This window comes from Trachypithecus francoisi, unplaced genomic scaffold (assembly GCF_009764315.1).
Source record: "Trachypithecus francoisi isolate TF-2019V2 unplaced genomic scaffold, Tfra_2.0 Lachesis_group10, whole genome shotgun sequence".
NCBI lineage: Eukaryota > Metazoa > Chordata > Mammalia > Primates > Cercopithecidae > Trachypithecus > Trachypithecus francoisi.
This window is the reverse complement of record NW_022681455.1, coordinates 11,997,725-12,286,082: the sequence shown is the minus strand read 5'-3', so window position 1 is coordinate 12,286,082 and position 288,358 is coordinate 11,997,725. Positions and strand designations below refer to the sequence as shown.

The 288,358-nt window shown below is 39.4% G+C and overlaps 1 protein-coding gene and 1 long non-coding RNA gene across 4 annotated transcripts; one reads left to right on the top strand and one right to left on the bottom strand.

Annotated features, from left to right (window-relative positions):
* Positions 1-67,559: 67,559 nt before the first annotated feature.
* On the bottom strand, positions 67,560-225,993 carry HIVEP1 (HIVEP zinc finger 1). Of its 3 annotated transcripts, none has more exons than XM_033216230.1 (9): positions 225,879-225,993; positions 219,065-219,207; positions 145,318-145,371; positions 107,769-113,749; positions 103,774-103,907; positions 102,718-102,893; positions 97,778-97,879; positions 70,619-71,109; positions 67,560-69,278 (listed from the first exon to the last, which is right to left on the bottom strand). In XM_033216230.1, exons 2-9 carry the CDS (start codon positions 219,102-219,104, stop codon positions 68,100-68,102), a joined length of 8,157 nt encoding a protein of 2,718 aa, XP_033072121.1. In that variant the 5' UTR covers positions 219,105-219,207; positions 225,879-225,993; the 3' UTR covers positions 67,560-68,099. The 3 variants fall into 3 exon arrangements, with proteins under 3 accessions (XP_033072121.1, XP_033072123.1, XP_033072122.1); XM_033216232.1 differs by lacking the exon at positions 225,879-225,993 and adding an exon at positions 222,687-223,048; XM_033216231.1 differs by lacking the exon at positions 225,879-225,993 and adding an exon at positions 222,167-222,596.
* A 7,456-nt stretch (positions 225,994-233,449) lies between these two features.
* Positions 233,450-247,692, top strand: LOC117088653. The gene is made up of 3 exons (XR_004439262.1): positions 233,450-233,947; positions 245,301-245,359; positions 247,415-247,692. It is a non-coding gene; the product is annotated as an uncharacterized LOC117088653 (long non-coding RNA).
* Positions 247,693-288,358: the final 40,666 nt, after the last annotated feature.

The window sequence follows — 288,358 nt, the reverse complement described above, 5'->3', positions numbered from 1 at the left end:
AACCTAACCCTGTTTTTCCCCTAGGAGCAATGTAGTTCAGTATTCACTAATTCAGTGTTTGTGGTGACTCTATAGAACATAACTGCAATGAGAATAAGAATAACAGGAATCTCATGAATAATAAAAATCAATTGTAACTACCATTGGTAGCTCTTCTGTTTCCCAAAATGCATAGTCCTACTTTTTTTCTAATAAAGGAAGCTATTTGAAAGGAGATAATTCAAAGAAGAGAAATGAATACTTTTATAAAGAGAGAAAATGTAAGATGAAAAGTAAGAGGACCTGGGGTTTATTGAGTTTGGAGAAGACACATCTTTGAGTCTTTCTGATCTCCATCTTAATCAAGGCTCAAACAAAGAGGAGACAATCCTCCTCTAAAGCAGGTCTGATTGTGTTTGAAAGGGCGTGGGGGCATTTTATTGGTCACGGTGACAAAATTTTGGAACATAGGGTTTCTATACCAACCAGTTTCCAGAAAAAAAAAAAAGATTTACAAAATTACTTACCTGAACTTGAGAGTTCTAAAACAGTCAGACTAGCTTTTCACAGCTCTGGCACCCTGTAAATAGCGTCCACCTGTAAGAGGCTCTGCTAAGTTAAGAGACAAAGTCTACAGAATGGTTTTTCCCAGGAAAGAATTAACTAGTTTGAATAGGCCTATATAAGGATTAAAGTTAAGCCATTGGCCATATCCTGACAAAGATTTTCCAGACTGTGTTTCCTGAAAAGTAAGGTTGGTCGGGTTTTATTTCACTAGGGTGTATGTGCACGGGTGAATGGGAAGGAAGATAAGGGGGATGTGTGTGTGTGTGTGTGTGTGTAAAAGTAATGATACGTCTTTTCTATATTCATGTTTTAGTTTTTTTAAAGAACATACTATTAATCATTTTGTTTTGTCTCTGTAGTGCAAGGGTATGGGATTTGAAATCACACCGAAGTGCGTTTGAAGCTCACTTGTGTGGTCTTGGATAAGTTACTTAAACCTCCCTACCTTCAGTTTCCTTATCTGGAAAACAGAGTATCATGTCGACCTTGCAGGATTGTTTAACAGATTCTCCCTCTAGTTCAAGCTGCTTTCGTAGGGTTCCTGTCTCTCACTCGTCCCACATCGTGCATTCTTTCACTAGTAAAGCGTACATTCCACCAGGGCAGGTACCGTGTCTCTTTTCCTCACCATGTGTACCCCTAGAACCGCATTTACTGGTGTGCTTCTTGCATAAGCAGGAGCACAATAAATATCTGTTGAATAAACTTTTGTAAGAGAGTCACTGTTAGGTTAAAGTTCTTCAAAAGTGCATCACTGCCCACAGAGCAAAGTTCAAACTCCTTAGAGGGCCATAAAAGCTGTTTTTGAGTCAGCTCCTGCTTACCAAGATCTAATTCAGCTCTCAGCACCCTCCTCCCTCCTCCCAAGGCTTCTGGGCATACCTGTGGAGATGGCATCCTACAAGAGGGCTCCCCGACAAAGGGCTCATAGAGGGGCTGACCTCAGCCTCCTGGTACACAGTGGAGAGGTTCAATCTTCACAGAGTCTCTTCTTTCTCATTGGTTGGCCTAGAGAGGGGGCGCTCTTCTGCAATGTATTCACCTTGAGATGACAAGTTTCTACTTTGCACAAGAGCCCATGGACAGAGCAGCATCTCTAAGCTCCAGCCATGCAGTTTCGTTCCCAGTGTCCTCAGGCTGCTCCAAGCACTCTTGCCTCTGAGCTTTTAAAGAGTTGCTCTTGTAATCCCAGTACTTTGGGAGGCCGAGGTGGGCGGATCACGAGGTCAGGAGATCGAGACCATCCTGGCTAACACGGTGAAACCCCGTCTCTACTAAAAAAAAATACAAAAAACTAGCCGGGCAAGGTGGCGGGTGCCTGTAGTCCCAGCTACTCGGGAGGCTGAGGCAGGAGAATGGCGTGAACCCGGGAGGCGGAGCTTGCAGTGAGCTGAGATCCGGCCACTGCACTCCAGCCCGGGCGACAGAGCGAGACTCCGTCTCAAAAAAAAAAAAAAAAAAAGAAAAGAAAAAGAGTTGCTCTTTCTTAACCTGGCTCAATGCCATTCTTCCCCAAAGCCTCTCTGACCCCCAGGATGGTTGCTGGCCACTGAGCACTCCATGCTTGCTTCTTTTCTAGCACTCATTCATTTACCCACTCACTTACATAATGATTATTAAGTGCCTGCCAGGGTAAGGTGCCAGTGTGTGGCAGTCCACGAGATGGACGCAAGTCCTGTCTTTTGGAGCTAACAAAACATCAGCGAAGATAGCCATTAAATGAATCACTACACTTGGCTAGATGCGGTGGCTCACACCTGTAATTCCAACACTTTGGAAGGTCAAGATGGGCAGATCACGTGAAGTCAGGAGTTTGAGACCAGCCTGGCCAACATGGTGAAACCCTGTCTCGACTAAAAATATAAAAATATTAGCCTGACATGGTGGCGAATGCCTGTTATCCCAGCTACTCGGTAGGCTGGGGCAGGAGAATCACTTGAACCTGGGAGGCAGAGGTCACAGTGAACCGAGATCACACCATTTCACTCCAACCTGGGCAACAGAGCAAGACTCCACCTCAAAAAAAAAAAATTATTGCACCAAGAAGCGTTTTATCTGAATTTTGAAGAGGCTCTAGGTTGCGGTGGAAGTGTGTATGAAACTGGAGTAAGAGAATCACCCTTTGAGACTGTTTTGGAATTGTCTAAGTTCTTGTCTGTCTTCCTTCCGGGCTGTAGCATGCTTGAGCTCTAAATCTCATTTTTCTGAATTACAGCCCCAGAGTTTAGCAGAAGACACTTAATATGCACTCCATAAACTGTAAATATTACTGATATAAATATTACCATCTTGGAAATAGTCTTTACAAAGTTGTGTACTTTCTCACCTGTGACAAAACAGATTTTGGAGTACTTCTGTCCACAATTTTTGTTTGTCTCGGAATAGAAAGAGTTGGGGGGGTGCACATGTGGGAAAAGTCTTATAAAACTTGGGGCATTTTCTTTTTTAATATCTAGTCCCCCTTTATCCCTTCTCCTTAGGAGGTATGAATCCTTCCTGCTCCTCATCCTCCAGGCCCCAAGAACCTTTCCCCTTCCAACTCTCTCATGACTTGGCCGCCACCATTTACGCCTTGCCTGAATCTCATTCATACCAACTTGTTGATTATCCCTGGTAGCTGCATTTTTAGCCTTCTTTTCAATATGTAGCATGAAAGTTTGTATGTTATGTCAAAGGAATGTCACATGACTATGAAAAGTTAGGTGTGCTTGAGATACGGGACTCAGTATTGACATGTGAACTTCATTGCCTCACAAGTTTTTGTGTTGTCATTGTGTGACAATACCGAGATATGTTACATATATTCTTTTGCATGACCCAAATACTGCCAATAATAAAATGTTTTCCTAGTTTTAATTTTTGTTTAATATTCTCTTATTTTTAATTGACAAATAAGAATTGTATATATTACAGGCCGGGCACAGTGGCTCATGCCTGTAATCCCAGCACTCTGAGAGGCCGAGGCAGGAGGATCATGAGGTCAGGAGTTCGAGACCAAGACTGGCCAACATGGTGAAACCCCGTCTCTACTAAAATACAAAAAGAGTAGCTGAGCATGGTGACCGGCACCTGTAATCCCAGCTACTCGGGAGGTTGAGGCAGAATCACTTGAATCCAGGAGGCGGAGCTTGCAGTGAGCCGAGATGGTGCCATTGCACTCCAGCCTGGGCAACAGGGCGAGACTCCATCTCAAAAAAAAAAAAGAATTGCATATATTACAAGGTACAATATGATGTTTTGATGTACGTAGAAAAAGTAAAGCTAATTAACAAGCTAATTAACCTCACCTACTTACAATTTTTTATGGTAAGAATATTCAAAATTTACTCTTTCAGGTAAACAGGAGAAGTAAGTGTTAGGGTTCTATTGCACAGCATGGTGACCAGAATTAATAATAATGTATTTTATATTGCAAAATTTCTTTTTTTTTTTTTTTTTTTTTGTTGTTGTTGAGACAGAGTCTCGTTCTGTCGCCCAGGCTGGAGTGCAGTGGTCGGATCTCAGCTCACTGCAAGCTCCGCCTCCCGGGTTCACGCCATTCTCCTGCCTCAGCCTCCCGAGTAGCTGGGACTACAGGCGCCCGCCATCTCGCCCGGCTAATTTTTTGTATTTTTTTTTTAGTAGAGACGGGGTTTCACCGTGTTAGCCAGGATGGTCTCGATCTCCTGACCTCGTGATCCGCCCGTCTCGGCCTCCCAAAGTGCTGGGATTACAGGCTTGAGCCACCGCGCCCGGCCTGCAAAATTTCTAAGAGTAGGTTTTTAAACATTCTCACCATGTAATAAAACTTTTAAATAAAAATTACTGTTACTGAAGGTAAGCTTGGTTTAACCACTTTAAGATGAAATTGATTTTTAAGAGATTTAGGAGTCCTGAGTTGAAGGTACTCCAAAACAACTGCATGAGTTCCTCACCCTCTCCTTTACAACTCCCTCCTTTCCCTTCCCCTTTGCTCACACACACCCAGGGATCCAGGGATCTAGGGTTCCTGGGCTATGGTGCCATCTGCCTTTGTATGTCCCTATCTGTGCTCCTATCTTTGCATCAGAATTTTGTCTTCAATCCTGCAGTTTGACAGTTATGCTTTATGGCCCCAGACAGGCTGCTGACAGCACCCTCTAGATTCCCGAATCCCTGGGGAGCGTAGAACCTTATGGATGGGTGAAGTGCATGTGTGTGCATGTGTGTGTGTGTGTGTGCATGCATACGCACATGCTTGTGTGTGCATGTGTTGGGGAGTTATGTTCAAGAACATGGGTGAGAAGGAAGGACATGAGCAGACACCAAGGTCCTCAACTCCGGTTGCAAGGAAGAGCATTTCAGAACTAGGGCATTCCAACTACTTGGGGAGTAAACCTGAGAGTCTAATGATCTGTGTGCTCATGGGGGCTCCTGAAGTCAGTAAAGATTTTGGACAATGGTGCCAAGTATGAGCATCGAAGGAGTAATTGAAAGAGAAGAGGGCCAGGTGTGGTAGCTCACACCTGTAGTTCCAGTCGTGAGCCAACACACTTTGGGAGTTCAAGGCAGGAGGATTGCTTGCAGTCAGGAGTTCAAGACAAGCCTGGGCAACAGAGTGAGACCCCTTCTGTACAAAAAATTTAAAAATTAGCCAGGCATGGTGGTGTACGCCTATAGTCCCAGCTGTCAGGAGGCTGAGGCAGGAGGATTGCTTGAGCCCAGAAGGTCAAGGCTGCAGTGAGCTATGATCACACCACTGCACTCCCTCTGGAAAAAAAAAAGAGAAAGAGAGAAGAGGAAATACATTATTTATTTGCACAAATAATATGCTGGTCATATATGCCTATAATGTGTCAGAAGAAATGTACTATAAATGTTACTGGAGGAAAACAGCAAACTCTATACCCGTTCATGAAACATACATCAATAAACAGGGCAGAATTAAACACGGGCTACATCAGACTATGCATCGGAACATTTGGCCACAGAGGAGAAATACCAACCACAGTTTTGTCTTGTTTCCTAAAGAGATGATCCTTCTGGAGGGGTTTTCTGAGCTAGGGAGTTTCTCCCCTTTTCCCTTCAGTCTCCTCAGTCCCCACTTCCTCCCCTTTAATATTGATAATGGTGAGAGTCTGTCAGGAATAAACCAAACAATGGATAACCTCAGAGAGTATAAATGTTTAGCAAGAACATCAGGTAGAGAGAGGGCTCAGGGAACAAGTCTAGCTGCAAAGAGTGAGAGGAAGGAGAATGAGAGACACACTTTTTTTTTTTTGCTATTTCCAGCATTTGAGGGGGGAAAGCCCCACAGTAGGAGAGAGAGCCTACAACAATGAAAGAAGACTGCAGCCTGTATAAAAAAATATTTTTACATGTATAAGACATGCAGTTAAAATGTGCACACGCAAATAAGGCAGAAAAAGAGCCATCTGACTCATTAATTAGTGTAAATATAACACTAATTTTAGTCCTTTATGAAATTCTTCAAAATTTGTGCTTAAGTAACATGCAGTTCAACCCATTTGTTCTTCAGTCAATATACGCTGAGTGCTGATTGTGTGCTAGGCATTGTGCTAGATGCTGGCGTGCAGTGATATGCCACATGTGCGTTCCTGCTCTCATGGATCTTACAGTCAAGTGGGCATGACAGTCTAATCAGGGAACTGCCCAGGAGAGAAAGTGAGGCTGCACCTTTGATGGAGAGTCCCACGGTACCAGAGAGCATCTCAGAGTGGGATATACCCTCTTGGGAGGAACAGGAAAGGCTCTGGGAAATCTCTCCTGGAAAATTACATTTCTTGAGAAACAAAAATCCTATGGTTAAGATTGTTATTGCATTTAATAACAGTTGGAATTCATATTCCCTGGACCTCTGTTCTTCTAGGTTGGCTATCACAGCGATGAGCCTGCCAGGTGAATTGAGCGAGTTGGGAACTTACTGTAAATGTCAGTTTCTGGCTTCTTTCAAATCACTCAAGATTTAAATATCAAAGATGCAACTTCAGGACTTTCTCTTTTCTTATAACTTTACAAGCAATGTCTGGTTTTGCTCAATTGTCTACTTATTTACCCATCAATAAATATTGGGCTACAGACACTGTACCCTATGTTAAGTGTTCAGAGCACAGAGGCTAGTTGGAGATACCAGGCTGTTAGGAAATGTATGAAATGAATATATAATTACAAATTGCAATGACTATTGCTTTATGGGTCAGAGTTTGTAATTATGGACAACAGGCTACACTATAGACGAATTAAGCAGAAAGGCGTGCATTAAGAGTACAGCCAGCTCCATATTCTAAAGAGGCCTAAGGAAACAACTCTAGGCCAAAATTCCAAGATCATTGCTCCCAACTATTGCAGAACTAGGCCACCGAGGGAGCTCCTGCCCTTGTTAAGGAGAGAATCTCACATCCTCTGCCAGGACCCCAGCCAGCCAGATGAACCCCTCTATCCAGCTCTCTCTCACTATGTAGCAACATGTCTAAACCACCTCCCACAGGTATGTCTGATGGGCAGAATCTCAACCACTTCTAGAACCCAACTGCAAGGGAGCCTGGGAAAGGCAGTTTTAGTCTTAGGCCCCACCTTTGAGAAGGAGACTTTGAGCCTATTAAGGGAGCCCCACACAGTTGGCTACAGTCTCCAAGGCAAAGAGCAGGGAACTGCCAGAGAAAAAAAATAACACCAGGCATCTGCTTTAGGTTGAGTAAGAGAAGAAGGCCATTCCTAGGAAGCAACCTTTAAAGTCAGTGCACAGGAAGGAATAGGATTCAGTTCATCAGTGTGTGCAAAGGCCCTGAGGTAGAATTTGACAGTGAGAACACACAGCAAAGTGAAGGAGGCGACTGACTACGTGGGGAACATAGAGCAAGGCCTGAGAAGCCTGGAGAGGTGGAGGGGCTGATTGTTCAGGACCTCATGCTTTATTCTACCTGCAATGAGAATTGCAGGTAGGGGCCTAGAAACCGGGATTTGAGACTATGCTGTCATTAATGCATAGCAGACTAAATATGCTGTAATTCATTGCTGATGCTCTCTTCTGCAAGAAGCAAGATATGTGACTGAAAGGGCCCTAGAGAGAAGCAATTCCTGGTTGGGTCAGCCATTCAGTGATGCCTGGGCCCTGGGGCAGCCTCTTCGTGATCTTTGGGGCTGCTCCTGCAGGTTCACAAGACTGTGGTTGCGGTGCCAAGTATCACATGCTCCCTCCAATGAAGGCAGGGACTGGAAGAAATCTCTCTTTGGAAACTGGGGAAAAGAAACCTGTTTTCCAGAAGCCCTCACATTCCTTTGCCCAAGATTGGGTGCCATTCCTCTGCTGAGCTACAAACACACCAGGAATGTGATTATCTGAGATTTTCAGATTCTACAGTGGGAGGCAACCAGTGCCGAGAAAGGAGGAGGGAAGTGTGGCTTTCGATAGGGAACCACAGCAAATGCCAGAGCTGTATTTTATCACAACCATAAACTCCACACACACTCATGTCATCCACACAGAGTGAGCACAGGCTCAAAAACACCCAGAACAAGACCAAAGTGAGTCTGGACTTGCCCAGCTAGAGAACACTAGAAACCCCAAGGCATGGAACGGGGTGTGTAAAAAAGTCCGCACCTGTATAAATCAATCAGTTTTTTCTGGGCAATTGCACCACTTAGAAACTTTGTTTATAAATGTATCATTAGCATATTCATAGTGTAATAAAACCCTAATAACAAGGTGCTTGTAGTACATACCAAGTCTCACCATCAGACACAGGCCCGGGTAGGGTTAGGCTTGCCTGTGTCTACCTGGAGCCACAGATAGATAGACTCCCATCAGTCCTCCTAGATTGGTGCTTGGCCATTTGCACACGTGTGAATAAGCCTGATGTTCTTCCCTCTCTCTGTGACAGGATGCTAGCGTCAGAGGAGTCTACCTAAATTGTACTCTTTGCAATTGGGTTACTAAAGCTAAATCATTTCTTTTTCAGACCAGGAACCGCATTTTACTTTCCTTATCTAGTTCTATTATTTCGTCATCTCAGAAGAGTTCCAAATTTCTCCCTCCATCTAGTGAGGGTCTAAGTTGTATTTTCCAGTTATTGTTCTTTGCACAAGATAGAGGCAAGCAGTCACACCCCCAGATATGTGTTATTTTCTGTTTCTCTCTAATGCTCATTGGATATAGACTAATGACCCTGCCAGACCCCAACACCATGACAAACCTGGACAGCTGCCCTCTTGCACACTAAGATGGAGTGGGGAATATTCAGCTGCCTCTTTTGTTCTCATTAGACTTTCCCTAATGTATTCCCAACTCTCTACCAAAATCCTGGCTCCGGCTGCTCTCCATCTGGGAGAGCAGAGTTTACAGCTGTCTCTGGCTCTGACAGTGTGGTTCTATGACCAACAGCGTGAGGGGCTTGCTGTTACATAAGTTGAACTCTACGCCAGAGATTTGTCTGTGAAACGTCTAGTTGAAAGTGTAGAGGAAAGGGAAGAGGCAGAGGGATAGAGAAACAGAGAGGAGAATTTCTATGAAAGCCTTCAGCTAAATTCAAGATAAATTGTAGAGTATCATAATGCATTTTTGCGGGGAGGGGTGTGGAGTCTCGCTCTGTCTCCCAGGCTGGAGTGTAGTGGCACAATCTCTGCTCACTGCAGCCTCTCTGGCTCTGGTAATCCTCCCACCTCAGCCTCCCAAGTAGCTGAAACTACAGGTATGCACCACCACACCTGGCTAATTTTTGTAGTTTTAGTAGAGGCAGGGTTTTGCCATGTTGCCCAGGCTGGTCTTGAACTTCTGCACTCAAGCAATCTTCCTGCCTTGGCCTCTCAAAGCACTGGGATTACGGGCATGAACCACCATGCTTGCCATAATGCATTTTTAATGTTGCAAAAGAAGTGTTGGCTTTGCTTTTCCCTTGCCTGCTGCCCTGCAATTTAGAGCTTTAAAGTTCAACATCCAACCTGATGCCCTGCCGTCTCTGTAATTCCAAAGCCTCCTATGAATAATGAAATAGAGTAGGAGAAAGGAAAGAGATGGTAGAAGAGAAGCAAGTAGAAAAAAAATGGAGATTCGATGAAAGAAAAGAGGAGAACATGATTATAAGTGTAAGCGATGAGATAAAATTGCTGGGGAGAATGAATTCGTTCAGATAGAGAAGTCTTGTACCATACATCCAAGTACCTGCTAAGTGCCAGGCCCTCTGCCGGGCACTGAACATCGACTATGCAGGGATGATCAAGAAAGACAACTTTCCTGCTTTCATAGAGTGTGCATTCTACCGAGGAAGACCAACAATAAACAAATAAACAAGTGTATGACATACAGTCAACAATCGATGAGTCCTGTGAAGGGAAATCAATCAGAGTAAAAAGACAGAGTGCAATAGGAGCGTGGCAGGAGGCAAAGATCTCTCTAAGGAGGTGTCATTTGAGAAGGGAATTTAAGAACACGAGAGAGCAAAGGACTTCGATGTCTGGGAAAAGGGCACACCAGGCTTAGGAAAACAGAGCGAAAATATCCAGAGGTGGAAATAGTCCTGGTGAATGGAGTGAGGGAGCAGGACAGTGAAGGGAAGGGATGAAAAGGGTAGGATGATGGCCCAGAGAAGTGCCAGGAGGAGCCCGGGGAAACTGTAGTCAGGAGACAGTTTGTGCTTTGATTTTTATGTTTAAAAAATGACTATAACACTGAAGAATGGCTGAAAGAAAAATGTCGGTGAAGATGTGGAGGAATCAGAATCTTCGTGTCTTATATGGGAATACGAGTCAGTAAAGCCACTAGGGAAAATGAACTGACAGTGTCTACTAAAGCTAAATGCACATATACTTTAAAATTTTTTCTTAATTATTTTTATTTTTATTTTTTGAGATGGAGAGTCACTCTATCACCCAGGCTAGAGTGCAGTGGCATGATCTCGGCTCACTGCAACCTCCACTGCCCGGGTTCAAGCGATTCTCCTGCCTCTCAGCGTCAGAAGTAGCTGGGATTCCATGTGCCCGCCACCACACCTGGCTAATTTTTGTTTTGTTTTGTTTTGTTTTATTTATTTATTTTGTTAATGGAGATGGGGTTTCACCATGTTGGCTGCGCTAGTCTCAAACTCCTGACCACAAGTGATCTGCCTGTCTTGGCCTCCCAAAGTGCTGGGATTACAGGCGTAAGCCACCACATCTGTCCCACACATATACTTTTGACCAAGCAGTTCCACTCCTGCAAATAAATATGCCCCAAAAGAGGCCAGGTTCAGTGGCTCACACCTGTAATCCCAGCACTTGGGGAGCCCGAGATGGAAGGATCACTTGAGGCCAGAAGTTTGAGACCAGTGTGGGCAATATAATGAGACCCCATCTCTAAAAAAATAAAATAAAATAAAATAAAATAAATAAAGCTAAAAATAAATAGAAAAATTTGAAAAATATACCCCAAAGAAATAACAGCTTGTGTTCACTAAAAATCGTGTACAAGAGCATTCATAGCATATTTACACATAATAGCCCCAAGCTAAAAATAGCCCAAATGTTCATTAACTTTGCAAAGGATAAATAAATTGTGATATATGTATACAATGGAAGATAACAGTAAAGAAAAATCACAAGGTACAGCTAAACACGAGAGAAGAAATTTTTTTCAGACCTAATGAAGAGATGAAAGAAAGCAAATATGAAAAAATGCATTCAGTATTTCTCCATTCATACGAAGGTCAAAAAAGTGGAAGTCATCTATCATGATAGAAGTCTCAGTTGTTACATTTGGGGGTTATAGACTGGGAGAGGTCATGGTTGAGGCTTTTGGGGTGCTAGAAGTGGTCTATATCCTCACAGACATTCCATATACAATGTCTTTGTTCGTTTGGGCACTATAACAAATACCTTAGACTGGGTAATTAATAAACAACAGAAATGTATTGCTTATAGTTCTGAAGTCTTGGAAGTTCGAGACCAAGGTGCCAGCAGATTAGGTGTCTGATAAGGGCAGACATAGATGTTGCCTTCATAGAGAGTGCCTTCTAGCTGTATCTTAGCATGGTAGAAGAGTGAAAGGGGAGATAAGCTTCCTCTAACCTCTTTTATAAGAGCATTGATCTCATTCGAGAGGGCTCTGCTCTCATGATCTAATCATCCCCTAAAGACCTCACCTCTTAATACTATTGCATTGGGGGCCAGGCTTGGTGACTCACGCCTGTAATCCCAGCACTTTGGGAGGCTAAGGCAGGCAGATCACCTGAGGTCAGGACTTCAAGACGAGCCTGGCCAACATGGTGAAACCCCGTCTCCACTAAAAATACAAAAATTACCCAGGCACCGTGGTGCATGCCTGTAATCCCAGGGACTCCAGAGGCTGAAGCAGGAGAATCGCTTGAACCTGGAAGGTGGAGGCTGCAGTGAGCCAAGATTGTGCCACTGCACTCCAGCCTGGGCAACAGAGTGAGACTCTTTCTCAAAAACAAGCAAAAAAATTACTATTGCGTTGGGGTTTAGGTTTCAACATATGTATTTTGAGGAGGGGCCACCAACATCAGACCAGAGCAAATGCGTCTGTAAAAACGGAGTGAACATTAACATTCGAACACCTTACTGAATGTATGTTATACCTCAATAAATATTTTGGAAGATGAAAGGAAAAAAGACCAGCCTGATTTTCTGTAAGCATGCTGTGTACGGTCAAGAGCGGAGGCAAGGAGGTCTTTAGCAGACTGCTGCAGTATCTTGGGAGAGAGAAAGTGGCTTGGACGAGGATGCTGGTACTGAAGGTTCTGAAAATGGGTCAGAGTCAGGGGACATATGCTAATTTGGGATGACAAGACATGCTAACAGATTGGTTGTGGGATGTGAGATAAAAAGAGGAATCAAGGATGACTCCCAGGTTTGTGGTCTGGGAAACTAGGTGGAGGGTAGAGCTATTTGTGGACAAACAGGAGGGAAGAACCTAGAATCCTGTTTGGTACGCATGCCCATTGATATCCAAGTAAAGATGTGGAGTATAAATTGGGGTGCTTATCAGTGTCCTTAAAGGGGACTGTAGAAATACTTTTGGAAGTTACCAGCATATTCACGGTATTCAAAGCTGTGGAGTAGATGAGAGTTTCAGGGGGTGGACTGTAGATTGAGAAGCGAGATCTGAACTTATTGGTACCCAAACATTTAGAGGCCAGGAAAGAAAAGAAGATCCAGAAAAGGAGACAGAGAAGAAGCCTCAGTGGGGAGGGAAAGGCAGAGAGAGGATAACAGGAAAAGTGCCTTGGAAGCCTAGTGAAGAAAATCAAGTGGAACTGCAGATTCAAGGTTCAACTCCCAGGATTCAACTCAAATACTCAAATTGCGGACCAGTTTGAAGTGCTCAGCAACAGAGCTACAGCCTTTCTGAACATCCAGAGGTGGCTGGCTCAATTGTTGCTGTAAAGTTGAGAAGAACTGAGAGGTGATCATTGGATTTGGTAACACGGAGGATATCAATGGCTTGCCAATGGTAGTTTCACTGAGTGTATCAAAATAGATAGGAATGAGGAAACAGAGACAGTTGGTATAAGTAACTCTTGAGGAGGTTACCATACAACAAAGCAGATACATGAGGAAGTGGGAGACAGAAAGATAGGACATTTTTATTTTAAGACGAGAAATATTAGAGCATGTCTGTATGCTAACGACAGATCCTGCAGAAAGGGAGGAAATCGTGATATGAGAGAAGTGGAGAAAACTAGAGTAGAAAAACCTGTAGTGGTGTCAGACAGATGGAACCCAGTGTCACGAAGAGGGGTTGACTTTAGACAGGATCAGAGACAGTTCCCCTCTCATGGCATGTGGGAAAGCAGAGGCTCACGGATACATGGGTGGTAGGCTGACTGATCAGGAGGTGGAAAGACATGAAAGATCTCCTCAGGTTGCTTTTTATAGTATTGTAAAAGAAGGACAAACAGTCATCATTTGAGAGTGAAGACAGAAGTTGGAGGAGAGAGGTGTGAACAGTTGTCTGGGAAAGATAATTGGTTAGGGAATGAGCTGGGACTGCCTGGTAGAATAAGGGCACCCATGAGGTCACATGGGTGCAGCGGATCCGTCAGCAGAGCCGTGTTATTCCCTACATTCAGTTCAGAATAATGGGAATTGGATTAAGCCAAAGACGGGGCTTTGCTAGGAAGGCTCAGCGAAAGGGAGAAGGACAGGTGGCCACAATATACGGAAAGGAATCGTTTAGTGACGCTTCAGGGAATCTAACCTGGGCAAGAAAAGAAGCAAGGACCTGAGCTGTTTGATGGGAAAGAGGTGGGAATTCACAGGAAAGAATTTGACAGCACCAGTTAAGATGAAAACAAGGATACCCTGTGGCATGGCCATGTCTTCCAGGAAACAAACAAACAAAAAAACATTTATCTGTGCATAAGGAAGTGTTCAAAAATGTTCACTGTAGCATCGTTTGAAATTGAAAACAAACAAATGGGAAAACCAAATGCCTATCAACAGAAACATGTGTTTTAAATAATGATGGTATATTCACATCATATAGTAACATGTGGAAGTGAAAATGATGAACTAGTGTTGCAGGCCAGCAGGGACGACTCTCATATTATATCAAGAGAAAATAAAAGGAAGTCATAAAGGAATACAGTCTGTATGATCCCAGTAATTATAAGTTTAAAAGCATGCAAAACTGAGCGATATTGTGTAGAGAGATAAAAGAAAAAAATTAATGTGTGAGAATGGTAGTTATTAATACAAAGTTTAGATAGTAGTTATCTAGGGGATGTAGTTGGGAAGGCTATATAATGGGATTTAATGCTCTTGGTAATATTTTATATCTATAGTTAGATAGTAGATATACGACGGTTGTGTTATTCTTTATATTGTTCATATGTGTGAAATGATTCTTGACATATTTCAAAATAATAATGATTTTTTAAAATAATGCCAATGGATTAGCAGTATCTGGGAAGTAAAGGTACTGTTGGAGTGGGCATATTAGGAAACTCCTGGAGGTTGTAATCAGAGACAGGGCACTTAAAATGGGGATTGCTGAGATGGTGCAGTCACAGATATTGAAATGCCTTGAGAATATATAGCAAAGGTGTGGTGGAGAAAAAAACGAGTGGACATAAAGGGGTCTGGGAACTGGGAAGCCAGGGTTGTGGATGGATAATCTATGTGGATGTTGAAGGATGTGAGTAACAGAGCTGGAAGTATAGCACTATTCCTAATGTAAAATAAATTGACAACGAATGTTTATCACAATGAACTGAATTTCTTCAAATAAATTATTGATAATTCTCTTCATTCTAGGTCTCTTTTTTATTTTTCTTCAGTGTAAAGTATCAAGGGTTGGTTGAACATTGTTCCACACACACAGAGACACACACATACACACACATCTATTGGACCATTGTGTCCTTCAGTAAAAACTCCTAAGTTATTTACTTCCCATGAGGGAAATAGTTACATGTGGATGTGATGGTATGGCTGACTGTCACCTGCATGCTTATGCCTACAATTTTAAATGTCAGATGAAAGCATCTTGAATGGAGGGTGAGGAGTCAGTGTGATGAGTGAAAGACCACTGGATTATTTGTACTGACCACAGCACCTATTTTTACAAAAGTCAAAAAAAGAAAAAACAACAAATCCCACACACAAGAGCACGTATGTGTGTTGATGGCGAGGAGGGGTCGGTGCAGGAGGGAGCGTTTGGTAGAAATACATTTTAAAAAGCATATTTTATAAAATAAAATGCTCAGAGGGATAAATAAGGTAGTTCTTTTTTTTTTTTTTCATCCAGACTTCTGATCTCCAAATGGTGATTAAGCTTTTTAAATTGGGAAATTCTCTTAATCAGGTAGTCATGGCTGGGTACGGTGGCTTATACCTGTAATACCTGCAATCTGGGAGGATGAGTTGCATGGATCACTGGAGTCCAAGAGTTTAAGATGCCTGGGCAACATGGTGAAACTCCTTCTCTACAAAAAACACAAAAATTAGCCGGACGTGGTGGCATGTGCCTATAGTCCAAGCTACTTGGGAGGCTGAGGCGGGAGGATTGTTTGAGCCTAGGAGGTTGAGGCTGCAGTAAGCTATGATCATGCCATTGTACTCTAGTCTGGGTGACAGAGTGAGACCCTGTCTCAAAAAAAAAAAAAAAAAAAGATAGTTACAAACCAAGGAGTACTTTTTTTTCCTGAAGCTGTATTCCCTGAATCTATATTTTACTACAAAATCCGGAGATGGATACTGATAGGGTTTGGCTGTGTCCCCACCCAAATCTCATCTTGAATTCCCACATGTTGTGGGAGGGACCCAGTGGGAGGTCATTGAATCATGGGGCAAGTCTTTCCCATGCTTTTCTCGTGATAGTCTCATGGGATTTGATGGTTTTAAAAAGAGGAGTTCCCTTGCACAAGCTCTCTCTCTCTGCCTGATGCCATTCATGCAAGACATGACTTGCCCCTGCTTGCCTTCCACCATGATTGTGAGGCTTCCCCGCCATAATTGGAAAAGTTTAATTTTCCAATTAAACTTCTTTCTTTTGTAAATTGCCCAGTCTCAGATTTGTCTTTATCAGCAGCGTGAAAACAGACTAATACAGATACATTTTCACCGACCATGAAGCCCGGCACCTATCACACCTTATCACACAGGTAAGCAGCGTCCATGGGCTTATGAAGTCAAGGGCAGGAAGGTTTCTTTGAAAATGTGTAAAGTCTCTTCACTTACCACCAGCAGCCTCTCAATACTGGAGCTTAGGGCAGCAGATTTCTTGCTGGGTTTGATCTATCTGTAATCATACAAGGTGCGGTTCTACACATCACAGATGAAAAAAGGAGTGAGGGTACAAAAAGCTTGAGTGATTTCCAGTCCCTTGAAGGACTTAAAAGCTTTTCAAATTGATCTCTGAGCTTCAATTGCATCATCTGTAAGATGAGAGTAGACTGATCTATAAGATCTATTTTAGTCATAAAATACATTAAATTTTAAAAATGCAGCTGGGGGCACCATTGTTGAATAACTCAGGAAATTGATATATAGTATATACGGCTACACAGACAAGCAATTACAACCACATGATATAGGGTAGCATGTGATTGCTAAATTAATGATACTCCCAGAAGTGCTGGAAAATAAACTTTATGAGTCAGACTATCTGATATGATAAATATTGATTGCATATAACAGTTTCTTGGTAAATATTATACTAGCTTTGAAGATAGTTGAGAAAAGTTTCTAGATAAATACAGCAAAATCTTGTAGGATTATAAAAACCACTTTCTCTGATACCTCTACATGAAAAATTGTTTTATTTAATTTCTTTATTTATTTGAGACAGGTTCTCACTCTGACACCCAGGCTGGAGTGCAGTGGCACAATCACAGCTTACTGCAGCCTTGACACCCTGGGCCCAAGCAATCCTTCCACCTCAGCCTCCCAAGTAGCTGGGGTTACAGGTACACACCACCACACCTGGCTAATTTTTGTGTTTTTTGTAGAAACGAGGTTCTGCTATGATGCCTAGGATGGTCTCAAACTCCTGAGCACAAGCAATCCTCCCGCCTCAGCCTTCCAAAGTGCTGGGATTAGAGGCATAAGCCAGTGCACCTGGTTGAAAAGTGACTTTTAAGAATGCAAAAAATTGGCCGGGCGCGGTGGCTCAAGCCTGTAATCCCAGCACTTTGGGAGGCCGAGACGGGCGGATCACGAGGTCAGGAGATCGAGACCATCCTGGCTAACACGGTGAAACCCCGTCTCTACTAAAATATACAAAAAATTAGCCGGGCGAGATGGCGGGCGCCTGTAGTCCCAGCTACTCGGGAGGCTGAGGCAGGAGAATGGCGTAAACCCAGGAGGCGGAGCTTGCAGTGAGCTGAGATCCGGCCACTGCACTCCAGCCTGGGCGACAGAGCGAGACTCCGTCTCAAAAAAAAAAAAAAAAAAAAAAAAAAAAAAAAAAAAATGCAAAAAATTCTCTAGCAACAACCAAATAAGGAAAGGGCATAGCATTATTCCATAAACATCAAAGAATGGTGTCTATAAAAAGAAACAAGATTCGGAAGTACTATCGTCCTGCCTCCGGAAGAAGTACTAAGGAAGGAAGAGCACTCCACGTTATGAGATTCTCATAATTCCCTACCATTCTGAGAAAAGTGGACTAAGGCTGATAAGATAGTCTTGGGACAAACCAAGGAAAAATTACTTAAGGAGCAGAAATCTTCTAAAAGTAGGAAGTTAATCCATATAGTCTTAAACTAAAGCATATACCTGTAGTTAAAAATACAGTGATCATTTATTATAATTATTACGTCTCCAATCTCATAATGTTTAGCAATTCTTTCAGTTTAATGTCAGTTTATTTTTCTTTTCTTTTCTTCTTTTTTTTTTTTTTTTTTTTTTTTTTTGAGACAGAGTCTCTCTCTGTCACCCAGGCAGGAGTACAGTGGTATGATCTCAGCTCACTGCAACCTCTGCCTCCCAGGTTCAAGTGATTCTCCTGCCTCAGCCTCCAGAGTAGCTGGGACTATAGGCACGTGCCACCACACCTGGCTAATTTTTTGTATTTTTAGTAGAGATGGGGTTTCACCATGTTAGCCAGGATGGTCTTGATCGCCTGCCCTCGTGATCCGCCCACCTCGGCCTCCCAAAGTGCTGGGATTACAGGCGTGAGCCATTGTACCTTGCCTATTTTTCTTCTTTCAAGTTTAAGTAAAATTGTGAGTTTTAGAAAGTAAGTAGCTTCTATAGAATTTTTTAATTTTTAAACAATCATTTGACTTGCTGGTTATTTATCTATAGATCTTTCTATCCATCCATTTATCTAACTGTCCATAACAAATAGCAGTGAGTAGGCTACATTGCACCACTTTTAAGCAATTTTTTTTTTTTTTTTTCAGAGAGAGAGTCTGACTGTGTAACCCAGGCTGGAGTGCAGTGGCACAATCTCTGCTCACTGTAACCTTCACCCCTTGAGCTCAAGTCATCTTGGCCTCCTGAGTAGCTGGATATAGGCTACTGCACCACCACCACCGGGTAATTTTTGTATTTTTTGTGGAGATGCAATCTCACTAAGTTGCCCTGGCTGGTCTCGAGCTCCTGAGCTCATGCAGTCCTCTTGCCTTGGCCTCCCAAAGTGCTGGAATTACAGGCATGAGCCACCACATGGAGCTTTTAAACAATTTTGAGAACATATTTTTAAATTAGAAAGTGTCTAGTATGAAGGTAAATGTCTCGCTTCTTCTAGCAGAACAGAAGTTCTGACAACACTGGGACCACTTTGCCACTTGGCAATTGCCTGCTTTACCTGAGAAATACCTGTGCCCTCCGGATGAGGCATGTCTTCTTCAGTTCGCCACAGTTGCCATCACTCTTCTTGTTCTCCCAGCAAGGAAAGCATTGGTTGCTATATATCATCTTGCTTGCACTGTAGTTTAAAAAACTTTTGTCAGAGTAGAGAAATATTTCTCCATAGCATGTGGAAAAGCTCAAGGTAGACTGAAAGGATTGAGTGAGTTTCCTTACATCAATCTCAACCATGGAAGTTCCTCTTGACTCCTGAAGGCACTTTAGTTTGCAATATAGGCTTACAGTGACATCTAGAATGATGTTCACCAAGGATCAATCTAATTTTTTTTTCCTTGGGGAGATGTGATTTTGTGGGAGTTGTAAGTTTCTTCTTTGCTCTTTCCTGCATTTCATGATTTTTATTTGTGGTGAAAATGCATCATTTTTAGTTTTCAAAATAGGACAATATTAAATATATATACACACACATACCTGTATGTATGAATATATATATATATGTGTTTATATAAATATACATATGTGCATACATAAATGTCTATGTTTATGTGCATATATATATACATACACACACACATATATATGATGGAAAGTGGTGAGGGAAAATTATTGGAAGTAGTCTTATAAGAGAGAGGAGTACAGAACCCTTGGAGACAGTCTAAGTACCTTCCCCTGAGTTAATAAATCAAGATTTTCCATTCATAATCTTCAAATACACCTCTAGGGAGTCTCCCACACAGATATGTAAAAGTAAATGTGACTCATAAATGGAGCATTCATTTATCAGGCATTACGCCTTTTCAGGATTTCTACAACAGCAGCAGGAAAACAAATGATTTTTTTTTTAATACCACAGAAGGAAAACTTCTTAAAAAGTGAGACCTATTCCAGGGGAAACCACATCTAGATTTGGGAGCTGTTTCTTCTTTTTTCCTGTAGAAAGACTGATGAGGAGCTCCATCTGAATCTGTAATGAGGTTTCATTTAAGTTGTATTTAATCAATCTTCCTGGCAGTTGTGTTTAATTTACAAAGGTGTATCATTTCCCCCCCTTCAAATTATTCAATTCAGTCCCCAGACGCTGTCTCCAACGTACTGCAAGCCAGGAGATGATGAATGAGCAGAAGGAGGAAAGGTAGCAATTTCACAGCTGTTATACTTTCAAATTATAGCTTTTCACTAGATTTTTTTCTTTTTTAAAAAAATCTAACAGCTTTATTGACGTCTTTTACATTATAATTGACCCTAGCAACTTTAAACTACTCTAACTGTGCTGAAATAGGTAATCAATAAGGATCACAAAACACAAAAGCAACGAAGATTAAAATGCAGTATTTCCAAGAAATTATCTGCTTCAAAATTATACTAGCCAATCAAAAGCTGTTTCTTATTTTGAAGGCTATGATGAGAAAGGTAGGGAGTGTTTGGATGGAGGCACAATGTTGTGCTTTGTAATCCAGTCTTTGCATTTCATTTCTGCACTTACTATCTTGCAGATTGTTTTATCCATTCCTTCCCTTGTCAGCTGAGGGAGGGATTGTGCTTCTCACAGGGTAAGGACTGAATCATTGGTAGCTAGTGCATACTAGTTCCCACGTACCATGACCTCCTTCGAGACAGAGTCTGGCTCTGTTGCCCAGACTGGAGTACAGTGGCACGATCTTGGTGCACTGCAACCTCCATCTCCCAGGTTCAAGCGATTCTCCGAGTAGCTGGGATTACAAGCGCCCACCACTACACCTGGCCATATAACCACCTGTCTGAAAAGACAAATCTTTCTTTTTCCTGAATCAAAGTTTCCCTACAAGCTTTATCATTGCCTACTCGGCTTTTAGATGAATTCCTTAATTCCCACAATATATAACAAAGAGGAAAGAAATCAATAATTTTTTAGCCACACAGGAATATTTTTATTATACCCATGAAGTAACTAATATATGAATTAACATAATAATTAATTAAGCTATAATATATTAAGTGTATCTATGCATATATAATGAACCAATACGTGTAAAGCACATATTGCTCAATTTGCATTAAGTATGATGATGATGATGAAGATGATGATGATTAATTTTTCATTCAACAAATATTTCTTGAGTTCCTACTACATGTCCTGCGCTATCCTACTGTGGGGTTTTATCAGTGAATAAAACAGACAAAAATTTCTGCCTTCATGGAGGTTATATTCTAATAAAGAAGTTAAATGATTAAATAAGTACATGATATAGGGTGCTGGGAGGTGATAAACCCTATCGAGAAAAATTTTAAAACCAAGGAGGATAAATAGTACTGGGGGACTGTAAGAGGTGGTTGGTTTGTAATTTTGAATAAGTGGCCAGAGGAGACCTGCTAAGAAGGCAAGATGCCAGCAGACCTAAAGGAACCAAAGGAAGGAGCCAGGAAGGTATCTGGAAGAAATATGTTCCAGGCAGAGGGAACAGCACGCATCCGGAACAGCGAGGAGGCCAAAGTGGCTAATGCTGAGGGAAAACAGGCAAGAAGTAGGAGATCAATTCCTCTGCATTCTATGAAGGAAAAGGTTGTATAAATGCAACACCCACTGTATTAGTCAGATAGGGCTTCAATAACAAACACCACAGATGGCGCGGCTTAGACCATAGAAGTTTATTTTCTCACTGTTCTGGAGGAGTCTGAGATCAGGTGTCAGCAGAGCTGGTTCATTCTGAAGCCTCCCTCCTTGGCTGGTAGATGGCACCTTCTCCCAGTGTCCTCACATGGGATTCCCTTTGTGTATGTCTGTGTCCCCTCCTCCTCTTCTTCTAAGGACGCCATTTAGACTGGATTAGAGCCCACTCCCAGGATCCCATTTTAACTGAGTTATCTCTTTAAAGACCCGTCTCCAAATACGATCATAATCTGAAGCACTAGGGTTTGGGACTTCAACATATGAATTTGGGGCTGGCTGACACGGTGCAGCACGGAACACTCATGCGAACTTTTCCTGTGGCCCCTCATACTGTGGTGGAACTGCCCTGCAATGAGGCTTCCTTCTTACTTTGCAAGTCTGGTTATGAAACTCCACTATCAGGTGACCCACAGCCTCACTTCCATTCTGTGGGAACTGCTTAACAGCATATACTTTCTGACTGCTGTTATCAAGGTTGCCAGGGTGCCCAGGGCTCATCACAGGACCGGTTTTGGGTGATGAGTCAGCTATACAAAACGAAGTCATCACAAATATTTTCCTGACAAATTGCTCAGAAAGGGTGAGGTGTTAGGTACTACAGGGCATCTAGCCAAGTTAATGAAACATGTAAATCAAGAACTAGTAAAAATTAACTACTATTATCTATGAAAATATCAACATGAATGAAGCATTGACCAGAATAATCACTATGAACTTTCCTTCTTTCAGATATTCAATTGCTTTATAAGAAGTAAACCGTCTATAATTAAAATTATTTTTAGGGAGCATGGCCCTCAAAAGGTATTTCTGAAACTGGTATAGCAAGTGACAGAGCTGAATTCAAAACAAGGTCTGTAGCCTTCCACATCCATGATCCGTAAATCTAGATTTTTTTTTTTTTTTTTTTTTTTTTTTGAGACAGAGTCTCGCTCTGTCACCCAGGCAGGAGTACAGTGGTATGATCTCAGCTCACTGCAACCTCTGCCTCCCGGGTTCAAGTGATTCTCCTGCCTCAGCCTCCAGAGAAGCTGAGACCACAGACATGTACCACCACACCTGGCTATTTTCTTAAAATTTTTATTTATTTATTTATTTATTTATTTATTTATTGTAGCGACTGTTCTCGCTGTGTTGCCCAGGCTGGTCTAGAACTCCCGGACTAAAGTAAGCCCCTTATCTCGGCCTCCCAAAGTTCTGGGACTTACAGTTGTGAGCCACCATGCCCTGCCAAATCTAGATTAATTGTGGGGTAGTTATGAGGTTGCTGAACAATGTATCAGACCTTCTGCTGGTGGCCCCGCCAGCTTCTGAGGCTATTTCACAGCAGTTATGGGGAAATTTGCCAGGTATTTCTAGCACAGTGTGTAAACTGCAGGAATTCAGTGGCAATTATAGGTCCTTTTTTTCTATTATTAACATAGGGAATTTAAATAATCTAGGGGAAGAGATCAAGGTTAAGAGAAAATATTGTGTGACCATGAAAATTGTATTTATTGAATATTCATATGCCACTACGCAAACATTTAAAAAATGAGTAAAGACAGTTCCTGACAAGGTCTTTCCAATAGCTAAATATGGTTAAAATCTATCTTCAGCAGGCACATTACTTTTCATCATATATGCTTGGGAAATCAGTTGCAGGAATTAAGATCTTAGGCTGAAATGAAACTATGCAACGGGCAATCAAAATGAGGTGCCTCGCCAGACGACCCAGGTGCCAGCAATCTTAACTCATCAGGAATGATTTGTCTTACTTAAAAACTCAGCAGAATCAGAACAGATTTTTTAAAATGCTTCTGAAACTTTGATGTGACATTTTTTCCATAGGATCCAATTTCCTCGTGTTGTATTTGATCAATGTTGGCAACCCCCTAGGTTTATTAACAGGCGGTGTTGACAGGTTAATTACAGGAGGAAATTAGCACACATCAGAGATCTAGGTGATCACTCCTACTCACAATCGCCTTTCATTGTAAGTGACTTGCTGCAGCTTCTCACCCACTCCTGGGACAAAGGGTTTGGACAACACAGAAACTGCACAAAACCCAGCTTCCTTCCCTAGGGAAGGAATCTAGCACCGTGTCCTCACTAGACATTTGGCAGAGGCTTTGAGTACATGAAATATTGAGGATAACTAAACACAGCATTCTGGTTCCCTAGGACTGCCATACCAAAGCACCACAGACTGGTTGGCTTAAACAATATAAATGTATTATTTCACAGTTCTGGAGGCTGGAAATCCAAACTCAAGGTGTTTGCAAGGCCACGCTTCCTCTAAAGATGCGAGGGAAGGAGCTATTCCAGGCCTCTTTCCAAGCTTCTCAAAATTACTTGGCTTGTGGCAACATAACTCCAGTCCTCATGTGCATTCTCTGTGTGTTTGTGTGTGTATGTGTGTTCATATTTCCCCTTTTGGATGGGCGTGGTAGCTGATGCCTGTAATCCCAGCACTTTGGGAGGCTGAGGAGGGAGGATCACCTGAGCTCAGGAGTTCAAGACCGGCCTGGACAACATGATGAAACCCCGTCTCTACTAAAATGCAAAAAAATTAGCCAGTGTGGTGGCAGGCACCTGTAATCCCAGCTACCGCAGGAGGCTGAGGCAGGAGAACTGCTTAAACCCAGGAGGTGGAGGTTGCAGTGAGCTTAGATCGCGTGACTGCACTCCAGCCTGGGTGACAGAGTGAGACTCTGTCTCCAAGAAAACACAAAAACAAAAATAAATTTCTTCTTTGAACAAAGACACCAGTCAGATTGGATTAGGACCCATCCTAATGACAACCTCATGTTAACTTGATTATCTTTCCCTGTCTCCATATAAGGTCACATTTTGAGGTACCTGGTATTAGGACTTCAACACATGAATTTTGGGGGGGACACAAGACAACCCATAATACACCCTGTTACTATCTAATGAATGATGGCTCCAGCAGCTGAAGTTGCAGAGGAAAGAGGCAGGTGCCATGCTATGTGCTAAAACTATGGGTTTCAGCATCACATAGACCTGGATATGGATACTGACCTGTTCATCTATGATCTGTGCCCTTAGGGAAGTCACTTGATTAATTGTCCAAAAGCAGTTCATAATCATCTAGTGCCTTTTAAGTGATTTTTAAAACTCCATTCATTTTAAACACTTAACAAATATGTACTTTACAAATATTAATTTATATAATCCTTATGACAACCCAAGGGGTAGGTATGGTTGTCACACAGAAGGTGCACAGAAGTTGAGTACCTTAACCTCAGTCACACAACCAGCAAGAAACAGAGGCACAATCCCAAAATAGCAGCCTTGCCCAAGACCCGAGGACTTAACCACTGTACCGTGTGGTACATCATGCCCCAGGTAGCTTTGTTCAAATTTTTTTACTGGCTTCCCGTTTGACTCAGAGGGAGAGCCAGGTCCTTAGAGTGGCTTATGAAACTGTAGGAGACATCACCCCTGCCCGCTGTGTGATCTCATCTCTGATTACCTCCCCCTCATCACCTCTGCTCCTGAATACACAATCCTGAATACACAGGCACTCTCTGCCCCAGTGCCTTTGCACTTGTTGTTCCCTCTGGCTACCATGCTTTTCCACCAGCTTTCATAGGACCTGCTCTAGTTCTCTCCAGTGACCCCATGTAGTTACATTTTTGTGTCACTGATTACTTCCTGAGGTCATACATGTTTAGTGTTTGCTTGCATATTGCTGCTGTCCCTTTACCCCACTGGAACCTTCATGAGGGTCATGAATATACAAGTTTTAATACAGGTAATGCAAGTAACTGGACACTCCTGAGCTTCAGGAGTCTTTGCATGTTTGTTCACTGCTGTAATTCCAACACTTAGCATGCAGTAGCTACTCAATAAATATTTGTGAATAGATACGTGAATTAATGAATTAGGTGACTATTACTAGGCCTGGTCTGTAGATCATGCTCAATAGATAATGACTGCGATTTTTTTTAGTGAGGAATCCAGAAGTTACTGAAAATAGCACAGAATGAGGTTAAAAACCAAAGGTTCTTGGTCGGGGAATTTTTTTTCTTAATGTTTAGGATGATGCATGTTGCTGAAATTCACCATGCATCAGGCTCGGGCACAGTGCCTGGGATGTAAGAAGCACTCCGTAGATGAGGGTGAGGAAAGCGGGGGAAACGGAGGGAGAAAAGAGAGGATAGACGGGAAGGGGAGGTAAAAGAGGAAGACAGGGAAGGGAGGAAGTTTGAACACCTGCTATGTGCTGTGCAGGGTGCTGTGGTGCTGGCAACACAAAGATGAAAAACTGGGTTGAGCCCAAGAGAAACTCTGTGTCTGGTAGCTGGGAAGTGTCCCGTGATAGATAGTACAATATGACAAAGCCACTCTACTGGGTGTGTCCATCTGACTGTCTGCATGGAAGTGTCCTCAGAGTGCTTCCATTCTTTCCTCACTTATGAGGGGAAGGGATCTGAACCCCTGAACTTCACAGCTTAGCTACTTTTTTTTTTTTTTTTTTTTTAGACAGTTTCACTCTGTTGCCCAGGCTGGAGTAGAATGGTGCAATCTCAGCTCACTGCAACCTCTGCCTCCCGGGTTGAAGTGATTCTCCTGCCTCAGCCTCCTGAGTAGCTGGGATTACAGATGCCTGCCACCATGCCCAGCTAATTTTTGTATTTCTAGTAAAGACAGGATTTCTCCATGGTCAGGCTGGTCTCGAACTCCTGAGCTCAGGTGATCCATCCACCTTGGTCCCCCAAAGTGCTGGGATTACAGACATGAGCCACTGCACCTGGCCTGAACTTCACATTTTAAGCCACAATTGTACCAAGATCCACGTGAAACTTCTTAGACATGAGTGACCTTCAAAGACATCTTCTATCCTCAGTGATACAGGGTAGATTGCTCAGTCTAATGGCAATTCGTTTTCTCATTGCCTTGCAAAAGTCTAGATACATTATTTTCTGAAGCACTTTTTTTTGTCTTTTCCTGCTGTTCTCAGCAAAGAAAAACAATAGCTTGCCAGGGACTCTGGGTGCCCATGTCACCTTTATAATAATAAACTATCACATGGAAAGGCTGGCAGAGGCAAACTCACTCACTCCATAGGAAATTCATTTTGGCTTGACAATTCCAAATGTTTCAAAGAAAAATAGGCCAAACTCAGGTTATAATGTCTGACTAATGAAAACTATGCCAACTGCTACTCTTCACTGGTCTGAAAGCAGAGCCAGTGTTAACTGGTAACTGTTCACAGGGATCCTTCGTCTACCCGACCCCAGCATTCTCCTGTGGAATGTCCTTATCAGCATCAAAAGTAACCACATTCCATACGAATCTTTCTGGGACAGAGAGTGTAGAGCGAAGCTACCATATAAGGTCATTTCCAGCTGCCATAGTGCTGTTTTCAGGGACAAAGCTCCCTGTGTCAGACCCTTCTCCCACCAAATCCAGGGCAAGATGGAGAGACTTCTTCTGGGATGACATAGTTTAGAGTCCGACCACAAAATGCAGAAATGAGTTGTCACTAATGATGTCTGACATCACTGTGCATTCAACATCCGAAAATGTTTGTCCTTTTTTGGAATCTAGAAAGCCAGCCCTTTGGGGCACAGTTCACAAATGCACATTCTATGTTTACATTCATTACAGACTATGGATTTCAGAAGATGTGTCCTATGATGACTTAACTCTCAAAAAAATTGAAAGAAGAGGGAATTCTGATTTCGAGGTAGCTTTCTAGTGACTGTAACTCTTCGGACACTTGGCTAATGCTCATGCTACAAAAGATGGGTCAAGAGAAGAGAGAATGGGAACCAGCACCCATAGTGTTTGAGGTAGGGGGTGGGTGGGTTGAATTTACCTCCTTGGAATATGTTTTTAAACTTAATACTAAAATGAATTTGCATTCTCGGGATATGTACCAACTCCTTGGTTTATCCAACCAACATTTATCTGACATGAAAGGATTGGAAGGAAAGAGAAAAGGAACAGGAAGAGAAAAAGTAATACAGAAATGTCCTAAATGAAGTATGAAGGCATAATTAAGAACGGATTCGGCCGGGCGCGGTGGCTCACGCCTGTAATCCCAGCACTTTGGGAGGCCGAGACGGGCGGATCACGAGGTCAGGAGATCGAGACCATCCTGCCTAACACAGTGAAATCCCGTCTCTACTAAAAATACAAAAATTAGCCAGGTGCAGTGGCAGGCATCTGTAGTCCCAGCTACAGGGGAGGCTGAGGCAGGAGAATGGCGTGAACCCGGGAGGCAGAGCTTGCAGTGAGTGGAGATGGCACCACTGCATTCCAGCCTGGGCTACAGACCGAGACTCCGTCTCAAAAAACAAAAAGGAAAAAAAGAATGGATTCAACCTAAAATAGTCATTTTTCCATTTCCAACAAGAAAATGAGAAATGCACTCCAAATTATAAAGTAGAATAAATCTCTCAAAATAATAAAATACGGGTTGGGCACAGTGACTCCTGCCTATAATTTCAGCACCTTGAGAGGCCAAGACAGGAGAATCACTTGAGCCCAGGAGTTTGAGGCCAGCCTAAGTAACATGGCGAAACCCCATCTCTACCAAAAGAAAAAAAAAATTAGCCTATAGTCCCAGCTACTTGGGAGGCTAAGGTAGGAGGATCACCTGAGCCCCGGGAGGTCAAGGCTGCAGTGAGCTATGATCGCACCACTGCACTCCAACCTGGCAACAGAATGAGACCCTGTCTCAAAAAATATATAAATAAAATAAAATATAGAAGAAAAGAGTTTATGATAGAAGGTGGTAGAAAATTAAAATTTGTCCCACGTAGTATCTAAAGTTGTTTTAATTTTTTTATTCTTAGGAGACTAAAAAATACATGTTTTTCCAAATCACTGAGCTGCAGAAGAATAATTTCTTAAATGTAGAGGGAACCATTCTTGTAATAATGGGATGCATTTGGATATTTTCCCATTTCCTTTTATCCTCCAACTCAGCAAAAGCTTATTTTAATGGCATTCTCATGAGATCCCCATATAAAGCCATAAAACCAACCTGTAATGTTTTCAATGTTAGAAAAAAATTTTTTCAAAAGAAACTTTTAATATTGGATATATGTAAGAGTTATTTTTTTCACTCCCCAACTAAACTTTTTGCAAGTACCCCTTAATGAAAACAAAATAAGATGAAAATAAGATTAAAATAAGTCTGAGAGTCTACAGCCCATAGAACAGTATTAGGATCAAAAGAGAAGATAAAATAGGTTATCAGAGAAGCCCATTAGCAACTTCTCAAGTCATTGGTGAAAGCTGAAATTGTAAGTATGGAATCCAAATTAATTCATCTAGGGATTCTCCAATACTATGAACCATGCCTTATACACGTTCAAAAAATGTTTGTTTGTTTTAGACGGGTCTCCCTTTGTCATCCAGGCTGGAGTACAGTGGCACAATCATGGATCACTGCAGTCTCCACCTCCCAGGCTCAAGTGATCCTCTCACCTCAGCCTCCCAAGTAGCTGGGATTACAGGTGTGTGCCACCACACCCAGCTAATTTTTGCATTTTTTATAGAAACGGAGTTTCCCCATGTTGCCCAGGCTCGTCTCAAACTCCTGGGCTCAAACAACTTGCCCACCTCAGCCTCCCAAAGTGCTGAGATTATAGGTGTGAGTCATTGCAACCAGTCTTGTTTGATTTTAAATAAAGAGAAATAAGCTTCTAGAGAAAGAAAAGCATGTGTTTGAAAATGCCTAGATTAAAAACAGAACATGAGAAGACCTATATCATTCAACCATGATTTATTGGCCATCTACTAGCTTCCCTTCTCTGCTCTAGGCTTGTAAGCTACCAGGTCTCAAAAGAATGATGACGCATTCAATCAATGGCTCAGTATTCATCTCTAGGTTCATGCTTCTCAATCTGGGCTAGGCATGGCTTAGGTCAAGTTGTATGCCAAGGATTACATAAGGCCAAAAAAATGAATATGAAACATTTCTCTGCAGTGCTCATTTTATGCCAAGAATTTGTGGGGAAGGGTTATTAACACAATGGTGATACCATAAAGTAGAATGCAAAAGTCATGTAATTTTTAAAATAAAATGAGAAGATTTCAAATATATTCCAGGCATGAGGCAGACTGTTTGAAGCTACCTGTTTATTCCCTTTGGCTTGAGAGATGCTTTGGTGGAAAGTCTAAGAAGCACATCTCTGGGTCCCTTTAAATGAATCTGGGATGCCCAGTGGAAGTGCTTGCAGGATGCATAAAAGAGAGCTACCTCAAATAATAGCCTTCTAGACTCCAGTCTCCAGGCTTTTTCAAAGCCTGCCCCACATGTGCATGGTTTTGATGCAGGACAGGCGAGCCCCAGAAGTGGAGCTTAGGCCACGCGGGTTCTTAGCTTTGCCCAGGAAAGAATTCAAGGGCAAGCAGGAGGTAGAAGAAAACAACTTTATTGAAGCAGCAGTGTTACGGCTCCATGACTGCTCCTGAAGAGCAGGGCTACCTCGTAGGCAGAGAGTAGCAGTTCAGGGCAGTCTTACAGTCATAATTCATTTCCAATTTTAATTACATACAGATTAAGGGGCAGTTTATGCAGAAATTTCTAGGGAAGGGGTAGTAACTTTGGAGTCTTGCCATGGAAAGGGGAAGTAACTCCCAGGTGCTGCCATGGCAATAGTAAATTGACATGGCACACTTGTGTACTGTCTGATGGAAAGCTGCTTCTGCCCCCGGCCCTGTATTTGCTGGACCTCGATCTGGTCCCATGTCTGAGCCCAGCCTCTAGAGTCAAGTCCTGCCCCCTACCTCAGTTTGACCCAATTCTCCCGCAGTCTTGGCCTCCATCTTTACAACATTTCTCATCTCTTAGGCCCCATCTCAAGCCCAGGCTTCAAAATCAGAGTGGGGATTCCCAAGTCCAACTTGGTCCATCCTCTCTGTTACCTGAATATTGAAGGTAAATGGTTTTCCGTGCCCCACCACAGCCCGGACAGCAGCCAGCTTCCCGGGCATGGTGATGAGACCAGCACAACCCTGATTTAGGCAAGCAAAGGTTGGGCTCTGCACCAGAAATTCTACCAGAAGGGCTAGATGTGTACAACATGTAGCTTTTATGTTTTCCACTCGTACAACATACAGCTTATATATTTTCCTCTCAAATAACCTGACATAGTACACTCAAATTGTCTCATAATAGGTAAAGGGAAGAAAATGTTTGTTTGTTTGTTTGTTTTTGAGACGGAGTCTCGCTCTGTCGCCCAGGCTGGAGTGCAGTGGCCGGTTCTCAGCTCACTGCAAGCTCCGCCTCCCGGGTTTACGCCATTCTCCTGCCTCAGCCTCCCGAGTAGCTGGGACTACATTAGCTGGGACTACAGGCGCTCGCCACCTCGCCCGGCTAGTTTTTTGTATTTTTTAGTAGAGACGGGTTTCACCGTGTTAGCCAGGATGGTCTTGATCTCCTGACCTTGTGATCCACCTGTCTCGGCCTCCCAAAGTGCTGGGATTACAGGCTTGAGCCACCGCGCCCAGCCGAAAATGTTTGTTTGTAAAAATTCATTGACAGTGGCTCATGCCTGTAATCCCAGACTTTGGGAGGCTGAGTCGGGCAGATCACCTGACGTCGGGAGTTTGAGACCAGCCCAGCCAACATGGAGAAAACCCATCTCTACTAAAAATATAAAATTAGCCAGGTGTGGTGGCACATGCCTGTAATCCCAGCTACTCGGGAGGCTGAGGCAGGAGAATCACTTGAACCTGGGAAGCAGATGTTGTGGTGAGCTGAGATCAAGCCATTGCACTGAGGCCTGGGCAACAAGAGCAAAACACTATGTCAAAAAAAAAAGAAAAAGAAAAAAATGAGAAAAAAAGGATTGACAGTCATTACAACAAAAAGGCAGGGATTAGTCCGTTCTCACACTGCTATCAAGACATACCTAAGACTGAGTAATTTATAGGGAAAAGAGGTTTAACTGGCTCATGATTCCACAGGGTATATAAGAAGCATGACTTGGGAGGTCTCTCTACACATGCACTGAGCTAAGAACTAAGCAGTGGTTTGCATCTCACATAGTATAGTAACAACAAAAAGTTATTTGTGGCACCATCTCACAGATGAGTAAACTGAAGATTCATATCCAGATGTCTCTGGCTCCACAGTCCAGATATATGATCTTTCTACACTGTATCACCTCTCCCAAAATAATTTTCTGATTTTTCTGGTGAGTTCATTTCAGTCGATATTTGTGCAGATCCATTAAGGGCCAGGATTTTGGTAAATGCTTAGGAAAAAAAGATAAGTAAGAGGGTATACTTTTCTTCTGTTTACAGTTGAGTAGGGAATTCTGAATTTTAAATGGATCTTTTTAATAAAGTTGCTCATTAAATAACTAAATTCTATCCTCCTGAAATTTTGACAACCTTAAGATGCCTTCTCAGATCCCCCAAGACTAGGTTTGGGGTCTTCTCAATGTGCTTCTGGAGTCTCATAGGCCAGCCCCCATCACAGCTCATAGCACACCACGTGGAAATCAGCCATTTCTATTCTCTATCCGTATTCTACTTTACTGTTAGATTCTTTGAGACAAAAGTTGAATTTGATTTCTTCTTTCTCTCTAAGACCTATCCCTGTAAGACAGTTAGAAAGGACCAACAAATTTTGTCAAATGAATAAATACATTTTCTATTCACTAAATTAACTGTTCCAATTTATTTGTGAAACCTGATTATCAGACCATCCCTCAACTCCCTATCACCACTACCTAAACTGTCTATCTTTAAATTAGCTCTAGCTTCTTGTTATCTCATTTAAAGGAGACCTGAGACAGCACCCTAGCTATGTCCTAATAAAGCACCCTATGTTATCCTCGTAGTTAAACTTTGTTTAATAGCCGAGACACTCTATGTGGGATTTAATGAGTTAGTAGTATTCATTGTGGTTGCTGGGAATTATGAGCAAGAATGATAGTAAGTATGCATCAGTGCTGTGTAGTGACTGGCATCCTCTCTTCTGGTAGGTTCCAATGCCATTCTGTTGTAATAGATGTTAAATATGATTTGAACCAGGAAGGTATAATCAAGGTAATGAAGATGCCATGAACAAATAAGCAATTATGGTTTTAATAACTGTGACAGACTGTAAGGACCTTGACCATATTGACCATAGGAATCATTTCTTGTCATCTTTGGACTCCTGGCACAGTGACTGCTGCCTGCAAAGACATCCAGGCCTTGACCATTTCTGACTGCCTCCATTGTGACATCCTGGTTCAAGCCACCAACACCTCTCCACTGTGTTAACACAAGAGCTTCTTAATTGGCCTTCTTGCTTCTGTCATTGGCCTCTGTGATGGTTAATTGTATTTGTCAACTTAACTAGGCCCAGATAGTTGGTCAAACCTTATTCTAGATACTTCCTTGAAGGTATTTTTTAGATGAGGTGAACATTTAAGTAGTAGACTCTGGATGAAGCAGATTGCCCCAGAAGCGTTCTTTCCCCTGAGATCTGTATGGCTCTCTCTTTCATTGCCTTTGGACTGTTCTTGCCTCCCCAGGAAATTCTTCCTTAATCACTACTTAAATCTCACATGTACTGTGCTCTCCACCAGCACTCTCATCCTTATTATGCAGCCTTATTTTTCCCTGTAGCACCTGTCACCTTCTCACGTACTCTATCATTTATTTATTTCCTACGGTGCTCTCCTCACCACTACAATGAAGCTGCATGAGGGAAGCGGCCTTTTATTCCCAGCCTGCTAGAGGCACTCAGTACTTATTGAATGAATGAATAAATAAATACCTTCTGCTCCCAGGAAAATTATCACTTATATGTTCTCTTTGCATCTTCAAATTTTCTCCTTTAACTCTTTTCTGTCCGCATTTTAAAAATCTGCAGGATTCCCCATTTTAACAAAACAAAATAAGACAACAAAGACCAACAATGAATTTTTTCTATGGTTTTATTGGTAGTTCTCTACGCTTTTCATCTTATACCATCTCCCTGGGTGACTTCATCAAGACCCTGGTTTTCAGCCATGATATGCTGATGACACCCGTAAAAAGACGTCCATATATAAAGACCATATAGAGACTATGGTCTGTAGCCCAGCCTGCTCTTCTGGAGTTGTAAGTTCAGGCAACTGACTAATATGCATCCTCTGTGTGCTTCACAAGCATCTCAAACTCAACATTTCCAACATTGAGGCCAATAGCATTCCCCTAATCACCTATGCTTTTAGGCAGTAGCCTGTATATGACACCCATGTCCAGCCAACTGGTCCAAGTCAGAAACCCAGGTTCCCTTACACCTCCTCCCTCTTCTTCACCCCAAAATCTAAATTTCTATGACATTCTTTCCATTTTACTTCCTAAATAGCTTTCAAACTCATCTGTTTTCAAGGGCCAGCTCAGATCCTCACCACTTCTTGTTTCTATGACTACCCATCCCTTTAACAGTCCGTCCTTCCTCTTGTCTGTTCCCTACTATCTTAATCCATTATGGCTGCCACAAGTGATCCCTCTGAAATGCAAACCAGGTCCTGCCATACCTCAGCTTAAAACCTTTCCTTGGCTCCCACATAATTCAGAAGACAGTCTAAAATCTTCTATGATCCAAATCCAACCTACCCTTCCCACCTTGTTTCCTGCCACCTCCCTTCTGCTCTACAGTTTTCTTTTCTTTACTTTTGTTTGTTTGTTTGTTTGTTTTTGAGACAGAGTCTCACTCTGTTGTCCAGGCTGGAGTGCAGTGGCTCGACCTCGGCTCACTTCAACCTCTGTCTCCCAGGTTCAAGTGATTCTCCTGCCTTAGCCTCCTAAGTAGCTGGGATTACAGGCGCATGCCACCACATCTGGCTAATTTTTGTAGTTTTTAGTAGAGACGGGGTTTCGCTATGTTAGCCAGGCTGGTCTCAAACTCCTGAGCTCAGGTGATCTGCCTGCCTCAGCCTCCCAAAGTGCTGGGATTACAGGTATGAGCCGCTGCGCCCAGCTTCTACACTTTTCCCAGGTCAAAATGAACACAGCTCCCCACCCACTTCATCCTGGTAGTCATTCTTGCCTTCATTCATGCTGACACTCTGCCTGGAACTCCCAACTCTCTTTTAATTGGCAAGGCCAGGGGTACTTATTCTTAAATTTAGACTCTCTTCATGTGACTTCCTTTTTAGGATGATTTAGAGACTCTTTCTTTGAGGTCTCTCAGCATCACACACGATGCCTCCACTAGCTTCTATTACCCTGCATTGAAGTTGATTTACTTACTACCTCCATCTTTCTAAACTTCACATTTTTTGAGAGCAAGGAATATGTCTTTATACATTTTTTATTCCTCATTCTTAGCTCAGTTCCTGGCATAAATTAAGTACTCAATAAATCTCATTTAATTGTAATAATGATTTTCTTGTCATTTCCTAGCATAGCATAAAGCTAAATAAATCTTAGTTAAATGAAATAAATGGAATGTGACATGCCAGGCAGCTTGAGATCAAGGTAGGTGACTTCACTGAGAGCCTAGGAAGAGGGTTCTAACATGGGGATGGCAGATGAAGGCTCCTCTTCTGTCTCTGCAGGGGCAATGTGGCAGAAATGAAAATTGCAATTCAGAGCAGTGACTGGGGCCGCAAATGATGATGGGAAGGAAGGAAGGATTTTTTAAGCAGGAAGTTATGTCAACAGCTAACCTCACATCACCCTAATGAAAGTTTTCATTTGCAGGGAAAATAAAAGAGTATTTGGAGATATTCCAAAGCTGTGGGATAGAGACAACAGGATCAGTGGCTACAGAGGAGAACTTGAATGCATGCCAAGGAGAATGCCTAGTCCACACCCAAGAACCCTTCCGGAGTAATGATAGAAATGGAGAAACTGAGATTCTGCTGGCTGAGGGCTGAACTGCCAAAGGTGACTTATACTGTATATATACAAGTTCATGGATTAAACGTCTAAATAGAACATACCTCTTACTGGAATTCCATTGACATCACTTGTACTAGAGGAAGCTTCCCAACCACAAAGTAGAAGAGGATGTATGCAACTGTCTAAGTGTAGGAACTGGTATAAAATTGTGTGATCAGCTAAACATGGGAATGTTATTATTTTCTCCAAGTCACTGGTCACATATTTGAATACAAAAAGTCAAGGACAGGGTCCTTTGCCACAAGACCGAGGCTTCCTTTTAGTTTGTCATCAATAGGGACCAGTGGTTCCACATACTACTAATTGGTCTGATTGTCATCCAGCCTTAGTTGCAAGATTATTACAAGAGACCTTATCAAATGCCTGGCTGAACTCCCCTTACCCTGTGTTTATGGCAGTGGGCTTTGTAAAGTTACGCAAAGGTGAATGGATAGCTATTCTGGTAGATCTCTGAACTTCTGTCTTATCCAGTAGAGTAGCTCTACTAGAAACTTCTTTATATATTCAGATACGGGTAAACATCTCAATTTTTTTAAAGTAGATAAACCAGTTATCTATGACATCAACCAATTTAGCAATTTGATTTAAAAAGGAAACTAGGAGAGTTTAGCATACTCATGATTATCGTACACAGGTTGGTTCAGAGTCATCATGATTTCCTTTCTGAGGACAACCAGTAGTTGAATTTGGAGTCAGATAGATGTATTCTGTGTGCCAACTTTTCTGCTTACAAGCTATATCACTCCCAGGCAAGTTCCTTAAATTCCTCTTGGGCCTCAGTTTTATCTGTAAAATGTGTATAGCAACAGTTAATTGTATTATTGTGTGGATTAAACTAGATGTAAAATTGTAGAGGAATCCTGGCATATTGGAAGATTTTTTAAAATTAATCCACTCTAAAATTTTTTTAACTGCTGACATCTTGCCTGCATGATGCCTGGGTATCTATACAAGTCAGAATCCTCATTTCCCCCATTTTGAAATCAGAAAATGTCCCTGTTTTAATCATCTGGCCACTTTGTGTTCTCTGTTCATTTATTTATCTGCATATATTTTCTGGGCATTTACTCTATACCAGGCAATGTTCTAGAAGCTGGAATACAGCAGTGAATGAAAGAGACCAGGCCTATGCTCTCAGGGAGCTCGTCCAGTAGCTAGATTAGTTCAACTTTGGAACAAGTCAAATGCCAAAGACGATCAATTATTTCATCACCGAGAAATATAATTTATCTGCGGTCAGAGATGAAAACGTATTTTTAACACCTTGATATTCTCTTAAGTATCCTTTTCTATCTTGAATTCAGTTTTTCTTGTGAGGAAATTTCATCTGTCTTTTCCAGTTTGAAGATCATTCTTCTTTATAGAGGACAAAGACAAAAAAGAATTGCATAATTTGATTTTCTTTATATTAATATTTTCCCAGCTTCCCTTGGCAGTGTCTGTCCTTTTTGGCTCTTCTTTGTGCTCTGAACATAGTTTTCAAAGCCCTTTGGCTTCCTCTACCTCTTTCTGTTGTAAGAGTCCTGACAACAGCTAGCTATGTTTTTTTGTTGCTGTTTTTTCGTTTTTGAGACACAGTCTCCCTCTGTCGCCCAGGCTGGAGTGCAGTGGCGCGATCTCTGCTCACTGAAACCTCTGCCTCCCGGGTTCAAGCGATTCTCCCACCTCAGCCTCCCAAGTAGCTGGGATTACAGGCACCTGCCATCATGCCTGGTTAATTTTTGTATTTTTAGTAGAGATAGGGTTTCACCATGTTGGCCAGGTTGGTCTCAAACTCCTGACCTCGAGTGACCCACCCACCTCAGCCTCCCAAAGTGCTGGGATTATAGGCATGAGCCACTGCACCCCGTCTGTTTGTCCTTTGTGGTAGGCTCTTTGTAATCTGAATTTATGAATAAATATCTGAGTTTATCAGAGACCTCCTGGCTGGTCATAATGGTCAGTGCTGTAGCACTCCCTTTACTTAATTTAGTTACGTGGTAGATTCTCTCTCTCTCTCTCTCTGTCTGTCTCTCTCTCCTCTCCTCTCCTTTAGATCTCTGCCTGAAGAACTAAAATTTTATAACTTCCTTCCTAAAATCTGATATCATAATAATTCTCTAGACCCATGCTGGCCAATGGTAGCCACATATGCAATTATAAACTTTCTAGAAGTCACATTATAAAAGTAAATGAAATAGGTAACATTAATTTTAATAGGTTTAATTCAATCCACTATTTTAAAATATTTACATTTCAATATATAATCAATAAACATCATTAATGATATATTTTGAATTCTTTTCTTTTTGTTCTGAGTCCTCAAGATCACATATGTGTTTTTGAACTTACAGCACATCTCAATTCAGACCAGCCCCATTTCAAGGACTCAATTGCCACATGCACCTACTTAACACATCTCTAGACCCATCATGCAAAAGCTATTCATGCTACCCATTATTTCCTTTAATATTGAATTAATTATTTCTTATTAAAGCATTTGGCTAGTAAAAACCATGACAAAGCATTAAAATCCCTTAAGTTCTAAAACTGAGCCAGTCTGAAGTAATATTTGTCGTATTATGTGCTCAAGTTTGTGACTTTCTTCGTCTCTTTCTCATAACTTGCATATTAATGCACCTAACAATATCATTTGAAATACTTAGCATCTTAGTAGGGGGTCACTAAACATCTTTGCTTTCCATTGCTTTTCATCTGTAGTGTCTTAGATTGTCATTTAAAAACATAGCAGATTAATTGAGCTTTAAATGATATTCCACAAACAAATTGCAAGATGTTTGATAGCATTAATAAGCAAATAAATGCAAAATGAAGAACAATTGGGAGCCATTTTAGCCTATTAATTTAGCAATTTACTTTTAAATGACTACATCTAATGAGGATAAGACCTTGAAAACTGTTTTTCTGCACATCGTTAATGATTTTGTCACAACATTTTAAGAAAACATTTTGACAATATGAGTCAGTAATGTTAAAAATATTTATCCCATTGATTCTGCAATCATCCTTCATGGAATTTATCCTATAGAAGTTATCAGTGATATTGACAATGATATTCATATGGAATGCTTTCTTCAGAATTATTTATAAAAGCAAAAAGTGAAAACAACCTCACTGTCCAAAATGGTAAATAGGATAAGTAAATTACACTGTTCATTAGGCAGCATATTGACTATGTATTAAAATTATAATAATGAAAAACTTTCAGGAATAATAAAAATATAAGAATAATATGTTAAGCGAAAAGCATATAATTAAATTACATAAGCCAGCTGCTGTGGCTCACACCTGTAATCTCAACACTTTGGGATGCTGATGGGGGAGGATCGCTTGAGAAAATATTTGCAAACTATGCATCCAACAGAGGTCTAATATCCAGAATCTATAAGGAACTTAAAGAAATTTACAAGCAAAAAACAACTCCATTAAAAATTGGGCAAATGACATGAAGAGACACCTTTCAAAAGAAGACATACATATGGTCAACATGCATACGAAAAAGTGCTCAGCATCACTGAATCATTAAAGAAATGTAAATCAAAACCACAATGAGATACCCTACCAGTCAGAATGACTATAATTTAAAGGTCAAAAAATAACAGATGCTGGCAATGTTGTGGGGAAAAGGGAATGTTTACACACTGCTGGTGAAAATGCAAATTAGTTCAGCCATTGTGGAAAGCAGTTTAGTGATTTCTCAAATAACTTAGAATTACCATTCGACCTGGCAATCCCAATATTGGATATATACCCAAAGAAATATAAATCATTCTACCATAAAGGCACATGCACTCGCATGTTCATCGCAGTACTATTCACAATTGCAAAGACATGGCATCAACCTGAATGCCCATCAACTGTAGGATGGATTTTTTAAAATATGGTATGTACACACAATGGCACACTATGTAGCCATAAAAATGAATGCGATCATGTACTTTATAGTAACATGGATGGAGTTGGAGGCCATTATCCTAAGTAAACGAACACAAGAACATCAGAACCAAATACCACGTTTTCACTTTTAAGTGGCAGCTAAACTTTGACTACAGATGGACACAAAGAAGAAAACAACAGACGCCAGGGCCTATTGATGGTGGAGGGTGAGAGGAGAATGAGGATCAAAAAACCATCTATTGGGTACTATGCTTTTTACCTGGATAACAAGATAATCTGTACACCAAACCCCCATGACATGCAATTTAGCTATACAAGAAACCTGCACATGTATCCCTGATCCTAAAATAAAAGTTAAAATAAAATAAATAAATAAAAAACATTGTGACAGCTCCAGTCCACAGAGAAAACATTTATCTGGTAAGAATATGACCATTGGTGGGAATAAAATGAGCAAAGGTATATTTTTCCCATTTTATTTTAACAGGAGTAATAACTAGCATTTTATGAGTTATAATGAGGCAGAAACAAATCGACTCAAGTAAAAATTTGAAAGTTTCCAAGGGTCTTTCTAAATTAAATAAAGGTCTGAATTGAAGATTGGAAAGAAAGAACAGTTTGAATTTAATTGTAACTTTTTTTTTTTGAGACAGAGTCTCCATCTGCTGCCCAGTCTGGAGTGCAGTGGCGCTATCCCAGCTCACTGCAACCTCTGCCTCCTGGGTTCAAGCAATTCTCCTGCCTCAGCCTCCCAAGTAATAAACACTTACATGGTGCTGACCATGTTACTGAATTCATTCTAAGCTCTTTACAAATATTAACTAATGTAATCCTCAGAACAGCCCTATAAAATTACCACTATTATTATCCCCATTTTATACATGAGAAAACTGAGGCCCAGGGAGCTTCTAGTCACACAGCTTCTAAGTGGCAGATGCAATAATATTAGGTGATGAGCTTACTGTTTGAAGTTACATGACCGTGTGGGACTAACATTTTTTAAATGTGTTACAAAACATTTAGCTGTATTGTAAAAAAAAAAAAAAAAAAATGTATGTTTCAAAATAGAACTTAAAATGTTCCTGTATTAGTCCATTCTCACATTGCTATAAAGAACTACCTGAGACTGAGTAATTTATGAAGAAAAGAGGTTTAATTTATTCATGGTTCCACAGGCTGTACTGGAAGCATGGCTGGGAGGCCTCAGGAAACTTACAATCATAGCGGAAGGGCAGAGGGGAAGCAAGCACGTCTTCACACGGTGGCAGATGAGAGAGCAAAGAGGGAAGTGCTACACACTTTTAAACCGTCAGATCTCATGAGAACTCACTCACTATCATGACAACAGCAAGGGGGAAATCTGCCCCCATGATCCAATCACCTCCCACCAGGTCCCTCCTACAACACTGGGAATTACAATTCAACATGAGATTTGGGTGAGCACACAGAGCCAAACCATATCAGTTCCCAATACAAAAAAATGATAAATGCTTGAGGTGATGGAAATACCCAAATACCCTAACTTTATCATTACACATTCTATGCATGTAACGAAATATCACGTGTACTGCATAAATATGTACAAATATTGTGTATCCATTTTAAAATTTAAAAATATGTACTTAAGAAAGGTAAAAAAATTACACACACACACACACATTTCCATGAAACATACAAATCAAAGAAAAATGCTCAAGAAAATATCCAAAAATAAAAATAATGGTTCTATTTGGGTAGTGGGATGTAGATTCTCTTCTGGATAGAACCATATTCCATGTTTTAAAAAGAAGTATTGGCCGGGCGCGGTGGCTCAAGCCTGTAATCCCAGCACTTTGGGAGGCCGAGATGGGCGGATCACGAGGTCAGGAGATCGAGACCATCCTGGCTAACACGGTGAAATCTCGCCTCTACTAAAAATACAAAAATTAGCCGGCGAGGTGGCGGGCGCCTGTAGTCCCAGCTACTCGGGAGGCTGAGAGGCAGGAGAATGGCGTAAACCCAGGAGGCGGAGCTTGCAGTGAGCTGAGATCTGGCCACTGCACTCCAGTCCGGGCGACAGAGCGAGACTCCGCCTCAAAAAAAAAAAAAAAGAAGTATTATAATTGATTTAAATTCTAAAATTAATCCGTACACTTAAGAAGTCAGTCGCATGATATGAAGGTGTTGCAGAAGCATATTTAGCCATTGTCTAGTTGCCCAAGAGAGGACTGAGATCCTGGTTCTAGCCCCTAATTAGCTGTGAGACCTGAACATACTTTATCATGTTTTTGGCCTCAGTTCCCTCATCTATAAAATGAAGAATAGAAGTCAATGACATTATACATTTTCCAGGTCTAATATTCTATAATTTCACAAACGCACAGGTCAAAATGATCTCTATTGTGTTTTCGTAGTGAGCATCAAATGAGATAACACTTAGGAAAGCAGTTTAAAATATGAAAAGCATTACCATGTTACATTGGTTCTATTATTAAAGTTCAGCTCTGTAACTACACCATGTATTGGATTTTGGCAAAATTAATCAAACAATATTGATCACTGACTTCTGAACATATTTCATTATGTCCTTTTTATTTATTTATTTTAGAAATTGTATTCACTTATTTTTATTTATTTTTTTCTTTAGACAAAGTCTCACTCTGCTGCCCAGGCTGGAGTGCAGTGGCACAATCAGGCTTGCTGCAGCCTTGAACTTCTGGGCTCAAGCAATCCTCCCACCTCAGCCTCCCGAGTAGTTGGGACTACAAGCACACACCACGACACCTGACTAGTTTCTTTAAAAAGTTTTTGTAGAGTTGGGGTCTCCCTATGTTGCCCAGACTGATCTTGAACTCCTGGGCTCAAGCCATCCTCCCACCTGGGCCTCCCAAAGTGCTGGGATTAGAGGTGTCAGCTGCCGCACCTAGCCTATTGTGTCCTTTTTAGATTGGTTGACAATGGACAATGTTTTAACAAATCAATGTAGACAAATAACAGTGCTCCTAAAGAAGTGGGGTTGCTCTGTATCTTGAATATATTAGCTTACCTCTTACTTTACTGTTAGAATGCTATTGTGAGAATTAGACATTTTTGACAATTTTTAGAAAACTATTACTGGTATTATTAGGCCATTTAGTAACAGCTAAAATTACATTTTTCTGTGCTCTTTTTTTTTTTTTTCTTATTTGGTTATCAAAGCTTGGAGACTGTCAAGAAATACGCATATAGCAGCTGTGCCTGGAAGTTCAGCTTAGAAAGCAATAGAAAATATTTGGCATCTTGAGAGCTTTAAATACTGAAAATAAGGGCCATATTTTTACACCTATATACCAATCAGTAAGACATTTATTCCTGCAAACTTGTAATACAAACTTTTGGTCTTAAATGGGTGAATTAATTTATTCAAGAGATGTTAGCATTCCAACCCAGTTGCAATGTGTCGGATACTCTTATAGGTGTTGACAAGAGAATAAAATAGAAATGGTAACTCAAGCAGTTTACCATCCTGGGGAGGGGTGTGGAAAAACACTACAAGAGCCAACAGATAAAGAAATTAAGTATGAATGGAAGGAATTAGGTGCCACAAGAAAAGACTAAGAAAAACGGGCTCTATGTTAGAGTGGATGCCTAAGGAGGGTCTCTCTGCATGGGTGACCACCAAAGCCAAAAGAATAAGAAAGAGAGGGAGCCGAATAATGCAGAGTTAGGACAAAAGAGTTGCGGGCAGAAAGCAAGCAGTGCACAGGCTCCAAAGGGGCAAAACTGACTTGTGCAAGGAACTGAGAGAAGGTCAATAGAGTTGGAAACTGCAGAGTGGGAGAAGGTGGGAGGAACAAGATGGGATTTAAGAAATGGGAATGAGCCAGTTCAAGGAGGGCGTGAACCTCTGGAAAGAAACTTTTGTTCTGGATTCAATGGAAAGCCACTGAAATGTTTCTACCCTGCTTATTCAACTTTGAACACTTTTGTTTTCTATTTTTAAAAATAATGCATATGAACAGTAAATAATTCAAAAGGAACTAAAGGTTATAAATAGAGTGAAGATTTAGCCTGTCCCATTTCTTCCCATTCCTACTACTCCCAAGTCCTGTATCCAGCAGGTACAAATGTTGGCAGCATAAATCTGTGTAAAGGATAAGAGTAGAGATGTGTGCATACATATTTATAATTTTTCTCAAAAGGTAGCATAATACACACATTGTTCTACAATTTGCTTTCCTTTTTATTTGTTATATTTTAGCAACATATCAATACAATACAACACAACACAACAATACAATGTGAGCAGCCTTACTATTTTTTCTTTCAGTGACTCCATAGTGTTCCATTGAAGGCATATCTTACAGTTTATTGAATCTCTTCCTTATTTAGCCATTTAGTTTGCTGCCAACTTTTGCTGTTCCACATAATGACATAAATATCATTGTTCAAATTTTTCCCACATGTGAATGTCAATAAGAATAAATTCCTAGAAATGGAATAAATTCCCAGAAATATGCATTTTTCATGTTTGATAGAAAGTGCCAAATTGGTCTCCAAATCGGTCAGACTAATTATTTTACTGTCATTAATAGTATATGAAATTAATCATTACTCAATATAGTCCTTCAAATAGTGCACAAACATTTTTGTTGTTGTTAATCATTTGTGGAAAATGGATATTGTGCAGAAGTTTTAGTTGGCATTTCACTTATGAAAGAGGTAGAACATTTTTCAAAGATGCCAGATTCATTCACATGTCTCTTCCTATGAACTATTTCATGGTTTTGTCCATTTTTCCTTTGAATCATTGGCCTTTTCTAAATGATATGTAGGTATTTTATCCATTTAGAACTCATTTTGCATGTTGTGTTTTTTATCCATGCAATTTTAAAAAAATTTCTATGTCATCAAATTTATTAGTCTTTTTTTATAGTTGCTGAATTTTGTGTAGTGTTTAGAACGTGTTTTTTTTTAAACTCTTATATTATTAAAAATAATTATCCAGTCTTTTTACTATTATTTTCATGATTTATTAAACATTTAAAAAATATTAAATATTTAATCAATCTGAAATTTAGTTTGGTGAAAGGAGTAAGGTGGGGGTTCAAATTAGTTTTTCTCTTGATTGGCTATTAAAACACTCCACGGTTATCTACTAAATAAATCATTTCTCTAGTGATGTGAAATTCAAATATTATTCTATACAAAGTATACATTCAACATATATTTCTCTATTTTTATACTCTGTAGTCTTGCCCATTTGCAGGGGTATATATTTGTCAATAATAAACTGTTTTAATTATTTCCTATAATATTTGGAGTATGGACAGGAACAATTTATTAATCTTTCTTCAGAATTTATTTGTTTTCTTCTGGCTTATTTATTTTTCCATTGAACTTAGAATTAGTTCACTTAATTCCAAAAACAATTTTTTCTCTGGTATTTTTATTGAGATCACATTAAATATGTGATTTAATTTTAAGAAAATTGAACTTTACAATATTGAATCTATCAACTCAGGAATAAGGCATACCATTCTATTTGGATAATATTTTTACGTTGCTCAGTAGCATTTGAAAACCTTATACAGATCTTATATATTTCTTATATTTATTTCTTGTAATCTTATAGCTGTTATAAGTGGTGTCTTTTTATGTTCTAACTGATTTTGATGTAAGTAGTTAACTGAATTTTGATATTACCTTCGCATCTTATCAAATTCACTTATTGTTTTTATGTTTTTCATGGGTACAATCATAGAATCTACAAATATCAATATAGTTGCTTCTTCCTTTCCTACTTTTCATTTCTCTTTTTCTTCCCCTGGCTGTCTTACACATGGTGGTAGCCCTAGAAACTTGTGTGTGTTTGTTAAGAAAGTATCTATTCATGATTTGTTAAGATTTTTGAAAGCTCAGGGAACATATCTAAAACCTCTACAGCATCTATGAAGACGACATGATGAATTTTCATCTTTGTAACATTAATATGGCAAAACAACAGATTGTCTAGTATGGAGCTATCATTGCATCACTGGTACGAACCCCCTTTGGTTGTGCCTATCATTTTTTAAAGATGCACTTTGGTTTGTTTAACTAATATCTTATTTATGACATTTATATTTCCATAAGTGATAGATGATCTTAACTTTTATTAACTGGAAATCTCTCAGACTTTATTTTTAAAGGATAATTTTCTAGAAATAAGATTTTAGGCTGATAGTTCAACTCTTTAAAGATGCTAGTCTCCGATAGGCTGTCTTGTACTGTTTTTAATGACATGTTAGTAGTCATTTTCTTAGTCTGTTTGTGCTGCTGTAAAGGAATACCTAAGACAGGGTTATTTATAAGGGAAGAAAGGTTTATGGCCAGGCACGGTGGCTTACACCTCTAATCCCAACACTTTGGGAAGTCAGGGCAGGCAGATCACTTGATGTCAGGGATTCAAGACCAGCCTGGCCAATATGGTAAAAACTCATCTCTACAAAAAAATTAGCAAGGCATGGTGGTGCACACCTGCAATCTCAGCTACTCGGGAGGCTGAGGCATTAAAAATGCTTGAATCCTGGAGGCAGAGGTTGCAGTAAGCCAGGATTGTGCCACTGCACTCCAGCCTGGGCAACAGAGTGAGACTCTGTTTAAAAAAAAAAAAAAAATTATTTTGCTCATGATTCTGATAGCTGGAAAAGTTCAAGATTGGTGACCTATATCCAGCAAGGGCCACAAGCTGGTTCCAGTAATGGTGGACGGAAGGCAAAGGGGAGCTCGTGTGTGCAGAGATAACATGGCAAGAGAGGACGCAAGGGGCGGTTGAGGTGCCAGGCTCTCTTTAACAATCAGTTCTTATGCAACTAACAGAGGGAGAACTCACTCACCACCCCACAGAGAGGGCATTAATCCATTCATGTGGGATCTGCCCCCATGACCCAAACACCTCCCACTAGATCCCCACCTGTAATATTGGGATCAAATTTCAACGTGAGGTTTGAGTGGGACAAACATCCAAACTATAGCAGTAATTTTTACCTTTGGAAAATGTTCAGGCATTTTTTTTTTTTTTTGCAAAGGTGTCCTCTGCTCTGGACTCTACTCTCCTTCTATTACCCCAGTTACCACTTGATAATATTTCAACCAACCACTGCAATTCTTCATTTTTAAGAAATCTCTCTTCTCTGTATTTAAATTTAGATTTTCTGTTGCTCTATATTTAAGTTTTCTGATACTTCCTTCTGCATGTTTCAATCTGCTATTCAGCCCATCCAGTGAATTTTTCATTTCTGACTTTTTTTAGTTCCAGATTTTCCATGTATTTAATTTTTACAGTTTTGATTTCTCTGCTGAAATTCATCTTTTCACTAAAAAAAAAAAAAATGCTCATGCTATTAATCCTCAAACAAATTTATAATACTCTTGGAAAATTTCTATTTCATAATTTCATCATCTGGGTTATCTCAGGTCTGTTTATTTCAACTTTATTTTCTCCTGGGTATTGGTCACATTTTCTTACTTGTTTGCATGTCTAGTAACTTTCATCGCATATGGGATATTGCAGCTGCTATGTTGCTGAGAGTTTGGATTTTGTTGCCTTTCTTTAGTGTTGAGTTTTTATTCTGGCAGCAGTTAATTTACTTGTGAATCAACAGATTTTAGGCTTTATTAGGTAGCATTTACCGTATGGTTAGTAAACCACTATTTTTTAACAATTTGATGGTTTTAGTGAAATTATAGAATTGTGTCACCATCACCACAATCCTGTGTAAGAACATTTCCATCATCCCAAAAGTTCCTTCATGTTATTTCCAGTCAATTCCAATTCTTATCTTCAGCCCAGACAACCACTGATCTGCCTTCTGACTTCATAAGTTTGCCTTTTCTAGACATTGCATATATATTTAATAGATTTTTGTGTCTGGTTTCTTTCACTTAGCATTTTTTCTAGCTTAATACATCTTATAGCATATACCAGTAATCATTCTACTTACTTGCTGAATATTCAATTTCATCGTATGGATACACACACTTTTTGTTTATCTGATCACTAGTTGATGAAAATTTAGATTTTTACTTGCTTTTGGCTATTATAAATAACTGAATTTACAATTTCATTGTATGGATACACAGATTTTGTTTATCTGATCACTAGCTGATGAAAAGTTAGATTTTTACTTGCTTTTGGCTATTATAAATAATGCTGTGGTGAACATTCGTGTACATATCTTTGTGTAGATATGTTTTTAATTCTCTTGAGTAGATTTCTAGGAGTGAATTTGCTAGGTTGAATGATAAATTTTTGTTTAACATTTCAATAAACCAGCAATATGTTTTTCGAAGTGGATATACCATGTTCATTTCCATCAGAATGCATGATGATTCCCATTTCTCCACACCCTTGCCAACACTTGGTATTCTTGTTTCTTATTACAGGCACTCTAATGGGTGTATAGTGGTAGATAGGCCATTGTTGTTTCAAGTCACATTTCTCTAATAACTACTGGTATTGAGCAAATTTTCATGTGCTTAACCATTCATATATGTACACCTTTTTAAAATGAACTCTCTAATTCAAGTCTTTTGCTCACTGTTTAATTTGGTTGTCAGACCTACTTTTAAGGTGTGGCTTTTCTGTGATTTCAAAACAGAATGCCTGAGGTATTACGTGAAATGACTCCACTCTGCCTGGTCAGAACACCAATGCCCCTCAGCACTGTGGAACCTGCAGTGTCCCAGTTCAACTCAGAGCCTCTTACAGCTCTTCTGTGCCAGAAATCATGGAGTTTCACATGTGCGTGCCAATGACTCGAACCTATATGCAGATTTCTAGAGCTACGTTTCTATGCAGCTTTTTTCTCTCTGGATATGCCTGTTCAAAAATTATGGCTGCTTCAGTGGCCCTGAACTTTACTGTTCCCTCCACCCAGCAAGACCACTGCTGTCAATCTGGGTGAACTCCTTGTACCACAGTGTGGAAAGTGCCCCAGGCAGAAAGCTAAAGGCAAGGTGTGTCTACCTGCCTGTGATTCCATCTTGAACGGACTACAGCCCTTTGTGGTAAATTGTCCAATGTCTGAAAACAGTTACTTCATCATATTTGTCCAGTTTGAGAGTTCATTGCTTTTCAGTAGCTAAATACAAAACCTGTTATTTAGTCATGTCCATAATCAGAAGTCCCTTCCTTTTTAATATAAAAATGTTTCTCTCAGAAATTTTACCTCTAAATATATATATTCTTTGTGTGTGTACACATGTATGAATATTAAACCTTAGCCTGAGATGTGTAAAAAATATTTTAAAGACGTCTACTGCTTTTTACTTTTAAATAAATAATGACTTATCCTAGGAAAATTTTATAAAGTTGCAATGAAATAATAATACATATCACTTTTCAGCTGAACCTTTTACTCTATAGGACAATTGCATAATGGCTCATAAAAGTTTTGATTTTATTGGTGGAATTTAAACGTATGATATGAAGTGATTTTTTTCTATTCTAACTGCTTTAGAGAAACAGAAAATGCATTCTAAAAAATTCCATCTGTGACAACAGATTGAGGCACAAAGGGCTGCAGTTCAAATTTAAGAGGCAAAAGGGAAAATGGAAGAAACCATCAATAGCTTCATTATGTTGATCGTAATGACATTAAAATGCAAACATAGTCTACCCAAAAGGGACTGTTTGAGAATGCCGCATTAATCAATGGCAATAAATATAGATCAAAATATACCATTTTTGTGTTCCATTCTGGAATAGTGGAATGAAGAGAAGTTTGAGTCTGTGTTTAGTGTGATGATACTATAATTGTTAAATAGGTGACAAAGAAAAAATTTTGACATTTGTGCTAAAAGTTCTTCAAGATATTAATATCTACATCTTTTGTAGGTAACATTCTAGGAAATTCCAGATCTGAGCACAAAATAGAGACAAATATATCATCTGTATTCTCAATACGAAGGCTTGGAGAGATCAAAAATCATGATATTTGCTGAAAACACTGCCTACTGTCTCTTGAAACCAAAGGAAAAGGCAATCCTCCACCATCTTAGTGTTCCCCAGGTAAAATGATTTGACAGAATTCAAATAGTTCTTTTACATTCTGACAAATTGGTCCCACTTTCCCCAGAGTCAGTCAGTCTGTCTATCTATCTATCTATCTATCTATCTATCTATCTATCTATCTATTTATCTATCTATCTATGTATCTATCATCTACCTATATTTACAATGTGATTTGGCTTGGAATCCCTGCCACTGTAGTTCCTTAAAATAACGTTGAGTTTAATCATCTGAAATTCTTTTAAATTTATTTTTGTTAGCTATTTATTGTTCAAACTTTAGTAACTTCACACGGGCAAATACAAGCATAAATTCTATCCCTTGTTTTTGTATCTTGTATCTCAAGGGATATAACAAAATTATTATGACATAGTTAATTTGGGTTTATATATGAATATTAGAGGTATGTGTTACACTGCGATTTTGAGTGTAGATGGCTATACAGAATCCAAAAATGAGTTGAAATCACTGTCCCATAATTAAATGATCTTATCTTATAAATGTGAAAAACCATGAAAGGTGGCAGAAAGATGAAAACTCAGGACATCTAAATTCTAGTCCAAGTAGGACAAGATTAAATTAAGTGATTAAAACTTTGTTATCTCAGTTAAACTTTTCATCTAAAAAAGAAGGGCTTTTATCTGAAAGATCACTGTAGAATAGATCTCCAAAAACTCCATAATGTAGCTTGTACCCCAGACATTTGCACAGAATATTTAATAAACACGAGAGGATGCTAAAGCGAGTCTGCTCCATGGAACGGGATATTTAAATATCCTTTAAATTTGCCTTCCCTTCTCTTTCTCTCACTCAGTTCTCCTTCTGAATGTTTCATGTATCTAATTAACACTACAGAGGATGTTAGACCAGTAAAAAAAAAACAGCTTTGTTCTACCTTGTTTAGGAATTCTCTCGTTCTCAAGTTTCCATGCTTTTCAGAAGGATTACAACTAGGATTGGTAGATTCCTAAAGTTTCTCTTGTTTCATTTTGGCTTAAATTTTTACTGGAATTTTAAAAAATTCATTTTTCTTAGCTGTTCTAGTTGAAAGTACATTTTCCTTTTTTATACATAAGTTTTCTCCCTTTAAATGTCCTGTGATACAGACTCCCCCATAAATAATGTTATACTGCAGTTTAGTCTCTGGCATCATTTTTACTTCTTCACTTTAGAAAAATCAGGTCTCCTTCAGTGCTGAGATGTGCAGCTGAAAACCTTCTTTGAAATCACTATGAAACCTGGTTTCATATCAATTCACATGTCATCAGAACTTCTGCTGCTAGTTGGGGAATGGGGCAATAGATCTCTTAGAGTCACCAATAACCTGTCAGCTTTATGATCAAATACATCTGTTATCTTTTTGCTTCACATCCCTGAGGCATGACAGGAAGAAGCAGTTTCTGAGTGTGATTCTTCATATACTTTATTTTCTCTCTTTTTTCTTTTCTTTAAATAAAAAAGAAATTTTTATTTTAAGAAAAAAGAAGGAAAAGATGGTACTGATACCACATATAAATGATTTTCTATTTGACTTCTCAACATGACAAGTTCATGAAATTGATTTTTAGGTGCATTGGTTGGCATCTTCAATTCCTTTCCTATTTCTCGTGCTATCTTTGTAATCTACTGTTAATACAGGAAGTGCTTGAAACTTTGGGCCCCATGTATGAACTTGTCTAATTTTCAAATCTTAGGAAAACACACTGAGAATAAACTATAGAATAATGAATTTTGATATCTGGATAATATACTTTCAGGAGAAGAAATATGAAGTATTCCATAGTTTCTATATCTCAACTCTGATCATACTCTCAAGCTATTTTGGCAAAGAAAAACAGCTTCTCTTATTTGTACCATAAAATGCATTATTATGATCAACAGAGAAAAAATGGGATTTTAAGGTAAGTCATTGAGATGTTAGCTCCCATGTTTTATCATGTTAGAAGAACCACCTCTACACTTTGACAAATACAAGCTCTCACCTTTGTGACTTGTATCGGTATAATGGCATCCAGGATAATATTCACATTTTCCTGTACTGACTGTAGCGAGGGCGCCAGTGTTTCAGCATTTGGGTGTCTGTTGTTTTGAGAATCTACTCAAAGTCTCCAGATACTTTTCTTTTGGATTACTTCAGTTCTCTGTAATAACAGCTCTGATAGAGTTTATGAGCCAAGTTAAAACACCTGGCATGGTGGCATGTGCCTGTAGTGCCAGCTACTTGGGAGGCTTAGGTGGGAGGATTGCTTGAGGCCGGGAGGTTGAGGTTGGGGTGAGCTATGATTGTGCCACTGCACTCCAGGGTCTCACTCTGTTGCTCCATCCTGGGCAATAGAGTGAGACCCTGTCTCTAAAAAAAAATGTTATTTATTTATTTATATTATTATTATTTTTTTTGAGATGTAGTCTCACTGTGTCGCCCAGGCTGGAGTGCAGGGGCGCGATTTCAGCTCACTGCAAGCTCCGCCTCCCGGGTTCACGCCATTCTCCTGCCTCAGCCTCCCGAGTAGCTGGGACTACAGGCGCCCGCCACCACATCCAGCTAATTTTTTGGATTTTTAGTAGAGACGGGGTTTCACCGTGTTAGCCAGGGTGGTCTCAATCTCCTGACCTCGTGATCCGCCTGCCTCGGCCTCCCAAAGTGCTGGGATTACAGGCGTGAGCCACCGTGCCTGGCTCTAAAAAAAGTTTTGCTTAAGTTACAAAAAAAAAACATACGTATAGTCAGAATTATAAGACTGTCTGCATATTCAGAGCATGAGGTCTTACCCTGACAGATCTTCGTTGACCTATGAATCTGATCAAACTGCCATCATTGCAATATAGCTATGTTTATCTTAATGAAATCACATGCTGTTTACACCTGTACTTGACACATCTTTTCAAGTCTATTCAGCATTAAGCAGCATCTGCAATAAAAGATCCTTTGCCGGCCGGGCGTGGTGGCTCAAGCCTGTAATCCCAGCACTTTGGGAGGCCGAGACGGGCGGATCACGAGGTCGGGAGATCGAGACCATCCTGGCTAACACGGTGAAACCCCGTCTCTACTAAAAAAAAAAAGATCCTTTGCCACAAATGAAAACAAAGATATGTTCATGGATTTGAATATTAATCTCGTATGGATTTACAACACTGTAGAGTAAGACCTGAGGTGATCCACAAGGAAAAGAAGTTGTGGCTTCTTCTCATACATACTTAAGCCCAGAAGGTGGCTTAACACTATTACAATCTTTCAATGGAAATTTTGATGAAAGAAAATGATGTGGTGTTTATGAAATACAGGAAACACTGAATGTCTTTCTTATTTTTTGTAATAACACATCTATTTATCATTACTTGTTAAGAGATTTAGAAACAATAATAATTTTGCAGAAACTGACAATTAGAGCAAATCCGTAGGTGATTTTTAAATACTTAGTATAAACAGATACATTTTCTTCCTCTAAAAATATTGAATGCTTATAATTATAGTTTATAAGACTAAAGAACTCTTTCTCCCCAGTAGATGAAGACTGAAGTTTGTGAATTGCTGCAAATGTATATGCCAAGAAAACAACTGAATTTATTTTAATTTAAAATGCTCATATTCAGCTTAGCAAATATGGGTCTGTAGTTGGAAAAGAATATGTATGAAGAAGAAGTAAGATAAATACACAGTAGATGTGGGCCCACATTTTCCGGGGCCTCAGGCAAATATTTATTCATTCTCAGCCTCAGTTTCCCTAACTGAAAAAGAGTGCCAACCGCATAGTATTAATAGAAGGATTAAATGAAAAAAAAAGTAAAGTGTTTAGCAGAATACCTGGCACACAGTAAATGGTCAGACATTTTAATAATTTTTTTATTTTGCAAATGCTATTCAATATCTTGAGTGCATATTGATATGCATATAAGTGCATATTGATATAAAGCTTATTTAAAATTTCTACAAGATAAATGCTTTCCAGTCTTTCAAAAGAAAATTCATGTCATAGCTGTTTAGTTTCTCATGTTTTACATCTTAATTTTTGTTTTATATCGACAGGCTCATTTTTGGCAGTATTATTTATAAATAATAAATAATTAAATATAAATAATAAATTATTTATAAGTAACTACTGTTGGGAAGAATGCCTAACATCATTGTAGATTTCTATTGAACTTTTGGTTTTGCTTATGTGTATTACATGGGTACATTTCTTTTTTAAAAACGTTAAAACATTACTTGTAGGTGATACTGTTACTTGTAGGTGATACTCACCTTCATGGAGCAATAGTAGTCATAATGATAAAAGCAGGAGAGCAACCTTGGCCTTGAGCTCCTTGTGTTCCATGACTTCCATCCTCCCTGCTCCTGGGGATGAGAAGGAGCAGCTCATGACCTAATTGTTGGTGGTGACCACTGGCTCATATTTTTAAGGAGGGTGGAGCCAATCTATGAAAATGCTGTAAGATTGAGCTATCGGTCTCTTTATTTTCTGGCTCCAATCCATGTGAGGTTATGCAGAACTAAGCTCCCTTTCTTATGGACTGCCCCAAAGCTTAGCCTGCTGGCAGATGGTGCGGAGGGAATGTAGGGGAGCAAAAAAATGGTAGGAGATGAGGAACAGGACCACTGCAAGCCCACTTGATTATGAAGCTAAGCCACCTGCTCCATTATCACCTTCATCAGTCACAAAGCTGACATTTGGGTCTCTCTCTCTATATTAATCTGCTCTCAACTCGGGTAGGAAACAACTGTATTATTCATTTGCCTCAGAAAACCCCATCACCTCCTCAATGCCTCTCCCACAACCTTCAGCCTCTTTCCAGGGACGTCCGGAGCTAAGAGCTATATGTATCATTCCATGCCTTTTCCTGTGCTTTTACATAGAGATACATGACTGACTCCATCATTCTATACTTCATTTGTTTATGTCTTTCTATATTTTTAAAATAAATTGAATCCCATTGTATAAATTTTTCTGCAGCTGGTTATTTTATCTCAAAACATGTCTTGGAGATCCATTCATCTAGCTAATGCTTTCTTTTTAGTTCTGCTTAGTATTCTAGAAAAAGGAAAATGCTATCATTTATTCAGACATTACTCTATTGAAAGGCATTTGGGTTGTTCACAATTTTTCAACAGAGAAAAACACCACACAATGAATTTTTTTCATTCATGTCCCCTTGGCAAGTGTTCCTCTAGGGTTGATGTAGGGGAGTGGGGATTGCTGGAACATAGAGCCTGCACGTATAGCTCTAATAAATACTACCAGATTGTTCTTCCAAGTGGCTCCATCAACTCAGACCTCCCTCTGCTAGTTGTATCTGAAGACACTGCTTCCTCCACAGCCCCACCACACCAGATGAGCTTAGGCTCTTAATATTTGCCTACCTGGTTATAAAAACTATATCTTGTTTTAATTTGCATTCCCCTCATTTTTATTAAAGGTGTACTTTATTTCCCATGTGCCTGTTGTCCATGTATATGTTTTTCTACTATGAGTTGCATATTTTTACATTTAAACAAATGTTTTTGTAGAGATGGGGTCTCGCTGTGTTGCCCAGGCTGGTCTCAAACTCTTAGTCCCATGTAATCCTCCCACCTCGGCCTCTCAAAGTGCTGGGATTACAGGCAGGCACCACCATGCCCGGCTCTTATTCTCACAGTTTGAACATTTTCCTAGTGTGTTGACTTTTCCTGACCAACTTGTAAAATAATTTAAGTATGTTTTGGATGAGAATCCTCTGTCAGATATGTAAAGCAAATATTTTCTTCCAATTTAGTTTTTATTTTAAACAGTTTTGAGGGTAGGACCAAAGTTTTGCCTCTTGATGAACTTGAATTTATGAGCCTTCATGGTTTTGGGGTTTTGTTTCTTACCTGCAAGCCTTTTCCTATCTCAATGTCATAAAGAGAGCACTATATATGTTCCCTAGTACACTTATAGCTTCCCTTTTGATACTTATACTTTGAAATGTTATCTTAAACATTTCAGATTAAAGTCACAACATAAACCCAACACAAACGCTTTCAAATATTCTTTATAAATTACTCAAATTTTGTTAAATATTTTATATTACATGTATAAATATTCTATATTAATATCTGATTATCTGAAGTATTTTGAATATTGACGTGGGAGACATACAAATTAATAACACATAACAACAAATGTTACTAAACACAAAAATTCCCCCTATCATTGATCTAGCTTATTAGAAAGACACATTGTGGTTTAGAGTCAGAATTTCACAGCAAGAAAGGACATTTGATTGTCAGTTATTGTCCTCTGGTTTCAAATTTCTAACTTTGGTCTCCCCAAATTAATAACAATCAGTGCAATGATACTAATAATGAGGGAACTGTGAACATGTAACACAGGCTACACAGCTCCTTTACTAAACACCTACATAAGATCTCATTTATTCACAGTGATTTCTAAGGTTGATATTACCATTAGGCCCATTTTATAGATGAAGAAATTGGGGTACAGGAAGATATAAGGACTTTCTCAAGTTTAGAAAACTTGTAGGTAGAGGAGGAAGAATAAAATCCCAAGCGCAGTCTCCGAAGCCTGTGCTGGTAGCTACCACGGACATAGCCCCTTTGCATCATTTTATTTTTTTAACTTGTATTTTAGGTTTGGGGCTACATGTGCAGGTTTGTTATATAGATCAACTCACGTCACAGGGATTTGCTTTACTGAGTATTTCATCCCCCAGGTATTGAGCCTAGTACTCAATAGTTGTTTTTTCTGCTCCTCTCCCTCCTCCCACCCTCCACCCTCAAGCAGGCCCCAGTGTCTGCTGCTCCCTTCTTTGTGTCCCTGAGTTCTCATCATTTAGTTCCCACTTATAAGTGAGAGCATGCAGTGTTTGCTTTTTCTGTTTCTGCATTAGTTTGCTGAAGATAATGGCCTCCAGCTCCATCCATGTTCCCGCAGAAGATATGATCTCGTTCTTTTTTATGGCTGCATAGTTTTCCATGGTGTATATGTACCACATTTGCTTTATACAATCTGTAATTGATGGGCATTTAGGTTGATTCCATATCTTTGCTATTGTGAATAGCCAAAAGCAATGACAACAAAAGCAAAAATTGACAAATGGGATCTAATTAAACAAGAGCTTCTGCACAGCAAAAGAATACATCAACAGAGTAAACAGACAATCTACACAATGGGAGAAAATATTTGCAAACTATGCATCTGACAAAGGTCTAATATCCAGCATCTGTAAGGCACTTAAACAAATTTACAAGAAAAAAAAACAAACAACCCTTTGTATCCTTTTTAAAGGATGGAGAATATGTACCCTCTTTGGACATCCCCTTCTGCATTTACTAAATGGGGAGACTGGAGGAATTAGCTCAAGCTTGCTTTTTACATCTGAAGTCCAACAGCTCTTAAATATATACCCAAGACTGGTTGGGCGTGGTGGCTCATGCCTGTAATCCCAGCACTTTAGGAGGCTGAGGCAGGTGGATCACCTGAGGTCAGGAGTTCGAGATCAGCCTGGCCAAGATGGTGAAACCCTGTCTCCACTAAAAATACAAAAATTAGCCGGGCGTGGTGGCAGGCGCCTGTAATCCCAGCTACTTGGGAGGCTAAGCAAGAGAATTGCTTGAATCCGGAGGTGGAGGTTGCAGTGGGCCGAGATCGCACCATCGCACTCCAGCCTGGACGACAGAGTGAGACTGTCTCAAAAAAAAACCCAAAAACCAAAAAACAAAAAACAAAACCCAAGACTTACAAAAACAAAATTACCCAGAGTCAAACCAAATACCACTCTGACTAATCAACTGCTTCTAATCACTGCTTAACAATGTCACTCAGATACCCTCTTGTGCCAGTTGTGAGTAACCTGTAGGTTGCCAGGCCATGATAACCATCCCTGATCCCAGCAGAACTGGAGATGCAGAGGTAGCTCACTAAGAGGCTGACACGCTCCTCGCAGCCTCAGGAGGCTTCTTCGTTGTCTAATGCTGGTCTCCGGATAGGCCTGGGCTCTGTGGAGGTCCCAGCAGCGATCATCTGCAAAGCTCACTCCTCTCTGTGCCCATTCCCAGTTAGGTTGCACCAAGAATAAAGTCGGAAGAGCCCAGGCAATACGTACCCTTCCTTTTGGATGGTGTCGCGTCATCTACAAAGATCTCACACACTGTTCCGCCAGCTGACAGCCCATTTTCCCTTTGAGAATGCACAGAAAGGCTCCACGTTTTCGAACTTTTAGAAAGAAGACTTCACATAAGCCGTCAGAGACGACCTGTTTGGTTTATTTGTTTTATTTCTGCCTTTTCTGGTTTTTCTGCAAAGCACTTAGGAAACGTTTTAAACATAGCGCAGTATTTAAAAATAGGGTGTAAGTGGTTTTGAACATAGTCACAGATACAGATCTGAGTATGGACTTGCATGTGGTAAGTGCTTCATAAGTATTTGTTGAATGAATGTTAGTACCTGTTCTATTGGAAAGAATTTAAAATTATTGAAAAACTCGAATAACGAGTGCTAACATTTATTCGGATATTATTATATACTAGGATTTGTTAAATACTTTGCATACTATCTGTTTTTATCTTCCCAAAGGCCATCTCACGTCGGCACTTTTGCCCTAACTTAAAGATGAGAAAACTGAAGCACAGAAAATAATTTGACAATTAGCTGGTAAATTGTTTCCATATGCAATACTTAAAAAAAGTTAAGCTAATGTTTTGATTTGACAGATAAACTAGAAAACATCGGCACTATTTAATAGTAATTAGATACTAATATTAATATTCAGTAGATACCAATTAATTATTAATTCAATACTAATAATATTGTTGCAATATGTAGATTATAAGCCTTGAGATAGTTTTTGCAAATCTCTCTCTTGCCCATACCCTATTTAGTCATAAATTCGTGAGATGACTCATAACAGTTAGAGATACAATCTATAGTCATTGAAATAAACCTTGAACAGAGATTGAACTTACGTTCATTTGCACCCGCCACCAGATCTAAATGGCCCCTAACTCTGGACCGAAGTAATGCAATGTACAGATTTTACAAATCGTTCCTTTACACATCATTTAAATTACATTACAAATCATTTACAAATACCTTTGGCATGCATTCTACATGCTGAAGAGAGTTATTTAAATAGCAACGACAAGGATAACAACAACAGCACAAGTTGTAAGTGCCTCTGAGAGACAATACAAGTCCGTCACGGAAATATTTTACCTATTTCAGCTGAAATTCTAAAGATCATATGACTCTACCTGTAGCAGAAAGAAACTTGAAATGTTTTGTCGCCTGAATCCGTTGTGTCTTCCAAATGCTTCTTCTTTTTTTGAAGGATTTAGAAAAAACGACAACAAAGGGTTCACAGGAATTTGTTTAGTTACAAAACAAAACAAACAAAACATTTTTCCAGGATTGGTCCCTGGGGTCCCTGTGTCAGTTCTGATCTTTATCTGCATTTAAAGGACCTTCAGAGCACTGACCTGGGGGCACTAGGGTTGCTTAAGTATCAAAGAGGGTTGATGTACCGTATACTAAATATTTTACAACTATTTCCAACAGAGGCTTAATGCTTTCATTAAGCATTTAACTTCATTAGTTAAGTGAAGTTTTTAATAATTTGGGTCTGATTTTTAAATAATAAATTTTAGAAATTATTTTATTTTTCTCCTCGTAGACTATTTTTTGAAATTTGGTTTCTCATAATCGATATTATGAATTCAAAAGTTTCCAACCCTTATAGATTAGAAACGATGCATAGTATTTCATTAGAATAGTTAACATACTTTGAATGAAGACTAGATTGTTCAATCAGTAATTATTATGATTGCACGTGGTTGAGTATAAATAATAAGTAGACTGCATGAAGTCGTAAACTACTTCTGGCAAATAAAAATGTTGAAGGAACAGAAAATGTCTTGCTGTGTAGTGAATGCATAGAGATATTCCAAAATAACTACATTCAAATGTATTAAAGGGCACTACTGCTGAATCAAAGCTGTTCTTAACATTTGACCCTACTGGGCAAAAATAAGCCTTGCTATTAGCAGAGAAAACTAAGCATGCCTGGCTAATTGACTGATTTCAGAGCTGGCTTTTCTTTCCATGACTGATCTCCAGGAATGTAAAGCCCTGATATCTTTCACCTATCATGGTTTCCTTAGATCTCATTTGGCAACATTCATAGGTAGCTAACTAAACATACTGTCTTTCAAGTGACTGAAAACAAATGAATGAAAGATGTCTCAAGCAAATTCAACAACATAACAAGTGCCTATTGGTCTTCACGAAATATCTTTTTCAAACCCACAAATATATGGACATCATAAAAGTTATCTAATTATTCACTTCTGCATTTCAGAACCAAAAGTAAGAATCAGACAAAGAAAAAGGTTACGTTATATATAGGGACCTCTATTGCCTTATACTTAAATATGGAATCATCTGCTAAACAGAACAAATATTATTTTTCTCTCTTACACCTTTTATAGCTAAAATGTATAAATACTTTCATTTCCAAGTTCCTGTCATTGCTTTCTTTCCCTCATAAAGTCTGCACATAAAAAGCAGTGCAATTTGCTGTCCCCTTCATAGGAGAAATATGTTTAAATAATTATCTTCTTTATAAAATGTAAAAGAAAATTGCTCCATTTCTTTTTGGAAATATTTCTGAAAAGATCAAACTCAGGAATTTTATAATATAATATGTTATGCTATAATATAATATGTTATGTCAATACTCAAAACAATGTGAATCCATGCTCCACTGTCTTCCTTCCAATCTTTTAGCATAAGACAGGTAACAAAGACATTTTTCTGAATAATGATTAAGAATTGAAACCTAATATACTTGGAAGTTTATATGTTTTATGCTTGATTAGAATTGTCACTTTGGATTACTCTTTTATTTCCTGCTATTTAAGTTAAATGTTTCTTCACTAAATATTTTTATGGCTCCTATTACATCAGTTGTGAGAAAGGGCAAAGAAAAAGGTTGCAAAATCTATTATTTGTACAAATATGCATGGCACTGGACTATTCATTTTTGTAGAAAATTTAAATGGGATGTTTTATGAATACTAAATAGACTTTCACCTAGAAATGAATACAGTACAACCCAATTACCATAAATCATTACTGAAAATGCAGCATGGAACAGTAGGAAAAGAAAAAAAAAGGACCCCGTTTCAACTCCCAGCCTCACTACTTAACTAGCTTTGCAACCCTGAGCAATTTTCTCAACCACAATGTGAGACTGACTTCATATAATGCAATATCTGTTGTAATTGTTAAAATTAAAAATACTGCACTATATAAAATGTGAGTTTTTTATAAAATACTATCTTACCAACAGAGCATGACCTACAATCTCAAAATTTAAATCTAATAAAAATATCTTGTTAGTTTAAGTAAGAAGATTTACCTATCTTTGAAAAGTCATTTATCAATATATCTTTGAGCCAGGAAAATTTCCTGTTTAATTTGAGGTGTCTTAATAATGACCTAAATCAGCTACATTTTTTTTTTTTTTTTTCAGAATTAGGTTTATGGTCTAGGTGATGGGGAAATAAAACTTATTTGGATCCTTAATTTCCACTTTTCCATCCTTACCTGAGCATGCAGTCCTCAGTAACAATCTAGTTCCCAATAACAATCTGGCACCTCAAAAGAATATTTGTTCAGTGTGCTGCAATAGACTCTTAATACAGCATCTAACGTACACCTCAGGTATGATAGAATGAGACAGGCCTAGCTTCTCAGAGAACAAAAGCAAAGTAATTAGAAAACTTGTGTTAAATGTCATGGAGACTTTTAATTTTAATTATGTCTGAAAGGCCAAATCTACAAAATGAACAAAACTCGATTCCTGACTTAGAGAAATGTCTGCCTAATCTATCTCTTTGATGATGGACTGTGGGTGGGTCATGGGTTTGAGTTCCAGGTTCTTCTCAGCTGCCTCTATCTACTTTCTCAGAGCAGATCTAGTTGTCAGAGTCCAAGCTCTTGGAGGTGGTGTCCATTAAGAGCTCGCTTGAGAATCAAGCAGAGGGGTGAACAGCTGAGCCTCGCCTCCCCAGCTGATCCCAATACATCTTAAAGGATTGGTGTGAATCATACTAGAATGTTTAAACTTAACAGTCTTCCTTGAAGTGAAATCACTATGTTCTTCCATATTTATGTGTGATTATTATGCAAATATGAGCTTTAGCTGTGAGCCATGAATTCCCACTAGCTTCTTGCTGTGAGGTTAATCTTAGTTTTACACAAAAATGAATGGGGACATGGTATTTCCCTCACAATAGCCCACTTTCTCTTCTTTCATAATCCCTGAACTCTCTCTCCTTCCACCAAAAGACAACTTCTTTTATTTCTGCTCTGTGACTCTCCCTAGGTGTGTCCTTAGCTATGGTGAGGAACCCTTTAGATCATCCTATTTCCAGCCCTTCTCATAGGGGCCACTGTGAGCTTGGCCTCAGAGCCTGGTGGCCTCAAAATGTGCTCTTTTGTCCATATCTTGTTCAAGCCTGGAGTCCGATTATGGAGGATGTTCCTGGAATGCTCTGATCATGAGGGTACAGAGTGTGGTTTTACATAATGTATTATGAAATCATGGATTTCTGGCTGGGCGTGGTGGCTCATGCCTGTAATCCCAGCACTTTGGGAGGCTGAGGCAGTAGGATTGCTTGCGGTCAGGAGTTCAAGACCAGCCTGGGCAACATAGCAAAATCCCATCTCTACAAAACATAAAATAAAAAGCAAATAACGTATTTTTTTTTTTTTTGAGACAGAGTCTCGCTCTGTCACCCAGGCTGGAGTGTAGTGGCCGGATCTCAGCTCACTGCAAGCTCCACCTCCCGGGTTTACGCCATTCTCCTGCCTCAGCCTCCCAAATAGCTGGGACTACAGGTGCCCGCCACCTCGCCTGGCTAGTTTTTTGTATTTTTTAGTAGAGATGGGGTTTCACCGTGTTAGCCAGGATGGTCTCGATCTCCTGACCTCGTGATCTGCCCGTCTCGGCCTCCCAAAGTGCTGGGATTACAGGCCAAATAACATATTTCTAGTATCCCCCAGATTATGCTTTTTATTGGGAGATGGAGGGATGAGGGTGGCACATACTCAACTTTGTACGAAGCTAACTGCTGTTTTTTAGTATACTTAAATTTTCAATCCAAGTGCCAGAGCTTTTGCTTTCTTGTTAAATTGTCTTATTCATATTCAGCCCATCTCTCCACTTGGTTGAATCTTCTGGACACTGATCCTGATCTATTTGGGTCATCAGCCAATGTCTCCTCTATTATATTGAGTCCACCAACTAAAATGAAAGGATACTGTGGCACTGGGTCACTCATGATTACTTCCACCCTCCTCTGCATTACTTCCCTTTCCTCTTTACTTTTGTGTCCTGTGACTGCCTCACCCTCCCAAAAGTTATTAACACATTAGAAGAGTGACAATGATGGTCTTTGGAATCCAAAGCCCGTGCTCCTTTCCCTATAGTGCTCTGACCCACTGAGTGCTCTTTTCATTTGACAAGCCCACCATACTAATCATCCTTAAATCAAATCCATAATATTATTGCAGCTTTGTCAGATGCCTTGCTAAATCCCAAAATGTGGTTTATTTCCTTGGTCTCAATACCCTTTCATGTTCCCTGCCATTTGCTTCTGTGTTATGCTATTACGTCACACCATCCTGGTTTCAAATCCCAACATCTGCATGGCAAGGTTTTGTTATATCTGTGAGTTGCAGCCTCTCCACCTATAAAACGAGGAGATAATCCTTCCTGCTCGGAATTACGTAAGATTATAGATGGCACGCCGTAGGGATAAATACAGATTCTCCTCCACAGTGCTTCTGTCTGTTCCGTCTCATCCACTGTCTCTGCTTAACCAAGTCCCTTCAAGGACATATTTAAATGTCTCATTCTTTTTGAAGCACTCCCTCATCAACTCACTCAGGAATTCTTCTTCATTCGTACTCCTGCTGCACTTGGTGGTACCTTCTTTGGCCATTCAGGATACCTTGCATCTTGCTGACTTACTCTTCTACTAGAATTGAAGCTCCTGAGGGACAGGCATCACTTAATTTGTATCAAATTTGCATTCCCAAAGTATTTTTTTTTTTTTTTTTTTTTTTTTTTGAGACAGAGTCTCACTCTGTCTCCCAGGCTGGAGTGTAGTGGCGCGATCTCAGCTCACTGAAAGCTCCGCCTCCCAGGTTCATGACATTCTCCTGCCTCAGCCTCCTGAGTAGCTGGGACTACAGGTGCCCACCACCACAGCTGGCTACTTTTTTTGTATTTTTAGTAGAGACGGGGTTTCACCGTGTTAGCCAGGATGGTCTCAATCTCCTGACCTCATGATCTGCCCGCCTTGGCCCCCCAAAGTGCTGGGATTACAGGTCCCAAAGTGTTTCTACACTGTTGGTGCTAAATATTATTGAACATCTGAGTGAATCCTCTTCTTCCACTTAGACTGGTCCCTGGCACATGTTCGTCTTAGACTTCATGACGGCTATTGTTGTTCTACTCCTTAGCATCATGTCTATTCTAAAGTCCCAAATCCTATACCTCCTTCAAAATACAGCAATCCCCAATATACACAAATCATTCTTTAACTTCTTAAGACAATCACTTTCTTAACTCTCATACATTTTTAAAGTCTGTGGTTTCTATGATGTGGTCTATTGCCATGTCCCAGTTTACATGATCTCTCCTAAGCAGGCATCCTCCTCTGGGGCAGAAACTGTACCTTCTAATTTATTTTGGAGTTGGTTGGTACTTAAATCATTGGATTTTGGATGTCTGGGCGTTTTCTTCAAACCCAAGCCTGATTCAGAAGACAGTGAACACCTAGGAGCAGATAATGTTTCTTTTACGCCTACAGTGCCTTCCACAGAACCTTTATATGCAAGGTTCCAGATAAACCTGTGTGTGCAAAGACAAGGAATCCAATATATTTAAGTAAATGCATCATGACTTTGAGATTACAGATGTTCCTTGATTTACCATGGGTTACATCCCAATGAATCTATTGTAAATTGAAAATATCCTAAGTCAAAACTGCATTTAGGCCAGGCACAGCGGCTCACGCCTCTAATCCCAGCACTTTGGGAGGCCGAGGCAGGCGGATCACTGGAGGTCAGGAGTTCGAGACCAGCCTGGCCAACACAGGGAAACCCCATCTCTACTAAAAATACAAAAATTAGCCAGTGTGGTGGTGTGTGCCTGCAATTCCTGCTATTCGAGTGGTTGAGGCAGGAGAATCACTTGAACCTGGGAGGCAGAGGTTGTACTGAGCCAAGATCACACCACTGCACTACAGCCTGGGCAACAGAGCAAGACTCTGTTTCAACAACAACAAAAAAGCATTTAATATATCTAACCTACTGAACATCATAGCTTAGCCTACCCTACTTTAAACATGCTCGCTTACATTAGCCTACAGTTGGACAACATCATCTAACAATAAACAAAGTCTAGACTATCTTGTGTAATGTACTGAATACAGTGCACTGTAGTGTGTTTGTGGTTACAATCACGTGGCTGGCTGGGAGCTTTGGCTCCCTGCTGCCGCCCGGCATCATAAGAGATCAAACCACATATTGGTAGCGCAGAAAGATATCAAAATTCAAAATTCAGAGTGTGGTTTCTACTGAATGCTTATCGTTTTCACACCAGTGTAAAGTTGAAAAATCATTAAATTGAACCATAGTAAGCTGTGAAGAGTCTGTATATAATTTGTAGAGAAAAACATTTTGCTATTCTTGCTTTAAACCTTCTTTCTCCTTTTCCCCACTTGGTAATGAGAACAGGGAGTTATTGCCACTAAAATCTTATATATGTATAATATATGTATATAAATATATATATTACAAAATATATTTTGAATATCAAATGGGAAATTTAATATTTTAAGTCATGGGAAGTCACTTTGAGAGAAGTTTCTTTAGGTGAGACACATACTGTATTTAGAACTTATAGATGGTTTTGAAACAAAATTAATGAAAATCATCTCTCTGGTACTATTTGAAGTTGACTGCAAAATGTAAGGTGAAAACCAGAAAAGTCAAAAAGAACCCTGATGTTATAATTTGAACTGAGCATGCATCAAGATCTATTAACTATCTTGACAGTTTTCCAACAAAAATGATTATTTTCCATAATCCTTATTAAGTGCTATCACTTAAAATTTAGGTCAGGGATTAACTAGTAAGAAACGTGTTACTTATACTGTTTCTGTGAAAGGAAAATCAGGTCTATATATCAAAAAATAACTGAGAAACAAAATGTGTACATTAAATACCATCAGTTAATTAACATTTCAAAAGAAATAATTATCATTTTGGCTTAAACTTTAGGGAATGAAAATAAGTTATTTGAATGCCTTTGATTTATATTATACTACATTTTCATAAGCCAGATATAATCATCTTTAACTAGAAAAACGACCTTTGGTTCTTCAGCTGTTTTTTCCAGTACTTCTGATGATGACATTGCAGTGGATTCACACAAGGTATTGAAATTGTTACACATTAAAACTTTCACCTGTTTTGCCGATGAATTATCAAAGAGATTTACTATGTCATTGCACCCTAGTTCTCTACAGACCTGGGTCTCCACGCATGACGGTGCAACAGAATAAAAGTCAAACACAGTCCCACTAGTTCTCTGAATTACCTTATTTGCAAGTCGTTTATATTTGGGAGCATCAAGTGGACACTGCTCCTTGGGAAAAGACGACTTTGAAGAAACAGCACAAAATTATTATTCCCTTGTCTATTTTGTGCATGTGATTTCAAAGTATAATGGGTTCGATTTTGGTTAATATTCTTTATAGAGCTGCATATTTCAAATACTAGCAAAATACTTGAAAGGTCACAGTAAAGTGTGAAAGTTGCTAATATTAAAGGTATGTGCACGACGCATTGAATTTTGAAAAGCCCAAAATAGGAATCGTGAAAAATAGAAAATAAGAGTAAGGCACATGACAGCATTATGAAAGTTTCAAGGGAACATCCGCTCACATCACAACACTTGTTTTTAAGTACAGAATTTTTTTAAATTAAGAAAAATCTATAGAAACTAAAAACACCTCAATGCTAAAAACTCCAAGCATAATCTTTGAATTTAGAGAAGTCATCTGTACTTCATTATGGAGTTAGGAATATGCTTATTATACTGCTTTAAAATTTTAGGCAATAAAACGTTAAGTTCATGACACAGTTAAACATTAATTTTGAGAAACTGGACAGATAAGAGACCTCATTTTCAACTACTATTATTGATAGGGCAACGCCATCCCTAGAGCAGGTATTTCCAGAATTCTTCCCAAAGCTATCTCAGAATATAAAATGTAGTTTTATTGTTTTTGGGAGAATTGTGTTACTTAATCTATGGAAATATGTAAATGCAAATTGAAGCATGCATTTAAAGCACCACGGATCCACCAGAGCGTGCTGGGACTGCAGCACACCTTGGAGATCCTAATTGAGGTAAGGATAAGCAAGTTGAAATGCCAGGTCTTTGCAAAGTCACAGATGTGAAGCCGGGGTTGGCTAGCAGCAGGTCTCCAAACCCCTTAGTAGACAGGCTGTCCCCTACCTCTCACCCCGCAAACCATGCTGTTGTCTCACCTATTTTATGTCTCTGCAATCTTTTAAACAAGCCTTTAAAAATGTGAATACATTGACTTAATGATGTGCTAAGTATTCAAATTCCAACATTAAAACACTTTTCTCACAAACCTAGCATCTGTAATCATTACTAATGCAAATCACTGCAGTGGTAATTGGGGGCTCCCCATGCCCCCATATTTTTCTGAATAAGGATGGTTTAACGTTCCAGGATAGGAAACAGTAATGTCTAAAGAGAGTCACTTAAGTAATTTAGAAGTCTGAATTTGGCTTTTCCGTCACCTTGAGCCCTCTGCAGTTCAGTGCTGGACGGAGCTCTGTGACTGTAACAGGATCAAGGGAAAGAAGAGCCCATAGCTCACAAAGAAATCTGGTGTTGGAACCTGGGAATGGGGTTATACGGGTCTCACCTAAGCCAAATTCTAAGGACAATGGGTTTTAACTCATGTTCCCCAGAAATGTCCATACCCTCACTTAGGAACGTTGCCTATTTTAGGCTATATGCTTTATGTATGTACAGAAAGTATTCTTATATATTTAGTCTTCTAATAATAACAATGAAATGACTTCTCACAAATAAGAAAAATAGGTCTCGCAGTTGTATGGATTTTAGTTACAGTTTCGCATGGTAGAAAGGCGACTAAAGTCTCTCTTCACAAAAAAAACTAAGGGTTGAGGGGAATGTGGACAGAATGGAACCCAGAGCTATTTTCCAAATGCAGATCACTGATCACTGGATGATATAAAGAAGGCACAACTGAAGCAATGGTAAAGTCAGTAAACAATATTTTACTGAAACATTTCATAACACAGAAAATCTGTCTGAAGTGTAAAGTTACTGTCTTACATAAGGAGAACAGACCCATTTTCAAAGACTAATATGAATACAATAAATATGGAGTTTACATACTAATTTATACACAGAAACTCTGCCCCATAGCCATAAAATTTATATTTAACCGTGGAACATATAATTTAATCATTTGATTTATTTGACAGGTCTTCCTTACTAAACACAAATAACTACCTGGTTTTCATATACATATATAATATATTTTTATGTATATAGATATTCAACAATCTGTACAGTTTCTAAACAGAAAGCTCCTAAAAGGCACAATTGTCTATACAACATGTACAAAAATGGCTGGAGCTGACACAAAACAACAATTATTGGTCAAAAGTTCATGATTGCACAAAGATTAGTCATGAGTTTATGTCAGAAAAATGTGCTTTAAGGAAAGGAGGGTTTTCAAAGAAACCTTTAAGTGTTATAAAAAAAAAAAAAAGCAATAAAAAATAAAACCCATCAGGTCGCTATCACAAGCCTGTCCTCGTCATCATCACTGCTGACGTCGCTGAACTGCACCGTGGGCTGCCTCCGCGGCAGTGCTGTGGGCCTGGGCACCCGTCTGTCTGGAGAGACAGTCTGCTGGCCTGAGGGCTTTGTAAAAACGTCAGCATGTGCCTTCAGCAGAGGTTGGGACGTGGACACTGGTTGGCCCTGTACGGAAGGGAGTTCAGGCTTGGGCTTCACATGATTTGCCGAGGCAGCCTTCTCTGTGTCCATTTCACTCAGGCTATCAAGCCTTGCATGGTCACCTGCAGGGGCAGGTGGATTCAGAACTTTTTTTGCGTTTTCCCGCTGGACTTTAGGTGACCCCTGAGGAGACTCGGTCCTGCTGACCTGGTTTGCACTGGCTACGGAAGTCTGCTTGGGTTGTGTCTCGCATGTTTTGCTTTGGGAAGCTGGCATTTCAGGAGCTCCCTGTGCATCGACGGCTACTTGACTGACTGAGGGGATTAAGGTAGGCAATGCTATGTTCAAGATCTGGAGACCTGGAATGTGTGCCTGAGGGGCGGGGCTGCTTTGTGAGGAAGGGTTTGCAGTCAGAACCTGCAGTCCGACAGCATTGAGAGCCAGTCCTGGTGGATGGACTTGTGGGGCCATATTTGCATTGGCTAGGCCTACAATATTGACGGTTTCCATGCTTAGCGAGGGGAGTGACTGTAAGCCTGGGGTACTTAGGTTCTGAAGGCCTGGCACGCGGATTTGGCCAATAGGAATACATGGCACAACACTGCTTAATTCAGCCACTCCAGCGGGGTTTGTAGTGCCAGACACTTCTGTGACCGTATCCCCGGGAGTACCCAAAGTTCTGTGAACGACACTGACAGCAGGGATCGTGAGCTGCACTGGTCCAGCCTGAAGGGGCACAAACGTGGAGTATGTGAGGCCAGCAGGTACCACGTGGATCCCCCCAACTGGAACCATATTATAAGGTGTCCTTGATTGCTGCTGGGAATGCAAAGGAAGGTGGCTAAACAAATGAGTGTGGGGAGAAGGCAGGCCTGGGGTCGGCTGTAGAGTTATTTGCTGCTTCTGTTCTTGAGGGTCAGGATGTGGTGAGGTCACAGAAGGCATCCCCACTGCTGTCTGGGGGCTGTGCTCGGCTGCAGCAGGAGGAAGTCTTACAGGCGATGGGCTCTAAAGGGCAAGACAGAACAATCCTTTTATGACAGCTTTTTCGTAATCCCCGAGCTATACAGCTACTGCTAAATCTATTTCTTCACAATGAGATAAAAGTAAGCATATTTGCATTGATAAAAATGAAGTTTGCTGCAATGAAATTATTTTTCGATGTTTAAAAATAAGCTTCCAATTAAAAAATTATTACATCTTTAATTTCTTTCTTTCCCGGTAGAAATAATGGCGATACATCTTGTATAGTCTTTTGCATGTCTCAAGCAAATTTCCTGGATTTTGTCATACTGTAAATTGAGAAGTGGACACAGCTATATTCTCAAGCTGTTATTTTTGTTATTATTTCTGTTTCTGGCACCACTAGCTCCATCTTATTTTAGAGATTAAGAGTTATTGAGAAATTGAGATACAAGTTGGCTGTGACAAGTCAGTGGGGAAAAATGAAGTAAAGAATTATTTGTGAAGAGATGTTACTGAGAAAAAGGTCTCTGGCTGTTTGTCTATTCATTTGCAAGTTGATGAAATGTCTACTGAAAACCAGATTTCCAGGCACTGGTAAGTGTCTGAGAGGTTTTCGGATAGAGACGTTTATACCATAATGTGTCACAGTTAGAAATAAATCCTATTGCAATATTCAATACATACTGAGGTAAGAGAACTGTCAATGAGAGAAGAATGTATTCCTCCAAGAATTAATCATTTGTCACAAAACAGCCAGAGGTAGAGCAGGGACTCACTTGCAGCACATGGAGCGTGACTTTTCAGAGGCCTGTGTCTGCCTTGAGCTAGTTCCCGGGCAGAAAGCTCTCCCAAGCTGCGGTAGCAATGTGATCATTCAAGCAAAGTGAACTTCTTGATGTGTTTTCGGGTCACATTAACTCTGCCATAGAAACTGGTGGCTGTCTTGCCAATGGGGGCAAAGTGCGAAATGTTTGGATAAGTCAGTGAAAACCCATCATCACATTAGCACCAGTGGAAAAACAGCTCAGAAGGGGCCAGCAGATAAATCAGTTGCGGGACTTGTGTTCACCACTGTCACTTTTTTTTTTTAATTTCAAAAATTTTTCAAAATGCAAATAAAAATAAGGGGGTATATTTTTCAAGAACCATTTGTTTCTTTCACAGAGTTACAATAAAATATCTGAACTGCTTAAAATACTCAACATGATTCCAAAGGACAAAAATGTCCTCTACCCTTAAATACAAGAAAAAAATAAAGCCAAACAGACTGATTTGAAGTAAATAAATCACTTGGGTGCATTCTCTTCTTAAGCCATTAAGTTCTCCATATTTAATAAGTTAAAATGAAAAAGGAAATAAAAGAACAGCCGCCAATCATTTACCTGTGTTAAAGCAATAGCCTTTCCTGCCACAGAGCTTCTCAGAATTTCTTCTGACTCAGGGTAGTCCACAGACATCTGATGACACGGGGACCTGGAAGCGTCTACAGGTGGAATTGTGTCATTTTCATCTCTCGCGGCACGCTGCCTGGCCTTCCCCGGAGAGAGTGTCTTCCTACTGTAGTCAGACTGTGCTGTGCTCAGGACAGTCATTTTGGTGAGCAATGCCCTGGGAAGAACGTCCATTGGGTCCGTGTGTACCCCAGAAAAGCAATCGGTGATCCTGACGTCCTCATCAGCACTCACAGAGTCCTGAAGGCTACTTCTAGATGGAAGGTGCTGTGGGCTGGCTGTGACCGAGGGCGCGGCTGACAGGACTGACTCCGCCTGGCTATCCTCATCATCGTCTTCATTTTCATTGTCATCCTCATCTGGGCCATCAGATTCTTCAAGATCATATCCAGATCGCTCATAACTGAATCTCTGTTTTTCATCTAATAAAAACAACCAAGAGAGTATGTGATGGAATGCTTTGCAAGTGCACAAATGCTATTTTTAATTTTTTTTATAGGTTTGGTAACTCTGTGAGGATTACAAAAGACAAGGACCCTGCCCACAATGAGCCTCCACCCTGGCTGAGGAGAAGGCCCTGGGGAAGAACAAGACAGGTGGCCATCAGGATTCAGAGGAGGGCAGCTCTGCGGGAGGGGCCAGGTCAGGGATGAGGAAATGGGAAATGACTCTCAGAAGGCGAATGAGGCAGGCGGAGGGTAATCAAGAAACACGGAAATGAAGGCCTTGACAATCTTTAGAAAATCTTTAAAACACAACTGAACTACATATAAAATTAATACAGAGTTCAAAGCAACTCTTTTCCTGAGCTTTTTCTCTATTTTGTATCTTCCTCTTACTGAACAAATTAAATCAAACACAACAAGCTGATGGCTGTTGGTATCTGTGAGCAAAATACATTTTCTTTAGATTTGAATAGTATCCTAGATGAGGAAAGAAAAGGACTTTTATTTGAGGAATGTGGGCCCTTTCAAATTACTAGGCTCCAGAGAGGTATTAAGATGACACAGCAATCACATCTGACCCCCTACTTTACTGCAGCTGCTCCCCAGTGCCACAGGTAGCTGTGAATTAACCTAGTCATGTGGCATCGGCCACCACATCCCACATTTTATAGCTTAACCTTGGACAGGCAGTCACTAATCACTGTTACTCCTGTAGATCAATGAGAATTCCTGACAGAACTGTCTAACAGTCTACTCGGTAATACTGCCCTCCTCCCCCGCCCTGTGTTTTTGTTTTTTGTTTTTTCTTTTTTCTTTTTGCCTTTAAAAATCTGCTTGTAACAAAGGCCAAGAAAGCAGTTTAGGTGAGTCATCTGGGCAGCTGTCCTTATTCTGGCTCAAGTCAACTCTTTCAGCCACACTTTGTGCTTCAGCTTCTTTTTTTGGTTGACACAGTCATGTTTCAATGGTCCTCCGTGTCGTCATATTCACCTAATGTGTAAGCCTTCTTATTTACTGAGAAATGCTAACATTTGCTGCCAATTTCTGTGACATGATTCAACCCACTCCTCATAGAAAGGGGGATATTATCTAAAAGTCGTTAGTATCAGCCTCATAACATCATGTGAAACTGAGTTTAACAAGGAATCTTCAAGATGACCCAGGAAATAGTTTCAGAAATCTCATAAGCTCATGTGGAACTTTTAAACTCTTCACATTTTCAAAATCTTGCAAATTAGAGGTTCTTTCCCGCAGAAAGTTTAATAAAATTTAGTTATGGGGGAGGAATGTCACTGAGATATAATAAAGATGACATTAGACAATGTACAGTTTAGCTGTGATACATTCTGCACTTACAGGTATTTTTTGAAGAGAGAAAAACATGTAAACACAGCAACAAGCAATAGGCTGCCTTTCCCAAATGGCCGAGACGTTAATTTTTTACTACTTTTTCTTTGTATATGACAAAAATAAGTTCTTAGAGAAAAGTCTTAGAAGATCCATACAAAAGATTTGAGGGTGATTATTTCTAGGGGATGAAAAGAACTTGACATTTTACATTATTTATCACAAACATGTGCTACTTTTATAATTAAAAAACTCAAAAGATGAAACATGCATTTAGATTCCGTTAGCATGTGATTTCATAAGCCTTTTGCTTTTAGGGTTCTACTGTTATGCTGTAAAATAAGTAATGAAATAAAATAATACCAAAGTATTGAATGGCTCTAGGGGCCTACACTGGAGATAGAATGTGTGATTTCTGGGTAAATGCCCAGACTCCTGTGCCTCAGCTACTTCTCTACGTTGTCTGATATTTGGCATTGTAAAATTTGAGTCATCCTCAATTTGACTTGAATTTGCCACATCAGTAGCAAATTAGGTATTTTTTGTTTGTTTGTTTTTTTGGAGACGCGTCTTCTTTAAAGAAGTAAAATTTGTAAAAAGACTAGAGAGAACTGAATGACTGGGAGAGTAAGTTACTGGAGTGAAAGGATGATTTCATTCAAGGCTGATCTTGCTGTAAAGTCTAACAAGGATGGGACTGTTTATGTTAAACACACACACACACACACACACACACACACACACACACGGCCTAACTTTAAACTTACAACTTTTTCCAAACCCATCAATAAGCCAGGGTCCCAGATAATCAACAGCCCCAAATCTAAGGAAACACAAGCTTGCGTCACTGAGGGCAGACACAACAGAACCCCGGTCAGGAGAGTCCTGCTCAAGTATCTGGTTAGAGTCAAGAGTGGGCTGCCAAGATTGTGTGAAACCTCTGGGGGTTACATTCTCCCACAGGATCCATGCCATGATCATCACTCAGGTGCTCACAGGAAGATGTGGTAAGAAGTGTCCACTGCGTTCCAGATACTGGGGAGAGAAGCAGTAACCCAATAGGAGTGGCAAGGAACTACACCTGGAACCACCTCCCCTGTCTCCACCAGGAAAACAAAAGACTTACCCTGTGAGGACAAGGGCGGCACGCACTGTTGTCCTTAGGACACTGGTGAAAACTCACTGCAGTGTGGAAAGGGAATAGGAAAAACATACACATACAACCTGTCTCCTTGGGGAGGGACAGGATTACACAGAAACCCCTACAACACTTGGGGGAGGGGGAGGAGAACTGAGAAGGCCACAGCCCAGAAACCTAAGAAAATGGTGCAGGTACAAGACTGAATCTCAATCGGAACAGAGACAGCACCCCATCCTCCTCCTCACCCCCCAGTGCCAAGCTAAGGAGCTTAGAATTACAGGTAACAAAATAGTGCTTGGAGAGAAACAGGAGAACAAGAACGTGCAGAGAGACCCTTTCTGAGGTACAGTGCAAAAGGAAGACCTAAAACTAGAACTGAACAGGTGACGTTCTTGTGATCCAACCCCCAACCAAAACACAAAGTATCTCTACAGGAACGTGAGGCCTTTGCTGCAGTGAGGATAGCTGTAGTGACAACAAATCGCTCAAACCCAGCCCACGCCTAACTAGATAAACTCTAACTCCCACACTAAAGGCCACTAGGAAGGAGAGGCATGCCCATTTCTAGGCATGCAAACCATTTCCATGGGTCTCTACTGTCTTACACAAGATGTACAGCTTTCAACACAAAATTACAAGGCACACAAGAAGGCAAGAAAAAAACATGCTTCAGAGAGACAAAGCAATCATCAGAACCACAGTGAGATATGACACCAATGTTAGAAATGACTGAGAATTTGAAGAAACGGTGGTTAATATGCTGAAGGCTCTAAAGGGAAAGGTAGGCAATAACAGATGGGACTTTCAGCTGAGTGATGAAAACTACTACAAAGAATCCAGTGAAAATGGTGCAAATAAAAAATACAGTCACAATACCAAGAAAACTGTCCAATCCAGAATTCTATGCCCATTGAAAATACTTTTCAAAGATGAAAGAGAAATACAGACTTTCTTAGAAACACAAAAACTCAGGGGATTCATTGCCAGCTGCTTGACCTAGTGGATAATAAACGTTAAAAGGAAGTTCCTCAGGCAGAAGGAACATAACGTCAGACGGAGGCCCGGATCTACACAAAGAAACAAAGAATAGTGAAAACAGAATAAATGGGGACACAACTTTTTTTTCTTATTTTTTAATTGCTCTAAAAGATACCTGAATGTCTAAAACAATGTCCTGTGCGTTCATAGTAGATGTAAATGTAAAAAGGTATGGCCACAATAGCATAAAGGATGGAAAGGAGGAGCTGTGTATATACTGCAGTAAAGTCTATAGGCTCCATGTAAAGCAATGTAATATTATCTGAGGTAGATAACTACAATTTTTGAAGGTATAAATAGTAAGTCAGTTGAGGAAATAGAGCAGAATCATAAAAAACACTCGATTAATACTAGAGAAGGCATCAAGAGAAAACTGAAACCCAAAAATGAAACAAAGAGAAAATAGCTGCCAATATGGTACATTTTAATCCAATTACACAAATAACAACATTAAAAGGGGTGGTCTAACACATAAATTAAAAGACAGAAATGACTAGGATTGAATAAAATGCAAGTCCCATGTATATACTGTACGTAAGAAATGCATTTTAAAATATTGATATAAAGACATAAATAGGTTGAAAATAAAAGTTTGGAGAAAGATACACTATAAATCAGTAACTAAAATACAGCTGCAGAAACTATACTAATATCAGACAAAGCGGACTTCAGAGCCAAGAATATCTGGAGGATAAACAGGAGAATTACATAATGATACAGGTCATCCCTATGGACATAACAATCCTAAGTGTGTACCCAACAGAGCTTCAAAATAAATGAGTGGAAACTGAACAAAAATAAATAAATCTATAATCAGAGCTGGAGACTTCAATAATCCACTTTCGGTAACTGATGGAACATGTAATAAGAAAATCAGAAAGAACATAAGAGACGTGTAAAACACTATCAAGACCTAACAGACACTTATAGAAATGTTACACTGAAGAGCAGAACATACCTTTCATGTAAGTGTATGTGGAACGTTCACCAGTATATACCATATTCTGAGCTACAAAATAAACCTCAACTATTTTAAATCAGTAGAAACCATACACAGTATGTTTTTACATGAAAACCAGAAATCAACTAATTGGAAGATATCTGAAAAAGTATCAAATTATTGCAGAATTAAAGAACACGTGCATGATACTGGTACAAGAACAGACACATAGATCAATGGAACAGAATAGAGAACTCAGAAATAAGACCGCACACCAGCAACCATCTGATCTTCAACAAACCTGACAAAAAGAAGCGATGGGGAAAAGAGTCCCTATTTAATAAATGATGCTGGGAAAACTGACTAGTCGTATGCAGAAAACTGAAACTGGACCCCTTCTTTACAATACATATAAAAAAATTAACTCAAGATGGATTAAAGACTTAAATGTAAAAAGCAAAACTATGAAAATCCTTGAAGAAAATCTAGGCAATATCATTCAGGGTATAGGCACGGGCAAAGATTTTATGACGAAAATGCCAAAAGCAATTGCAACAAAAGCAAAAATTGCCAAATGGGGTCTACTTAAACTGCAGAGCTTCTGTACAACAAAAGAAACGATCAGAGTGAACACACAACCTACAGAATGGGAGAAAGTTTTCACAATCAACCCATCTGACAAAGGTCTAATATCCAAAGTCTACAAGGAACTTAAACAAATTTATACGACAAAAAAAACACCTGATTTAGAAACGGGCAAATGACATGAACAGACACTTCTCAAAATAACACATACATGTTGCAGCCAACAAACATGAGGAAAAGCTCAACATTGCTGATCATTAGAGAAATGCAAATCAAAACCACAATGAGATGCCATCTCAGGCCAGTCAGAATGGCTATTACTAAAGTGTCAAAAAATAACAGATGCTGGAGAGGTTGCAGAGAAAAAGGAATGCTTTGACACTGTTGGTGGGAGTGTAAATTAGCTCACCCATTGTGCAAGACACTGTGGAAATTCCTCAAAGACCTAGAACTCTGAAGAAATACCATCTGACCCAGCAATCCCATTACTGGGTATATACCCAAAGGAACAGAAATCATTTTATTATAGAGATACTTGCATGCATGTTCATTCATAATAGCAAAGACATGGAATCAACCTGAATGCCCATCAATGATAGACTGGATAAAGAAAATGTGGTACATGTACACTATGGAATACTATGCAGCCATAAAAAGGAATGAGATCATATCCTTTGCAGGCACATGGATGGATTTGGAAGCCGTCATCCTCAGCAAACTAACGCAGGAAGAGAAAACCAAATACTGCATATTTTCACTTATAAGTGGGAACTGAACAATGAAAACACATGGATACATTGAGGGGAACAATACTCACTGGGGCCTGTCTGTTGGGGGATGATGGGAATGTGCTGGGAGAACATCAGGAAGAAATGCTGGGCTAAATACCTAGATGATGAGATGATCTGTGCAGCAAACCACCATGGCACACGTTTACCTATGTAACAAACCTGCACATCCTGCACATGTACCCCTGAACTTAGAAGTTGAAGGAAAAAAAAAAAAGAACACATCTCTAAATATTCATTGGGTTAATGAGAAAGTCTCAAAAATGTCAAATATTTTCAACTGGATGAAAATTAAACATTCAAACTTTGTGGGATGTAACTAACGCAGTGGTCAGTGGGAAATTTATCACATTCAACACTTTCATTAGAAAAGAAGAAGGCTCTCAGATAAATCTAAATTTTCAGTTTTAGAAATCAGAAAAAGACGATCAGCCGGGCGCGGTGGCTCAAGCCTGTAATCCCAGCATTTTGGGAGGCCGAGACAGGCGGATCACGAGGTCAGGAGATCGAGACCATCCTGGCTAACATGGTGAAACCCCGTTTCTACTAAAAAATACAAAAAACTAGCCGGGTGAGGTGGTGGGCACCTGTAGTCCCAGCTACTCGGGAGGCTGAGGCAGGAGAATGGCATGAATCCGAGAGGAGGAGCTTGCAGTGAGCTGAGATCCGGCCACTGCACTCCAGCCTGGGCAACACAGCAAGAGACTCCGTCTCAAAAAAAAAAAAAAAAAAAAAAGAAAAAGAAAAAGAAGATCAAACTAAACTCAAAGCAAGGCAAGGGAAGAAAATAATAAAAATGAGAACCGAAACAATGAAACTGAAAAAAGAAAAATAGAGAAAGGCAATGAAACTAAAAGCTGGGTTGTTGGAAAAATTCTCTGGTAACACTAGCCAAGAAAGAAAGAGAGAAGATACAAATTACCAACATTAAAAAAGAAAGGGGGGATAAACATACACTTTTTAAAAAAAATTATTATACCTTAAGTTCAGGGACACATGTGCAGAACGTGCAGGTTTGTTACATAGGTATACATGAGCCATGGTGGTTTGCTGCACCCATCAACCCGTCATCTAGGTGTTAAGCCCTGCATGCATTAGGTATTTGTCCTAATGCTCTCCCCCTCCCCTTGTCCCCCACCCCCCGCAGACCCAGGTGTGTGATGTTCCCTTCCCTGTGTCCATGTGATGAACATACAATTCTATGCATTTGCCAAAAACCACATACTATACACCATAAAGTAAATTTTGTTGTAAGTAAATAAAAACAGAATCCATGAGGATGTGGGGTGAACCTAAGGAGAATGCAAGCTGAGACAGATGGCTCTGACTGCAGCTGCATGAATGGCACAGCCATGCTAAGGGCATGGAAAGTAAGGTCCTGTCCCAGGTAACCTTGGCAAAGAGGGTTTTGACTGGAGACAGTGAAGGCTAGAGACAAGAATGGCACACACTGCACTGTAATTTTAAATCTGTTTCTTACAGGAGTAAAGGTAAGGATTTTTGAAACTATTTGTATACTAGAACTGAGCAAATATGTAAACATACTGTAGGTGCGAACCAGGTTTCTCACTGTGGGTGAAGAAGAGAAGGAAATGGAGAAGACTAGAATAAATTTAGTGGTGCTGGACTGGAAGTTATTGGTATGGATTCATGTCTTCACTTGTATATATAGAATACACATGTACACTGCAACCTCTACCTCCCAGGTTCAAGTGATTCTCTTGCCTCAGCCTCCTGAGTAGCTGAGATCACAGGCGCCCACCACCATGCCTGGCTAATTTACGGGGTTTCACCATGTTGATCAGACTAGTCTCGAACACCTGACCTCAAGTGATCTACCAGCCTCGGCCTCCCAAAGTGCTGCGATTACAGCCATGAGCCACTGCGTCCGGCCCGCTTTAGGGTCTTTTACTCTACTGATACCACTATTCTCTCAGATAAGCTTGCACAACAAGCACCTCCCTACTAGCCTCAGAGTCAAATCAAGACTTCTCACAAGTACCTTCTGTCTTCCTATTGTTTAATAGGACACTATCAATTCTTGAAATCAATTTCAATACTTCTATTGGTTAACTTGGAAGCACAGGAAATTTCACCCCAATGCACTCTAACCTATATACACATTTTAAATTCTTAGTACCTAAAAGTGCTCTTATCTTGTATCTATTTTTTTTTTTTTTTGCATTTCTTATTCTATTGTACATATGCTGACTAAATGGCTCTATTCCGGTTGCAGCCATCCATAGCCTGGATCCTCAGTTAGCGCCACTCTGTACAAACCAATACTATTTGATCATAATTAAAACAAGGACTAATTAAGGAGTTGACTTTTTCTCTGACAACGATTTAAAACATGAAAAATGCAGTTAATTTCTTTTAAAGTGTTGAGCCCACAGCTCATAAATGTCAGAGCTGAGATTCAAACCCATGTTAGTCTACACCTAGATGTTCCACATTCAATCACATTTTAAAAAGCTAACCACAAAATCATCAGAAAGGTCAACAATGAATTATAGTCAATAAGCTACCTTATAAATATGCATGAATTCAACGTTTGTAGGTACAGACAAGAAAAGCGTCATAGAATTATTTGATTACAAGTAACAGAATATATAAAATGTAGTCCCCAAGGGGAATGGAAATTGAACTTTGAAAATTTCGAATATACTGCATTATATAAAAGTTTAACAATCAGTTATATATTTCAAATTGTTATTAACATATATATTTTTCAAGAAGCATGCTGATTTCTTTTTTAGTATATGCAAATAATAGGAATAATTTAAAACAAACACCATATTTTTTGATGTATGTAAAAACTATTTGGAGTGTAAAACTATTTGGCTCCATTTTAATCTAATTTTGCCTTGATTATATCCAATTTCAGGTCAGGATTAGCAGTCTGGGTGAGAAGACACACAGGCTGGCTTCTCTGCACCCTTCTCCCCTCCTGGACGAGCCACACGCCTGTAGCTTGGAGAGGATGTAGGAGGGGCTGGGATTGCTTTCCTGGGTTTCTTTCAGGGAGATAAGCACAGAACGATGTTTCTGTCTCTGAATACATAGTATCTGAAATCTCTGCTACAGGAGACCACTGTCAAAGTTTAAAAACCTGCAAATGAATTTTGAATCATTACATATTTGTTAAACAGGACTGATATTCTGGGTAACAGAGAAAAGATAAAATGGGTAGCTTAAGTGAACAGAAGACAATGGTATCCTTTTAAATATCCATGGCACCAAAACAAAGCACAGACAACTCTGCTCTCTGTTTGGATTCATACAAATAAAAGTCCTTTATATACTTCCCTGTCCCCCTTAACCTCTGCCCCGACCCCCAAACAAGACTACTGCTGCCGAATCAAAAGTTGTACTGATATAAGACCCAGAAAGGAAAAGTGCCTTGCCTGTGAACAGCAAGCCTGTGAGGACAAGAACAAGGACTTGTCATGGACTCAAAACACTTGTCACATATGACTCTGTGATACTGCTCACTTTGCTGCTTCATGTTACTTAATGTAATAACTATGATACTATGTTGAGTAACTTTTTTGTTGTTGTTGTCTTCTTTTGTTTTTTTGGTTTTTTTTTTTTGAGATGGAGTCTCAGAGTCTTGCTCTGTCACCCAGGCTTGAGTGCAGAGTCTCAAGAGTCTTGCTCTGTCACCCAGGCTTGGTATAATCTCGGCTCGCTGCAACCTCTGCCTCCCAGGTTCAAGCTATATTCCTGCCTCAGCCTCCCGAGTAGCTGGGATTACAGATGCCCATCACCACGCCTGGCTAATTTTGGTATTTTTAGTAGAGATGGGGTTTCACGTGTTGTCCAGGCTGGTCTCGAGCTCCTGACCTCAGGTGATCCACCTGCCTCGGCCTCCCAAAGTGCTGGGATTACAGGTGTGAGCCACTGTGCCCGGCCTGATTAACTGTTGTATCAGGGATTGGCAAACTATGGTCACCAGCTAAATGTGGCTCTCCACCGGTTCTTGTGAATAAAGTTTTACTGGAACACAGCCAGGCTCATTTGTTTACATACTGTCTATGGCTGCTTTTGTGCAACAATCACAGTCACAGTATTCATGACAGAGAATATGTGGCTAGCAAAGCCTAAAATATTCACTATCCAGCCGTTGACACAAAAAGTTTGCCAACATCTATGCCACACCACCCTCCATGTTTAAACCTAACGACCACCCCATGACAGAGTTGATACCACACCCATCGTCCACAAGGAAGTTAAGATGCTTGTACTGTGTATGATTAGAATGCATCAAAGCCAGGATTCAAAAACAGGTTTCTATGAACTTAAGAGCCCTGTCATTATGCCAGTAAGATATACTGCCTTTCTATTACAATTGCTCCTTTCTTGGTGTGTATAATACAGACTAATACTTCAGGAGTGTAAGCGCTGTGGCTTACCCCTTTGCAGCCATCAGAGACTCTAGAACAGACCTAAAGAATCTATATTTGCTTAGCAAATTCATAAATGGTCCAAAAAGTTCCATTTAATTATGTCCTCCCAGACACATTCCCCTCTCATTATAAACAAATGTTTCCAACACTCAATACAATTTTATATCAGCACAAGATTAATTCCTTTATTTTCTGTGAATTTCAATTCATGAGGGAAAAAGGAGGCATATAATGTAGCAACATTTTTGTCAAAAGTAAAGGTTTTGATAAATTTATGTCAAACAACTTCCCTAAAGATATGTCTTAAAAGTTATCATTTGAAGATGAGTCAGGTGAACTGCGACCTGCCTGCCCACTGCTGCCAGAGAGTGACACCTGCTGGAAGACTCGGAGTCGCAAAAGCAGGAGGGACTCCCTGAGAGAAGGAGCCCCCGAGGGTAGCAGCAACCCGGCCCACCTACACTCAGTAGCAACCTTCTTTTGTTGTTGAAGTTTGCCTGTTTTTGCTCTTCACAAATGTTTAAAAACATTACTCTGAAAGCCAGATAAACAATGGCAACCTAGGGAAAAATTTTTTTTAAAGAACGTGAATACAATAATATATATATTTTAAAGATAAAAACACATAAAAAACATAATGGGGCAGAGTTTCATGTTTGTTAACTTTAGGAAGTAAAGCAAAAGACTGTGTCGTATGTGTGTCATTCAAAATAATATTAGCACTGCTTTAAGTAGAACTCCTAAAGCCTATTATGGTTTCATATTCTACACATGGAAGTTTCTTAAAAACAGTAATAATGTGTTCTATAAAAATCCTGATGATAATATATTCTACAGGTTTCATTTCGAAAAAAAGCTTTGCTAGTAATTTTTAAAAATTCACTTAAATTATTTTTAAGAGTAAATGTGATATAGGTTTTAAAACCTGTGATCAAACATCATTCTTTACTGTAAGAACTGAAACTCCAACAAGAATAATGTTTCTCACTGCACTTCATCATATTAAACGGTTCTCCTAGCTGGCAGCTGAGGGTACACATTAACATTCCTTGCATTGAAGTCCGGCATTTGTTGACGAAAACATTCTTCGGATCAAAGGATGAAAAGCAAATTGCTGGCGGCATGATTTTTGACACAAAAGGTGAAAACTAAAATGTAGTCACTAATACTCCAAGAACACAAGAACAAAATTCCTGAGGCTATACCATGTTTTATGGCAAGAAAACAAGGGAATGTTTAGTGGAGCTGAGGGATTAGGCTTCCCATGGGCATTTCTTATCATTGCAGCTCAAGTTGCTAGTTTTAAACTAAATAGAAACTTCTTTTAAATGCCTAATGTCCACATTTTAATGGCTGGCTTACAAAAATGTATAATTTCTCCTGCTTCATTAAAAGCAAACGTTTCCCAACATCCCCTAATTTATTCCACTGAGAATTAGAACATGAATTCCATCTGCTAAAAGACAAGACAGGTAGCCACACAGCCTGCTGTTGCTAAGGCTGGTAAAGAATTCAGAAGGGGTCTGTGGCCTTTCATCACATCATTTTCACATCACCCTTTAATGAACACTCTTTATCAACCAGGGACCAGGCACAATATGATGGTGACTGATAACCTGGGTATGGTGTGGTTGGCAGAGTAGAAAACAGGTCTAGGATCCTTAAAGGGAAAAGACTGAAGATAATGCCTGGAAAACACTGACATTAATTAGAAAGAAATCTGGAGAAAACCTTGAGTGAAAAACAAAACAATGCACACGTAAGGGAGTAACTCAGCACAAACACAGCGTAAGATCTGGGCTTTATCCAGAACGTTATGAGCTGACCGAGATATTACCAAGTGGTAATGATGTTTAAAAAATAAATACTATACTGGGGTGCTTTGTAGTAACACTGTCTGACTGCCTCTAAGCGTTTAGCACATTTTGTTTAATGAATAAAAGCTCAGAGACATTTCCTGGTGATGATTACATTTATGCTACAGAAAATATCTATTAAATGACTAAGCCCCCAAATATGCTCTATAAACCTAAAAACACAATCCTTAGGTTTCTGGGTGCCGTTCTGCAAACTCCGGCAGGGGTTGTGACTTTTTAGATTTACAATCAGGTCTCCCAAATTTTGTCCTTTATAAAAAAGGTTTACTCCATTTCCCATGTCAGAGATCGTCAAGACTCAAACATATAAGGCATGTTCTTACATATCCTATTAGTATCAATTAAGTACACGTCACTTTCAGAAAAGCATGCCGAGTCTAATATTCCCTCTTCACATGCTGCAGGACCCCACTTTTTTGTTAGGAACCAGGAAGTGTGCCTACCAAAACAGAGAAGACAACTTTCATATCGATCAAGACTTGATGTTCCACAGCACTGGTTCCTGAAAAGACACGTGGCTCCTGATGTGGGCCATCTTTCTTTCAGCACTAAATCTAACAGTCATCTATAATCTGTTAGCATGATGAAACAACATACTTCGACCGTGCCTGTGAGAACCAAAGCAATAAAGGAGTTTCCTGGGTTACTCTGGATTTTCAGTTTTCATATAGCTGGACCAGACATCCCTTGATAACTGCAGGTGTGAAGAAATAATGAAAGGTGTCTGAAAAGCCACCAAAATCACTATATTTGGAATAAAAGAGGCTGACTTTGATACCTGCTGCGGCACCTTACTGCTGGAAAAACCAGAGGATTTTCCTGAATTTCTCCTGTTGACACACAGCGAATGAAATCCCAGTGTGGTTTCTAGCAGTCTATTTGTGTAGCAGGACTAATATTCGAATTATGTTAGATTAAGATGAGAGATGGCATCAAGACTCCATGATACCATAAAAGGTTGTTCACCATTAAAAGGAAAAGACAGCAAGTTTATGTGTTAAAAGATCCCACATTACACGATACAGTGTTCTCACTTATCCTTATCCTCATTTACTGGGCTAAGAAAATGGAGAATACACTGTCAGGCAGGACTCTCAAGAATGGCAAAGGCTCTACATAGTGGCTCACTTCTCAAAAGGAGCTGCTGCCAAGAGCCTGATCCCCAAGAGGGGCAGGTGCCCCCTATGATGAGGGAGGTGGAGATGCGTCGGGGTGTGAAGACACACAGGGGAGAACCAGGCACACGAGTTCACTCGACAGTGGCCTCCAGGCCTCCCTAGCTTTGTTTTGCTGGGCTGTCCACTTCCAAACTTGAAACCGTAGTACCAGAAACATTTATTCTCCTTCATCACGTTTTAAGTCAGCCACTTCTTCTACTCCTACTGTATGTCTAATATAGTAATCATTTGCATTTTCCCTTGGAAAATAGTAAAATGAAACACTTTATAATACATTGCTCTCTTTATAACATCCTTATAGAGTTGATTGGGGCAGGGTTTTAAAACATATCAGCAGCGTTAAAGCAGGACAAGTCGAGGCCTTATCTTTCACCAGAGGCTATTCTGTGGTGAAAGTTTTAACACCACAGTGATCCTGGGCCAGAGCAAAAACTAATTCCAGGGGAAATAATGATTCCTAGTTTAATAAATTGATAGCGATATTTCCAAATTAGTCATTATACATTTATACACAGACATAAAAAACAGGATATTACAAGGGAAAATCATTTCAGACTTTCCATCCAAACTGTTAAACTCCATCTGGTGGAGAATGAGAGAGGCTGAAGTCCCGAGTCCTGAGGTACTTCTTTTATACAACACTCATCTACCCAGAAAAAAGGCTTTTGCTCTGTGAGAATATTAATACTATTGTTGCCGAATGGGATCATCCACTTAAGGAAACACGGTTCTTTCTGTCATTACTGCCTAAATTCCCACTACAAAACACAACTGCAGCAACAGCAAAAAACAAACAAACAAACAACAAACCTCAACAAGGAAAATTCAAGGGTCACAGATTAAAAGCCCTAGTATCTTTTGCAATCTACTCATCTGACAAAGGGCTAATATCCAGAATCTACAAAGAACTCAAACAAATATACAAGAAAAAAACAAACAACCCCATCAAAAAGTGGGCAAAGGATATGAACAGACATTTCTCAAAAGAAGACATTCATACAGCCAACAGACACATGAAAAAATGCTCATCATCACTCGCCATCAGAGAAATGCAAATCAAAACCACAATGAGATACCATCTCACACCAGTTAGAATGGCAATCATTAAAAAATCAGGAAACAACAGGTGTTGGAGAGGATGTGGAGAAATAGGAACACTTTTACACTGTTGGTGGGATTGTAAACTAGTTCAACCATTATGGAAAACAGTATGGCAATTCCTCAAGGATCTAGAACTAGATGTACCATATGACCCAGCCATCCCACTACTGGGTATATACCCAAAGGATTATAAATTACTCTACTACAAAGACACATGCACACGTATGTTTATTGCAGCGCTATTCACAATAGCAAAGACTTGGAATCAACCCAAATGTCCATCTGTGACAGACTGGATTAAGAAAATGTGGCACATATACACCATGGAATACTATGCAGCCATAAAAAAGGATGAGTTTGCGTCCTTTGTAGGGACATGGATGCAGCTGGAAACCATCATTCTGAGCAAACTATCACAAGAACAGAAAACCAAACACCGCATGTTCTCACTCATAGGTGGGAACTGAACAATGAGATCACTTGGACTTGGGAAGGGGAACATCACACACTGGGGCCTATCATGGGGAGGGGGGAGGGGGGAGGGATTGCATTGGGAGTTATACCTGATATAAATGATGAATTGATGGGTGCTGACGAGTTGATGGGTGCAGCACACCAACATGGCACAAGTATACATATGTAACAAACCTGCACGTTATGCACATGTACCCTAGAACTTAAAGTATAATTAAAAAAAAAAAAAAAAAAAAAAAGCCCTAGTATCTTTTATCTTGTCTCCAGAACATTTGAGAACATAACCCATGATAAAAGTCAGATATATGTGGTCCTAAAAGGGCAATGGCTTTAAACAACTTCAGTTCAGACTTTTGTAGTCAAAGAGACACCGTTATGTGTCACTATTTAGAAAAATTAAAATACTCAAGAATCCTATCTAAAAAATAATAGTTTTCAAGTGTCAGAACATGAAGAAATGGGTATAAACTGACATGACAGGGGTGTTCATTGTATCCAGGCCCAGTGAGTAAAATTTAAACCTGCAATGGCAGCTCTCATGCTGAAACTCCCCTGCATAGCACCTATTCTATTACTTGTCTGCCAGCCCGCCTCCCAGCCTTGGGCCCTGTGGAACTCTCTTGTTTTTCTGTCCCATTCACACACTTATACCCTATCCCTTTTCCCCAACCTTTGTGTGTCTTTGGCCAAGCAACTCCTTGGTCTAGAATGCTTGCCCGTCCTTTCCCCTCTCACCAACAGTCTTCCAAATGAAGCAGTGTAGGGATAAATAAATTCCTTCCCTTCTTTCTGGGACCACTTTGGCCATCACTAGTCTTTCCCTGATTTTAGCCTTGGGAAGTGAACTTTGCCAAATTTGGGCTCATGCCACATCACAGCCATCGGCCAGGAGCTCCTGGACGACAGTAATTGTGCACACACTGAATAGGTGCCGAAGTGATATATTTAAAAAAAAAAAAAATCAATCAAAAAGAGAATAAACCTTTCTCCTCTGGAGCTATTAAAAAACAGAACAGATCTTTATCAACCTGGAAAGATCATTACTGAGGATGAGAACACAGAATAGTGAAAAAACTTGGGTTATCTTCTAGTCATCTGATCCAACGCCCAATAAATAACAAATTAACAAACAAATGCCATTATCATGTTAACAATACCTATACTGACTTTGGCCATATAACATAAACACTATTTATAAGTAAAGGTATCAAGTAGCACAGCTACCATTTGATTTTAGTGAAGGAATTTAATGAAAAATGATTATATCTAATTACTATCATTATTATTTTTTTGAGATGGAGTTTAGTTCTTGTTGCCCAGGCTGGAGTGCAATGGCGCAATCTCGGCTCACCACAACCTCCGCCTCCTGGGTTCAAGCGATTCTCCTGCCTCAGCCTCCCGAGTAGCTGGGATTACAGGCATATGCCATCATGCCCAGCTAATTTCTGTATTTTTAGTTGAGGCAGGGTTTCTCCATGTTGGTCAGGCTGGTCTTGAACTCTCGACCTCAGGTGATCCACCTGCCTTGGCCTCCCAAAGTGCTGGGATTACAGGTGTGAGCCAATGCGCCCAGCTGACTATATCTAATTCTAAAATTAATAATACTGAATTATTTCCTAGATTATAGAAAGCTGCTGCCAAGAACAGATTATACTGTCCTTTTTAAAAAAAGGTTTACCCCAATTCCCATGTCAGAGATTATCAAGATTCAAACATATGAAACATGTTCTTACACATCCTATTAGCATCACTTAAGTATATGTCACTTTCAGAAAAGCATGCTGAGTCTAATATTCCTTCTTCACATGCTGCAGGACTACAGATTTTAGAGTTTTTTTCTAGTAATTCAATAAACAACTATTTATTACCTACTATTTGCCAGGCACAATCCTAAGGAGCTGAAGATACAGCAGCAAGCAAAACATCATCTTTGCCCTTATATAATTTATTTTCTAGTTGGAATAAACAGATAATGAACACACACAAACGTCCCTGGTAGTGGTAAGTGCTATGAGGAAAAAGAAAACAGAATAAGGGCATAAGTGATGCTAGCAGTAAGAGAGTGAGGTGCCTTTTGTTTCTATATATATTTATATTTACATATATTTATATTCAGGAAGGCCCCACTAATCAAGGGACATCTGCTAGAAAGCTGAAGGCAGGGTGGTGTAAGTCTCACAGTATCTGGTAGAGGGCATTCTTTTTTGTTATTTTTTTTTATACTTTAAGTTCTAGGGTACATGTGCACAACGTGCAGGTTTGTTACATAGGTATACATGTGCCATGTTGGCTTGCTGCACCTATTAACTCGTCATTTACATTAGGTATTTCTCCTAATGGTATCCCTCCCTCAGGCCCCTACTCCATGACAGGCCCCGGGGTGTGATGTTCCCCTCCCTGTGTCCAAGTGTTCTCATTGTTTAATTACCACCTATGAGTGAGAACATGTGGTGTTTGGTTGTCTGTCCTTGTGATAGTTTGCTCAGAATGATGATTTCTAGCTGCATCCAAGTCCCTGCAAAGGACATGAACTCATCCTTTTTTATGGCTGCATGGTATTCTATGGTACATATGTGCCATATTTTCTTAATCCAGTCTATCACAGAAGGACATTTGGGTTGGTTCCAAGGTTTTGCTATTGTGAATAGTGCTGCAATAAACATACGTGTGCATGTGTCTTTATAGTAGCATGATTTATAATCCTTTCGGTATATACCCAGTAATGGGATTGCTGGGTAAGATGGTATTTATAGTTCTAGATCCTTGAGGAATTGCCACACTGTCTTCCACAATAGTTGAACTAGTTTACACTCCCACCAACAGTGTAAAAGCGTTCCAATTTCTCCACATCCTCTCCAGCATCTGTTGTTTCCAACTTTTTAATGATCACCATTCTAACTGGTGTGAGATGGTATCTCACTGTGGTTTTGATTTGCATTTCTCTGATAACCAGATGACCAGTGATGATGAGCATTTTTTCATGTGTCTGTTGGCTGCATAATGTCTTCTTTTGAGAAGTGTCTGTTCATATCCTTTGCCCACTTTTGGGTGGGGTGTTTTTTTCTTGTATATTGGGTTAAGTTCTCTGTAGATTCTGGATATTAGCCCTTTGTCAGATGGGTAGATTGTAAAAGTTTTCTCCCATTCTGTAGGTTGCCTGTTCACTCTGATGGTAGTTTCTTTTGCTGTGCAGAAGCTCGTTAGTTTAATTAGATCCCATTTGTTTATTTTGGCTTCTGTTGTCATTGCTTCCAGTGTTTTAGTCATGAAGTCCTTGCCCATGCCTAGGTCCTGAATGGTACTGCTTAGGTTTTCTTCCAGGGTTTTTATGGTTTTAGGTCTAACATTTAAGTCTTTAATCTATCTTGAATTAATTTTTATATAAGGTGTAAGAAAGGGATCCAGTTTCAGCTTTCTACATATGGCTAGCCAGTTTTCCCAGCACCGTTTATTAAATAGGGAATCCTTTCCCCCTTTCTTGCTTTAGTCAGATTTGTCAAAGATCAGATGGTTGTAGACGTGTGGTGTTATTTCTGAGGTCTCCATTCTGTTCCACTGGTCTACATCTCTGTTTTGGTACCAGTACCATGCTGTTTGGTTACTGTAGCCTTGTCATAGTTTGAAGTCGGGTAGCATGATGCCTCCAGCTTTGTTCTTTTGTTTAGGACTGTCTTGGCAATGTGGGCTCTTTTTTTCCAATTCTGTGAAGGAAGTCATTGGTAGCTTGATGGGGATGGCACTGAATCTATAAATTACCTTGGGCAGTATGGCCATTTTCATGATATTGATTCTTCCTATCCATGAACATGGAATGTTCTTCCATTTGTTTGTGTCCTCTTTTATTCTGCTGAGCAGTGGTTTGTAGTTCTCCTTGAAGAGGTCCTTCGCATCCCTTGTAAGTTGGATTCCTAGGTATTTTAATCACTTTTTAGCAATTGTGAATGGGAGTTCACTCGTGATTTGGCTCTCTGTCTGTCTGTTATTGGTGTATAGGAATGCCTGCGATTTTTGCACATTGATTTTGTATCCTGAGACTTTGCTGAAATTGCTTATCAGCTTAAGGAGACTTTGGCCTGAGATGATGGGGTTTTCTAAATATACAATCATGTCATCTGCAAACAGGGACAATTTGACTTCTTCTTTTCCTAATTGAATATCCTTTATTTTTCTCTTGCCGAATGGCCCTGGCCAGAACTTCCAACACTATGTTGAATAGGAGTGGTGACAGAGGGCATCCCTATCTTGTGCCAGTTTTCAAAGGGACTGCTTTCAGCTTTTACATTCAGTATGATATTGGCTGTGGGTTTGTCATAAATAGCTCTTATTATTTTGAGATACATTCCATCAATACCTAGTTTATTGAGAATTTTTAGCATGAAGGGCTGTTGAATTTTGTTGAAAGCATTTTCTCCATGTATTGAGAGAATAATGTGGTTTTTGTCACTGGTTCTGTTTATGTGATGGATTGTTTATTGATTTGTGTATGTTGAACCAGCCTTGCATCCCAGGGATGAAGCCAACTTGATCGTAGTGGATAAGCTTTTTGATGTGCTGCTGGATTTGGTTTGCCAGTATTTTATTGAAGAATTTCACTTTGATGTTCATCAGGGATATTGGTCTAAAATTCTCTTTTTTTGTTATGTCTCTGCCAGGCTTTGATATCAGGATGATACTGGCCTCATAAAATGAGTTAGGGAAGATTCCTTCTTTTCCTATTGATTGGAATAGTTTCAGAAGGAGTGTACCAGCTCCTCTTTGTACCTCTGGTAGAATTCGGCTATAAATCCGTCTAGTCCTGAACTTTTTTTGGTTGGTAGCCTATTAATTATTGCCTCAATTTCAGAGCCTGCTATTGGTCTATTCAGAGATTCCACTTCTTCCTGGTTTAGTCTTGGGAGGGTGTATGCGTCCAGGAATTTATCCATTTCTTCTAGTTTCTCTAGTTTATTTGCATAGAGGTATTTATAGTATTCTCTGATGATAGTTTGTATTCTGTGGGATCCGTGGTGATATCCTCTTTATCATTTTTTATTGCATCCATTTGATTCATCTCTTTTCTTCTTTATTAGTCTTGCTAGCAGTCTATCAATTTTGCTGATCTTTTCAAAACACCACCTCCTGGATTCACTGATTTTTTTCAAGGGTTTTTTTGTGTCTCTATCTCCTTCAGTTCTGCTCTGATCTTAGTTATTTCTTGCCTTCTGCTAGCTTTTGAATTTGTTTGCTCTTGCTTCTCTAGTTCTTTTAATTTTGATGTTAGGGTGTCAATTTTAGATCTTTCCCGCTTTCTCTCGTGGGCATTTAGTGCTACACACTGCTTTGAGTGTGTCCCAGAGATTCTGGTATGTTGTGCCTTTGTTCTCACTGGTTTCAAAGAACATCTTTATTTCTGTCTTCATTTCGCTATGTACCCAGTAGTCATTCAGGAGCACATTGTTCAATTTCCATGTAGCTGTTCAGTTTTGAGTGAGTTTCTTAATCCTGAGTTCTAATTTGATTGCACTGTGGTCTGAGAGACAGTTTGTTGTGATTTCTGTTCTTTTACATTTGCTGAGGAGTGCTTTACTTTCAACTATGTGGTCAATTTTAGAATAAGGGTGATGTGGTGCTGAGAAGAATGTATATTCTGTTGATTTGGGGTGGAGAGTTCTGTGGATGTCTATTAGGTCTGCTTGGTGCAGAGCTGAGTTCTAGTCCTGGATATCCTTGTTAATCTTCTGTCTCGTTGATCTAAAATTGACAGTAGGGTGTTAACATCTCCCATTATTGTTGTGCGGGAGTCTTAAGTTTCTTTGTAGGTCTCTAAGGACTTGCTTTATGAATCTGGGTGCTCCTATATTGAGTGCATTTAGGATAGTTAGCTCTTCTTGTTGAATTGATCCCTTTACCATTATGTAATGGCCTTCTTTGTCTCTTCTGATCTTTGTTGGTTTAAAGTCTGTTTTATCAGAGACTAGGATTGCAACCCCTGCTTTTTTTTTTGCTTTCCATTTGCTTGGATGGAGGAATAGATCTTCCTCCATCCCTTTATTTTGACTCTATGTGTATCTCTGCATGTGAGATGGGTCTCCTGAATACAGCACACTGATGGGTCTTGACTCTTTATCCAATTTGCCTGTCTGTGTCTTTTAATTGAGGCATTTAGCCCATTTACATTTAAGGTTAATATTGTTATGTGTCAATTTGATCCTGTCATTAAGATGTTAGCTGGTTATTTTGCCCATTAGTTGATGCAGTTTCTTCCTAGCATTGATGCTCTTTACAATTTGGCAAGTTTTTGCAGTAGCTGGTACTGGTTTTTCATTTCCATGTTTAGTCCTTCCTTCAGGAGCTCTTGTAAGGCAGGTCTGGTGGTGACAAAATCTCTCAGCATTTGCTTGTCTATAAAGGATTTTTTTTCCTCCTTCACTTATGAGGCTTAGTTTGGCTGGATATGAAATTCTGGGTTGAAAATTCTTTTCTTTAAGAATGTTGAGTATTGGCCCCCACTCTCTTCTGGCTTGTAGAGTTTCTGCCAAGAGATCTGCTGTTAGTCTGATGGGCTTCCCTTTGTGGGTAACCCTACCTTTCTCTCTGGCTGCCCTAAACATTTTTCCTTTCATTTCAACCTTGCTGAATCTGACAATTATGTGTCTTGCGGTTGCTCTTCTCGAGGAGTATCTTTGTGGTGTTCTCTGTATTTCCTGAATTTGAATGTTGGCCTGCCTTGCTAGGTTGGGGAAGTTCTCCTGGATAATATCCTTAAGGGTGTTTTCCAACCTGGTTCCATTCTCCCCGTCACTTTCAGGTACACCAATCAAACGTAGATTTGTTTTTTTTCACATAGTCACATATTTCTTGGAGGCTTTGTTCGTTTCTCTTTACTTTTTTCTCTAACCTTGTCTTCTCGCTTTATTTCATTAATTAGATCTTCATTCACTGATACCCTTTCTTCCACTTGATCAAGTCAGCTATTGAAGCTTGTGCATGCATCACGTAGTTCTCGTCCTACAGTTTTCAGCTTCATCGGGTCATTTAAGATCTTCTCTACACTGTTTATTTCAGTTAACCATTTGTCTAATCTTTCTTCACGGATTTTAGCTTCCTTGCAATAGGTTCGAACATCCTCCTTTAGCTCGGAAAAGTTTATTACCGACCTTCTGAAGCCTACTTCTGTCAGCTCATCAAAGTCATTCTCCATCCAGCTTTGTTCCGTTGCTGGCGAGGAGCTGCAATCCTTTGGAAGAGAAGAGGCTCTCTGGTTTTTAGAATTTTCAGCTTTTCTGGTCTAGTTTCTCCCCATCTTTGTAGTTTTATCTACCTTTGGTCTTTGATGTTGGTGACCTACAGACGGGGTTTTGGTGTGGATGTCCTTTTTGTTGATGTTGATGCTAATCCTTTCTGTTTGTTAGTTTTCTGTCTAAAAGTCAGGTCCCTCAGCTGCATGTCTGTTGGAGTTTGCTAGAGGTCCACTCCTCTTTTGCCTGGGTATCACCAGCGGAGGCTGCAGAACAGCAAATATTGCAGAAAGGCAAATATTGGTGCCCGATCCTTCCTCTGGAAGCTTCGTCCCAGAGGGGCACCCACCTGTATGAGGTGTCAGTCGGCCCCTACTGGGAGGTGTCTCCCAGTTAGGCTACACGGGGATCAGGTACCCACTTGAGGAGGCAGTCTGTCCATTCTCTGAGCTCAAACACTGTTTGGAGAACCACTGTTCTCTTCAGAGCTGTCAGACAGGGACGTTTAAGTCTGCAGAAGTTTCTGCTGTCTTTTGCTCAGCTACGTCCTGCCCCCAGAGGTGGAAACTACAGAGGTGGCCTGCCTTGCTGAGCTGTGTTGGGCTCTGCCCAGTTGGAGCTTCCCCTGCCTCTTTATCTACCTACTCAAGCCTTAGCAATGGCGCACACCCCTCCCCCTGCCAGGCTGCTGCCTCGCAGATGGATCTCAGACTGCTGCGCTAGCAATGAGCAAGGCTCCGTGGGCATGGAATCCGCTGAGCCAGATGCGGGATATAATCTGGTGTGCCATTTGCTAAGACCATTGGAAAAGTGCAGTATTGGATGGGAGTGTCCCATTTTTCCAGGTACCGTCTGTCACAGCTTCCCTTGGCTAGGAAAGGGAAATCCCCCGACCCCTTGTGATTCCTGGGTGAGGCAATGCTCAGTTCTGCTTTGGCTCGCCCTCTGTAGGCTGTACCCACTGTCCAACCAGTCCCAGTGAGATGAACCAGGTACCTCAGTTGGAAATGCAGAAATCATCCGTCATCTGCGTCGATCATGCTGGGAACTGCAGACTGGAGCTGTTCCCATTTGGCCATCTTGGAATGGAATCCTCCTAGTGGGCATTTTTAACAGAGGAAAGGAGCGCAAAGTCCCCGAGACAGGGTCCTGCTGTGGGTGTTCAACAAAGAGGCAGGAGACCCGTGTGGTTGCAGCTGAGCGCACGAGGGAGGAAGGAGGGGGAGCCGAGCCTCAGGGAGATGGAAAGGAAGAAGACAGAGCTCCTGGTGGGTGTCTGACCAGTGCTCCAAATGAGCCAGGAAACCCCTGGGGCTTTTAAGCAAAGGAATGACACAATTGTTACAAGGCCACTTTGGCTGCTAGGTGGAAGACAGTCTGTAAAGGAGCAGGGCAGAACCACAGAGACCAATCAGGAGCTATTCCAGAAGCAATTTAGTAGAGAGGATGTGGCTGGGGTGGGGTGGTGGAGGTGATTAAAAGTGGATGGATTCTGAAGACATTTTGAAGTATAGAGCCAAAAGGTTTTACTGGTAGATTAGAGGCAACCTGTGAGAAAGATGGGCATCAAGGATGACCTCAAGATTTTTGGCCAAGCAGCGGGAAGGATGGCGGAAGATGACAGGGAAGTGTGCTTAGAGGTAAGGGGTGAACCAGGGATCTGGGACACGTCAGACCTGAGATACTGATTAGACACCCCAGCAGAGACGGGTGGGGTGAGTCAGAAGGATTCCCACATCTGGAATGAACTGGGGCATTATCAGCACGGAGATGGTATCTGAAGTCAGGAGACTGGATGAGACTATCTACAAAGTGAGCACAGACAGGAAGACAAGACATCCAAGGCCACAGCCCTGGGGCCTATGTGAGAGGCTGGGGAGGCGAGGAGCCAGCACAGAAGACTGAAAACGAACAGCTGGTACCACTCTGGGCTCGTGGAAGGCTAGAAACTGCACCCTCCAGACACAGCATCATGCTGCAGGCTTCTGGCTTGCCCCCTCAAACAGGGACATGGCCAGAATTGCTAAGCAAAATCGCATCTCCAGCTATCATCAGTTTAATGGAGTAAAAGTTTGTTTTAAAGAATAATGAGACCCAATCTTAGTATAGTCATCAATAAACCAGAAAGACAACAAACAAATCCATCAAACTGGCCAAAAATTTAAATTCTAACAATATCAGGTATAGTTAAAGAGGTAAGGAAATGGAAAGTCTCTTCTGGAGAACAATGTAAAACTATAAAGCACAATTTCTAGATATCTACATATAAAGTGGTACTGTCTATGCAAATTTAAAATACAAACATAAAATCACATACTATTCATGGATATATACATGTACGTTAAATGAACGGAAAAGAAAACCCCCAGTGCAGCGAGAGTTCCTCTGACAGGGAGAGGAGAGTGGCGAGGAATGGGGAGTAAGGGAAGCTGCCCCTCTCTTCCCTTAGGCAATAACCTCACTGAACTGGTTTTTAAAAACTATATTGAATTTTTGAAAAGAACTTGAAGCAAACATGAGAAAATATTTATAATCAACTCTGCTGTGAATACATGAGTACGCACAATAAAATACTTTGTACTTTTTTTGTATTAAAAAAATCTCCAAATATGTTTTAAAAGCACCATAAAACAAGATCACCTGTTTAAAACCACAATTGTTTCATTATACCTACGCTGCAAGCCTATAATAAAGCAAAAGGGGAGGAATAAATTCTGCTGGTGTAGCAACGCAAAATGTGAGGTCTCTAGCACAGCATGACACAGCACTTGGCAAAACTCCACCTCTATGTTCTACTTCACTATTATTTGACAAACACTGTAAAAACAACTTTGAGCACATTACCCACAAATACAGTCATTTAAAAAAAAGTAAACTGAAAGGAAAAAGGTAAAACTACATCGTTTATCAGAAGTTCTAATCTAAATAGGGAATTAGGATATCAACTTTGAGCAATAATCTAAGCCCAGGTTCAAATGCTTTTGGAATCAGATGAAAATACAACAATGAATAAATACATAGGTAGGTCAATCAGTCAGTCAGCAAATGTAAACAATCCATGATAATTAATAGAAACTATAACTAATTCTCTTAAATATGCAAATTTAAGATATAAGTATTACCTCCCCTTAACAATTGAGAGAATTCTATAGACACATTAATTTTTATAAGATTCATCTTCTTGAAGAAGATATACATGAGTATATACTATAATAATGCCTTTATCTTGTCCCTTTTCTAGTCAGTGGGTAATAAGTATACTTGCTGAAACTCTAACACATTTTTCCTAACTTTTTACAACTGAATTGCTCTGTACCACTGAAAATGTGAGTCATTTCTCTTGTATATTTACAAGTAAATCCAGGCTGATTCATTTCGTGTGTTACAGGGATTAAAATGCATTTGAATTTTTACCTATATATTCAATGATGTCCTCATCACTTTCTCTTTGGAAATTTTCTCTAGACCAAACTAATACATGTTAAGAAAAACATAGCAAGCAGGTAAATGTTTAATTCAAAGCATTTTAAAAAGCAGAATACTTTTTCAATTTTTTTTTCCTTTTGTCGATAAATCCTTGGGTTAAAAACAAGTTTCACAAAAAGATACTTCTATTCTTTGATGAGTTAGAACAGATGAACAGGTTTATTCTCCCTCAAAATTCGTCAGAGATAAATACTTAAGTTTGTTAACAATGTTTTTGAAAAACCAGCCATTTAACCTTTTTGGAATAATAAACACTTCGGAGAAGTAAACAGACGTTTTATTCCACAAATACGGAGCAGCTGCGCAGCGCAAGGCACTGCGCTAAGTGCTGTGGGTGGGCACATGTTACGTACTCACTGGCTCCGCTCATGACATGCTGAATCATTGTGGTGGGAGCTCAGGTGAGAGCGTGAATAATCTCATAACAAGGCAGAGGGGGAGTAAATGCTTTCAGGGAGGAAATTGTAAAATACTAGAGGAGTCCAGAGAATGGAAGAATTGTTTCCTGCAAGAGGTGTGGAAAAAGAAAATCAGAGAAAGCTTCATGACAGCAGTGGACTTGGCTGGATCTTGAAGGAAAGTGAGATTTTGACCAGGGCACTGGGAGCCACGTTTGTGTGGGGAGTGAGGGCTGGGATTTTAAGTGAGGGGTGTAAAGGTGAAGAGCGATCAATGTCAAGTAGGCAGGAAATTCAAGCATGAGGGTAGGAAAAAGAGAGAAATGAGAAGGACAGAGGAGTAGATAAGCAGCAGATTACAAAGGATTTTGATCACGGTCAAGTGTTCACATTTTATTTTCTAGGCAAATGGGAACCGATGAGAAACTCTGAGCAGAGGAGAGGATCAGACACATGCTTCAGAAAGATGAACATGATGGGGGATAGATGAATAGGAAGGAGGACAATCTAGACATGGAAAAACGAATTAGGAGTCTACTGCATATAAATAAGAGGTAATGAAAACAGGAATTAGGCAGTGTCAGCGGGAATGGTAAGGGTATGGAAGCAAAAAAAAATTGTACATTATAAATAGCATTTATGAAAAATATGGTATAAAGCCTTACCTGATTCTTCTGTATCCTGTTCATCTATTAAACCTACTGAGACGCCTAAATCCACACATTTCTTGCTATGTGCCTTGGACTTCATGTGTTTTGTCAGATTTCCTTAAGGGAAAAGAATGTTTACTAAGCTTACGTAGTATGATTTTGCTATTGCATTTGTAAACACTGGCAAATTTCATTCCTATTCAAGCCAAAGTACAGATTGTGGTCATACAATTCCAATGACTAAAATGTGAACAAAAGAAAATTTGGTATCTATATGTTGTAATACCTTGTTATTTATCAGTTTATATTTTCTTTTTAAAATCTGCCTCCTCTACTTTGATAACATTTCCTTTACCTTATGTTTTCTATTCTCTAGTCCTTATTTCTTTCTGGGACATTTTGTACAAACTTAAAGTCTCTTTCAGACTACACTGTGATCTGTAGTTCTTGGAGTGTGAATTCTCCACTTGTTATGTCTGCTGGTGCTTTCTCATTTGTTTCTTTGCATGCTTTTTACTTTTGAGTTTATCCTCAGCAAGATTGTTTTCCATGGAATCCTAAGTATCCTGGGTTGCAGAAACATCTCTATAAAGCAGTTTTCCAATTGCTTCTGCCTGGAACCTTAACAGTTTCATTGGTTTCAGACAAGGGACTCTGGACCAGTTTTTTCATTTGTTTTTGCATGGTATAGATACAGGGTTTTACTTTTAAGTGGATGGGGTTTTTCCCACATGGCCCAAAGTCACTGGACAGGAGGACTAGGCTTATTTCAGGAACCTCAGATGCTATCTCAGAACAGGCATGCCTGTAGGAATGTATCTGGCCTCGATTCCCATAAGGCCTTCTAATTTTTTTTTGTTAGTGTCTGTTCACCAAATTAGCTTTGAGTTTCTTATTTCTGGCACCTCGGAATTCACCTTTCAATGTTTCAAGCTTGACTATCTATGAAAAACTATTTTGGGTCATTGTAATTTTATAAACAGTATTTCTGGAGTAAGAAAAAGCATTTCCTGTATTCATTTCACTTCACATATAGAGGATAAGTCTCAAAATAGTACCAGTAAAGGAGTGTTTTCCTCTGGCAGCTGTTGTATCGACCTCTTTAAGTAAGACCATGCTAGCTGAGAACCACTAGCCACACCTGCCTCAAGTGATCATTGAACCCAGCGGGGACAGCTCAGATTCTTCTCAGGATAACAAGCATCTCCAGTGGATAATGCCACACACAAAAACATTGCCAACAAGAGCAAGTCATCTTTTTTGAGAAACAGAAACAACTCTAAATGTTGAATTTAGTGGGCAGGGGCAAAGTAGTATTTGAGAATAAGTCTTTAGAAGAGCTCAAAATGTCTGAAACATTGGTCCAAATTTCAGGCTTGCAGTAGCTGAAGCACACGGAAAATAGCCATATTTATTCAATTTCTTGATAAATGCACTAAGCCTGTGAAACTGGTCATCCCTGTAAAGCTGATTCTTGCACTACATAGTATATTCTTGTCTGGGCCAACCCCGCAGGAACCCAGAGCTTGGTACTTAAGGAGGTCAGGCTTAAGAGGCTGCCAAGACCAGATGATGACTAAGGTCCATCAAACCCTGACTTCTGTGATTCTGGACATAACACCCAGATTAACACTTGGCTATCTCTGATATTTATGTTAAATATACTAGAAAAAATATGAAGCAAATATGGCAAAATCTTAGCAATTATTAAAAGATTACGGGCACAATGGTGTTCATTGTACAGATCTCTACTTTTATTTGAGAGCTTTAAAGTTTTCACATTAAGAAATTATAAAAATGGTTTAGACATCTTACTATGGTTGAAATTTCCACTTGGAAGTCAAAATGTTTTCAGTGTATTGATACTAACAATATTATAAACCAAATTATAAGGTCCACTAATAGTCCTCTTTTTTTTTTTTTTTTTTTTTTTTTTTTTTTTTTGTTGAGATGGGGGTCTCGCTCTACCGCCCAGGCTGGAGTGCAGTGGCGAGATCTCGGCTCACTGCAACCTCCACCTCCCGGGTTCAAGCAATTCTCCTGCCTCAGCCTTCTGGGTAGCTGGGATTATAGGCACCTGCCACTGTGCCAGGCTAATTTTTTGTATTTTAGTAAAGATGGGGTTTCATCATGTTGCCCAGGCTGGTCTCAAACTCCTGACCTCAGGCAATCTGCCTGCCTTGGCCTCCGAAAGTGCTAGAATTACAGGTGTGAGCCACTGCACCTGGCCCTCTTCAAAATGTTTTTGCTCCCTAAATAGCCACTGCAGGTTATTTACTTTTTAAGAAGCTAATGTATAATTGTAACTAGACAAATTTGGAAATACAAGTTTTTAGTAAGCATATTTTCTCATAACTTTAGCTATTACTTATTATAAATCAACTTCCTAAATAATGTAAGATAAACAAACATCTGCATTTCAATATACAAAATATTTAATGTGTGCCCATATCAAAATACAAATTATCTCCTAGCAATTTTATAAACCTTGTGTGTTAATTTAATAAATAATTTTTCTGATAGATTTAATAAACATTTATCTGAATCCTCTGGAAAGCAGGAGAGGTTTTGTTTCTGGATTCCTATAGCTACACACAGTCTAGCTTTCTGTGATATAAATGAGACTAAATCTTGAAGAGATACAACCTCTCTATATATTTTCTGCCGACTGACCTTTAAAGCAGAATCATGAAAACAAATCAATTAAAATTATTTTGAACATGTACTCAGAAAATAAACTCAGAAGGCAAATAATGAATTACGGATTTGTAAGCATTACCATCAGAAGCATCAAGTTTTAGCTCTACAGATTATTTGTCTGATAGCGTTTTGCTGTCTTTGCATACTGTATTTATACAGCATGCCATCATATCACTATTTCCTTCTGTTAGTAACCAGACATGTTCAATAATAAGTGGAGGATATCAAGTAAATCAGAGAAGGTGAAAATCTGGGGCCTAATTGAAAAAAAGATCTACTATTATTTAACTACCTTTAAAAGGTGCTGTGGAATCTGTTTTACACAGATTCATAAAAAGCAGACTTCAAAAAGGAAGCTGACCATAAAAAATGAGAAGTGTCATGCCAAGAATAAGGAAATCCTGAATTTCTAATATTTTTTCACCAGTCTCCTCAGCAAGGATAGCCTCCTTCAAATAAGTATTTATCATATAATTCCACATAACATCTTACAAAACAAAAAATTTAATGCAAATTCAGATATACAGCATATTAGAGATATGTAAGACATGAAAAGTGCTAACAGGCAATGCTCACTCTTCAAGGGTCGTTATGAACTGTCCACCATTTAGTTAACATTTATCTAAAATCTTTGAGTTATTTCACTAAGATTAACACTCTGTGACTCATCATATTTTTCCTTGCCAAGAAATCTCTGTAGTTTCATTTGGTTTACCACATCTAGGTTGTCCTTCCTTTTTTGCCCTTATTTCATAAATATTTTTTAAATACCCTGATTCCTTTTCTTGTTTCTATTGAGAAATACCCATTTCCCATTGTATGTTGATCTTCTTGTATTTGATAGCATCCTCTTGTACATGATAATCTTTTATTAGTATTATTAGCTTTCTAAACATGCTTCTTGTCTCAAAGGAAGTTAATAGATGTTTTTTAATCATAGGATCAAAACAGGTGAAAAAGCAATAAATTCAGTTAAAAGACCAAAGTACTTTACCCTATCAGAGTCCTCCCTCAGGACCAGGAAGGAAAATCATCTTTAAACTCAACCTCCAACTACAGAGGGAGGTTCTACATCACAATGAAAGAACTGCATCCTGAGTATCCCTCCAACCTCTCTCATTGCTTGAAACTTTTTTGAAATATTCAAAGCCATCTGAAGAATATTTTGTTTTTCCATCATTCTTGTTTCAGACACCATTGGCACTAAAAGAGCACTAATTTGAAGCATGTAGTTGTTACAAGTTATAACTCTCTTTAAATGCCCATAAATACTAGCCAAAAAATGTAATAAATTTTGCTAAGGAGTTGATCAATCTTTAAAACAAAAACTGCAAAGACAATCAACATACGAAAAAAGTAAACGTTAACTCAAAGGACAAAAGTTGTTTCTAGTTTTAAAAATCAATTAGATTTTTTTTTTACAGATACTGTTTTCTCAGACATGTTTTCACAATTACCTTGCTTTGTTAAGATCCTTGGTTTTTAGAGAGTGGCATATAAAATCAAAATCTCAAGTAACAAATTGTTCATGAAAAAGGAGCCTAACGGAAGAAGCAAACATTTACAGTAGTATATCTATTACATGTATCAAGAAACTTGTACAGGGTAAAATTAACTATGAGTAAGGCTTATAAATAAAAACATATTTAAAAAACCAGAAAGGGTCCTAAATACAATTTTAATGATTAGTTCTGAGACTTCTTTATAAACATTAATAGAAACTATAGAAAATTTTTGAAGCTAAAATTTAACAGTATTAGTGTAAAAAAAAGCATCATGAAAAAAATGGCCATGTATGCCTAAAATTAGACAATAAAACAAAAGTGTAATTATTATAGAATTTTACTGTAGTTATTATTTTAAATCTTTCTTCAATCTTTTAACACCTAGTGAATTTACCTGTGATCATGAAAATTTCTTTTTCTTCTTCAGCCCCAAATTAAGTATTTTTGAAAAGGTATGTTAGTCATCATGTTGTACAACTGCAATTTAAGGAGTTAAAATTTTTAAAAAGGGCAGTTGCTCTTTTAAAAATATTATATTTATTATATATTTATTCTAAAAGCATACAATTAAAAATTTTCCAATGGTTCTAAAATTATATAAAGCAATAAGACTACAACATTGACAAAATGTAATTTACATTAGTCTATTTAAGCTACTATTTCGTTGGTCAAAGAAAACGCATAGTTGGGTTTTAGCTCTACCACCTAAATACACACAAAAAGGACCTTGAAGCAATGTGCATCTCATACCTTTAGTCTTAAAGGAGAAGTTACAGTAAGTGCAGTGGTAGGGGCGGACATCTGTATGGGTTCGTATGTGTTTCTTTAACATGCTAGGTTTCTTACAACGTATTCCACATTCTTCACAAATGTATTTTCCTCTTCCCCTGCCTCGGACATATACATACTCTTCATTTGACTTATATCTAATTTAAAGAAAAAAAAAATGAATAGGGAGATTGGACACTATGTCTTTAAGAAAATAATGATGATTAAAATTCAAACCAAACATAAAACAAGGCACAACTTTTATACTCAACCAATCACAATTTTATGCATGTGAAAGTAACAGAATATTCCAACTTTTTACATCAATACTTCATACAGCTAATTCTAATCAAACAAACTTTTGCAATATTATACTTCGTTTTGTTTTGTTTTTAGAGACAGTCTTGCTCCGATGCCCAGGCTGGAGCACAGTGGTGCAATCGTAGCTCACTGAAACCTCAACCTCCCGGACACACATGATCCTCCCACCTCAGCCTCCTGAACAGCTGGGACGACAGGCACGCACCACTGCACTCCACTACTGTATGTACTTTTAAAATACTTTCCTGTTCCTAAGTCATTGGTTACATTTTTTTCTTCATTGCTAGATTCAATCACAATATTTTTAAGTACTGAAATATTTTGGAGCTTTACCATAACTATAATTGGCTTTTATGATGTTTTTGCTCACAACGAAATACACAAAGATATCAAATGGGCAATGAATTCATCTGAGAGCAGATTCTCTAGGTCATTCCTTATTGTAAATCAATGTGAAAACCAAGGTTCACTCTAATAATTTAGTTTTCAGCTGCCTTCAAGGTTGTATAGTACTTCCCAAATAGTTATCATTTCTCCATCAAAATAAAATTATTTAACATAATGCTAACATAGTTTGCTCTGGAGATTCTGTTAATATGCTGAGAAACCTTGCAACATTGGTATTAAATTGGCGCTAAGTCTTCATTCACATGAAAGCAAATGTACATTTAAAAAGTAAGTTTAAATGTACATTTAAGAAGTAAAATTTGTACTTGCCCTCCATCAAATATTTTAATTCTTCTTGGTTCACTTTTGATTAAGGAATTTTCTTTATCTTGCTCACTGTTAATTTCAGAGGCATCTTTATTGCTGAATTCAACTACTGTGGACTTTTGATTACCTAATGCTCTCTGAAAGGAAAAAAGAGAGAAACTAATTTAATAAAACTGAAAACACAAACATGCTAATCTTTCACTGGAAATTAAAACACGGCAGAGCACAGAGCATATGGTCAACGAAATGCATTTCAAAGTAGTAATAGGTTCAAAGGGCATTTGCTTTATCTCCTCCCTTATGAATCTGTCTCAATCACAGCAAAATGATAAATCTTATGTTACTTTAAAATTCCACCACAGGTCACTGACACCTCCAACTAAAGGCTTTACAACCTCCTACACCATGGTATTTCATAAGTTTACCAGAAACTTTTTTTAGTAGACTAAATATTTTTTCTTCCATTTAACCAACCACTCATACTACCATTTAAATACATTTCTTAAAGAGTTTACTTTTGGAGATGGAAAAGAGCTAGTTACCTCTTTTGGTAAAATAATGCCTCATACCCCTTAGAAACATCACTAAGTCTCCTTCAGCTTCAGTGCAGTATAAAGTAAAGCAGAAGCCCCATTTCCCATTATTTTACTTTTTCTTCCTCCATTATTTTAAATCATAAATCTTTTTTGAGATGGGGTCTCATTATTGCCCAGGCTTGAGTGCAGTAGTACAAGCATAGCTCACTGCAGCCTCAAACTCCTGGACTCAAGAGCTCCTCCCACCTCAGCCTCCTGAGTAGCTAGGACCACAGGCGTGAGCCACCACACCTGACTACTTTTAAAATTTTGTAGAAATGGGGGTCTTGCTCTGTTGCAAAGACTAGTTTTATACTCCTGACCTCAAGTGATCCTCCCACCTCAGCCACCCAAAGGGCTGGGATTATAGGCATGAGTCACCATGCCCAGCTAAAACTGTAATTATTTCTATCTTCTCAAAAGTTTACTGAATACTGTTAAACGTGACATCCAGGTCTAGCCAAAAAGTTAGGTTTTGGCTTGATAACAACTAAGTCTCTGGAAAAAAAGGTAATGAACATCAAAATCAAAATGATAAAACAATGTGCGGTTTTCCTATAGGAACTATATAATAATATCATCTTGTGATTTTATGTAAGATTTTATGCTACCACCCCTTTGACAGTACGTTGTCTCACTTATGGTGCCATTCTATTCTCTCGGGTCCCTGTGAGGCAGGCAGCACAGGTGGACTATATATCCCAGTGAGGAAGGGCACTCTCAGGGTGAAGTTCCTTGTCCCAGGGCAAGTGTTAAGCAAACACTCAAACTCTAACCATCTGGCTGAATCCAACGCAACGCACAACTTTTCCTACCGAGGGCTTCTTTTATGCAAACCTCTTTGAAGAAATTACATGGTCAAGCAGACAGCTGTGGTGCTGAAATGACTTAATAATACTAAGAGATAAGAGTCTATTCATTATGGAGAGGGGTCTGTGTGGCCTCAGAATAGTAACTTGGGAGGCCCATCCTTACACAGGCAGGAGTAAAGAAAAGTTGCTGGCCCACATTCCTCAAAAAGGCAGTGGGAAGAGCTACTGATGCAACTTTTCCTTCTCTTTTCCTGGCAAACAGATTGGCTTCCGCATAATTTGGAATATATGCACACACCTTCCTTTGACTTTATCCCTTCAACAGCAAGCCTCTTTATTTTCAATATCAAATTCCCCTTTATCTTTTGCTCACGTTCGTACTATTAAATCTGGCTTCTACTTGCCAAAGTTATCAATGAGCTAAATGCCAAAATCTTAGTCTTTACATGCTTTAGCATTCTATGTATCATAGTTGAAGATGCCATGTTTCACCTAGAAATCCTTTTACTTCATAGCATCTATCTGTTCTTTCCCACTGTGAATCATAAATGCATTAACATTTGGGTTGTGGATAAAAGTCCAGTAATCCATCCTGCATAGCCACTTGCTCATAGACTCAACTCTCCAGTGATCTGCACAGTCCAGATATACCCATTTGCCTTCAACTTTATTTGACCTAACAACTCTCCTTGAATATCTTCTTCCATGTTTTGTGTGATGCCACTTTCTGCTCATTCTTCTCCTTCCTCTATGATCAATCTCTTTCAGTTTCCACACCGGAGTGTGGACTTTCTTCATCCATTCAACTTTTTAAGTAGTAATGATCCCCAGGATCCAGTCTAGGCTCTCTCCTCTTCTTTATATCCTGAGCAATCTCATTAATCGCATCTATGCGCTAAAGAATCTCTACTCTACACACTTCCACCCAGAGCTCTCTCCTAAGCTCCAAATCTAGATATGCATTTCCAGACATTTCTTCCGAGGCATTTGGTACTCAAGGAGAGTCACTTTTCACAAGCACTTCAGGAACATACATGGAGATTTGTTTAAATTCTAACGATTAGGTCTTATCTTCTAAGATTTAGTAGATTTAGAGCTTGAGAACTTAAATTCCACAGGTGGTTTGGATGCACGTTCCTTCACTGAGAAAGTATCATCGGTTCTCCACCACCATACACATGCTTTGGTTTTTACCTACGTTTCCAACTTTACAGCACTTTTTAACCAGACCAGACACCTCAGAGTTCTTTAAATGAACCAAGTTTATTCTCATTTCCATGCCATTTCGTGTATTATTAATTTTTTTTATTCTTGCTGGGTGCAGTGGCTCACACCTGTAATCCCAGCACTTTGAGAGGCCAAGGTGGGTGAATCACCTGAGGTCAGGAGTTCGAGACCAGCCTGGCCAACATGGCGAAACGTGTCTCTACCAAAAATATAAAAAGTTGGCCAGGCATAGTGGTGGGCACCTGTAATCCCAGCTACTCGGGAGGCTGAGACAGGATGATTTACTTGAACCCTGGAGGTGGAGTATGCAATGAGCCAAGATCGCACCATTGCACTCCAGCCTGGGCGACAGAGTGAGATTCTGTCTTTAAAAAAAAAAAAAATATTCTTTTTGCCTGAAAAAATCCCTATTATTATTATTTTTTGAATTTTGAACACTTAGCTAAAGTATCACCACCTTTGGAGTATCTTTGCTGAATTCTTATCTCTTCCAACTACTAGCAATGTTAGAAGTTTCCTTCTTTAGAATTGTTCACACTTCTATGGTAATACTCATACTGCAATATTTTCCTACTGACAGATCTGTAAATGTTTATTAACCTGTGTTGCATGCTTATGAATCTACTGAGGCCAAATACTTCTGAATATCCAGAGTCCAACGTGATATCCTTACCTATTATTCTAATCATGTAAATGACTTTTACCCATTTTATAAAGATGATAATTCTAATGAGACTGATTCCACAAATTACCCTAAATTATAGTTTCATGACCTTAAATTACTTTATAAATCTTGACCAAATCAACTTATCAAGTATATGAATTATTTTGTGAAACTTCTCTCTAGTGCTAATGGCTCTCACAGCTACAATGGAAGAGAACTGGAATGGGCATGGCAGGGGCATGTAGTTAATAAGCTCAAGATAAGTCTAAATGGCTTTCTGCTTATATTTCAAGATGAAATGCAACTATCTTTGATTATCTACACCTGTTTCCCTGCATTAGCAGGAACAAAGCATAACCATGATTTCCTTTCACTTAACAAGAAAAACAAAACCTTAATATAGGTAACACATTAAAGTAAAACCATGATCATCTGTACTACTAAATAAAGACTTACATAGTTAGCTGAGGAAAAAAAACAGTGCTCAGGGTAAATTATTTCTAAAATCTTTCAAGATAGAATCACAGAAAGACTCCTGGTAACTTTTATCGATGTAACTCCTGGGGTAAACATATCACCCTGTCTTTCAAATAAGACACTTAAAGCACAATTTGTCACTCAAAATTAAAATATTTCCAGTTAAAATATTTAAAGGTATCAAGACACATTTAAAACAAATTTGCACAAACCATATCTGAAGATAAATTGTATTTCAAGTACCTTGCTTAAGTTGCTTTTCCACTTGCTTGAATAGACCAATAAATCTGACTTGGAATGGGTAGTTATTGCTTGACAATATAGTGATTTTCCAGTGTTCTGTTTTGAATTAAGGAGAGAAAGTGCAACTTTTGTGGGCAAACCGAGTGGATTTGGATTACTGGAGCTTACTGTCCAATCGGTATAGGCTGAAGTCTTCTGGTCCTTCTGAGGTAAATGCAACGACTTCTGCCTTAAGAGATAACACCATGTAAAGTTGGTTGTAGTTTTCAGGCTAGGAAAAGCCAGCTGCTGGGTGTCCCTGATGCTAAACAATGAAAGAGAAGTGACTGGCCGTTGACTTTGCTCTTGGATGTTTACTTTGTCACCTTGATTTTTAACCCCTGGAGACTTCCTTTCTTGGTTATTGTCTGTACATTTCAAAGGAGAAATATGAGTATTTTCTGAAGGGACAGGTGAATTTCGAACTGTAAGAGTTAATGATGTGGATGACTTGACGTTTTCAAATTCCTGCAATTCACTTATAGGTTCTATAACGACAAATTCAGAGCATCCTGTTGATGAATTATCAGCTGGTAAAACATCTGTCAAATTAACAGCCTCACTACTAATTTCAGGTTGAGAAAAAACATCCTTTTCCAACATCACACCGTCCAGGGGCTCTGTAGTACAAACCTGCCTCACTAAAACAGGCTTCTTCTGTTTACTAGCTTCATCAGCTCTCGAACTCAAAGGCTCTAAAGGTCTCACATCTGTTGCACAAACAGCTCCATTTTCATCTTTGGCCCGCTTCTGGTGCTTTTCCATGGCGATATCTAAACTATTTGCTGGGGAAAGCATCCTTTTACTCGAAGCTGAAGATTCTTGTTGAGGTGAAAGTCGACCAACAGATATTTTCTGAGTTATGGGCAAGGATTCTGATAGAGAAGAATTTTGGCCCATCTCTGAAAAAACATTTTCACAAACAAATTCCTTCTCTGGGTTTGGCAAAGCATTCTGATGACCTTTTTGCAATGTTGGCACAGAATTGTGTTCTTCACTGACTGGCACTACACTATGATTAGTCTGGCAAATTGGCTGATTAGGCAGATCTTGGGTCACTAGTATTTGCGGCAGGGATGTGAGCGTAGCAAAACAGTAAGCAGGAACATTACTCTGCAGGCGTACGGGCAGCATGAATGACGACGGCACCTTCTGCACCTGACTTCCAAGCGGCCTGAGCTCTGGTGGTGGCAGAGGATGCGAATTAGACATGCTATCGATCAGTGTGGTTGGTAACGCTGCTGATGTCACACAACGATCTGGTCCAACTGGATCTGAAATAACTTGATTTGCCAAAGAATGTACAGGATTAGAAGAGCAAGACGGGCCTGAAGTGAAAACCTGACAATGCAATTGGTATTTGGGAGCAAAGCAATCCTCACTTTTAGAAGGCCCAGATAAAACAGAACTTTTATCTGGTTTGCTACCCTGCATAGACACTTGCAGAGATAGCTGTGTGCTCTGGTGGCTAGGGGGTGCATGGAGTTGATTTAACAAATTGATGTCACAGAGCTGTTGAACAGGAAAGATGCCGGTAGAGCTGGAGTTTGACGTTTCTGCCTGCAGATCCTTAACCTGAGTCTGAGAGTGCAAAGTATTTGCAGAAAACTCAGCTAAAGATGTACTAGTGAGCTGAGGCCCCTGATATGGCACTGTGTTCACACTGGGAAGGGCAATATTTTGGAAAGATGTTGGGTTTACAGGAGACAGATGACCATCTGGGGCTATATTTAAAGATATCTGCCGTACCAGTGGGCCTCTCCTTCTTTCTAAGAGAGGCACGTGCCCAGTCATTCCCCCTCGAGAAGGTGAAGACGGAGGCTGCAATTCAGTAAGTGGTGTTGTCTGGGGTGGGGTGATGCTTCCACAATCAAATGATTTGCTTCTGAGATCAGACACCTCCATTGATGTTTGCGTGCAATTAATCTGTTCTGATGCAGCACGCCTCATTTCCCGGTGACTTCCAGGAACATTCAGCATGTTCAAGCCAGCTGGAATCATAAGAAACTCGGCTTTATTTAGAAAATCGATTTTGGGGGAAGCCTCCATTTTAGAAATGTCCTCTATATCTAAAGAGGCTGAGAAACTTGAAGTGTGAGATAAACTGCTCTCCCTACTTAGACTCCGGGAGAGAGTGGAATCAAAGCTTGATTCCGTTGAGGAATGTTCTATCTCAGCCAGACGGAGTCTTTTCTTTTTGGGTGGCAGTTTCTCTGTTGGCAATTTTGACAAGGTTTCACTACGCTGGGGCCAACTGAACTTCTCTGACTTTTCTTGATCGTGGCATTGAGCTTCTAGGTCCCGATCTGGTTCTTCTGTGACCAAAATCTCTGGAACTTGGATGTTGTGCTGCCGGACAAGTCTTGAGGGCTGTCCTAACACATGTCGTTCATTTGGATTCTTTCTGGAGCTTTCCTGAAGTTCTCCTCTGAGAGCGTCTGATAGTGCAAGCTGGGGAGGATAAGACCCGTCCCGAGAAGGGTGACCTTCCTCTTGGGAGATTCCTATCACTTTCAGAGACCCAGGCTTCCCTGTTCTGTTCGGCTCCTGGAAGGAAACTGGGGAGGCTCTTTCAAAGGGCTCAGACTTGTCAAATGAGTTGGGCCTGCTCAGGGAGTTGGTGTGCTGGATGACGGAGATTCCAGTTCCGTGTCTCTGCAGTTCTATCTTGTCCTGGGCTGCTGAACTTATCTGTTGCTCCATGATGGTTGACAGCTTGGGATCCATGGTCTGTTCAGGGCCCCTGGCAACAAGGTGAATTTGGGAGTTTTGCAACTGTATATTTTTATGCTGCTGGTCACTTCTTATGGTAACATTATGTTTAGGCAAACTGGGATTAGAGCCCAGAGCATTCTGAAACTGAAGGCCTTCGGAACTTTTTGGAGAAGTTCCACTTTCATTTTGCTGAAGTTCATCATCATCCCCAACACTTTTCATTTTCCTCCTTTTTCTTATCTGGGGCGTCTGTTCCCAGACACCAGAGGACCCAGCAACTCTGTAGTGTAGAATCTGCGGCTGCGGACCGCCGGGCACAGGGCTGTGCTCAGGTTCTCTCATGGCTACCTTTGTTTTTGGTCCGTGTAACTCAGAACAGTAAAATTTCTTATGATTTTCAAAATTTTCCAGTTTCCTATACCTGTTTCTGCAAGTTTCACACTCAAACATTGTCCCTCGCCCTTGATGAGACTTCTTTTTTTCTACATGTGGGCCTTGTGCCAATGCCTTGCTCCGTGCTGACATGGCTTCACCAACAGCATGGCATCCTTGGTGGCTCTCATCCAGGGACTGTCCAGTACCAAGAACATGACTTTCATTTGCTGAAGAATCTTCTATGGCTGCTTGTCTCACAAGTGTACGGGGATGTCCACTCTGGGGCACAGGAGTGTTAGGTCCTGATACAAAGACATCGTCATAGAAAGCGCCAATTTTGTCATCAAATGACTGACTTCCTCTTAGTGGATGAGGAGGAGGTATTATATTTGCAGGTACTGCTGAATAACCTGTGGTCGGCATGGAATTACTTCTTGTGATAGGTAAACAGTCAAGTGAAGGTACAGACAGAAGAAACACTTGCTTTGATTTTTCAGTAGGGGTGAAAGGGGACTTCGGTATATCAGAGCTTGAACTTGTTCTCCGTCCTACTGGTTTTAAATCAAACTGGAAAGAATCTTTAAATATGTAAGATTTGGGGGAATCAATGCTTCCTCGTCTTGACAGTGAGGTTCTCCGTGGCTTCACACTATCCAGTTGCTTGTCATCTACCAAAGCTTCATTGTCTGAAATAAGCTTCGATATCCGCTCCTCAAGTGTTTTTGTGGCCAAAGGTGGGCGCATCTGACCTGGTAAAAGCAATGCCTTTTCCCCTATGGGCAAAGCAGAGGGTGTTGACGTGGTGACAAGAGCTGCAGAGGGTCCGCTACTCCTTACAGAGTCTTGTTCTGTGCTGGGTAACGTTCTGGCAAAGGGTGTTGGTGGACTCACTGTTTGATCGGCACTTTCAGAACGTGAAAAGTAACCAGAATCTGTGCTTCCTAAACTTCGAGGACTCAGGAGCTTTCCTTGCTGCTCTTGGGAGTAATCGGTAGCCTGCTGCCTTTGTAGCTGGGCGTGTATCGTTCCTACATGAGAGTCTTGCTTTCCTTCCAGTGGATTCACGTCACCTTTCTGGTGGGACTTCTCATTAGTTTCCAACCTGGAGACTCCACCCTGGGACACGTTGGCTGAAAGTGGCTGTACGTTTGTCACCTGAAGGTCCTTCTGCTTTTGTGCACTATAAAGTTCAGGCTTGGGATCCACGGCCTTTGGACTGTCAGTTCTTAAGGGGGACACGGTGACATGGTGGACCACAACTTTTGGTAACTCTGTCACAGCTTGTGATTCTGCAGATTTGTCCTGTAGCAAAAAGTCACCTACCACATTTTCTGGATTGCTTGGAGTAAAGCTTGATTTTAGTAAAGTTTCAGCATTTGACATCCTCTTTATTATGTGCACAGGCTGCAGCTCTATGGCGCCCAGGTCATGCTGTCTCTCATCAGTGGTGCCTTCCTCCTCGCTCTCCCCACTGTCTTCTACGTCTGAATGAATACTAAGTGCTTTGGGGGACTCGTGGGACAAGAACAAGCCACCAGCATCTGGCTGCAAGACAAGACCCAGTTTGATAGTATGTGCGTGGGATTTCTTGTGCTTATACAGATTACTTTTAGTCTTAAATGAAAATCCACAAGTCACACAGGGATAGGGTCGCTCTCCAGTGTGGGAGCGGATATGCTTTAAAAGCACACTAGGCTTTGCACATGCTCTATTGCAATACTCACAAATATATTTTCCTTGTTTTTTTGGCTTCTGATCTTTCAGAAGAAGATTGCACATTTGCTCTACGCTTTGATTAACAACAGAGGCAACATGAGTTGAATTATAGATTGGCGTGGGGGGCGACTGTGTAGAATTAGCTGGACTTATTGACAAAGGTGAAGCAGAATCCATTTGCTGGTTTTGAGGAGTAACCTGAGATCTACTGGAAGGTGAAGTTAGGCCTACAGATGATGTCACTGCTATATTATAAACCTGTTCAAGTTTGGCATTCTCTTGATTTTGCAGATTTGTCAGTGATCCTGTGAAACCTGAACACCCTGCAAGCTGTTGATTATGTTGGTTGGATTTGGAAACAAAGTGTTCATGTTGATGATACAAATGAGAAGCTGACTGCACTGCCCCTTGCTCATTCTTCTGAGCAGCAGACACATGGACTGTGTATGAGGTACAAGAAGACTGTGATTCAGCAACCAATTCCTGTGAAGTCTGATTTGGGGCATCCATTGAACTGTTTTTTAATTTGGAAGGGGAACGTGCAGTTTTATTTGGCCTCAGTTTTTCTGTCTTAATTGCACAAGATGAGCCCTTTTGTGACAAGGTGCTCAGTTCTGGCTCCATTGCTTTCAGTAAGACATCGAATGCGGTGTTTGTGTAGGAGGGGGACGTAGTGCTACAATGAGAAGAGATGCATTCGCTATTGTCAGTCCTGGTTTTACTTGACAAGGAACTTGAGTCACACTGTTCATCGAGGACACTGAATTTGGCAGGGTCAGTGCCTTCGGATCTCCATCTGCGCAGTTCAGATGGATGCTGCAGAAACAAGGGCTTCTTTGGGGAGACAGATACTTCAGATTTTGAGGCTTCGGCAATTATTCCAGGTGTTTCTCCGTTTTGTTTGGTAAACTGCTTTCCATTTTTTACAGGAATATAATTCTGTTTCTTGTGAGACTCCGAAGCACTATGAAGAACGGCGAAAGATGACTCTTCTGTATTTTGTTTATGTTTTGCCTGAAGAGGATTTCTCAGTGGGGATTTTGGTATTTTTTTCAGGTGATTCTCAGTTACGACCTTTTTGCGTTTCACACCTTTAAGGGATTCCGAAGTTCCTTTAACACCAGCCTCTAAGATTTCTGTTAAAAAAACAACAACAAACAATTGGTAACATTGTACATACACCAACTATACTTTTTTGAAAATTAAGATTACTATCATAAGGACATTATGACAAGTGAAGAAAGTAGTTTAAGGAAAGTCTATTTTTTAAATAAAACTGCACTTCTGCATTCCAGAAATTGAACAATGTTGCCAATCAAAATCTACTGAAACACTCATGCAAAGACCTAAGTGTGCATTTCTAGAATGCTTATGTTCCTTTCTTGAGAAATCAACATCCTGGAACCAGAGCTTTCAAAAACTCAATTATCTTTCCCCTTTTCACTCTCACGCTTAAACAGTGCTCCACAGGGTTAAAGAAACTGATAACTAACAGGAAGTTTTGAGCTTGTCTTACAGCACTGCAGATAAGGAAAACAGCTTGTTAGAATTCCCTCTGCTTGTAACAAAACTGGTTGACTGGTTGAAGCTGGTTGAAACTAGTATGGCTGACTGGGATCTGCACAGAATAGACTTCTTGACAGATGAGGGACTTCCTGACATCACAGCCAGTATTTTCACCACAGGTTTCATACCAACTCCCTCCGAATTTGCAAAGGCAACCCATGAAGAAGCACGAAGAGACAACTGTGCCTGCTCAAGGGCTTTTCCAAACATCCCCTCCCTTTCATTAACCAACAATCATTAACCAACCCCGAAACCCCTCCTCCAGCATCTCTTCCTTTTAGAAACTGCTTTGAGCTGGTAAGGGAAGACAGAATTGAGCCCATCTCCTGCATGGCTGCCTTGCCATTAACCTTTCTCTCTATAAAAATCCAGTGATTCGGTGTTTGGTTTTTCATTGTGTGTAGGCAAATGGACCTAGACTGGCTTGGTAACAATACCTGAGGACTCTGTCCACACAACAGTCTGAGAAGGCTGGCCAAAAGGAAGAAAATTCGGCTGGGTGCGGTGGCTCATGCCAGTAATTCCAGAACTTTGGGAGGCCGAGACAGGTGGATCACGAGGTCAGGAGATCCAGACCATCCTGGCTAACACAGTGAAACCCTGTCTCTACTAAAAACACAAAAAGAAAATTAGCCGGGCGTGGTGGTGGGCACCTGTAGTCCCAGTTACTCGGGAGGCTGAGGTGGAAGAATGGCATGAACCCAGAAGGCAGAGCTTGCAGTGAGCCTAGAAAGTGCCACTGCACTCCAGCCTGGGTGACAGAGTGAGACTCCATCTCAAAAAAACAAAAAACAAAAAAAAAAGAAGAAAATTCAACCCTTTAATGCTGAGTATTTGACTGCCTTATCTCATTAAGGATCTTTTAAAACAAACTTTTCAGCAAATTTCTAAGTATGCAAAACTGATATTTTCATTAGAAAAGGGGCTGCTAATATAATTTCTAGAGCAGACCATAGTCAGGACAGCCACGAAGTACTGCTGATATAGCAATTGTATCAATGAACAGAAAATTATGAAACTAAAATAATTCACTTATTTTTGGTTTCTTACTAACAAAATTTAAAAGTCATAAGGTTGTAATGGGCCTTGGTTTAAAAAAATTACCATTGTAACTCAACAAAATATTCAATGGCTATGTGTCTTTGTCATTAGCGAAGGCAGGTAGGTGGGTAGGGAGATAGGCAGAAAGAAGGTAAAACTTATTGCAAGAGAAATGAAATCACCTTCATTTCTAGCTGTGTTGGAAATAAATCAGTATCTAAGTGACAATGCCCACAATCTATCAACTATTGTATTTTTGAGCAACAATTACTTGCCATGATTTAGTTTGGTTTCCATTTGTTGGATTGTTAGGCATATGAATAAAAATTATTCAACCGTATATTACTCTATTTGTAGAAAGCCAACTACTTAATTCTCTACTATTTTCAAATAGCTGTTGCAATGTACATATTTGAAATTCATATCAGACCAAAATGTCTATACTGTAAAAACTACTTATTGAGGATAAAATTTACATTAGAAATATTCTAGTCATATTCTGACCTCAGTTTATATGCTCTCATATCATAGTTTAATGGGAAAAAAAGCATACTATTCCATTAAAGATACATTTACCCTCCATAATCAGACAAACAAAAGGGGGGTCTCAAAACTAAAATATTTGAGCTAAAGAATAATAGAAAAAAGTATCAGTATTATTCACTTTTACAAAATGTTTTAACAAATCTTTTTTTATTCTCCAATCCACTCACTCATGAAATAGCGTTTTCCTACTGGTTTTCCCTTATTGAGATAAAGAAAGTCAATGATTAACTCTATCAGGCAAGTTGGCAAAGTGCAAAAATGATGCTCATCAACCTGGGGTGAGTAGTCTCTCTCTACCCACTTCCAAAAGCTAGATGTGGGTGTCATAAAGGTGAAAGCCAGTAGGCTATTAAAGTAAATACAAAAACAGAGATGAGAAACCACTTGGATGAGAAGCTGGCAGAGCTGAAACACCATGGACATAAAAATAATCTACCCTTAGCCGGGCGAGGTGGTGGGCGCCTGTAGTCCCAGCTACTCGGGAGGCTGAGGCAGGAGAATGGCGTAAACCCGGGAGGCAGAGCTTGCAGTGAGCTGAGGTCCGGCCACAGCACTCCAGCCTGGGTGAGAGAGCGAGACTCCGTCTCAAAAAAAAAAAAAAAAAAAAAAAAATCTACCCATATCAGGCCCCATTCAGGACCTATTCAACCAGAGTCTTGGCCAGGGTAGGTATGCCTGTTTTGCTCTATTTCACAAACATTTTAAGAGAAATTTTTATTTTTAGATAGAGTTATGTTATTTAAAATTAAACAATGTCTTATACTTCAAAGAAAAATGCAAAAATTCAACCCAGAAATACTGTATGTGATTTAAACAACAACAACAAAAAAATTAACCTTGCACTTAAAAGAAAGTGACATTGAAGTTATTAAGATAAAGGAACTGCTAAACTTAAGGTCCATATTTCTTTATAAGAGAAACTATTTCCTAAAAATCTACTGAGTGTTAAGAATTGGAAAAAGAGGTATGTTACATGGAACTTTTGAACTACATGTTTTGATTTTAGATATAGACAGATTCCTCTCTCATTTGTCAAAGTATATAACACTTACATTCTACCTGTATCATTGTTTACACTTAGTTCTCTATTTATTCTTAACACTTGACTGGTGCTATCACCTTCAACACTTTGCATACTCCTTTGCTTTCTGGCAATTTGGTTTATACTTCAGAAAACTTTTCTTCTATGATATCTTCATATATGTTTTCTGGTCAACTTTTTTTGGAATAAGGTTCTTTTCTTTAGGGACATCAATTACGTTTTTTCTGGATCACCCTAACGATAATTTAAATTGCCTTCCTCTCTTTGGGTTTTTACCTTTTGTTTTTTCTACAATTTTCTAAAGCTTTTTTCTTATGTTGATAACTGAATTGTCACACCATTAAGTTCTTTACTGTTTCGTATTTATTCATTAGTTTTCGACTGACAGTATTTTGTTCTCATTTTATTCCCTTAGTTCCATATTTCCCATTTCATCTCATTTTATTGTCTCATACTAAGTTTGAGCTCTTGCTTAAACACATTTATGATCTTTAGATCTGCACTTAAAAACACTTCTGTTTCTGGAGTAATATTTCCTTTAAGGCAGAATTCGACCTGTCTGGCACATTCTCAAGGCTCTTCTACTGCCTGAGATTATGGGGAATGGTGATCTCACTCAGCACTCAGCTGAGAACATACTCCCGACAGTCTTTTTTGAGTTGTGTTCATTCTTCTGGATTTTGTTGGATCTTCTTTCTTTAACAGGTTCACTGTCCTTGTTCAAGGGATAAAGCCCACTTTACCACTGGTGCTTGGAGAGGGGGGGAGGAGGTAGTGAGATGACCCTGGATCTTGGATCAGTCTAAATTCAAGGACTTTTTTTGTGATTGTAAGGAGGGGAGAGGCTATGAGAGGGGATGAGAGAGATGTAAACAGAGGAAAGACAGCAGGTGTATGTGAGAAGAATACTGCGCTATCATTTTAGAGGTGGAAGTGAAAGCAAGGTGCCTGCCGTCCCACAGATTTTCACTCTCCACCCCTTGATTCTCAAGATCTGGGGTTGAATGGCTCAGAGTGGGCAGCTAAGCCATCAGGCTAGGAATTATAGACAAATATCTTCCCTTGAGAACCAAGGCCCTGGAGTAGAAGGCAGCAGACCCTTGGGTTTTCAGAGAATGAAACACCTGGAATAGTTTTTTAAACTTACCCTCATCTTGATTAATTTTAAATCTATCTATTAAAGAGTGACTGGAGTTATTTTCTCTTGTCCTCTTATCTATAGAAAAGAGCACAATCATCAAACCTTGTGGCTAGATCTACAACTTAGTTAAGAGGATGCACAGACCATAGTGCTTCAAAGCAGAAATAAAACTGGTATGAGAGGAGGAGACAGCTGTTCACCATCAGCACTTGTGCTTTTCCATCATTTGAAAGGCAATTTGTTGTTAAGGTGAACTAAATATAAAATACATTCGAGGAAACAAAGAGAAACACCCAGCAGTGGAAGGCAGCCCAAGGATTCACATGGAGCCTACGTAATGTGATCACTCCCCACCAACCCCACCAACCAGTGCCCTTGCCGACCCTCTGCCTCAGGGGAAGGACACTGCTTTCTATTCACCATCCTGATTCCAGAAATGCTGTCATTTTGTATGTTGGTTTGCTTTTACCAAGTTTGGACATACTTGGTGCACACCAGCATTGAAACACAACCCTCTCTCCTTACACAGGGAGGACTTACAGTCAGATTGGGAAGGGAGGAGAAAGATTCAAAATACGAGTCAGCCAGCCACCGAAAACTGTATTCTCCACTTGTCAGTGTGCGACCGGTAGTGACTGAAAATCAGGCAGAAACTCTGAGATATCAACACATCAAAAATCCAAACACGACTTCATTTAACAGATACAAAGTACACTCGGGAGAGGGACCAAAATCAGCAGCACTGTCCCTGTCAGACCACTGACCTGGGCTTCGAAAGAAAAGCCAGCGCTCTCCATCAGTTAGGTAGTCAAGAACAGCTTAGAAAGACCACAAGGACCACTTCATTTAAAAAAAGTTGAATAGTTGGGGAAGTATGAGTTACGATTCCTGGGTTCTGTGGGAAGTCACTGACACTTTATTTTCCAAGGCACAAATCTATTTATTAGGGCTTCTATGTTTCTTTGAAGAGCACCAAGGAGTTTGAAATATCACTGTCAGCTGTTTTTCAGGATTACTTCTAGAGAGTAACAGATTAAAAGCAAACAGATTAAAAGGCTCAAGAGTGCATCTTAGTTGCCAATAAGGTGTGACAAAGAATATTCTTATGGTAAGTAGTAGCGATGATAAACCACAATTCAGAGTGTGTTTAAAATCCTGTCTTGATTGAAGGTGAACCTCCAAATAAATCTCTTTTCAGATTTACTCAGAGACATGCCAGTGTGAAAAACTTCAGATCCCTTTTGGGCCTTAGGAACACAAGTAGTACCTGTTTTCTAACAATTGAGATCATGCTCGGTCAGAAGGTCAAGAGGTCAGACAGGCAGACCATTCAGAAGGCTTTTTTCAGTAGTTTGTGCAAGAGTTAAAATGTTACCCTGAACTCAGGCAGTGACAGTGGGCCTCTTAACTGATTCAAAAGAAGAAAGCCTGAGAAAGGTTTGCCAAAGATTCTGCTGAGGTTTCTCATCTGAGCACTGAGCTAGCTTGGAAGAGAAAAAAATCCATTCACTTTCCATTCCACTGAATCTCAAACTCAACATACATGCACAGAATTGTAAACTGTAGCTGGAAATTCAGGACAAGATATTTTCAATAGGAAAATGGTTCGGCTAATTATGGCACAGCCACTTAACATAACATTATATATCCATTTAAAATAATTACAAAGATTACACAGCAATATGAAAATTATGATACATTAAGTATACGTGCACATTCTTTTTCCCACTAGAGAGAGGTCTGGGCTAGAGGCACAGATCTGGGAATATGCAGTGAGAGCTGTTTTTCTAAAAGGACATAAATGAGAAGCCAAAGAGAATATGCTGTGGAGACAGGAGGTCTGACATGAGAAGGATGGGTAATCCCTACACTTAGGGGTGAGCTAGAAACAAAAAGAAACAAGGGAAAATCAGAAAGATGGGACAAAACATGTGACAGCAAAACGGCCAGGAAGTGGGGGTTTAGAAACTTTTAAAAAGGAAGATGTGGCCAATAGTATTGAATATCACATTCAGATACACAGATGAAAATTAATAAGAGGTCCTTGGGCTTGGTGGTCACTGGGATTAGGAAGACATCCTTCTCTCTGAAAGCAGTGTCAGCGAGGGTCTGGAGGTAAAATCCCTATCATACACCAGTAAGGAGTGAGGGAGGGCATGAGGACGCACAGGGCCTGCAAATAAAGGCGCTCTTCTGGGGATGTGGCTGTAAAGGAAAAGAGAAAGACAAGACGCCAGAGTCAGGGGAAAGGAGGGTAAGGGAAGGTTTCTTTAGGATATGGGAGGGTTGAGTGTGATTATAAACAGGTAGTGAAAGTTGGCAGAGAGAACCAGACTAAAGATACAAGACAAAATTTAATTAAATAAAACAAATGTAAGAATTAATGAACACATTAAACAAATAATGTGTGATAAACAGGTATACTCAAGAAGCTACCACATAGATGTGGGAAGAATTGATGAAGACGGAGGTGAGGAAATGCCTAGCAGAAGTTTCGTGGCAGCAGCACATCTGACTAGAGCCTACAGTGACAGGCAGAGAGGGACAAGTACTTTCCAGTTAGGGAACGGCATGAACACGGTGAGCAGGAGAATGCATAAGACTCACCTAAGAGCAGGAAGCCAACCTGATGGTTCACCTATTAGTAGAGTGGGAGATAGGATGGAAAAGGTATTCTAGAACCTGGTTACTCTGGGCCTTGAACACAAAGCAGAAGAGACTGGAATTCACTTAGCAAGCAAAAGGAAGCTACATTCAGATCATCACCAAGTTCTTCCCATTCCTCATGGAATGTAATTCAAGCATCATAACATGGCCAAGAGACTGCAGGCTCACCTGACTCGCAACTCTCCAACCTCCCTCTACACCATGTCCCCTGACTCACTCTGCTTCAGCCTGCGGTAAACTTTCTCCTCCTCGAACTGGCCCATCTCATTGCTACCCCTGGGATTTGTACTTGCCATCTCCTCAGCATGAAAAGCCCTCCCTACACCCAACTCTTAAGATGACAGGGTCATTTTCAACCTTCAACTCACCGCACCAATGTTACCTCCGGGCTGTTCCTCCACTCTACCTAAAGTCGGTGTCCCTGTCCTGCCCACCCTGCCCTTCTTCAATTCTTTCCTCTTTACAGTCATAATCTAGAATGCCCTGTTTGCCTGCTTACATGTGTTCTTCTGCCTTTAAATTAGGATGGGCTGAGAGAATCCACACTCACTTACAGGCTCTCTAACATGGGCCCGCACCAGGTGCTCACAGGAGGGGCAGCACATGAGGCCAGAGAAGTGCCCCGAGCGTGCAGGCAGAGCGAACAGGCATGAAGCCAACCCTCCCTGAGCGCTTCCACCCTCTGAAGAAAGCCCCTGGGCTTTAAGCTGATAGGGAAAGGGCAGCAGATGTCACCAAGGGGACAGACAGAAACACCCTGCAGCTGGGGGAAGAACAGAGGAGGCCACCCTCTACCCCAGGGGAGGCAGGAAATTGTCCTGAGACCAAAATCCCACACCAATAAAATTTCAGTCCCTTACCATAGGAGAGGGGCTAGAAACACAGGGACCGCCAAGACTGAGACTGGACCACAAGATGAAGCGACCCTCCTCTCCCCATCCAGAAGCCTAGCCCTGCTGGGAAGCAGCAGCAGCCCACTGCTGGGGGGGGCGGTGAGGAGGTGGGCAGGGACTCCCCCAGCTCACGGCACAGGAGGCTGCAAGTTGAGCAGGGGCACTAGCCCTGAGAAAAGCCCCCAGCGTCCCAGTTCCAGCCATAAGCACAAGGAACCGGCAGGCCATGGTCGGAAGGATTAAAAGCTGAAGTGCTACACTGAACATCCAAGCCCGGCTCAATCCTGGATGGGTAGCCTCAGCTGCCCTTCTGATGACCTGACAGAACACTGCCCATTGCCAGCCACCAGAAGCTACCCACTTCAGTAGTGAGAAAGAAAAGACACTTTTTCTCCGAGGAATGCAAGTCCTCTTTAATCAGCAGGCCCAGAGGAGGACTGAGATGTTGTAGTGTGCGACAGCAGCCCTGTCTTACTCTCCCCCTTGAGCTAAATAATTACCTTCTGAAGCCACCTGGTATGTGGGCTCTACACTAACCAAAGCCAAGTGCCATAAAATGCCACACGCCAGACACCCTAACTGATACCCTATAGTTCAAAACTGCACAGCCAATCACTAACCAATGTTCTCTGTAAACGAATGACAATTCCCGTCAAACAACTTTCTATCAGTCCACCCCTTTTCTCCTCATCCCCTTTTGCCTTATAAAATCTGCTTGTAACAATGGCCAGATAGAGCACTCTCCAAGGCAACTTCAAAGTGTGTCCCGGGCAGCTGCTTCAACCTTGGCTCAAATAAACTCACTATATTAATTTTGCCTCAATTTCTTTCTTTAGGTCAATAGTTCCTACTATTAATAACAAAAATTAAATAAAAGTTAATACACACATACACACACACACACACAAACACACACGAGGCACATGCTTTCACTGTCAAAGCAATCACCTCAGCCAGACTCTGAGATGACCTAGGTGTTGGAGGTCTCAGACAGAGACTTTAAAATGACTGTGTTTAATAGGCTAAAGGATCCAGACGAAAAGGTGGATAGCATGCATTCACAAAAGGGAATTTAGGCAGAGAGAGGGTCAAATAAAATGCTAGAAATAAAAATCAGTGCAAGAGAGATAAAGAAAGCCTGTGACAGACTTATTAGGAGACTTGAGAAAACTAAGCAATCTGTAGGAAACTTACAGATAGCACAATACGAATTATCCAATCAGAAACACAAAGAGGAGAAAAGCAGAGGAAAGAAAAAAAGAGGTAAGAAAAGGAAAGTGAGCGGAAGGAAGCAGAGGGAAGGGAGAAAGGTAAGGGAAAAAAAGAAAGAGAAAAAGAATTAATGAAAAAGGACAAATGCATTTGGGAGCCACAGGACAGTATCAAATAGTGTGACATATAATTGGCACTGCAGAAGGAAAAGGAAGAATAAACATGGTAGTAGAAATACATGAAAAAAATAAAGGTTAAGAATTTTCCCCAAATAATGAAAACAACAAACCACACATCCAAAGAGCCTAAATTACTCATCTAGGATGATTAAGAATACGGATACGAAAGAATAAGCATAAAGAAATAAAAAAATACTGAGAAAAAGAAGAAAAGGGAGAAAAAGAATTTAGACATTATGTTCAAACTGCTGAAAACCAAAGATAAAGAGAAAATCCTGAAAACAGCCAGAGGGTAGAAAAACATTACATACAGAGAATAAAAGATAAAAATTAAAGCAGACTTCTCAACGGAAACCATGGAGTGATATTTTTACACTACTGAAAGAAAAAAAAAACTGTCCAACCCAGAATTTCATATTGAGAAATAATTTAGCTTTCAAAAATGAAGGCCATAGAAAGTTTTTGTTTTTTTTTTTCAGAAAAACAAAAGCCGAGAGAATTAATTGTCTTCAGACCCATACTGAAATGTTAAAACTTAAATGTGGATCTATACATATAAATGAAGAGCTCTGAAAATGATAATAATAAAATTTTAAGAAGAACTTTAAGAATTTTATCACTTCAAAATTTCACCAGTTTAAAAGATGATACAGTGTAAAGTTGAATTATCCAAGATGGCAGCACAGCAGGTGAAATAATGGCCCTGTAAAATGGCCACACTCCAACCTCTGGAACCTGTACATGTTTCTGTATGTGGCAAAGATTGGGATGCTGCAAATGTGATAAGGTTATGTATTTTGAGATGGGGAGATTATCCTCGGTTATTCCAGGATTCTTTCAAATTTAATTACACAATCCCGTAACAATGGAGACTCTCTTCTGGCTGAAGTCAGAGGTATTGAACAACCGAAGAGGCAGGAGAGAGACAGGAAATGAGGCCTGACCTGCCACTGCTGGCTTTCAACATGGAGAAAGAGAGCTCCTATCCAGAGAACATGGTGGCCTCTAAAAGCTGGGAATGTCTTCAGCTGACAGCTCACAAGAACATGATGACTACAGCTACAGGACTAAATTCTGCCAGTAACCTGAATAAGCAGGAAAACAGACTTTCCCCTGGAGCCTCCAGAAGACAGACCTGCTGACATCGTCATACAGCCAGGTAAGACCTGTGTCAGGCTTCTGACCTACAGAACCACAAGACAGTAAGTACTGTGTCAACTGCTAAGTTTGTAGCAATTTGTTACGCAGCAACAGAAAATGAATACAGGTATACCTTGCTTTGTTGAGCTTCACAGATACTGTGCTTTTTACATTGAGGGTTTGTGGCAACTCTGCATGGAGCAAGTCTATCTTGGCACCATTTCTCTAAACACATGCACTCACTTCTTGTATCTGACACATTTTTTGTCATTCTTGCAATATTTCAAACTTTTGCATTATTATTATATCTGCCATGGTGATCTTTGATCAGTGATCTTTGTTTTTACTGTTGTAATTGTTCTGGGGCTGCATTAATTGTGCCCATGTAACACAGTGAACTTAATAAACTTGTTGTGTGTATGTTCTCACTGCTCCATCAACTGGCCATTCCCCCCAGTCTCTCTGCCTCTCCTTGGACCTGCCTATTACCCAAGACACAACAATGTTAAAATGATGCTTACAAGTTAATAAGCCTACAAGGGCCTCTAAGTGTTCAAGTGAAAGGAAGAGTTGCATGTCTCTAGCTTTAAGCCAAAACCTAGAAATGATTAAGCTTACTGAAGAAGGCATGTTGAAAGCTGAGAGAGGCTGAAGGATAGGATGCTTGTGCCAGTAAGCCAAGTTGTGAATGCAAAGGAAAAGTTATTGAAGAAAATTAAAAGTGCTACTCCAGTGAACACCTTAATGATAAGAAAGCACAACAGTCTTACTGCTGATATGAAGAAAATTTTAGTGGTTTGGACAGAAGATGAAACCAGCCACAACATCCCTTAAGCCAAAGCCTAATCCAGAGAAAGGCCCTAACTCTCTTCAATGCTATGAAGGCTGAAACAAGTGAGGAAGCTGCAGAAGAAAGGCTGACAGCTAGCAGAGGTTGGCTCAAGAGAGGTAAGGAAAGAAGCCATCTCCATGACATAAAAGGGTAAGGTGAAGCAGCAGGTGTTAATGTAGAAGCTGCAGCAAGTTATCTAGAAGATTTCTCAGAGATAACGGAGGAAGGTGGCTACAGAAAACAACAGATTTTGTATGTAGATAAACCAGCTTTCTATTGGAAGAAGATGCCATCCAGGGCTTTCATAGCTAGAGAGGAGAAGTCAATGCCTGGCTTCAAAGTTTCAAAGGACAGAATGACTCTCTTCTTAAGGGTTAATACAGCTGGTGGCTTTAAGTTGAAGCAAATGCTCATCAACTATTCCGAAAATCCTTAAGACCCTTAAGAATCATGCAAAATCTACTCTGTGCTATAAAGATGGAACAATAAAGCCTGGATGACAGCACATCTGTTTATAGTATGGTTTACTGAATATTTTAAGTCCAACATTGAGAGTCACTACTCAGAAAAAAAAGATTTATTTTAAAATATAACTGCTCAATGACAATAAACGTTGTCATCCAAGAGCTCTGATGGAGATGTACAAGAAGACGAATGTTGTTTTCATGCCTGGTAACACAACAATGTCCATTTTTCAGCCCATGGATCAAGGAGTAATTTTTACTTTCAAGTCTTACTATTTAAGAAATTCATTTCATAAGGTGATAGTTGTCACAGACAGTTATTCCTCTGATGGAGCTGGGCAAAGGAAATTGAAAGCCTTCTTGAAAGGATTCACCATTCTAAATGCCATTAAAGCATTCATGATTGAAGAGAGGAGGTCAAAATAGCAACATTAACAGGAGTTTGGCAGTAGCAGATTCCAGTCCTCAAGGATGACTCTGAGGGATTCAAGACTTCAATGGAGGAAGTCTCCACAGATGTGGTAGAAACAGTAAGACAACCATTACTGAAGTGGAGCTTGAAGATGTGACTTAATTGCTGCAATCTCAGGATAAGGCTTGAATGGATAAGGAGATGCTTCTACCGATGAGCAAAGAAAGCGGTTTCTTGAGATGAAATCTATTTCTGGTGAAGATGCTGTAAATGCTGCTGAAATGACAACAAAGGATTTAGAGTACTACATAAACTCAACTGATAAAGCCGTGGCAGAGTCTGAGAGGGCTGACTCCAATTTTGAAAGAAGTTTCACTCTGGGTGAAATGCTATCAAACACCACCGTATGCTACAGAGAAATCTTTCATGAAAGTAAAAGTCAGTGTGGCAAACTTCATTGCTTTATTTTAAGAAATGGTAACAGCCACCCAACCTTTAGCCCACCACTACCCTTAAGTCAGCAGCAATCTGCATCGAGGCAAGACCTCTACCAGCAAAAAGATTATGACTGGATAAAGACTCAGATGATCATTCACATTTTGGGCAATATTTTTTAAATTAAGGTATTCACGTTGTTTTATTAGTCATAATGCTATGAAAGCCAATGCTCATCTGCACACTTACAAAGACTACAGTATAGTGTAAACATAACTTTGGTATGTACTGGGAAATAAAAAAAAAACCATATATCCTGCTTTATTGCAGTATTTGCTTTACTGCAGTGGTCTAGAACTAAATCCATGGCATCTCCAAGGAATACATGTTCAAGGAGCCACTAGGTACAGTGCCTATTGGCTATTTAAATTTTAAAACAAAGTATGCAGTTCAAAAAAGTTAAGAGGACATAGAAAGTATGTTCCCTGAACACAATAAAATTAAACTAGAAACAAATAGCAGAAAGATACCTGAAAAACCTCCAAATATTTAGAAAGTTATCAATACAAGTCTGAACAGCCCAGGGGTCGAACAGAAAGTCACAAGAGAAATTAGAAAAATCAAAATAAAACTAGCAAACTAAGAAAACATGATAAAGAATCTCTCTCATGCCAATGATATGCAATAATCGAAACTAGATCCTAGAAAAATCTCCTCCTGCGGTCTGGGATAATAAGAGGATTCCTGCAATAGCCACTTATTTTTAATTACTTCTGTAGACTGTTGAGCTAACACAATGAAAGAATAAAAATAAATGAAATATAAATGATGGTAAGAAAGAAAATAGCATTATTTCCTGATAATAAAATGGTCTCCTAGAGAACCCGTAAGAAATCACCGAAAATCTATTATACCCAACAAAAGAGTTCAGTACAGGAACACACAAATATCAGTCCTTCTCCTTATGCCATAAATGATTAGTTAGAAAATACAATGGAAAATATTCTTTTATTAATATTAAAATATGAAAATGCCATGAAATAATTTTGCACAGAAAATTTTGAAGTTCTTAGTATGAGTTTTTGTTTAAAAGTGACTTACATAATAAAGAAACACACCATCCCCCTGGAAAAAAAATCATATTTTGAATATGCCAATTTGCAAATGTCCAAGTTTTATAAAATTTCAAACAATAAAAAATTTTACTCTTTTAAGAAATGTAACATGTTCCCATCTTCATTTGAGAAAATAATCATTCTAATTGAACAATAAAATTCCGAAAGAAAATAATGTAAAGACAACTTCATGGAAAAGACATTAAATGATTAAGACAGTATTTTCTCAAAATCAGATCAATGGTTAAACCAAAAACCCATAAAAAGGCCCTATCATATATACACATATGTATATGTACTTAGTCAATGCAAAAGGTGTCATATTTCAAAATTTTTGGGAAAACAGATTCAAGTCTCATACACTGGATGATAAAGTAGAAGCAGATCTTAAGCAAACACCATGTACCAAAATAAGTTCAATAATTCAATGTAAGAAATAAAATCACAAAAAGAATAAGAAAACTAGGGATAAATATTTAGCTCACCTTGGGCTGGTATTACACTTTCTAATCAAAAAAGCAAGCAAAGCAATTTGAATACATAAAAACTAAGGAGTATGTTTGAGTGTGTGTGTGTGTGTGTGTGTGTGTGAGATTTTCATTGTAAAAAGCAAGTGAGAAACTGAGAAAGTATCTGCAACATGTAAGGCAAGGGTTAATATGATAATGTACAAACAACTTTTATAAGGGACTTATAGTAATTTAGAATCAAGTAATTAAGTAATTCAGATGATCCTCCTCTCAGTACAACAGATTACCTAGACAAAATATAAACATGATCAGCTTGAAGGCAGTTAAGCAACAAAAAGATAAAGAAAAGTTACTGAGCCAAGTTCCAGGAGAGGAAAAGTCCAAACAAGGGAGATCAGCATTTGGGGGTCCTTTTGATTAGGGAGGGTTTGTCTATTCAAAAGAGCAGCTAAAAGGCTGGGCAGTTCCAACAACCTAAAGGAGCTAAAGGTACAAATGACAGAATCCAGGGCATGCCACGCATGGAGTCCACATTAAAACCTGCCTGTTCTCAGCTGAGAACCTAAAGGACTTCATTCTAGGAATAAGGGAGAATTGCGTAAAGATCAAGCTTCACGTAAACTGCAACTCACTTTCAATGGCCCAAAAAATCTCATACTCCAAAACTCAATTAAGATGAATCTTAGATTGTTAGTTCTCCTAGAAGCCTGGCAGAAGAAAACTGAAATCTTTGAAGGAAGATACTGTTAACTTAGGCTTAAAACATTTCTATAATTTTTAAAATAAAATGTCCATCATCTATTCAAAGATAACCAGGCATCTGAGAAAATAATTGAACAAGAAAGAACCAACATTATGAACAGATTTCCAGGGGTCCAATATATTGGAATGAATACGCAAACACTTTAAAATAAATGTGCTTAGTTAAGGACAAGAATACTGAAAATTTCAGAAAACTGGAAGTGTAAAGAGACATAGCAGATTTGAAAAGCCAAATATAAATTATAGAATTGAAAAAAATACCATAATGGAACTACGATAGATTGAAGTTGAGATCAGAACAACTGAAAAAGACAGTTGCCGGGTGCAGTGGCTCACAGAGGTTGCCACTCCCAGCTACTCAGGAGGTTGAGGCAGGAAGATTGTTTGAGGCCAGAAGTTCAAGACCAGGCTGAACAATATAGCAAGGCTTTGTCTCTAAAAAAATAAAGAAAACAAACAAACAAAAATACCCAGAAATATAATCTGGGTGCAGTGGTGCATGCCTGTAGTTCCAGTTACCTGGGAGGCTGAGGCAAGAGGACTGGCTTGAGCTCAGGTGTTTGAGGCTATAGTGAGCTATTATCAGCCTGAATGAGCAAGACCCTGTCTCGGGGGGTGGGGGGCGGGGAAGGAAAGAAAAGAAGAGAGAAAGAGAGAGAGAGAGAATAAGTCAGATGAAAACAACACAGAATAAAGTATTAGGAGACCAAAGGATACAACATCCAGAAAGTAACAAAACAAAGAAGGTGGAAAGATAAACAACGGGACAGAGGCAATAGGTAAGGAGATAAAGTCTAAAAATTGTTAAAAATGAATGAAATACATGAATCTACAGATTCAAGAGCACTCTAAACCATAAGCAAGATAAATATAGAGAAATCATACCTGCACACATCACTTTAAAACTGTAAAAGTCAAAGACAAGGCCCAAAATCTTAAAAATAATTTTTAAAATTACTGGTAATTTTTAAAAGCCAAATTACCTTCAAAGAAGCAATAGACTGACACCTCTACACCAACAATGTACTCAAGAAAATAAAATGCCATGCTGGACTTCTATGCTTCCAAACCCAGCAAGAATATTTTCCAAGAATGAAAGTGAAATAGACCTTTTCTAGTAAATGACACTTGAAAGAATTTGTCACAACAAACTTGCACAAATGGAAAACTAAAAGAAACTCTTTAAAATTATGAGAATATTGTATTCTATTTTAATTTATTTAGACAACTTGAATAACACATAAAATTTAACTTAAATTATAAATAAAATTGGCCCAAGAAAGCAAAAACTTGAACAGGTCTCTGAGGAAGAAAGTAAGAATACACTATTGAGGACCTACACAATACTTTCTCCTTCCCTCAAAAACACTCAAAACTTTCAAGTAACATACATTAAATGTTCCAGAATATTAAATATAACAACAGCTGCCTAATACAGTTAAGTCCAGACGGATTAAAAAAAAATAGTAAGTTTCCATGTGTGACACAGTCATTCATGCAGCTGTCTAAACTAGAAACTATCCTGGACTTTCGCAGCGAGTTACCACTTCCGCTCACTTTTTCTCCAAAACATCATTGTTCACGTATGTCCTCTGGTGAACTCTGAAGACAGGGAAGCCAGGGTCTAGGTTCTGGCTCTGCCGCTTTAGCTATGTGACCTTGGGTAAGTTCTATTATTGAGCCTTCATTATCTGCAAAACACAGATACTGGCACCTCATGGGGTTGTGAGAATTATTTGAGATAATGCATGCAGACAGATTGGCATTGTGCCCAGAACTTCCATTTTAGTTCATCATTATTGCTTCTGTTGATATGATTATTATTATCATTATTACATCATCAACACCATCGCTGGGTGCAACTGCAATACTAGGACAAAATGGCTACACCACTATTTCAGCATGTATATTTCTATCATACTAAAGCGCCGGGATTAACACTGGTATTTTAGCTTCAGTGAAACCAAACGTTTAATACCTTCTCATAAAAAAAACTCATAAACATATATTTTATTTGATGTTTTACAATAACTTTCTTTAAAAAGCTATTATTCTAATTATTAAAGTACAAAATATTTAAAGTATACTGAACACTATTAAAATAAAATGAACATGAAAAACCAAAATAATCATTTTATAAGTATATCCTTAAGAACTGACAACATAAAAACACTGAGTCACAAGTATATTTCTATACTAAAAGTTTCAGCTCTTAACATGCTCTGACTCTACCTTAAGAAAATGAGACCAAATGTATTTCTCTATCTTTAAATAATCTGCTTCTTGCTTGATACTTACAAAGATGCTTTTTACTTTGAGGTTTTTTTGGAGGAATTGTAGTTGTATGTCAAGCTTTATTTTTGTTTCAAAGAAAACATTTCCAGAGGCAGTTCTCTTTGCTAGTTTCCTCATGAGGAGGGATTCAAATGCAGAATTACCTGTTATCAGTATGACAGCAATGTTCCTAGTCTACTTGTCTGGAAAGCTTTGGTGTCATTTGTACAACAGAAGTTCTGCTTTGCTGACTGACATTTCTTCTCCTCTTAGGGACAATGTGGGACTGGAAAAATTTTTTCACATCAGTACACTTTTCTGTTATTGATTTCTAATTTCATTCCATGGCAGTTGGAGCAAACTATATTATTTCAATCCTATTTGATTTAATGATCAACTGTTTTATGGCCTAGGTGATGGTCTATCCTGAAGAATATTCCATGTATCTGAAGAATAATGTGTATTCTGTTGTTCTCGGGTGGAGTATTTAGGTCTACTTGGCTTACAGTGTTGGCAGTCAAGTCTTCTATTTCCTTGCTGACGTTCTGTCTAGAAGATTCCATCCATTATTAAAAGTGGGGTAATGAAGTCTCCAACTGTTATCGTTGAATTGTCTGTTTCTCCTTTCATTTTTATGAGTTTTTGCTTCATGTATTTTGAGGCTCTGTTGTCAGGTGGATACGTTTGTAACTGTTATATCTTCCTGATGGATTGACATTTTCATCATTAGAGAATGTCTCTTTACCTCTAGTAACATTTTTTTTAAAGTCCCTTTTGATATTAACATAGCCACTCCAGCTTTCTTATGCTTGTTATTTGCATGATATATCTTTTCCTATCCTTTCACTTCCAATATATTTGTGTCTTGGATCTAAAGTGAGTGCCAGTGCAGACAGTGTATAGTCAGATCTCGTTTCTTTAATCTGGTCTGACAATCTCTGCCTTTGATTCGACTGTTTAATCCATTCACATTATTGATATTATTGACATAGCTGAATTTATGCCTGCAATTTCACTTTTTGTTTCTGTATGTCTTGTGTCTTTTTTTTTTGTTGTTCCTCTACTTCTCCTTTAATGTCTTCTTTTACATTAAGTGAACATTTTCACATGTAATATTTAATTTCTTTAATGATTTTTAACTTATAGAGATTTTTGATTATTTCCTTGTAGTAGCTCTAGGACTTACTTCACATCTTCAGAGTCTCTTTAGATTTATATTAACTTAATTCCAGTGAGATGTGGCAACATTATGCCTGTACAGCTCTGTTTTCCTTTTTCCTCCTTTTGTGTTATTACTGTTATATACATATTATACTTATAAATGTTACAGTTCAAAAATACACTGTTATCATTACTTAACATACATATGTCTTTTAAACAAGCCACTAAGAGAAGAAAACCAAGTATATAGAGTATTTGTTGTATTAACCTTCTTATTTGTCTTTTTTTTTTGTTGTTCCTCTACTTCTCCTTTAATGTCTTCTTTTACATTAAGTGAACATTTTCACATGTAATATTTAATTTCTTTAATGATTTTTTAACTTATAGAGATTTTTGATTATTTCCTTTGTAGTAGCTCTAGGACTTACTTCACATCTTCAGAGTCTCTTTAGATTTATATTAACTTAATTCCAGTGAGATGTGGCAACATTATGCCTGTACAGCTCTGTTTTCCTTTTTCCTCCTTTTGTGTTATTACTGTTATATACATATTATACTTATAAATGTTACAGTTCAAAAATACACTGTTATCATTACTTAACATACATATGTCTTTTAAACAAGCCACTAAGAGAAGAAAACCAAGTATATAGAGTATTTGTTGTATTAACCTTCTTATTTGTCTTTTCTTTTTTTTTTTTTTTTTTTTTTTTGAGGCGGAGTCTCGCTCTGTCGCCCAGGCTGGAGTGCAGTGGCCGGATCTCAGCTCACTGCAAGCTCCGCCTCCCGGGTTTAAGCCATTCTCCTGCCTCAGCCTCCCAAGTAGCTGGGACTACAGGCGCCCGCCACCTCGCCGGCTAGTTTTTTGTATTTTTTTTTTTTTTAGTAGAGACGGGGTTTCACCGTGTTAGCCAGGATGGTCTCGATCTGCTGACCTCATGATCCGCCCGTCTCGGCCTCCCAAAGTGCTGGGATTACAGGCTTGAGCCACCGCGCCCGGCCTTGTTTGTCTTTTCAATAAGCACTTTGCCTGACTCCTGACAAGCACTTCACAGAAAGTGGTAAGAACAATTTTGTAACTCAGCACAGGTCCTCTTTGGCTATGACATAGCTGGGTTAGCACAAAAGGTAATAGAAAAGTGACAACTGATGTGAAGTGTCATGAAATAAATATTTTCTATTTTTATAACTTGCTCTAATGTTGTATAGCATAGTTTGTACAAAAGTAGTAGAAAGCTGAAAGACAAACCTGAATGTTGCTAACAAGATAACTGACGCTGATGAGAAAACCAAATACATACTATCTCTCATCCAGAAGTGTTTTGGATTTCTGATTTTTTTTCAGATTTTGGAATATTTGCATTATACTTGCAGGTTGAGCATCGCTACTCTGAAAATCTGAAATCCGAAATGCTCCAATGAGCATTTCTTTTGAACATCATACTAGTGCTCAAAAAGTTTCAAATCTTGAAGCATTTTAGATTTCAGATTTTCAGATTAGGGATACTCACCCTGTATTCTGATGTTATTTTTACAGGTTTAAGAAAATCACTTAGTAGAAGGTTGATTCAGCCTTCAACTAAAACACTAGGTTTACGGAATAGTAGTCACATTTCTCTCCCCTGAGTCTTTCGGATTTATATCCTCTTGCTCCACTTTCACGAGAAAGATTCCAAAGACTTCAGTGATTTTCCTAAGAAAGTTCTAGGATCTTTAAACTTAGGATTAGTGTCCAGTCAGTGTTACGTCTGTCTTTTTTTTTTTTTTTTTTTTTTTTTTTTGAGACGGAGTCTTGCTCTGCCACCCAGGCTGGAGTGCAGTGGCCGGATCTCAGCTCACTGCAAGCTCCGCCTCCCGGGTTTACGCCATTCTCCTGCCTCAGCCTCCCGAGTCGCTGGGACTACAGGCGCCCGCCTCGTCGCCCGGCTAGTTTTTTGTATTTTTAAGTAGAGACAGGGTTTCACCGTATTAGCCAGGATGGTCTCGATCTCCTGACCTCGTGATCCGCCCGCCTCGGCCTCCCAAAGTGCTGGGATTACAGGCTTGAGCCACCGCGCCCGGCCACGTCTGTCTCTTACGACAGTACACAGTAGTTGAATCCGCAAGAATATAGTGTGATAATGATTTCTCCAAGCAATGTGTGCTGTGGACCACTCCACTACTAAATAAATATTCAGGAATTTTGCAAGCCGCAACCATTTGGTAGGTTGAAATCATCTGCGGTGGGGAGTATTTTTACCACTTTAAAAAATGCCATAAACTGTTAACTCTCTCCCTAGCCAATCCCTCTAAGCCTGTCCCAGCTAGTTCACTAGCACTCTAACTGACCCTACATCAGCAAGAAAAGGTTAAATCCCGGGCAATACTGTCCATTACCAGAACAGGGAAATGTGAACTCCCCTTGATTAACATTTCTACCACCAGGACGTTTGAGTTGTAGGTTGTAGTGTTCACACCAGAAACCTGGAATCCTCAGTTCTTCACACTATCACAACCTCCCACCAGGTTTACAAAGATGTTATGATATTACAAAATAAATAACTGAGAGTAGTCTTAGTCTTCCTGATTCAATGAAGTCATAAGAAAGGATTCATTAGGAGCTCTTTAAGAAGGAAGCTTTTATTTTTGTGACACTGACATACACAAACTGTTTGTATACATCACTGCATTAGATAATTTAATATGACGAAAGAAACACTTTACTTCAGAAAAGCAATCTAGATTATATATCTAACCACGCTTAAGAAATCAAAGAAAGCAATAATAACACACTGTTTACAAATCCTGGCTGTTAAGTAAGTAAAGGAATCCATCCTTTCTGACACCTCTACCATCCATCATCATTGATGCAATAAATGTTTGTCAAATGTCTACTGCATGCACTAAGAACTGCAGTAAGCGCTGCACTATGACTGTGGTCAAAACTGTACAGAGGAAAACGTGAGGAGACCCCAGGCAGAGGTGAGAGGGTGAGGGTGCGGAGTAGTGAGTTGCATCTATGTTACCACGTTTTTTCTTCACATATGAGGGTCAGGTCATGCTAAACAGTGACTAAATAGCTAACTACAGGATGTGGGGTGGGCCTGCTGAAATAAACACACTCCTCCAGACCAAAAACTCAGTGACATTTCCCTCCGGCTCCTGCTCCTTCACAGTGGGCTGGACTCCCAAAGCGTCCCTCGGGCTCCCGTAGTCCACCTCCCACTGCAGATCAGGCCATGCATAAATGTTACTACATACATTTGTTTTCATTGTGATGCTTTTAAGTCCTCTTCTTGCCCGTCCCCACTCATCCACAGAATCTTATTTGCTACTTCCAATTCCTTTCTTAAATAAAATAATTTTACACCCCATTGCTTGGTGGTCAGGGAAAAATTCTAAGCTACATCCTTCAAAGTCTGATAAATTTCCTGCGTGTAGCATAGCTCCACAAAATATCCTTTGCATAGTGAAGCAATAAAAGAACCCCATACTTTTCGTTAAATGATACTTTGTTATTCTCATGCTTTGTTTTTTCATTTTTTAAAATTCATTTTCTAGACTTCCTCCTAGTTCTTTATCTGCCTTCAATTTATCTGCCTTCTCTCACTTTTATTTTTTACTATTTCTGCCCTCAAATTATATTCTTCAGGTTTACGCAACATGTCTGCTCTCTTCTCTGAGGAAACATGAGAAAAAGAACAAATCTCTATGTAGGCAAAATATATACAAGCTTACCTCTTTCTTTCTTTTTGGTTTTATATAGAGAATACAGTAGCAAACCTGGGGAAAAGCCTAAATAGATGAACAGCAACACATATTATCCTTATAAGTCACCCCTTGGCATTATTTATATAGAAAATACTGAGATATACGGCATGAAGTCAATTACCTAAGAAGCAAAGTGAAACAAACAAAATCTGGGTTTTTCTCCCCATACCACTCTTCCATGAATCCGCAAATGAGCCTCTAGGATAATTTCAATCCTTTGTTTTTCACAGTCCTCAGGGATGCCGTCAAAGCAGCTCAAATCCATATGCCATTACCTTAATTACTTTATCTTTCTTGTCAAAAAATGTACCAGTGGAGATAAATATGTATTTAATATAATGTAAGACAAATTTTAAAAAACACTTTAATCCCTCTAAAATCAGGATGCATCTTCTAATCAATTATAAGAGCACTGTGTCATAACTTAATTGGCAGTGACTTTTCTCCTTGCTAAAGGATGCATAAAATCATTGTGCATCTTGCAATCAATAGCATTTTGAAGTCAATGAAATATGCTATTAAGTATGCACAAGAATGTGAGTCTTTCTATGAATCATCCTATAAAATTAAAATCAGGTTAGCTATTTAAGTCTCTAATAAATGGCTCAATAGACCGTGATGAGTAACACTGTTAGGAAATATTGAGAATTTTTGCTTTCATATTTCAAAGGGAAAAATGTTGGAACTTAAACACAGTAAGGACAGGATATTTGAAGACATTTATTTTACATTAATGTACTACAAAATGCTTTGTTTATGTCATTATGCAAATCATCTTTCATAAAGCTGGCAGTCTATCTGAAAGGCAATGATCTCTTGGGATTTGGGATTTTTAAATTTCTCAAAATATTGACATGGTTAACACATGATACCTTTAACTTATATAAATGACACAAATAATTAAAACAATACTAATTTCCCTGTAAGTCAAGCTCACAGCATTCACTATTACACTAAGAGAATACTTCATAAGACATGAATATTTAAATTTGAAATTTTAATAGTAAAAAAAGGAGATGACTTTCTTTTCTAAAAAATAAAAAAAAAATCTGTTGCTGTTTTCCCAAGGGAGATTTGTTAGGCACTGCTGCCAGACTACCTTACGAATTTTTGCTCTACCAATTCGGGATTTATGATGATTTGGCAAAGAGCTGTATTAAAGCTTGCGGGCTCCTTTAAGGTTTAGACGTTTTCTTCCCTATCTATTTCTCAGGGCAAAAAAAAAAAAAAAAGGCTGGTGCATCACAACAATTCACTTAAATAAATCAATGAGAAGTACAAGGAAAAAACATGATAATTTTTAGGGCATTTAACATTAAGAGACTAGGATCTACAAATATTGTTATTTAAAATAAACCTCTATTAAACATGTTCATGAAAATATATTATTTCCTAATAATTAAGAAACCCAAGGACCACAACTGGATAAAAAATAAACTAGTTAATATCAATATAATATTAAAATAATAAAACTGCATTCCTTTAAAAATACTCTATCATTCAGACATCTCACAAAAATACTACACTAGCCTTTCCTCTAGCCGTATCTACATGAGCTTTCATTTTGTAAACTGTCAATACCCTTTTAAGGTAAGCCTATCAAGTTTTGTTTTATTGTACAAATGTTCTCCCAGTTTTAAAACATTTTCATCTTATCTTTTATGGTGCTGACATTCTTCATTTTAATTTAATAAAATCTGTCCAACTTTTCTACTATACTACCTAAATTTCGCTATTACACAGGAAGGACTTTGTCATCCCTAATTACAAGAATATGTTCTTGTATTTTCTTAATTATACTCAGCAGAATGTTTAAGGAAGAGCGTCACTGGCAATAAAGCATGGCCTTATTAACATAAAATATTTATTTGAAATTAGCCTTCGTCTCAAAAAAAGTTGTATGTGGTAATTAAAAAAATTTTTTTAATGAGAGTCACCATTTTTCACCCCTTGGAAACTCATTCACATTATCTTCAAAAAAATTAAAATTTTGTAATAATATCATTATAAAATGAATACAAATATTCATTTTTTAATGTAGAAATGTAGGTAAGAAACTAGTATCTTTATAGAGTTCAGGATCCAGTGGAGTACCACTCTCACTTCTGACTTAGTCTCGTTTTACACAGGAACCTAACTTCCCTCAAGCTTCCCCAGATAAGCGAAGCACATTTCAGGACATAAATCACGCCTATGTTAACAAAAATCCCACGTTCAACTGACTTTTCAGAGCAAATATGAATATCATTCATACTAGAACAGATTTCCTTACTCTATTTCTTAACCCATATAAACTACCTATATATATTTAGGCCCTCTTACTCTTACATAGATGGTGATACAGAAATTATTTAAAACATAAAAATGTTCTGGGGCTGAAGTATATAATGTAAGAGTGATACCACTGCTGCTGAAAAGAAATTACTGGTAATGAATAGTGGCCACTGTAGGTTCTTACTGTGAGACAGAAAATAATGTTAAAAAAGTCATAATACAAGCTGACCTAAAGTCTCCACCTTTCTCCATGGCCATTGTCTGAATCCTATTTTATCCTGGATCATAACGTTTCTGTAGGTGACTGCTATCATAATCCCATCATTCACAGGGGTAAGTTAGAACAGAAATAAAACTGTACCAGAAATTCAACTATCACTTTAACACAGATCTTATCTAGTTATACCAGGGAATTGTATCAGAATAGCACAGTCCAGGCCATGGGCTTCATTTTGCGCATGTACTTTCTGGTTGCACTCCCTTGGATTAAGTTATTTAACATTATTCAACTTCAGCTTTTTCATCATGGCAAAATGATTAATTTACTTAAAAAATGCTCAGTTTCTAATATAAAATCTATGAGTACTTTTATACCACATTCTCAGAAAATTTTGATTACACGATATTCAGAAACAGAGAAGAAACAATTTTGGATATCCTAAATGGTTTTATAAAACAACAACACAATGCAATTAAGTGAGAAATGACTAAAAATAAGTAAGATCCCCATCCATGTGGAGGAAAAAAAATCAAACATGATTTGGGGTAGGGAGAGGGTCAGAGAAGAAACCAGCATAGAAAAGAATGAAACTAACAAATATAAAATTGTGTATGATGCATCTAAGCAATACTTACAAGGAAATTAAAAGCTTTAAGTGATGCCAATAGAGCAGAATAAAGGCTTAAAAATGAATGAGCATTCCAAGTTAAGAAATTTGAGTAACAGAACAAACCTAAAAAAAAAGACAGAAAAAGATAAAAAAGAACAAAATTTAATGAAACTAAAAAGGATGAAGCAAGCAAGTATCATGAAAACCAGATGCTGGCAAAATAAAAAGAAAGTAAAACAGAAAACTGGCAACTCTTATCAAGAAAGCAAGGAGAGGCCGGGCGCGGTGGCTCAAGCCTGTAATCCCAGCACTTTGGGAGGCCGAGGCGGGCGGATCACGAGGTCAGGAGATCGAGACCATCCTGGCTAACACGGTGAAACCCCGTCTCTACTAAAAATACAAAAAACTAGCCGGGCGAGGTGGCGGGCGCCTATAGTCCCAGCTACTCCGGAGGCTGAGGCAGGAGAATGGCGTGAACCCGGGAGGCGGAGCTTGCAGTGAGCTGAGATCCGGCCACTGCACTCCAGCCCGGGCGACAGAGCGAGACTCCGCCTCAAAAAAAAAAAAAAAAAAAAAGAAAGCAAGGAGAGGACAAATGAATGACAGAAGCAATAAAAAATAGATGTAACTACACACACGGCAGAAATGAAAGAGAGCAAGAAAATACTATGACTGATTTTTTGCCAATAGATGTGACTGTTTAGATAAGATGGATAAATTATAAGAAAAATACAACTTCCCAAAACTGAAGAGAAAACAGAATGTTTGGATAATCCTTACTGTTAAGTACACTGAATTGGGAGTTAAAAGTCTACCCTGCAGTCCCTCCCAAAAGTCAAAATATGTTGTAAGATTTGCCTACAAAGGTACAATTCCAATATCAAACAAACAGCTCCATGGGAATCAGAAGCATATAGCCCTCGAATCATCCAATCAAACTAGCATAACCTTAAAACAAAATCAGGCAGAGAAAATTATAAAAAATAATAAAAATATAAACCAGTGCCTTGAACATGGATTCAAAATTCCTCAATAAAATATTAACGAATCAGATCTAGCAGTGATTAAGATTAAACATCATGACCAAATTGGTTTAAAGATATGTAAGTCACTTTTAAACATCAGAATGAAAGAATGAAGGACACAGTAAGATCATCTTTATATAGAAATAAAACGTGATAAAAATAAATTTATGATTTTTAAAAATAATTTCAACAAATAAAAAATAGAAGATAACACCTTTAAGCAACTGAAAAATATACAGAATCTCTCCCCACAAAAAAAGATAGCGAATATTTTAATGGTGAAAAATTAGAAGCATTTTCTTTACAATCAGGAACAAGTCTAAGATACCAATTTTATTGGAGCCGACTGAGCAAGATAAAAAAAATAAATAAAAGAAACAATGATTTCAAAAATCAAGAAACACACTTTCATTATTCCCAGTTGATATGACAAGAAAATCGGAAAACACCAGCAATTTTCATAATGAATGAGAGTCCAGCCAAATAGCTGGATATAAAATAAATATGCAAAAATATATTGCATTTTTATTTGCCAGGAGCTAGAAAACAATTTTACAAAAGAAAAAATCATTAAAATGAGGAAAACATTGAATTCTAAGAAATAGAGCAAAAAAAATTAAAGATTCATACGGAGAAAAATGACAAAACACTAAAGAAAACACAAGTATCAGAAATATACAATCTTTTTTGAATAGGAGGCCTGAAAACTCTGAATTCAATCAAATTTGAATTCAGTTTGCCCCAAATTCAATCAAACCCAAACAAAATTCCAACAAGCTTTTTAAAAACCTGACTGTAAAATTCAAATAGATGAGCAAAGAACTATAGGCAAAACAGTTCTGAAGGCAAATAACACAAGGAATCTGCCGTACTGTACACAGTGTATACTGGTTACTGCACACTGTATATCAAGACAATAAAGTGGTAAATAATTAACATACTGTGATATTAAAACATGGGCACACAAATTCACAGAACAGAACAGAGAGCTAAGAAACAAACCCACACAAAAATAAAAAATTAACGTGAAACAGTAAAAAGAAAACATACTAAATGTTTCAGGGACATTTAACAATATTAGCAATGGTTATCCACTTGAGAAAAAAAAGAAGTTTGAATCCTAACTTACACTACATTAAAAAACTAAGTATATTTTTTTAAAAAAACAAACTCCAGATGGGTTTTTAATCTGAAATGTGGAAGTCTTTTAGAAGAAAATATAGAAAAATATATATATACTTAAGACCTTGTGGTAGAGAATAATTTAAGACAAATAAAAATACAAAAAAATGAATCACAAAAGCAAGAAATTAATAGGTTGACAATATCAAAATCAAGAGCTTCTATTCGCTTTAGTGAATAGAAGGCACTTTAAACAAAGTAAAAAATAAATCTGAAAAATAAAGCACATAAAATGAATAAAGATAGTTATTCAAAATATATTAAGAAAAAGACAACTCAGTTTTTACAAAAGGGAAAAATGATACTAGCAAGCATTTCAGTAAGGGGGAATACAAATGAAGACATGTTTGACATTCTTAAATTAAAAAGCAGGAGGCCATTTGCCTGAGGCTGTCTCCTTACCTTGAGTTATGACCTAACAAACTGCAACCTAATTTGGTGTGCAAACAAACAGAAACCTAATTTAGAGTATTTTTTGGTAACAAATCGCTACTTTGCAGGCAGTCAACTGATCAGATCATGCCCAAATACAGCAAACACTTCATCACACCCTACCCAAAGAAGGCAGATGCCTAGTTGCAGCCAATCAGGTGACTTCTCACTTTGCTTCCGTGTTCAGCCTCTACAAGCTTGCTGCTCACACTGCTCAGCAGAGCTCTCTGAACCTCTTCTGGTTCTGAATGATGCCTGATTCATGAATAATTCTTTGTTTAAATAAAATCTGTTAAACTTTTTGTGTCTTAAGTTTTTCTTTTAACATTAGTAATCAGGGAAACAAAAACCAAAGCAGAATAAAAGAGTATTTAACATCTATTCAATTAGAAAAAGAATAAAAGACTAAAAATACCTTGCACTTGATAGTACAAAATCAATTCTTGGACACTGATGGTGGGAATGCAAAAAGATTCCCCAAAAAACTCTGGAAAACAACATAGCATCATTTTGCAGAGCTGAGCATCCACATTCCCAATATATGGTCTAGAAAACTCACACATAGGCACCAGGATATAAAAATATTCATACCTGCATTGTTTATGATAGCAAAAAGGTGGAAATAACTTAAATCTATCAACAGAAGAATGGGCCAACAATTTCATACAGTGCAATATTATTACAGTAATGAAAAGTAACAGCTACGTGCAACAGCATGGGTGAATCTTAGGAACAATGTTAAGTGAAAAAAGCTGCAGAAGACTATGTACAATATCGTTTCATTTAAAAGTTCAAATTCAGGCACAACTAGAAAATATATTGTTTGGGGATACATATTTATATGACATAATTGCTTTTTAAAAGGATTGAAATGATTAACACAAAACTAAGGACAGTAAAACCTCTATAGAAGAGACAATGGGATGAATTGCGGATCAGCATGTGGGTGGATACAATGGTACTGGCAACGTTTCCATTCTTAAATTGGGTGTGAGAATCAAAGACTACCATGTCTTTCTTATGCTTTGTAACTTAATATGCTACATATATTACATATTAATGTATATGTGTCAAACATTATAAGACAAAAACTTAAAACAGAGTATTAAAATTAAAGCTTGAGAAAGCCATAAAAGCTCTCCTAATCGATCTATTTATTTCTTCCCAGTTAATTTTATTCATATTCCATTACCACATCTGTGACAGTCACTATTTCATTTAAATCCCACTCAATAATTTTAAAAATAGTGTCAAGCATAATGCGTGTTATGAATCTGGAGATAGCACTGTAAGGAAAAACACAATGACATTATGGAGACTTGTGTGAATGTTGCATCCTTATATCTACCCCAAATTGATTAAAACAAAAATAAATCAAATTAAAGTCATCTGATTTTCATTCAAAAGAGAAAAAGAATAAAATAAGTACATTAACATAATTCAGTGCATTTCTTTACTCTATTGGTGTGTGATAGGCAAAGTAAGTTTCTTTATTTCCATATTACACTAAACAGATTTAATCCTCCTTAAATTATTAAAATACAGGAGGAAATGTCTTTTTTAATCTATTAATGAGGAAGTTGCTTTTAAGAGTCTACTACTATGCTAGATGCTTCTGAAAATAAATTAGTTACTTGTCCTAATAACTACAAAAAAGAGAGAAAGGGAGAAAGAGCCTCGAATAAGTTAAAGACCACAGAACCTTCAATGGAGACAAAGCATTAGAACTATAACCAGTGTTTAAAAGTAATTTTTTTAAAAAGCCAATGTGGCTAAACTTACAGGGGGAAAAAACCCAAAGTACATCAGAAAAACAATGAAAAAGAGATCTATTATAGATGACCTACCATAATCTAAAACGAATGACTATATTTTAAAGCATATTCTTTGATGAAAGAAATGAATATCCTTTAAAATAAAATAGGTAACAGCAAGAAAAGGTTTGAAAAATCTCAACACCACTGTTACTCAGACTTTTCATGTTGTTAAAGAGAAACTGATATTATTTCTTACTTATATTTGAAAGGGAAAACTATTTTATTTTTAATTTCTGTATAAAAATGAAAGCCAAGTAGTAATTCTATGCGGTGAACTGCACAGAACAATGCTCACTTGGTATTCATCCTAGCTCTTAAATAAGTGTAGCCTGCCAACTGTAGCCCAATCCATTATTCTGAACCTCATTATCCAATTTCTCTTTCTAGAACCTTTGTTTCATTTCCTCCTTCCTATCAGGCATTTAGTTCACTGCTCTGAAAACTCTTGCCAAAGAAGTAACAAGGAAAAGGAAGACAAGCTCACATTTACTTTGCTAATTGAAGGAGCTCTAAACCATGACTAGATGTAAAAAAAAAAAAAAAAAAAAAAAAAAAAAAAAAGACTGGCTATAGACAAAACTTTAAAAGTACAGCCTCTTATACCTCGAGTGCCTTAAATGCCTTATGCGTTAAAGTCAGTCAGCCCTTCAAAGGGACAACGTGGCCATGGAGACATCTCTAGTCTTTCTATCCTTGCTTTTCTGCAAGAATGTCATTAGAGGGTCAGAAATACATGGCCCTTCCAGACTGTCCACGGAAGGAGTGTGGGGTGAGAAGAAGGAAGACATGAGGGGTGCTACACAGTACCCCATACATGTAAGACCAGCCCAACCCCAAAGCATCTTGGAGGCTTCACAGGCTGGTCCAAGAGATGGAGAACTGGGATGGCAAGAAATTATTTCCCCTACAGACACCTACTCAGTAGTCTAACTAGATTTAAAAGCTATTTTTTGTAAAAAGTCTTTCAATTGGAATCCTACTTAGCTCAACTACTGTCAAAATAGTCGGCTGTAATTCGAAGATATAACAAGGTAAAATAAATAATAAATCAAGGAATACAAATGTCATAAAGAGAACTTTATTTTCCCACAATATTAAAAGCACATAATCAATTTTGCTCATTAACAGATATTGTTTAAACACTATTCACCTCACTATGTGACCATCCCTACGTACTCTTCTGCATCACATCTATTTTCTTATATTACTTGGAAAGATAATGAATGTTTTCTATGGTGAAAACCAATTTTTTCCTTTCAAGTTTTTAATTTTAATATAAAATTGTACCCATTGTAGCTAGTGAAATAATACAAAGGCATATAAATGAGTGGGTCATCTTCCCTTGCTCCTCTTCCCACTATTATACACATTCCTGTGTATAAATCCTTTCCAACACTGTCCAATCTCATAGAAGCCTGTGTGTGTGTGTATACATAGATACTTATATACACACTTGACTTTGTTAGTTTTCACAAAAAAATAAGATCGTTTACATGCTACATTGCAATGTTGTTTTTCTTATTTGATAAGTCATCACCATCAACTAAAGTAATTAACATTTTTGCAAAGTTGCATGATATCCCAAAATATGAGTATACTACAAATTATTCAACTATTCTTCCACTGACTGGTATTCAGGCTGTTTTAGTTGTCTTAGGTTTTTTCACTAAAAAAAAAAAAACTGCATCACATGAATACACACATGAACACACATGCATGGACACAGCCAACTGTGTTCCTTATATTGGCACTTTCATTGCTACAGGACAGTCTCACAAACAGGACTTTCAACAGAGTTGCAATAACCTTTCACACTTCTACCAGTCATACATTAATATGTGGGAAACAGTTATAGAATGTGCTATGTGGCCAAAATTTTCATAAAGCAAAGTCCACAAAATGTTAAGTATCAGTAACTTCAAGGGGATTTCTAATTTTGTGATATGTCCATATTGATTTATTTCATAAGGCTATATTTATGAGGTATATGTATAGGCACCACTGCAAGAATAAAGTTTACATTCAAGCTGATTTTAATTTACCTTTTTTTGAAACTTCTGCCCCATTAAGTTCTTTTTGTGCTTCTTCAATTTTGTCTAAGAAAAACAGAGAAAAATTTATAAATCAATTTACCTGAGATAAATAAGAATACAGTAAAACAAACACGCTACTTTTAAACAGTGTCAGATATACAGTAATAAATATGTGTTGAATAAATTATGATACAGATGTCTATAAACTGTTGAAGGATATATTCCCTTTTAAATTTATAATTTTAATTATTTCTTAGTCACAAGGACTATTTCCAATTAAAAAATGTTTTCATAATGCAAATAATTAGTGCACTTTAGATACTGAACTACAGCTTTAAAAGTTTAGTCATCTAATAAAAGTATCTAAAAATAATACTACCTTTACATTCAAAGTACCTAATAGGGATTTTAAAGCTATAACAAATGCCTACTAGCTTAGAAACGACCAGATTGAGCAAAGCTAAGACCTAAGGCAGAAGACAGAAAAGGATGGAAAAACAGAGGTGAGGATGAGCTGAAATGTGGCATGGCAGAAAGCGTCTATCCCTTGCTGGCAGCATAGAGCTGACAGCATCTATGAAGTATGAGGGCAGAGTACTGCATTAAAGAAGTACTATATACAACTGACTGCAGAACTGCTACACATGTGCACAGTTTTGTCAGACAGGTGTAATCCAGGAGCAATAACTAAGTTGGGAGCAGTGCCTCACTCCTGCTGTTCTTTGACCTGGGGCTCTGGGCACAACTGGATTCTGTAAATATGTGCATGTTCTATTTCAATAATAATTAATTTAAATTTTATAAGGATATACATACTTCATGCCATGGGCAGTAATCGATTCCAAATTTAACACATTGGTCTAAGTACTTACTAAAATGGCAAAAGGAATAAATTCCCAGGGTACTATATTGTACTGAACTGATGACAACACTGATAATTATGTAACATTCCAGATATCCCAAATGTGTAAGCACAATTTAGATAAATGCATCAGCCTCAGAAATTGTCTCCAATGCTGACCCTACCACTGCTCACTGGCCATGGAAGATGTAACCTCCAATATGGTATCCTACCCCGAATAAATAAAAGGCAGACACTGCACACCATGGGCCCTTCAAACTCTGATCTACCTGCCTCTCTCCCTATCTTGCCAGAAAGGCTAGGAAATTCAGAGAACCTTCTATTTACAGATGAAACGTCCTTCGATTGCATATTGATCCAACCTGCCAAGGCAAAGTGGGAGAACAGAACAAAGGAAGCAAGCTAGTTTGAAATATGAGACATTACATCTCAACAATAGTCAAAAAATAACTAAATTTTCATTCTGATAAATGTTTCGCCCACAGCAATGTCTTATTTGCTTCCTGCGAATTATCAGATCCAGAATATAATTTGAGAGTAGTACAGGTAATTTTTGGAATAAGACAAGTTTTCTGATTTACAAACTTAAAGTTACTGCTCATGAAACGATGAGCAAAGTTGAAAATAGTCCTGGAAAAAAACACACATTAAACACAGCAACTGGATCCTGCGTTCAGTGGTAGTTTTGCTTCAAAGAGAAAAATATGGAATGCTTGCATGAAATCTTTATTAACACAGTATAAGTAGCAAAGGCCAAGGCCCACTTTTAAAAAATGAAATACATGAATTACCTGTAGATTTTCAAACTATAAATAATAGACAAATCACATAATATATAGTACTTGAAAAACAGGTAAAAGGACTTTTATTACCAAAGCACTATTATTTCTATGCCAGTAATTCACTCAGACTTAAGAATCATAAATAATATATATGTATTATATATTCACAGTAGTAACAACGGTGCTTCATAGTTTACGTGCACATAATTTTGCATTATATAATAAAAACTCTTCTTAATAGAATCAGTTGTGGCTTAAAGCAACAAAAACTCATGATTAACAAATACTCACAGAATAGCTGTTATTAAGTAATTGAAGTTTGGCCACTTTCTGTTTGCACTTCAACATAACAAAACTCTTACAAAAATAACCAGTTTATATTTGCTTACAAAATACTAGTCTCCGTTTTTAAAATTTTCAATCAAGTTACCTTTTATTTTGATAATAACAGTATATAAATTCAGACTACTAATTTAGGACATCTACTACAATAAATATAATAAGTACCTCCTCAAATGCTTCTACCTATAGCTCCAGATCAATAGGTAAACAATCTCCAATTAGCTTGTAACAGCCATTATAAAAGCTTTTGCTTTGGGCAAGTTTTATTAAAATTCCTGTTTATATTTAGTGTGTTTTTATAATTCTCCTGGTAAATATGATGTGTTCTAAAGACTGTCTCCAAAATTACAAAGAAAGTAGTCATTTACTACACGCTCTTAATTGATTCATACAAGACAGTTTACTGATATGTAAAGCATTACTTATATTTTTTCACCATGACAGAGAAAAAATACAGTTTTACGTTTCAACTAATATCATACATGCATACATATTATGCATAAATCTAATTCCCTATTAAAAATGAAAAATCCTGCCCCTTTCGCAACTACATTAATTTCAGGGCTCCCTGCTAGACTGTAAATCTACAGCTTTAAGTTCATCAATATAAGAGGCAGTTTTCAACACATCCTTTTTGCCAAACCTTTACCAAGGGTAACACTTGCCAGCAATCACATCTCTCACCGTAAGTCTTGATTTGGGGGAGGGGAGCAAAGGGAAAAAAATGGTATCTTAGATTCTGAGACATCCCACAACATGCCCTCCCCACCATCACTGGGATCTGGGTTAACGATTTCACAAAGAACTACACACTGAGAAATAAACAATAGTTTCTCTGTTGCTGTTACCTAAAAACAAAAGTAGATATACAAACAAAAAGAACACTCACACCATGTCAGTAAATCTGAAGTCAATAATATGCATTCTTACTATAATGAGTTATTACCGTATTTAAATTAACATGTAATGTTAATTCATTCAATTTTTACTTTAAATATACTTGGAGGAGCCATAACTTGGAAAAAAGATCCCAGCAAACACATGAATGGATCCGTAATCTCTAAGATCCAGAAAGGCCAGTGGCTAAAACAGCAACAGGCTGGAAGAGAAGTAACTAATAGTATAGATTACATTTTTGTTCTGCAACTACTAAAAATGTATACATTTTTAAAGTTTTTCTTTCTTCTTTAAAACACAGAAACTATTAATGATAAAGGCTATAAGAACTATCTTGTATGACACCTTAAATTAAAAATTTTGTGTAAGAAAGTGATTCCAAAAATATCTCATTTTCATCGTTCCCAAATAATCATAAAAGAAGTCTCTTTATTAGTGAAACATAATCTGAAACCGCTGAACAAAAGGAAAAAGTCCTAGAGCCCTTAAGAAATAATAATCTTTCTTTAGGGGTTCTAGAAGAAGATTGAATTAAAAACAAATCACTTATAAAAATTAAACAACCTTCAAATAAGGATTTATAGTAACCCCTTGCTCTCTGACCATTCTTCAGTCTATGCTAAAGTGTGGGTGGGGAGAGTCTCCCTCACCATCTCAGAAGCCTGACTCTCATTCCCCAAGAGCCTTGGGCTCTAATGCATCACAGGTTGGAGGACCAGCCCACTAAGTTGTTAGGATTTGGTTCAATGAATGCTGTGTTTTTACTGTATTGAACGCCTGCTCTGTGTCAGGTCTAATGTGAAGAGTTACAGGGACAAAGGCTCTCCCACAGAGGGGCTCCTACTTTAGTGTATCCTTACAATGATTTTAATATCCATTCGATGGTAAATAAGGCTCAAACTCCCCTGTGTGGTTAACGAGGTTCTTTGTGATCTAGTTACCTCTTTGCCCTTTGCCACTTCCGTTCTATCTTCAAGATCAGGCACAGTGAAGTCCAGGCTCAACCAGACCCTACGACTTAACAGCCACTCTGTCCTCTTCCCTGAAGGCGCCTCCCACACTGTCTCTTCTCTGCGGGGCATCCTTTCAAGATGGGGCTTCTCTGGGCAAACTTCCCTAACACCCTTGTCCAGAGCCCATCACAGTCTCCTCTGCACCACCAGTGAACGTCGTGCACAGAACCCTGTTTCTCCAGAGCTGCCTAGCTCATGATTGTTAGTAATAATGGCAATTAGATGGAGCTGAGTGGTTTACTGATCATATAAACACTGACAAGACAATAACCTGCCAAGTGACACAGTATGTGCATTCTGGAAAGAAAAAGAGAAAAAAGCACCTACACACAAACTGAAAACTGGCACTGGGTGGTTTCACTTAAGAATCTAGCATTTTATCATCTTTAACATTATAAATGATGTCAACATTTGGGAAGCTGTATCAGTACACTGAAAGCACTCGAGTCAACTATTACTCCCTTAGATCTGTAAGAGATTTAAGTCATGTCTCACCTACTTCTATCAGCTCATCCTTCCCTCATGCTGTTCTGCTGGGCACCATATAGCCTCTGCGCTAGCACCCGTGCATCCTCCCTCTTCATTTAGCCATCAAAACCCACACTGGTAACATTTTATGAAGTAAATCCTAATGAACTGTAAAAGGCACCTCTATTTACTGAAAGAGGTACCATCTGATTGAAAAAAGATCACCATATGTAACTGTACTATTTTTACTACTGAATAAAACATAATTCCTACTTCCTCTCATTATATGCCAGTGCAAGTGCCTTACTCTTACTGTGAACTGTGCTACTTCAATAGCACTAAATAAATGACAATGGCATAAAATTAAAATTGTATCCAGCACACACAATCATTTATACATGCTCCTGTAAGTGAAGATTATTCCTAGTCTTCACTACTAAGTAAACTGAGTAAACCCACTTTTACAATCAACCCATTTTAACCTACAAGTTTCACATCTCAAATACTTCTGGACTTACCTGTCTTTGAGGAAGATGACACGTTGTTATAATGCTGAAAATCACAGTCTAGACTAGCAGTATTTCAAACAAAAACACTGTCTGCAGTAAGTGAAAAAGAAATCAAAGACTCAACTTTGTGCTAATGAATTTGAAAATTGTGATGAACTAGTAAAATCCTAGAAAAACCTACAACTACCCAAACTGATCCAGAATGAGGAAAGCTCGACCAGAATAACCTGCACTGATAAAGCTGAGAACGTTGCCACAGCATTACACAGAATTTGCTTTTTAAAAAGGTTCCAGGCCCAAGAATTTTATTACCAACTTCTTTCCAACTTTAAAGAATAAAGCCTGTCCTAAACTGCTCCGGAGCCCAGGATAACACAGAAGGCATACTACATCATTGTATACAGCTGGCACGCCTCAGATACCAAACCCAGCCAAAGGGGCAGAAAAACCAACACCACATACGAACACGGCTTTAACAATCTATATCAAGAAGCACATTCACAGAAAAGAGGAAGCAAAGCCATTTCAATATTCAGAAGCAACATATTATCATTTGTCACAGCAATAGGACAAGGAAGGGGAGTAAAGATAAGTTAAATACTGTCCCAAATGTACTTAATTAAATCATATCTATCTTTAATGCTTCAAAAAACCCTCAGTATTACATAGAGAAGGATATTCTTCATCATACTAATCAAGTGTTATCCTAACAAATATCCTGAGCAAAGAAATCAGCCAATAGCCATGTTGTCTGTCCCCCTGCAGCTCTGGCAGGCAGCCTTCCCTGACATCTCCCCGAAACTCCTAGAGTCTGTTTGCTTGCTTTCCACATTAAACTGTATCTTACTCAACATAGTGCATAGGTGCGAGGGTCACTAGACCCTTGACACATAGTTGTCTAATAAATTAATTGCTATTGTGACATTACTACAGCATTTTTGTTAATAATAACGTGGCAGGAATTCTATATACAAAGCAGTATGGAGTTGGTTAAACAAATACTTAAATATTTCTATACAAGAGAATATTGCTTAGCCAATAAATGTATTTTTTACAAAATATTCATTGATGGAAAATGCTCAACATATATTATGTTAAAAAGACACAATTCTAAACATTTTGTGCCATGAAGATGAATGTGTGGAAATGTACAGACACACACACACACCTGACAGACATATACATTCATATGTCTATGAAGAAGGCCCAACTGGATATCTGAGGGTAGTACATTAACAGACAGTTTTCATTTTACCATTTATATTTTCTCCAATTACTAAAGTACCTATAATGAATAAATATCTTAATATATATAAACTGTATTATTTAAATTCAATAAAACCTAACAATGTGCTCAATTATCTTTTTAAAAAATGTTGGCTATAGATTCTAAATTGCAAAGGTCCAATCACACGGAAAACTACAGAATAACTCCTAAAACATGGAAACATTCATATACATAGTCCATTCCACTCAGCATATATTCATTAGCTCCTGTGTGCCAGCACTAAGGACACTCGAAGATAAACAACCCTGCATGCAGGAACTTAGGGAAGTAAATAAGCAATTCTTAGGCATGCAGTAATGGTGTGACTATATCCAAAGAGGAAAGGGCATTCAGGTAGTGGGGCATTAGGGTTTGGAAAGGCAAAGAGGCAAGTTCACTGAGAACTCCAAGCAGTTGGATACACGAATCTAGAGAGAGCAGAGTCTAGCGGTAAAGGGTTCGGGAGCCACTTTCTTACATAACTAGTAGTTAAAACCATAGCCTAGAGTTGGTAGAAGCAAAAATAGGGCTTTCTATGAAAAAATTTGACCACAGGTATCAAGATCTTCGAAAACCCTATCTTTTAATAGAGTAATTCGGCCTATACTGAGACTATGAAAAAAAGTGAAGGAAATGCTGCCTATCAGAGTGCTTCTCATGACAGACAAAAACCGAATAAGCAACAGCACCTGGGATATAGAAGGTGCTCAATGAATGTTTGTTGAATGAATGAATATTTAAGAAACGGTTAAATATAATTATGGTACCTGCATATGACAGAATATAACAGAGCCATGATACTGTAGGTTTCTAGAAGGACATACTGAATCAGATACTCCAGGAATGACACCCCAGACTGTATACATTTGTTTAAGCTTTGACAAGTGGTTCTGTTGGGTTAATTACTCTCCAATTAAGGCAGAATGGGAGGTAGTTCCAACTTTTAAGGAGCAAGTAGAGGAAAAGAAACCCCAAAAAAGAGGCAAAAAAGGAATGGTTAAAAAAAATTAGGAGAACAAAGTATTTTGGCCACAGAAGTCAAGAGAACAGCGTTTCAATGTCAAAATCAGTACAGGATGCAAAAGGTAAGGACTGAAAAAGCTTCTATGAATGGAGCGATTAAGAGGCCACTGGTGGTGTTTCCCGAAGCACGCAGGGTTTGGGGAAGCCTGGAGGGAAGTGGGATGAGGAAGTGATAGACAAGACAGAGGGGAGAGGGGAGAGAAGAAAGCAAAGTGGAACTGTCTTACAAACTCCTGAGCTTAAAATAGAGTGAACTGCAAAGGAGTGGGGGATAGAGAAACACAGGGTCAAAGGAAAGTAGTTTTGACTATTTGATTTGTTCTTCCAAGATGTTCATAGGCCCAGTGGGAGGAGCCAATAAAAGAAGAGTGAAAAGACAAGGAGGAATAAGAGGTGTGGAACGGCAAGGTTTTGGAGAAAGCACAGCAGAGCATCAAGAGTCCAGGGCGAGCACTGGTTTAAAACAGGGGAAGACCTAAGGCTGTTGTCTAAGGCCAGAGGGAAGGAAAAGAGGACAGAAGGAGTGTTAGGTAAAAGGAAAAGTCTGCTAGTGGAAAGGATGAATTTAACGCAATTCATATCCAACTGCCTCCACTGTATTGAGGTAAGAGACATGGTTATCTACAAAGAAAAAGGAGTTTAGTGAGTGTGTAAGAGGCCACAGAGACTAGTGAAAATATGGCAAACTGACTGATGGGAACACAGGAGCCAAACAAGTATGAGGACAAAAGCACTGCTGAACAGGAACTAGGCAATCTGTGAATGTGGAAATTCATGCATTTTTTGGTGTCTCCAGTCTGCATAGTGGTTTCATCTACTCTTACAAACCTTGGCAACTCGGATGAAGAAGTGCAGAAGGGATGCCACGTTTGGATATTTCCAGGAGGAAAGACAGAAAATTAAGTGAGATGATGGTGCTAGAGAGGAGTTCATCTGATGGACCAAATATACAGGAGAGATAAAGGCTAGAAAGGCAGTGTGAAGAGTGACACAGGTTCCAGGAGCAGATGGCTGCATAGGAGGGGGAGTTGGAAGTTGGAGCGCCCAGAGATAGAGGGAGCTGCAGTTTTTAATTAATTTCTAGGTAATGTTTCAAGGGTTTTTAGAAGATCCATAGTGGTTATGGATAAAATAGAGATAAAAGTTAAATGGACATGAACAATGTCTACCCTAGTGTGATAATGAGCTGTGGAATAGCAAAGATGATTAGGAACAAAACATTCTATAATAAAATATAAAATGTGAAATGCCTCATCTTGCTACAGTTTTATGGTCTGCCCTTTGCAAAACTGTTCACTTATCCTTTTCAGAAAGCATGTTTCCATCATGATACTGAAAAAACTTTTAAAAGTTCAAAGAGAAAAGTAGATAGGAGATCCACTATGCTTTTAAAATCATGTATCAACTAAACATGGTTTCTTCGTTATGAAAACCATCTTGACATCAAAACAGACCATGAAAATAACAAAATGTAAATAGACACACAACAAATGTGTTACACTGAGCCTTCTGAGGATTTTACATTATTTTGTCTCTTAGCATATCTAATTATTTATACATACAGTATGTATCAATCACCTGGTTTCATTTGGCAACCTTGATCTGAGAACTGTGTGAGACCACTGCCCTTAAACTGCACTTTTAATAGTGGGGGAAAGAAGTTCCCCCTTACACTAAATATCTTTTTACCCATAGAGGATGCTAGGAAGACCACTGTCTTTTATGGTTGACCACACATTCCCTAAGAAGTAAAAATAAAAGCAAACTCCCAAAGTCAAAGACTCCTTCCCAAAACCTCACACTATTTCAAAGCCCACAGGAGCCCAGGTGAGGGGCTGAGCTAAAAGTCCAAAAGCACCTTCTTTAGACAGGGGTCAAATCAGCTTAGCCCAAGGATGATCCCCTTAGCGCCACCCTTTTAGCTCCTTTTTTGGTGACCCTTTATACACCCCTTAAAACAGTAAAACCCAACGTTTGCTACATACTTTTTTAAAGATTTAACTCATTTATTAATGAAAAAACAAGACATTACAACTCAAAGGAGAATTCAAAGACCAGAGACAGACAGAGATGGATGGATGGATGGATGGATGGATGGATGGATGGAAGGATAGATAGATTAGATAGATAGATGGATGCCATCAGGAATGTCAAAATAAATTTGCTTAATTATGTGAAAATAAGCAACATCCACAGGGCAACAATCAATTGCATCTTCACCAGGCACAATTTGCATTTCTATAGACAAGAATCAAATCTGTTGTATTAATTTCTATAACATACAGAGTTGTTAAATAATTGCTGCATATTTGAGTCACTTAATGAGTCACTTAAAAATCTTGATACTCAGGCTGCCCTCCACACCAATTAAATCAGCATTTTAAAAAGTTTCCCAGGTGATTCCAACATGCAGCCAACCCTGCGAATCAATGTTCTCTAAATTACAGATAGTATCTGGTCAAGATTCAAAATTGTATAAAATGCAAATAGTTAAGGGAGAAAATTCTTATCAACCAGCTCTTTGAAGCATATTTTATCAAATACCAGGGGCAGCAGCAGCAGCATCTGTCTGCCTTATCAAAGCTGCTGCTGATATTAGTGGATACTGAGGAAGATAAGGAAGGAAAAGTTCAATGTGCACTTCATGGCTAAGGATGTCTAATTAAATTATACCTCTAAAATCCAAAGCCAAAGCTTATATTCTTAATAGGTATTAAACCGAAAATAGATCTAATAATTATTACTATCAGCCCTAAACTAGAACATAGTTTTCCAGCTGAAAATTTAATGCTTGAAGATACAAAAACTATTTAAATATACAAACTATTGTTATAAAGATGTTGAAAATTGACAAGCTTTCCAATACATATTTCTAATAATATAGTTTTCTAATAATCACAACAAAATATGTTACCCACTGTGGGATGGATATAATTATTAGAGTATGGCAACACTGGTTTCCTCTTTCCACTGGATGATTTCTGACGTAGCGAATGGAAGGAGGTAGTCATCGCAACCATGGTGGGAGAGAAAGAACAAGACAGCGTTCTCACCCTGAAAGGCTACACACCAGCATCCACTGAACCTGGGCTACTAATCCAGTATGGATTCACAGATGCACACGCACACATGCAGGGCACATGCATCCACACCCTGAATTTGGGGCTAACGATGCAGATTTACAGATGGTTGGGAGAGACCCAGGATCTCAAAGACTTAAAAACAAAACAAAACAAAAAAAAAAACAAACTCACAGGCATGCTCCTCCAGCTTTTCAGGCAGGCCACTGCTCCATCCCTTGTCAGCAAATAATCACATCCATTTTCCCCTATAATAAATGTTAAAAGGCTATATATATGTTTACATATATATGTATGTGTGTGTACACATACATATGTTTGTTGTTGTTGTTGTTTTAAGAAGGACTCAGATACAAGGTGTTGCTATTACCTGGGGCAAAAACACAGAAACTAAGCCACTAAGTGTAGTGAACTCTGATCGCCTCTTCAAATCTGAGTCACTCCTCTTCCTGGGCCTTGTGCACTTAGCTCACTGCAGGCCAGGAACCGTGAGAACCGTACTATGGGTTGGGGCAAATCCTTTTTGATATTTCAGATTTCTGGTTCTGTTGGAACAAGACGCAGTCTGAAAAAAGCTTGGTCTACTGGTAGTGGGACAGAGGATTTGAGCAACAAAGACAGGGCAGCACCAAGCCTGACAATGCAGACCAAGTCAAACAGAAACACACACCACCCAGACTATTCTTTCAGATGTTCTTAAATGCTAAGTTGTCAATTAGTGACTATGGTTTTTAGCTATTATAGCTGAGTCAATGCTTTGCTTGGCATCTTTCACATCCCTTCTCTAGGAGTATTGAGATCAACAGACCTGCCTGTCAGATATTAATCCTACAGTCAATATTCACAACTGTCCCATTAACTTGCCATATGCATTCTTCTTCACCATCTTCTTACCTAAACATATGTCCTCTTCTTTTGTAACCCTTTCCAGAATCAGTAATTCTCTGTGGGGGAAATACAACAGCAAGCAAGACAGAGCCTCTTTTTCAAAATGGTACTCCATCACATTCTGTGATCTCAAATTACTACAAACACATTCATATTCTCTAAGAGAAAAAGGAAAGGATGAAGATTTAAAATGTGGGAGTAGCAGAAAAGAAACAGTGAAAATAACTGTCCTACCCCCTCTTGAGTAAGAATAAGGAGACTTAGAAGCATAGAAGATGAGAAAGGGAAGAATGCCATTACATTTCTTCTAGAACTCTCAACAGAATGAAATGTCAATTTGAGATAAATAATAACACCGATACTTCAGTTTTCTACTATAGACCCAACAAACAGCTAAGACTTAAGACCTTCCAGTCCCAGCCGCTGGATTTATCATCACTGTGTAGGCACCTTGAACTGGTGGATCTCCAGCCCCATCTTCCCCTTGTAAGTTTTACACATCCCCTGAGAAGGCGCCTTACTTAAGGAAGCTCTCACTTCCCCATTACCTGCTACGAAAGGTGACAAGTGCGGATGACTTATGACAAGGACGCCAAGGACTTCAGAGGTTCTGTCCGGGCTCCCATGGCACAAAAGCACCCTCCAAGAGTCTTGCATGTAACCCTGAACAAAGCATCCCTCTGGACACAATGGCATTGCCACCAGGGATGACGTTAGCAGGATGAGCTCTGTATTGCCACTGACAATAAAGTTAGGCACATCTCAAATTAAATACCTTTTGCAGGCTATGCTGAAAACTTAATCTGATATGACACATTATTACTAAGGGCAAATGTGGTCTTGGCGCCAAACCACAGATTTATTTTTATTTATTTATTTATTATACTTTAAGTTCTAGGGTACATGTGCATAACGTTTATATCATGTATAACTCCCCAATGCAATCCCTCCCTCCTCCCCCCTCCCCATGATAGGCCCCAGTGTGTGATGTTCCCCTTCCCGAGTCCAAATGATCTCATTGTTCAGTTCCCACCTATGAGTGAGAACATGCGGTGTTTGGTTTTCTCCTCTTGTGATAGTTTGCTAAGAATGATGGTTTCCAGCTGCATCCATGTCCTACAAAGGACGCAAACTCATCCTTTTTATGGCTGCATAGTATTCCATGGTGTATATGTGCCACATTTTCTTAATCCAGTCTGTCACAGATGGACATTTGGGTTGATTCCAAGTCTTTGCTATTGTGAATAGTGCCGCAATAAACATACATGTGCATGTGTCTTTGTAGTAGAGTAATTTATAATCCTTTGGGTATATACCCAGTAGTGGGATGGCTGGGTCATATGGTACATCTAGTTCTAGATCCTTGAGGAATCGCCATACTGATTTCCATAATGGTTGAACTAGTTTACAATCCCACCAACAGTGTAAAAGTGTTCCTATTTCTCCACATCCTCTCCAACACCTGTTGTTTCCTGACTTCTTAATGATTGCCATTCTAACTGAAAACCACAGATTTAAAACTGAATTTTTGTTACATAATCCAGTTATAATTGAGGCCTCACTGCGTGTGACTCAGGTTCGCAATGCTTCAGATAATTCACTTAGGAAGAAAACTCTGTCAGTAAGAGAAGTTTCTGGGCTCTTCCTGGAGATTTGGAAGTTGTAGTTTAGGGCCCTGGCTTCCTATTTGATATACATCATCCCTCCAGCAAGATCCACCTCTACGGAAAACTTACTCTAGGTAATCTATGCTCACATCACAGAGACTCTGAAAAGGCCTCTCTCATGTAACGTGAAGTAGCTGACTATATTCTAATTAAAAATGAAACAAGAATTCTCTTTCTTTCAGCCTCAATCACAAATTTGGCAGACACATTCACTCACTACCTATTGAACCAGTATGGCTATCTGCTGTGGTCTGGACATTTTTGTCCCCTCCAAAATGCAGGTGTTGGAAACTTAACCCACAATGCAACAGCACAGGAGGCAGGGCCTACTGGGAGGTGTTTAGGTCATGTGGGCTCCATCCTCACGATGGACCTATGCTGATATAAAGAAGGCTTGCAGGAGTGGGTTTACTCTCTTCTGCTCTTCTGCCATGTGAGGACACAGGGTTTGGCTTCTCTTAACCTTCTGCCTTCCTCCATGTGAAGACACAGCAAGAGGGCCCTCACCAGTGCTGCCACCTTGATCTTAGAATCCCAGCCCCCAGAACTGTGAAAAAGAAATTTCTGTTCCTTTATCAATTACCCAGTCTCAGTTGTTTTGTTATACCAAGCACAAACAGACTAAAACAGCATCTCTCTCTAAATTGTTTTCAAGGTAAGTTTATCTGATTGTGAATTATTTTTCCTTGTGAATTTTTATTTCAAAAAGCATACTATACTTCAAATCAACAAATATGTGCTTAATTAGTAACCCATACAAGTAAAAGCCATAAACAGAGATATGTTGGGCAACAAATGTATATTCAAATATAATCTGATGATATTGAAAGAATATCTAAAAACTTAAAAGCCATCAGTTAAAATTCTTTAATAAAACATATTTCTATATTTGACCATTTGGGAAAAAAGACCAATGGTAAAAAAGCTGTAAGACAAACAGCTCAGTTCCCTTCACAAGTAACCTGCAAAAAAAGCAAGAAGAGAACTGGAAAGCGTACCCACAGATCAAAAGAACACAAAAGATACATCAACTTATAAAATAGGTGGAACTTATTTGCCCTCATTCTAACGAAATATTTAAAAAATTATAATACTGGGGACAAGTGGAAATTCAAATGCTGACAGGATATTTGACCATATTATTAAGGAAATTACTCTTCTTTATTTTTATTTGCTTCATAAAGGTATTGTGATGACACGACAAGATATCCCTTATCTTTTGGAGCTTATATAATGAAAACCGAAGAACAAAATGATATCTCCGAGGTTAGCTTTAAAGCAATACGGGAGGGTGGAAGTAGCCAGCGTAGTAAAATGCAACCAGACTGGATACCAGCTGTTAATTACTGAAGCTGAATGATAGGCAAATGGAGGTTTATTACACTATTCTATTTTGTAATCATTTTAAAACTTCCATAATCAAGAAAAAAAAAAAAAAGGCCCAATCTGAAATTTTTTAAAAATTGAAAGAATACCAAAGTCTTATCACATGTTGTTGTAGTGTTAGTAATAAAAAAACAAGAAATGACATGTGACAGTGCAAGATGAGTGAGGCGAAGCATCTAAAGGCCAGCGCAGAGTGGGCTTTCAAAAAGGTCACTGCCCCTAAAAATCATCTGAGCCCAAAGGAAAGGAAATAATTTCTGAACTACCACTAGGAGTCAGGTTTGCACACACCAAAGCTGAAAAGGGTAACAGAATAGAAAACAAAAGTCCTAGAAATATGACATCCAATGTTCTTCATTCCTTTCGATGGGATCGGGGGAGGGGGTAAAAGACCTCCCCTTTAAGAATCTGAAGATTGGAAAGCCTTCAAGATACAAAATCTAAAAAGCCAAACCCAAGGGGCAGAGCAATGTGCATGGTATACTTCCACTTGTGTCATGCACGTGTCTATGTGCCTATGCGTATGCATGAAAGGATACACGACTCACTGCTGTAGTCAGCCCTGAGGAAAGGGACAGTGTGAGAAAGACACAGGTTTCACTGTAATTTTTTTTACTATCTTTTCTGTTTGAATTAGTTAACTTAGCAAGATTTAACTTTAGTTTTAAACGATATATAATACAAGAACAAAGTATTTCAACTATCCCAATTTGCCACTGTTAACATATTACCACATTAGTTTCCAGGTTATTTTTCATGTGTGTGTATGTATACACATATACTAGAAAAAAATAAAAAGACATAAGAAAATATGGATACATTCTTTTTATCTTTATAAATTACAACATCTTCATCATCCCACTCCAATATTGATCCATCACTTTTTCTATTAAAAAAGTGATAATTTTTTTAAAAGAATAAAACTTCAAAAGATCTCTACCAAAAAAAAAAAAAAATCTTATGACCAGTGTAGAGCCTCTCTCAGGACACGGACACGCGCATGCATGCACGTGCGCACACACACACACACTTTTTCATACAATTAAGGACTGCAGCAATCTATGGAGACCCCTAAACACAGCTTGAGAACCTCTGATACAGACCTACAGTACACTAACACTATTCTTGCACTGTGAATGAGGATTCAAAGGTACATTTTTATGGTGCTATTGAACACTAACTTTTCTGCTCATTTTCATTTTTTTCAGTTGTTAAATTTCTCCTCAAATAATATAATAATATAGTTCTTACTAGTACACACTATTCTTATTTTGCCGTATGGAAAAAATAAGTTTAAAAAGTAGGTAATTGAAACATAATCTTTCCTTTTCTTAATTTCCCAATCCAATTTTTTTCTTTTTTTTTAAGACAGAGTCTCACTCTGTCACCCAGGCTAGAGTGCAGTGGCGTGATCTCAGCTCACTGCAACCTCCACCTCCTGAGTTCAAGTGATTCTCCTGCCTCAGCCTCCCAGGTAGCTAGGATTACAGGCATGTGCCACCACACCTGGCTAATTTTTTACATTTTTAGTAAAGACAGGGTTTCACCATATTGGCCAGGCTGGTCTCGAACTCCTGACCTTGTGATCTGTCGGCCTTGGCCTCACAAAGTGCTAGGATTACAGGCGTGAGCCACCGTGCCTGGCCCCTAATCCAATTATTTTTAACAACTTTCATAGAGTGAAAGACAGTAGACAAGAAAGAAAAAAATCACCGATATCAGTGCATCAGGCATTGTGCTTGGTTGGCATAGGACGCTCACTTCATCCTTAGAATCAGCCACGTGCCAACCTTTGAGTAAGGCAGTATCCCCCATTTTAGAACCTAGGCTTTAGTGGAGATGAAACTATTTTAATCAAATAAAATGTTTTCATATATAAGTACCTATAACATACAGTAAACAATGCAATTTCTACAAATGCACAAGGAAGGAAGAACAGTGAAGTACAGCTCTCATGGTGCACACCCACTCCAATCAATCTACTTTTGTTCCCAGCAGCAGTGAGGTTAAGGAGTGTGTGGTGCAGGGACCTCTCACCAGCTCACCTACAAACCCTGCCAGCCAACCGGGGGCACCCAAATTCACCAACCAAAAGGATCCCAGAGCCATCTTATTCTTCCGCCTGCCAGCTCAGGAGGCTTCCCAGAGTGTCTTAATCCTTTAACATGATAAAAATCTGGATGGTAAAGGTTCCCCAAGAATTTAATATCTACTCACTTAGGACTCAGGCTTCTGGCAATGGCAGAATAGCCTATATGAGACTAACCCTCCTTCTAATAACAACAAAAATGTAGAGAAAATATATATTTCTTTTAATGAAAGTGCTGGAAAGTAACCAAGAGTTGGCAGAAACTAGATGTGTTGACCCTTAAAGGCTGAGATGCAAAGGAGGTGAGGTCACATTTAAATGGTCTTTCCTCCAGGGCAACGGCCAGTCCCCTAGGCAGAGTCAGGCAGGAAGCAGTATTACTGAGCTGGAGGACACAGAGATGGGGTCTGGGACAGCCGGAAATTGGGAGGAGGTAGGTACAGTGAGCAGAAATCCCAGAAAAAAGGGAGACTCTGAGGAGGGAGTCTAGAACCTATGAACAAACCCTCAAATCCTTGGTTGTCTTTTGAACTGCTTGTGTAGAAGACAAGAAACCCAAAGGAAAGCCACCCAAAGCAAGACTGGAAGAACTGAGCAAAATATCAGCAGTGACTCAATATGGGGGACAAGGAGCTAGGAACTCAAGTCCTGCCCAGATACAGTAGCCAAGCAAACATCTCGTATTTTCCACTGAAACTTCAGACTACGGGCAAATCAACAGACCTACCTTAAAGAGCCTCAAACCAAGCCTCCACCAATCTATAAAATAATCTGATAGTAATTTAACTGCCTGCTGGAAAACACATGATAATCTTCAGATGAAGATGACAATAGAGAGCCTCTAAAACACATCCATACTGTTCTCTATGTGATTAAAAATTACTAGGCACGCAAATCACAAAAATGTGACACACAAAGAAAGCAGTAGAAAGAATAAGACCTACACAAGACAAAGATGTTGGAACCAGCAGACAAGAGATGTAAAATAACTATAATACACAGGAAATAATTTACAGAAAAAAGATGGGTAAAGAATGAATGAAGAGTAGAAGTATTTCCAAAGAGGCCGGGCGCGGTGGCTCAAGCCTGTAATCCCAGCACTTTGGGAGGCCGAGACGGGCGGATCACGAGGTCAGGAGATCGAGACCATCCTGGCGAACACTGTGAAACCCCGTCTCTACTAAAAAATACAAAAAACTAGCCGGGCGAGGTGGCGGGCGTCTGTAGTCCCAGCTACTCAGGAGGCTGAGGCAGGAGAATGGCGTGAACCCGGGAGGCGGAGCTTGCAGTGAGCTGAGATCCGGCCACTGCATTCCAGCCCCGGCGACAGAGCAAGACTCCGTCTCAAAAAAAAAAAAAAAAAAAAAAAAACAAGAAGTATTTCCAAAGAGATACAGAAACTCTAAAAACAATAGAAATATTAGAACAGAAAAGTACAATAGCTGAAACAAAAATTCACTGGATGAGAATAACAGTAGACAGGGCACTGCTATTAGGAAAGGAGTCACGAATTTGAAGACAGGTCAGCAAAAATTATCCAACCAAAGCATAGAGAGAAAAGCCTAAAAAAAAATGAATAAACTGCTGAATCATATCACATAATCTAACATAGATGTAACGAAAGCTCCAGAACAGGGAGCTGGAGAAAGGGAATAGAAGAATTTTCCCCAAACTTGACTGAAAACATCAGCCTGCAGATCCAGGAGGCTTGGTGAACCCAGGGAAGATGACTCTAAAGGATACTACACATAGACATGTCACAGCAAACCAGCAGATTAAAACAGGAATAGAGATGAGGAAAGGGAGGGGCACGAAGTGGGAGAGTAGAAGGGGAGGGAGAAGCAGCGAGGCAACAGGATTTAAAAATGCCTAACTAGAATTCTATATCTAGCCAAATTACCCTTTGAAAGTAAAGCAAAGTGATGATATTTTCAGAGAAAAGTTGAGAAAATTTCTTGCCAATATTATAAGCAATGCTAAAAGGGGCTGATTCAGGCTAATGGGAAATGACAACAGATGGAAGTAAGCACCATAGCAGAGGACACAGCGCATGGTCCACAGACCAACTCCAGCCTATCGCTGTTGCTGTAGTGCCCATGCATTATTACTTTAACTTAAAAAAAAAAATAAAAAGAAAAAGAATATGTGACAAAGATGGTAGACTATAAGGCCCACAAAAAATCTGTAATATTTACTATCTTGTCCCTTACAAAAAAAGGTTGCCAAATCCCAATTTATAAGAAAAACTATATATTTTTCTTTAGTTCTTCAAAAGATAATTGTTTAAAGCAAAAATAACAATGAATGAAAGCATTTACAGTATATGTATAAATAAAACATTACAAAAAAATAACTCCTCTAAAAATGCCCTTGATCAAGCCCAAGGTCATCCCACAAATGATGAACTCATACAACCCTAAATCGTAGTAATATTAAATTATTTCAAATTATTTCTCAAAAGCCTTAAAACACTAGGCTGAAATGATTATTTTTTAATAACACAAAACTGAAATAAAATAGATGGTTTGCTCCCATTCTGTTTTCTAACACACACAGCAAATAGCAAGTATGTTATCAGATATGAAAATCTTTTGAAAAACTGAAAGCACCTTCTCTGCTTAAAGTGCTTCTTAAAAAATTAATAATTTGTTCTCTTTCAACCTGTTGAATATTGGCAAAGTGTGAGGGTTGACAGGAAACGCTTCTTTGAGGAAAGAACATGAAGAAGGGTATAAACAGGAAAAGACAGACAATATTTGGGCAACAATGGTGTGAGGCAGAAAGTAAATACACAAGGTAAGAGGAGAATGGTGAACAGTTAGTGTATCAGGAGAGCGATCAGAGTCTCACAAGGCACAGAGGGTTCTGGCTGGGGGGCTGGAGGGATGGCAATGCCAACCCCCCCATGTCAAGGAGGTGAGCCACTGTCAGTGCTGTACATCCAGCAGCTTGCACAATTTACACACATAACCGAGGGAAGTGTCTGGAATCAATAGGTTCACGACTACGTCAACAAATGAAGAACCAGAAATGGTCTATTAGAGATGCGAAGCCGATGTGTACACATAACAATGAATTTGGAACATGAGACTAAGGGGTGGGGACTTATTCCAAGAGAGATGCAAAAGAACGCTGGGACACAACACCATAGACGGATCAAGTCAGGACCTACTGATTCTGATTTGTAATTCAGAGTCTCGAGTTCTCATTTACTTTAATAGACCCTGGTTTGTGTTTTATCATGTTTGGTCACTAGAGAAAATTGGGAGTGCTTTGTTCTCATTCTATTTCAAAGGCATACTATGTAAACAATATTATTATGAGTGAGAAAATTAAAAATCAGCAAGAAACTGACAAAGATACTACCCAGATGGATGGGAAATAAATGGTAACCTAAAATCATGGAGGCGGTTGAGTGGAGCCAAATTTGATAAATGGTCAGGTCACCAGCAGGTGTTTTCCCACCGGTAGAGCTTTTACTTTCAATTTAAGTTCAAACTATAGAAATTTGGGCAGCGACTTTTTCTGTTTTGTTTTTGTTTTTGTTTTTTGTTTTGAGACACTCTCGCTCTGTCACCCAGGTTGGAGTGCAGTGGCGCGATCTCAGCTCACTGCAACCTCTGCCTCCCGGGTTTATGCTATTCTCCCATCTCAGCCTCCAGAGTAGCTGGGACTACAGGCGCCCGCCACCACACCCGGCTAATTTTTGGTATTTTTTGTAGAGACGGGGTTTCACCGTGTTAGCCAGGATGGTCTCCATCTCCTGACCTCGTGATCCGCCCGCCTCGGCCTCCCAAAGGGTAGTGACTTTTTAGAGTATGAGAATCCTAATTTTTTTTAATAATAGACTTTCATATTAGTATCCAGTCATGCACTCCATAATGACATTTCAGTTCACAACAGACTAAATGTACGATGGTGGTCTCACAAGTTTATAAATAGAGTTGAAAAATTCTTTTTAGTAGAGGCAGGGTTGCACTATGTTGGCCATGCTGGTCTTGAACTCCTAACCCCAAGGGATCTACCCACCTCGGCCTCCCAAAGTGCTGGGATTACAGGCATGAGCCACCACACCCAGCCGAAAAACCCGTATTGCCTAGTGACATTTGGGCCTTCTACGTCATACTGTAACACATTCTTCACGTATTTGTGGTGATGCTGGTGTAAACACACCCACTGCACTGCCAGTCATATACAAGTACAGCACATGCAATTATGTACAATACATAGTGCTTGACAATGATAGTAAATGACTATATGACTGGTTTATGTATTTACTATACTTTATTGTTATTTTAGACTGTACTCCTTCTACTTATTTTTTTAAAAAGTTAATAGTAAAACAGCCTCCGGCAGATCTTTCAGGAGGGATTCCAGAAGCAGCACTGTTGTCATGGGAGATGACAGCTCCATATGTGTCACTGTCCCTGAAGACCTTCCGTGGGACAAGATGTAGAGATGGAAGACAGTGATACTGATGAGCCTGATCCAGTGCAGGGCTAGGCTAATGAGTGTGTCTGTGTCTTAGTTCTTAACAACAAAGTAAAAAAAGTAAAATATAATAATTCTAAAAATAGAAAAAAACTTATAGAATAAAAATATAAAAATACTTTTGTACAGCTATACAATGTGTTTAAGCTAAATGTTATCATAGAAGAGTCAAAAAGTTAAAAATTAAAAAGTTATAAGTAAAAAAGTTACAGTAAGCTACAGTTAATTTATTACTAACACAATTTTTTAAAAAATTGAGTATATCCTGGCCAGGCGTGGTGGCTCACGCCTGTAATCCGAGCACTTTGGGAGGCTGAGGCGGACGGATCACAAGGTCAGGAGATCGAGAGCATCCTGGCTAACACGGTGAAACCCCATCTCTACTAAAAATACAAAAAATTAGCCGGGCGCGGTGGTGGGCGCCTGTAGTCCCAGCTACTCAGGAGGCTGAGGCAGGAGAATGGCGGGAACCCGGGAGGCGGAGGTTGCAGTGAGCCGAGATCGCGCCACTGCACTCCAGCCTGGGTGAAAGAGCAAGACTCCGTCTCAAAAAAAAAAAATTGGGTATATCCTAAGTATGCAGCATTTATAAAGTCTACAGTAGTGTGCAGTAATGTCCTAGGCCTCCCCATCCACTCACCACCCACTCACTGACTCAACTCAGAGAAACTTCCAGTCCTTCAAGCTCTATTCATGATAAGTGTCCTACACAGGTTGTATGAATTTTTTACCTTTTCTACTATCTTTTCTGTTTAGATACACAAATACCATTGTGCTGTAACTGCCTACAGTATTCAGTACACAAACATGCTGTGCAGGTTTGTAACCTAGGAGCAATAGGCTATACCATATAAGCTATGTGTGTAGCCAGTTGTACCGTCTAGGTTTGTGTAAGTACACCCCATAGTGTTTGCACAATGACCAATGAGGAAATCACATAACGACACATTTCTCAGAATGTATCCCATTGTTAAATGATTAATGATTTTGTACATTACATAAGTCAATTTTTGTGTATGTGCATACATGTTTTAAAGAATAATACTGTCATAGTCGCATTTCTGGGGAAAGTGACAAGAAATTGATATGGCTGATAATAAGGATAAAGAGCAGAGGCAAGTAAAGGGAGAAAACATCCAATTTTTATCGTATATGATTCTGTACTAGTTGATTTAAGTTCATGTATTACTCATATAAAAGATATATTACTCATTTAAATCCACAGGTATGTATAATATATACAAACGTATGTGTAAATATGGACAGCCAAATAAAAAACAAACGTGAGTGTCTCAATTCCCTGAAAGTATGTCAGTGCCTGCTTGCTTATATGCTTAATACACATATTACATATATGTGTGAAGATTTACACATATATCTTCACAAATACGTGCGTACACATACGAATATATACGCATACTGTCAGATTCTTAAGTATTCTCCCTTAAACTCGATACATTATTCCATACTTCCAATTTGATGCCTGTTTCCTCCTTCCAAATTAAGAATATTTTAACATCTACTAACTGACAATAATACTATTATAAGTATTACAAAACATGATTCTTTACCCTTTACATTCCTTTAATTTAGTTAAAAGTGTTAGTCAAAGTATTCTAAGGTCAGGCTGGGCATGGTGGCTCGTGCCTGTAATCCCAGCACTTTGGGAGGCCATGGTGGGCGGATCACCTGAGGTCAGGAGTTCGAGACTAGCCTAGCCAATGTGGCGAAACCCCACCCCTACTAAAAATACAAAATTAGACAGGCATGGTGGTGTGCATCTGTAATCCCAGCTATTTGGGAGGCTGAGGCAAGAGAATCACTTGAACGCGGGAGGGGGAGATTGCAGTGAGCTGAGATCACGCCACTGTACTCCAGCCTGGGCAACAAGGGCGAAACTCCATCTCAAAACACAAAAAAAGTATTCTGAGGTCAGTTAAGAAGTCTGCTATTTCATCTCAAAATCTGCATCTCTTCTAAAGCACAGCCCCCTCACCAGCAAGAATCAGAAATTAAAAAGGATATGAAAAATAAAAGTAGGTTGTGGAGGGGAGAAAAATAAAATGAACACAATGGATAAAATCTAACAGCTTTAGTCATCATCTACAGATACGATCTTTATTTGGGAAGTATAATCAAACCAACAAACACCCTAACATTTTACAATTCCTCAAGACTACACTGGGGGCCACTGATGTGTACCCCACATCACCCAATACTTCCCTTCCCGTCCCTACCCCAGCAGTTGTTTCCTTTCATCATAACAGCCCCTCCCCAGACCACGGAGCGCATGGTCTGGGGAGGACAGGCAGGAATCAGGGACACAGGCAGGAGTTGCTCACCACGTCCTCAGCACAGAGGTGGACACACAGCAGGCAGGGCACCCAATAATCTCCAGCTAGGCATCAGATAAATGCAATAAATCCTAACCATTCTACGCCATTGGCACCTACTCAAAAGCAGGGGAGAATTAACATTTTATAACCACAAGAAAAATACACCTTAAAAAAATCCAAGCTCAAAAACTTTAAAATTAACTTCACTGTTTAAATAGTCCTTATTATTATTTCTGTAAAATAAATGGCTAAACAGCTAGAGTCAACTTCCTTTAAAGAATTCATGAGAAAAGTTCACAAATTTTTCAGTTTCACAGAAACAGATGAAATATGTAACATTCCAATTATTAATTTTCCATGCTATAATTTTAAATGTAAATGGTAGTAACTACTAAGTGATACACTTCAATAAAAATAGAAAATGGTTTAAAAATATAGATATTTATAGGTAGTCAACTGCATGATCCATAATACTAATAATTAATCATTATTTAAAAGTTAGTTTTTTAATTAAACTTAAACCCTAACCCTATCCCTATCCCTAACACTAATCCTAACCAGCCAACATATTCAGAGATATATTCTCTAAACTGATTTTCCAATGACTAATAGTTAGAAAATGTATCATCAAATCTGCTGATGAAAATACACTAAATTATATTTCCAGAAAATAAATTATCTGGAATCCACATTACTATTATTATTGTTGTTGTCCAAAGCCATTAGCCTAAATAAATAACAGCACATACATTTTGTATGTGTGTATGTATATATAATAAATGTAAGTGTATGTGTATATATATACACACACACACCCAGTGTGTCTTTGTTTGAACTATATCTACCATCCCATTATATATAAACATGTATATGCCTTCTAGTTATTTGTTTTCACCGTTACCTTGAAGAAATAGCTCAGAGAAGACAATGACAATATTGGGCCCTTCGTACATTTAAGTGATTCCAAACAAATATTTATTTATGATAAAATTTATAATGCACAAAATTCCCAATCTAAATCTTCATAATCTAAGCAATCAAAAACATTCATATGCTTTGAGAAATCATCACAATTCACACAATGAACAAGTGTCATTTCTTTCACAAAGGAAATACTTGGCTAAGTCCAACACTTCCAAGGACTCTGGCCAAAAATAACAGTAATTAAGCTTGTAACTTCATATGTATGGATCTGAACTAGTCAAACCAAAAATAGCTTCCTGATCATTTATCAGCTGCTGCCATTTGCCTAAGAAGCTAACTGCAACACAGAGACTAAGACAAATCATGGTGAAAACACACAGAAATATAACAGAACTTAAGACTTAAAGCTCTTTTCAGTTATTATATGGTAGCACAAGAGGGATGGCCATCAAGCAATTATTTGGATACTTAACAAGATTAACTATTTCTTGAACTCCCTAAGATATACGTAAAATACACAGCAAAACAAAGAATTCACACACATGCACACAGCTCTTAAAACCAATGGAGACAGCACAAGTTATCTGTTCCCATTCAGCATAAGAATCCCTCCCCTTAAAAATCCTCCTCTTGAATGAACAACACTGCCTTTTAGGGATGCCCACAGCACACAGCTTGTCTTCCCCCACTGCTGCCTCAAGCTCATGGTGTTCCTTCTCATGAGAATCACCTCCCCAGTGTTCCTTCACACCTGCTTGGGAAGCCCTCATTCTCCTCACTCACAGCAGTACCCTCGCATTTCAGGCCTTACTGGGGGAAATCCAACAGCAACAGCTTCCTGTGTGCTGAGCGCTGTTCTGAGGACTTCACATCTACATGTGAACCAGTCAAACCAAAAATAGCTTTCTAATCGTTTATCAGCTGCTGCCATTTGCAGAAGCTAACTGCATCATAGAAACCAAGTTAGGAAAATCACGGCAAAAACACACTAAAATAAAACTGGACTTAGAAAGACTTCGAACTCTTTTCAGTTATTATATTGTAACAACCACTCAATCCACACACACACACACACACACACACCACACACACACACACACACACACACACACACACACACAAAACCTACCTGGGAGAAGGAGACCACCCTTCACCTCCATTTTCCAGAGAAGCAAACAGTGGCACACAGAAGCGAATTCACAGAGCCCGTCGGGAAGAACCGGCTTGAACCCAGGCAGATTGCCTCCAGAACGTGAAGTTGTTAGTACAGTGGTACTCTATGCCACCTCCCTGTATTCTATGTGTGCAACAAAACGGCGTCCTGCCTGATCTGGCAACTTCGCATCTTTCATGTGTGGGCATCAATGTCACATGCTCTTGAATCTCTCTCCTGACACTAACTGGGAGCAGTACAGTGTGCACCAACAGCACCCCACCTCTTCTTGCGTTAAATGTATGTGTGTGACATTGCTTGTTTCATGTCTGCATCACCCTCTAAAATCAAACGCCATGATCAGAATCGATCATAGTTATTCTGCTATCCGAGGTCCCAACATTTATCCACAACTCACCAGTTTTTCATGACACGCTTTAATCCCGGCTCTCAGAGACACCTACTAATGACTCCAGGAAAGTGACAGTTTCTTGCCTCCCTATACATTGCGCCGACCTCTATCTAGTTCATACAATTTGGCCTTTAGTTGTATCCAATTTGTCCAACATGATTTAGGTCTTATTTGGGCCTTAAATTACCTATTATGTGTGAATCTCTTTGCCATCTGAGATGTTTCAGCTACCTGAAGACAGAAGAGCCAACCCACAGGATTTGTACAGCCCTAGAAACACAGGATGTACTCAATATGGCTGGATTCACATCTGTGGGAGGGAAAGAACATACTGAAAATGTCTTCACTGCTTCGTGAAGGCCCACTGGGAAGTCGGGATGGAAAATCAAATTGAAAAATTCCTTTTGCAGGGAAAAACAGAACAGCCAATAACTGATCAACAGAAGTGTAATGGGAACGTGCGTGTATATGGGGTGGGGAGTGGACACACAAAAAATGAAAACTCCAAGAAGCTGTCAGGAAAGGTAGCCTCTCCCTTCTCTTCACTTTTGTCTTCTCCTATGCTAGACCTAAGAACCAAGAGTTCTCAGTTCAGGCTCAAAACTGAAGTTTCATTTTACTATGGTAGAAATCACAGACAGACACATGCAGATGCATACAATTTCACCAACATAATTTTGCAGAATAAAAAAAGGTTTTATCACCACTACTGAAATAATGAACACTAAAAGTGCCTTATAATACTATCATTTAAGTTGCAATTAACAATTCGTGGTGATGCCACCCACGGCTGTTAACAAACAATCATTAAGTTCTGCTTACGATGACCTTATTGAAATAGCTCCCAAAACAGCCTGCCGAGGTTATTTGCTGAGAAAGAAAGAAATTTCATCTGGTTTCCCTGAATGTTGTACCACAGAAAGAGTCTGGAATACTTTAGTCATTATCATTTACAAAATTTATGGTACATAGGCTGTTCCCACTATAGGGATGCACTGCTTCCAGAAATCTGTGAACTTCAAAATTGTGACTCAAAAACATTGAGTCACAATCAATTTATAAAAAAAAAAATTATTTGGTGTCCAATGAATTCTTTACTTTATAAGTAGATGCATTAGAGAAGAAAGCTCCAGGGTCAAGGCCAGAAACCTAGGTAGGAGCAAGCAGCGGGACAAGAATCCAGGAAGAGGGAATATTATATATTGTACCAAGGCATGCTCCTTGCCAAAATCTGAGATCTCTCCTTTCCCAAGATCACACCTAATCTTCAAACCAAGGCAAATCATGGAAGTTTTAAATATGGGAGTCACTTGGCAGTCCCAGACTTAAGACCCAAGGTTTGCAGTGCTCAGGAAGGTCTAGGACATGCAATGATTTTTACCACTGCTAAGAAACATATGTGAATCTCATGCATGGTGAAGCTGGCACACAGGAGGTTCCACTTGGTTGGAGAGCCAGTCTCGCAGATTGTCCAGTGACCACCTCTCAAAACCTTCACTGTTCTTTATTCCGTGCTGGCAAGTGTGTAATACTCTGGCAATCCCCAAGTCCTCTGATTCTTCCTCCAAAAACCTCTCCAAGCTGCCCACTTCAGCCACCCAGATCCAAGCCCCTCCTCTCCTCAAGACTTCTGCCTCTGCCTCTTTTCAGTCCTCTGCATGGCACCTGCTCCTGCCCTTCCCTGCCTTCCAACCCACATTCCATGTGCAGCCACACCTGCCAACAAGAGCCAGCTCCTCCCTCCCTCTTTTATCTTAGAGCATCTTCATCTTAGCTCTTTCCTCCAATGTCCTCACCCCAATCTTGTTTAATGCCATATAACTCCACTAGTGGTTTTTAGGTTGGGGTGATTTTGCCCTCCAAAAGGTATGTGGCAATGCCTGGAGATATCTTGGGTTACAACTGAGGGAGAAAGATTGCAATTGGCATCTAGTGGGTACAGGTCAGGGAGTCTGTCAAATACCCTGTGACACACAGGACAGCACCCAAGACAAAGAATTACCCAGGCCAAATCACAAATGGAGCTGAGACTGAGAAACTCTGCTAGAAACCAATAAATATTTTAATGATAACTGAAAAAGCATTCAATATTACTTTAATCATATCTTCTTTATTCCTCCTTTTATTATATTAACTGTGTCCAAAGAGAGTAAAACATAATTTAGATTAGCATATTTTAAAATCATGAATAATGATACAAGTTAGCAATAACTACTACTAAAGGGGGAATCTTCACATTTAGCGCTAGAATAAAAGTACTCACATGTATTCTTCTAGTAAGTACCTATGAGAAAACCAAGTCATGAAGAGGTGCAACTTTGGTCACTCAGCTAAGACACGGAAAGCTGGGATTCCATCCCAGGACACCTGAACAGAAAGCTTTTCCCATTGTGCCAGACTACACTATACTTTTAATATGCAAAAAAACAGTAATGCGTGGGTGTTAAAAATTTCTCTCAGTTCAAATTCTGGTCTATCCCTTTCTTATCTTTATGACACTGAGCAAGTTACTTTACAATCCAAACCTAAGTTACCTCATCTGTAATGGGTTAGAAAATAGTACCTCCCTCACAAAGTTGCATGAGATTCAGAAAAAACAAGAATATTTAGAGTAGCACTCGGCATGTAGTTGGCACTCATTAATGATTACTTACTATTATCTAACAAATACTCAAATATTTTATTCCCCATAGCCTTTTGACGTGCATGAGTAATTGAAAAAAAGAAAACCAATTTTGGCTTCCTCGCTGAATAGATGTAACTTAGAATTAATTTAAAAATTAAGAAAAATAATGAAATGTTTAATGACATCAATATCTGTACCTAGTAACTCATAAATGTTTATACATTTAAATATCATACTCAAAAAGTAAAGAAATTTAGTCTTAATATACAACGTTCCAAATAAAAAAGAAATGGACATTTTTAGGAAGCCAAATAAGGTTAACATTAAAGGAAGAGTTTTATATGTATAATCTCTAATACGTGTTAAGTAATTTCTGAAATACTTTAACTTAACGTAATAATTTCTAAGTAAATTCCATAATAAATCTGCACATTCTACAAATTTGTTCAGTGGCACTATGTAACACTATCACCTAGATTTTACCTAACACTATATTTTTAAAAAGAAAAGATCTGGCATGTATTTCACAGACTTAACTTAAGCAACTAGTTATTCTTTAAGTTGTAATATGCATTAAGCAGTCAAAGGCTAACAACTTTACAATGTATTATTTCACCTAAACTATTTTTTACTCTACTATAAAACAATATTAATATTTGGCTCTCATTCAAATTTCATCAGAAAACTAGGAAGTCAAACAAGTTTCTTTATATTTGGTAAATTTAATACATGATACGATTTCCTTATGAGAAACAGATTCTTACTTAAAAAATTTTTTTGAACAGTAGCTTGAGGTGTAACTTAAAATTACCAATCACATTTATTTTTAAACAAAGGCAATATCCACAATGATATCCACAAGAAAACAAAAGACAAATATAATCATCATATTCAATTTACCACTTATGTCAACAAAAGCCGTAAAATGATCATACTATAAACTTGTTAGCAATTCTCTATTTGATGTAAAAGTATTTCCAATAAAATATAATAACAATGATTAAAATTCTCAAAATTTATCTCTTCAGATATAAGCATTTTATCTACAAAACATGCAAATGATTTTCTTCTACATTTTATGCAGAAAAAAATCTTATAACTTTCATTGATTCGTTTTTCTTCTATTAGCCAGCTACACTACTCTATAATATCTATATAATAATACCAGGTTAGTAACACAGTCATTTCTGGTTACAGTTTAACCTACCATATTAGATTTTTCCGAGTGTATTAGTTCCACAATAATTTATTTGACCTGCTGTTGATGCCATTTACTTCTATGCAAACATGCCGATTGAAGTTAGTCTCTTTTTATAACCAGGGTGTACACTGGTTTAATTGTTTAAACTCTTTTCATCAAATCACATCAAGTGTAGGAAATCACATCAAAGGGTGGGAACACATACAACATTACAATCCTTTCATTTCACATAGAGAATCCACAGGCACTTGCACAGACATATCCGTCACACCCAGGGGTATGTGCACAGTCACGTTACCAGCCATGACAGGTCGGCCATCCCCATTATCTGTGCCGCCGCGGCACACCTGAGCTCCCTGCCCCTTCACATCACATTTAGGAGCAGCTCTAAGGCAGACTCTCGCTCATGGGCTGCCTCCTGGAAGTCCTCCCCCACTACCTCTCCATGGCAACCGCAGCCACAGAGAAGCCAGTCCACCTCTTACGCAAATGAAAGGAGGCCACAAATGTCAGCAGTCACAACATCCCCATTTTCCCTCCCTACTTAATTTCCTTCTTAAAGTCACAGTAATGCATTCTTCTTATTCTGCATCTGAGAGCACCTTCGCAACCATTTAATGGCTAGGAAAGCAACTTAGGAAAATCAGAGTTAAAAATCCATCTGTGTGACCACTTATATAACATGACTGAGAATCCAAAGACGATTATGATTTGTTGAGTTTCATTTACCGACACAGGATCTCAGCAAGCCCCCTTTATGTCTGGGCATCCTAGTATTTGAGATATGAGTCCTTTAAGGTATTAACCATCCTGTAATTTGGCTTTCTTAAAAACAACAGAGAGAGGCCATTCATTATGACGATCAAGAAACAATCACGATCAAGAAACAATCAGTGCTTAATATGCATTGTTACTTTTGCAGATTCTCATTTATTTAGAAAAGTCAAGGTTTTAAAAAAATATTTTTACTTTTAAACAAAATAGTTAACTATCTATTAATAGTTCTACAGGAGGGAAAAACTGAACAGATTATCATTCACTATCCAACTGTTATCAGGTTTAGTTTATACTGTAATTGTCTAAAGTTTTATTTCCCAGATATACATTTAAAGAAGCAAATATAATGGCTAGCTTACACTTCATGTGACTACAGAGATTGGAAAGCAGATGTAAATCCCCATTAACAAAATCATGATTACAATAACTGTTTAATATATAGATGTCAGATTTTAATGTATGTTTTAATCCATGGGATGCACCAAAGTATCAAATTCTGTAAGTGGTTATAAACGTGTGATGGTCTAATAATAAGAATTCCAATTGAAATAGCTTGGAACAAGATACTACTGGTGAACAATATAAATGTGGTGGGTTGAATATCCTCCAAAACATGTATTCTCCCAAGGAAAAATAAATTGAAATCCAAAACAGTTATGTTTACATGAAAAACAATGTAAGAGAATAATTAGAACATTAAAAACTACATATACATGTATATATGTATATGCATACACTTTTTTTAGTTGTCTGATGAAAAGGACAATTCAAAAACTTGAATTCTTTAGCAAAACATTTACTAAGTATCTACCAACATGCTATGTACACTACAGTTTAGGGACACACGGACATGAGGCATTTTCATGGAGGGCCACTCAGAGGCGGCAGGAGCTGTACCTCAAGCAGTCCCAACTCATCCCAGGTGAATGTTCCGGGAGGCTTCCCAGAGGGACAGGAGGTGAATCTCAGGATCGAGTTTCAGTCCACAGCAGAAAAAGACTCAAGAGACTTAGGGCAAAGCATGATGGTTAGAAACAGCACAGCAAGTGAGGAGAACCCAGGTAGGTGGCAATGCAGGGAGCACCACCAGAGGGATGTGGCAGGAGAAGCAGCCAAGATCATGGACCCAGTAACAAGAAAAGAATCTAAGCCTTTATCCCGAGGTTTAGGGTTAGAGTATAGTGTTTTAGATAACACAAGAACACAATCACATTTAAACTTACTCAAATTATTCATTGCTTTTTGTTCTAAATGTTTAGTGGGAATCCCCACCCAATCTCTGTACCCCGCCCCCCAAAAAACATAGGAAAGAAAGTATGAATGTCGCTTGGGTGTGGTGGCTCACACCTGTAATTTCAGCACTTTGGGAGGCTGAGGTGGGCAGATCACTTGAGGTCAGGAGCTGGAGACGAGCCTGGCCAACATGGCAAAACCCCACTTATTCTAAAAATAAAAAAATTAGCCAGGAACAGTGGTGGGCACCTGTAATCCGAGCTACTTGGGAGGCTAAGGCAGGAGAATTGCTTGAACCTGGGAGGTGGAGGTTGCAGTGAGCCAAGATTGTGTCACTGCACTCCAGCCTGGGCAACAAACAGAGTGACACTCTGTCTCCAAAAAAGAAAGAAAAAAAAAAGTAAGCATGTCTATGTGTCTTACATAAAGAAGCTGTTAACTGCACAGAGCAAGGTACTAAATCAATACATATGTACATACTTACACATATATTTACATGCATACATGCATGCTTGGTAAAATTTTCTTTTGCGAAGTTTACTAGGTCAGTCCCATGTGACTTGTATCAAGAGACCAGGAATCTAGTTCCAGCAATACCATCACCATTACGGAGCTGTTTGCACCTGGCTGCTTGCCCAAGCTGCTGGAGCCACACCTAGGAAACATGGAAAATCTACCCCCTGCCTAAAGGTTCCATTCCAGAACTTACTACCCCAAAGTAAAGTAGTTGTTCAGATTGTCTGTCTTTCAGGCTAGACTTTAGGCAAGAGCCATATTTTATTCATTTTTATATCTCTAATATCTAGCACAATATATTTGTTCCAACAACAACAAAAAACACATTTTGAACCAATGCTCTCCAGGTTCCTTTCAGCTGCAAGATCAATGATTCTAGGATTTTAAGAGTCAACTTCAAAAGAGCTAGCCAACTCGGGGGTGGAACTAAATGTAAATGACATCATCAACTGCTTTCTTCAACTTTCTTTTGACAATTTCTGTTTCTCTAAACACATGACTGGGTGAATGCTATTTTCTAAACACTAACATTTTCAGAATTACCACTAAGCACTTTATAAATGCAGTATATATAAATTTTACACATTTTTTTTTTCCAAATCACTGGCAATATTGACACTGACAAACACTCTCAGACCAAAGGCCCCTTACAGGACAGCAGCATTTTGGCTTGAAACATTCAGAATCAATCTGAGTACCTAGATGCCTTCCTTCTCACACTGAAGCGATGTGACAACTCAACATGCTGGCCTCAGGGACTTATGTACTCTAAACCTAATATTCTTCACATTTTACAATTACTGTGTGATTACTGATTATCAGAAAGGATTCTACCGACTCCCTTCCCATTGTCCAAATAATTATTAAATTTTATATTCATCATTCTAATCTATTTAGAAAGAGTTATAATATCAAATATTCAAGAAAGAAGTCTCTTAACCGATCCTGAGCATACCAGAAGATGCTACTAACTGGAATACCCCAGAGCATCCAAGTCAGGAGATATGAATTGATGGTGAAGCTTTAGAATGAGTTACTTCATGAGACTATAACATAGTCATCATCTCTGAGAGTCTCTGATAAACAGAAAACAGAACAATGGAGGTAACCTCTTCGAGTTCCTCTTATTTTTGAGATTGCGGAATCTGCAGATTAATATCAAGATCATCTCTAGACCATATACCATATACCCATAAGCAAAACTACCAAAAAAGGGGTAAGGAGGAAAATATGCATTTTTTTAAGTATCTAGATTACCAGCTGCCAACCATTTCAAGCATGAGGCCTTCTTTTCAACAAAGAATTCTATAGTCCTCCAGGTGACAGTAGTTATATTTTTATTATCTGCTGATTTAGCAACATATCAATAATAAAAATATAGGCAATACTTTTAAATGCACCTATATTTCATTAGTCACAACAACATCTATATTCATTAATTTATTTAAAATATAGTTGTACTCAAGTATATAAAAAGACTGAAATATCATCACCAAGTGAGAGCTCAAGAATATAAGGATAGCTTGTCATCAGAAAAATCTATGCTTACAATTCATTATACAGACATATTAAACCAAAACACTGATAAAAATTCCATACCCAGACTAGGTAACATGGTGAAACCCCATCTCTACCAAAAAAGAAGAAAAAATTAGCCAGGTGTGGTGGTGCACACCTGTAGTCCCAGCTACTCAGGAGGCTAAGACGGGAGGATCACTTGAGCTCAGGAGGCAGAAATTGCAATGAGCCAAGATAATGCCACTGCACTCCAGCCTGGGTAACAGAGCAAGGTTCTGTTTCAAAAAAAAAAAAAAATCATACCATTATTTCCAAAATACTCAGAAAGTTATGATTAGAATAATTTCCAAAACTATGTAAAAAATATCTATGAGAAGCTAACTTGTATTTAACTGTGAACTACCAGTAGCATTGCCATTAAAGTCAGGTTTTTACTAGTGATAGTATTTAATACTTCACTAGAGTCCTGGACAATGTAATAAAACAAGAAAAAATTTAAAAGATGCATAAAAATTGTAAAGAAAGAAACAAAACCATTTTATTTGCAGCTGATATGATAATCTAATTAGACAAATTCCCCCAAAATCAACTGAATTGATAAGAATTCAGTAAAGTGGCCATATTCAAATTCAACTTACAAAAATTGATAACTCTAATATACTTTCCAATGTACAACAAATAAATGAACAAAGGCCGGGCGCGGTGGCTCAAGCCTGTAATCCCAGCACTTTGGGAGGCCGAGACGGGCGGATCACCAGGTCAGGAGATCAAGACCATCCTGGCTAATACGGTGAAACCCTGTCTCTACTTAAAAATACAAAAAACTAGCCGGGCGACGAGGCAGGCGCCTGTAATCCCAGCTACTAGGGAGGCTGAGGTAGGAGAAGGAGAATGGCATAAACCCGGGAAGCGCAGCTTGCAGTGAGCTGAGATCCGGCCACTGCACTCCAGCCTAGGTGGCAGAGCAAGACTCCATCTCAAAAAAAAAAAAAAAAAAAAAAAAAAAGAACAAAAAAGAACAAATACAGAGATAAGGCAAATGTGGCAAGATGTTAACTGCTATGAATTCAACTGAAGGAAACACAGGTTACTATTATTAATCTTTCAACTTTTCTTTAAGAACATCACACTAACTCAGTCTAAGGCTCTATACAACGTAATAAGTAAATTCAAGACACTTCCCTCATCTTCAAACCTCACATTGGCCAGTAACTCACTAGTAATTTATTGACCCTATTTCAAGTCCAAATAAATCCCAAAGACATTTAAACTTATTTTCTGCTCCAGACTCTTCACTTCCGGTTCTTCATTAATCTTTTTTTAACCTTAGTTTCTCTATTCCAACCGTTTACCAGATCAAGGACAAAACTAGGACCCCCCAAGAACAAGTGCCTCGAGCCATTTAATCCAATATATGACTTCTGCTACCTAAGTTGCTGAGCAAGCGCATGTAAAATAAAAGGAGCAAATAACAGCTCATCTTTTCCACGAATATTACATATAGTACAGTTCCCTAAAATGATGCACACTGTCCTTCCATATCTCACTGTACTCACTTTATAACAGCACTGGCTTAATAGAACACTTGTCTTAGGCTTTATGGACCAAGCACGTTTATCTCCATCATTTTGCTGATTTTGTTTAACTTGCTTTGTGAGCAGAGAAAGGCTCTTTTAATCACAGTGATGAAATCTCGTGCTTCAAATCCAGGATGCTGGCAGAAATAACTCAATTTGTACCCTGAAATTTGCTAGCTTAGAAAAAAACTCCAGCTCAGAAATCAAACATCCAACCAAAAAGGATGAAAGATTTCTTCTCCTCTAAGCTGGATATTGGTGAGAGAAAAACATATAAATACAATGTCCATATTGTATCCTCTGGTTTGTGGCAGCTCGTGAGATAAGGAATCGAGGTTTTCTATTTCAAATAGAAACAACAGAAGATGACAAAATAATGATTTTAACTGAAGAATGTTCTTTCCTGTTTAGATTCCTCAAGTATACATTCTAAAAACATACTATAACTTTAGGTTTGTAATGTTTCTTACAAGTATAATTCTATAACAATGTATTAATTATTTAGTGTTATACTTTTCCACTAGGCAGTAAGTTCTACAAGAGTAGGAACTTGCCCTTCTTGTTCTGCACAAAAGTCTGACTACCTAGCGAGAAGAAATCTACATCTCAAGAGAAACTGAATGAAAGTAGATCAAACTGCAGCTAACAAAGGTAACTTTCTAAAATGTGTATTTAACATGTAGATAACTTTTTCCTTCAAAGTATTTCAGGACAAACATACAAATGAACACCACCCTGAATTAGATTCTCAAATGCTCAGATTTTGTAATGAGCAAGAAGCACAACATCAAATAATATGTTACGTCATGAAATCACGTATGTTAATCAGAAAAGTGAAAAAAGAGGTTCCACAATAACCAAGTAAAATGGAAACAAGCTAATCTTACAACAGCAAAAAAAAAAAAAAAAAAAGTTAATTATGTTGAAGTCATGTGATACAATATTATGCAGTCATTTGAAACGGATGTCTATAGGGAATTTTAATGATACTGAAAAATACTAGTAATAGAAAATATTAAGGGGAGCATCTCAAAAGATACACTGTATGATGCCAACTGTGTTTTAAAATTCACGTATGTGTAGTTATATATTCATATGTATATGTGTGTAAATGTGCATGTATACATAGTCTAGATACATATGTAGGTATATGCATATATATCCATATGTATACATATAAATGAAAGATATCAAATTGTTGATAGTAGTTATTTCTGGATGGTACAGCCATGAGTGACTGTAACTTCTGTATGTGGATCTTCCGAATTTTTTGCAACAGACATACAGTATATGTTTTCCTGTAAATATACCTACAGACTATACACCGTTTTTCATACCATCGTTTCCACAGCATAAACCTTGGTATCCATCCAATTATTTGCATACTCATCAGGCAAATGAGTGAATCAAATGTAATGATCCCAAATATCTCAAGTTGGCATCACAATTAACAGATTAAAGTAAATAAACACAGAGCGGGCATGTATTATATGTTGCTGGGAGTTATGGGCTATGTGAGCCTGAAAGCAATTAGCTTTCAAGTATGACAGACTATTTGAAATGGAGAAGGGAAAGATAACCTGTTTTACTGATACTAACAAGTTGTAGCTCACATTTCCATATGGAGAAGGATCAAATGTACATTCCCTTTCTGTTATCCTATTTGTCATATTCTTTATTGAAAAACAATAATGACCTTAAATACAAGATACATTATGTACCAAGATGTTCATCCTATTTATTATGGAAAAGGGCTGAAAGCCACCATATAACAGAGCTTGGCATGTTTATCTCTACGGTTCTCGTCATTTTCTGCTTTGTAGGGGAAGGGGTTTGATATGATTGGGAAAGGAAAATTAATGCTTTCTTTTCTCTCCAAATATATCCTGGCTGAAGCAGTACATAGTCCCCCACAGAGCACCCCCCTACTCACTTTGGTTTCAGTCAAGACATGGAATCAATTCTGCCCTTACCTAGGGCTATAGACTCAGAACTTCCCCACACCATCTCCACAGTGCCTCAGAATATTTCTATTAGTCTTTTGCCCCTTCAGACTCATAGGTACCTATTTATGTTTTTTTGTTATATCCTAAAATTTTAGTTAATTTATAATTAATGGTGTTTTCTTATAATAATTTTCCATGGCTTATAATACATTTCTGTACTGCTTCTCTTAGTTTTAGCCTCGGTAAACTTTATCTTGTAACTTGACTAGAAAAAAATCCCACTCTTCTTTTAAACAAACCACAAATTGACAGTCAGGACATCTCAATGTTTAGAGAGCAGCAAATAAGATTTGGCTATCTATGCCACAAAATATCCCTACACACACACACACAGGAATAGCATATTGGGAAATATTTATAATAATTTTATACCTTATCTACCGCAAATCTTTATAATGGAACACCATATACTACGGACACATGTGTTATATTTTCCCCAAAACAGATGTAAATTAAAGCAGTTGCACAGAAAGTCTTCCGATCTTGAAGAAAATTATAGCTATGAAGTGTAAAGGCAAATACTCCAATTACAGGAACTACACAGCTTTGCAATAATGACAATCAAATTATTTTAAAAACTGTGATGAGAATCCCCTCCCAACCCAAGAAATTACTTTCTGAGCATTTGCTACAAGTCTCCAAAAGACAGCATTTCCTAACCATTTTAGCCTGCATTTTTAAAGCACAGGAAAGACTGTTTTATCAATTAAAATTTCTAGTTTACAGGTGGTTACCTAGTCTTAATCTGGTGAAATTAGAACCTTAGACCTCATTTTAAGACAAGAAAAGAAAGTAAATTGAGGTAACAAGGTACACTGGGAATAGTAAGGGTTTGTTTTCAGACAAACTGAGGCTCAATTCCCAGTTTGGCCATTTGCTAGGTACATGATACAAGGCAAGAGACTTCAACTCTCCAAGTCTCAGCCTCTTTCATAACAAAAATCTTAAACAGTGCTATCTGCCTCATAAGATAGTTTTAATTCCTGAAAGAGATGACTGATGGAATATACCAGACACAGAGTAGATACTCAATGTTAGCTCTTACAGCCTTCTTCACAAATACAAATTTTTCAAACTGATCAAGTAACTTTACACACATAAGGTTCGGACACTATTGTAACAGTTTCATGTACTATTGGAGGTATATTTAGAACATTAATTTTTTAAATGCTGTTTAAGAAAGTTAAAATATATTAACAAAAACCCTCAGATATTCCATCACGCTCTACAAAGCTACCTCTAGGTGGCCCTCTAAGTGGCTTACTTTGGGTGGTTCCAGTAAGATGCATTTCATTATTTAATGTGCCCTTAAGTAAATATAACGTAAAGTAAAAGAATCAATATATTCATAATCTGCCTGTATATATATGCCATGGTCTTGATTCCGTAAGAAAACATGTCTTTATTCATCTAAAGCCATGTACAAATGGAAGTAGAATTTCCAAAGACTGCTTTTAAAATTAAAGGCATGTTTCACAAGTTAGCAAAAGCTGTTGCAGCCTCTTAGATTTGTAGTGGCTAACCACACACCATGACATGCTATCCTCAGTTGGAAAGTCCCCCCACACAGTATTTGAACTCATTTTGAAACTGGTGAGAACAGTTCCTCCTATAACTCATTTGGGCAAGTTTATATAAAAGAATAATTTTTCAGAAAGCCACAGAGGTTCTCTCCCAAGATTGCTGAAGTATAATTATGGACAAGTGTAAATATGGACAGAGAAGCTAACTAAAAGTAAAAAAGCACAGTGAATAAGAGTTTATGAAGATTTATATAAAAAGAAACAAAAACAAATAAAAACTTTAGCCCACCTAATAAAGTAATTTTAGTAATACCCATTCACGCACCACCCTCCCCACCACCTCCCTTCCCCAGAAAAAAAAAAAAAAAAGTTTAAGACTGCATGTTAACATGTAAAGATACCTATAGCTACATATTTATATTTTACCTATATATTATATAATATTTAATTTGGGTGAAATAATAATATGTACAAATTATATAGTATTTACATACATACACTATGTATACACACACATAGTAAAGGCAAAAATGGAAAGGTAAAACATAGTAGTCTTAAGTGGTTACTTATTGGAGGGGAGAAGGCAGAGACAGAAGATGGACTTTTTTGACAGTATCTTGTTTTCTAGATGCTACTTTAGAGTCATGTAAATATTTTCTGTGATTTTAAAACAAAAATTTTAAATAAAAAATCCTAAAAATCAAAAATAAAATGTGACAAATGAACTTCGCATGTATTAGATGGTAGCACAACCATACAGAGAAGAATGACTGACAGTGAAACACATTAATCATATATCCGTAGTGGGACAAACCCTAATGACAAAAGAAAAATGGTGGTAGCGGTGCTGGCATTAGTAATCTGAACTGCTGTGTATATAAAAGCAAGTAAGTAGTTCTGTCATTCCAGGAGTCACTGAGTACAACCTTTTTCGCTGTGAGAGAAAGGAGACAGAAGTATAAGATCCAAGAGGGGAGGTAAAAACTCTGTCATCCTGATATCTATCTATCCATCCATCCATCCATCCATCCATCCATCCATCTGCACTTGTGTACGTGCTGCACACGTGCACACAGCGTCCATTGAACAGGCCTGGAAGCAACTGCCAACCCAGTAGCAATGAGCATGCCTAGTGCCCGGCCTGTGGTTCCCCAAAACCATTTCCCGCCACTTCTACCTTCATCAATACAACATTTCAACAGGCGGAGTTAAAGACCCCGAAAAAGTAGGAGCAAAGATGTGGAAGCAGGAAAGGCCTACTTAGGATGAGCAAATGGCCCACCAGGCCAAGGGCTAGAAAGCAAGGGCATCTGCAGTGAAACTGGCTGGAGGGGCCTGACAGGGCCCGACTGCGAGGAGCTAATCTTGAAAGCAAAGAAAGTTGTTTATGATTCTTGAGGAGAGGGTGGGAGTCGCCCAGCTGGCCCCATGGTGTTTAAATTATTATTATTATTTTTTCTTAAGACGGAGTCTTGCTCTGTCGCCCAGGTTGGAGTGCAGTGGCCTGATCTCAGCTCACTGCAAGCTCAGCCTCCCGGGCTCACGCCATTCTCCTGCCTCAGCCTCCCGAGTAACTGGGACTATGGGCGCCCGCCACCACGCCCGGCTAACATTTTTGAATTTTTAGTAGACAGAGGGTTTCACCATGTTAGCCAGAATGGTCTCTATCTCCTGGCCTCATGATCCGCCCGCCTCGGCCTCCCAATGTGCTGGGATTACAGGCGTGAGCCACCGCGCCCGGCCGATGGTGTTTCATTTTTACAGTGCCCATGTGTGGCAGGCATGAACTCTTGTTATTTACAGACGAGGATGCTAAGGCTTACCTGGCAAATAGAGCATGTGGAACAGTCCCAATCCTAAACTCAATCGCAGTTTCCTAATACAGGCTTGTTTCCACTGGGCTGGCGGAGTAGGTGCCTGGCATTTAGGGTAGGTAATGGTGTCAGTGCAAGAACAAGTTAGAGAATCATGGACAAAGCTGTTCAGATAGGAGGCTTCGACTTTCTTAGGAGCAAGAGGGGCAGACTCTGAGTACCTCCGGATATACATGCTCCAGAGAGCCCACATCATCGCCAGCAACACCCCAGAAAGTGACATTCATTCGGTGAATACCTTGTAATTTTTCATCCTCATTTTAATGTTACAAACCAGTTCATCAAATTCTAACTCTTTCTAACAGTCATATCAAAAAGGAAGCAAAATTTCACAACAGAAATATTCCCTCATTACCTAATAAAAATTGCTGAAATCCCAAATAGAGCACACTAGAAAAAGGAAGTTCGTTTAATAAAAACTACTCAAATGTGCCATGAAAGTATAAGCTTATTAGTGGAAATCCACTAATTTAATTTGTTTAAATAAGTTTGAGTCATCTGTAAATCATCCCTCCATCTTTCTTTCTACATATAAATAGCATGTATTATCTGAGCAAGTAGACAGAAAAATATCTTCTTTGGTTATTTGTGTTGATTTGTGAACAGAGAACTGGACGAAATTTAAATAATGAAGAGCCCTCCTTCAACTTTAATATCCTATAGTCATTCAAAGAGACACATCCGATCAGGTGGAGCAAATGGCATGATGGTCCCCGCCTAATGCAAGGTCTCGCACACTCTGCCAAACACAGAAAGCCAGTGCTGTCACCCCACAAGCTCCCTGAGGGGCTAAAACACCACTCAGATCCCCTTTCTCCAGATGCTGACCCACTCAGCAGCCAAATCTTAGAGAGAGGGTCAGAACCCTGCAGAGGGAGGCTGCTCACAAGGGGGCATGCTGACAGTACCTGCACCTTACAAACAGGTGAATCCTGCCATAAGAAATGTCATTCATTTCAAGCTTCTGTGTACCAAAAAGATTTCAACATATTAGCACCTGTTTCAAGGGTGCTCCTGTTATTTAGTAACCCACACCCCACAATAAATGTTATTATTATAAATGGCTTGGGAGTATCACCCCATAGACTTCCCCCCGCCCACACCCACCTTCTGCTGTATTCTCACCTCTTTTATTTTCTTTTGCATAAGCCAGAGTTGGCTACACTTTGGAATCTAAAATCTTATAATGCCCAGTGAGGAACTATGTCCACATTTTCTTTTACTAACATCATATTAAAATGCATTAAGCAGCCAGTGTGCTCCGTAGACACCACATAAACACTCTGAGGCTTGATTTTGGTTCGAATTGTACAGACTAGTGGAGAGAAAATAATACAAAACAGTCCCCAAGCAGAAAGAACAGCTTCACCATTCTGCTCAAAAGTGAGCCAGTTAACTGGAAAGGGTCACAAAACAAGCCTGTATTTCAGTTTCACAAAGATCGAATAATTTTATATAACTAATACTAAAAAGGAGACAATCTGGTTTTAGCCCCTATGGTTCTTTAAACGGGAAAGGTATTTTTAAAAACAAGCATTCTGTATTTGCCCTTACATGTTGAATTTTCAATTAGAGAGTGTATCCAGGTACCATTAACAACAGATTGTGCGTGTTTTTAAATACCCTGTGACTCACAAGTAGAATCTTGATTACTAAAAAGTAAATTTTAAAAAAGGTAAGATTTTGGGGTAGGGTGATGGGCATATTGGTCGGAAGGCCAAGAATGCCTGGAGAGAAGTAGAGTATTGGAAATGCATGCCATCTCTTCTCAATTCTAAATGATCATTTCATGTCTAGGTGACAAAGTTTAGAAAAATACGATCCTAATTTTTTATTCCAGCAAATGTTCTTTCCCTTATCTAAAGGAGCAAGAAGGTGTCCACTCTCCAGCCTTGTCACACACTGCTGCCGCGGACGGGACACAGGTGCCTTCCCAAGGCCTTATGCTTCACCATGGCCCATCTGCTCTTATCACTGGGCCCAATGGCAGCTAAAATGTATGACTTTTCAAGGTGGGACAAAGAACTGGCTGAAATGGAGATGCCCGCTTAACAGAAATCTTGTGAGAAGTTGAAACGCCCATGGTCATGAAAGCTGGTGAAAAACAGAAGAGTCCAGATGCATCTCTAACTGCAAAATGGGAACAGCAAGAGTCAAGCATACAGCTCACTTACAAATTCAGAGGCCTCTACGCACATGCCAAAACCACGCGGACTGCTCAGGACTCAGATGTGAAAAGCAAGGAGGGGTACTGCTCTGAAAACACAAGCGCAATGAACCCAGAGCAAAGGTCTGAAATTCTTTCCCGACCCGCTTACCGAGGAAACTAAGAATGTTCCATGACTGCAAGTGATCTCTCACGATACAAATACCACTAAATTAAAAAGTTTTCTACCGGGTGTATCCACAGGAAAAAGGTGCCCTTAGAAGTACCTAAGAAATGTAAGGATGAAAACCGAAGGAAACATCCGCACCCTCGGCCAATCCCACCCCAAAAGCACGGTGAGGGAAAGGCCAAACTCTAACAGCAATCAGCAGTGCAACAGGATGGAAAGAAGGTATGTTTGTGGCAGAACCCCTGCTTCTGAGTAGCACCTCTGCCCCAGTGGCTGTGAGACCCGGGATAAGAGATCTAGGCTGCCCAGGGCTACCACGATCCTGTCTCCCAGCACCGTGGGGATCACGAGGTATCAGCACATGCAGCAGCACAGTGCCTGGCACAAAGCGCACTTGCAGGCAAATCAGCTTCCTCCCTTCACCCAATTATGCCTTCCAAAACCACCATTACACCCACTGGCCAACCGTCCAACTTCCTGATTCCTCTGTAAAGACACTGGTGAATTGTCTCCAGTTGTTTAAAACTGCATGGTGTTTTAATGCCCATGTGCATCACTGTACAAGGGCTACACTTGGCATTAGCATGGTCCCAAAATGTTACAAGACTTACACGTATTTGTAGGCATTCAGAATTATGTCACTCATTTAATGTACAAATTACTGCTAAAAGTATTACAACAGTATTTTATGCCTTTAACAATGTGGTCAGCTGGGGCGCTGGCTCACGCCTCTAATCCCAGCACTTTGGGAGGCTGAGGCTGGCAGATCACGAGGTCAGGAGTTCCAGACCAGCCTGGCCAACATGGTGAAACCCCATCTCTACTAAAAATACAAAAATTAGCCGGGCATGGTGGCGGGTGCCTGTAATCCCAGCTACTCAGGAGGCTGAGGCAGGGGAATTGCTTGAACCCGGGAGGCGAAGGTTACAGTGAGCCAAGGTCACGCCACTGCACTCCAGTCTGTGCTACAGAGCGAGACTCAGTCTCAAAACAAAACAAAACAAAACAAAAAAAACAAAACACACACACAAAACAGAGTAGTGGCAGTAAGAAGAAGTGTAAAGCTTTGGATGAGGCCACCCAGAATTCTTTTTTTTTTTTTTTTTTGAGACGGAGTCTTGCTCTGTCACTAGGCTGGAGTGCAGTGGCACAATCTCAGCTCACTGCAACCTCCACCTCCTGGGTTCAAGTGATTCTCCCCCCTCAGCCTCCCGAGTAGCTAGGACCACAGGCACGTGCCACCATGCCCAGTTAATTTTTGTATTTTTGGTAGAGACAGGGTTTCACTATGCTGGCCAGGATGATCTCGATCTCTTGACCTTGTGATCCACCCATCTCAGCCTCCCAAAGTGCTGGGATTACAGGTGTGAGCCACTGCACCTGGCCGGCCACCCAGAATTCTAACTCCAATGTCTGCTCTGACATTCACTTCCTGGGGGACTGCAGCTTCTCACTTCTACAGGCCTTAGCTTTCCTCTTTCTGAACTGGGGACAACGAACACAGCAATGTGCCACAAGACTTTTTTTGCAGGGTTAAATGTGGTAACGAGATTTGAACAGGTCCAGAAATGCAATAAGACTCAATAAATGTTGGCCATTATCCCTAATAACACAGACAAAATATTACCATATGGTTAATTTTTAGATTGCTACTCAAGTTTAGAATATCAAAGTGTTTGCAAACACATAAAATTATTTTTTGAACATGAAGTCTATAAAATCTACAAAGGTAATTCAGATACTTAAAACAACCAAGGTGTAATTTTTCTCATTAGTTTCTATATTGCTAAAATTATTAAAAATTTTCTCCCAGTGAATTCTGGGTGATTTAAATTACATGAATCTCATCTCTTCGCTTGACATTTCAAACAAGATACTTAACATTCTTTGGAGACTCACATTCATTCATAAAAAAAATTTCAAGTATTAAAAATATAAACAGCTGGATTTCAAATGGGTAGAATTTTAAAGATAATTATAAAGCATAATTTAAAGACAATTATTGGCTTCCCAATATTTGGGACTACTCATTATTATCAAATTTTTATTAGGCACGTATTCACCACTGCAGATGTGATGGAGAACATTGTAACAGGCATACATTGTTAAAATTATAAGGCAATTTTAATTGTCATTTAATAAATGAGGTTTGAGCTTTGTCACCAGAGGCGTTTATGTGCTAAAATCACCATGCTAACAAATCTTCCATGGCACCAGTGGGTTACAATCAATCACCTCTAACAAACATTCCCTAACATAGCAGGGTACGCTTCATTACCAAGCATTAACTCAACATGCATTTACTGAAGAAATTAATGGGCTATCTCAAGGCTGTGCCCATTGCACAATCCAGGGGACACCATTCACAATGTATTCTAAAGCTGGCGACACAGTGGTCCTGGGCCTCCTTTCTACCCTGACAGCACCTTTAAAAATGTGCTCAACTCATGAGATGTTTAAAGGAAATATACAAATACATCTGCCCTGACATGTCAACATAAACCCCACCAAGCTCCACCCTCCTTTCAGGTGAATCTAACGTTTCAGAAGCCAATAGGTGTGAAACAAAGCTGCCCTGCCTCTCCATCCAGTGAGCAACACACGGTACCCTCCCAGGACCCAGGTGACGAGCTGCTTCTCTGAGATGAACGGTGGATGTATTTGGATCCACACACACATTCACCCAAGCCAACTTCTGATCAAGCATATGAATAAAAACGCCCAGTAGATGGCGAGGGTTAGGAACGGAGCTGAATGTGCTAGAAGAAAGCCAAGATCCACACAATGTTTCATCACCCTGGTGATCTCATTACTCCAGTGTTCTAAACAACTCATCTAAATAGCCACAGAAGCCCTAGAACCAGAAAATAAACATGAACCTTCTTAAAAAGCAAATTTGACTTAGCTCTATCGATGGGTTACAGGTAAACATCACAGTGAAGGCTCCAAAATGTCTACACAGGAGGGATGTGGGTACAGTCTGCTTCAAGAAGGAAGGAGGAACTGGCTGAGGCACTTCACTGCAAACACACATGGACAGCAAGCCCGCAGCTGCACACAGGTGCGCTGGCTTTGAGTGAGGGACAGCAAGCCCTCAGCTGCACACAGGTGCGCTAGCTTTGAGGGGGGCACATGAGCCCTCAGCTGCACACAGGTGCGCTGGCTTTGAATAGGGGACACAGCGAGCCCTCAGCTGCACACAGGTGCGCTGGCTCTGAGTGAGGGACAGCAAGCTCTCAGCTGCACACAGGTGCGCTGGCTTTGAGGGGGGCACATAAGCCCTCAGCTGCACACAGGTGCGCTGGCTTTGAATAGGGGACACAGCGAGCCCTCAGCTGCACACAGGTGCGCTGGCTTTGAATGGGGGACAGCAAGCCCTCAGCTGCACACAGGTGCACTGGCTTTTGGTTGGGGGGACAGTGAGCCCTCAGTTGCACGCAGGTGCGCTGGCTTTGACTACTTTGAGGGGCACTAACAGGGCAATGGGATGGTGAGGGGGTGGGGAAGGAAAGCTTCCCAAGGTACCCTTTGGTGCCAACATGGAATCCTTAACTTAAAAGCAGCTGTTTTAAAATTCAACTGAAAATATTGTCTAGAAATTAGAATATATTTTCCCCCTTAGGAAAAATTATACATTGGTTGCTGTCTTGACCAGTCCATAAAAGTCCATAAATGGACCCCTAAAATAGTAAAATATTAACACAGAACCCAATCATTGATTATAACAGTGTTCTATGGGGGTGGGGGAAATTCACTTAGAAGTCTTATTCAGGAGCCCAGAAACCCATGTGCGCTGTGCCATTCAGGGCTTTAAGATGGTGGTCTCCACACGGGCAGGCCCACTCCAAAGGGAGCATCATTTATACACGCAGGGCATTGAAAAAAATAAACATTCCTAATGGATATTTTAAAAGACAGCCCAGAATAACCCCACATTCACATGCTCCCCATCTTCAATAATTCTCCATATACTCCTCCACACCCGAGATCTACTCCTCAGATGATTCTGAAGCAAAACTCTGTGGGAACTTCGATCGTAATGACTGGAATGCCACTGGCATCACATGACAGAGACACTAACATTGCTAGAAATCCCACAAAACCCAGTCTCTAAACAGAAATTACAGAAATGCCACTAACAACACAGCAAGGTGATGCTGATCAGCGTTGATCAGCATCTCGTTCAACGAGAACTTCTGCACTTGATGTTGAAGCCACTAATACCCACCGAGCTAAGAGCAAACCCAGGAAAATCATGAACCTTCTTAAAAGACAAATTTCACGGCCGGGCACGTTGTCTCACGCCTGTAATCCCAGCACTTCGGGAGGCTGAAGCAGGTGGATCACCTGAGGTCAGGAGTTTGAGACCAGCCTGACCAACATGGTGAAACCCCATCTCTACTAAAAATACAAAAATTAGCCGGGTGTGGTGGCAGGAGCCTATTCTGTAATCCCAGCAACTTGGGAGGCTGAGGCAGGAGAATCACTTGAATATGGGAGGTGGAGGTTGCAGTGAGCTGAGATGATGCCATTGCACTCCAGCCTGGGTGACAGAGCGAGACTCCGTCTCAAAAAAAAAAAAAAAATTTCACTTAGAAAGTGGAAATAGGAGAAATGCCGTTATATGAACACTCATGTGCAAATAAACATCATACAAAATGCCTGCCTGGATCAACTCATTTTGTAAGTAAAGAGAGTAGGTAAAAACAGAGACTTGAGAATCAAAAGTTAGGATATTTCAAGTAAACATTAAGAAATGTTTAAAATAAAGAAGTCTAGTGAAGGCAAACTTACCCTTTTGGAATTTAGAACTTAACTAAAAAGCCACTATTGTCAAAAGAGTATATAGTACAGGAACAAAATAAATTAGTGGATCAGGCCATGAGTCAGAGCATATATCAGAAGTTACTATATGGCAATTCTGCGAGAAAAGGATTCTTCATTTAGTAAACAATACTGAGAAATCGGCTTTATTTGTAGGGGGAAAAATGGACTCCATAACCTCATGACATATACAAAAATAAGTACAAATGGATTAAAGATCTAAGTGCAAGAAATACCAATTATGCTGAATTCAAAACATCAATTATAACAGAAACCATTATTTTATGTATCACTGAAAGAAAAAGCACTATTAGCTAAGTTATGATACACTATTATAAGAAATAACTTCAGAGATATGAAAGTTTTTTAAAAAAACTATATATTTTGGAATCAGTAAAATATTTGATAACCTAAACGTATTTCTATTAGAAGTATTAGAAGAAACTTTAGGAGGGCTATTTGTACAATTGCAGGTTAGAATAGAAAACATGTTGACGGACTCAACTACAAAAAAGCTTTAAAATTCTATATGATAAAGGCACCATTAATAGAACTAAAATACAGATTAAGAGAATCACTGTAAATAATGTATATTACAAAAATAAAAGCAAAAGGTAGAGAGTGGTGGCACACACCTACAATCTCAGTAGTCTGGGAGACCTGAGGCTAGGGAGCTTGAGGCTGCAGTGAACCATGATCAGGCCACCACACTCCAGCCTGGGCAACAGAAAGAGACCCTGTCTCAAAAAGAAAAAGTATACGAATAGTAAGAAATGGAATTTATGTACAAAGGATGTAAGGATATTTACTGCAGTCGTTTGTAATGGCAAAAAATAAAAGTAAAACTGAAAAGAAATAAAAAAACAAAACTGGCCAGGCACAGTGACTCACACCTGTAATCCCAACACTTTGGGAGGCCAAGGTGGGTGGATCATGAGGTCAGGAGATCGAGACCATCCTGGCTAACACAGTGAAACCCTGCCTCCACTAAAAATACAAAAAATTAGCTGGGCATGGTGGCATGCGCCTTTAATCCCTGCTAGTCGGCTGAGGCAGGAGAATTGCTTGAACCTGGGAAGTGGAGGTTGCAGTGAGCCAAGATCGAGTCATTGAACTCCAGCCTGGGAGACAGAGCAAGACTCTGTCTGAAAAAAAAAAAAAAAAAACAAAATAAACAAACAAACAATTAATTTGTTCTGTCAAAGAAATACTGAATTAGGTAAATTCTTATTAGAGATGATAAAACAAATTAACAAATTAAAATCTGCATGTAATGACCTGAAGGACATGAAGGATGCCTACACCAAACTCTTAAGTGGGGCGGGGGGGTAGGGGAGACACGTAAGCTAGAATGTAATGTATACAGTAGCCCATATTAGCAACCCACTCTCTCCAGCTATGTCTTTTTTTTTTTTTTTTTTTTTTTGAGACAGAGTCTTGCTCTGTTGCCCGGGCTGGAGTGCAGTGGTGTGATCTCGGCTCACTGCAAGCTCTGCCTCCCAGGTTCACACCATCCTCTTGCCTCAGCCTCCCAAGTAGCTGGGACTACAGGTGCCCGCCACCACGCCCAGCTAATTTTTTTGTATTTTTAGCAGAGACAGGGTTTCACCATGTTAGCCAGGATGGTCTCGATCTCCTGACCTCATGATCTGCCCGCCTCAGCTTCCCAAAGTGCTGGGGGATTACAGGCGTCAGCCACACCACGCCCGGCCAGCCATTTATTTCTAAAAACAGAAAGATGCAGGAGAGAGAGCAAACTGTCAACAGCTCAGAGGAGAAAACGGGACAAACAGACCGACTGATAAAGTTTGGATATTTGTCCCAACCCAAATCTCATGTTGAACTGTAATGCCCAGTGCCGGAGGTGCAGCTGGATCATGGGGACACACCCCTCACGGCTTGGTACTGTCTTCGTGAGAGTGAGTTCTCCTGAGATCTGTTCGTTTACAAGTGTGTGGCATCTCCCCCCACCACTCTCACTCCTGCTTCTTGCCATGTGATGTGCTTGCTCCCTCTTCACCTTCCACCATGATTGAAAGCTTCCTGAGGCCTCCCCAGAGGGAGATTCCTGTACCCTGTAGAACCATAAGCCAATTAAACCTCTTTTCTTAGAAATTACTCAGTCTCAGGTACTGCTTTATAGCAATGTAAGAATGGCCTAATACACTGACCAACCTGACATTTATCTTCAAAAATTTAAATTACACAAGTTTTGTGCATAGAGCAAAAAGTTATCAGAATTGGGTGTTTCTAGCTCCACAAGAGTGTGTGAAACAATTAGTATACTGAATGCATTACTGTTTTTCCCAGTCATTGAAGTTTCTTTCTACAAAAATCAAAACAGTAGTATAGTCTCAAAAATCTACAGATAATTAAGATCTATAGTCACAAATTTAAAAAGATAGGTAAATCTACCTGTATCTTGATTAAAGACAGAAAGAAAGCAAGAATCGGATCAACAATGCTTCACGTTGTGTGACAGAACTAAACTCTTAGAGAAAATGACACAATTTTAAATTATTCTTATCTTTTGAGGATTTAACTTCTATGAACATCATAAAAGATTTGCACCACCTGGTGGAAAAGCAAAGATTCAAACACAGTTAAATCTCTTTATTACAGAGTGTTTCTTAACTCCTGGATCAAAAGACCTTTTAGGACTTTGATGAAAGCCCAGATCCCTTCCTCTCCAAACTGCAGGCATATGCATGCACGCCCACACAGGCACACACACACACAGATAATAAGCGGTTCCAACAACTGCCGAGCCCATCTATAGAAAACCCTCATCTGTCGTTGGGCTTACATTTCCCCTCGACCGCCCAGCATCAGAATCCTTGCCCCACAGTTGGGGACGCCATCGCTGTGGAGTCCTGCGCAGCAGGGCAGCCAGGTCAGATGCCCGCCCTGCCTGAATTCCGGCCAGGGAACCACTGCAGATGCTCACAGGGGTCCGGTGCTTCCTGTGGAGGCAGCATCCAAGATCCAGGCTGCCCATGGGTGGTGATCTCCCCTGTCATGGCGGAATAGCTTCCCCTGGTTCCTCACTGTCTTTTAGACACAGATATCCACCTGTGTCGGGGGTTATGACAGCAACCTGACACCCCTTCCAATGAGGTTGTTCCCTGAGTCAAAAAGGCTACTTCTACTCTTTGCAATCAAGAACTCTGACTTTATGCTTCTACTTCATTATAAGCCTCTGCCAGGACATCCCTCTAACCTCCTACACACAAACCAGTGCTATGATCTTCTAACCAACTTGGTGTCAACAGAACAAATGAGGTTTAAAGAGCTACTGGAACTGAAGGTAAGGACAGAGGATGACCACTGAAAATACACAAAAATATCACTTTCATGAGACCTAAGGCAGGGTTCCTACAACCCAGCCCCAAAAAGAGGCTTGTTTACCTGCATAGCTTCCACATGGCTCTGACTAGTACTTAAGGCAATTAAGTAAACTGTCCTTTACTTTAAGTCATGACCTTGGATAAACAGCATGGTTTCAACCAAATGTGACTGACAAACATTTAATAAGAAAACTGGTAGAGAAAAGTTAGGTGGCATAGACACAAAAGACAATGCCTGTGGATATATCCATGTCTTTAATCAACAAAATAAAAGTCAGCTTAGCTGATCAAGCATTCCAACTTGAAAAAAGGTAATCCTGGTTTTTTATAGAACCACAGACTTTTTTAGCCGAAGTAGAAATAAACAAATCTAAATCCTTTTAGTTTAGCTAAATATGTAACAAAGACCAAAAAGTGGTAAGTAATTTGGCCAAGGACATAGCTAGTTCATGATAAGAGTGAGGACCAAAGGGGTAACAACATTCATTCTATGTGGCTGTTACTCTGCCAGGTATATTATATAAAGTGTCCATTTTAACTCCCATCACAAGTCTGTGACAGGCATATTATACTCATTTTATAACATAGAGAATGACACTCAGAAGTAAAACGTCCCATCCACAGAGCTCCTAAAAGGCACAGTAGGGATCCAAAACTCTATTTGTTAATTTCTAAAGTTAATCTTACTCCTTTCCTGGCTTTAGGGTTTGGGGAATGGAGGATGATTCTTTGTTGTTGTTGTTATTGTTGTTGTTGTTGTTGTTGTTGAGATGGAGTCTCACCCTGTTGCCCAGGCTGGAGTGCAGTGGTGCAATCTTGGCTCACTGCAACCTCCGCCTCCCGGGTTCAAGCAATCATCCTGCCTCAGCCTCCCAAGTAGCTGGGATTACAAGTGCATCCCATCATGCCCAGCTAATTTTTGTATTTTTAGTACAGACAGCATTTCGCCATGCTGGCCAGGATGGTCTCAATCTCTTGACCTCGTGATCCCCCCGCCTCAGCCTCCCAAAGTGCTGGGATTACAATTGTGAGCCACCACCCAGCCGGAGGATGATTCTTAACTTTTTCTGTGTACCCTGTATGCCTCTGCAGTCTAGTCAAATTGATGGACCCCTTTTCAGCATGTTTTTAAATGCATAAAATACACAGGATTAAAAAGAAAAACAATTACACCAAAATACAGTTCTCAAATATTAAAAATCACAGTTGAAAAATAGTAATATCTGTGCTTCTTTATGAAAGCATTACATAAAATCTAATAAAGCACCTAATAACTATTGTTCCTTGCCTTCAATAGAAAGGACATCAATAGATCAAAACACTAAAATATACTGAATTTGTATTGCATTAATGTCTAACAGATATATCATGTTCCTTAATTTTTCCTGCACAGGATGTTTAAAAATAAGGAAAACAAAAACCACAGACTGGCTGCGGTGGCTGATGCCTGTAATCCCAGTGCTCTGGGGGCCAACACAGGAGGATCACTTGAGGCTGGGAGTTCAACACCAGCCCGGGCAACAAAGTGAGGACCTCCCCTTCCCTCCACCAAAAAACAAAAAGTAGCCGGGCACACTGGCATGTGCCTGTAGTCCAAGCTATCTGGGAAGCTAAGGCAGGAAGATTGCTTGTCCCCAGAAGTTTGGGGTTGCAGTGAGTTATGACTACACCACTGCATTCCAGCCCGGGCAAAAGAGCAAGACCCTGTTTCAAAAAAAAAAAAGGAAAAAACTATAAACAGTAGAATTATCATTTAGATTTCATTCTCCATGTTGAAGAACATTTAAAAACAAAACAGGAAAACAGTCACTGCTACTATCTCATATACAAAATTCTTTTCCACAATACCCAGCATAACCTCTCAGCCACATACAACTACATTATCCACAAATATGTTTATATTCAACATAACCTACAGCCCAGCAATAAAATGCAGAAAGAAATCTGGTTTCACAGATCAGGAGTCAGAAAAACTAATTTTTGCCACCGATGCACTAAACAGTCTCAGGAAAATCATCGCTGATCAATATATGAATGACCACAGTAGCAAACACACAAAGAAACTGACACAGACAAATATCTGTTTTGATTCTATATACTTAATGTTTACTAAAGAGCCAGGCAACCAAAAAAGGTGCTCAAAAATTATGAGAATGTGGCACGACTAACAAAACAAATAACGCATACTGAACTTTGAAAGACGAAAAAGCTGCAAGAAGTGAAAACGAGGCACTCCTCTTCCGCCCTAAGTACAACATACACCCACCCACTCCAAGACCCGGGCCTCAACACCCGCTCCATCCCCTCCATCACTGCTCCTGTTAAAGTCACCCTGAGATAACTTGGCCCTTGTAAATATCCACATCCTCCAAAACTTGAACATCACTCCTGTATTTCCATGTTTGCCTCCATTCAGTCATCCTCCACCCAGATGATCTGGCCACTCCTATTCATTCTCCAAGACCCAGCCCTGACACCATCTTCTCTGGAAGGCTGCTTTTTTTTTTTTTCTTTTTTTTTTTTTGAGATGGAGTCTCTGTTGTCCAGGCTGGAGTGCAGTGGTGCCATCTCGCCTCACTGCAGCCTCCGCCTCCTGGATTCAAGCAGTTCTCCTGCCTCAGCTTCTCAAGTAGCTGGGATTACAGGCATGTGCCACCATGCACACCCAGCTAATTTTCATATTATTAGTAGAGATGGGGTTTCACCATGTTAGCCAGGCTGGTCTCGAACTCCTGACCTCAGGTGATCCACCTGCCTCGGCCTCCCAAAATGCTGAGATTACAGGTATGAGCCACCGCGCCCAGTCAGAAAGCTGCTCTTTCATACCGTGTTGTTAGCTGTTTACGTGCCCACGTACAGGACCACAGAGATCACGTAAGGGGCTGTGCATCCCTGGGGCCTACAGCAGTGCTCAGAACATAGACTGATGAATTAACTGAAGAGTCACAGAGCAAATGATCAATTGATGTCTGAAATAAAATTCTCATATTGCTGTCACCCTAACAAAAGTACTTCCACAAAGATCATATAATTGTATATTCTAAACACAAACGGATTTTTAAATATAACGAACATTTTTTATGTTTCCACAGGATTTCAAAAATTATCATTTTTAATGTCTGCCAGAGCATAAGATCGATTTACTAGTCTGCACTGAAGGGCATTTTAAGGCACTTCCACTGCTTTGCTATTAGAGATAACACCAAAATCAAGATCTTTGAGCAAACATCTTTTTGCTTCAGCTGAATTATTTCCTTAGGATAAATTTCAAGACATAAAATCCTTCAAAGCTCTACTATGTCATAAGCAATAAACGAGTATACTTGTTCCACACAACCTCAGCAGCCCTGGGTGCTATTTCTTTAAAACAGCAAATGCATTGGTAAATAAAAATTATCTCCACATTGTTTCCATTTTCTTTTTATTACAGAGAATGATGTTTCCATATAATACTTTAGCATTTGTAATTCCCCTTGTCCATTTACCTATTGTACCTTTTCTTATGTATTAGAAAAGGCTACCTTTTTCACACCAGTTCTGAAATAAGCATTTTATATTTTTCTATCCATCATGCTTTTTGTTTCTGAGCTGTAATTCTCTAAGCCCTAGAATGTAATCTCAATGTTTTTCTGTATTTCCTACTTTCTATATATTGATTTTCTACATATCTACTCAAAAATATATGTTGATTTGTGGAATGACTTTCAGTAGTTTCCCCTCCAAATATCCACTCAGTTAATCCCAACATCATATTTAAAAGATTCTTCCCTATTTATGTGTCTGCTTATGTGGGTATACGAATAATTCTAAATGGTTAAATGTTAAAAAATAAGATTCACTTTAGAAGTGGATTTTAGAAACAACAAATTTTGCTGATAAACACACACAGGTTCTGAGAGCAAGGCATACATGAAAGCAAAATGTACTATGTGTAATTTTTCACTGAAATTAGATTTTTCTAGAAAGACCCACCTATCAATGGGTCCTGACACTCCACTACTCTGAACTATTCTTATTTCATTAAAAAAGAAGAAAAAGCATGATTGCAGTGTTTTCCTAAAACAGTATGCATCTAAATTTGAAAAAGATAATGCATCATTTAAATGACACCTGGTCTTTACCTCCAATAAGTCCTCTCTGCAGAATTCTGTCAGACAAATCAGGACACATTTAGAAAGACTAATCTGTGACTCCTGAACAGATACACTCCAAGTTTATTTTCAGGCAACTGAGGAATAAATACATTGAACAGCTTTCTCTGTCACAGATTAAACTCATAGATCAATTTTAGCCAAGACCACGTGCATATACCCACCATATATAGATTCTGGTACATACACATACACACTTTCCGGAACCAGAAATAATAACATCCACATCCATGAGGTGTCAGTAGCTCTTCATACATCTGGTACCAAGGGCTTGATTTACACAAAGGGCATTTTTCCCAATTCTAACATGCTGCCAGCCCCAAGCTTACCCGCATTATTTTTCCAACTATATTTCCGTTGAGATCCTGCACTTCCAGGCTGTTTCAGTGGCATGTCGGATCAGGATGCCACACACAGCCTGGTACAACACCCAGGTCAAGAAACCACACTATTTGACCAGGTTACTCTTCTTACCCAAGTCTCTGACCCCAAACTCCTTTTTCCTCTCTTTCAAGTACCCACAATGAGAGGAAATCAGAAATATATGCATAGGTTTTATGAAACTGCTGACTTAGAGAATTAGTTCAATGTGGGCATAGAAAGTAAAGAGAATCCTTGGGTTTGAGGGGGTAGCTTTCACATGCAATCAGAAAACACCGTCTCCCTTCCCAGTCTCTCCTGACAGTTTTCATTGTTCCACAGCCCTTATCACTTTGCACTTGTGATAGTTTTGGGCTTGTCTTATCTCTCCTATTGAACTGCAGCGTCCAGGGTCGCTGAGGCTACGATGTATGCCAGAGTCACTCTAGCATCCTCCACAGCACTTAGCAGGCACAGTGCCTTGCAGGGCTATTTATCAAACATTTGCTAAGTATACAAGAAAAATTATCCAATCTGCAAAGAATAAAAGGTCTAAACTTTTACTTTATTTAACAAAACTCATAGATTGTTGCCAAAAATATGATTTTTAAAGCCTGAGAAATAGTAATCATTTTTATAAATCTGTTATAGACCAGCCTCAAGAGAGACGTTTACATTAGTGTTTAACAGAAGTACAAGATTCAGACCAAAATGCATACATACATAACTACTCGCTTGACTCTTGCAAAAAATGCAGGTGCTAAAAGACCACTTAATGTTTATAAAATCCATTATTTAACTACAGCACTTCAGCTCTATCATGTATGTTACTGGCATGGGTGGGTTATTAAGTCAGATCGCATTCCAGACAGCACACCGCTGCAGTTCAGGGTGAGGAGACTGCCTATAAAATGTCTGCTTAATCCCATCCAATCTTTAACCAGAGACTTCCTGATTTCAACTTACAACAAATGAGCCCTGAATCCTGATTTCCTATATGTCTAAGTTCTGCAACGCCTATGTTACGAAATTTCAACCTATCCAACTACTTTAAGAATTACTCTTGATAAACACACTATCCACAACAAATGTACTCTTCAGGAGACAATTAAGTTTCCAAGGAACAGGAAGTGTCTAGAGATGTGGCTTTTAAAAACTTAATATTTTTTTAAAAAATTATTCTAGAATAAGGTACTCTTGTCAGTTAAGTAAAATAGTAAGATAAATTATACAATTCTCAGTTCTAAAAACCCTATGAAAAAAATGGTATTATGAAGAGGGTTTGGACATACTGGAGTCCAGTTGTGTCTACCCCAAAATGAAAGGTGACATTAAAACCTGATGTAACCAAAGTTACCACTTCTTCCATATTAACTTAAATGTCACAGAAGAGAACCGCTGAGGTTGAGCAGAGTGGGCTGCGGTCCAGCAAGGTCCAAGAACGTTTCTCAGTAAATTATTTGATAATCTCTCTTAGAGACCTTGCTTTGCCCCTTCTAATCATGGCCTGAGAATGTCTACATAACAATGCTACTGTCTCTCATTGTACAGATGTTCCATAGGATAATCTTTTACACACACACACACACACACACGCTCCTCTACTTATAATGGGGTCACGAACTGATAAACCCATCATAAATTAAAAATATCATAAGTCAAATGCATGTAATACACCATAACCTACCAAACATTATAACAACCTACCTTAAACGTGCTTAGCACATTTATATTAGCCTACAGTTTGTGCAAAATCACCTAATACAAAGGCTCTTTTACAATAAAGTGTTAGATATCTCACGTATTGAATACTGTAGTACTGAAAGTGAAAAACAGAATGGTTGTATGGGTCGAAAAATCATAAGACAAACTATTGGTTAAGTCAGGGACTATCTATATATGAGTTCATTCACTGTACAATGACAGTGAAGTTTCATCATCACTTGTAAGCACATGAAATTTATAATTTAGAAAGGAAATCACTATGAAATGTTGGGACCTTTTGGATACCTGGAAAGAGCATTCAACCAAAATGTACCCTGAAAGAAATACATTGTATGTTTCAGTTACTATATAAAGTAGCAAAATCATTCTACAAAAAGAGGAGAAAACGTTAAGAAGCAAAGCTAGGTAAACCAAGGAGAAGATAAATCTGGTGAAGAAAAAGTTACCAAAAACACACTCACAACCACAAACTTTTTGGGTGGGTAAACAAATATTTGCTGAATAGCTACTAAATACCAGTTTTACGTATATTTAATTTTCAAAATAACCCATAAGGTAGCAATATTATATCCAATTTAGGGTGAGAAAACAGGTTCAGAGAGATTAAGGAACATTCTGTCAATCACAGACCTAATAAGTTGTAGAACCAGGATTCAATCCCAATTCCACGACTCAAAATTCCAAACTCTTTGCTTTTTTCCCCACTACACCACACTTTCAGTAATAGAAGTTAAAATATAAAAGTTATCATGGCAGGGAGCAGTGGCTCACGCCTGTAATCCCAGCACTTTGGGAGGCTAAGGCGGGCGGATCACAAGGTCAGGAGATCGAGACCATCCTGGCTAACACGGTGAAACCCCATGTCTACTTAAAAACATACAAAAAAATTAGCCAGGCATGGTGACGGGTGCCTATAGTCCCAGCTACTAGGGAGGCTGAGGCAGGAGAATGGCGTGAACCCGGGAGGCGGAGCTTGCAGTGACCCGAAATCACATCACTACACTCCAGCCTGGGTGACAGAACAAGACTCCGTCTCAAAAAAAAAAGTTATCAGTGAACGAACATTTACTTCAGTAGTATGGATTTTAAAGATCCAGAATGCCGGCAACAGTATTTTAAAAACATAATCATCACACTACTTGCATCTTTTAAACAGCATCTAGATTTTCTGCCAGCTTGATGGGTCTCTACACGCAGTCTTAAGTAAGAGGCCTGTTAAAACACACTGTGCAACTCGATGCTATGAGGGCCCAGGACACTGCCTGCTGCAGGAGGACAGCATGGTCCACATTCACGGTCCACAGGATGACAGAATGGTACACATTCATAGGAAATGCAGCAAGGACAAAGTGAGGAGTGACAAATCCTCTCCACAAAACACAACCATAAAGCCGCACAAAACTGTCAAGAACAACCACTCTCAGCGCTCTGGAAATCACCCAAAGCCATATATACGTGGAGGGACATTTCTTCGTGGAAAGTGCTGAACTTCAGGTAAGACCAGCAGTGGCATTTTTTGCCCGGGGCTGTTCCTGTCTCCCTATCCCAGCTCTGTCAGTGCCAGGGTTCAACCAAGAGGGGTAAGCTGTGAAAAGCTGCAACTTCACAGCTTCTGCCAGGCCGAGTTCACCAGATTTGGAGCACAGTCAGTTAAAGTGGCAATCCCAATAGCAAGAGAACTCAGAGAATCAATGGCTCTGTCCGCCCAAGGCTGAGGTCCTGTTCAGGGCAAGCAAGAGACTAGGAGACTAGTCAGGGACTTACTAGGGAGTTCTGGTAGGTGAGCCACCTACAGTGTGCTGGGTAAACTCTCCACACGTATCCCAGGTGAACCAGAGACTCTGCACATGTGTCACCAACACTAGGGCAGTCTCCTAATTACCTGCACACCCCTGGGACACAAAGCCTGGGCATACACACACAAAGAAGACAGAAGGGGGTCCAGTTGAAAGTTAAAGCCAGGAGAGACGTGAGAACTGCCTGTGTGTGTGCTCCCCAGCCCACACACAGATCCACAGGCAAAGAGTCAAGGCTCAGACTGACTCACAATTAAGCTTGATCTACCTTTGGCTTGAAAACAAAACTACACAGGGTAACCCCCTAGGAAACTAGGATTTAAAGTAAAACTAGGATTTGTTTAAAAAAACAAAAAAAAGCCAACCTGGGCAGAGCCATCAACAGCCACACAACATGAGAGAAATAGCCTTCACATATTTAGTCCAGAAAAGTTACTAAACAAAAAAACAGTAATAACTCACAAGGGAGCAAGGATCAGAATCCAGAGTTGCTACAGTCTGTTATCTTAAATGTAAGACATTCAACAAAAAATTGGAGACATGAAGAGAAATAAGAAAGTGTGACCCATACTCAGGGGAAAAATTCAGTCAATAGAAAGTATCTCTAATATCCCCAAATGTTGGGTTTAATAGGTTGAGATTTCATAGTAGCTATTATATGTTCAAAGAACTGAAGGGAACTATATTTAAATAATTAAAGTATGATTATAACAACAAATAGAATCTCAATAAAGTGAGAGAAATTATTTTAAAAAGAGACAGCGAAGCAAATAGAAATTCTAGAGTTGAAAAGTATAAGTGAAATGAAAAATTTACTAGAGGGACTCAACAGCAAATCTGAACTGATACAAGAAAGAATCCATGTATTTGAAGATAGTTCAATGAAAAGTATCCAATCTGAGGAATAGAAAAAAAAAAAGTAAAGAAATATTAACAGACCCTCAGAGACCTGTGAAACATCAAACATAAAAATAAAGGTGTGATTAGAGAAAAGAAAGGTACAGAAAAAAATATATGAAGAAATAATGGCCAAAATTTCCCCAAATTTGATGAAAACAAAAATACTACTCTAGATATCCAAGAAGTTCAATAAAACTCCAAATAAGATAAGCACAAAGAAATCCGCAACTAAGCACATCATATTCAAATTGGAGAAAGATGAGAAAAAAATGGAAAGAACCATGAAAGAAACAATTCATCTTGCAAAGAAAACAAACACAACACAATTAACAGCTGACTTATCAGAAGTAACAGAGGCCAGAGGACAGTGGATGTTCAGAAAGGAAAAACAACAAAACCTTATCACCAAGAATTCTATATCCAGAAAAGTATGCTTCAAAACTGAAGGAAAAATAAAGACATTCCATGAATATTAAAAAAGCAGCACTGCTGCTAGAAGACCTGACTTTCAAGAAATGCTATATGTAATCTTTCAGGTTGAATAAAAGTGGTACAAGATGATAACCTCAATCCATAGGAAGAAGTGGACAGTGCTAGAAACAATACATATGGAGGCATATGTAAAACCTATTAGTATTTTTCTCATTTCTTCTCTTATTTTTTAAAAAGATTGTATAAAGGAGTGATTTAACACTGTATAACCAGCTTTATAATACAAAAGATCAAGCATATATTACAATAGAAAAGGAGACACCGGAGAAAAGTTTCTATATTTTACCAGTTTTCAATTAGTATTATTCTCAAGTAGGCAGTGATACATTAAGACGCATATTATAATCTCTAGGGCAACCACTAAGAAAATTAATCAAAAGTATAATAAAAGAAAGAGAAATCAAAATCATACACTAAAAAATTTAACACAAAAGAAGGCAATTGAGGAAGTACAGAGGAACAAAACTATCAAGCAAACAGAAAAGGCAAAACCACAGATATAAATTCAACAATAATAATAATAAATTACATCGATGTGATGGAATAAGCACCCACCCAAAAGGCAGATTGTCGGACTAGATGAAAAAGCAATTGCAGCAACATGCTGTCCACAAAAGACATACCTGCAACAGTGGCAGAGGTTCAAAGAAACAAAAAGTCCAACATGAAAGAACAGGAAAACACATGCCATGCAAACAAAAACCCTAGTGTCTATAGTAATATCAAGTAAAATAGATGTTAATGGCCAGCTTGACCTGAGACTTATAGAACACTCTATGTAACTGCAGATGTGTACAGGATTGTTTACAGCAATAGTATTCACATAAGCCAAACACTGAAAACAATACAAAAGTCCATCAACGCGTGAATGAATCAATACAATCAGTGCATTCCTATGAGAGAATATTATGTAGCAATAAAAGCTAAGGAAGATCCTGATATATGCTACAACACAGATGAATCTCAAACACATTATAGTCAATGAAAAAACGCTACAAGTAAAAACTATATACTGTATGATTCTACTTATTAAGTGTCCAGAAAAGGCAAATGTGAAGAGCCAGAATACAGACCAGCAATTGCCTGTGGCTGACAGCGGGAGCAAGGATTGGTTGCAAATAAGCTCAAGGAAATTTTGGGGGTGGCAGATGTGTTCTAAAACTGGACTGTGGTAAAGGTTTCCCAGCTCTATAAATTTACTAAACACATTGAATTGTACACTTAAAATGGGTGAATTTTATTGCATGTACATTATATCCTAATAAAGCTGTAAAACAAATACACTATAAAGTAGTATGACTAAGGCAGTAAACTGGAGACTGAAAAAGATAATCTTTCCATGAAAGAGCATATCCATCAAATGCAACTTACTGCAAACCCTAGCTCTTCCAAGAAGATATTAACACGAATGTTGAATATATAACTCATCACACATATGGCACTAATTCCATCAAAACATGGTAGATTAACCTAAACTGTCAACATACAGAAGGATAAATAAAGCATTTAACCCCTTGGCTATGCAGTCATATGTCTCCTTATATACGTTAACTGAGTATTTCCTTATATGCTCACTCATCAAATACTTTGTACAGCTGTCTAGACTTTCATGTGAAGCCATTATGGCCTTTATGTCTTCAACTATAAATTTCCTGGAAGACAGGGACAGAGGTGGTGAATTCCACAACACGTCCAACACCTCAGAGCCAGGCCACAGAAGTCCAGACAGGCTTATAAGTGACAGCCACCAAAGTGGCCCTCTGATTCTACTATACTTCATGACCACTATGGGCTCTTCCTGTTGTTGAGAAAGGAAACATGTTAACAGTTACTGATTTCTCATACTACTTTGAGCCACGTGCTAACACCAGCATGGACCAAAATAAAGAGGTTAATGATCCAATTCATCTGTGGAGAATTAACATTGCTTTCCAAAGTATTCCCCAAATAACTCAACAGTTACGATGAGCTCAACTGAGCCTATCCTTAAATTTAAACTTAAGCAAAATAAATTAAAACAAAACCGTAACACAAAAATATCATTTACCTACTCTTATCCCAGTACCCCAAAACCACCAGAAACAAAGAATTATTAGGATATTACAGAAAGTGTTGTGGGGACTACTGAGAATTCAAACGTATTGGATGTTTAAACATGTTTCCTACAACCTAAGTACAAATTATAATGCTTAATGTGCTAGTGGCAATTATCAATCACTCAGATGACCTGGTCCCATTCTCAAGACCTGGCATTCCACTCACAGGGGAAGACCTTCCTTGTAGGGCTCATTTGTCAGAAGGCGCTCCTCTCCAAGACAGTTCTATTTTGCTGAAGAACAGTCCTTCCCAAGACGTTTGATGTACAGCATTGGAAATGGATTGCCTGCAGTAGTTTTCTACCAAGTTGAGTTAAATACAAAGGTAACTAGATGGAGACAGCACAATTTAAAAAAGTAGAATACTCTACCTGACTGAACAGTTGGCTCCCTAACAACCTAACCCTTTTGGGTTGAGACCCATGACCTTGGTATCAGAACATCAAGAACCAAATATTTCTGGCAAGACTAACTCGACCTCTAAGGCTTTCCCTTCATTTTTAAAACCACAAGTAAATGGACTTCTTCCCAAACAAATGTGAACTCCCTTATGCTTGGCAGGCAGCGGACCCTCACGTACTAACTAAAGCAGTACACCTAGGTTCCCCTACAGTAATTCATTCCTACAGCAATCCTCTACAGAAAGATAAAGCATTCTCGTTTATTCCCAACCAGAAAAGGGTTTATAAATAAATGTGTTAACTCTCCTCTATTTCCCAGACAGGATTCGGCAAACTTTTCTGTAAAGCATTAAATAGTAAATATTTTAGGCTTCGTGACCACAAGCAGCCACTCAACTCTGCCACTGTTGCATGAAAGCAGCCATGGTCAGTATGTAAATAAATGGACATGGCTATGTTTCAATAAAACTTTTATTTACAAAAACAGGTGGAAGATTGGATTTAGTCAGGATTTACTGACCCCTAGAATAACAGCCATTTACAACTAAAAAGTAAATTGTAGACCAACATCACCCCTACCAACCCCTGCCCACCTTGTTCTCTAAGAAGAAACTAAAGGTATTTGCTCAAAGCCATATTATTCTTTTGCTGGTTTATTCATATACACGAGGATCTTCTGACATAGGAAAAAACATCCTTTTAACCTGTTACCTGGTTTCCTGGTTGTCAACAAATCATACTGCCCTTGGGTGAAGGTTGTTTTTTAACGTTAACATAAAAGATGCTGCCGAGCCACTGAACGATCTTCTTTAAATACTTATGACCTTATGACCCACCCGGCAGTATGAAAGACCTTGACCTGGTAATTTTATAAATACCATAAACAGAAACCAAACACATTAAATCTAATAAGTTTCCTTTTCTCTTCGCTTCCTTAGAGTTTCAGGTTCACTGGGAAATCCACTCTATATAAGCAAACTAAACCAACAATCACTTCTGCATAATTTTTTCCCCGTTCACTCTTCTACCAAAGTCTAAAAACAACTTATTTTCTCTGCCAATACAGTCTTCCTGTCTTTAAAAACCCATCTCAAAACTCCTCCTCATTCAGGTTTTAGTTGAGAAGAAAGTTGACTCCTCCGCGAGGTATTTCCTCATTGCTTTACTCCACTTCAATTATTTTTTGCTCCACTTTCCCTTGGGGAATTCCATACTGCATATACTAACCTGAAATTATATTTGTTCCTTTATGTTGCTCTTAGATCTTTTATTTTCCTGTGTTTGGAGACGCAATGTATTAAAAACTCTTAAGAGAACAGGTGCAAGATTTTTTGTCTAGGCATAGCCTCCTAGCATTTTCACTGCTCCCAGAAGACAAATAGAATTCTCTAACTCTGATCCCTTAAAAATGGTTCTTTTTTTTTTTTTTTTTTTTTTTTTGAGATGGGGTTTCACTCTTCTTGCCCAGGCTGGAGTGCAATGGTGTGGTCTCAGCTCACTGGAACCTCTGCCTCCCAGGCTCAAGCGATTCTCCTGCCTTAGCCTCCCAAGTAGCTGGGATTAGAGGCACCTGCCACCAAGCCCAGCCAATTTTTTTATTTTTAGTAGGGACAGGGTTTCGTCATGTTGGCCAGGCTGGTCTTGAACTCCTGGTCTTGAGCTCGGCCTCTCAAAGTGCTGGGATTACAGGCGTGAGCCACCGAGCTTGGCCAAAAGTGGTTATTTGCCCTTTACCTGCAGTGTGGAAGAAAAGTGCCCATACATCTAAAATAGCATGCTTTCTCTATATCCTACTGTACCTACCACATGAAGACAAATTATAGAATGTTATCTTCTATATTTTGCTTAGAATTTTAATGTTTTTACGTTAGTTTCCCCAGAAATATTTTCTAAGCCTTCATGTCCGAAACTTCAACTGTTAGGCGGAGATTCCCACACTGCCATTCTCCATTTTAAGTAAAACGTTTTAAGTAAAACATTTCTACTTCCAACCATATAACTAAGCAAATCATGTAAGCAAACGTCTTGGATGAGACAACTATTCTTTCTCTCTTGAAGAGCCTGGAAATTCCCTAAACTGTATGCGATACCAAATCTAACTTGGAGTAACATATACATATACAACTTGAAATAGATTCTGAACAAGTAAAGGCTTAAGAAAAAAAAAAAAACCTTCGAATTCTGACCTCCTGAATAACCTCAGTTCTGTGTGCTGTGCTTAGCAAGTTAACTGGGATGGAGAGCATTTCCAAACTCTTACTAATCAGGAAAGAACTTTCTACTATCAACATCAGCAAGTATAAGCATGATGGTTAGGAGCAAAAGCACTGCAGACTCCTAGCTCTGTGACACCGGGCAAACAGCAATCTTTCTGTGCCTCATTCCCACATCTATAAAATGGGAATCATAAAAGTACCTGTCTCAGGTAGCTGTAGGAATCAAATGAGAAAACACGAAAAGCCCTCTGAACAGAGCCTAGCAGAGACCTGTGGAAAGTTTTGCTCTTTTTATCATCATAAGACCTATACAAAACCACCTCCCTCTTGCCACTGGGCCTTCCCATCTGCACAATGAGGAGGCTGAACTACATGACCTGCAAGGTCCATCCTTCCTGCTGTAAAATGTGAGTAATTCTCTCAGAGAGACGCACAAGAACCCAGCAACATAAGGGAGCGCCTTGGTTCACTCCTGGCATGGCTTAACCAACCACCTTCCAAGTCCCAGTGTATCAGCTCAGTTTATTTTTTTCTTTATCTTTAAACTATCAAATACCATCCTAATTGTATATTTAACCTATTTCCATCTGGATACCGTAACTATTAAGCACTTGTATGCTCACCCTATCTTTTTCTTCACTGGCAAATCTGAAAGAGTTTGAAGAGAAACATATGTAAGCACACTTCAAAGTACAAAATAATAAGTATGTTTGGTTAAATTCATACTCTAGTCACACAGGCACACAGAAATTCTGTGAACAGAAACACATAAGGACCATAAAAATCAAGCTTTGTATTAAATAGATGTAACTCTTTATTTTTTATTTTTTATTTTTTTTAGACGGAGTCTCGCTCTGTTGCCCAGGTTAGAGTAAAGTGGTGCATGGTCTCTGCTCACTGCAAGCTCTGCCTCCCAGGTTCATAGCATTCTCCTGCCTCAGCCTCCCGAGTAGCTGGGACTACAGGCGCCCGCCACCTTGCCCGGCTAATTTTTTTGTATTTTTTTTAGCGGAGACGGGGTTTCACCATGTTAGCCAGGATGGTCTCGATCTCCTGACCTCGTGATCCACCCGCCTTGGCCTCCCAAAATGCTGGGATTATGGCAAGAGCCACCACACCCGGCCAAGCAAGTGTAACTCTTAAACGGTATGGTTCCATTTCATGCTTAGGGACTGCTATCTAATTATGTAGTAGTCAACCATTTTGTTATCACTTTCTATTTTATCAATACTTTTGCATCACAGTACAGCCTTAGAATATTTTCTAGAACAAAATTCATCATAGAAAATTTCTAAAAACCTTCTGACAATTTCTCATTAAAATTGTAAAAAAAAAAAAAAAAGTCAAAATCAGTGCAACTCTGTACCAAATGTAAGCCTACAGCCTCATGATCAAAAAGAGCTTCTTTCTCAAAGAATGACTTGAGCACTGAGAAGAAAGGTCTCTATTTGTTTATAAGTTGTTGTGCTATCATGAACAATAGTTAACAGTATAACAGCATCACCTGTCATGAGCATAGTATTAATATGCAGAAGAGTACTGCGAAAATGTTTTTAAAGAGTTAAATATGCAAATGAAAAAGTAAAGCCCTTAATTTATTCATAAAATATTTTTCTGCATAATACAAGAATCAACTTTAGCCCAGACTTGCTCAAATTATCACCATTTTAAATGTGAAGCTTAAGAATGTTTTTCTATGATAGGAGATTTTACACAACTTATGTATTTTTCTATTCTATCGTAAGATAAGATTGTACCTCATCAGAACATATTTTGTACAAAGATATTCTAAAATAAAATCATTACTCTGGTTAATCACATTGTTACACTCTGTATTTGCTTTTAAAAAGAAACAAGCAGTTGGCTAATGTTAATAAGCATTCAGAAAGCATCAAATAAGCTCTCCACATGAGCTGAGAAATAATTATCTGCAAAAAAAAAAAAAAAGGAGGCTTGCTATGTTAACTCCATGTTCACATTTTTATCCTGCTCAAACTAAATAACGTCAGCTATTTACATGATAGCTCCTAATAACTTTTTCACCCATATTAACAAAAACTATGTTTTAAATTATTACTTACTTCCTTTCTAGCTACAGTATAGAGAATTTCTTTTGTTTTTGTTTTTGAAATAAGCCATGGAGTTGTTTCCACTACAAGATTTTTGATTTCTCCAATCTTAAGGCTATCAGCATGGAACTGCTGACCTAACATTCAAATGTGAAGGACGACGTTTAAACAGCTGGAATTCCATCTGAAAATCATCAAAATTAAACCTACTCCACTTATAAGCTCAACAAGATAATCCCTACATAACAAGTAAACATACGATTTTATTCATGGTAGTAGACCTTGTAAAACAACCACCGGAGTAGGCCCACAATTGATAGCAAATGAAAACATTCATCTTAATCAGATTAATTCTGAAACCCCGGCTGAGAGATGGCTGCCATCTTGGAAACTAAGGAGCGCATTTCACTTCAATCCCGCGTGATCTGTGATACCGACATTTTTTAAAAGAGTTCAATAGTAAAATAGAAGCCCTCAGAACCTGTTTCTTGAGAACTAAATGAAGACAAATACTCTGTTTAACCTCATCGAACACCGTCAAAAAAACGAGGCAAGGCTTGAATGAGTTTAAGTGGAAAAATGGAGGGAGCAGCACATTGGGTAAGAATATTCCCAAATTATTTTCTGCGCTGACCTCTCTCCCCAGATCCCAACCTTTGAGTAGTCAGAACAAGAATGGGACATGTCAGTAATCAACACTGAGGACATGAACAGCCTAAAATGATTTTACAGATTTCATGTAGATATTCCTGTTTCCTGTGTTTATAAAGCATATGTAACCCAGGAATCTGACATAAACCAGTTTTTTATAGAAAGTAGTAGCTCTCTAGATTGAGTGTGTACCCTGTGTCAGGCACTGTGGCAAATGCTTACATTTGCCATATCATCTCATCTTCACACATTATCTCCATTTTACACACAAGGAAACCAACCACATAGCAGGTCAGTGACTGCATGAGGCCAAACTCTTTACCTTTATAGTAATTAAATGTACCAAAGGGATAAACTATAAAAATCTTGTGTATGAAGTAAAATTTCATATAAAAGGAACGTTAACAATAACCACCTGGTTTATCTGTTCAGGCAATTAAAATTATCACAAGTTTTTAATCAGAAGCTACCAAATATTGGAAGAAGCATTTCCTACTCGAGGTTTAAAAATGTAAACAAATTCCCTGAGCATAAATCATCTCAACCTTCTAGTTTGCTAAAAAGTCAATACAACCAGGCCAGGCAAAGTGGCTCATGCCTATAAGCCTAGCACTTTGGGAGGCCAAGGCAGGTGGATCACTTGAGGTCAGGAGTTCAAGACCAGCCTGGCCAACACGGTGAACTCCTGTCTCTACTAAATATACAAAATTAGCCAGGCATGGTGGCACCTGCCTGTAATCACAGCTACTCGGGATGCTGAGGCAGGAGAACTGCTTGAACCCTGGAGGCGGAGGCTGCAGTGAGGCAAGATAGTGCCATTGCACTCCAGCCTGGACAACAAGAGCAAAACTCCGTCTCAAAAACAAAAAGTTAACATGACCAAATATTCTTCTGTTGCACACAGATGACCAAAATCGTCTCTTCTGACATATTATAATCCTGCTAAGATAAGAGACCTGGAGGCCGGGCGCGGTGGCTCAAGCCTGTAATCCCAGCACTTTGGGAGGCCGAGACGGGTGGATCACGAGGTCAGGAGATGGAGACCATACTGGCTAACACGGCGAAACCCCGTCTCTACTAAAAAAAATACAAAAAACTAGCCGGGCGAGTTGGCGGGCGCTTGTAGTCCCAGCTACACGGGAGGCTGAGGCAGGAGAATGGCGTAAACCCGGGAGGCGGAGCTTGCAGTGAGCTGAGATCCCGCCACTGCACTCCAGCCAGGACAACAGAGCGAGACTCCGTCTCAAAAAAAAAAAAAAAAAAAAGATAAGAGACCTGGAGAAGAATGATTATGTTGTAATATCGTAAGTAGAAGAAGGCACATGTGGACACAAGCAAAGGAGACCCAAGGCACGTCTGTGGAGGGGAGGAGGGTATCTGACAAGAAAACAGAAAATAAGGAAAAACAACTCAAAGAAGAGGTGAAATCTTTAGCACAGACAGCTCCCATACAGAGTAAGAAAACAGTAGAAATGGAAAAGGAGAAGAGGTGCCTTCCAGAAAGACGACCAAGCACAGAAATACTGGATTTGCACACTGAGCTCCTGAAACGGCAAATGACTATGCACAAGATGCCGTGGAGAACAAGAAGGCCAACTGTGGAAAGCGACCCCATGTGTCAATCAAGGCCATGATCTGATCACATTCCTCAGTGCTACTTCTCACATTTTAAGGAATCTGGGCCAGGTGTGGTGGCTCACTCCTGTAATCCCAACACTTTGAGGCGGGTGGATCACCTGAGGTTAGAAGTTTTGAGATCAGCCTGGCCAACGTGGCGAAACTCTGTCTCTGCTAAAAATACAAAAAAGTTAGCCGGGCGCGGTGGCGGGCGCCTGCAGTCCCAGCTGCTTGGGAGGCTGAGGCAGGAGAATGGCGTGAACCCGGGAGGCGGAGCTTGCAGTGAGCCGAGATCGCACCACTGCACTCCAGCCTGGGTGACAGAGTGAGACTCCGTCTCAAAAAAAAAAAACATCTGGTTCTCAGACCAGAAAAGAGTTCTCACGTTTTGCAGGGTGTTCAGAGCCAAATGAACTCAACCAATAAAAATGAAAAACAGCTACACCAATTTTCAAAACATGTTTTGCAAAAGGTTAATACTTAGTATTTTCCACACTGACTTCCAATCTTAAAGGAAATGAAGCTTTGAAACCCTAGGCCCAAATACAACTAAAGTAAGTAACGCCTCTTTTCCTTTTCTCAAAGCTTTGAAACGCATTCACAATAACGGGTGGCAAATCACGAACAGAGCCCTTTATCACCATAGAAGTGGCCTGGAACCCCCTGCAAGCCACCAACTCCTCCATTCCATGTCACCCCAGGGTCCAAGCGAAGACCTGAGAAGGTGGTGGAGATAACCCCTCCGCAGAGCAGCGATGAGTAAGGAATGATGGCTGGGCGACACAGCGTTGCCTTGCTGTCAACTCACCAAGACCATGCGGAGGAGCTACCTCGTGCAGTCCAGTGACCCTTCTCCACCGAACCTAGGACAACATGCTAAGCCTTTCTTCTGAACACCAAGTGCTTCTCTCACGCTCTTTCAAAATTCTTCAACCTCACAAAGGATAGGTCAGTGTAAAAACTGCACAGGCAGTTGGGAAACAGGCATGGAGAACTGATTCTATCTGGTTTAACACTGTGCCAAGGGTGAAGAGACTGAATTCAACAAAACCACAGTCTTACACAGTATACAGATCACCCATCAAGTCAGACACTGTCTCATTTATGTCCCCAATTTGTTTCCTGCCCTTAACCTGACAATTCTTCTTATACTTTTTCTACTAAAGAACCTCTAGGAGCAAAAAAGTATACACTCTATCTCCTTATGAAAGTAGTCTGTGCAGGCCTAATTTTCAAATCCATGCAAACTTTCTCTACTCTTCCATGATAGATCCTGGTATTGCACATTTTGACGCTTGTCTGATACTTTAATATGTGTATACGTGTGCACACACAGACAAGTATATGTATTTTTCCCCCAAGTAAAATTCACATTCCTGAAAGATACATGTTACCCTGTGGCTTTGCACATCCGTAGGGATATATCTGTCCCAGCAGGAGAATCAAGAATAAATCAAAGAAAGATTACATTCTAAGAGGTGAAACTGCCATGGAAGCATAAGAAAAACATAATTTGAGAAAGTATAAGGTATCTGTCTTTTAATACTGACTTAATTACCAAGCACAAGACAAGTATTTCAGACTATTCCCCCCAGGAAGCCGAAAAAGAGGTGATGGGTTTCCTGAAAACTCCTGAGCTAACGGCAGAAACAACAGGACAAGCTGGGCTGTGACTGCTCTTCTGGTCTCCCAATTTCCTCTCCCCGCATTTCTTATCTCACCGCATTAGAGATGTCTTCTACTAAAGCAAAGCAGTGGATCACAGGTAGGGCACAACAAAGCTGATTTTTCAAACTGTCACAATGAGATATTAAAGACACGCTCAAAAATTCATCTCAGTAGCTGACAGTTATCTGCTTACTCTAACCCCCACATCACTCCCAGGGTCCTCACAGACATTGTGAGAAGGAAAACAGAAGTTTCTATGTGTCACCACTTAGCACCATCCTCTCTGTCCCTTTGCTTACTCAGGGTTTCCCGGGGCACCTAGAGTTTCACTCCCATTCCCCACTGCTGATTGAGCTACACTGGCTCAGAAGCCGCCTCTTCCCTGAAGTCGTCCCCTTCCCCATCAGAAGTCCCACTGAAGTGGCTTTACTATGCTTACTAGTTCTAATCTATTTCGATCTTTAGTGGCTGAGAGTTCTTAACTACCTTAGTCAAGCAACTTTCTAGACTCTCACAGACAAGTTAGACAAATTTATTTCAAGTTCTCTTTGAAAACTCTAAAAATATCTTAATTTCAGGAAAGAAGCAAGTTTTCTTATGAAAACTTTTAACTCTACATATGAAATGTAGGCTCAAATCTGAAGGCCTTTCCTGATCTGATTCCTCCTGATTCTCCCACTCCAGTCTCCTGCCTCTCTGTTGCCCTCTTGTCTCTCCTGAATAGAACTTCTCATGCTGTAGAAATGGAGAACAATTTAAAGTTGCTCAGAGTCCCCAAGTTACTTCACAAGCTCCTACCCCAGGATGAAATGCACTCACTTTGCCTCGTCAGCTTCGCAGATAATTTCCCAGCCTTAAGAACCAAATTTAGGTGTTAACTTTCCTTCCCTAAATCATCATTCTGCTTGACTCCAAACTGCGCCCCCTACAATGGAGACAAAATAACGGCTCCCTACCTCTGTGGAATCTTCATAGTGTTCATTTCTCACCACAGGACATAGTTATATGTTTCCCTATCACCTCTCCATACTCCTTTTGGGATCTGTGTTTTATCATCATTTTATTCCTATCACAGGAACATGAAGTACATGAAGGTGGTAACAAACATGTGCTGAGTTGAACATGTATTTGACACAGAAAGGAAAAGAGCCTATGGCCTGCAAATCTGCGTTTCTCAGGATAGTCATTTTATTTAGAATGTTATAAATATATATTTTAAGTATGAAAAATGTTTAATATTTATGACCTAATAAATAACACCTTCAGATCAATCATGTACTCCTTCCTTCAACAAATATTTGGGCTGCCATTAGCTGCCAGAAACTGTGCTGGGCTAGGGCTGCTGCTTGCCTATATGCTGCACTTGTGCAAACTAGAATAGGGTGCCCTCCCTGGACAGATAAAGCAGGGCCCATGATTCCAAATGCCTACCTCAGCTGGCACCCTTGGGTCTGGAGGCTTTTCCTACAGTAATGAGAGTGAGCCTCTAGGGAGTTTAGATTCTAGTGAGGGAGACAGGCAAACACACATTCAATTTTCAACGTTTTCTATATGACTGTAAAAAATCTGATTTCCATAGACTACACTTAATGTTCTCATGTAAATCTCCACCTCATTGAATACTGGTTACTATAATCATCAATTTGAACTTGGGCTGAGGCATCCGCCTGAGGCAACAGAGATTTCTAGACAGGAAACAAGCACTATTTCCAGATTCACAGAGGCCATAAAATTGACTACATTTTCAAAGATCACCTTATGGTAACTAGTCAAATTGATTTTACCAAGAAACATTTCAAATTAATCTATTTGATTTTTAAGTCACTTTTCCCCCTACATATGCGTCAGAATTTTTTTTTTCTGTAATGGTAAATATTTCATAAAATACCATACTCAGTTTGGAATTATTTGCTTTAATAGTTCTTTTTTTAACACTACTACATTCTTATCTCCTGAAGTTTAATATAAAAGATAATTGCTATTCACCATTGATAAAACACATGAGAACAATACAAATCTTTTTAAACATTAAGCAAGAATACACTTACTTTTCTACTATTAAAAGTATTCGCGGTTGGTGGAAAACACACATCTCTATGTGAAATGTGTTACCATATACACATTTCTGACCCACTACTTCTTTGTGGAAAATAACTTAATTTGCCTCTGGCTTCTGCAAGTAACGGTCTGAGTGAATGCCTGCAATTCTCTTCACTTCTTATCTTGTTACTCTAACTGATGGAGCAGTATAAAAATAAACCTCAAAAGAACTATGGAGGAGGAATAGGAAAAAAACATAAAATTCATAATGATCCAGTTGGAAAAGAAGATTTAACCATTAATTTCAGATACCTTGACCCAAATATGGTTCCTACTAACAAACAGCAACTTTCAGCCTTTAATACCCCATCTAATGGTCTGGAAGGAAGGCACTGTAATTTCATCAAATTCAATTAATTCATTCAACAGATATTTATTACGTATCTCCTGAGAGACAGGAATTGTGCAGGACTTCATGTGGAATTGTTCACGTGGAAATGAACAAGAGAAACAGAGCTCGCCACCATGCAGGGTCAACATCTAACAAACTGCCATTCCCGTCACCAAAGAGATACTTTACTAAAAGATTTACGGCAAGCCTTACTTCTACTTAATGCAAAGCCTTACCTCTTAGATTTCTGGGATGAATCTGTTTAGTTCGAGGCATCTTCTTTGAATCAGGGGCTTCTTTTTCTTCTTAAAAACTCTAGATAAAGCAAGTCACCAAAAGGCAGCTCCATAAACTCAACATACATCAATTAATCCATGTGCTAAAAAAAGAAAACAAACAAACAAACAAAGAAGCACATTTTACTACCTCAGACGAGAAAGATACTTTAAAAGTTATTGCCTAGCAGGGCACTAACCTAAACTCAAGAAAAAGTAACCAAGCTGGGCACCACTGCAAAAGATTACTCACTAACTTTTAATTAAACAGAGGTCATTTTGTCAATATCTGGGACTTCTCATTAAGAAAATAGAAAAAAATCACCGTATCTTTATCCCACAAGAGTAAAAACACTCACTTTGTGTTTTAAAACGACAATACCAGGAACAAGTAAAGTATCACATCAGGCTACAAAAGGATTATGTTATGCATATATAGTAAATCTGCCCAGTCATAGGGGCAGGGACAATGTCTTGTTCATCTTGTTTTAGTTAACTCAGTAAATACAAGGGGTTGCTACTGTGGCTGCTTCAGTTATTCAAGACCTCTAGGTTCATGGTAGGACCACACTTTCTGCCTCACTGTGTTTCCCAGGAACGTGTGCGGAGTTGTAGCTAACGACCTGTAAGTGGATGAGACTCCACTTCCAGGCTAGAGCATTTAGTTATTATCACAGCATGATCCTCCAGAGTTCTCTTGCTGCCATGGGATCAGGACTGCTCCAGACAGCAAATCTGACACCACCACAAAGTCGAGCTCTGGCTAACCCACGTGATTGCACAACATATGCCAGAAACACTTTCTTGTTTGCTTAAGTGAGGTTTGAGAGTTATTTGTTACTGCAGCATAACCTAGCCTGTCCTGACTTACACATTTTAAAACACAGTGATCTGAAATACAACAGGCCAAGACAAGAATGACCCAAAACAGGATCACCTATCTCCCCAAATCAGCCATCTCAGATTCTTCCACAAGATTCTCAAGGATCTTAAAGCTGAAATTTTAACTTACTGCAAGAAAACTGGTAAGCAAAGCCTACTGTCACTGTTAAACATGAAACAATGTTTAGTCATTAAGCAAAGACACAAGAATAGAACAGTAGGGCTTAAAGCTTTTGTTATATGCGGTACTGTACAAGAGAACACTTATGAGCACCTACTATGTGCCTATGTACTTTCTACACATTCCCTAATTTAATCTGTTAACTAGGAACGTAGCTATCATTTACTCATTTTACAGTTTAAAAAAAAAAAATAGGAGGATAAGTAACTTGTCCAAGATCAGCAACTAAAGAATGTGGTACTACATGACTCAGTTACATCCAGTGCTTATTTCTTTTGTGGAGCTGATAACATCTACTTTCAGGATTTCTTTCAAGAGCACAGCAAGTCATGACTACTTATGTTGGTGTCAAACCAGAGTGGGTTCAAAGCCAGGCTTTACCCCTTACTGTGTGGCCTTGTTCAGGTTACTTATCCTCTCTGAAGATCAGATTTCCCAACTGTAAAACTAGGAAATATTATCCCCCTCAGAAGGTTGTTATAAGGACTAAACTAAACATTGTAGACGCTTTGCCTGTCACACAAAAACGCTGAACTATTAATTCTCCCTAAGAGAGCCTATATGGGAAGAAATGCGTCTAACATCCCAGTATAAGGTTTTAGAAATTTATGGTTTCATTATAGCAAAGAAATAGAAGGTAAAGAAGGTTACAATTAACTTCAGTATTATATCCCTGATCTGGCTGTATGTCAGCTCAGCACAAAATTATTTGCAATTTTTAACTACATGGGAAAATAATACAAAAAATGATGGTCTATTTCATCTAGCATTGTGCTAAGTGATCTATAAAACATATGGTTTCTCAACTCCTTGCACCAAAGAAACATCCACTATCTAATTCAGGAAGGTTCTGATTCAATAAAGAATTGATACACATCTGTACCAAATAAATTGTATGAATGCTTAATACGTTCCTTATTAAACTTAAAGCTTTTAAATGGTAACGATATTTGGAAGTTTTTAAAGCGTGAACTCTGACTGTATAATCCAATCATGTGATCCCATGGGATCCGGAGCATAAATGTAAAATATGCACATTCCCTGTCCGTAAAGGCTTTCTGCTACCCCGTTCACCGCCTACCCACTGTCCCTAGCTGTCCATCCCCTGTTTAAATCCTTGTGGGGGTAAGTGGATATTTCTAAAGACAGCGGCATTGTAGCGACTAGGACGAGTGATAAACCGTTCCTTTAAGGGAAAGAAATAAATTCTACATGGAGCAAAAACATGACACGATCAAAAAGCGTAAAGACAGTTGCAAGGAGAAAAAACATGAATGAATGTGGAGGGCGGAGCCTGGGAAAACCCCTCTGCAACGCTGCACTGAACAAAGCGCTTCGCATGCCAGGAGGAGGGGGGAATGGAAGTGCCAGCTCAGGAAGGAGCCTGGAGTGGATGCAGAGAGCTGAGGAGGAGGAGGACGAGATGAGGCGAGCGCGGCAGCCCTGAGACTCCTCCTCGCCGCCAGCGCCGCCGCCGCCCCCTCCCCTCTCCAGCCAGCAACTCTTTCCCGAGCCCGACCCCAAGGCGAGCCCGAGCCGATCCGCGCCCCAACCCACCGCCCTCTTCCCAACTGCTGCAGGCGCGCACTCCCAACCCGGAAAGAAACTACCCAGGTGGCCGGGAGTAAACAGGCACTTAGAGCAAAGAACGAAAGGGAAAGAAAGCCACAAAGCCGGGAGGTTGGGATGCCGAGGCCTGGTCTCCCTCACCCCCCACCCTCTTGCAAAATGCGTCTGCGGCTGGAAGGCGACTGGGGAGGCTGGGTCCCTCTGTACCTGCTCGGCTCACGCGGGGCGAGGGCGCCCAGAAGTGCCAAGTGTCTCCCGCACGCAGCCATCCCCTCTGCAAGGTCGGCGGTTGCACACACACGCACACACACACACACACGCGCGCCCGCACGCCCCCCGCCCGCCGAGGGGATGTGCTCCTGCCCCCCTCCCCGCTCCGCCCCGCCGCCCTCCCCAGCTGCAGCGCCCCCGCCGCGGAGCCCGCGCCGAACCTGCTGCCAGGACGCCCGGCGGAGCCGCTGCCGCTGCAGCCGGCCCTGGAGCTGCGCTGCTGATGGCGGCGGCCGCGGCTCGGGATCTCCGCGACCCCCGCGCGGCGGCGGCGGCGGCGGCGGCGGCTCCTGGGATCCCTCCTTCACTTGACAACCCCAAACACAAACATAACCTCCTCCGGCGGCCGCCGCTCCCGGGTCCCCGGCTCCGTCCGCCACCCCGCCGCCGCCCAGCAGCCGCCGCGCTGAAGGCCGGCGACTGGCGCTCACACCACCCAGCGCTGAAATATTAAACAGGGGAGCGGGCCGGGGGGCGGGGGGGGAGCGCGGGGCGCGCGGGCGGGGGCCGCAGCCGCCGGGCGGAGGAGGCGGCGAAGCTCGCCGGCGCCCCAAGCCACGGCATGATCGCGGCCGCCAGGGAGCCGGGCAGCCGGGCTGGGGGGCGCGCGCCACGGCAGGGCGGGCGGGCAGACCCTGGGGCCGCGGGGCCCGGGGCCGGGAGGACAGGCGCGGGCTTTACCTCTCCCCCGGGGCAGAGTAGGGCACGTTTAGCGTCTTTGGGGCCGGCGGGAGGAACGCGGGCCGGGCGGCGCGGGGGAGGCAGGGCGAAGGTCGGAGGTTTTCCCGCGGGTGGGCGGGGCGGCAGGGGATCCCCGGGGGCGGGAGGAGGGGAGGCCGAGGGCGGCGACGCGCGGGCGGGGGAGGGGGCGTCCCCGTGGTGGCTGGGGTTGAGGCCGGGGCGAGGGGCGGGGGGACGCCCAGGCGCCGGGGCCCAGCTGGGCCGGCGCGGCCGCCAGCTCTGCCCGGAGATAGGGGCAGGATGGGCGCCCGGCCCGGCACGAACCCGGAGGCAGTGCCCCGGGTCTCCCCGGCGGGGCGGGCCCCAGACCGCGCCGGCCCCGCCACCCACCCGCCGCTTCGCCCCTCCCCGCCCCGCCCGGCCGAGCCGCCGCAGGGACGGGAGGGGGAAGCGGGAGGAGGTGGCGGCGCGGCCCGGGGGGGGAGGGGCGGGGTTAGGGACGCGGGGGGCGGGAGCCAGGGGTCGCGACGCCTGGGGAGCCAGCACCCGGCGGGGGCGGAGGGGCGGACCCGGCCAGTCACGCGGTCCCGGGAAGGCCTGGCCGGGTCGCTCAGTTGGGGGCGGTTGGTCCGGGAAGAGGGGCGGGGCGGGCGGGGCCGTAGTTTCTCTTTACCGTCTCTTTACTTTCTACAGCAGGATGTGGGCCGGCCGCTGACGTCATGGGGTCTCCCGGCCCCGCCCCTCGCCCGGGCCGAATGGGGGAGGGGGAGGCTCAGGGGCGGGGGGGGACCCCAAGGGGGTTTCCTCAGCAACGCGTAGAAGGAAGGGGAAAGTCATTGTGAAACTTGAAACTCATTAACTTTGACAAACAACTTTTAAAAAAACGGAGGGGGCGGGGTGTTGGTTTGGAGAGTGGAAGGGGACATATTACCAACCCTGAACTGAAACCACTTTTTGGTGGCGGATGTTCTATTAAAAGAGCGAGGAAAGCCAAGGTTATTCCAGAGGCCGCTCCAAAGCCCCGCTGGTGCTTCCCAGTGCCGAAGCTGCGAGCGCAATTAACCCCTGCCTGACAACCTGACAGCTTATAGGGCCGACCCGGGAGGGGACTTCGGGGACAGAAAAGGGGGTGCGGGGCTGGTCGTCGGACATGGGCTCCAGGGACGCAGGGGAGAGCGTGAAAGGGGAAGAGGGAGTAATTAGCATGAACCAGGGTGTGACCCCGGCTGCTAGAAAGCAGTAGAGGAAGCAAGGAGTGGAAATCCATGGCAAAGCAGTGAAGAGAGGCTGAATCGGGGTAACGAAGAAGGTTTTCAGGGTTGGACCTAAAGAACGTTCGCAGTTTGGGACACAGAAATTCAACATGTCCACCTCAAGAAGCAGGCAAAAGTGGCTGGTTTAACGGGCCACCTCAAACTTGAGAGGAATAAGGTGAAACAAAACTGATGCAAAAAAAAAAAAAATCCCTGATGAAACTAAACTGTTTTCCCCTTTTAAGGAATAAAAATGCTAAACGACCATACACCCACTAAGACAGCTGGCCATCTGTGCAAACTTGAATTATTTTGTTCCCGTGGGCTTCCATAACGACGTCTAGGTTTTTCCTGCTAGAGTTGACCCCTAAAATTCCCCTGAGGAAATCGTACCTCTGGCTCATTTGAGCTAAGAAAAGCTCATACCACCAGAATGGGAATGATTAAAAATGGAATACTCAGTAATGGCGAGTGTGTAGCCAAAAATAATATCATGTAAAGGGAGAAATATGCCTACTACAAAGTAAATTTGGTTACAAAAGCAAAGATCATCCAACTGTGTACATGTACAATTATGTCTAGCATACTAATGCTAACCCTACAATGAAATAATGCAATTTTTATTTTCACTGTGATATAGCCATCTCTCTTTTGTGAAGTGAAACGATATCCAATAGGTTGCAATCACCAAAAAAGTATATAATGTAACTTCCCAACTGGGTTATTTGAATCAAAAAATAAACATGCGTTTAACTTGAACGTATAGCTATTAATCTGTCAGGAGTAAGGTAATTTGATAATGAGTGGAATTTGTATCACTTCGGAAGTGAAAAATGCTAACTGAATGAATAACGTTTAACCCAAGAATTGTTGAGCACAACATACTGTCAACACAATGTTTATGTAGGATTCAGCATTACTACGAACTTTCCAACAAAACATACACGCAATTTTGAATTATAATAGGTAAATTTTGACATTTCAACTATTTCCTTGAGCAGCAGATATTAAACTTTTATTTGAAATATATACAATACAGAATAGTTTCCTAGTAAGTTTTTGAATTTTCTAAATGCAGTTGTTTTCCTAATTCTGCCTTCATTTCTTCCTAGATATCAGGATGCAGGGAAATCTGGCTATACTATAAAGTAGCTTTTTTAGGCTTAATTGTTTTGTGGCAAATCCAATATATTTTCTCAAAATGTATCAAATAAACAGAGCGTGGGAAAAAATGAAGCAGAGGGTGAATGTAGAGGATGACTGTGAATGGTAAACTGCAGTTTCAACTGTCAAAAATCCTGGGACAATGCGGGAGCGAGTGACCATTCTCTTCCCCCAAAAAAGAGGGGGCTCCAAGGGAACCATTTCTCTATGCCTCCATCCCCACCGGCCGCGTGAATGCTTCTGGAGCCCCCCTTGGGGAAAGTGGGGTTCGAGGGAGGACAGTGTCACTGAGAAGCTCAACACACGTTTTTCTTGGCGAACAGTTTGGAGAGGGCACAAAGTCCACCCCGGCCCCGCGTCCACTGGGCCCGCGCCACCCTGCCCGCCCCCGCCCGCCCCCGCCGCTGCGTCCCCGGCTCCGGTTCCCACGCGGCCGCCCGGCCCGGCCCGGCTCAGGCTCCCCCCTGGCGCGGCCCCGCGGCCCCGGCCCTCCGCCCAGCGCGCGGCCCGGCAGCGCCGCCGCCACCGCCACCGCCACGCGGAGATCCCGGAGGTTCCTCCCCGCCGGCCGCCGGGTCACGCCGCCCGTCCCTCCCCTCGGCCCTCCGCCCTCCGCCCTCCGCGCGTGCTGGGCTTTCCCGTCCACCGGCCGAATCCCCTCCTCCTCTGGACGACCCGGCGACAAAACCTTCCCCGCACGCCCTGCCAACTCTGCCCCACGCCCAGGCTCTTCCCGAGCCAGGCGTCAGACAAAAGAACCGAGAGAAAAACTTACCCGAACTGCAACGCAAAAGTCTGATCCAAAGCTTCCTGGGTTTAACTTTTAATTTTAAAAACAACAAAAGCAGAAACCAAAAGCCTCCTAGGTTGGAAGTGGGCGTGAGAGGAAATGCTAGAGGGAGGCGCTTCATTCCCCGGGCTGCCTGTGCCCCCCTTTCTGGCCCCTGCCCGGGGCTTTGATATTATCTAGTGCACCGCCTCCATCGGTTTCTACCTTGGGCTCTGCGCCGCTGAGAAGATAGACAGATCTTCCGCACTTCACATGCAGGTTCTGAGAGAGGCAAGCAGGTAGTCGCGGCAAAGGACCCACACTCCTTAGCCCCGCAATGAAAGAGGAACATTTGCACAGGCTTTCCGTTGCTACCTGGACTGAAATGAACAATACCCCTCTAGTGATCCTGGAGACTTGCACCATGTGGTCTTTCCTGTTAGACGCACAGAGGGAGGCCTCCTACATTAGATTCATTTTCCCTCCACCCGTAGCACAAACTTGTAAGATGGTGGTGGAATGTGTTTCCTGAGGCTTTGTTCGGGTTTTAGATCTCAGTTTGGAAGGTAAATATTACTTCCCTTCTGAGACAGTCCTGCAGCCTTGAAGAGACAAGAATAAACCTCTAAAGGCAACAAATTCTATAACATGCTTCACATACACCATAAATTCCCTTGTGGGTCGAAATAGCCGCGCACCTTTCCCCTCACATTATGGAAAGCTTGTAACTGTTAATTTTCTCTTGTTTGGACACTAGCAGACACTGGATATAGTTTTTCATTAGGTTAGCAGTCTCGGGACCATCACTAACAAAGCACTACAAAGGATTTTTTTTTTTTTTAACAGATTAGTAATAAAGAAGGATGGCAGTGTTTAGCAAGCAGGCTTACCTGTGCCTCCACTTTACACCAACAGAAGCTTGTGTTCAGGCCTTGCCCTCTGGGAGATTACAAATTAATGGAGACAGGATAAACACATGGAAAAATACCTAGAGGGAAATAAAAGATATAAGAGGCTTATAAACAGAGCCAATTAAAGTTATACAGTTATTTACATGATCGCTGAGAGGCTTCTGCGTGAGTAGAAGACAGGGTGAGCAGAGTCCCATCCTGAGGGTGAGTTCTCAGTGGGATATTGAAGGAGAGAAAGTTCACGATTTGGCAGTGGTGGAAGTACAGCATTCTAGAGGAAGGAAATAGCTGGAAGGTGAGAGCAAGTGAACTGTGTGTGATGGTTTTTCCACCGAGAGCAGAAAGTCTAAGCAAATGGGAAGCAAGTAACACCCACACCAGGACACTTTTGAGAATGAAAGGGAAGGTATTAATAATTATACTCAGGGCCGGGCGCGGAGGCTCACACCTGGAATCCCAGCACTTTGGGAGGCCGAGGCGGGCGGATCACACGGTCAGGAGATCGAGACCATCCTAGATAACATGGTGAAACCCCGTCTCTACTAAAAATACAAAAACTAGCCGGGCGTGGTGGCGGACGCCTGTAGTCCCAGCTACTCAGAGGCTGAGGCAGGAGAATGGCGTGAATGCGGGAGGCAGAGCTTGCAGTGAGCTGAGATCGCGCCACTGCATTTCCAGCCTAGGCGACAGAGCCAGACTCCATCTCAAAAAAAAAATATATATATATATATATATATAAATACACACACTCAGATGAGAGGTGTACACCTGGATTGCCCCAGGGCCAATGGGAAGGATGGGTTCTCTGGTAATGAACTAGGAAGATAGAATGCGCAGGCAATAGGCAACCAGAGAAGAGCCTACTCAGTCATCATTTGGAAAGAATTAAGACATGATATTACAAACAGTTGGTAGCCATTTGGAGACATCTGGCCTGAGAATGGTCTTTTTAAGGACAGTTATTGTTACTGATGGATTTAGGATCAATATGGAGGCTGGTTACAAAAACTGCAGTAACATTAGCAGTTGTAATAATGGTAGTGGTAGTGATTAACAGTTATCGAGAACTTACGACTTGCCATGTTTTCCTATATGAACTCATTGAATCCCTGCCATAAACCCACACTGTAGATGAAGCAACAGAGGCTTAGAAATACTACATAGTTAGGCCGGGTGCGGTGGCTCAAGCCTGTAATCCCAGCACTTTGGGAGGCCGAGACGGGCGGATCACGAGGTCAGGAGATCGAGACCATCCTGGCTAACACTGTGAAACCCCGTCTCTACTAAAAAAAATACAAAAAACTAGCCGGGCGAGGTGGCGGGCGCCTGTAGTCCCAACTACTCCGGAGGCTGAGGCAGGAGAATGGCGTAAACCCGGAAGGCGGAGCTTGCAGTGAGCTGAGATCCGGCCACTGCACTCCAGCCCGGGCAACAGAGCGAGACTCCATCTCAAAAAAAAAAAAAAAAAAAAAAAAGAAATACTACATAGTCTTCCAGGAGCTACAGAGCTGGTAAATGATAGAGCTATGATGGGGATCAAGAAAATATTCAGATGCTCAAAGTTTAAAGATTATATTTTGTGAAAACCAGATTTCAATAACTTTATAATATTCTACATCAATGGAGCGAATAAGAAAAGGGAATTTTAAAAAGTTTTTCAAATTTCAATGTGTCATGAAAATGATGGTCATCCTGGCATGCTATGAGGCTTAGGGGAAAGAGGATAAAATGTCTTTAATTTTAGCCATGTCTAGTTTTTAGAAAGATGATTTAATTCACATTTATGCCAGTACTGATACTGTTACCTGTAGGAGACATGCTATTAGAGGAAACCACGTCTCATTGAAAAGCCTCTCTTTCAATGACAAGTAATGACAGTTTAATGGGTAGTATTTGGTGTACTATCTGTAAAGAGGGGAAAGAAAACTAGATGTGACTGATAACTTGCAGTTCCTGAAAGAATTCCTCGTAAGCTATGTCCACAAGTGGCATACTGAGTAACCCTAGAAGAAGAATAGCATTCAATGAAAATGACCCAACCTTATCTGTAATCTAACAAGGTGGTATTTTTATTACAGTGGGCCCTGAGCTAATACAGTGTCCCACAGTACTAGAGGCTGGGAGTTCAAGATCAAGGCATCAGCAAGTTTGGCTTTCTCTGAGGCCTCCCTTCTTGGCTTGTAGACTGCCACCTTCTCTCTGTGTCCTCACATGGCCTTTCCCAGATGTAGTGCATGTACAGAGAGAGGGAGGAAAAGAGAGAGAAGGAGAGAGAGAATGGGCACACTGGCACTTTGGTGTCTCTTCTTTTAAGGTCGCTAATCCCATTAGATCGGGACCCCACCCTTATTACCTAATTTAACCTTAATTACCTCCTAAAGACTCTATCTCCAGATACAGTCACGTTGGGGGTTAGGGCTTCAACATGTCAATTGGCATGCTGGGGGAACAAATCAGTTCATAGCAGATACCAAGAGTATATTTACATAGAATTGTAGATAGAGTTGATGCCAGCCTAGGAAAGGGGCTTGTCAGTTGCTTGAGGAGGAGCTGAAAGACTTCATTCTAGACTTTCTTATTTCCATGAAGAATTACCCCTAAATAATTTGTGTAAATATTCTTTCACATTTTTAGTAAAATGATTCTCAAACTTCCTGTGGAAAGCTGTCTTGGTGCACACCTTTATTGCGCTATAAATAAAATGATTTTGTCGATTGCCGAAGGATTTAAGGGTCTTATTTTCCCCATTGTAATCACAATCTGAACACAGGTAAATTAAACATGATCTGTCCTATCTCAAGTGTGGATACCCCTTCCCCTAACCCATAGTCTCCGCCTCATCCTTCCATTAATTTCCTTTATAAAATCGCACAGTCTACACTTACCTTATTGGTTTCCATGTTTATTATCTCTCAACCCTCCACTAGACTATGAGGGCCATGAGTTTAGTGGCCACGCTTTGTTCCTCTCTGTCTCCCCAGCACCTAGAACAGTGTTGAAATAAATGTGTGTTGAATGAATGTTGTAGTTTGAGGCCTGCTCACCTTCCAGTTTAGTTGCTAAGCCTTTCATATCAGTAGACTAAGCCTAACTGCTTTCTTGCTTTTGCATTTTTCTTTAAACATCCTTTTTAAAATTTCTGGATTCAAAGTTATTATATATAACAGAGTTAAAGGGGATCTGCTCATTTTCTAGACTGGGAAGCCAGTATAAGGAGTAGTCATATGAAATAAATGACAGCATCACCAGCTGGTTCCTGGCAGAGCTTGACTAGAGAGCTCCCAGTCCATCCTCCCTCTCCCCTTCTTCCTGCTCCCAATTCCTTCCCCTTTTATGCCTTTCGTAATTCTCATCAGAAACTCCATTGCCTTTTGCTTTCTCTTAATCTTCATTCCTAGATTTTTAAAAAAGTTTTTTCTTTTTTTTTTTTTTGTGCATGGCTTAAACATGTAGTATGGATGGAAGGAAAGAAGGGAGAGAGGGAAGGAGAGAGGGAAAGAGGGAATACATGTGTATAAAATTAAGAAAACGCCAGGCACAATGGTTCACACCTGTAATTGCTGCACTTTGGGAGGCTAAGAGGGGCCAATTGCTTGAGCCAGGAGTTTGAGACCAGCCTGGGCAACATGGGGTAACCCTGTCTCTAAAAAAATACAAAAATTAGCCAGGCATGGTGGCGTGCACCCGTAGTTCCAGCTGCTTAGGAGGCTGAGTTGGGAGGATCCCTTGAGCCTGGGAAATCAAGGCTGCAATGAGCTGTGATCGCACCACTGCACTCCAGCCTGGGCTACAGAACAAGACCCTCTGTCCAAAAAAAAAAAAAAAAAATTAAGAAAAAATATGGCAGAGTAAGGGTCCAAAAAAGTGATTTATAAGAAAAACTATGAAACATGTACTTCTGGCTTATTCAATCCGCATTCCTTACCTTTTCTTTTTGAGTTGCTATAATATTTTATTTAAAGAGGGTTAAAAATCAGGCATATTTTCAGTGACTAACAGAGAACTACTTAGTAATATTCTTCTGCTCTAGAGAGAATTTACCAGTTCCAGAGTCTCCTACTAATAAAGAGTATATATTATGCACATACAAAGAGGCAACATCGTGACTAAAAGCATGGGCTTAAGAGCCAGCAAGCCTGGGTTGAAGCCCAGATCTGCCAGCTGCATAATTTGGGGCTATTTTTTTGACCTTCCTGTGCCTCCATTTTCTGATCTGTAAAGTAAATGCAATTGGAGTCTTCACAGAATAGCTGTGAATATTAGATGAATTGGTGTTTGAAAAGTGCTGAAGACCGTGCCTATCACATAGTTACAATGATCCCTCAGTGTTGACCAATGCTTTATTACATGTTTCGCACCAGACTAAGTGTGCTTTTACATGTGTTATGCTTTAAACCTTGACATAAGTCTCTGGAGACTTATCCAGAGAGGACCTGACAACCAAATCTAACACGATCCTCGATGGGATCCTGGAATAGAGAGAAGACATTAATGGAAAAACTGTTGACAACCAGATAAAGTCTGGAGTGTAGTTAATAGTGATGTCCCAATGTCAATTTCTTATTTTTGACAAATGTATCCTGGTAATGTAAGATGTTAACAATGAAGTAAACAGTAAGGGCATATGTACAGGGCTCTCTGTACAATCTTTACAAATTTTCTGTAAAGCTAAAATTATTCCAAAATGAAGTTTATTTTTTAAAAACACCAATAACCTGCTGCTACAGACACCATTACCCATGTGTTACTGATGAAGGAACTCAGGCTTGGGTTAAGTACCAAACCAAAGGTACAACTAGACCTGGCCTCACAGGGACCCTGATTGTCTGCAGAGAAGACCACATCCTAAATCCCTAGGCTACCCTACCACCCGGAAAGTCTGAGATTTCTTTTATATTCTCATTTGTGGCAGGCTGGGATCTGGAAAAGCAGGTGTGACCTAAACACAGTTATGAAACAAATAGTGTTTTTCCTTAAGCTCCGTTTCTCTTCTTTCAGATTCAATTCCCACCCTGATGGCCTGTCTACTATAACCTGATTTCAGGTTTAAAAAAATCATATATGTACATATGAAAAAAATACATGCACACATCTATGTATAATTCACCTTTCCATAATTTCAATTACCCACCGTTAACCATGGTCCTAAAATATTACAGCATTTTAAGAGAGAGAGAGAGACCATATTCATATATGACTTTTATTACAGTATATTGTTACAATTGTTCTAGTGTTAGTTATTGCTAATTTATAACTGTGTCTACTTTTTAAATTAAATTTTATCATAGCTATGTATGTATAGAAAAAAACAGTATATATGGGCCAGGCACAGTGGCTCATGCCTATAATCCTAGCACTTTGGGAGGCTGAGCAGGCAGATCACCTGAGGTCAGGAGTTCAAGACCAGCCTGGCCAATATGGTGAAACCCCATCTCCACTAAATATACAAAAAAATTAGCCAGGTGCAGTGGTGCACACCTGTAATCCAAGCTACTCGGGAGGCTGAGGCAGGAGAATCGCTTGAACCCAGGAGGCGGAGGTTGGGGTGAGCCGAGATCGTGCCACTGCACTCCAGCCTGGGCGACAGAGTGAGACTTTGTCTCAAGAAAGAAAATAAAAAGAAATCATAAAACAGTATGTATATATATATATATAGAGAGAGAGAGAGAGAGAGAGAGAGAGGTTTTGGTACTATCTGAGGTTTCAGGCATCCACTGTGTGTCTTGAAGCATATTGTATAAATGAAACTTGGAACTATTTTATATATATATATGTAGAAACTTTGTGTATATATATACACATACACACATATATGCACACACCTATATTATATATTTATGTATGTGCATATGTTTTAATAAGGGCTGTGTTTATATGTCCAAATTTATGGGATTTCAGCATCAGTAGATGGGTATACTGGGCACCTGGACCAGACTACAGGACAGGATTCCTCGCAATTCTAAAGCATTTCAAATTTCCCATCTAAATCATAATAAGTAAACTTTCCTTGTTGTTAATAAACTCCCAACACCACAACTTCACCCCCACTAGCTTTACAAGTACCCCTTTTTTTGCAAACACATCTCAGTTCCCAATATCTACCTCCTACATTAACATCTATCTCCCCAAACCTTACCAGATCTCAAACTCACCAGCTTCTGACTCTGTAAATATGCTGCCAACATAAGTAGCTTTCTCCAAATGCCTGCTCATTGAATCAAATTTTGCAGATGAATTGTTTCTGGTAAACAACACTTAAACTACTCATTTTTTCATTTCCCTAAACTTTCTGCTATACTATTTCATACTATTTCGTTTGTAAATGCACACAATTAAATTTCCAGTTTTAAATGTATTGGCATCTCCTTTTCATGGCAGTTCCTATTGTGCCAAAATGTCTGTGGACATCAATATAAAGGAACCCACGAGTCTAGAGTCAAAGTCCAACTTGGGAAAAGTTGGAGAAAGGGCAATAGATAAAACGGACTTTCTGGAAGCTAAGGAAAATGAAAGGGACATGAATTCACAGGTGAGAGAGATGAGCCAGAGAATGGAAGATAAGAGTAAGCCACTAATAACAGGATGAGAATAGCCTATGGTGAGCTTTAACATGTTCCAAGGGCTTTTTAAATTTCAGCTGTTTTAATTTCTGCCAAAGGAGGTGGAGCTTGATTTATGGCAGATGATTGAAAATGGAACTAGCGTTATAATAAGGCATCTAAATAAGGCTATCTGTGTGTATGCATGTGTGTGTGTGTGTGTGTGTAGTGCATATCAGCTAACCAGATGGCTGTCTAACCTAAAGACAGTGTAGACGTTACTTGTAAGATTTTTTTTGCTACTAATGGGTTATGCACATGAGGTTCGGTAATTATAAAAAATATTGATGCAAGCAGGAAATCTTGGCACGGCAGCAGTGTGTAGTTCTCAGAGCAGGAGTAACAGGACACACACATTTGTCTTCGGCTCGCTACTCATACAACTGTCGTTTCCAACTGTTGTGGAACCTTCTGGTTGCAAAATTCCATCCCTCACATAGTAACAAGAGAGTCAAAACAGTCCCTCCCTCCGGAGCTTTGATCACACAACAGTTTTGTAACCATGTTCTCTCAGAAAGTTCCATAGTCCACCCGTCTGGAACAAAATAAAGTGATTTCCAGAAAGGTAAATCAGACATTCTCTCACAGGAGTTTTCTGCTATTTTTAGTACTCTAAAAGCATAGTTTTCTATTGCCTCAGGTTTGATTTGGGGGAGTAGGATGGCTACCCTATGAATGTTCTTCAAAAATATTTTTCTACTGTCTTAATAACCATTCCTTTTGGTATCTAGTCTGAGCAACTGATTATCTTGCATCCATTTTCATACAATTAAAACAAATTCACACAATTTAAAATTGAAAACTCTAATGATATTTCTTATTAAGAAAGCTCCTAATTTCTTATTAAGGGAACAAAAGTCTTGTCCCAAATCAATTATTATTCAAAAAAGTTTCCAAACATAAGTTGTTTTATGACAGTGACCCATGATTCATATTCCTCAAAGGCCAAACTGCCATTCTGCAATAAATTACAACAAAACATTTTGTGTCTGTGTTCACAAATGCAAAGAAAGCCAGAATACTATTGGGCAGTACTTAAATGAGAAATTCTGGGATGCTACGGAAATAATAGCAGGTGTCAAATAATATGGATTTCTTGCTACTAAAATCTCCTTGAAGCATGCTTGATTTTTCCTGGTAACCTAAATCAACAGTAATATTGAGAAGTCATCATGCAATATTGACCAGTTGCATAGCAGATACGTCAAAGGAACGATTCTTCTAAGTTACACTGGAGGTCCTGAAAACAAAGAAATATTAATGTTTCTTACCACTGCAAAATTCCATCTCAGATACATTGCTAATTAGCAACCTAAGTTTAATATGCAAAAATACCAAATGACATTTGACAGTGTCCCCATCTGTAAAATGGGGCGATAATAACCTACTCCTTAGGAATACTTTGCAAAAGAGCAATGAGTGCTTATTAAGTAATCTGGAAGTATCTGCCGCTGTGAGTATCTAAATAGCTCCTTTCCTTTCTATCTTTCCACTATGTGTAATGTCTCCTTTATCTTATTCTTCTATGTCTCCTCATTATATCTTCCTTTTGTTTTTCACTGATTAGTAACTGGATTTATTTTTAAGCAAGCATTTATTTACATACTTGTAACTACTGGCCATTCTACTGCTCTATTTTCTTTTTTCTTCTTTGCTTCTTAATTTGAAGTGAATGACTTATGTTAAACCCAGGACAATATTTTTCTAGATGCTATGAAGATGGTGAATTGGAAATCTACCCTCCTAAATTCACTTACAATTACTTCTATAAATATTGATAGTTAGAGTGGCTTTGATTTCACTGGATGAAAATTACTACACACTCTCTCTTTCCTCTAGTTTATATTGCCCTGACACCTGGCTTCTTGAATGTAGATGATCTGACTGATTAAAATCAGAATTATCTCTTTACAACCACCCATTACCTACAATTCTGACATCATTCCCCAAAACATTTTTATAATCCCTCTGTTTTCGCCTTAACCAAGGCCTTCCTGCCTATTTTCTCAACTCTAACTCATTGCTTTATTTCATTTAGAAAATGTGAGATTTTAGCAACTTTCATTACATTATTATTATGACTCTAAAATGTAGAGGTCCAATGTGACATATTTTAAAACTTTTCCTCACTCTTCTTTGAAAAACTTGCTGAAGGTGAAAAGCAAGTACATCTCGTATTACATTTCATAAAAACTACTCAACAGATTCTTCCAGTGTTGCCAATATTAACATCTAAGAGTGTCTGGGGAGAGAATGCAGTTGTCTACCATGACATCAACTTGGAAAAGATAGGGCTAGAGTCCAAACATTCCTAGCTTCTCTTAATCAGGCACACCACCCTAATTATCTCCTAAAAAGAATGCCGCCATCATGTAACTCCCGCACTGAAGAAACCGAGTCACTTCCCTCTAACTACAAGATACACATTCCCTAGCTGGTCTTTAAACCTCTATATGATGCAAGCAATCACCTGAAAACATTGTGCTTACTTACTTCCCTAAATGAAGCCTTCACTCCAGCTAAACAGCTTCACTCAGTGTTCCTGCAGTACGTTTGGTGCTTCCTTTCTACATATTACTGTTTCAGTCACCATCATTGCACAGAAGGCTTGCTTTCCTCCTCTTTGCTCATCCAAATGCTCTAAGTCATTCTCTCTAAGATCTAGGTGAATTGTACCGTTTCTAGGAGCACTTCATGAAGTGATCCACGAGGCTCATATAAAATTGGCAGGCTGGGTGCGGTGGCTTGTACCTGTAATCCTGGCACTTTGGGAAGCCGAGGTGAGTGGATCGCTTGAGCCCAGGAGTTGGAGACCAGCCTGGGCGACATGGTGAAACCTCATCTCTACAAAAAATACAAAAATTAGCCAGAGGTGTTTGTAGTGCCAGCTACCCGGGACGCTGAGGTGAAAGAATCACCTGAGCCCAGGGAGGTCAAGGCTGCAGTGAGCTGTGATCACGCCACTGCACTCCAGCCTGGGTGACAGAGTGGGACCCTGTCTCGAAAAAATAATAAAAATAAAAAATAAAATAAAATTGACATACTCCCAGTTAATCAATTATGCCTGTCCCTTTAACTGCTATCGTTTCACTTTTTCTAGGTTTCCATTTTCTGGTCTAAATTGTTTAGAACACACAATTCTATCTTATACATGCAGCCTTTCCTTCCCTTACATCTCCTTTATTCATTAATTACTAATCAACTCTACATGTTATCCATGAACCGTCCTTCCAGGGAAATTAGTCTATTGATTATTGTATCTAGGGTTTTTAAATGTGTTTGTTTGTTTCGTTCCTGTTGAGAAATATAGATAAGTGGTACCTTCTACTGCTAACATTGACACCTCATTGGGTTTTACTTCCTACCTGCAAAGTGTCTGCGTTAGAACTGCTCACTAACGTCCACTCTAGGTTAAAGAATCTGCGGTTTGGTTCATCTACTTCAAAGATTGGTGAATATTTTCATTGAATACTTTGAGAATACAAAACGTAATCACGAACTTCACCTTTTTAGATTTTAGTTGCCTTTTCAGTTGCCTCTTGACCTCCAAACTTCTTACAAGCTTAATCTACAGTAGCCCCCATTCTCTCTGCATCAACGTAATGCCCTTTCCTCTGGCACAATAGTCATTCTCTCAAGCTTCCACTACATCAGAAATGTCATGGGTCAATCACATTGAACGTTTGTATAACTCTTCATTTTCCAAAATGCTTTCACTTAACTTTGTGTATCATGGTGGATTTTAAGCTCCACTCCTGGCTATGTGTTATGTCTCTCTTGCACTTCTCTCTTCTTTTATCCTCACATCAATTTATCCTGCCTTAACATATTGACATATCCTTGAGAGTTACCCAGTACCCTTTAGACAACAGGTGAAGTATTTGCAAAAACTATTCCTGATTTTACTGAGGAAATTGATGCTCATAGAAGATGTCCTAGGACTTGTCCAGATCTCCACACCCATTACATGACAGAGACAGGATTTAACTCAATTTTTTCTGACTTCAAATTTACTACACTTCCATAAAATCATGGCTTGCTTCTGCAGTAAGTGGTCTGTTTCTTCCTTTCTAATTTAGTGGTTAATGGATAAAACTCAGGACTTTCTTTTTCTTTTCTTTTTTTTTTTTTTTTTTTTTGAGATGGAGTCTCACTCTGTTGTCCAGGCTGGAGTGTGCAGTGGTGAGATCTTGGCTCACTGCAAGCTCCGCCTCCTGGGTTCAAGTCATTCTCCTACCTCAGCCTCCCCAGCAACTGGGACTACAGGCACACACTGCCACGCCCGGCTAATTTTTGTATTTTTAGTAGAGATGGGGTTTCACCTAGTTAGCCAGGATGGTCTCGATCTCCTGACCTTGTTATCCGTCCACCTCAGCCTCCCAAAGTGCTGGGATTACAGGCGTGAGCCACCGCGCCTGGCCGCCTTTATTTTTCATTTCTTTCTAACTGACCCGACACCTCACATGCTTCCAACTTGTCCTAAACTCAGCTGTCAAAATTAGAACCATCACAATCTTCTCCTCAAATATTTTCCTATTTACTTACAGTCTAAATTCTAAATTTAACATGGAATTCAAAGCCCTCTGTTATCAACCTCTAACTATCTTTACAATCTTACCCATCCATTCATTGGGCAAATCTTTATTGAGTATCTGTTATATGCCAGGTGATGTTCTAGTATTGGGAATGGTGAATAAGGCATATTCTAGGCAATAAGATGCCTGCTGTCTTGGAGTTAACATTCTTACTCTTTGTTCTTCATTATAATTAATGAATTGCAACCATCCAATCATGCTGAGACACTTCCTATCTTCATACTTTTTCTCATGTTGGTCCCAGCTATCTGGTCTACAAATTTCCATATTCAACAAGCGGACTTCTGGATCTTGTTTCTTTTGTACTGTCATATGTATGTACTATCCTTTCTCTCTGCCCTAGTTCTTTTTTATTTATTGATATAAGCACATAAAACATATTTTAAATATATGTCATGTTCACTTGCAAGCAACATAAGGAAGAAAATCATGGTGTATTCCTTCCATATTTACCTTTCCCATGGAACTTTGCATGTGGTAATCATTCAATAAATGTTTATTCACACAACCCTATGAATGAATTAACAAGTAGAAAGGTATAATCATTATCAGAAAAGTTATCTACCTTGGCCATATCACCTAAAATGATTCACCCAAAGATTTTAGGAGTATATCTTTTCATCTCAATGTTTTCTTTTGCTTTTCATTTACATCAATGTATAATATTTCATCAGAGTTTAAAGAGTCAGATTGTTTTATGGCACATTAAGAAAAAAATGCTGTTTCTTGCCATCTCTGCTGTCACTATTTCCCACTCCCTAGACAAAAACCTTTTCAACTCTTTTACCAATTGTTTAATATTTATATTTTCATCTCTAAATAAAGTGTAATTTTTGACTTTTCAATTTTAGACTATCTGTTGCCTTCTCACTCTGAAATGTGGAGCTTTAGCTCTCTTTTTGTGCTGCTCCCTCTGTTCCCAAGCACACACAGTTACATTGCTGTCCCCAGTGCCCCATGTAAATTATTGCTTTGGTTGGGTCAACAGTCGGTGTTTACAGGTCCATTATCACTCAGACTAAGATTACTATTCACAGCTAAGCCGTACGATACGCTGTGAGTATTTTTCCCTTTTTGTGCTTCCATAAAGAGCATCATTGCTTAGTTTGTGTATTTGCTTGGCTTTCTGTGTACATCGCACAATGACATTTCAGGCAACGACAGACAGCATATACGACAGTAGTCCTATCAGATTATAGTGAAGCTGAACAATTCCTATCACCTAGTGATGTCTTGATGATCGCGTGTGTGTGCAGGCCAAGGCCAATGTGTGTGTTTATGTCTTACTTTGTACCAAAAAAGTTTAAAGAGTAAAAAATAAAAATAGAAAAAAGTTTATAAAATACAAAGAAAGAAAATATTTTGTACAGCTGTACAATGTGTTTGGATTTTAAGCTAAGTGTTATTCCAAAAGAGTCAAAAAGTTTAAAAAAATTAAAAGGTTTATAAAGTTAAAAAGTTACAGTAAGCTCAGGTTAATTTATTACTGAGGAAAGAAAATTTTAAAAAATGAATTTAGTGTAGCCTAAGTGTCTAGTGTTTATAAAGGTCTGAAATAGTGTACAGTGAGGTCCTAAGCCTTCACAGTCACTCACCATCACTCACTGACTCATGCAGAGCAACTTCCAGTCCTGTGAGCTCCATTCATGGGAAGAGCTCTATCTAGGTGCATCATTTTTAAAACCTTTTATATTGGCCAGGCACGGTGGCTCATGCCTGTAATCCCAGCACTTTGGGAGGCAGAGGTAAGCGGATCACGAGGTCAGGAGATGGAGACCATCCTGGCTAACATGGTGAAACCCTGTCTCTACTAAAACTACAAAAAATTAGTCGGGCGTTGTGGCTCACGCCTGTAATCCCAGCTACTCAGGAGGCTGAGGCAAAAGAATCACTTGAACCCGGGAGGCGGAGGTTGCAGTGAGCCGAGATCGCATCACTGCACCCCCGGCCTGGGCGACAGAGCAAGACTCCATCTTAAAAAAAACAAATACAAACAACAACAACAACAAAAACCCTTTTATACCGCATTCTTACTGCACCTTTTGTATGATTAGATAGGTTTAGATACACAAATACTTACGCTTGCGTTCCAGTTGCCTACGGTATTCAGTACAGTGACATGCTGTCCAGGTTTGTAGTCTAGGAGCCATAGGCTGTCACATACAGCCTAGGTGTGTAGCAGGCTCTACCAAGGACACTCCATGATGTTAGCAGAACAAAATGGCCTAATGACACATTTCTCAAAATGTATTCCTGTCATTAAAAAACACATGACTGTACTTAGTAATTCAACCTAAGACCGGTAAATGTCATCTCAACACCTTCAAACTAACCTAATGCAGTATTAATTGGGTCCTATCCAATAGCTTTCCCCTAGAGCTTTCTGACCTGTATTCTCAAGTCACACCCTAGGCTGACTCCACGGTGTTTATGGGATCCCTTTCACCACCATCCCTGAGATTGACTTCTCCCATTTCTCAAGTGGGTCACAATTTCCCGGATCCCACCCCTTCCTTCTTTTTGAGGTTATTCCCGCATTTTGGGTGGTCCCATACTCCAGGGCTTCCTAACAAAGGATCCACAGCAAACAAAACATTTTGAGGTCTTGGAAATCGGAGAATGTCTTTATTCTACCTTCATGCCTAATTTATAGATTGGCTGGATAGAGAATTCTAGAATAAAATGAATTTTTCCACATAATTTCGAAGGCATTAAATTCATTGTCTTCTAGCTTCCAATATTTCTACTATGAAATGTCAAGTCACTATGAATCTTGATTCTTCTTATAAAATATCTTCTTTCTAGAAGCTCACAATATATTCTCTTCATCTCAGAGTTTCAAAAATGTCCTAATGATGTGTCTTAATGTTGGTGGGTTTTTTTGTTTGTTTTTTGTTTTTTGAGACGGAGTCTCGCTCTGTCGCCCAGACTGGAGTACAGTGGTGTGATCTCGGCTCACTGCAAGCTCCGCCTCCTGGGTTCATGCCATTCTCCTGCCTCAGCCTCCCAAGTAGCTGGGACTACAGGCGCCTGCCGCCAAGCCCAGCTAATTTTTTTTTTTTTTTTTTTTTCTGAAGAGATAGGGTTTCACCTTGTTAGCTGGGATGGTCTTGATCTCATGACCTCCTGATCCACCCACCTTGGCCTCCCAGGCATAAGCCACTGTGGCCGACCTTAATGTTGGTTTTTAAATTATTTCTGGTGCTGGATCTGTGTGGTTTATTTTGATCTAAAAAGTCATGTTCTTTCATTTGGGGGAAATGTTTTTGGATTGTTCCACTGATGATTTCCTATTCTCTATTTCTTGAGTTGTCTCTTTGCGGAACTCCTGTCATATAGACGTTGGACCTGCTGGACATATCCTGTATTTTTTTCTTATCTTTTATCCCTTATTTTTTATTTTTGCTCTGCTTTTAGAAGATTTCCTCTAATTTATCTTCCAACTCTTCTGTTGCTTTTTTTACTTTCACAATTCCATTTTAAATTATTTTAAAGTTCTTCTTCCTCAAAATATTCTTTTTCTAAAATAGCACGCTTTTCTTGTCTTTTACATGCAGTATCTTATCTGAACGTATTAAGGATCATTTTCAAATGTTATGCTCTCCTCCTGCTTCTGTTTTCTCCCATTGCTTTTTTCCCTGATTGTTTGTTTCCGTGTCTCCTATACTAGAATCCTATCCTAGTAATCCTTGTGTGGCTACTCCTACTAGGCATGGGTGCACTAAAAGCTGAGAGGCCAGGTGTGGTAGCTCATGCCTGTAATCCCATCATTATGGGAGGCCGAGGTGGGTCGATCACCTGGGGTCAGGAGTTTGAGACCAGTCTGACCAATGGTGAAACCCCATCTCTACTAAAACTACAAGAATTAGCCGGGCGTGGTGGCACACACCTGTAGTCCCAGCTACTCAGAAGGCTGAGACAGGAGAAATGCTTGAATCCGGGAGACGGAGGTTGCAGTGAGCCGAGATCGCGCCACTGCACTTCAGCCTGGGCAACAGAGCTGACTCGGTCTCAAAAAAAAAAAAAAAAAGGAAAAAAAAAAAGTCGACTGGAGGAGGAGTGTGTGACTAGTTATTGACCAGGGACTTCACTGTATAGTGGCCTGCCTACTGGAGTCCTCACTGGCAATATTTTCAGATCTTTTCTATTGGGCTGGTCAAATTCCCCAGAGAAGACTTCTATTTGTCTGCCTAGGTAATATGTGTCTGTGTATGCTCGTGTATCACTCACAAGAGTGTGTGTACTTAGCAAACAGTGTTCCAACCTAGAAAAGGTTAAGAAATATGAAGAGTTTTTGCATTTAGTGTGTAAGCTCAGCTGCCCACTTTTTAGTTCGAATCCTCTGTGTGTCTGTCTCCAGGAAATAAATCTCTTAGATCTTCTGCTAAGATGGGTAGTTGTTTCATGAAGTGGGGAGGAGATGAGAAGAGCCAGCTGCTTCTTCAGCAACCCTACTTGCAACAGAACTTCCAGAGATATCTGATGATGCTCATTCTTGGATTTGTACTTGAAATTAAAAACAAAACAAAACAAAAAATCAGTCTGCTTCTCAGCTCTCTCTGAAGTTGGCTGAGAATCCAGCTTTCTCAGATCTCCTCCCAGCTTCCAAGTTTCTGTTGCTGTTGTCTCCATTCTTGTTTATTTTGTCTTTGTGTGCTGTGTCTTTCAAAAAAAAAAAAAATTATTGCCATTCGAGCAGTAGCATTGAGCTAAATGCTAATGGTTAATCTGCCATCTTTAAATATCCTAGAGTATCTCTTTACAGTGGAAAAAATACCTGGGTTATTGTTTAATAATTAGTTATTTTTGAACATGAACTTTCATAAAAACAGAACTTTAAGAAAAATGTAATTGTTCTTGTAATTTCTCTTTTGTCTGGGAGAAAAAATGATTGCTAGACAGTTACCATCAATGAGTAAAAATGTAAGAAAAACAAGTAATGTTTAAAAATTTTTTTTTGTTGTTGTTGAGACGGAGTCTCACTCTGTTGCCGGGGCTGGAGTGCAGTGGCCGGATCTCAGCTCACTGCAAGCTCCGCCTCCCGGGTTCACGCCATTCTCCTGCCTCAGCCTCCCGAGTAGCTGGGACTACAGGCGCCCGCCACCTCGCCCGGCTAGTTTTTTGTATTTTTTTTTTTTTTTAGTAGAGACGGGGTTTCACAGTGTTAGCCAGGATGGTCTCGATCTCCTGACCTCGTGATCCGCCCGTCTCGGCCTCCCAAAGTGCTGGGATTACAGGCTTGAGCCACCGCGCCCGGCTAAAATTTTTTAAAAGCAGAAGAAAAACATTTTTCTTAATCTTAAATGTTTTTATTGTTAAAAAACATAACTTCATTCTTGTTTTATTTAATCTGTATCCTGTTAAACTGGTCATTCTGAATCTATGGCTTTTCAGAGGGCTGGCATTGCTATTCTAATATGTACCTGTGCCTCTGAGGTTCCTGTAGGTTAGTTTTTGCTGGGCAGAAAACTGCCATTACTAGCACTGAATTTCAATGACTTCCTACAGGCAAACACCTGGAGGCAATTACCTGTACTTGTCTGCTAGCGGATGCAAATATGCTTTAGGATAGGAAAACTATGTCTGATTTTTAAAAAATGAATCCACCTCCTTTGTGTAATGTTTTACTTGTGTCGGAATAAAATGCTAGCTTATCCAGTCCTGGAATTTATCCATTAACCAATTACATGTTGGTCAATCCACTTTTTTAGCACAGAATTTCCAAACATTAGTGATTTTCTATTATCCTTACTCACCTTCTGATGTCAAAGCTCTTTTGCTGTCTTACAGGATATGGGTCAGTGACAATGTGGGAAGGAACAAGAAAAATCAATAACCTACATTTTAATGTGAAATGACAACATGTTTAACTTTGACTACAGACTTCCCAGGCATGGTTCAGGAGAGAATGCGAGAACATGTAAAATACATCATTCTTTATATTATGTTGATGCATAAGTAATTGTGGTTTTTTCCATTAATGTACATGTGGACTTAGTAATATTTTAATTTAACTTAGATTGATTTAATTAACACATTTATTTACCTATTAGTTTCTTTTTTAAAAATGGAGCCTTGATCTGTCACCCAGACTGGAGTGTAGTGGTGTGATCATAGCTCACTGCAGCCTTGAGTTCTTGGGCTCAAGCGATCCTCCTGCTTCAGCCTCCTGAGTAGCAGGACTATAAGCATGTGCCACTATATCTGGCTAATTTTTATTTTTTATTTTTTTGTAGCGGCAGGACCTGGCTCTGTGGCCCAGGCTGGTTTCAAATCCTGGTCTCAAGTGATCCTCCTGCACAGGCTTCCCAAAGTGTTGGGATTATAGGAGTGAGCCACTGCACCTGGCCAATATTTTATACACCTAGATATAATCTCTGGAGAAAATCTTGGGGATGACTGCTACTTTAGCTAAGCCATGAATGCTCTGCATTTAAATTTAAATGTAGAATTAGGGCCAAGCATGGTGATGCATGTCTGTAATCTCAGCTACTTGGGAGGCTGAAGTGTGAGGATCCCTTGGGTTTAGGAGTTCGAGATAAGCCTGGGCAACCCAGTGAGACCACTGTCTCATATTAAAAATGAAAAAAAAAAAAAGAGATAAATGTAGATTTAAATTGCACTCTTAGAAATATCAGACAAAAAAACACTTTTAAAGATTTAAAATTATTTGTACTAAATAATAATGATTTATGGTTTTATAGACTACTGCAGTTAGGGCAGACCAATTATTATGCATGCAAGAAGACCCCTTGTTCTTCAGTGCAAGTTCAAAGTTTCACATCTTTCTAATTTTATTCTTATTCAGACAAAACTATAGATGATTACCACACTTTAAAACTTCCTTATTTTCAGTATAACCAAACTATTACATAAATTTTGATGGAAGTTTCATTTCTTTCCTTCATTCTTCTTTCTGTAATATCTCTCATTTTTACATTTAGTGAATCATTTAAAAAATTCATATTTTTTTCTGCTATTTATGAGTACAGCTTCCTAGAGCCTTTAATTCTTGTTTTATAGATATATCTAACAATTTGGTTCCTCCTAGGATATCTTTCAAATTTCTACTGTACACATTACTAATGTATAAAATTTCTGTTTCATTATACAAGGCCTTCTAAGAGCTCCTGTCAAAAATACTGCTGTAAAAAAATCCTGTTTTTTATAGTTTTAGTGTTACAGTTAGCTATTGCATTCCCAAAGACTTGATGTTTAATAAAGCAAGGACTGTGACCAACAATATGCTGTGAAAATGAAACTATGCTTACAGCTTTCTTTAATGACTTAAAATACTATCATATTTTGCTCCAACCTCTACAGAATTTTAGAGCCAGAAGGAACCTTAGAGATGATGAGAACTTAACATCTGGATTTCACAGGTGAGAAATGGAGACCTTGACTGGGGAACTTTCTCGGGTCACACAACTAGTTATCCACTTTCAGCTTGGTCTTCTTTCCATTTTCATTTGCCTCCTAATAAAAGATCTGTTGGCTCAGACTCAATGTTTGGCCCAGTGTCTCATGTTGAAATAGCCTCCATCTTCGGTCGGGCAAGGTCACTCACGCCTGTAATCCCAGCACTTTGGGAGGCCTAGGCGGGCAGATCACCTGAGATCAGGAGTTCAAGACCAGCCTGACCAATGTGGTGAAACCCCATCTCTACTAAAAATACAAAAATTAGCCAGGCGTGGTGGCGCACACCTGTAATCCCAGCTACTTGGGAGGCTCAGGCAGGAGAATCGCTTGAACCCGAGAGGCGGAGGTTACTGTGAACTGAGACGGCATCATTGCACTCCAGCCTGGGCAACAAGAGCAAAACTTCATCTCCCGCCCTGCCAAAAAAAATTAAAACAATAAAAAAAATAAATAAATGAAATAGCCTCCATCTCCTTCCACCCCTCAGAGGAGTCTCTTCTCATTCAAACTCTGCCTTTCCTTGATGATCAGATGATGACCTTTGGCTGAAGCATTGCCTGATCCCATTCTCCTCTGAATTCCTGGGAAATTTTATTCACACTTTCAGTGGTTAAGTGGTTAAATACAAATTTTAATCTTTTGCTATTTATAAGGCACCTAAAACATCATGATGTATTAAGTACAAAAATGTAAAAATGAGTAAATACATGCCAGGTGAAACTTAATTTAAGGAATGCTAGTTGGCAAGAAAAAAGGCAGGAAGTACTGATAAATGCTACAATATGGACATAATTCAAAAATATTGTGTTCAGTGAAAGAAGCCAAGCTTACATGTTGTATGAGCTCATTTATATGAAATGTCCAAAAGAAAAATGCAGATAATAAGAGACAGAAACTGCATTACTCATTGTCTATGGCTGGTGATGGAATGGAGAGTGATGGTGTGAAGTTTCTTCTTAGGATGATGGAAATGTTTTAAAATTGGATTTTGTTGATGGTTGCACAACTCCTTAAATAGAGTAAAATTATTATTAAATTGTACACTTAACACGTACATTATATCGCAACAAAACAGTTTTTAAAAACATCAGTTTAAAGTGATAAACATAAAATGGGACCCAAATAGATTATTTTATACTGGTATAATAAAACTTTGAAAGTCATAAAGTGTTATATGCTAAGTAGCATTGCTTGAAATATACACATTTAAAAATTAGAAAAATTCACCTTCAAAGAAAATTATGGAATTCACACCTATAGCATGATTTCGTTTTTTTCTTTTTAAAACCTCAATATTCATTTGTATGCATCTGTTAAAAGACAACATTAAGTTAACACTTCAGGAGGAAAGAACTGGAGGGGACCGCTTGGACAAAGATGTTAAAATTTTGTATCATTTCTTATTTAACTTTTACAATGAGCTTATTACTGTAGTAATTAAAATAAAATCCTCATCAACTCAGTCTTTAAGTTGAGCCAAGCAAAACATCAAGCAGACAATAACAGAAGCATGAATGTGAAGGATCGAATAGTAAAATTAGTACTGATGGTTAATGGACATGAAGAAAAACTTTGTTCCTTAGAGAGACCTACTTTTCTGGCAGCTGCAGAATCACAGATTATTTACATCAGTTATGCAAATCGGGCCACCAGCTCTGATCTGTCAGAGAGAAACCCTGAGCCTGCGCTTTCCCGCTTTCCCTCAGGCTGGATACCAGATAAGGCATGGCCTCAAAGATGTCCATTCTGCGGATGCAAAATAGAAATAAAATAAAACGATGGTTGTTTTTATAATTAGTTCCCAACGTTTTTGAGCAGGCGTTTTTGGAAAGCTCCTATGTTTCCAGAACATTCATTTGAGAACACGCATTGTGGAATGTGCCCCCTCCAAGGCCAGGTCACTCAGCGGGGTTTACAGCTGGGCAGGCGCCTTTAGGAGGTGGGTGAGATGGCTGACTAGTACCATCACTTCTATCACACGAGTTACCAATATTTTACCACCCCTCCATTCCCCACAGGCTGTGAAGCCAAACGGAACAGCTGGGCACGCACAGGGAGGATGTCTGTACCGCTGTTGTTCTAGGTTTGTTGGCCCGGGCGGGAATCAAGGAATCCAGGGGCTAACTTGTCCTGCTCCAAGAAGCAAAAGAGCCCAGGCCATTGCTGACTGTGGCGCTGTGATTTTTGTTATCTTCACTCCTTTCCAGAATGGACGTTTTCTTTGAGAGTGGCCTCAATAAATCATAGTGAAGCTAATTTGATGTTGGTTATGAGTTGTTGTTGTTAAGAATTATGCCACTCTTAAGGCTAGTGAGGAAGAACTAGAGATTAAATTTGGAAACCAGGACCCATCCAGAGAACCTATGGCAGCCTATTTCAGAGGAAAATTTTTCAGAGAAAAATTGTAATACACTTCCCAAAGCGGAAGTGGTATTGATAGTTTTTTTAAGACCACAATGCTATAAATGCAATCAAAGATTTTAAATTGGAAAAAAACTCCAAAACTGTTCTTTCTGCCCCAAATCCAACTATTTGAAAATATCAAGACACCCTCCTAAATAAGACTTAAGTCAAAAAAGGAATCAAATATGTTGTTACGGATTTAAACATTATTAATATATTCAGACATTGGCATAAGGAAAACATTCCTTATCAATATAACAAAAGCTATATTCTGAGAAAAAAATCATTTTAAGATGTTGGTCAAAGGATATAAAGTTTCAATTAGGCAGGATGAATAAACTTGGGAGGTCTAAGTTTACAAATGCCATGGCAGCCTCAGGAAGTTATCCTATATGGTCTAAAAAGGGAAGGCATGAATAATCTGCTGCTTGTTTAGCATATACTCAAGAAATAACCACAAAAATGGGCAACCAGCAGCCCTCAGGGCTGCCCTGCCTATGGAGTAGTCATTATTTTATTCCTTTACTTACTTAATAAACTTGCTTTCACTTAAAAAAATAAAAGTTTGGGAGGTCTAGTATTGTATAGCATGGTGACTACAGTTAATAAAAGTTTATGGTATATTTAAATATTGCTAAGAGAGTAGATCTTTATTCTCACCACAAAAAAAAAAGTGTGTGAGGTGATGGATATATTCAATAGTTTGATTTAATCATTTCACAATGTACTTACATATCAAAACATTACTTACATTCTACACTACAAACATAATATATACAATTTGTATTTGTCAAGTGTACCTTAACCAAAAAAGCATCTTAAATTCTTTTTAATCAAAAAACCAGAAAGATTAAAACTAAAAATAAAAATAGAAAAAACCCTAGTGTTTAACTCAAGAAGCTGATATCACAATAAAGTAAATCTAAGAAAGGGAAGAGGAAATAATTATTAGATGTAAAAGTGTAATAATAAATTAGAAGGATAGAAAAAGTGATAAATACAAAAGACCGTTACTTAAACAGTCCAATAAAATTAATAAATATCTACCAAGGGCCAGGTACGGTGGCTCGTGCCTGTAATCCCAGCACTTTGGGAGGCCAAGTGGTCAGATCATGAGGTCACGAGATTGAGACTATCCTGGCCAACATGGAGAAACCCTGTCTCTACTAAAAATACAAAAATTAGCTGGGCGTGGTAGTCCCAGCTATTTGGGAGGCTGAGGCAGGAGAATCACTTGAACCCAGGAGGCGGAGGTTGCAGTGAGCCGAGTTCGTGCTACTGCACTTCAGCCTGGCAACAGAGTGAGACTCCATCTCAAAAAACAAAAACAAAAACAAAAACAAAAAAACAAAAAACTACCAAGTTTGGTTAAGAAAACCAAAGCAAAACCATAAACAACTAAAATTAGGAACAATAATGTTGAACCACAGATTAAAAGGAAATTTAATGAGAGTGTAGAAGACAATATTCTCTTAGTTTTTTTTTTCTGAAATGATGTTGGTGCATCCTAAGGGATGATCTATGCCAGAATGGTATGGAAATAAAATATTGGGACACTTATTTTTATGTTTTTTATTTTTAAAATGGAAAATAATCTGTCCGGATACTGAAACTACTGTTTCGCAGTGGACCCCTACTCAGTTCCTAGGCCAGGCCTGTGTTCTCCTTGTAGAGGAGGGAAGGATGGGGTTTCACCATTCTGAGGAGTTGATGTTTATGCTCTTGGTTCTTTAATTTGTTGGGACATACATACTGAGCTAAATAGAATTCAGAATAGATCATTTAAAATAATAGAATGTTTAAAATTAGCCAGGCATGGTGGCACACACCTGTAATCCCAGCTACTTGGAAAGCTGAGACAGGAGAATCACTTGAATCCGGGAGGCAGAGGTTGTAGTGAGCTGAGATCACACCACTGCACTCCAGCCCGGGCGACAGAGCGAGACTTCATCTAAAAAAAAAAAGAATGTTTACAATTCTCTGAAATGAGATGAGGAATTATCAGGAATATATTTTCCGTGGAGATTCGCTAGCTGTGTTTTGTCAAACAATTTAAAAGAATGTTTTCCCCCCTGGACAAATGATCTTCAAGCTGGGCTAAATGAAGACTCTTTAAAAAAGCATACAATGTGGGTAGCTTCAATAGACATGACACAACTTTGGTATATACTCTTCCCTTCTATGATGTGGGCTCTCTTTTCCCTTAGCTCATCTTTCAAAGTAAACCTTTTCCCATTTTAAAAAAGAAAGTTGAATTTGTGAGGATGTTGTGGGAAACCAGCCACTCCAGAATGCTACTGTTTTTCTTTACAGTGCAGTCCCTTGGCCCCGCAGAGCCTGGCAGGTAGAGAGCCTAGAAAGGTTCAGTGAACAGCATCACTGATCACCACGAAAGATTTACACCTCACTGCTCCTAGATTTTACCATAGTGGTATCTGGCCCCATAATGTGAGGTGCCTCCAGAGAACCAAACTAAGGGACTTCTGGGAATATTGTTTTCTTGGAGCCTTCCTTTTATGATTAATCCACGGATCAATAAAAGTCCACAAGTTTCTAGTATTTCACTCTCTTATACATATTTCTTTTTAAAGACACAGAGACGTGTTCAAAGCAGTCTTTTTACCTTGGAGGATCATCTTGAAACCTGACATTTCCAAGAGGGTAATGAATGGCAGTTGTCTTTTTCAACCTCTCCTTTTACTTCTCAAAAGGATTGGCAGAAAGCGCATTGCTCTCCGAGGGAGAGTTTGCACCCGCAAAGCAAAGGGGGCATTGGTAAAACACACTGATGCCAAAAATAACCGTCTTTTTTTCTCATTTAAATGTAAACTGTTTTCTTCAGCTACTTTCAGTTCTCCTCCCAAGGGTGTGACATTGACTGGGAAGAAAAACATCTTCAAGGAACAAGCAGTGCAGATTGGTGATACCATTTGCTTTAAAAGTATCTGGGGACCGGGCGCAGTGGCTTAAGCCTGTAATCCCAGCACTTTGGGAGGCCGAGACGGGCGGATCACGAGGTCAGGAGATCGAGACCATCCTGGCTAACACGGCGAAACCCCGTCTCTACTAAAAAAATACAAAAAAACTAGCCGGGCGAAGTGGTGGGCGTCTGTAGTCCCAGCTACTCCAGGAGGCTGAATGGCGTAAACCCGGGAGGCGGAGCTTGCAGTGAGCCGAGATCGCGCCACTGCACTCCAGCCTGGGCGACAGAGGGAGACTCCGTCTCAAAAAAAAAAAAAAAAAAAAAAGAAATATCTGGGGTCCAAATGTTTCAAATGATAGTAATTTTTTTTTTTAGATTTGGTATGTATTATTCAATTATTGGTTAAAATATATTTTATGAAGTCAGATCTTAAAAATATTTTGTTCATTCTCTAAATTGTTTACATTTTCTACCTATTACTAAACATTTTATGTTATGTAATAGCTGCTAGAATAGTTATTTTTTAGCAGTGTATAACACCTTTCATTGATTACAGAAAATGTCTGCCAATAATGCAAACAAAATTAAGGAAGCAATTTTTGGATTTTTAGATATTATTTTTAGTTAACTATTCCAAAAAGCCAAATACCAAAATTCAATACATAAGATGCACACACGTATAATAAATATCATGTTTTTATGCTATTCCTCCCTTCGTAATAACGTCACTTTATCTATATATTACATTTTTTATTAGAAATTACGATATAAGAAACAGTACAGATTTACTCTTGCTTTTTAACTTGTAAAGTGGATAATTTCATTATGTTGAATCTACACAATTTAAATCTTAATCACCTTTAGTAAGCTGCATTGCAAAATGTGCTCCATGATTTATTTTGCAGTGTTTTCATCACATTCCTTGAAATATTCACATTTATGTACATGTTATTTATAATATGTGTAAATAAACACTGACATTTATTTGAATTGAAAAATGCAGTGAGTGATTTTCTGATGCAAACTAAATCTCTATTAGTTGATAGATTTCAAAATGAGAAAAAGCTTTGCTAATTAGGTTTCAAAGCAGACATTTTCCATAAATTGAATGCTCTAAAGCTATAACTTTCAATAAATTGGTTCCATTATTAGTTCTAAATATATAAAAATACATATTTAAAGCATTTGATAAGGTAAAAGGGATCATTACAAAGATATTCCATTAGAAAATTTTTGATGTAAAAAGTAATTTGATTTTCTTAACCCCTTTTTAAGAATAAGCTTTTATTTGGAGTATAACATACAGAAAGAGTCCACAGGTTATGAATGTACAGTTCACCGAATTATCACTAGGTGAACTCTTCTGTGTATTCACCACACAGATAAAAACATAAAAGAAACACTACTAGCATCTCAGAAACCTTTCTCATCTCTCCTCTTAATCTGCCAATTCTTTTTCATATATTGATCTGAACAAGTTATTGCTAAGTGAAAACTAGATTCAAAGCAAGACAATATATACAACAAGAATAACAGCTAATAGGTGTGTTAGATTAGATTATTCCGCAAACATTCACTCCTCCATCTCACACATCCATGGTAAGAATATTCATCGGCCCATTGATGCTGGGCATGGTCTCTGACTTTCTTTGGCCAGTGGCCATGTGCTCATTCTAAGAAGTGTAGGCTTTAAAGATGTACCGTGTGCTTTGATCCCTGACACAAGGAGTGTATGCCTCAGGGAGCCACTGCGACTTCATCCTGGACCCCAGAGTGAGACACACGGAACAGGCTGGAACTGACTTGCAGCCGAACCCAGGTTTGCCCCAGTTCACCTGCATACTCGCTAGAGAGAAAAAAAACTGCTTTTTTTCTTACATGCCACTGAGATTTTGTTGGTTGATTACACAGAAAAGGCTGACTCATATAACAATCCCTTGATAAATCTCAACGAAGCCTTAGCGAACAAACTCTAACCACTGGGGAGCACATTCATTCTTTACTTTTGTCACAATTGAAGAATGAGTTAGAATTGTCAAAAGATAGATTATTAGCTCGCCTCCCGGGTTCACGCCGTTCTCCTGCCTCAGCCTGTCCGAGTAGCTGGGACTACAGGCGCCCGCCACCACTCCCGGCTAATTTTCTGTATTTTTAGTAGAGACGGGGTTTCACCGTGGTCTGGATCTCCTGACCTCGTGATCCGCCCGCCTCGGCCTCCTAAAGTGCTGGGATTACAAGTGTGACCCACCGCGCCCGGCCTAGAACTAATTTCATCAGTTGGTAACTTCTCCGCAAATAACCCAGAAGTAGGTAAACACATTGGGCAGCAACAGAACTTCCATTTCTGTCTATTTATATGACCAAGGTTTCTCAGGGCTTACATCTAGAAACATAAAATAGATGAACAGAACTGATAGAAGTGCTGTCTCATTCAAATAATGAACAATATTTATCTAGGGGCAAATGAAAATAACCTGACACCATTAATCTCATTAAGAGCTTTGTTTTTGATAATTTAAAAATTGTTGTTTAATGATTATCTATGAAAATCTGTAATGTAGTTACGTTGTTTTGACTAATTATGTACTACTAACAGTCACAATGATAGCTCTCTCTAACAGGCAATTAACACTTAGAGCCTTATGTTCACAGGTAATTAAAAAATTAATCTTTCAATTTATATGCATATTTTAGTCATAGAAAATATTGATGATTAACAGAGTTTCAAAAATAAATATATACTAAATACATTCTTGGGAAGGGGGGCTTGAAGTGGGATAGGAATAAAAGTCCAGGAAGAAAAAGGCATAAAGTACAATTTCCCATTGTTAGATAAAATCTGATACATTTATTTTTAAGAATGGACAGTGTGGGCGTCAAATTGCCATGGTGTTGGAATGTCATTGAATATGATGGGATTTACGTTTTTTTTTTTTAATGTCTGTGGTTACCAAATTCCACAAATTACATCTTTGCAAACTTGTAAACTTCTGATAACAATTATGAGATGGCTACCTAAAAAAATCAATGAAGAATACATAGAATTTCATTTCCTCTTGCAGGATGTCTGGGATTCAAATTTGAAGAAAAATTTTAAGCTATTTTAATTTGTTTACTGATTTAAGCTATTGGTGAGTTATGTATGTGTCCTTTAGAGAGACAAGCGTCCCAAATTAGCTGATCATTTCTGTGACGGTAAATGGCTATCAGTTGTATCAACCCAGCCAACACTGAAAAAATATTAGCACAAACTGCCACTCAAAGGTAAAAGTGATATGCTTTTACAAGGAAATAGAAAAAAAACCAAAACTGGCTTTTTAAACAAACTTCTGCAATGGAGACAGCATTTTGAGAATGATTGTTTGGAAATGTTCCCATCATTATGTGATTTTGCTGCTGAAAACAATGTTTGTCATTTACAAAATTTCTTAAATCTGCCTACTCTAAAAACAGGACCACAAAATATATAACTTGCTTTGTAACCTGTGTACAGTCCCAGTGGTGTTTAAACTCACTTGTTAAAAATTTAAAAATTCAACAGCTTCTGATTGACATCAGGAAAAGCAAATATTTTCTAATATTTCAACCAATATCTACATGATTAGTAAATGGGACTGAAAAGAATGCATATAATGACTTAGTAAGACTGACAATGAAGCACTTACTTTTTCCAATTTGGACCTGTGTGTATTTGTGAGGTATCTTTAGAGCTAGGGTAACTTTTTAAAACAAATACCAAAAGAAATTGAATTTAGAAAAATATCTTTGATCACTATGTCACAAATTATTAAACCAAGATTTAAAAAAATAAAACCTATTTAATGACATAATTCTTACTAAAATATTAATATTAAGACTATTTTTAGAGAAGCAACAAGTTTTTTATTTCATGATTGAACTAAACATAAATTATTTCTAAATAGTTTATTTCATCTTTATCTTATCTTTAAAATTCTTCTATTTACAAGAGTGTTTTATATTTTATGTAACCCACGAGTCTAGTAGTAAATACATGCAATGATTAAATAAGTAAATTGGGGTGCCTACTCAAGCATTTTTAACTGATAGGAGGTGAGAACAAAACATTGGGAGCTACTTCTCTATAAAACTTTATGCAACTGAGTGAGAATATCTTGATGAAATAGATTGTCTGCCTGGAATATATAAATAACCAAAATTGGCTCAAAATGTAGAAGATCTACCATGAATAAAATTGAAAAAGATGATAATTATCCCTTCAAATTTGCCAAAACCAGATGATTTTATGGATGTTATTTTAGACTCTGAAATTATAGATTTCTTTTGCAATTTAAAATGTCCCGGAGAATAAAGATGGAAATCTTCCCAGTTTATTTTAACCTCATACCAAAACCTGATAAAATTATCACAATGAAAGAAAACTATAGCTAAATTTCACTTATGATTATAGAGAATTAAAAAATCCTAAATAAAATCATCAACCCAGATGTATTAAAAGAGCAACAAATTTCCCCCATACTAGAGTTTATTATTGGAATCAAGGCGTATAAAGAAATCTATTAATGTAATAGATACAAATGATTTTTAAAAGATAGTATCAATAGATATCCTCCAAAGGTATGTAATTTAGTTTAACAACCAAGTGTGACAGAGTATTTAAGGAAACTAGAAAGAATATTCCTTCAACATTTCATATATACATAGATAAATACATACATATCAAAATGGATCTCTCTGCCTCTCTCTCAGATGTATGCCATTGGAAATCACAAACACTTGGTGTAAACAGTTACTACTATTTTGTGAATCTTGGCCAATATAATGGGAAAAGCTAAATTAGTTTCAAAATACACAAATAAAGAAGTATCAATGTTTGCAGTTGATTTCTTTAAATAGGAAAGTTCAATAAAATAGCCATTTACAAATCATACAGACATTAATTTTAAAACAGTTTTCTAACAACTAATATCAACTGCCTAGACATACACTTAATTAGGAATGCCTAAAATCCATTAGAAAGCATTAACATTTTCCAAGGGACATAGACAACTACGAAAAAATGGTGCTGCAGATAAGACTCAGTATTGTTAAGATATCAGTTCTGCTAAATTAATTACAAGTTGTCAGAATTTTAGTGAGTTTTTAAAAAAAATAACTTGTAACAGTGATCCCAAATTTCAACTAGAAAAATAAACATATTGCAATAATTAAATTTTTGAAAACTAAGAATGAGAAGAGATTTGCACTAATGGTTTTCAAAATATATTATCAAAATATAACCAATTAAAACAATGGTACTGGAATAGCTAGAACAGTGAAATAACAATGAAACCCTAGGAGGATTTCAAGCATACTTAAGACTTAGTATATGCTAAAGTGATCTTTATTAACAATGAGAAAATATGTATGTTACTTAACAATGGTGCTGGAACAGTTGGTCTGCTTTGAAAACATAGGACGAATTTCCCACCCTATACCATAATCTAAAATAAATTCCAGATAGATTAAATATTTCTTTTTCTTTCTTTCTTCTTTTTTTTTTTTTTACACCCAGGTTGGAGTGAAGTGGCACAATCACAGCTCGCCACAGCCTCAACCTCCTGGGCTCAGATGATCATCTCTCCTCAGCCTCCTGAGTAGGTGGAACTGCAGGCAGATGCCACCATGCTTGGCTAATTTTTTAAATTTTTCGTAGAGACCGAGTCTCCCTGTGCTGCCCAGGCTGGTCTTGAACTCCCAGCCTCAAGCAATCCTCCTACCTTGGCCTCCCAAAATACTGGGATTACAGGCATGAGACACTGCACCTGACCTCGAGATTGAATTTTTTGAATACAGAAAATGAATTATGCTTATAATCAAGAATTCTCTAAGCCTCAAACAAGGGTTGAATACAGATTTTGTGGGAACCAAGCTTAATCAATTTTATAACTTTCATTAAATGAAGTAATGTAAAAACATAAATGCAAAATTAGAAACAAAACTGGATATCTGCTTAGAATGAGAAAATAAAAGCTGATAAACACCATAGACATCACAAAATCCCAGAAAAATAACATAGCATTTTTATTAGCATACTCTACAATATTTTTTTCTAGTTTTTTGGGCTGTATGTTTGATTGCTTCCTCCTATGGCAATGATTTTGTAATAGTTTCTAAAGAGAAAAATTAAAAGATCCACCAGTCCTTTTTGTCATGGTTAATCAAAGCACTTTCTTTAAATTGATAGACTGGAAACCTTTCTTACAGCTTCACAACTCATAAGAGATAATATCAGGTAAATTTTTAGTGTTGTGGCTGAACTGGGAAAACCTCTAGCAAGTTTCTTCATACATGAAGTGGAAGGCCTTGGAGCATTTCAAGTTCTCCTCTATAAAGTCTAACCTTAAGGCATTATTTGAATTGGTGACACTAATTTAACAAACTGTCCTGGGGGTATTGTAAGTTGTATTTTTTATGCTATTTGTACTATTTTATCTTTCTTGATGTTTGTATCTCCTGACAAATTAGTGAAAAATGTATTTTTTTTCAGTTTGTTACACTCCTCTTTATTAACTGGAAAATCAAAGAATTCTGTGGTGTATTCACCACTTATATTTGAAATTTATCTCTTTATTTTAATGAATTCTGTTTTCAGTATTGGGTAAGGGTTTTTGGCTATATTTTGCTTCTAAATACCAGAATTGTTTCTACTATTATATTGAAATACATAGCACATACTTTTATTGTATGGACATACACAAAATTATACATACTGCATTATCAAGTTGGAATTATTTTTGTGCATTAATGGAAGAAAATTTCTGTTATGACGAGACATTGATGAAAACCAAACCCTGTGCTTACAATTTTGCAGACTAGCTCCCAGGTCTGTACATTTCCAGCATATTGTACCTATTCCTGCAAGTTATTGCTACAGAGACATAGTTAGAAAGAACTAAATTGTACTCAGAAATGACAGCAAACCACATACATGCATCCTACTAAACTAAATGTATCTTAAGTTCAATTTCCCTTAGTTAGACCTCTAACTGCCTTTAATCTCTGATGTCATTTAACATGAAGTTTAGTGTAATGAACAGGAAGTAAAAGTGAAAAGAAACTGAATGTTGTTAAAGTATCTGACTTTTGGAAGATTTATGACCAGGATAACACATGACTAGGACTCCTTCCAGAGCCTTGAAAATGGCCCATATAAGTGAGGATCCCTGGAACCTAAAGTTTATGGTAACTCTTTCTCTGACACATAAAGGCAAGCTGGTAAAGAAAATATTGATCAGTTAAATAAGGTAAGCACTATAAACAACAGTAACCCAAGTATGCCATTTATAGTTAAGAGGCAAATGACAAATGAGGGAAGTGACAAATACACACACACACACACACACACACACACACATACACACACATATGTGTGTGTGGCAAATGCATAAATATAGTATGACTTTTTAGTATATATGTGGCAAATCAATATACATGACATATATATGCTATGTATATATAGCAAATATATAAACATTTTAGCATTTTAGAAGATCTGGTATCACAATGAAATGCAATTATTTACTATTATTTATTTTAAGATAGAAGTGGTAAGATATGGTTGCCTTTAAAATTTTAAATTCCTTGAGAAATTACCAATGTGCATTTTTTCTAAGCAGTAAGTATAAAGTAATAGATAAACCTACTATAATTGTGTTTGAACATATTGTCCAAAAATGATGTATAGATAATGCTGACATTTCCAAATGATCATCTCGAAATTAAGCCAGTGTCATATAGACAATAACATATCAAAAGAGAAGGGGAAATAAACAAAAGTCACAGAGAATAAATGATAGAAAATGCATTTTAGGGTTGGACACAGTGGCTCATGCCTCTAATTCTAGTATTTTGGGAGGCCGAGGCAGGCGGATCACTTGAGGTCAGGAGTTTGAGACCAGCCTGGTCAACATAGTGAAACCCCTTCTTTACTAAAAATACAAAAATTAGCTGGGCGTGGTAGTGCACACCGATAATCCCAACTACTCAGGAGGCTGAGGCAGGAGAATCACTTGAACCCAGGACGCAGAGGTTGCAATGAGCTGACATCCCTCCACTGCACTCCCATCTGGGTGATAAGAGTAAGACTCTGTCTCGGAAAAAAAGAAAACATGCATTTTAGGAAGATGCAGAAAAAATCATCAGACACAGGGAATTGAAGGAAGTGGAACAGATGTACACCAACCAAACTAATCACTCTGCTGGTCCCAGCTTGGCCAAGAGGTGTCATGTCTGAGATCAGAGCGAGGGCCAGGCCTGACCAAGTGTGGTGATCTGTGTGGTAAAGAACCCCATTCAAAAACTAAAAAACAAATTTTGGGAAAAGATAGGCCCTGAACTGGGGTGAATGGTAGCATGCAGACAATTATTTTCTTTTTCTTCATTGTTGTTTAAGTCACTCCTTTTCCCAATATTTGCTGTGTGTAAATCCTGATTCCTCCCTGGATTAAGTCTTTTTACTACATATCATTTGATATTGTAGGGAGAACCAATGCTGCAATTGTAATATTTGGAATATGCTTTTGTCATGTTTCATTGTCTGTCATCTCTTCTGGTTTGAGGATGCTGATAATATTACCTTTTCCCACAAGTAGTTTTAATGTTCAAAGGAAGAAAAATGCCAGCCAAGTTACCTTTATTTAATTCAATTAGTTCCTTCTATTCAACAGGTACATGCTGAGGCCAAGAAGTGTCATGTTCTTTGCTGGTTTCTGGGGATACCTAGAGTAGGTCTCCCTGGCCATGTGATAGTTACATACACTAATCACAGCACTGTATGATAGGAACTATAATGGAGATATCTAATCTATTATATGACAAATCAGATGAGAAAAATGTTGATTCTCCCCAAAGGGACATAGTTGAGCTGAGTGGAAAGAATAAGACATCATATGTCCACTGTGGAGGAGAAGGGGGGCAAGCAGGAAGTGAAAATATCAGAAAATCATAGAGAAGTGGCTGATCACAGTGCACTCAGGGATGGATCTGGTGTAGACAAAGCAAAAGGGCTCCCATTCGGGGCTAATCTCGCTGTCCTCTGGAGAGGTCTTTGTCTCAACTCCTAGAAAAACTAAAGGCACAGAGAAGCCACTTTCAGAGAAACAGTGGAGGCCAGAAAACAGTGCTTCGTTCTCAGAGGGAAATGTGTTACACTGACTTCTTTTCTCCTGGGAAGAGGCAAGCAAGGGAAAGAGGAAGATCTCTGTTGTTCTCTATCTGAAACCTGCTAGGGCTTTTCTTTGCCTTCTAAATATAGTTCAGCCTCCTGAACAGCACATACAAATCTCTTCATAATATGAAACTAGTGTAGTATCTATTTGCTGTTTTTCCAGGTTTATTATGGCACAAGAATCATCGTTTCAAGAACTTCTTGGCAGAAGCTGAGGTAAAAAAATAAATAAATAAATAAAATAAAACGTTTATAGTTGAGGATGCTTGCCTTTAGTAAAAACACAAAATTCAGGATTAACATGTTATAAAACCATGGTTTTTGCAAGTTGAGGCGCTTGAACACTTCAGACTTGTGAAATGACTGAAATTGGGAAGTGCCAGGACAATACCCGCCATTTCACCCTCTCCAGAAGCAAGAAGGCAGTGGACTGGGAACTCCTAACTCTAAACATACCAAGTGCAGGTGAGAGCCCTGTCGCTGAGGCAGGTCCTTTGGCTTCTGAGAAGAGAAGTAGTGTGGTGCATGTTAACAAAAGACTAATTTTTACTGCATTGTTAGCTTGGAGGACAAGAAGCATTAAAAGATTTGCAAGAAACAGGTCAAGGAAAATACAATTTGGTAGAGAGCTGAAGAAGTGAGCTGTGACTTTAGCCCTGGCAGCAATCTGAATGTTGTCAAAGAAGCAGTGACTCCGCAGAGCTCTCACCACAGAGGAGATGACAATCTTCAGCGAAGACGGAAGTTAGAACAGCTGCTTCCTACTCTGAGGAGACAAACAGCCACATGCACTGAAGGACACATACAAAGTCCCCTGCGACATGAGTAATGTGTGAACGTTTGTGTGTGGCATATGAAAGATTTTGTTTGTTTTCTTTTTTCTGTTTTTTTTTTTTTTTTTTCTGAGACAGAGTCTTGCTCTGTCACCCAGGCTGGAGTACAATGGCGTGATCCCAGCTCACTGCAACTTCCGCCTCCCGGGTTCAAGCAATTCTCCTGCTTCAGGAGTAGCTGGGATTACAGCGTGCGCCACCAACACCAGCTAATTTAAAAAATTTTTTTTTAGTAGAGACAGGGTTTTACCTTGTTGGCCAGGCTGGTCTCAAACTCCTGACGTCAGGTGACCCACCAACCTCGGCCTCCTAAACTGTTGGGATTACAGGTGTGAGCCACCACGCGCAGCCTTGCTTCATTTTTATAACAATAAGCTAGATGCCAAAAATGCATGCTCATGTCAATGACTTTCTTGATAAGTCAATGTTAAGGCTACTCTTGGGGCCATACATCCCACATCATCTTCATCATCATCTCTAGAACTCACAAGTGAGCTCGTCATCACCCACTTAGTGCTCATTCTTGGGGGTACATTGTCATTCCCATCACAGCAAACAGCTCTACAGTCTACACAGTAAGTTGGACCAGAAACCCAGAAGTCATTCTAGACATCTCTGTGTCTTTACTTTAACATACAGATTACAGTTTACATCTATGTCTTTGTTTACCTTTTTCTGTAAAAAATTGATATAGCTACTCCATCATCAGAGCATAAGCTCTTTGAGAAAAACCCTTAATCCCATTTCTGTATGTCTAAGACTTCATGCACTATCTTGAACACAAAACATGTTTGTGAGCTGAAATAATACTTTTACACCCAAAAAGGTTTAATTATATACCATATAATGTATGTAAGCATTCAAGCATTTTCACGTTGTTTTTTCTTTTATAAAGGTCAAATATTTTAAATGTTCGTAGTCAAAGATCAACACTCCTGTCCTTTATAGGATGGTTTGTTCCCTAATGGCTATGCAGAGTAAAACGTTCTATTGGACTCTCTTGCAACACTGACAGGTCAGATATTTTCACTCACTGGCAGTAACACCTCAAAGTGTCATTCAGGCCTGAGAATGGTGCCTTTTTTAGTTGGGAGGTGTTCGGACCATCCATATTCTTAAACACGCTCACTCAATAATTACACAGCACTATGAATCTGAAGGCAAAAAAATTAATAACTCTTCTAATTAGTGCAAAGACAATTGTTTCTAGATTTATCCACCAAATGTTATTCCATTACACATAAATAAATCACGATTTTCATCCTCAAGAGTCTCCTATTCTAAAAATAGAAAAGACTGACACACCTAGAGATAGATAAGAATGTAGACAAACACAATGGGTATTTCTGACTTCATTCCAATGGAAACATTCCAAACTAAATTAAGAAATTTCTAGCTCTCTACTCTCTTCTTTCTTAAAGCTTCCTCTGTATCTTTTTTTTTTTTTTAAGGAAAGAAATATTTATTTTGATCTTACCTTTTGATTAATCCTATTCTTCCGTCATTCTTTTTCTTTCATTACTGTCATGGCAGTAGGAGATTAAGGGAAATTTCTCAGTGCAAATGATGGTGTGGTAATTTTCCATCTCTAGTTTTGACACTTTTTTTTTTTTTAAAAAAAGGTTCTTTATCACTTAGAACCATCCTGCATTTTAATTTTCTTTGTCTTCATTCCTATTCACATGTCCCCTTGAATCAAACTTTTTTGAGAAATTGAAACCACTACTTTTCATTACAGAATCACTTTATTGCATTTGGTTTCAGTGGTTGATCTTTGCTTGTGAGTTTCTTGAGTCAGGCTTCATGTGTTGAGTGTAGTTTATGCACTGGACTCCTGAAACATGAAAACACCTTCCCTCTCACACTATGCCAAGTTTTGGCTGCCATCTTTCTGTAAGGTTAGCTGTAGACAACTGCTTATTTAAAGGTAAATGTCCAACAGGGTATTTGCTTGATTGTTTATGATTGATTAATTTCCACTTAATCATTGAAACCAGAATCAGCTGCTTAAAACTGTGACAAAATGGTGTTTTACTCATTTTCTAATGAGTCCGATGTAGTTATTTCTTTTTTTGATGAAGTAAAATGTCTCTGATGAAATTGATTTGTAACATGCATTTATTGCTTTGTTTCCTCTTGAATGCCTCATTTATCTCGGTGGTAGTATAAATGGGAAATACACGGAGATCCATTGTCTAAGCACTTATGGTGCTCCGAGGGTGAGGCTTAGGACCAATGAACAGAGACCCACAGGTGACTTCTTCAGAAAGAGAGAAAATGATTTGCCTTTTAGATTTGCTCAGCTTGCATTTCATTTATTCTGTAAAGAGCCAACAATTACACATACACTTTGGTTCAAATTTAATTTATGCCGTTTGTTGTTAAAAATGACACAGTATCTGTTCTATTTACCAGGGGGCTGTTGAACAAGGCTGGCCAGTTTTCTTTGAATTCCAGTATTTTCATGCTATGGGGAATTAGGTGTTTAGCTCAGATTTGTGTTTGCCCAATGCCCCACTGTCAAGACTGGACATCCCTGGACACTCCAACAAACATCTGGTCTGAGGATGCAGTTCTGTTAAAAATAGCAACAACAACAACAATCTGAGGAGTAGCCGGTATTGCAGTTCCACTTTCATGTTTGCTGATTGTCTCAGGTGGCGTTCTCTAGTGCACCTGAGACAAAGACATAGAAGACAGTTTGCTGAGTCAACCCAGGAAATACACATGAGGGCATGGGGAAAGGGACGGATGGCAGTGGGGAAAGAAGAAAGACAGGAGTCATGCCCTGGGTAGCTAGGGCATTTGTCCCCCTACCCACACCCTGAGGGTCTTATATGTCCCCAGCAGTCCCAGCTGCCTAGCATGCTGGCTGGGCAAACTGGCATAACTTGGGCACCTGAGAAAAACCCAGGCAGGGCCTCTGAGAGAGAAGTTGCCAGGTGCTCAGAAATTGACCTCTGCCAACGTAGAAGTGAGCTCAGGTGCAACGGACATAGAGCATCTGCTATGCTAATGCATGAAGCTTCCTTGCAGAAACCTGGTAAGCCTTGCTCTTAGGGCAACTGCTTTGAAGATACTGCAAATTGGATGTTAGCTTTACTGGCATTCTCATCTGAGAAATGTCTGTCCTGTCTGGAAGAGAATGGCATTGCATCCCAGGCAAATTACCGACAGTGATGAATAGCAGTGTGGTCTTGCAGGGAAGAACGCAGGCTCGGGGCCTAACTGCCTGAGTGTGAATGCTGACTTTAACACTTACTACCTGTGTGATATTGAGTCAGTTACCGAATATCTCAGTCCCAGGTCCACATCTGTAAAGCAGAGAGAATTAGAGTGTCTGTCTCTCAGAGCTGTTGGGAGGACCAATGGAGATCCTAAATATAAAGCTCTTAGCACGCTCACTGGCACACTGAAGCAAAGATGAACTGTTATCATGATGAGGTAGAAACGTCTGCTGCTACTTCTCAGCTAAAGCGATGTACAGTTGAGAAACTGGTTTTATTGTTAAAAGCATATTACTAACAAGCCCCCGAAAGACAAATACTGCACGATTCCACTTACATGAGGTACTTAGGGTAGTTACATTCATTGAAACAGAAAGTGGTTATCAGGGGCTGGGAGGAGAGGAGAATAGTTATTGGTTAACAGGTATAGAGTTTCCATTGTGCAAGGTGAAAAAGTAGTGGCGATTGGTTTCACAACTTTGTGAATATACTTGACACTACTAAACTGTATATTTAAAAATAGACAAGAAGGTACATTTTATGCAATTTTTTTTACCACAATAAAAAGTTAAATATTTTAAATAACATTTTGTAGAGGGGCTGGGCATGGTGGCTCACGCCTGTAATCCCAATACTTTGGGTGGCCAAGGTGCATGGATGACTTGAGCTCAGGAGTTTGAGACCAGTCTGGGCAACATGGAGAAACCCTGTCTCCACTAAAAATACAAAAATTAGCAGGTCATGGTGGTGCATGCCTGTAATCCCAGCTACTCAGGAGGCTGAGGTGGAAGGATCACTTGAGCCCAGGAGGCACAGGTTGCAGAGAGCTGAGATCGTACCTCTGCACTCTAGCCTGGGTGACAGAGCCAGACCCTGTCTCAAAACAAAACAAAACAAAACAGAAAAGCCATATCATTGATAAGCTTCATCAGCCATCATTTGGACATTATATTTATCAAATGGAATCTGTAGTCTATTGTGAGCATTGCTCTCATTTCGTGGTCATCTACTTCAACACTGGAATCTGGAAGACATTTCAGATCACCCTGTGTGTAGAATCCATGTCCACCAAAATGCCATTAAAATGATTCATTTGGGGCACACAATTAAAGACTCCAACCAGTGAAGAGCTTCACTGCCTGCCACAGAAAGTCAAAGCAGTTGTTTTTAATATAAATGCTGCCTCTTAAACAGTAAGGTTCCAATAAAGTCAGGAGGATACAAGAAAAACAAAATTCAGGAGCTTCTGGATAACTGAACACGTGGAGGTTCCTGGAGGATGGCAAGTCCAGGGAAGGCATGGAGACCCTGCGCGCCTTCCTGCATTCCTTACCTTGTGCATCTCTTCATCTGCATCCTTTGTAATTCCTTTATAACAAACCAGTAAAAGTAAAACAAACGAACAAACATAATTCAGAGGGTTTGCAGATTGAGACAGATAACTCTCCGTTCAGTCAGCATTCACATTCAGGATAAATTCAATTTTCTGACTGCAAATTCAGGAATGTGGAAAGCCAATTATTTAAAAAGAAAGATCAATGTACAAAAGATGATGTCAGGCCAGGCGTGGTGGCTCATGCCTATATTCCCAGCACTTTGGAAGGCCGAGGCAGGTGGATCACTTGAGGCCAGGAGTTAAAGTCCAGCCTGGCCAAAGTAAAAGCCTATCTCTACTAAAAATACAAAAATTAGCCGGGCACGGTGCGCGCCTGTAATCCCAGCTACTCTAGAGGCTGAGGCACGAGAATCACTTGAACCGGGAGGCAGAAGTTGAAGTGAGCCAAGATTGCACCACTGCACTCCAGCCTGAGTGACAGCAAGACTCTGTCCTCAGCCTAACCCCCAAAAAAGATGTCATATAAATTCAATCAGAATAAAGTCCAGAAGTACCGAAGCAGCCCTGGGCGGTGAAGCCCCAGGAGTTGTATTCTAGCTGTAGGTCCCAGGATGAGAAGACCTGGAATCCTGTAGAACACTTAAGTGACTAAGAAGGAAGTAAATTGCAGGCGTGACCCATTATGTACTAGTATTTTCACTTTTAAAGAATTTTCTCTGAGGGATTTTTGCAATTAGCAAGATCACGATGATATCAGAGAAGTACAGAACAATCTCTCAAAAGTGTCCCTTGAGATGGTAATGCCTGGGCGTGGCCCCCATTTCCCAGGCCTGGTTCTTGGTTTCAAAATCCAATTTTTTTAGTTCCCAGTTCTTTCAGATCTAAGGACCAGACCCTGAGAAATGACATGCAATCCTCTAGGTTGTCAGTAATATTGGACTGTAGGATTGTAGGATTTTTCCTAGGTGATTACACATATTTTCTGAAACTGACTTAGGTTAATCAAATTTATAAAAGACTGATACATACAGTAGACTTACAATTTAATAATTTGCCTGGAATTCAGGCCCCAATTTCTTTTCCTTCCTTCCTTTCTTCCTTCCTTCCTCCCTCCTTCCCTCCTTCCCTTTTTCTTTCTTTCTTTCTTTCTTTCTTTCTTTCTTTCTTTCTTTCTTTCTTTCTTTCTTCTTTCTTTCTTTCTCTCTCTCTCTCTTTCTCTCTCTCTCTCTTTCTCTCTCTCTTCTTCTTTCTCTTTCTTTCTTTCTTTCTTCTTTCTTCTTTCTTCTTTCTTTCTTCTTTCTTTTTTCAGAGTTTTCTCTTGTTGCCCAGGCTGGAGTGCAGTGGCGCGATCTTGGCTCACCACAACCTCCGCCTCCTGGGTTCAAGTGATTCTCCTGCCTCAGCCTCCTGAGTAGCTCAGATTACAGGCATGTGCCACCACACCTGGCTGATTTTTTGTATTTTTAGTAGAGATGAGGTTTCTCCATGTTGGTCAGGACTGTCTCAAACTCCCGGTCTCAGGCGATCCACCTGCCTTGGCCTCCCAAAGAGCTGGGCGTGAGCCACTGTGCCAGTCACAGACCCCAATTTCATATGCCCAAAGTCAAGATACTAATTGGAAGACTGCTTATGTACGTGGAATTAGAAATAAAGAGGGTGGGATAATCTTAAGACCCATATGAACCGGAAAAAAAAAATCACCCTTGTCTTCCAACAGTCTATACCTCTCTAATGATTTTAATATATGGCTTCAGTTGGCAGTATTAGATTAACACTAATAAATTCTCAATCTCTACTATAATATCCCCTTTTGAAGCTCCAGTCAGACCATCTTCTCTTAATACGTTTGCCCAGACAGGATAAACTCATTAGGCTCCAGCTTTCTTAGTTACGATCACATTCTTTCCCTGCTTTCTTTAGATAACAATGAGACGGACTTTTTGGGCTTGGATCTTGCCCAAACTCTCCCATGTATTTACTGGAAATCTCTTGGCTTCTTTCTGCTGATTCCATTTGGGTCAACTGGTCTACTTTCACTTTAGATGAGAACAATTCCTTAGGATGTCTCACTTAAGAGGATCAAACTATTTACGACCATTCTTGAAGTTTGCAAAGGCTTCTGCTGTGCAGTAACAGCAAAGGAATTAGCATAGGCATGAAATAGGACTGTTTTGCTACCTATGGCATTTCTGGTATCTAGCACAGTGCCTGAAGCATAGTAGGCATTCAGTAAGCCTCATATGTATGTTGTGATTGCTGCTACCATAGAAAGTAGAGCTCACAGAAATCCCTGCTTCCCCTTACTATTACTCTATAATGCGTTCCCCTGGATCATGGATTACAAGGCAAAATGAAGCAGATAGCTTCTGAATAGTACCTGGTATGCAGTAGGAGCTCAAGACATTTTCATTCAATAGACTTGGTTTACTCATCATGAAGTCATCAGTGCCTCTGTTAAATAAGCAAGGAGCCATCAGGAAATAGCACGGCGGGTGATGTCAACTGAAGTCACTTGAATTCTAATTCTAACTCTGTCACTTCACTAGGTATGAAAAGATGAGTCATTTATCCATTCAGAGTCTTCTCAATTTCTGCATTTGTAAAATGGAGATGATAGTGCCTAATTTTGCAAGGGAGTTGAGAAGAAAATGCATGGCAAAGAACCCTGTGGTGATACCTGGTAAGATATAGGAACTCAGTAAATACAAGTTCCCCATTGCAACTTTCTGTGGTTTTCCTCAGCTGTTCTGTGGTCCTCGATCTTCCCAGCTGTCCTGTCCACTTGTTGTTGGATCCCAATAAGCCAACTCAGTAGCTCTTAGCATTGGATCTCAGTTGGGCATGTTACTTCTAGTCTCACTTCTCCTGCCCAGCCTTCACCCAGTCCTGACCTCTTTTACTCACCCACTGAATGTCAGATCTGGAAGAAAGTCTGAAGTCACAGAACCCTGGCCCCTTAGGGACTGTAGGGTGTTTCCTCTTCCTCTGCTTGCTCCTCTCAGTACCTTGCTGGGTCTGGATGAAGCATATATTATGGGGTACCATAGTCATAGATCAGCACTACCAGTGCCGAGCTTAGAGCCTGTAGATCCAGTTCTACCCCCACTAACTTCTAGCACAGCTCAAAAGATTGAAAAAGATCCTGTAGTTTTAGGGTTTTCCAAATATCCAAGGATCTAGATCTGGATTTAGATCTGGAACTCTAAGGATTTCTATGTTATTTTATAGATACCCGAGATGAAGAGAAAAAAATATGAATTTGAAACATTCAGCGTCACCATTTTAGGCTGTCACACCAATGTTATTAGTATTAATTCCTCTAAAGACAGAAAGAGGTGGCCGGGCATGGTGGCTCATGCCTGTAATTCCAGCATTTTGGGAAGCTGAGGTGGGTGGATCACCTGAGGTCAGGAGTTCAAGACCAGCCTGGCTAATATGGTGAAATCCCATCTCGATTGAAAATACTAAAAATTAGTTGGGCGTGGTGGCGGGTGCCTGTAATTCCAGCTACTCAGGAGGCTGAGGCAGGAGAGTTGCTGAGGCAGGAGGTGGAGTTTGCAGTGAACTGAGATCACGACACTCACTCCAGCCTGGGTGACAAAGTGGGACTCTGTCTGAAAAAAAAAAAAAAAGGAAGAGGATTGAAAGATCGAAGCAGGAATTCCTGGCCTTGCCGGGCTACTGCATATGTTTAATTCTTTCTTTCCATAAAGGTAAGCCTCGACCAGTCCCAACCTCCTCTCCAGAGTCCAGACAAATGGGAATCCAGTGTGTTGGATCCAGACTGAGATTCAGAGTTCAGGAAATATCATCCTGGCCCTGGGGTCAGGAAAGTGGGGAGAGGGTGGTTTCCGGTGAGGGAATAGTCTGCTCTTTGTGTGGCAAGTGAGGAGTCATGGATGACCTAAAGAGTAGCAGTTTGTGTGTAAGGAGCCAGAGCCCAAACACAGAAAATGCCCAGCCCAGTTGATAGTCAGAGGAGCTAAGGTGGAAGGTAGAAGATGAACTAGGGAAAAAAGACCACAAGACAGAAGATTTGGAGTAAAGGAAAAAAGATGGAGCCTGTCCTTCCAAGAGGCTGCAGGAACACTTTGTAGCTACCTTCTACAGGCCATCTACCTTGCCTGAAAGGGAGTTCCAGAGCTCAATTGTGAAGCACCGATTGTTATCAACCAAGAGCATCTGTATTAATTTTCTCTTGCTGTGTAACATATGATCACAAATATGGAGGCTTAACACATGTGATGGTTAATACTGAGTGTCAACTTGATTGGATTGAAGGATGTATTGATCCTGGGTGTGTCTATGAGGCTGCTGCCAAAGGACATTAACATTTGAGTCAGCAGGCTGGGGAAGGAAGACCCACCCTCAATCTGGTGAGCACCATCTAATCAGCTGCCAGCTAATATAAAGCAGGCAGAAAAACATGAAAAAGAGAGACTGGCCTAGCCTCCCAGCCTACATCTTTCTCTGGCGCTAGACACTTCTTGCCCTCAAACGTCGGACTCCAAGTTCTTCAGTTTTGAGACTCGGACTGGCTCTCCTTGCTCCTCAAGCTTGCAGACAGCCTATTGTGGGACCTTGTGATTGTGTAAGTTAATACTTAATAAACTCCTCCTTATATCTCAAATATATATATATCCTATTAGTTCTGCCCCTCTGGAGAACCCTGACTAATATGAAACAACACCCATTTATTAGCTCACAGTTCTTCAGGTGGAAAGTATAGCACAGCATAATGAAATTCTTTACTCAGGGTTTCCCAAGGCTGAAATCAAGATGTCAGGCACATTGTCTTCTCATCTGTAGGTTTTGGGTGAAAATCCCGTTCCAAGCTTGTTCTTGTTGTTGACAGAATTCAGTTCCTTGTAGTTGTTGGACTGAGGTTCTCATTTCCTTGCTGTTGTCAGCTGGTGGTCACACACAGGCTGTCCTGAGATGTGACCCCCTCCGTCTCTAAACCAGCAACGTATCCATGGAATCTTTCCTGTGTTTTGAATCTCTGGCTTCTTCTGAGAGGACACTGGAGAACATTCTTTTCTAAAGGACTTATGTAACTAGGTCAATGCCACTTGGACATTTTCCCTTCTTAAAGACAACTGCATCTTATATCCCAACCTCATCACAGAAGTAAATCCCATCACATTCACAGCCCCAGGGATTACAGAGGAGGTATATATGGAGGATGGAGGGAAAGGAAATTTGGGGGACTATCTTAGACTTCTACCTATTAAAGCATCTCATATGATTTGTTTCATCAACAGGATACTTCCAGCTATTATTGACATATGAATCTGGGCTACATTATGCAAAAATTCTTATATAAATATGTATCAATGGTAATTCACTTTGCTATTTTGAATTTGTGTCTCACCACAAAACTTGAGCTGTCTCTGGACATATCAATTTCCTTTTGATGGCTGATAGAAGATCCACACTAGAGCACTTGCCAGGCAAGCCAGGGTCAGGGACTGGGCCTCAAAGAGCTGGAAATAGAGCAGGGCATGCAGCTTAAGACAGCCAGGAGCTCTGGGGGAAAGTCCTAACCAAGTTAGTAGTGAACACTGAAATGCAGTCAGAAACCAGAATCTAAGTACTAGATCCAGAATCTAAGAGGCTAGAAAAGGGACCAAAATATGAGATGAAGGCAAAGGGCAGGAGCTTGGAAGCATAGAAATGGAATAGAGCAGCTAGAAGCCAAACACAGACAGGGACCAGGTGATTGCTTCAAATGCCACTGTCTGTCTGAGGGAGTGGAGGTAGAAAGAGATGTGGTCTCTGCCTCCTTGTGAAAGAAAAGGGCACCTACAGAACGGATCACTGACCATATTGACAAAGGAGCATTTGATGTCATCAAGGGACAAGGTCCACAGTAATATTTGCTTCTGACTGTTCTGGTCCCATGCAGGCAGCCAGCTCTTTTGCAGTCTGTCATGTGAGCATGTAGAATTCATAGACAGCACATTGCTCATATTATGACTGCCCTTTACCATGGCTGAGCTAGCCAAGCTCCTTTCTTCTCCTACACTAAATCCCATCTGCTCTGATCTACTCCTGCAGTTCTCTTCCTTCTCTCTCCTCCATCATTTCCCCCTTCTTCTGGGTTATTTTGCATTATTTCTGTTGCCTAACAAAAGCCTTCTCTTGACCTCCCTTCACATCACTCGCCCCATTTGTTTGCTCCCGTTGGCAGCAAAACTCTTTGAGTTATTGTTACTCTGTCTTTCATTCCTCCCCCTAGTTCCCTCTTTAGCCCATCTGTTGTCATTTAAATGTGTCTCTCAACAAGCATGTGCAGGAAACTCAATCTCAATGCAACTGTATTGAGAGGTGAGGCTTAAAGGGAAGAGTGTAAGTCGTGAGGGCTCCATTCTTATGAATGGATGAATGCCAATCATAAAAAGGGCTTGGGGCTGCAAGTTCAATCTCTCTCTCTCGCCTGCTCTCACCCTCTTGCCTTCCACCATAGGATGATGCGGCAAGAAGGCCCTCACCAAATGCCAGTACGTTGATATTGAACTTTCCAGCCTCCAGAACTGTGAGAAATACATTCTTTTCTTTATAAATCCGCCAATCTGTGGTATTCTGTTGTAACAACACAAAATAGACTAAGATACCATCCAAATAGGATTTCATTCCCAGTCCCCTCTTACTGAGGTCATCAGTGACCTCTACATTGTGAAATACATTGGTTGGCTCTCAGGCTTCATTTGACTCTGCGAATCACTCCACGTTCTTACACATTCCTCACCTGCTGTTCAGGACTCCACACTCGTTACCCTGGGGAGGGCACCAAGCCATTCATGAGGGATCCACCCCCATGACCCAAACACCTCCCACTAGGTCTGATCTCAAGATCACATTTCAACATGAGATTCAGAGAGACAAACATCCAAACTAAATCACACTCCTTGATATTTACCCAAGTCAGTTGAAAACATGTCAACACAAAAACCTACATAGGATGCTTCTAGTAGCTTTATTCATAATTGTTAAAACTTGGAAGCAACTTAGATGGTCTCTGGTTGAGGATAAATGAACTGTAGAACAACCAGACAATGGAGTATTTTTCACAGCTAAACAGAAAGAAGCCATCAAGTCACTAAAAGACATGAAAGAAACTTAAATGCATATTACTAAGTGAAAGAAACTGTATTAGGGTTCTCCAGAGAGACAACAGGCGATAGATTGATAATAGATTTGATGGATGGGATAGATAGGTAGATAATAGATTCGATGAATGGAACAGATAGATTAGATGGATAGATTAGATTGATTAGATACATAGATAGATAAATAGATTAGATGTATTAGAGAGAGAGAGAGAATAGTAGAATAGTGACAAGTAGGGCAGCAGGAGATCAGGCCAGAGAAGTGCCTTCTGAGTCACATCAGGCTGCGCCATTTCCAGGCATGATAGGGGACTGGAAATTTAAACAGAGTGATGGCCAGCCCCAGAGGGTATTAAATAGAGAATGTCATAATCTTACTCACTTAAAAAAAATGAGGGATTTAACACTGAAACCTTGACATGATGATCAACTTTATGTGTCTACTTGGCTAGGCTATAGTGCCTTGCTTTTGGGGCAAACACTAATCTAGATCCTTCTACAAAAATTATTATTATTTTGGCCGGGCACGGTGGCTCAAGCCTGTAATCCCAGCACTTTGGGAGGCCGAGACGGGTGGATCACGAGGTCAGGAGATCGAGACCATCCTGGCTAAGACGGTGAAACCCCGTCTCTACTAAAAATACAAAAAAACTAGCCGGGCGAGGTGGCGGGCACCTGTAGTCCAGCTACTCGGGAGGCTGAGGCAGGAGAATGGCGTAAACCCGGGAGGCGGAGCTTGCAGTGAGCTGAGATCTGGCCACTGCACTCCAGTTCGGGCGACAGAGCAAGACTCCGCCTCAAAAACAAACAAACAAACAAACAAACAAAAAAATTATTATTATTTTGAGATGGAGTTTCACTCTTGTCGCCCAGGCTGGAGTGCACTGGCGCAATCTCAGCTCACTGCAACCTCTGCCTCCTGGGTTTAAGTGATTCTCCTGCCTCACCCTCCCGAGTAGCTGGGATTACAGGTGTGCTCCACCATACCCGGTTAATTTTTTTTTCTTGTACTTTTAGTGGAGATAGGGTTTCACCATGTTGGCCAGGCTGGTCTCGAACGACTGACCTCAGGTGATCTGCCCTCCTCTGCCTCCCAAAGTGCTGGGATTACAGGCATGAACCACCGCACCTGGTCTATGAAAATTATTTTGGCCGGGCGCGGTGGCTCAAGCCTGTAATCCCAGCACTTTGGGAGGCCGAGACGGGCGGATCACGAGGTCAGGAGATCGAGACCATCCTGGCTAAGACGGTGAAACCCCGTCTCTACTAAAAATACAAAAAAATTAGCCGGGCGAGGTGGCGGGCGCCTGTAGTCCCAGCTGCTCGGGAGGCTGAGACAGGAGAATGGCGTAAACCCGGGAGACAGAGCTTGCAGTGAGCTGAGATCCGGCCACAGCACTCCAGCCTGGGCGGCAGAGCGAGACTCCGTCTCAAAAAAAAAAAAAAAAAAAAAAAGAAAATTATTTTGTAGATTTTGTGGTTAATATCTACAATCAGGTGACTCTGTGTAAGGGAGATTGCTCTCAGTAATGAGGGTGGGCCTTACCTAATTGGTTGAAGGTCTGAAGAGGAAAAATGAGGCTTCCTAGAGAGGAAGAAATTCTGCCTAAGACTCTAATATAGAAATTCTGTCTGAGTTTCCAACATTTGGGCCTGCCCTGCATATTTTGAACCTGCCAGCTCTCCCAATTGTGTGAGGCAATTCCTGAAATTAAATCTCTTAAGGTATATCTTGTTGGTTCTGTTTCTCTGGTGAGCCCTGACTGATGCACTTGGCTGCAAAGAAATTGTGGCCAATGATTAGATTTGATAAGTCCTTCAAGGACAAGGCCTGTGGCTTATTAAGCCGTGAAATTTCACCTCTTCTCTTAGCAGCTTGCATAGATGAAGCTGACATTGAGGCCTGGATTCTGGGAAGGCCTGGAGGGCTAATATTTGACAGCTAGAAAAATTGTGTAACCCAAATGCTCAGAGTTCGGAGACTTTGTGAGACTTTGAGACTCAACCCTGCATCCTGGGGCCATGTCTCTTTGTCATCCACTGCTCTGATGTGGAGCGTTTTATATCACAAGGGATCAACAGGGAGCCAACTCCCAACTCTACGCCTGGTCCACAAAAGAGATCAGCAAATCTGCAGCACCGTGGACTCATTCAAAATCCGGTTCTTTCAGTGGGTTGCTGGCCCAGTTATTTTTTCCACTGAGGCTGCATTTACCTTAGGCACCCAATCATTTATTCACCCTGTCCATCTTTCAACATATTTCTGCGGTACCTGCTGTTTGTAAGGTTCTATTCTAGGGCCTCAGGATCAGAGTAAACAGCAACGAAGCCCTACCCTTATGAAGCTTTCATTCTAGTGGGGGTGACAGGTAGAAAAGAGGCAAACCAAAAAAACAAACGAAATGATTGCAAGTTGTGACAAGCACTGTAAGGCAACCAAAAAAAAGGGCGAGAAGGGAGTGGTTACAGTGTGGTTAGAGAAGGTGTCTTCAATTCACAAGTTGAAATCTGGAAAACAGGGAGAGATTTGACCACGTGGAGGGTGGAGGAAGCATTCCAGGCAGAGGGTGCAGGGTTAGAAAGGCTTCAAGGGAAGAAGCAGCTTCTCACTGTGAAGGATCTTGTAGACATAAACGAAGACCAAGCAAATGAGAAAAGCAAAGGCTGTTTATTCCAAGCTTGCAATAGCAGGGAGTGGGCTACCATCACTTGAGTTTTGGCAGAGGCTCAAAGGCAGGCAGAGGAGTGGGGAAGCTTTCATAGTGGAGAAAAGGGAAGGCTCTGAAAGTGTGCTGATCGGAAGCTGTTGGCGTGGGAAGCTGGAGGCAGCTCACTGGAAGTGGGGCATCCTATGGGATGGGTTAAAGGTGCACACTTGGCTTTCTCTGGTTGTTCCTCTGTTGGAAGTAGGGACAACAATTAGGGAAGCTGTCAGTTACTCATCAGTCAAGTCCTGGCCACTTTGGTCCTGTTATTGAGGGGTTCTTTTTTGGCTTCCTGGATCAGTTTCTAGAGACAGTGCTTTGGCTTCCTACAAGTCTAGCTTCTAGAGAGCAGGCTGGCTTCCTGGGCTGGTTCCTCTGGATAATGGACTGGCTTCCTGGGCTGGTTCCTCCGGATGATGGGCTGGCTTCCTGGGCTGGTTCCTCTGGATAGTGGGCTGGCTTCCTGGCCTGGTTGCTGCAGGTTGTGGGTCAGAGTTCAGTTTTTTTTTTTTTTGAGATGGAGTCTCACTCTGTCACCCAGGCTGGAGTGCAGTGGCGCGATCTCCGCTCACTGCAAGCTCTGCCTCCCGGGTTCATGCCATTCTCCTGCCTCAGCCTCCAAGTAGCTGGGACTACAGGCGCCCACCACCACGCCTGGCTAATTTTTTTGTATTTTTAGTAGAGACGGGGTTTTACCGTGTTTGCCAGGATGGTCTCGATCTCCTGACCTCATGATCCACCCGCCTCGGCCTCCCAAAGTGCTGAGATTACAGGCGTGAGCCACCATGCCTGGCCCAGAGTTCCATTTTTATTTATGGTCTGGCCATTGTCCATTCGTATAGTCAGATTCTCAAATCTGAATGCACACCTCTGTGTTGGGGAGTCTGGAGGTCTGGGGAGAGGGGCACTTGATGAGGCTGGAGAGGAGGCAGGGGCCCAATCATACCAAACCTTACAAACCGGTTACAAGCCAGGGCTGGAGTTCCTTCTCATATAATGGAGAGCTACTGAAGGATTTTGAATAGAGGAGGGACCTAATTGGATTTGTGTTTTAAAAGGAACAGTTTTGCTGCTGGGTGCCTTATGAATTTGAGAGGCAGAGACAGCAGAGAACAGTCATGAGGTTGTTGCAAGAGTGCAGACATAAGACAACGGTAGCTTAGACTAAGGTGATGGTATCTCAGCTGCACAGGTGATTTGTGACCAGGAATCTTTTCTGAGCAGTTAATCATTTGGATGTAATTTAGCTACTTGTCCCTCTCCTATAGGGGGTGATTGAGCTGCATGTTGACTTGACAGTTATATTTTGTATTATGAATGAATAAGTTGGCATTGCAGTGCACACATAAATCTGTCATGAGTTTATTCAGTATGAGCCAGTTGCTAATCACCATGAGTGCATTTACAAAATTATCATTAGATCCAATCAAAGCAGCACAGACACGGTGACCACATTGTGTTGCTACCACACTGTTTGTGCAGCCATTTGGCTTCCCGAGAGGGGCCTGTATCTATCCCTATATCATCATTTGTGTCTTGAAATCACACAAATAATAGTTATTCCTACTAACTTTCTTCTTGCTAGGCATTTACATCCCTTCAGCATATTTCTGGGTCTGATTATTCTGGCTTGTTTACTTTTTCATTCATTAAACACCTACTACACGCCAAGTACAAGGCTCAGCACTGGGAATATAACAGTAGACAAGACAGACACAGTTCCTGCCTCCCTTCAGTCTATACGGGAAAGTGGGGGTTGGGGAAGGGGTCTACATTAAACAAGCATACACTCAAGTGAATATATAATTATACATGTCTGCAAGTGCTATAAAGGAAAAGATCAGAGATCAAAATGATGGAAGTGAGGCTACTTTAGATTGCGTGATCAGGGAAGCAGTCATTGGTAAATATTTAAATTGAGGCATGAATGATGAGAAGGAATCAATGCAGTACAAATTTGGGGAAAGTGGGCATGAAGTCTCTGAGGAGGGAAGCAAAGAGAGAAAGGAAGCAGCGCTGTCTTGGTAAGTAAGGAGAGCAACTTACGAAGAAGGTGGAGAATGAATGTGTCTGGGCGAGAACTGCTGTCTTGAGGGTCAGCGCAGCACAATTCCCTTAAACAGAAATGGACAAGGCTATTTACATTTTTAAAAGATCACTGTGGTTGTTATATGGATGGGCTAGAGGGAAAGAAGTGAAGGCTGAGAGACGGTTGGGAGGTCATTGTGGTTGTCCTGGTGAGACGTGTCGGTGGTGGGAGCAGGTATTGAAGGTAGAACTCCATAGAAGGATTTGAGAGATGTTTTGGAAGTTGAATTAATGGAGATGTGAGGGAGAGGGAAGGGAAATAGAAAATATGATCCCCAGTTTCTGGTTTGAGCAATGGGTGGATGGCTGGAGAATTCTGTTTCTAGACTTCCCACATGGGTTTTCTTTTGGAATTCAAAGACTTGCTTTTAAGTGGTATGATCATAGCTTCATCATCATCCACTGCTTCTCAAGTATTTCCTCTAGTTTTGTGTTAGTTCTGTAGACTTACTCTGTAATTTTCACGTTACTTAATAGTTTATTTACACCTGGCTTTGTAGAACTGATCTCTTGCTTCTTACTTTAGTCTAATATTTACTTCCATGTGTACAAGAAATGCATTCACATAATTAAATTTGTTTTGCTTTTACCATTGCAATTTAGTGAGCTCTAGGAGTGTGGTTGCACACCATCATATGAACAGTTAGGCTATTAAAGGGAGCTGTGTGGACCACTGGCCTCTTCCTCCCTACTTTGCCTTCCAACATAAAATTATATAGATATTCCTTCCATCAGTTTACCTGACCTATAGCTCAAGGAACTGTGTTCATTCACATTTTCAAGCTTTACCGGAAGAACCTATTCCTCAATTTAATCTTAGATTAAATCTAAGATTAGTTTAATCCTAGATTAAATCAAGGAATACATATTTTTGGTTGCATATTCTACTTTTAGCCCATTTTTTCTCCTTTTAAAGTTGACCTTAAAAGTTGAACCGAACAGCTATATTTACATAAAGCTGCTCTAAATCATATAGAAGCTTATTTTTTACTTTACATTTTTAGTTCCATATATCATAAATGAATATATTCCCAATGTAAAAATTCAAACCAAGAATTATATGAAACAAATCTAATTTAAAATATGTAAATTCTCCTTTGTCTCTATATATGTATGCGTGCAAATATATGCATGTAATCATACTCTATCAACTGATATGCAACTTGTTTGTTACACACACAGCAAAATATATTCAAGATCTTTCCATATCTATACATGTAATACTATCTCATTCTTTTTTTAATAACTGAAAAGTATTTCAACGCCTGGATGTTCTATTGCTTTTTATTAGCCATTCTCCTTTTAAAGAATATTAATGCTGTTTCCAGTATCTTGCTGTTACAAACAGCTCAAATGATCTTTCCCATACATGCTTCTTTTGTACACATTTGAGCATTTGTGATAGATTCATAGAAATTAAGTTCTTTGGTCAAAAGTTATGTGCATCTCATCTACACCAACAATCTGTGTGAGTTTTTTATTTCATGTTCATACAACTATCAACCCTGAATATGAGTAATCTTCAAACATTTTTGCCAGTTTGGTGAAAGCATCTCAGTGTTGTTTTAATTTGTATTTATTTCTTTATTAAGGATATATATATTTGATTATATACATTTACCGTTGCATTTTTGTTTGGTAAATTGCCAATTTATATTTTTTCCCCACTCTTCTGTTGAGTTGTCTTTTTATTTATAGAAACTTTTTATTTATTTTATATTCTAATTGATCTTTATATACATTAAAATGCTGTCAGTCTGTTCCACGTCTTCTAATTTGTATATTTTATCATGTAAACATTTAAAATTTTATGAAATTACATTTTTTCAGTTTTTCTCCTTAGACCTTGCAGATTTTTTAATGCTAGGTAGAAAACTCTTTCCCAACTTAAGATGATAAAAACTATGCTCTAGCTGTTATTAAAAAGTCAGAAAACAACAATGCTGGAAAGGCTGCGGAGAAAAGGGGACATTTATACACTGTTGGTGAGAATGTAAATTAATTCAGCCACCATGAAAAGCAGTTTGGAGATTTCTCAAAGAACTTGAAACAGAACTATCATTCTATCCAGCATTCCCATGACTGAGTATACATCCAAAAGAAAATAACTTGTTCTACCAAAAAGACATATGCACTCGTATGTTCATTACAGCACTATTCATAATAGCAAAGACATGGAATCAATGTAGGTACCCATCAGTGGTGGACTGAATAAAGAAAATGTGGTAATAGACATCATGGAATACTATGCAGCCATGAAAAATGTATGAAATAATGTCCTTTGCAGCCATATGGATGCAGCTGGAGGCCATTATCCTAAGCCAGCTAAGTCAGGAAAAGAAAACAAAATACTGCATGCTCTCACTTGTAAGTGGGAGCTAAACATTGGGTACTTGGGGACATAATGATGGCAACAAGAGACACTGGGGACTAATAGAGGAGGGAGGGTGGGGGGAAAGGTGAAAAACTAGCTGTTGGATACTATGCTCATTACCTGGGTGATGAAATCAATTGAACTCCAAACCTCAGCATCACACAATACACCCAGGTAAGAAATCTGCACATGAACCCCCAGAATCTGAAATAAAAGTTGAAATTATCAAAAAAAGTCCTTCTGTGTTTTATCTTAATACTTTTTATAGATTAAGAAATGACTTAGCTCTTTATTACATTGGATATTTATTTTTGTACGTGGAGTTGGTTGGAGATCAGATTCCTGTTTCCGAAACATGTGGGCATTTAAATATCTGTTGAATAAATAAATGAGCTTAATTTTTTCCCAAAGGATTCAAATTATGCCAATACCATTTATTGAATAGCAAACCATTTCTTCACTAGATGAAATTATCCTCAATATCCTCTACTAAATTCCCAGAGAGAGATAAGTCTGTTTCTGGCCCTTCATCATGTTCCATTGATCTCTGCTTGTGCTCCTATGTTACCATTTTAATAGCTGTAGATTTCAAGTATGCTCTGATATTTGCTAGGGCCAGTTATTAAAATTCCTTTAGCTATTCTTACATATTTTATCTTCCAAATGAACTTCAGAATCCATTTATGAAGCCCTATATAATTTGGTGAGGATTTTAAAGTTGGAATTACATCAAATTTATAGATAATTTGACATATGTTTTATCTTAATTAATCTTGTTGTCATAAGACCACCATTATAATTAGAGATGTTTGATTCTCATTTCTGGAAAAACAAGAATGCTTGTCTTAATATTAGTGCTTAAGAACTGCTTAAAATAACTGGAAGTGTGTGTGTGTGTGTGTGCCTTGTGCATTGTTAGATGTCTCTTAGTATGGTGCCTGGCAGAGAGAAGTCATTCAATCATTACTTGTGAAATAAATGTTATTATCGATTAAAATCTGCAAATTATTACAACTCAGTCCTTTTTGCAGCTTTTAAAATTGAAATAATTTTAGGCTTAGAAAACAGTTGCAAAAATATTCCAGAGAGTTCCTGTCTATCTTCACCTACCTTCCACTTATGTAGACATCCTATATAACCACAACACAATTATGGAAAGGAGGAGATCAACACTGATGCGACACAATTAATTGCTTCACAAACTTTTACACTTCACCAGTTTGTTTCACTAATGTCTGGATCTTGGACTGTATGGTATTTAATTGTCATATCTCCTAATCTCCTTTAATCTGTGACAATTTCTCCTTGTTTCATCGTGGCCTTGATACTTTTGAAGAGTGCTGGTGGGTCATTTTGTAAGCTGTCCCTTATTTTACATTTGTTTGTTATTTTCTCAGCATTAGATTGAGATGATGCATTTCTGGTATGAATGCAGGAGTGATATTGCGTCCTCAGTGTAACATACCAAGACATACATGATGCTGCCATCTTATAACTGATGATGTTAACTTTCAATACTGTATAAAGGTGGTGTTTGCTGTGTTTCTCCAGAGTAAAATTAGGATGTTCTCTTTTTAATTAATAAATATCTTGTGGGGAGATATTTTAATGCTCCGCAAATATGCATCTCAGTTTCTTTTCATGGTTTCACCCAATAATTTTATCATTCTGGGGTTGTTCTTGTGTTTGCCTAATGGTCATTTGGTGTATCCCTCATTTCTTTTATGTTTGTGAAATGAAGTTCTATTGTAAGAAAGAGTATCTTTTTCTTCCCTATTGATTGATTGATATAAGTATAGACTTTTAGGTATTTACTTTATTTGATGGGTTATAATCTGATGTTATCATTGTTTATTGTGTCACTCAAATTGTTCCAGCTTTGGCCATTGGGAATTCTTACAAATTGGCTCCTCTGTTCTTTTGACATGGTTCTATCATTTTTCAAACGTGTCTTTAGTTTTTGGCACCACAAGATGTTCTGGGCTCATCTTATATCTTCCCTGCCAGAGCACTGAAATCAATAATTTCTCCAAGAAGTCTTTATTCTTTTTGTCAGGAAATCATATTTAGAACGAATACCTTGGCTCTAGGTACGCTAATTGCTACTGGGTTGTCATTGTTTCTAGGTTTTTTTCAGCAGACAGAGCTAGGAAATATATGTTTGTATATTAATCTGTGCATAGGCACATACCTATATATCTTTTTCTATCTATATATACACATATGTACATATGCATATATACACATGTAAATATATGTGTATATGCCCATATACACATATGTAAATATATGGGTATATACACAGATATACGTATGTAATATATGGGTATATATGCATATATACGTGAACCATGAATTCATACTAATACCTTTAGTTTAATACCATACCACACAGTTCATTCTATTCTCCCTATTTTCTTTTTGTAACTTCTTTTCTCCAAAAGTGAAAAATCCATCATTGTCCACATTATATTTACATATTTGTTCAATCCCAGTATAAACTTAAGTAATATTATGGACTTTTTTATTTAAAAAAACCCTTGGGTATTATTTGATATAATTCCTTTATTTTACAAATGAGAAAATCCAGGCCCACAGTGATTAAGCCGCCAGAGGGAAGAAATAAATTACCAGAAGAATTATAAATGTCAGGATTTTAAATTTTAATATTGTATATATTTTACAGGAGAGTTTAGAAAAGACAGGAAGTGTAATGTCAGGTCACTGCTGAGAAGAGGCATTAATTTATTTTTTTCCTCCACCGTTGCTATTTAACTGAAACCATTCTAGTTAACACAGTAAGGCACTTGGTCAGCATGACTTGTATGAATAAAATAGCCAAAGGTCAGAAAAATTAGACACCCTACTCACGTGGTATTAAAACAACCTCCGGAAAATGGAAGAACCAGTGTTCCATTACCATGTCTAATTTCCACAATTATAAATACAGTTTAATCCACAGAGGTCACTGAGGTTTTCAGATCTGGTTACATGAAGTAGACATAAAGTAGGGATTTTATTTCTTCTTTCTCTTATAAATATTATCAACATCTTATCTTTCATGACTCTATTTTAGTCACAGCAATTGAAAATTGTAAAGGTGAGATGAAGAATATGCTTCCTGGAAAGCCACTCATTTTTCCAACCTTAAAATGGACAGTTATATGTCATGTTGAAAACTCTTCAATATGGGTTTCAACTTTAAATCCCTTCGGTGTCTCATCTCTCCTCTGCTATGGAGATTTGGGATCCTGTTTTAATGATGCGTTAGGATTCGGATTTTCTTTGAGGCTGGAGGAGAGGAAGAGTGTATGCTCACTAAAAAGTGGGCTATAGAAAGAGGTGCTCATGAAGCATCTGGGAATTGAAACGTGAAACTTGTTTCCCCGTAAAACAATGACACACGTGATGATCAGGCTCTACTAACTGTTAATAACACAACGTATATATCTTGTGGGTTGAAATTTAAATTCCACATAGATTGTTATTGCTGTGGGAAAATGTTTCCAAACAAACAACTTGGAATTCAACTCATAATTGGTGACACCCTGTTGAGTTTATGTACCTACAGAATTTCAGCAATTCTATTTTACTATATTTATAATTTGTTATTCCTAAATCTTTTTTTTTTTGGAAATAGAATCTCACTGTCACCCAGGATGGAGTGCAGTGGCATGAGCTCGGCTCACTGCAACCTCCGCCTCCTGTGTTCAAGCAATTCTCCTGGCCTCAGCCTCCTGAGTTGCTGGGATTACAGGCACCAGACACCGCACCTGGCTAATTTTTGTATTTTTTAGTAGAGATGGGGTTTCTGCCACGTTGGCCAACCTGGTCTTGAACTCCAGACCTCAAGTGATACACCCACCTGTGTATCCCAAAGTGCTGGGATTACAGGTGTGAGCCACCGCGCCCAGCCAAATTCCTAAATCTTAATTCAAATCCTAGACACATTTTTTTTTTCTTTTGTCTTGGCTAGAACAAGACCTAGGAAATGGTAAATTGGATCACTGCCTTGAGTTTTGGGAGCTCTGCAAAGCTGGCAGAAGAGCCTAGCTATTTCCAAGGAAAGTTAAAAAGACCTCATGCGTCTACAGTAGTCTCACTGATAATCCTCATCTTCTTCAAATCAACTACTTCTCCTCAGTTTCAGATTTGCATAGTTACCCTTCCGAATTTTTTCTCCATCATTTTGCATTTGATATATTTTTAACTTCATGTCATCTGTAATGAAATATTTAAGTGGAGATGACTATATGGTATTATTGTAACCAAGACTACACTCTGGGGATATGAGTTAGTCATGAATTTTTATCCTGATTCAAGATATTTATAAACATCAAAATTAGAGATGTGGAAAATATGATCTTGCTTTGTGTGTTTTAAAGAACTGGAAATTATTTCCGAGTTGTTTGATTGAAAAGGAGATCTATAAAATTGCCACCTCACAAAACATTGAAGGGTTTACTGCTTAATTACAAAATAAAAATTCTTACCATGGAATAAGTAGTAATCTCTTTAAAAGAGGTCTTCATATTGCAGAAGACATTATAATACATCTTTTTTAGAAAATATAATGATTTTTTTATGGTTGGTATTTTACTGAATCCCTTTTCTTATTTGTCAAGGACAAAAATAGTTCTCAGAGATGTTTTCTTTCTTTCAGTCCAACAAAGTAAAAATGTTTATAATAAAACAAGTGAGCTTGAGACAAAAACAAAAGCAAAAACAAAACATAACAAAAACCCCAGATGCTGTTATTTTGAGGAATGCACCAAGGGGAATTGTGGAGGGTTGTGAAGAACTGATTTATACTCGTATGTTTGCAATAATAATTGAACAAAAAATTATACTCCAAATCAATTATATTTTATGTGTTTTCTCTTTTCAAATGTGTTGAGAAAGTTTCTCTTTAAATTTACGAGGATTTTGAATGCTTAAATTGTTTCCGTGACTCACATTAATACCAAGTGGCCTCATGGTGAGAAAAGAATAGTTCCTATAGTGTCTAAATGGCATTCTGAAATTGGTCCTATCAATTTTACTATGTCACTACTCTTCTCATTTTTTATCTATTTCACATTTGAAACAGGAAATGAAGTTATGGTTAAAACATTTGTAAAAACCAGTCTACCTGTTGAGGACGAGTGTAGACCCTTGAAAAGCTAGAGCTGGCAGGGCACAGGCCATTGAAAATATTCAGGAAGACAGCATGGATAATATTTCCAGTCTTCAAGGAAAAAAGATTTTGCCCCAGGAAAAAATCAAGATACTGGGATGAGAAGTCAGGTAACATTTTACTTTGTTACCAAAGAATCTTACATAGAGCATTTCTTAGAAAGTTTCTTTCGGAAACAGACCTAAGTGACTGACCCCTCCACAATTTATATTAAAAAGGACTTGCTAAGATTCTAAGATATTTCAAGTAAAATGTAACTCATTACCATAATTTTTCTGTATTTGACAACAGTGCTACCTAAAATATGATTAAACTTGCAGGGCTAAAATTATCAATGAGTAGTGGATCTTGATATATGTCCCCCAAACTCAAATTCATAGGTTGAAGCCCTAGCCTCCAGTGTGACTGTATTTGGAGATAGGGCTTTTAGGATGTAGTGAAGGTTAAATGTGGTTATAAGGGTGGGGTCCTAGTCTGATAGGATTGGTAGCCTTTTAAGAAGACGAATAGAAAGAGTTATTTCTCTCTCTCTGCCATGTGAGAACTCAGTAAGAAGATGGCCATTTGCACGCCAGGAAGAGAGCCGTCACCAGAAACTGAATCAGCCATAACCTTGATCTTATACTTTCAGGCTCCAGAACAGTGAGAAATAAGTTTCTCTTAAGCCACACAGTCTACGGTATTCTGGTGTGACAACTTGAGCAGATGAATGTAACTTCTTTAGCAATATTTCCAATAAGCAGCCAGAACTTGCGATTTAAAATATTTCTGACCCAGCTTCTACATGTCCATACGCAATTCTCAGTTCACAGTGTAAGGACCAAAGTGTGATGCAGGCTGAGTTGGCTTTTGGAACCATGAAGCTCCAAGCTTTCTGACTTTCACTTTTGTGGTGTTTCACCTCAGCTTGATTTCAAGCTACATTTTACCTGAAATATTAAATAAGGGTCTGTTACCAACAAGTTTCCACTTGAGGACAAGTAGTCTCTCAGCATTGTTCTTGCTTTAAGTCTCTTAAATTCAAATTTTTAATGAAAGACTAACAAAATGGTGGTTGTAATTGTTTTTGGTGGTGGTTGTTTTTATAAAGGTGGGTTGTTTTACCATTTGTTGTCATGGAAATCATACCACTTTTTCAGGAAGGACTTAAAGGCTAATCCATCAGTTGTTTTAGAGTGATGTGGAGACTGAGGTATCAGAAGATAGAGGGCTTATTTCCATGTGCAGCTCTGCTCTGCTCTTTCTGGAAGAATAATCTTTGGGCTGGTCCAGCTGGATTTATTATAAGCCTATTAACAGGAATGACGAGAGTGTTGAGGTATTGCTCAATGTTTTGTCTGTTTATTTTTGAGTTCCAGCCTCAGGATTAAGAGACTGCTTTACCTTGTATAAGTGTTTCCGCAATACCAGATATTTTTTTCTCCTTTTCTTTCCCCAAGCACCAAGACCAGCTGTCTTCTTTTACACTCTTTTATTCCTCTGTCTCCTAAGGCTCAGATTCCAGCAATTAAAAATTCATTATTTACTGTCTCCTCTCTCTTTACAGCATGGAGTTATTGCTATAGATGTCAGAGGCAATTTTTCAGTGATTGGATCATCCATTGCTTCAGGGCCATTGATATCCAGTGTCTTGGTCTGTTTGGGTTGTTATAAGAAAATACTTTATTAGGCTGGGCAATTTATAAACAACAGAAATGTAGTCCTCACAGTTTTGGAGGTTGAGAAGTTCAAGATCAAGGTGCTGGCAGATTCAGTGTCTGGCGAGTGCCCGGTCCTCATAGATGGTGCCCTCTATGTGTGTTCACATAGTGGAAGAGACAAATAGGTTCCCTCAGGCCTCTTTTATAACGGCATTTATGCCATGAATGAGGGCAGAGCCCTCATGACCTAATTACCCCCCAAAGACCCCACCTCTTAATGCTATCACCTTAGGTGTTGGGTTTCAGCATAGCAATTTGGGGAGGACACCAACATTCAGGCCATGACATCGAGGACACAAGAGAATAACCTTCCTGGATGGTACTGAACAATGATGTTCTTGTGAGCGAAGAGTAAGCCTTGTACATGTCTCTACATCCAGTTTTGTGGTCCATGGCTTGTGGGAAATATTTGTTAACTGACTGGTTAAGTAATTGATGCATGAACAAAAGTAAATGGGTGGGAAACAGCTAGGTGCTGCCTAACAGCCTCAGCAGTGAGGTGGAAATTGGATAGAAGAAAATAAGCTCAGTAAATATGAAGAACCATAAGAACCAACATTCCTGGAACATCGGGCATTGTGTGTAAACAGGAGCTCCCAGAATTCTCTGTAGAATTATGTAAGACTCCAGGTTATGTTTCGGGGATTGTGGCTATGTATACATGTGTGCACATACCGATGTATGGATCACACTGTGCAGAACACAAGAGATATGAGTTACAAAAACAACCCCAACCATGAGAAGAGATAAGCTACAAAGTGTGTTTTGAATCTGTGAGAGTTATATTGATTGTAACCACTTAATTCTCTAGTAATCATGAAGCATAATGTCATCTATGTAAAGCGGTAATTCTATTGTGAATGATAGAATACTAAATTATTAAGCAATACGTGCTTTTTATTGTGTATTATGCAGGTAGCAGGGTTTGGTGCCATAAATTCAAAAATCTATGTGGATGTGATCACTGATAAGTCTCCTATGCCACAATGCCTGACACATAATAGGTCTTACTAAATATTTATTGTTGAATGAAGTTGTAGGCAATTATGCAGAAATCTTCAACGATGGAATTTTAGTAGCTTTGAGTCACTTGTGTTCTCTCTTAATCTCTGACAAAATCGCTTGGAAAACATTTGCATTAAGATAGGTACATCTCTCAATAAGATTTTTATTTTTGTGCAATTTTGTCTCTTTGCCTATGACAATTCTATATACCTATTTGCTTATATACAGTTTTTTAAAAAGACAAAGCCTGATGGCCAGCCTAAGACAGGAATTTGATTATTATCAACAGTGATCCAAAGGAGTTGGAGATTTAAAAATATGTACTGTGTATTTTTGCGGTGAGAGAAAATTTGATAGCCTTTTTAATTTATTTTTTTCCAGCTTGATTAAAGTACACTTGACAAAAAATAATTGTGTATATTTAAGATGTATAACATGATGTTTTGGTGTACACATACATTGTGAAATGATGACGACAATCAAACTAATGAACATATTCATCATCTCACATAATTGTGTTTTTCTGTGTGTGTGTTGAGAACACTAAAGATGAACTCTCTTAGGAAATTTCAGATATACATTATTATTAACTATAGTCACCAGGCTGTACGCTATTACATCTCCCAGTACTTACTCATTGTGCATAACAAAACCTTAATACCCTTTGACCAACATCGCCACATTTGTCCCAACCCCCAGTTCTTGGCAACCAACATTTTACTCTGCTTTTATGAATCTGACTTTTTTAGATTCCATATATAAGTGAAACCATGCAGTATTTTCTTTCTGTGTCTGGCTTATTTCACTTAAAGTAGTAACGTCCTTCATGTTCATCCATGTTGCTCCAAATGGCAGGATTTCTATCTTTTCTTTAAGCCTGAATAAGACTATAT

What these genes read in the sequence shown, in the direction of transcription:
- HIVEP1 (XM_033216230.1), bottom strand. Translation starts at nt 219,104, where the DNA reads ATGCCTCGAACTAAACAGATTCATCCCAGAAATCTAAGAG. An exon ending in GGAAAAGCAACTTAAGCAAG is followed by an intron (nt 103,908 to 107,768) that starts GTACTTGAAATA and finishes TTTTCCTTTCAG; the next exon opens with AGAGCATTAGGTAATCAAAA. An exon ending in CTTCTCCTTTAAGACTAAAG is followed by an intron (nt 97,880 to 102,717) that starts GTATGAGATGCA and finishes TTTTCCCTTAAG; the next exon opens with GAAATCTGACAAAACACATG.